The 230,240-nt window shown below is 35.8% G+C and overlaps 20 protein-coding genes, 1 long non-coding RNA gene and 1 pseudogene across 33 annotated transcripts; 10 read left to right on the top strand and 12 right to left on the bottom strand.

Moving 5' to 3' along the window:
• Positions 1 to 1,701: 1,701 nt before the first annotated feature.
• Positions 1,702 to 22,802, top strand: LOC116160618 (proton-coupled folate transporter-like). Of its 3 annotated transcripts, none has more exons than XM_031473864.1 (9): positions 1,702 to 2,150; positions 20,643 to 20,767; positions 20,821 to 21,081; positions 21,167 to 21,341; positions 21,391 to 21,571; positions 21,765 to 22,143; positions 22,192 to 22,432; positions 22,484 to 22,607; positions 22,655 to 22,802. In XM_031473864.1, exons 2-8 carry the CDS (start codon positions 20,689 to 20,691, stop codon positions 22,563 to 22,565), a joined length of 1,398 nt encoding a protein of 465 aa, XP_031329724.1. In that variant the 5' UTR covers positions 1,702 to 2,150; positions 20,643 to 20,688; the 3' UTR covers positions 22,566 to 22,607; positions 22,655 to 22,802. The 3 variants fall into 3 exon arrangements, with proteins under 3 accessions (XP_031329724.1, XP_031329726.1, XP_031329725.1); XM_031473866.1 differs by lacking the exon at positions 1,702 to 2,150 and adding an exon at positions 19,284 to 19,734; XM_031473865.1 differs by lacking the exon at positions 1,702 to 2,150 and adding an exon at positions 20,059 to 20,318.
• LOC116160616 (tetracycline resistance protein, class E-like) lies at positions 2,528 to 8,027 on the bottom strand. Its single transcript, XM_031473862.1, has 7 exons — positions 7,625 to 8,027; positions 7,305 to 7,565; positions 3,779 to 3,953; positions 3,550 to 3,730; positions 3,127 to 3,502; positions 2,833 to 3,073; positions 2,528 to 2,784 (listed from the first exon to the last, which is right to left on the bottom strand). Exons 1-7 carry the CDS (start codon positions 7,704 to 7,706, stop codon positions 2,700 to 2,702), a joined length of 1,401 nt encoding a protein of 466 aa, XP_031329722.1. The 5' UTR covers positions 7,707 to 8,027; the 3' UTR covers positions 2,528 to 2,699.
• On the bottom strand, positions 12,185 to 14,489 carry LOC116160617 (proton-coupled folate transporter-like). Its single transcript, XM_031473863.1, has 7 exons — positions 14,428 to 14,489; positions 14,032 to 14,165; positions 13,540 to 13,978; positions 13,309 to 13,489; positions 12,884 to 13,262; positions 12,594 to 12,834; positions 12,185 to 12,541 (listed from the first exon to the last, which is right to left on the bottom strand). The coding sequence occupies exons 2-7, from the start codon at positions 14,108 to 14,110 to the stop codon at positions 12,460 to 12,462; spliced, it is 1,401 nt and encodes a 466-aa protein (XP_031329723.1). The 5' UTR covers positions 14,111 to 14,165; positions 14,428 to 14,489; the 3' UTR covers positions 12,185 to 12,459.
• A 3,223-nt stretch (positions 22,803 to 26,025) lies between the features above and the next one.
• Positions 26,026 to 39,771, top strand: LOC116172118 (CCR4-NOT transcription complex subunit 10). 2 transcript variants are annotated; one of them, XM_031489262.1, is made up of 13 exons: positions 26,026 to 26,209; positions 26,261 to 26,417; positions 26,467 to 26,608; positions 26,660 to 26,835; positions 26,888 to 27,025; positions 36,753 to 36,862; positions 38,245 to 38,381; positions 38,429 to 38,619; positions 38,665 to 38,783; positions 38,832 to 39,152; positions 39,199 to 39,362; positions 39,414 to 39,602; positions 39,660 to 39,771. In XM_031489262.1, the coding sequence occupies exons 1-13, from the start codon at positions 26,121 to 26,123 to the stop codon at positions 39,701 to 39,703; spliced, it is 1,977 nt and encodes a 658-aa protein (XP_031345122.1). In that variant the 5' UTR covers positions 26,026 to 26,120; the 3' UTR covers positions 39,704 to 39,771. The 2 variants fall into 2 exon arrangements, with proteins under 2 accessions (XP_031345122.1, XP_031345131.1); XM_031489271.1 differs by having other exon boundaries at positions 26,027 to 26,209; positions 38,245 to 38,369.
• LOC116172132 (putative gustatory receptor 28b) lies at positions 34,900 to 41,821 on the bottom strand. Of its 4 annotated transcripts, none has more exons than XM_031489290.1 (5): positions 41,757 to 41,821; positions 41,435 to 41,664; positions 35,725 to 36,467; positions 35,523 to 35,678; positions 34,900 to 35,476 (listed from the first exon to the last, which is right to left on the bottom strand). In XM_031489290.1, the coding sequence occupies exons 3-5, from the start codon at positions 36,418 to 36,420 to the stop codon at positions 35,399 to 35,401; spliced, it is 930 nt and encodes a 309-aa protein (XP_031345150.1). In that variant the 5' UTR covers positions 36,421 to 36,467; positions 41,435 to 41,664; positions 41,757 to 41,821; the 3' UTR covers positions 34,900 to 35,398. The 4 variants fall into 4 exon arrangements, with proteins under 4 accessions (XP_031345150.1, XP_031345156.1, XP_031345143.1 ...); XM_031489296.1 differs by lacking the exon at positions 41,757 to 41,821 and having other exon boundaries at positions 35,725 to 36,355; positions 36,409 to 36,467; positions 41,435 to 41,699; XM_031489283.1 differs by lacking the exon at positions 41,757 to 41,821 and having other exon boundaries at positions 41,435 to 41,699.
• Positions 41,822 to 42,382: 561 nt separating this feature from the next.
• On the bottom strand, positions 42,383 to 46,909 carry LOC116172108. Its single transcript, XM_031489254.1, has 4 exons — positions 46,526 to 46,909; positions 46,163 to 46,471; positions 43,111 to 45,321; positions 42,383 to 43,062 (listed from the first exon to the last, which is right to left on the bottom strand). The coding sequence occupies exons 1-4, from the start codon at positions 46,704 to 46,706 to the stop codon at positions 42,791 to 42,793; spliced, it is 2,973 nt and encodes a 990-aa protein (XP_031345114.1). The 5' UTR covers positions 46,707 to 46,909; the 3' UTR covers positions 42,383 to 42,790.
• An 18,452-nt stretch (positions 46,910 to 65,361) lies between these two features.
• On the bottom strand, positions 65,362 to 138,608 carry LOC116181279 (protein outspread-like). The gene is made up of 3 exons (XM_031501592.1): positions 138,267 to 138,608; positions 86,892 to 86,972; positions 65,362 to 65,433 (listed from the first exon to the last, which is right to left on the bottom strand). The coding sequence occupies exons 1-3, from the start codon at positions 138,372 to 138,374 to the stop codon at positions 65,377 to 65,379; spliced, it is 246 nt and encodes an 81-aa protein (XP_031357452.1). The 5' UTR covers positions 138,375 to 138,608; the 3' UTR covers positions 65,362 to 65,376.
• Positions 138,609 to 140,284: 1,676 nt separating this feature from the next.
• LOC116180349 (transmembrane protein 11-B, mitochondrial) lies at positions 140,285 to 141,384 on the top strand. The gene is made up of 4 exons (XM_031500296.1): positions 140,285 to 140,536; positions 140,587 to 140,807; positions 140,852 to 140,964; positions 141,014 to 141,384. Exons 1-4 carry the CDS (start codon positions 140,517 to 140,519, stop codon positions 141,185 to 141,187), a joined length of 528 nt encoding a protein of 175 aa, XP_031356156.1. The 5' UTR covers positions 140,285 to 140,516; the 3' UTR covers positions 141,188 to 141,384.
• Positions 141,378 to 142,535, bottom strand: LOC116180333 (dehydrogenase/reductase SDR family protein 7-like). Its single transcript, XM_031500272.1, has 3 exons — positions 142,306 to 142,535; positions 141,896 to 142,256; positions 141,378 to 141,848 (listed from the first exon to the last, which is right to left on the bottom strand). The coding sequence occupies exons 1-3, from the start codon at positions 142,414 to 142,416 to the stop codon at positions 141,409 to 141,411; spliced, it is 912 nt and encodes a 303-aa protein (XP_031356132.1). The 5' UTR covers positions 142,417 to 142,535; the 3' UTR covers positions 141,378 to 141,408.
• Positions 142,536 to 142,976: 441 nt separating this feature from the next.
• On the top strand, positions 142,977 to 143,941 carry LOC116180342 (synaptobrevin homolog YKT6). Its single transcript, XM_031500282.1, has 3 exons — positions 142,977 to 143,326; positions 143,378 to 143,649; positions 143,696 to 143,941. Exons 1-3 carry the CDS (start codon positions 143,134 to 143,136, stop codon positions 143,831 to 143,833), a joined length of 603 nt encoding a protein of 200 aa, XP_031356142.1. The 5' UTR covers positions 142,977 to 143,133; the 3' UTR covers positions 143,834 to 143,941.
• Positions 143,942 to 147,113: 3,172 nt separating this feature from the next.
• On the top strand, positions 147,114 to 150,088 carry LOC116181372. Its single transcript, XR_004147241.1, has 3 exons — positions 147,114 to 147,328; positions 149,453 to 149,590; positions 149,639 to 150,088. It is a non-coding gene; the product is annotated as an uncharacterized LOC116181372 (long non-coding RNA).
• Positions 150,089 to 151,227: 1,139 nt separating this feature from the next.
• LOC116181363 (protein brambleberry-like) lies at positions 151,228 to 155,159 on the bottom strand. Its single transcript, XM_031501710.1, has 5 exons — positions 154,867 to 155,159; positions 154,448 to 154,820; positions 152,765 to 153,046; positions 152,325 to 152,714; positions 151,228 to 152,275 (listed from the first exon to the last, which is right to left on the bottom strand). The coding sequence occupies exons 1-5, from the start codon at positions 155,128 to 155,130 to the stop codon at positions 151,878 to 151,880; spliced, it is 1,707 nt and encodes a 568-aa protein (XP_031357570.1). The 5' UTR covers positions 155,131 to 155,159; the 3' UTR covers positions 151,228 to 151,877.
• Positions 155,160 to 155,271: 112 nt separating this feature from the next.
• Positions 155,272 to 162,139, top strand: LOC116181333 (DNA-directed RNA polymerase III subunit RPC2). The gene is made up of 13 exons (XM_031501660.1): positions 155,272 to 155,411; positions 155,458 to 155,612; positions 155,655 to 156,120; positions 157,826 to 158,140; positions 158,188 to 158,439; positions 158,489 to 158,689; positions 159,129 to 159,756; positions 159,801 to 160,192; positions 160,239 to 160,482; positions 161,270 to 161,413; positions 161,459 to 161,660; positions 161,711 to 161,824; positions 161,869 to 162,139. The coding sequence occupies exons 1-13, from the start codon at positions 155,319 to 155,321 to the stop codon at positions 162,086 to 162,088; spliced, it is 3,426 nt and encodes a 1,141-aa protein (XP_031357520.1). The 5' UTR covers positions 155,272 to 155,318; the 3' UTR covers positions 162,089 to 162,139.
• LOC116181355 (tRNA-dihydrouridine(47) synthase [NAD(P)(+)]-like) lies at positions 162,076 to 164,432 on the bottom strand. The gene is made up of 5 exons (XM_031501698.1): positions 164,307 to 164,432; positions 163,936 to 164,252; positions 163,647 to 163,888; positions 162,775 to 163,299; positions 162,076 to 162,726 (listed from the first exon to the last, which is right to left on the bottom strand). The coding sequence occupies exons 1-5, from the start codon at positions 164,339 to 164,341 to the stop codon at positions 162,118 to 162,120; spliced, it is 1,728 nt and encodes a 575-aa protein (XP_031357558.1). The 5' UTR covers positions 164,342 to 164,432; the 3' UTR covers positions 162,076 to 162,117.
• Positions 164,417 to 169,323, top strand: LOC116181348 (protein smg8). The gene is made up of 6 exons (XM_031501685.1): positions 164,417 to 164,532; positions 164,584 to 164,713; positions 164,759 to 165,258; positions 166,027 to 166,700; positions 168,273 to 169,060; positions 169,108 to 169,323. The coding sequence occupies exons 1-6, from the start codon at positions 164,489 to 164,491 to the stop codon at positions 169,288 to 169,290; spliced, it is 2,319 nt and encodes a 772-aa protein (XP_031357545.1). The 5' UTR covers positions 164,417 to 164,488; the 3' UTR covers positions 169,291 to 169,323.
• A 528-nt stretch (positions 169,324 to 169,851) lies between these two features.
• Positions 169,852 to 176,630, top strand: LOC116181341 (protein shuttle craft). Its single transcript, XM_031501672.1, has 6 exons — positions 169,852 to 170,010; positions 170,099 to 170,907; positions 171,628 to 172,439; positions 172,489 to 172,686; positions 174,830 to 175,581; positions 175,799 to 176,630. The coding sequence occupies exons 2-6, from the start codon at positions 170,115 to 170,117 to the stop codon at positions 176,346 to 176,348; spliced, it is 3,105 nt and encodes a 1,034-aa protein (XP_031357532.1). The 5' UTR covers positions 169,852 to 170,010; positions 170,099 to 170,114; the 3' UTR covers positions 176,349 to 176,630.
• Positions 176,631 to 180,460: 3,830 nt separating this feature from the next.
• LOC116158858 (palmitoyltransferase app) lies at positions 180,461 to 189,350 on the bottom strand. 4 transcript variants are annotated; one of them, XM_031471709.1, is made up of 10 exons: positions 188,686 to 188,998; positions 188,459 to 188,639; positions 187,512 to 187,672; positions 187,265 to 187,461; positions 185,255 to 185,366; positions 185,047 to 185,201; positions 184,874 to 184,995; positions 184,731 to 184,827; positions 184,180 to 184,252; positions 180,461 to 181,467 (listed from the first exon to the last, which is right to left on the bottom strand). In XM_031471709.1, the coding sequence occupies exons 1-10, from the start codon at positions 188,738 to 188,740 to the stop codon at positions 180,977 to 180,979; spliced, it is 1,644 nt and encodes a 547-aa protein (XP_031327569.1). In that variant the 5' UTR covers positions 188,741 to 188,998; the 3' UTR covers positions 180,461 to 180,976. The 4 variants fall into 4 exon arrangements, 2 of the variants coding, with proteins under 2 accessions (XP_031327569.1, XP_031327570.1); XM_031471710.1 differs by having other exon boundaries at positions 187,265 to 187,449; XR_004142844.1 differs by having other exon boundaries at positions 181,331 to 181,467; positions 181,813 to 184,252; positions 188,686 to 189,350.
• A 1,824-nt stretch (positions 189,351 to 191,174) lies between these two features.
• Positions 191,175 to 194,624, bottom strand: LOC116158864. 2 transcript variants are annotated; one of them, XR_004142847.1, is made up of 4 exons: positions 194,180 to 194,624; positions 193,652 to 194,147; positions 192,828 to 193,023; positions 191,175 to 191,344 (listed from the first exon to the last, which is right to left on the bottom strand). XR_004142847.1 is itself a non-coding variant. In XM_031471717.1 (3 exons), exons 2-3 carry the CDS (start codon positions 194,078 to 194,080, stop codon positions 192,934 to 192,936), a joined length of 519 nt encoding a protein of 172 aa, XP_031327577.1. In that variant the 5' UTR covers positions 194,081 to 194,147; positions 194,180 to 194,624; the 3' UTR covers positions 192,650 to 192,933. The 2 variants fall into 2 exon arrangements, 1 of the variants encoding a protein (XP_031327577.1); XM_031471717.1 differs by lacking the exon at positions 191,175 to 191,344 and having other exon boundaries at positions 192,650 to 193,023.
• LOC116158861 (isovaleryl-CoA dehydrogenase, mitochondrial) lies at positions 192,529 to 201,264 on the top strand. The gene is made up of 7 exons (XM_031471711.1): positions 192,529 to 192,666; positions 199,619 to 199,778; positions 199,825 to 199,951; positions 200,006 to 200,352; positions 200,406 to 200,756; positions 200,810 to 200,978; positions 201,033 to 201,264. Exons 2-7 carry the CDS (start codon positions 199,653 to 199,655, stop codon positions 201,164 to 201,166), a joined length of 1,254 nt encoding a protein of 417 aa, XP_031327571.1. The 5' UTR covers positions 192,529 to 192,666; positions 199,619 to 199,652; the 3' UTR covers positions 201,167 to 201,264.
• Positions 192,586 to 203,796, top strand: LOC116158860 (annotated as a pseudogene).
• On the bottom strand, positions 197,967 to 199,163 carry LOC116158863. 2 transcript variants are annotated; one of them, XM_031471716.1, is made up of 4 exons: positions 198,994 to 199,163; positions 198,746 to 198,862; positions 198,533 to 198,646; positions 197,967 to 198,319 (listed from the first exon to the last, which is right to left on the bottom strand). In XM_031471716.1, the coding sequence occupies exons 2-4, from the start codon at positions 198,855 to 198,857 to the stop codon at positions 198,015 to 198,017; spliced, it is 531 nt and encodes a 176-aa protein (XP_031327576.1). In that variant the 5' UTR covers positions 198,858 to 198,862; positions 198,994 to 199,163; the 3' UTR covers positions 197,967 to 198,014. The 2 variants fall into 2 exon arrangements, with proteins under 2 accessions (XP_031327576.1, XP_031327575.1); XM_031471715.1 differs by having other exon boundaries at positions 197,973 to 198,319; positions 198,746 to 198,873; positions 198,926 to 199,162.
• Positions 203,797 to 205,078: 1,282 nt separating the features above from the next.
• On the bottom strand, positions 205,079 to 210,420 carry LOC116158862 (PDZ and LIM domain protein Zasp-like). Of its 2 annotated transcripts, XM_031471713.1 has the most exons (6): positions 210,274 to 210,420; positions 208,920 to 209,066; positions 208,639 to 208,689; positions 205,907 to 205,995; positions 205,722 to 205,857; positions 205,079 to 205,663 (listed from the first exon to the last, which is right to left on the bottom strand). In XM_031471713.1, the coding sequence occupies exons 1-6, from the start codon at positions 210,334 to 210,336 to the stop codon at positions 205,526 to 205,528; spliced, it is 624 nt and encodes a 207-aa protein (XP_031327573.1). In that variant the 5' UTR covers positions 210,337 to 210,420; the 3' UTR covers positions 205,079 to 205,525. The 2 variants fall into 2 exon arrangements, with proteins under 2 accessions (XP_031327573.1, XP_031327574.1); XM_031471714.1 differs by lacking the exon at positions 208,639 to 208,689.
• Positions 210,421 to 230,240: the final 19,820 nt, after the last annotated feature.

Genomic DNA, 230,240 nt, shown 5'->3' with positions numbered 1-230,240 from the left:
TCTAAACCGCGCTTAGTGTTACTTCTATTTGAGGTGCCTAATAAAAAAATTTGAACACTTAACAAATGAAAAATCTGATTGCGCCCGTGTAAAATAAATTTCGGCATTAGTTTTACAAGATCGGTTATAATTCCTTACCATTTTGTAATTTGGGGGGGGGGGGGGCGGCGTCCGTTGAAGGACACTCGACGGTAAAACTAACTATAATGAATAAACCGATACAACGAAATATCGAAGGATCCTCAGTATTACAATCACTTTTAACGACAATTTATTTTAATCTTACAAAATACATTTTATAGTTAACAAAAATGCATCAAATTCATGTCTTGGGCTTTGAGATAATGCTCTTGGTTTTTTTCCCAACGATCTTGGTGCATAAATAACGATTTTGACATGTTTTGATCAAAATCCATGTGGTCCATAAAAATAGATCAAATTCATGTTTAGATCATTGAGATAATGCTCTTGATCTTTTTCCCAACGATCTTGGTGCATAAATAACGATTTTGACATGTTTTGATCAAAATCCACGTTTTCGCCAAAAATTCATCAAATTCATGTCTTGGGCATTGAGATAATGCGCCTAGTCTTTTTCCCAATGATCTTGGTGCATAAATAACGATTTTGACATGTTTTGATCAAAATCCACGTGGTCGCCAAAAATGCATCAAATTCATGTCTTGGGCATTGAGATAATGCGCTTAGTCTTTTTCCCAACGCTCTTGGTGCATAAATAACGATTTTGACATGTTTTGATCAAAATCCACGTGGTCGCCAAAAATGCATCAAATTCATGTCTTGGGTATTGAGATAATGCGCCTAGTCTTTTCCCAACGATCTTGGTGCATAAATAACGATTTTGACATGTTTTGATCAAAATCCATGTGGTCCATAAAAATAGATCAAATTCATGTTTAGATCATTGAGATCATGCTCTTGATCTTTTTCCCAACGATCTTGGTGCATAAATAACGATTTTGACATGTTTTGATCAAAATCCACGTTTTCGCCAAAAATTCATCAAATTCATGTCTTGGGCATTGAGATAATGCGCCTAGTCTTTTTCCCAATGATCTTGGTGCATAAATAACGATTTTGACATGTTTTGATCAAAATCCACGTGGTCGCCAAAAATGCATCAAATTCATGTCTTGGGCATTGAGATAATGCGCGTAGTCTTTTTCCCAACGATCTTGGTGCATAATTAACGATTTTGACATATTTTGATCAAAATCCATGTGGCCTCAGAAAAATAATTTAACATTTTTGAATCACACACATGCGGTTATCAAACGTGCACGTTATCAACTCTTTCAGCATCAAGATAATGCGTTTGAAAGCTTTTACAACTCTAAATTCAGGTGTAAAGAATAATTTTGGGTACATTTTGCTCTAAAACTTTTGACCGAGACCACAGAGAAGAGTTATATTGAATTGTTACACATCTAAGAGTCATAGGGAATAATCTAGCGAAAGTCCGAACTCGATACATGACCTAGGGAATGAAATATGTTAATTTTTATTATATTGAGTTCGCAGTTTTTCCTGTTCCCGATTCACTCGAAGTCGTATAACTTTTGTTCCTGTTGAACCAGCTTCCTGAAAATCAATAGCGTCCGTTCTTAATGTCCAACGTACCCGTATACCAAATTTCAACACAATCGGCCACTTTTAAAAAGAGTTAGAGCGCACACGGACGGACGGACGGACGGACGGACGGACGGACGGACGGACGACAATACAAAACTATAAAGGATCTGAGGATCCTTAATAAGTAATCTTACTCAATGCTATCACGAAGAATTATCACTCATTGCCGGAGATCCTGAGGGCTCAAAGATGACGCATCCCTAATCGAGGGTGCTAAAAAAATACTATCTCAATGAACTTTGTATCTGGGATTAAACACCACCAATGGTGGATGATATGGTACATTGGAAGACTGTATTTTAAAAAAAATTACTGTTGTGTGAAGGTGGTGGAGGAAAAATGAAAATGAGGAAGAGAGGTCGCATGAAGTGTGGTGAAGAAGTGATACATCCTAGTCGTATAAGAAAAACGAAGAAATACATTGCATGAACTTTAATCGCATTGTTTCCTAGCAACTTCTGGGGTAACAAAAGCTGATAGATCCGCTGCATCATCCGGTAAGCAACTTGGATTGATGTTCCCTCGCCAAATACCCACCAAACGTGTAGGCGTAATAAACTAGTTCATCTCAAGATAAATATAATGACCTGCTCTTCTTTAATGTTTGTTGGGATATCCTCTATCAACTGTATCACGTTACTAAAACGTGATAACGTACTAATTAACGACATAACGAAGAATAACTCTACATTTTTTATCCACTACGATAACCTTCACAAAAGCTATCGAAATTCGCATGTTATTTTTTAGTCCATGTGGTGGTCGATTTGAATGGAGAAATCATGTTAACGATTAGTGGTTCCCAAATTAGTTTCTATGGTTACAAGTCAAGCGTACTAAATCAGATTTCGGTGATTTGGTTTAACAAACTAAATTCTCTGCTGATAACCTTCTTTATATTGTTGGTCAATGATCAGTCAGTTAAAATTTTCGCAATTTAAAAACTATCTACACTTTCAACATTGATTAAAGAATATTATATTGGCGGTATTTTAGGAACCAGCGCTAACATAACGCAATATTTCAGTCGGTAATATCTTAAATTATCACGATTCTTCCCTGGTCGATTCCTCGCTTTCCATGCTAACGTAACCTCTCCTCCGATGGCGGTTTTGCATATACAAGATTGCGCTAAAAAGTTAAAACATAAGCTTAATGTAGTTTAACAAAGATAGTTACATTGTTAGGATAACTTCGAACAGGTAAATTCCAGCGGTAACGAAACAAAAAGTTTGTGGGTATGTTGACAAAGTCAGATTATATAGGTAGGTAAATAACGAATTGCCAATATGGCCTATAATGGACTCCAATGCGACTATCAACCCCAATACTTTTCCAATATCCTTCCGTTCTATCAGCTTGGAAAGTAGTAGTCTTGCCATTGGGTTTATGGCTCCAACGAGACATTTGAAGCAGCCAGCTGAAACGGTTACGTATACTGTATGGCTTTAGTTTCCATTACTTGTAACTTACACATGTATATCTGCCAGTTAGCCGTGGCCAATCCCAATAGTGTGTAATAGCAGGTTGTTGTAAGAAACGCGATAATTAAAACCACGGTTTCTTTAACCCGAAGCACCTTGTTAAGGAGAAACGCGCCAATAATGCTTCCTACCACCGCCACAGTACTTTTGAATGATGCAAACAGGGTGAACCTCTGCAAAGACCATCCAAAGCTTTGCCGTAAATATAAAAATAGTATTCCATGATCCGAAAATCTTGCAACTGTATAGAGTAGCATAAGCGCCATTACGGAAACGATCATCAGTTTGTCGTGAACATTGCGTCCATCGAAGGTATTGTTCATCGTCTTTTTAACCAATGACAATTTAAATATTTTGAACTTATCCTGAAACGCGTCGGTTATGCGAGACTACGAAAAATTGGACATCCTACCTCCGTTTCTACATTTACGACAGATTCGTCAAGGAGAAACATAATATAGAATAAGGCGAGAATTGAACACCCTATGCAAATTACGTATATTCCCAAGTATCCAAATGCTCTCAACGCGAATGAACTGCAGGAGTTTCCCAGCAAGATCCCTATCGTGAAAGCCGCCTCCCAACTTCCTAATCTGGAAATGAATCGATTAGTCTGTTTTAAGTCTAATTTATACACTTACCGAAGACCACGGTCTTTCTCCTCGGTAATGTCGGTTATATAACTGACACTCGTGGTGATGACTAGTGGAAACCCACCCGTAAAGCAGATGGGAATTAGTGAAAGTAAGATCAACCACGGTGATGACTCTGGTATTGCACTTATTACTATCATGACCATGTAAGATCCAATGTACCCTATAAAAAAGATAAGTAATAATATAATATATAATATAATATATAATAATAATAATAATTTATTGCCATAAGTTTTACATTTTGTAAACATTAGCATTGTCAGAGAAAAAATAAAGATTATACGAAATAAAGATTATACGAAATGGGCGTTGTATAGGGTTAGTCGTGTTAAATAAAGTTTCAACAAAGAGGGATTTTTTTTTACAAACATTACTAGGGAGTATACATATAATGCAGGAACAGTCATTATGCCCAATGCAGTAAAATGTGTTCTAGCAGATGATAGTGGTTTTGCGCCAGAAATAGCTCTTATTATCTGCTTTTGAGCGATAAATATTTGCTGAGAGTGACTACTAGAGCCCCAGAACATAATGCCATACAGTATGTGGCACTGAACGTACGAAAAATAAAACATTTTAATACCATTTATAGAGATTTGAGTCCTAAGACGCCTTATAAGGTAACAGATTGAACTTAGTTTGCGCCTAAGCTGATTGCAGTACGCTGACCATTTCAGTTGAGAATCTAATGTAACTCCAAGAAACTTTGTTTCATTGCTTTGTGGTACCGTTTTGTCACCATTGCGCACATACAATGACCACGCATTATTTTTATTTTTTATATATTTATTTTTATTTTAATTTTAAGTAAAAAGTAGTCCAACCAGTAAGCAACAGGGTATATAGCGTTAGCTTGGGACACATGCAAAGAAAGAGATTATTGGTGAATCGGAAAGTAAATGTCTCAGAATGAAATATTTGTTAACCGTATCTCAATGTGATAAATTTTTTTCATTATCCGTAATTTAAGTTCATTGAAATTGGGGAGTAGACATACACATGTGTACATTTGATACAAATTTGAAAACAAACGATGTTAAAATAGTCGATTATGCCGGAATAATCAAGAGTGAGGTCTAGACGAGTCTAGAGATATTGAAAACATCAGATCTCAAGGGCTTACTGAGATTTAGGACACTTAAAAATAAAGGTATTCAAAATTTAATTATGTTTAATTAATTAAATAAATACCTAGACCAGTATAAATGAATAGATTTATTTCTCTGACGTTGGACTATTAAAGACCGGTCTTTGATGTTTCAGACAAGCTTAACTGACAGATCACATCCTATGTCAATGCATTCATTCCCATGAGAATGACGGATAAGTTTAACTGAAGCACGAAATGAAGTGTACTGGTACTGTGTACCTACTAAACGTAAATGGTTAGGAATACAAGACGGCACTTATACTACAAATGGTCAAATATTACTCAAAAGATTGGCATTTTAAGAATTAATTGTCATAGATTTGTTAAAACCAAACTTTGTTATGTACTACTTCTTCCCATAGCAGGTCAATCTCGTTCTCTCACGTTTTAAGATTGCCTAGTTTAATTAATTTCCAAAAATTACTGAACTCGGGGGAAATTGTTCATTCAGATATTGCAGAGAGGCATAATATGCAAGTGCAGTAAACAAATAATAATAACAAGCCAAGAAAAAACGGCACTTGCACGATTTACAATTAAAAAAATGTGTTACATAAATTATATATTAAATATCTGATAATGTAACCTTGATCAAATTCCAACTTTACTGTGACATTGATTCTGAAAGCGTTTATTATTAGTAAACAATACCTAAATTTTAGATTAATTTTAGTGTAGTCATTTTACATATATAAATAATAAACAAATCATAAAAAATTAGACTTTAGGTGTCACAACTCTGTTTTTCGCTACCAAATGAGAAAAAAATGTGAAATTTTTGGTACAGCCCGTTTATCTATGCCTTTTGTCAGCGTCAACATTTAGATACTCGAAATTTATTACATAATCCGGGTACAATTTTTAAAATCGTGTTTGTAGCCAGTGCTACAAACACAGTTAACAAATTCTAGACTGCTTTGTTTCATATTGATTACGTTTTGGGTCCGAAATTTTGGAATTCTCAGTTGCCAGTTCAAAACCTTAAGAATTCAGCTATCAAAAACCTCTCGAGACGCTCAACTTCATATATCTATATTTAGTAATTGAATAATGGGGCATGTAAAATTTGGTTAAATAATTTGGGGCCGCTAATCTCATACTATGAACATATTAACCCAAGAATAAACCAATTCGAAGACTAGTATTAAAATTCAAACACTTTCTAGTCTTGGAAAAATACAGCAGGCTCCTTTTTTTCTCACCAGGTGTTGGCTGACACCAACGAAATCATTTAGTCGCTACTATGACTTTTTTGGTCTACCTATCGCTCCGCTTTTTATGATACCATTCTACTCCATCCGGTACTCATCAGAACATTTTAGATGTCCCATTACTACATGATTTTACAGGCTCTTCTTGGCTACCTTTCTTTATTTGGTACCATCAAAGTCAATCATTCCCCGCCATTTTCGTCGACATCCTGCTCATTTTAGTGCAAGGGAAATTCCATTACGTGATATTGTTTATATTTACTAAAGAATTATCTCCGAATTAGGTAATTGAGCCGACTTTATTTTTTCAGGCAAGAGAATTGAGTCAATACCGATGAATCGTCAATTAGTTATAATTAATTGCAAACGATACGATATGTTCCAATTAAAGTTCATTATCCAGTATCGCATTTATACATCAGTTAAATCCATTGAACTGCCAATATTGTGACCGGCTGTAAAGTGCACCGTAAAGCCGATGTCCCGCAGGCAACCCCTCAATGTGGAGAATGTCTGTCTCTCTTTTTCTCATAATGAAACAGTCAGCCAAAAAAGCGGTCACAATATCGTGCTTAGTTTGAAAATATACTAAAATCAACATCACTTAGCGATTTAGGAAGGAGCATATTTGCAAAGAATGTTCAGAGGAAGGGGAATGTAATGAAGGTAATAAGGTATCTTACTGATAAGGCAGCAACACCTGGAATTGATGTACCTACAGCCGAACATTTTAACAGAATATTTTAAACATACAAGAAGATTAGTTTATTATATAAATTGTCACTTTGAAAACGAGTTACCAGTGCAGCATATTTTTAGAAAAATAGCAAGTAGCTATTTATAACAAAAGTGAAATAAATATAGTGATTAGGTAAACATCTTAATGCCATATTGCCGTCAGTGTAATATATCGATAGATAGTGCAAATGGTTTACACTATTTATTTACAATTCAATTAAAAACCATCGTTAGAGAAAGAAAATGAAGATAGCACGAGAAAAAAAAATTTAAAAATTGAATAACGGCTTTGACGCACCACATTAATGCGCGAGGTCGATAATAAACCTCAGTTTTATCACTATCGAATAGAAATAATAAACAGTGATGACCAATTTTTAGCAAATACAATTTATGTAATTATAGTACTGACCTATGAAGCTGCTTAAGAGAATTGGTTTCCGTCCATATTTATCGGACCACGAGCTCAGGAAGAAGCAAAAGACGGGCTGTATGAACGCATGGATAAACGATTGGCCCATCAGCAAAATAGCCGCATAGGGTTGCACCATAGTTTCCAAAAGTGCAGTCTCGTTGCTCTCGTGCCCTGTACCCAACATGGCACAATCTGTAGCGTTAAAGCCCAACGTGACGTAACACGTTTTATACAACACTAAATGAGTACTAATAGTATCTAAAATTAAATTTACTAGCTAAGTACTACACTTTGGAAAAACTAAGGTATAAACTTACTCTCAAACATCACAGCAAAAGACAGCAATAATACTGGTATTTCGATATATACTTTGCATCCCCTCGCTGTATCTCGCATCATTTTTAATATTATTATCTATCACAGATTCTAGCACTATTATAAAAAAACTATTTACTACAAATTAGCATTTTTTAACAGTTTTGACACCCGCGCGTTTTATAGTAATCCACCTCGGGTGTGCATCTGAACTTTTATATACTGTAAATTAGATAGTTTATCAAAGGTCGTGCGCGATATAGAATTAATTATTATCACCCTAAAATTACAATAACATTCTTGACATGAAGTTTTGCAAGTTCCGAAACTATTTTTCGCATGTCTAATTTGAAACGGCCTAATTCGTGTAACTAACTACCAAGAGTTTGAATGTTAACTGCGACTATAGTAAAATGTTTAATATTCTATTTTAATTATCGCCATAAAGATAAGGTAATATCATCGTTCAACGCATTTACCTGATCGAGTTCATGTCCAATTTATTTATCCAAACAAGGGATGCAACAGTGCCTTTCAGAAGAATATATGGTTAAAATTTCAGCAGTTGGGAGTCTGCACGTAACCATGCTTTGGTATGAATTCCAAAGGAAAAGGGGGCCCAAAAAATAATGTCTTCACTCTTCAGTTACTGATCAATTAACTTCTTTGTCAAAAAATTATTGCTCAAATTTTTGCAGCCAATGGGTTTTCCTCCTTTTGGAACTGAAAGCTCTCCACTTAGACTTACCCTTGGAGTCGTGGCCCTGCAGGATTTCTCGGTATTCGTTTTGGTAACACCGAGGTCGTTACAGCTTGTATTACGTCTTATGTTTTCTGCCAATCGTCCGAACGCTCGCTCACTCGATGACTTCAAGCCTATCGATTTAAAAGAGAACGGATGGACCGATTACGATGAAATTTGGCACCTGGATTCTTTATCAAATTTTTAGATCGGAGTTCGCGAAAAATAAGGAAAGCTCTCTTGACATCTCCGTTTGTTATGAACTGAATTTCATGAAACTCAAATTGGAAGTAGCTTTAGCGATATCATACACAATGCCAAAAGTTTATCCTAATCGGTTTAACATTACCAGTGTCTTTTTAGCGCATTTTTGCAAATTTATTTGTAAAAACTTCAAACGCGAATTGCCGGTGAAAGCAACGTCGGAAGTGAGTATACCGACAAAGGGAATATGGTAGCCCCTGACGAGATCTTACTGATGGTGGAGTGAAAAAGTCAACTTTGTAGTTCAGTGCCATGTCGCGCACCGTATTGTGGGATGTCATACAAATTTTATTACATAATTAATGTCAAAAGCGTTTTTGAGTCACAAAAAGGGACAACTGTATATCTTACCGTTACAGATACCAATGGTGAGCCATGAATTTGAACCACCCTGTACGTGCAATTAAGTTCATTCTCGTAAACTTTTTACGTCTTTATGTGAAGGGAATGCGAAATCAAGTAAAATTTAGATTAATAAATAAATTAAATTAAATTAAATTTCCCTTTATTGCCCAACAGAAACACAAACATTCCAATTACAGGACAATATGACGTTACAAATAATAAAGTGTGCAAAAGTGAAATATTAGCTTAAATCTTAATATAATAATACCTTATTGTTCTACATAACAAAACAACCAAAAACAAAACAAAAGAAAATTAATAAAATGAAAAACTATGAATGCATTGTATGGTATTGTACAATCAACAATTGCTTTAACTCCCTAAGGGTGTGAAAATTTATATCACCTAACCGAGAAATTTTGTTGAATGTACTGCACATGTGAAACATCGGCGACTTTAACATTAAATTAGTACGGGCGCTCTTACAATAAAATGTAACAACATTCCGAGTGGCATGAAGTGGAACCGAAAATTTGATCAAAGACATCAACTCAATGCAGTCCACCTTATTCGACACTATATTGTATAGAAAGGTCAGTCCGAGAACTAATCTCCGAACTTCCAAAGAAAGAAGTTCAAACCGTGCGTTGAGTAGCGAGTTATCATAGCCTTGAGGAGGGTAAACTCCATCGCACTTAAATGAGAGATATTTCAATAGTCTTCTTTGCACAGATTCAATTTCATGTTTCATATTTTTATAGTGCGGACACCAAACTATAGCGCAATACTCTAGCTTAGATCTAACAAAACTGATATAGAGTAATTTTATTAACGAGATGTCCTTAAAGCTTTTTGTATTGCGAATTATAAAACCTATCATCTTCATTGCCGAGCTGGTGATATTTCGAATATGAGTGGTAAAAGATAACTGATTGTGACACCCAAATCCACAGCAGCAATATCACGATTAAGAACAGTATCTCCACATCTGTACAAGTAAGTAATGGGTTGCAATTTTCTTGTATATGTGACCACCTTGCATTTCGATGTATTTAAATGAAGAGAGTTAGCATCACACCAATCTTGAACGATCCGTAATTGACTTTGTAAATATTCACAGTCACCAATCCCATGAATACCATAAAAAATTTTCAAATCATCGGCATAAAAGTGATGTGTACACGGTATTTTAGTTGATCGGTCATTTATAAAGAGGACGAACAGTAGTGGCCCAAGGTTAGACCCCTGGGGCACACCTGAGGATGCAGAAAACAGTTCAGAATGATAGTTGTTGAATGCCACATATTGCACTCTGTTAAGCAGGTAAGAATGTAAGAAAGATAGCATCGATTCATGAAAACCAAAGTCTCTTAGTTTGTTAATTATTATGGAATGATGAATACGGTCAAAGGCCTTGGCAAAATCCAGTATAGAATAGTATCTACTTGGCCTTGATTATCCACAACTTCAGACACATATTGTGTAAAACATGTCAGATTGGTCACAGTAGACCGATTACCCATAAAGCCATGTTGGTATCGCGAAATGTATTTATTAACCTGAGGATAAACACAAACACCTTCGCAAAATTAGACAGTATGCTGATAGGCCGATAGTTGTTAATTTGCGACAAGTCACCAGATTTTAGAACGGGACAAATGCGCGCCTTTTTCCACAAGTCAGGAAACGTATTAGTTCGTAGAGATAGGTTAAAAAGTAATAGTAATGGTTGGACCAGCACCCCTCTACAATCCTTTATCAGGAAACTTGGCACTAGATCGAGACCAGCCGTGAATTTGTTAGGTAGTTTGCTTATTGCCTGGATAACTTGCGATTCTAAAACACTACCGATGTTAATGCACGGCAAATTGTTAAATTCATTATCCTTGTTTGCACTATCATTGTAACCATCATCAGATAGGTAAACACTGCCAAAATACATAGCAAATGCGTTGACAATTTTTTCTGGAGAATCATAGCACACATCGTTATAATACATTTTGTTGGGTATCCTTGTGCAACCTTTTTTTTGACGCACGAATGACCAAAATTTGTTAATGTCAGTGTTCATGGACCTTTCAATACTGTGCACGTAATTGAGATACTCCAATTTAGTTTGTTTTTTGATAAGTAGCCTAAGCTGCGAAAACTTTTCGTAGTGATTAGCGTACTTATTTTTTTTATATTTACGAAAGTAATAATTTTTAAGTTTTATGTTACGTATTGTAGCACCAGTCATCCACACTGGATACTCCTGGCATTTTTCTTCCGTAAAGGTACATGGAGATTAAATAAATGATAAAGGACATTGTAAAACTCTGTGGTAGCTAGGTTAACATCCGTATAATTATGAAGGAATGACCAATTAACGCTAAGCAGCGCATTATAAAGACCTAGAAAGTCTGCTTTTGAGAAATTATAGCTAGGATTATTTATATTAAGAGGGAATTTATTTCCAGAAGCATATTTCAGCTGCAAAGTAAAACGCAGGGCCGGATGGTAAACATCTTCTTTAAGTAATGGCACCAAGTCACGCGTTACTTCTGTGTGAATATCCGATAAAACAAGATCCAACAGTCTCTTATCTACATTTGTAACAGTGTTATATTGTTTTAGATTGAGTAGATCGGTTAGATTATATATCGATTCTGATTTACTATCATCATAACCATCGTTACTGAAACTTGGGATGTTGAAGTCTCCCATGATTACTATGTTTTTATCAAAGACACTACACACTTGTTCAAGATAATGGGTACACTTAGTAATGTTATTCAGTGTTGTATTGGGCGGAATATATATAACAACAACATACACTGTATGCGAATCAAAACAACATTTACACCCCAACATATCAATTGATGGAACAGTTGCATAAAATTCTGACATATCAATGCGATCAACAGATGTACAGTCTTTAACAGCGAGAAGCGCACCTCCTCCCCATTTTTGTTTAGTTACCTCGTATTGACGATCAGATCTGTCAACTTTTGTACGCAAACCACGAACGTTCTGAAAATAGCACTCTAAGTCAATTTTACTGTTGGGCAAAGTTAGTTTAACGAAACTAGGATTAGTCATAAAGGGCAAAATATGAACTATATACATCATCCATTAGTAGCTATAACGGTATAAGCTAAGCGATATAATTAATGGTACTCGTATAAGGCATCTTTTCAAATGAACCGCACTTTCTACTAAAGGTCCATAATTTATTATCGTTTTATAACTAAACATTAGATCTTTATTTCATTTTGTATTTTATATTTTTATATAAATGAAAGTTTGTTAAATAAGGTCCTATGGAGAACGAAACTGTAGTCATTGATGTTTTTAGTAACATCTAATCTTTCTTCATTAGCGCATAATGAAGTTCTGCGACTTCTTGACGTAGGTATTTTTTGCCTGGAGTTCGAGACACGTATAGGTGCCATGCCACATATGTACCTACTGAGATAGTAGTTTGGTAGAAGACATGATTTAAGACTAATCCTTTGTATTTCCGTCATCTTCATTGACCAGTAAGTTGTAATCTGGACGCCTTTCTCTATACACAAAACTGGCAATTCTAAAAGTACTCAAATTGTCACTCATATGGAAAACGTGATCTGTATACTTACATGGCCACAACCATTGTTAATATGTAAATTGCAGTAGTTACAAAGGTGAACGCTTGAGGAAGAAATAGTATGGTTTGATTGTATACGTAAGTATTTAGAGCTATACTGAGAAGTAGAGATACCGTACTGAAAGAAACTAACGCAGCAAATAACCTTGCGCTTTCTTCCTTTGGTGCCACTTTAGACATCAGCGACTGTGTTAGAGGTGACACACAACTACCCATGCTTCTCAGAGTGGCAGCTGCAATATCAGTTAATAAATGAATCAGCAAGTAAGCAAAACTCCTTACCTCCATAAATGTGCCAATTCTTTGAAGCAAATCCTTGCATTAAGGAACTGGATATACTAAATATAAGAGCGAACATAATGGCAACAATCTCCTTCACACGGATTGTCTTTACCAAAATGACGATGAAAGCAAAACAAAATGTTATCCAGGTGACCGTACTAAATGCAAGAAATAAAGTGTATCGTTCCAATGTCCAGCTGAAGTTTTTGCGCAAATACAAGAAAATAACGTTGGTGTCAGCAAATCTTCCTCCTGTGAATATCGCGAATATGCCGAAAAGACACCATAAAGTCGTTCGGTCGTTATTCGCCCTTCTTTTGAAGAGTACCACCATCGATTCCTTCACTGGAGCTACGTCGAATAAAGCGTACCATTTTTTCTATAAATGACAAATGTAATTATTAAACTTACAAACGGCACATTACCTCATTGTCCAGGATCTCCACGGACTCTTCTATGCAAAACCAAGAGAAAATCCAGCTGCATAATTGGCATGTGACGCATATTAAGTAAACTGTTTGATACCCAAAAGAATTAAATATGTAAGAACACGATGAAGTGCCAATGAACATGCCAATATTGACTGCGCCCTCCATAAGCCCTAATCTGAAACATGGGAGTGAACACCACCACTCATTTAGAATCGAAATCTTTACCTTAATCCTCGACTTCCTTCGGGGACGGTGTCTGATATGTAACTCAAACACGCAGTCATTAAAGATATGTTAGATCCACACAGACATAGGGGAATTTCGTGCAGCAAAAAATACCAAGGCGAAATATAAGATAAGCTACTTACTATCGCCATTATCAAGTAAGACAATAGCAAACCGGTAATTCCAAGGAGTAGTAACGGACGTCTCCCATGTTTATCCGACCAAGACGCCAGAAAGAAACAGAATATAGAGGACATACACGCTTCGATCACAGATCTAGTCACAATAATACGCGTTGCATAAGCTTGCACTTCGGTTTCCAGGTCTGTTGTATTGTTATTCGCGTATTCATCAGTTCCTAACAACTGGCACTCATTTTCGCTGTATCCAAGGGTTGCGTAACAAGTTCTGTACAATAAAAAATTGGTTGTGATGGACGCTAAAATCATACATACATGGTAGACACAATTACTTAGGTGGAAATATACTCACATTCCATCATAAATGAGAAACCAAAAAGTAGGTACGGGATTTCCACCCGAATTTTCGCATGCTTGAACCAATTGAACATTTTGACTAGGAACTTCGTTTTGTATATGCACCCTTATGAAGTTGAAATTGTGTACCTGTGGAACGGATTTTGTACCAATTTGAAGCATACAAAATTGCATTTTTACACGTTTGAAAGAATAACTACAAGGTAAAACTAGAATACTGAGAATAAAGAACTTAGCTTGTCTTTACACCTAATGGTAAAAAACCGTGAAACTTTTTGATAACGTAGTCTTGGGACTTAACTTGAGCAATTTTCGATTTTAAATTATATTAATTGATTTCCCTTCAAATTTCAGGAGATGGGGTAAAATTGAAAAAATTCTGTTTACTTACATATAGACTATAGAGAAACTAACCCTCACTCGTGGGGTATGCAGATACAATGATCTGTGCACTACGAAATCTCGTACACTAATAGGCTTTTATTAGGTACGATACAGTGTTTATTTCAGTCTTTAGAACAACATAAACTATGAACAAGTTTATCGCAACTTCCCATAATGCTGTGTAATTCTATTAAAATTAGGTAAGTATGTACACATTCTTATATCATTTGGATTATGATTAAGTACCTTTTAATTAAAAACTATTTAATTTAATGGCGTGTTTATTCCCTTCATTATATTGGCAACAATAATTTTGTGTAAATAGGTAATTTGGAAGTTAGTACACAAACAAAGTATGATCTACATTGACTACGAAAACAAAGTTTTCTGTACATTTTGCATAACTTACTACACATATTATAATATAGGAATAGGTATTCAAAGAAGCCCACGAAGAGGGATTTTTCTAACAATTTCTTTCGATAATTAGAATTTGTATGGAAGATCATGTTTTCTTGATTTGTTTGATTAGCAACTGTTTAGGCAATCGCCTATCCCAGAATACGAGAGTGGTCCACCTCAATTGTCGTGCAAAGTATTGCTGTTGAAAGTTTTTTTTAAAGTTTAGTTTCGTTCAGTGGTTGCCATCTTAGGATAGGAATTATGGGAACATTTATTAGAAAGGAAATACCCTAAAACCCAGGCAAATCTTTTAGCTCCATCATCTTATGTGTTATCGGTTACTGGAATTAAAGAAAAAAACGCAAATGTTGGGAATCTAGTAGTCAAGCTTCCAAACGAAACATTTTGCACCTCTAGTTTATTTGGAAAAATGCTTATTTTGGACCCCTATACCACCTAATTTTTTTTGACATGCTTTATTATTCCACCCTTTATGATTGATATACACAATGCGGAAACAAAATATGAACTACACTTGATAGTTTGGCATTCCTCAGGCTTTATAAAAAAAAAGCTCTTGCTCTAGTGCGACTCCGCAGACTACACCTGCTCATCTCAGGGTGTAAATGTCAATGGATGGTTTAAGGGAATAAAATGTGATGGCTACGCCATTCAAGGTGTCAGCTACCTATCGCAAAAAATTAAAGGCCTCTAGGACATTCCCCTAAGAGTAGTTCAAAACCGCAAAAGTGGCAAAGCGCAAACAATAGCACATTTTTAATGCCTAAAAAATGCCCCAAAAATTATATGCATGAGAATAAAAGGAAATTTGCAATAGCATTATTCCCTGACTAAAAACATTACTAGCAGGCTTTTACTGAATGTTAATTATGGATAATTATGCCATTATGGGGGAATTATTAATTAATAATAAATAATGTGATTGAATTTGTGAATTTGATTACACACCACTGCTATTTATTCGAAAATAGTAGTGAATCAGTGCAGTCATAGTGGATGAGTGAATATTAATATTTAAAAAATCTTATTTTTCATTAAAAAATATTCTGCGAACACTAGTTTGTTATTTCTGAAAATATTTTGTAACAAAAGAAAATCTAGAAGTTAATGTGGAAAACGTTGTGGGATTTAACCCTGAAAGGTAGGCAATACATGATACGTAAAAAATGACAAAGGCGCGTGAGTATTACTAGCTATACTGGCTATACATTATAATTTTTGGTACATTTTTGCTAGCAAAGGAGTTTATAGTTTCACTATCTGTTGGGCGCCTTTTATGCCTTTTATAACCAAGATCTCAAGAACGGAACATCATTAGATCGTGTAACGAACATTTTGACTTAAAAAACTGATATTTTTGCATCAATTTGGTTCGCAAAACGTTCAAGTGGGCTGTCTCAATTCCCAAGAAACCAATTTCATACATTTTTTAGTGACGAAATGTATATTTTGACCAACTGATCACCCGCTTTGTTTAGTTTTAACCTTTGAATATAGTAAATCAAGGGTTTTAACTTATAGATCTGCCACAGAACAAATGTATTTAATGCTCGCGATGACAGATCACACTCATCACAGAATTCATTAATTCAACACTGTTTTTTTCGTTCCTTAGGCAGGTAGAATTTATTGTTTAACCAGTGTAACCAGTAGGTACACTTTAGACTTAACAGCTTCGGCAATTGCTTTCCCTCCAGTTTAAAAATCTCTCATAAGTCAGATGCAAACTTCGTAACTATGGTTTTTGGTTTTAACCGCCACATCTCAAAAATAGTTATGTATGATTTCACTTTGTGAGTCCATTCATACCGTTTATAACAGTATAAGAGACATGTCAAACGATATATCACAAACCCAATAACTTCCCATTTAAATAGTTGGGGGTTGTAACTGTCACTCGAAGGGGGTTGAAAGGTAATTTAAATTTGACATATTTCTGGATTTTCTGTAAGTATGTCACAATTTGCATTAACGGATATAAGTAGGTTACGGTTGGATGAATGAAGCTGATTTTTTTAGACTGATGATAGGTACTCTACTACCAATGACCTGAGGCGGCAGACTCTCGATTTTTAGCATACTCGGATAGGGCCAAATGGAACTCCATCGGTTAAAATTTTGATCATTCTCGTTCAGTGGATTTTGAGCTAGCTCCCCTACTAATAAAAAAGAGAGTTTTAATTTAACAAAATAAAGCTTTTAAATGTTCAAAGCCGAGAATGTGGGCTTGTATTTATTATGCATTTCTATGGCGTTTATATTATGAACAATATCATCAATTTTTTAGTGACAGTAAGTCGCGAATGTCAATGATATTATTCAATTATGGGTTATTAAGGGTCACTATGCAAATGATTTCTTGTACACCACATTTTGAAAGTGTCTGTTTAACGCATTTTTGCAAATTTATATTTCTAAAAAGGTAGCTTATTTAATCTGACTTGGGCCAGCTGACTGGCAATTTTCCCCTATCTTCTTCTACAGTTTTGGTCCGAATGTTTTCCAACTGTTGTCGTCGGAAAAATCTGATAAACGCACACAACTCCTGCGTAACGGATTTTGCTTTTTCCTAGGGGCGACATTAACCACATTTTGCAAGCACGCGTCTTCGATAGGTAGTCGCTGCTAATTTTTTCTAAAAGCCGGCTCTCTTTCTCGTGTCGTTAGTAGCTTATACTGGCTGCACTTTCTCGTCTATCCGCCCGTCACACGTACTACGACTGGACCGATTTGGTCGATTTTAGGCTCATTTGAAAGGACTTTGTGTAGGATCCCGTGCGTACCGATATGTTTGATTTTGCGTATGTGCAGTGTTAAAAATTTAGGTTAACGCATGTGCAAGGCTAACTTTTTAGCGTATTTTTTTCAAAGTGAAAAATCGCCATTGGCTGCGTCCGTCCGTCCGTCCGTCACACGTATTCCTTCTACACCACTGAACCGATTTCGGCGATATATAGGGCTCATTTGAAAGGGCTTGGTCCATGGATTCCGTGCATCGGTTTTTTTTTGGTTTTGCGCATGCGCAGTGTCATAAATTTGGATTAACGCATATGCAATGCTAACTTTTTTATTTATGAAAATATTTAAATGAAACTTTGTATGTAATAACTGCGAATATAAGCAAAATTAATAGCGTTTTCAGAATGTAACACCGGTCTTAAAATTTGGTTTGATATGTAGACAACGCTTCCATAGTCTAATTTGGAGCGTATTAGACTATGGTATATTCTGAGCAGCATTGTTGTGCCCCCCATTGGTGATGAGCTAAGGATTTTAAGATATTTATACGTTTTAGGCATTCAACTTTTGTTTCCTCAATGTGGTCTTTCCAAGTAATCTTGCTATCAAAGATAAGCCCTAAAATTTTATAATTTTTTACCACTTCTAGAGCAACGTTGTTCAAAGTAATATGCGGAATATAGTTTTCTCTTTTGCGACTAAACTTTATGACTTTCGATTTTGAAGTTGAAAAATGAAATCCTGTTCTTCTGGTCCAGGCATGTAAGCTGTTGAAAGATAATGGGGTAAGGATCTCGTGCCTACCGGTATTTCTTCCTGGTTCTAGCATTAATATCAGGAGGAAAATACGCTCTCGGCAGTTACCTATGTTTGCATAATGACTTTTTAAACTTGTTATTGATTAGATCTCGAATTTTTGATTTTCGAGTTCAACCCTATCACGTACCTATATAAGTGAATAGGGTCACTCAGCACTAGAAAACAGTGAAAAAAATGTGATTTTCCTCTCTAGTGAGGAAATTAACAAACCGTGTACGCCATGTACGTGCGTCAAACTTCATTATTGCATACGATAATTATTCAATTTTGGTTGTAGTTTCAGATAAAATTATATGCAAAACTTGAAAAGAGAGTGTTTTGAAACTCTTGTTCAAACTTTTCACTGGAGTTGAAAAACTTCACTTTCTTCTCTACTTGTACAAATAACTATTTCTACAAATTTGTGAGTGGTTTTAGTTTAATGGTAATAGACTTGAATTATTAATGCAGGGTTTTACGGAAAGAAAACTTTAAACGCTATTACGAACTTGGAATTCCTAATTATAATCAAATGTGTATATGCTTGCTATAATCATTTCCTATTAATTCCTATGAACTTCGAACCAAACCGCTTAAATTAAACGTAGCCATAAGTAATTAGGCGAACGAATCCATCAGTATATTATATCGGTGGTGTTTATTAGGGTACATTAGGCCACGATGAAAGTAATTCAAAAATTTATTTGGAAGTCCAGATATTTCGAGTGTCTATCGCGATTCTTCCTCAGTGGAACCACTGTGTGAAACATGTAATTTAAGCAATTGTAGCAATTGTATTTAAATTACATGTTTTACACAGTGGTTCCACTGAGAAGGAAAAGTCGCGATAGGCACTCGAAATATCTGGACTTCCAACTAAATTTTTGAATTACTTTCATCGGGGACTAATTTACCCTAATAAATACCACCGATTTAACCCTAACGAAGGCCGATTACTTCCCGTCAAATCAGTATATTACTTACAACACTAAAAACTCAAAAGGATGGTGAGCACCCCAACATACAAATAAAAGTTTCGTACAATATAAACCGGTCGAAATACCGCCACTACCTGCTGGAAAAATAAATTAACGTCACTTAACGTGTCAGTATATTGAGTCAGTTTTACAGTTATAGTCAATAAGTAATGAGTGCTGAATGCCATCGATCGTTCCGTGATTGCCTTGATTGATTGTCCATTGTCCAATGCTGCCAAGTATGTGAAAAGAGTATTCCTCAAACATGTTTACGCTAATTGGCTTGTAGAAGTACCATGTTTGCGCAAATGTGTTTGTGCGTGATTAGAGCGGCTTTAGACAAGAAAACAAACGAAAGTTAGAGCATAGCATTCCAGGTAATCAAGCACTTGGATTTGTATGTTATTTACAAACTGACCACAATATAATATGTAATACCGTACAGCTCTTTGCACACAATTCCAAATTTGGGAACAGTTACATTATTTCTTCTTGGTAAATTTCGGAATGTTAAATTTTTATAGGAAATTATATTTAAAACATATCGACTTACCTACATTATTATAAAAAAAGGATTAGATAAACCAATAATAACTAATAAATGTAATAATTACGATTGAACATATAATTTAATAAAATTCGAAAAAATCAGCGTACAACAATTAGATTAGGCGAAATCGATCAATAATGCAATATGTTACCTCAGTGAAAAACTACCCTTTGGAAACTCGTCTGCTTGCCACTTCTCGAGAATTCCATGTTAACCCTATTAGTTGGCAGCATTAAATTTAATCATCATTTATTTACTTAATGTAAAGATTTTAAGTAACGATTGTAAGTAATCGCGTGCATTAATTACGCATTAATAATTTAGCCAGTTTGTGTTCCTTGTCGCTAATGTCTGCTATATTTTGCAAACTTATAGGTATATAATTTCCTTTCCATATATGCGGCTGTGTAGGTAAGCATGTAGTTTTTCATTTTAACTTCATTCAAAACGTTATAATCACTTTGCACTCTTATCAGCAGTAGTAAATATAACTGTTGGGTAATATATTCCACATTAACTTACTATGCGTGTATAACAGTATCGCTCATTTCAGGATTCAAGTGACAAAATACAAAAAATTTGATAATTATTTTTGTGAACGTACTATTTTTGAAAAAACCTGAGAATAATCCAAATAAAAGATGGTTGTAATAAAAGAAAAATTTGTCGTTTGATAATTAAAATGTGAACATCCCAGCTATCAATATTTATTTAATTTGTGAACTGATGTTTTAGACTCTAAGCAAGTACCTAACTCAACTTGAAATTATCCAGCAAGAAAATGACTGACTGTTTGAGGAATTTCAAACTTCACGTAGAAGTACTCTATACGCTCCTAGGATTTTCCATGATGTTTGAGAGTACGTATCACTTTAGTAAGTATTGCTAACATTCCCCATGTCTTCTCTTGCAGATTCTATAACCACGAATTTTTTGTTGTACCGAACTTGCTATGTTACGCTGGAATATAACAGAAGCGACTGTGATTTGCTGGGAACAAAATTCGCTAATAATGACACGAAGATAATGGAGACCAAAGTGGAAACTTATGCAACGTATATTATAATGTGTAGATCTATAACTGAAGCTTTTATAGCGCCATTGTTCGGTTTTCTTCTAGCTTCTTGGTCAGATAAAAACGGAAGACGGCCACTAATGCTCTTTGGACTTACGGGTACCTATCTCTCGACTAAGTTGAATTGTGTTTGTGTCTTTAAATTATAGGGGAGCCAAAATTTTCATTGAATTGAATTTTGTAGGTTTACTGATGTCTTACCTGACAATGACGATAGTAAGCTCGCTTCCTTATGTTTCCCCATGGTACTTTTTGTTACACGAAATACCTTTTTGTCTATGTGGATCGAAAATAGCATTAATGACAGGGTGCTTAAGTTACATGTCGGACACAATTCCAGAGCACAAACGAGGCATAAGGTAAGATTTTCTTAAAAAATAAAATCAAAAATCTAGGTACATTGTCTAGATTAGGATTTCTTGAAGCTGCAGCTAATCTGGGCATGCTGGTAGGAACATTATCTTCATCGTATGTGTTTACTTCGTTTGGATACAACACAATATTCCTCACATGTGTCGCATGCCAGTTTTTCTCGTGGATGTTTACATGGTTCTTCATAAAGGAGTCATTAAACGTGGACGAAAATCAGGTACGCAGCAATACAAAAATTAAAGGCGTCGGCAACGCAAGACCCACTCCAGTGCATTTTTCTATGTGCCAGACATAGCCGCGTTGATTTTTCTTAAAAAGTAGTTGTAGTTTCAGACTTTGGAGAAACATGGTTGAAAAATGCACTGGGTTTTTGCGAATATTTATCGTATCATGATCATTCTTATTCGTAGAGACAGTGGACAACCTTATTTAGACTAACCCCCATAAAGCAAACCATGGCGATAGTATTCAAACGAAGAGAAAACAATGATCGTGCCCTTGTGTTATGTATTTTTTCCGTATTCGTCACATTTATTGGCGCAAAGTATTCCGATAGTAGTATTATTTTCCTATACCTGCGAAAGGAATTCAGTTGGACCCTAGAAATGTACACACTATTTGTAGCATTTAGTTTAGCCATTTGGATATTAATGTGTTTAGTAACCATACGAGTCTTTGTAAATATTTTGCGCATGAAAGAAACAACTGCAATCATAATGGCTCTTACTTTTAATATAATGGGTTACTCTGTACAAGGGTTTGCCAATAAAAACTGGCAAATTTATGGCGGTAAGTGAATTTGGTGGAATAACACTTTGTTATGGAAATATATTGCAGCCGCTGGTCTCCTAAGCGTCGGAAGTTGTATACCGCCACTGTCTCAGTTGTTGTTGTCAAAAGTGGTTCCGAAGGATGAAATCGGAAAATTGTACGCCGCTCTGGTTTCGTTTAATTCTATATCACTACTTCTTGGCTCCACGTTTAATGCTTACGTGTACAATCAAACAATTTTACGCTTTCCTCAAGGATTTAATTTCGTTACGGCTGTGATATGCGGGTTCGCACTGATAGTGGCAATGTAAAGATTATTTATTTTTTAAATTGTATAGTTACAAAACAATTATTTTAGTGTTTCGAGTATTCTTTATAGTAAACGTGGAACTCCTCGCTTTCATATTTTGACCAATGAAGAAGATACAAGGAATGAATGAAAGGTTTTCACTCTTATTTAGTTTCTTATATCTACTCTACTGGTAAGTTGCAACACTGTAGTACCGCCAATAATGTTAATCTGTTGTAGAAAAGTAGTGAAAACTCTTCATTCAAAATCACCGTCGAAGCGCAGAACCGATGTATTGGGATTTTTTTTGTCTTATTTTATGTATAATATTGTGATACCTCCTTTCCTCTTGTCGTTTGTTCAATTACAAGAATATTTCTTGTAGTCTGACTTGTCTTGTGTGTTGTCTTATTTTATACCTACGTTCCTTATCTCATGTTCATTTTTGGAAAAGGTATAGGAAGCATCTGTGACATTTGAGGAAACTAAAGATTCCTAATAAGCTGAAGAATTATGTAAAATTGAACAACGTAAAAATAGGAAACTAATCTCGAAGAAATGAAAGATTTTGAAGAATCCAACGAATTTGGAATCTGCAAAATTTTAAATTGACGAATCAAACGAATCCTGAAGGATCGAAGAATTTGAGGAAACGAAATCATTTGAAACATCTGAAGGGTTCAATGAATCTGAAAAATCTCAAGGAAAAATCGCAGTTTCGAGAGAATCTGAAACGTTCAGAGTAATTAAGGATTTTGAAGAATCTGAAGAAACTATAATTTCAAAACGTGAGAATCCAACCGACGTACTCGAAGTATTCGAAGGCTCCGAAACGAAGTATCTCAAGAGCTTGAATAGTCTAAATAATTGGAAGAGACGGAAGTATCCTAAAAAATTGGAGGGACTAGAAGAAATGGAAGCATCCAAAAGATTTTGAAGAATGCCAAAGTATTCAGAGATGTAAGTTGTGATAATTCTAAAAAAATAAACAAGAGTCAAGAAAAGCTACAATAATTCATAGGCTATTACAGTCTACATGCTGAACGTTGCTTCATGTTCACTTTACTTTTTCCTCATGTTCTAAATTTTGTATTTCACTCTTTCTCGCATTAAAGTGATAAAGTCTGTTTTTTTAAATTTTTAGTAGAATACTATTCGTTTTGTGACTTCACATTTACCCATGTGGGGGCGGGAAAGAATACCCCTACCGCAGAAGTCACTGCGTGTCGTAAGAGGCGACTAAACAGACACAAGTTATTGCAACCCTAAGTGGAAGATGGAACGTTTAAGGCAGCGTGTGAACTGTGATTTGTTGTAGCGCAACGATTAGGGACCTTTAAAAAACGCCTCCCTATGAAATAACTGTTATGTGTACAACTGTCTTTTATTGATGTTGAGAATGAGAGGCGAAGGTTATTACACACTAGATACCCATCAATATTCGTTTGAAAAAAGAGAGCAGTTATCCAGACCCATTTCTGGATGGACGACGAAAAAGAAAATCACATTAATACTTGACAACGAGAACCTCGATATCTATTGGCGAATCGATTATTATTATCAGTATACGAGATTTCAAATAGGTAAAAGTTATGATAGAATGCAGCCCGATTGAAATGAGTCAGAGGGGAATCGCCGGAATAATGAAGAAATAAAAGAAATGTGGCTATATGCTCTCCGCTCATGCTGTTCCACCGGGACTCGCGAAGATATCATATGATAATAACTAAGCATCGGGAATCTGTTACAAAGTACACAAGTATAGATTGTGCAAAACTCTTGTGCAGATAAAGCGCATTTTTTAAGCCGCAATAGCTTAGTAAATGCACAGATAAATGTAAATGGTTGGGTTTTTTTGTTTACTTTCTTGGTATATGATTAATGGGGAGGGAGCTCTTTACACAGATACGTTTAAAAGCCGCCTGGCATTCATTCAACATCTCCGACACTCCGTTCTGCAGATGTTTGCGCTGAACGTTTTGACATCACCAATAGGTCCTGACGTCCCACTTGCCCTTTATGAGTACTTCTTCCGACACTTCGTTTTAAAACGACTTCGACTTCACCAATAGGTAGATATGTCTCGTCCAGACGATTCATCGTACTTTTGGGAGTACATTCCTCCAACAAACCGTTTTTGAGATATTCACACTCAAACAGTTTGGACATCCCCAATGATATATTTCTTCAGACCTCAAAATCGCCCATTGTGAGTACGCTCCTTCCGTCTCCGACAATCTGTTCTTGCGATATAAGGAATTATATCCGATCACGAGAAGGGGGACTATAATTGGTGGAAACTCCATGGTTTGGCATCACTCAAGGCATGCGTATGCGAAATCCAAATAGTTTTCAGGGAATAATTCATGCCCCTCTTCCCCTTAAAACAGCGAAATTTGATGGCCGTCTGGCAACCTACTGGAAAAAATTCCAGGTTTACTGCAATGATCCAGGTTGGTTCCCGCCATAGCCATCCCTATAAATAATATATGATCTATTATGTCTTATGAATAATCCGCCATTGGTTCACACCAAGCGAGCTTGACGATGGGGGGTGATAGAACCAAAAAACCCAAATTTTAAATTACCTGATCACTTGTCAATTAATATACCTACACTACAGAACATACAATAACCATTGATTAGCCTATTGTGCCTTTATTTGTGTTTTTAGAAGGACGTGTCATTTTTATATGCGCATTTGACTTCGTTTTATTCGAAATCAAAACTTCAGGAAAATTGCGCACTCAATCTAACAAATACGGGTTCGCTTACAATTTATGTGGAGAAGACCTTTGGTTTTCAACGCAAATCAACTGTGTAATTATTATAAAATTTGCGCATAGTTGCAGTATCTCAGTCTCATACCTATCACATGTACTGGTTTTCTATTTCAGAAAAATGGTTACGTTATAACATCATTGAATAAAAACACTATGTTTTTATTCAATGATAACATTGAATAACAATGTTCAAGAATCAAGATCGAGTCCCGCAACCAGTGTTGTAATAGATACTTTCATTCTTGGATCTAGGTAAAGATACAGATACAACTTAATAATTGTAACTAGATACCAAAACAGATACCCAAAAACAAAAAAGGTCTAGATACAGTTACAGATACTTTCTTTTCCATGCTTGATGCCGGTAAACAGTTATCGACACCCCTCAAGTAATAAAAAGCGTTTTATCATTTGAAAATATAATTTTAATACCTACATCATTATAACATTGATTACCTAATGGAAATGGACAATAAAGAAAATAGAAAATATACCTAAAATCTTAGACACAAAAAAAGTAACTGAATTGTAAATACAGATACAAATTTTGAAAAGGCTCTCAATATGTATCTAGATACTTTTTAAGTATCTAGATACTGTATCTAGATACATCACAACACTGCCCGCAACTTGTATTCATAATTGAATTACTTGGTAACGAATGGGTTTTAATTGTGTTATAATATAATTCAATGTGCTACCCGATAATTTGCCAAACTGCTTAAATTTATGGAAATCAATGATAATGCATAGGCCCGATAGCCCGTTGATATTTTGTTGTGCCGCCTCTGGTTCAGTTGTTGATGTCCTCGAGCTCAAGCACAGATGGCGATATAGTCGTATATCAAAATTGTTTCATAACCTAATTTTACAAAGAAATTGTTATTTGTATATTTATGAATAAATACAGAAACGATTAAAGCATGACCGAAAAAGAAGAAGAAAAGTCTATGGACTGCGTTTCTGACCAAGAAAGAGAAATCGCCCAACTTGCATTATCAGAATTTCAAAAGTACAGGCACTTATCCTTCCTCATTACTCTAGCATTACACTTCTGTTTTAGGGGCAACTACTCCGCGTGCCTTCAAAATATACACAAATTAGAAGTTCGAACATTTGATTTAAAAGTTGCTCACAATAAACTTGTCGCAGAATATTATAAAAATGATCTACGATCCACCGAAACATTTCAGAAGAATCTTGCTGCCTTTTATTCACAGGTAAAAACTATACGCTTGCATAAAACAATGTTCATACAAACTTACGTAGTTTAAATTACGACTGGAGAAACTAGATGATGTGGATCATTGTGTCGCGCATTATAATCAAGCCGTTCTGCTTTACCATCAAAAACAATACACGCAGGCTATAAGAATTATGGAGAGAGTGTACAAATTTATTGAACCAATGGGTATGTACCTATCTGATAGTGTGGAAACGAATTCAAATGATGCTGTTACAGACGAAAACTTGGCTCAACAGGTTGGACTACTTTTGGTTGAATTGCAGATGAGCACAAAGCAGTTGGACAAAGCCTCAGGACTGCTCAGTTTTTTAGAAAACCAATTGTTTCATAGCCATCCTGTTATTCTAAAACAAGGCGAAAAACCTGCTAAAGTGATTGATAAAGATAAAAAGGTACAGTTTAATGCCTATTTTTTCAACTCAAGTAATCAATCTTGGTTCTTAGATGTGTACAGTTTCTAGCACGACAATTGATCAATTTAAGAAAAAATTACAGATGTATAAGGCCAGATGTTTTTTAATGAAGCATTCACTTGGTGCTGCAAGTGAGGAAATCGAGAAAATTGAAGAACAGAGTGAAATGGTAATTTTATTTTATTGTAACTTTGTGTCCTGAAACCCTATAGGCATGTGTCATTAATGATATATACAAGGTTTTGCATAATAAGTAATATATTATATAAATTGTTGATTTAGAGACAATTTCTACAGTACTGTGGCAGATGATCCCCGAGGAAGCTATGACTGAAACAATTGATGCAATGTAAATTTCCCTATGGCCCATTTTAAATAATTCAACGCCTGTACATTGTCGTATGGCTCATCTTAAAAAAAAACACAGTGTATGTCTATGTTTGCTCTGATAACAAATTTGATAATCAGACCCGATACATTTGTATCGAATGATGCTAATGTTAAGTTTAATGGAAAGGGAAAACCTAGTCTACGAGTATTTAGACCATCCAATAATTCAAAAAGTTAAAAAAATTTTTAAATCTATATTGAATTCTTTTAGTGTTATTTCTCTGGAAAGAGAATTTAATATGTTATCTTTTTAAATTAAAATATACAGGGTGTTCCATTAAGAACTAGGCTAGGCCAGATAACTTTTTATACTTATTCTGACCCCAGCACACTATTCAACAATTATTATAAGGAAACTGGTGTAATAAACATTTTTGTCAGCATCTCTTTAACTAAGGACCATTTTGAAATTGACAATTTTTGGAGATTCCCCTGTTCCCCTGTATCTATTAAGCCAGGGAATATTTTCAAATTCGAAGTTTGACCCATCCAAAGCATATGACATGTTACTGTTTGGATAGCACCAACAATTACGGAGTGTCGAAAATATGTACAATGGAAATATTAGTGTTGGTATTACCGTTAATGCAGTCACTTATGCAGCACTTACGAATATTCTGTGCGACAAACTTTGCCGGGAAGTCCGCGCACAAACGGTTACTTTAAAAATAAACGGTATAATTTAAAAAAAAAATTTTAATTAAGACAAGAAAATACAATGGGGGTTTACAGTATAGTTGAATTCCGCAGTTCTAATTTAATAAGCGTGTACCTGAAACCATAAAACATTTTTTTGGACAGTAAAAGTTTATTTAAAAATAGAGGCTGATTATCAAAAAAATAATGAACATGTGCGGTTTTAAAGGTTTATTCAAAACGATATGATTGTGGCGGGCTCTGTGACGTAATAAGCCCGACCAATCAGCTCTTAGAACCATTCAGATGACATAACCACTTGGCAATATTGCAGGAGGCATTTATAACTTGCGTCATCTGTCACAGACACTTGTCACTTTCGTGCTAGATGCAGTTAAACATCCCTCTCAAAACGTCAAATGTGACAAACGTCAGACCCTCGCGTAAGGTTGCCAGCTCACTTCTACGTGATTGGTTGTAGGTTTGTGACGTTTTTAGTCTGAAGCGTTTCAAATTCGGACTAAAAACACAGCTTTTCAATAATTTATTTTGGGTTTATTTTACTCGCAAATAAAAATTGAGGACACACGGGTCTTTTTATTTGTAATGTACTTTGTGGATCAGAAATAAAAAATGAAGGCGGGAAGACCCCATTATACGTAAATTTGAATTTAGTGAATGAAAATGAAAATCTCACCGTCATATTGAATAATACACAGGCATAGAATAAATTTGATCAGCAAATCGGGGTTAATTCATCATTGGTTGATACACCCACGCTTGCGTGTTGCAAATTACATAGGGAAAAGGTAACAAACAGAGACAAACAATTTTTTAAACGAAAAATATTAGATTAAGTAAAATTTGAGTTGCATGCAATTAATTTACGTGCATTACCATATTGGATGAAACATATTACTTCGTGCTTAATGAAAAAATGAAATATTAAAAGTACATCAAACAATAAATCAATATCACTTTGAGTTATTAAATAACAATTACATGGTATACTGTGTTCATTTCAAGATAACCATCCAGTCAAAATGTCTTCGAGTTTTTATCAGGCGCTAAAACCAATGTTGTTGCTTGGGAGATTCTCGGGACTAATTTCTTTTGAGTTTAATGAAAAGTCGTACAAAATATCCAAGCTAAATGTGTATATTAACATACTTATTGATCTTGCTTATGCCTCTTCGGTAACATACAGCTACATAGCGCACCGTTTATATAATCAACAATTAATGCTACGTACGATTCATATTATTAAAATCATTCTCGCATTGATACTCGTTTCAATATCGTGGATTTTTAGCGCGCGGTATCAACAAAAAACAATAATAATCATAAGGCGGTTGATGAACATTGACAAGGATATGAGAAAACTGGGAGTGTGGCCGCGCTATGACCAATTGCAAAAAATCATTTATCGTCAGATTGGAATTCGAGCCATCGTATACTGTGTTGTAGTTTTCGGAGAGATAATAGCGGTAATACTCCTCACTGATCATTCTATTTTTTCAATATTGGCGAGAAAGTTATTGATGGCTATTCCGGGATTCATCAACACAATTCTGCATTTGGAAACAACAACTTATATTAAAATCGTACGAAATAATTTTAAAATACTAAACGAGAATTTAACTTCTTTAGAAAATACGACGAATGGGTTTTCGACGGATGGCATAATAAAAGTCATTAAGTTGCGCACATTTCAGGGAACAAAACTAAAAACTTTGCGAGTAATTTGCGCGATGCATCACGAGCTGTGTAAAATAACAGAAGTTATCAACGAGAGATACGGAAGAGTATTACTCTCGACATTTTTATACACGTTTGTAACAACCGTCGTAAATCTGTACCTTTCTAACACACTTTGGCGACGAACTTTAGTTGACCACAAAGAGATAGCTACAGTGGAATTAGTACTAGAATGTGTTATATGTATTTTCGAAACGATCTACATATGTCATATATGTCACAGTACAATTGAGGAGGTAGGCTGTTGTAGTGGGATCGTAACATATACTGACTGAGTGAGTTTTTTAGAGCAATAAATCTGGAACCATCATACACAAGATTGATACAGATGATAACGCAGTAAAGGACCAAATCGCGATGTTTACGCTTCAAATTGCACATAAACGTGTAGAATTTCATGCTGGAGGTTTATTTCAAATTAACTACTCCTTGATTTTTTCTGTAAGATGTTAGTATATGTGAAGTTTTCCATACTTATTTATTTTTTTAGATTATGGGTGGTGTCACTGCCAATTTAGTAATATTGATACAATTTTCAGCCAGCTAAATCTCTCGCTACTATTTTCGAAGTAGCATGAAGAGTTCAATTCCAAACACGTGGTTTTTTTTAAAATTTTGTATTGCACTTGTAGTCCCAGATGCAACACAAATAAAAAGTTTATTCCTAGCAGAGCTTCTATGGTGGATTTAATCATGTTTGTGAAGTCGAATTAACCGATTCTGAATTTTTATAAAAACTTTAATATCGCCAAAATTTAAATGGACGTGGCTATGGTGAACTAGGTTCTCACTAGCGTGAGGTTCCATTTGGTTCAAACCGGCTCACAAAGTATACTCAGTGACATGGAAATTGCAACACCAAGAAGGAGTTGGAATTTTTTGACCAAACTTGGCAGAAACGTTTAACTACCAAAAGGTAACAATTGATTAAAATTTCCTTCATATGGATCAAGTGGTAATGGCTTATTTGACAGTTCTTTAATTTTTTTCTAGTATTCTTATATCGTGTACGTTTTGCGAGATTTTGTTCAGTTCTTATTGTTTTTGCTTTTAATCGTTTCTTTTGAGGCTGTGATCATGGCTAGATACGCCAAAGTGGACGTTTACTGCGAATTAAGAGTAGTTGACAGGTGTCGTATTGTTGGTTTGGGCGGAGGTGGTTTTTCGTTCACAAAAATTGCAAGTCACCTTAACCGAAGTCAATCCACCATAATTCGTTGCAATCGGGCATGGATTTGGGAAGGGGCAGGATCGTCGTAGAGAGGAAAGGGAGGGGGCAGGAAAGGGTGGGGGGCGAAAAAGAACAATTGAAGTGCGGGATCGCCATCTTTGACTTATGGCAACAAGAAACCGATTCTCTAGTACCAGGTCAATTGTCAATCAATTGTTAGATAACGAAGGTCATCCTGTAACACTTCGAACGGTTTACCGCAGAATCAGAGCTTACGACTTGCAATCCTATCGGCCACATCTTTTGTTACCATTAACACCAATTTTGAAATATGTGGAATTCAATTAACGAATCATTCAATAACAATATTATCTTTATACAGGCCGGATCGTAATCAATGCATTTTTCTAGAAAATTTAGAAGAAGCCCTACATATTGTTCAAAAGCATAAAACTTTAATTTTATGCGGAGATTTTAATGTTAATTTTCTAAAACCTTCGCCGTTACTAAATAATACTTTAAATATATTAAATACATATGGTTTCACTACTACTATCTCAACACCAACCAGGATTGCATTTAACTCCAGTAGCTGTATCGACAATATTATTACTAACCTTCCAAGTACTTTTTACCGCACCTTCAATTTTTCTGTAGATTTCTCGGATCATAACGCCCAAATATTCATTATGAAAACTAATAGAATAAAACCTAGTCTATACTTGTGGAGACGTGTTATCAATCAAACTAATTTAAATTCATTTAAACACCACCTACAAAGGATTGACTGGAGCCGTTTATACACCATACACAACGTAGATCAGTTCACCAGTCATTTCTTTAAAATTATTCAACCTATATTTTTTAATTGTTTTCCCTTAAGGAAACATTACCTTGGAAAGAAAACCCGGAATTGGGTGACAAAAGGAATCCGAACTTCTAGTAAGGTAAAGCGGAAGCTTTACATAAATATGCGAAATAATCCTCAATCAAATTTCACTGATCACTTCAAGCGCTACAATAAAATATTTAAAAAAGTTATTGCACAAGCAAAAAAAATGCAAACTAAAAGAATTATAATGAATTCGAGAAACAAAATAAAATCCACGTGGCAAATTATAAATAAAAACCTAAATAAACAAACAAAAAAACTACATCTATTTCTTTAAACCAAAATGGCAAGGTTATTACTAATTCTGAACACGTTGCTAATATTTTCAATGACTATTTTGCTTCCGTTGCGCATGAATGTAGAAAAAACATACCTCCAACATACGAAACTACAAAAGTTATCCCATCATCACCAAATTCTTTCTATTTGCTGCCTGTCACAAAAACTGAATTGTTCAATATTGTAAATAATTTAAATAATACGTTAGCTTGCGGTCACGATGGTATTCCTATAAAAATATATAAAGAAGTGTTTGATGAAATATATCAACCTTTGATTTACTTAATTAACCTTTCTTTCTCTTCTGGGACTTTTCCAAGCCATGGTAAAATTGCAAAAATTAACCCACTTCACAAATCAAAATCTAAATCAGAACCACAAAATTATAGACCAATTTCGATCTTAAATTCCGTATCGAAAATACTAGAATCTCTCATAAAAGTTAGATTAATTGCCTTTTTGGAAACCCATAAATTGTTTAATAGTTCACAACATGGCTATAGAGTAAATAAATCAACTACCACAGCTTTACAAAGTATGTTACACTACATACGCACTGCGCATAATAATGGCAAGGTTGTAGCATCGATAAGTTGTGATTTGTCGAAGGCTTTCGATCTGGTTGATCATGACTTGTTACTGGACAAGCTATACTCATATGGCATTAGAGGCGTGACGCTAAATTTATTGAGATCCTTTATTAGTGATAGGTCACAATATGTTGCAGTTGAGCAAATTGCTTCCTCGGGACAAATTATTGAAGTTGCATCCGAATTAAAACCAATCAAGTATGGTGTACCCCAAGGATCTATCCTTGGTCCTATATTATTTATAATCTTTATTAATGACCTATTTAACTGCTTCGATCCATCTTCATGTGATATCACCACATATGCAGATGACACTAGTGTGAGTGTGGCTTGTGTTGAAGAAGAGTTAGAAATTAATTTAAAACGTGCGTTATCAACTCTTATTAATTGGTTTAATGCAAATAAACTTTTGCTCAATTTGGAAAAAACAAAAATTCTTCTTTATAAGAAAAATATGGGTTTGGATATCGCTCCACTGCGTTACCAGTCAGTTCAATTAGAAAGGTGTCAATCCTGTACCTTCTTAGGAGTTATTATAGACACAGAACTTAGTTGGAAAGATCACATTGACCATCTGAGAGCAAAATTACATTCATCGATTTTCGCATTGTCCCGTTGTAAAAATTTATGTGACCATAAAACCCTTTTGCAAATCTACTATTCAATATTTGAAAGTAAGGTGCGGTACGGTATCTCATTATGGGGAAATGCTACTAGTTATAGAATTGCTAGCATATTTAAGGTTCAAAAAAGAGCAATCAGGGTAATGTTTTCGCTACAGAAACGGGAATCCTGCAAACCGTATTTTAAAAACTTTCAGATTGCAACCGTCTATTCATTATATGTGCTTGAATGTTTATGTTTCGTGTTCAAAAACAAAAAATTATTTTCATTAAATTGTGATAACCACTCATATAATACGAGAACGAAAAATAACTTTTCTATAATGAGATCAAAAAGTAAGGTGCATAACTCGTCCTACCTACAGATGGGGGTGAGATTTTATAATGTCCTTCCGGCACATGTCAAATGTATTACAATGTTGGCTCCTTTTAAAAACCAAATTAGAAAAATTCTTCAATCAATGGTGCTATACACACTGGATGATTTCTTTACGAATATCAAAAATGCTAGTCATATTTAAAAAAAAAAAAAAAAATATAAATAAATTTTAATATATATACCTATTTACATTTCTTTTTTATAGATATATTTATATTATTTATTGTACTTTATTGTGTTTTTTATTTATGTTGTTATTGTGTGACAGTTACACCACATTCGTGGTTGAAATAAATGCTCTCTCTCTCTCTCTCTCTCACAGCTCAACACCGCTAGCAGCGTTTGGAGTGGTGTAGGTTGCGACTGCACTGGAACCTAGAGTAGCATTGGGTGGTGTTCAGTGATGAATCCCGATTTTGTTTGGGTATGCATGATGGCCGTATGAAGGGCAGCCGAAGACGTGGGGAACGTCGCAATGTTGAATTTTCTGTTATGAGGCATGTGCACTAAACTGTGGGGACTATGGTATGGAGTACCATAACTTATGGGAGTAGGGCTCGTTTGTTATTCGTTCGAGGTAATACGACCCCCCCAGCGATATGTGGATGACGTGATAGAAACCGATATTCTTCCATCTCTTCAGCAGTTGGAAGACCCACTTTTCCAGCAGGATAATGCCCCTCCCCACATTGAAAGACGTTCTATGGACCTATTTGCACATGATAATGTCAATTTCTTGCCATAGCCACCCAGATCTCCCAGTATATCGCCTATCGAGCAAGTTTGCGACATTATGAAAAGAAGACTGATGAACTTACCGCATCCTCCGCAGACGCTGCAAGCTCTACACAATGAATTAAAGGTTACTCACAGTTGCTTGGGACACAATACCTCAAGAGGAAATCGGCCGTCTGCTAAAATCGATGCTACGAAGCGTGAGGGAGTGCGTAACCAATAGGGAGGGACTACTATTATTATTAATAAAAATATGTTTATATTTCATCCTTTTTCTTTTAAATTTTAATCAATTGTTACCTTTTAGTAGCTAAACGATTCTGCCAAGTTTGGTCAAAAAATTCCAACTCCTTCTTGGTGTTGCAATTTCCCTGTCACTGAGTATAATATCTTACAGGGAGATTCACTTAGCCCGTTCGTTAGAAGTTTTTAAACTTGCAGTTCAAATAGAACTGGAAATTTGGTTCACAACCATAATGGATCATTGTGAATTGATATAAAATAATTGCAAGATAGCGCCGTTTCAGTAAATACCAGAACATACCATTTTCTATTATCTTTAAATGCTCCATTTATTCTGAATACACGCAGTTTAGGCCCATCAAAATGGATTATTATCGCTAATAAATTACATCAACCTTTTAACAAAAGTAATAAGTTGAAACAGAACTGTCACTTAAATAACTTAACAAAGCAAAATATATAATAAACGATAAAATGTCCTACATTTAACAATTCTAGGAATTAATCTTTGAAAAACAAACCACTTGGATACAACTAGAAACGTAATACTCGCTCCGTGTTTACACGCAAAAAACTTGATTAGGTAATTAATGACCCGTCATTAATTCAAACGTCTGGACCAAACAAACCACAACGTCCACATCGACATTGTTTACATAGCAATGTAGACTCAGAACGTTTAAAATCTATGGAGATGTCACAAGGCGTTGCAGCTTGCTTCTTCAATAATGGTTCTCTATCTTTCCTGTCGTTTCCTACGAGACACGGTAAAAAGTAATGGAATAACACAAAAAATAACAAAGCGTGACGTTAGACGATAACGTTTAGCTTCTCTGAACACCTTGTTTATATTTTACTATTCCATTGTACTGACTTTGAAAATTGGACTAAAATCACCAAGTTTGTGATTACACCACAAATGATCTGTAACAAAAGATGTTTGCATTATAATTTCACTAACTGTACCTACTGAAAAAATTAAGCCGTAGTTGACGGGAAATAGTCCTGCCGCATTTATTTCTGTTTTTTCCTGGGTTAACTGTAGAGAAAGTACATCAATCTGTTCCTTTACATCTTTACTCTCTGCAATCGATAACTGATGTATTAATAATCCAGACAGATCGATCTGTAAGATTCGGTGTTAACGTGTTACAATTTATACTGTAGAATACCTCATCCATCATAGAGTTACATAAATAACAGATGATAATTGCATCTACAAGACCAGGAAGGCAGTTGCACAAAACTGCAATTACTTGCATTTGTGTTTCATCCAATAACGTTATTAAATAGTACGCATCCACAATAACTAATATAAATGTTACCCCAAATAATGCAATAAAAATCACACCGAATACATGGTTGATAGTATTCATAATGATGTATAATCTGTGATGTAGAGGGACAATTATTTTCAGGATCTCGAGTTTAGTTTTCAAAAATGATGTAATCTCCAATTTTAATGTATCCGCTATTTGTTCATTTTTAAAATTAGACAGTTGCGACAAATATTTATTTAATATTCCATAATATTCCTTAACTGCCGAAATATATATGCTAACCAATAGGAACATAATGGAGCTTACAATGCCACCTAAATAAACTATCAGCCTCCAGCGAGTATGCGTCGACGCTGCTTGTCCCGTGATACTGATTCCAATTATTACCAAACGGAGTACTATTTGACAGTACATTTGCTTTTGTTTTTTTGGATAATAAATCCATATACCAAGCCGTCGGAGTTCCATCAGAACATCCTCCATTTGAATCAGTAGTTTGACATGATGAAATTGAAAGCGCACACTACAATACCATATGATAATCATAGAAATGAACGTAAATGCCTCTTGAAGTACCAAGATAATCATGCGAGTATCTCCAAGTTGAAATGTAACTATGCGGTGAGAGTAGAGCGCTGTAACGATAAGTAATAGTAAATATTTTGTGGCATTAACATGACAAGGTAATGGTACGCATTCATTTCCGTTGATGGTGAATCCCGTTAAACCTAAAATTTTACAAACTACCAGCAGGGGCTTTATGAACTTAAGAAATGTCATGTTCACTTGAATTTCGTTGTGGGACTAAAATAATCTCGCGGTTACTTGAATGAAAATGTGTTATTGTTGAATTTGTATGACAGTTAATCAATATCATCCACTTATTTTCTTTTTGTAAGTAATTATTTTTTCAATTTCAGACTATTGCCGCTCGATTTCTGAGAGCAAACTTGCTATATCTCCAAGGGAACTGCGAAGCGGCGATGGAGATTTTAAACGGTATTAGTTCCGAAGCAGATTTTGGTTCTAGGTAATTTTTGTATTACTATGTACAGGGTATGGCAGGTAAGTATAGTCTAATAAAATAACACATTTTAATAGACTTATGTACAGTGTGTCCTATTTTGGTTGAGACTGCGATGTATCTCATTTGTTTTTAATGATAGAGACTTGGGGTTTTTGCGACACAGTGTCCTTTTTTTGTGGAACGTTTAATACCGAAAACAGAACCAACCTAGCTGCGTTTGTTTCAGAGATACAGGGTGAAAACGAAAAGATTGACTTTTTGGGATGTTTTCGTATCTTACTACCCATGTAAGATAGACAAAAGGTAAAAACTGGTTCTTTTAGATATTTTTACGTAGAATCCAGTAGCGTAGTAAAAAAACTCCAAATATTTATTTTTACTAGGGCACTGGATTTTCCGGTTAGAATAGGCAGTTTTTACTTTTGTTTCTACCATACATGGGTAGTAACATATGACACATCCAAAAAAGTCAAACTTTTGTCCAAGAAATAACCTCTTTAAATTTTGCCGCGTTTAACAAACACCCTATATATCACGGCGTAGCAAATATATTGTCGTATCATGCAAATTTGTTCTCAAATGAACAGTATTTTGTGCGTTTTCAAAATCGATTCTCTTAGTTTTTTTTGCAACTAATTATGGACAGTGATGCTTGCATCTTCACTATTCCATCCGTCTGCCAGTCCATCCGTGCTCAAAACATAAACGTATCGTTTGTCTATATTAGTGGGTTGCGCTGGAAATACTCACGTAGTAGTGCTTTTGGTTTACTTGTTTTATTAACTTAATCTCAAATTAGGTATTGCAGGCGATTTAATATTTCGTTATTTTTTCTAAATACTTTCTTTCTTAAATTTGGTCACCAAAAATACACATGTATCATTTCTTGGGCATCGGGCAATCAAAATTGGTCTTTTTCCTCAAGAAAATTGGTACACAAATAAGGATTTAGACCTACTATGGGCAATAGAGGACCAATTTCGTTTCTTGTGAATAGAGTAAATTCGAGGGTAGGATAGGAAATCAGCACTACACAAGGGGGGGGGGGTCGATTTCTCGGAAACGGCCGGTCATGCTGATGCAAGTTATAAAGCACTAAGAGGCACTAACGATGTGATCATGTACGGTCGTTAGTGCTTTTAATGACCATGTTAACTTCACGGACCTCTTCACAAGTTGTGTTCGTACGCCCCATAATATTGCAACCGATAATTCGCACCTTGAATGTTCATCAGAAAAATTAACGTAACCAATAACCTTAGGCTTATATCTTCATTGTTAAAATGGCTCAAAATGCATTTGGGCTTTTATTTTTAATAGTTTGTATAAACCCTTTCACAACTGATCTATTTGATGTTATTACAATTCTATTGTTTCTGTATTAGTGACGAGTCCTACAATGTGATACTTTACAACAATCTTGGAACAATTTATCACGCCATGGGTAAATACCATCTAGCTTGCCACCATTACCAAAAGGCAATAAAGGCGGATATAGAATTGATTCAAAGTAAGTCAAACGGTAGGTAAAATGTTATCTCAGCCATCTTGAAAATGCCGGTGTTGTAGAAGAAAAACCTTTGTATAGACTGGGCAGTTCAAGGTATCACGAATTAATATACAATTTGGGAATATCACTTCTGCATGCAGGCCGTTCAGCTGACGCATTCGATTGCCTGATTATAGCAGTTAGGAGGTACCATCGCAACTCGAGATTGTGGCTCAGGCTTGCAGAGTGTTGCATTCATGTTCACAAAGAGGTAAATTGCCAATGACGTAGCGCTTATGAAACTCCAACTTTTCAGTCAAATGAAATTGATTTTAACATACCAAAAGAAATGAAAGTGGGCGTGGAGATGATCGGTACGAAAAAGCACCAAAAGATTGTTCTCACAAAAAATTTATCAAACGACAAGAAATACAGGTGAGTCACTATTGGATGAAAAAGGTGTGGGCTCACAAAAACTTTTAGTGTGGAAGGAGAACCGTATGCTGTACCAGTACCTACTCTTGAATTTGCCTCTCTGTGTTTACGAAATGCATATCTTTTACTACCATCAGACACAACCTCTCCTATACCATTATTGTTAATACCGGGCGTAACGCCTCCGGCACCGCCACCTAGCCCGGGTCCTGCTCCATCGGTTCCATTATCTCCTAATTCTGTATCAGCGCTAAAAAATTCGATCCTGGCTTCGAGTGCATATGTTTGTTTATGTTTGGGGGACTATGTGTTAGCTTTAGAACATGCTCGCAATCTTCTATCTCAATCAAAATTATTAGGTGCTCACAGGTAAGTACAATGTTCTATGTTCCATTCAACAAAATATGTGTTGTAGGTTATTAGGTCATTTGTATGCAGCAGAAGCTCTTGTATTTTTAGACAAAATTGCAGATGCGCTCGAACATTTAAACCCCGAAAATGTAAAAGACATCGCATTGCATTTCCCGGTTAGCGAGATTTTAGATGAAAGCGATAATGTCGCAAACAATCCACCCTCAAGTATGGCACTGTTGCTTGTCTTCCAACAGTTCATTTCTTTTATTATTATAGAATGGTTCCCAACAAACCTAATCAGCGCACGCGCTGTAATACATTACAATACAGCTGTTTGCAAAACATTACGAGGACAATTCGATCAAGCTGATGGTTTATTCAAGCAAATATGGAAGGATTGCAGATCAAATTCCAAAGTTCCCGCCCGTTTAATTATGCTAGTAATATATATTGAATTACAGTTAGGTAAGTTGCCCAATTTTGGGATAGTTATTGAATATATTTAGCGCTAATATTTTTCAGGGCATCCCGACGTGGCACGATCGTTGATAAAAGAGTACTCTTAACAGTACAGAGTAAATGGTTGAAATAATTTATTTGTTTATTATATTTACTAATAAATGACTTTACCCATTACAGCATTGCCCACAATTAACAGTGAATGTTGGAACAAAAATAAAGAAAAGTGTAAAAGAACAAAGGAAAAATCGGATAGGTAGATAGATAGAAGTATTATCAATTCCGTAAATCACTAAAGAAAAAGGGGTTGTATGCTTTAATGAAAACAAACAAATTAAGATACGACGATTCTCCTATAGGAAGTCCGTCTCTGATTCGGGCCACAATCTCCAATATGCATTTGCCCTTTGTTAAAATTCCCATATAAGGGTACATTTATGTTGGCGATGAAAGCGGAGCGACGTTTTGCAAAATATAATATCCATCCTAAAAACCATGATACTACCAGATGATCTTTTTTCTCGCTCTTCTCGATGCACTTATGCGTATTTGCCCCCGAAAAATTTCACTCAAAAAATGCACGTTTTGATTCTGGAATTTCGAGACAAATTTCTACACATACGCGAAATAAAATCTCTCATACACATAACTTCGCTAAGAATTCAATTTCAACACACTTAAAATGGCGTGCGATGTACCAACCATAGCCCTCCTCCTCGACTTCTTATCGTGATCGGGTATATTCCCTTATACTTCAAGAACAGATTGTCGGAAAAGGGTACTCACAAAACAAAAGGCGATTGAAACTTCTGCAAGAAATATATCCATTGGTGATGTCAAAACAAAAGCTATTTCCGTTAAAAAAAATGTGCTTTATCTGCACAAGAGTTGTGCACAATTTATACTTGTTTAAATTGTACCTACTGAAAATGTAATGCCAATGAAAATGTACTAAATTTAATTTTTTTGTACTAAAATACGCAGCATAACTTCAAGGGTACAAAAAATTAGCTATAAATTGTCATGAGTCATGAGATAACACTATAACCGAACGAATTACTTTCTCAATAGTAAAAGTTAACTGAGAAAGTAAGATTTAATTTTCTAAATCGTGGGGAAATGATAAGCGTAAACGCTGAATCCACGCTCTGACTGGTTACCACATATTTTTCCTTGTATTTTTCTATGTTCAGGTTCAAAAACATAAATACGTACTTATCAATTTTTTTGTAGCCAAAATTCATACCTAAATTAATATTGTTATCAATACGTCGTATCATAATGGGGGCCCAGCAAAAAATTTCGCACACAGGCCCGTGGCTACGTTGTTCCGCCACTGTTCCATACCATATTATTTCCATAACCATTCCGTAAATTATTATACCTAGGAAATTGACCTTTAAGTGATATGTGCGTAAGACATTCAGTCGCGCGCTAATACACATTGCCTTCCATATGTGAACGGAAAGCAGAATGTGTAAGCGCGCGGCTAATGTCTTACGCACATATCACATAAAGGTCAATTTCATAGGTATAATAATTTATGGAATGGTTATGGAAAGGATATGGTATAGAAACGTTATGTATAGCATTGACTTTATACACTATAGACAAACGGAGAAACAGGGAAAAATGGCAGCCGCTACTGTAGCGAATATTTGCGTTAAATAGGCAACTTATTAAACACATTGCAATGTACGTACTAATGACGTCAAATGGGACGACATATGAACGCAAGCAAATTTATGACGTTTCATTCGTTTAATTTTTGATTCTGTACATTTTTGTTTGAACTACTTAGTATTACAAAGACCATTTACAAAATTTAAAGTTCTTACCAACAATTTAACAGATATGGCCGATGCACAGCGGTTTTTTCCTAATTTCAAAGGATTTGTGTCAAATTAATAGTTCCTTCGCGTCATTAAGGTTTGATGTGGTTTTCTGAGAAGCTGTTCACATCGTGTGCAATTAAACTTTTCGATCGCAAAGTAGATCAACTCACTCTTCCAGTAATGTACCTAGTGTTATCAACTTCAATGTCCAAGATGGAGTTTTCTAATGACGACTGAAAAAATGCAGAAGATCAACATGATGGCGATTCTGAACATTTCGTCGAAGCAGATATCATCCACTTTTTCTTGACGATAGTATACTAACTTTTTAGTTTAATGTGTTCGAACTATGCTGAATTTATATCCTGTAGTGGATTTAGATGCTGAAATCCATTCTTTTAAGGTAGATATTGCGGGCAACACGATATTTTGCCTCCAGAAATTTGTGAGTTGCCGGAGACTTGTAGTATAACTTTATGACAAACTCCTTTTCGTCTTGATGCCATGGAGGTTTAGCTTTATGCAAAATTTGCGTTCTTACTAATCCGCTCTTATCAATGTCAATACCTGTCACTGTGCATGCACTTGTAGGTACAATTATTAATAACGTAATAACAACGATAGTGGCGTTGCGACGATTTGGTGGCCCAGCTCCATACTAACATTTCCAGCTCCATTTGTGTTGCCATTTTTTAAGCCTACACCGTTTGTCTATATAGTGTGTAAAGTCAATGTGTATAGTGAGAATCAACCTTTATTCTTCCATACTTCATTTTATACTCTCTCGTATTAAGATTCTCGCCCCACGAACTTAGTTTCAACAAAGCCTTCATTTTGAGAACCATAGTACGTCAAATCTATTCTGACTTCTTTAACAAGCGTCTGTAAAAGAATATTTTAGGGACTTGCCTTCATGAGTCTAAAGATAAATTATAACAATAACAATAAACGTCTGTTTTAAATGTCTTTTATTTAGGTTCTATATAAAATAATTACTGGTGCCCAACATGGGCTAAACAAAACAACAGGCTTCTGCAATACAAAAATATGTTTACTCTAAAGCTAAAACAAAACAAATGAACAATTCAAGTTATTACTTAATAGTCAATTCCACAGCCACATTCATATTGCATAATAGGAGAAAGTTCCTTGTTTCAAGTTAACTTAACGCTATCACACAAAAAACAAACGAAATAACAAATATACATGGTAACTTAACATAATATAATACTGCGATTCTACTATAGCAACAAAACAGGAATCTATAAGTAACTTAACTTTGTTTACCATTTCAACTTAAACGAAATAGGAACAGACTGACCTCTAATTACCAAAGAAATAAAATACAAAAGGATTACGTTACCATGTGACAACACCTTTTGCTGAATTAAAGAAGTATTCTTTACCATTTAAGTACATGGCACCATGTTTTAAATTCAACCGCCACACATTTTTATGGTGTTTAATGTTGACAAATTGACACCAGATAAAATTCTTTGCTTGAAAAGCTGAGCATACATCTTCCTCATCAGTCACATCATCATTAGAGTCAATATCGGAGTTATACCGCACAGTCTTAATTGGTTGTGTAGAACTATACTTCGTACTTGATTTAAGTATAAATCTCGCACCTGGAATCAATTTTTTAAAATAGAAACAACTAAAAATGAAATGATTACCAACTCCGTCCACTTGAAGCACTGGTTGTTCATAGTTATTGATATAATCCTGTAACAACGATGTTGCATCAACTATTGGCAGGTTGTCACTATCTATTCTTCTTATGATTGGAGTCAAAAGTTTGGTCCACTTGGAGCCTTGAAGTGCCCATGGTGGCACTTTAATTATGCACGTAAGTTCATCCTTGGTAAACCCATCGCGGGGTGGCAACGCAATTTTTACTCTCTTACACTTCGAGATGTCTGTTCGATTTGCGTAAGGATTTTCATACTTGTAACTATATCTCTCCACTTCAAGAGGAAGATCTATGTCGTGACCATTCTGATTACGCTTAATGATTTGTGTACCACTGTCCAGTTCTTCCTGGATATCTTTGGGTTCAGGGACTAAATCGGTGGTTGGTAGGACAGAATTCTGTTCGGTGCCACATAAATCGATCTGTGTTGTGGTCGAATTTGATACCTGTGGCACATGAATTGTAATCAAATTATTGACTCTGTTTGTGGTGATAATTCGGTCATTTTTAAGTAGCTTATAGTCTCTTCTTAAACGAATTGGCTTGGCTCGACACAACTGGGTGGAGGTGTGTTCACCTAAGTTCAAAATGGAGGCAAATTCCTCACAGTTAGCCATTGCTAAACTGCCATTTCCATTTAGAACAACTTCTTCTTTGGTACTTAACTGAACCTCGCTTTCATTCAAATGTTTTGTTTTCTTCTCTAATGCAAGATTTCTCACTGTGGCACCAAGACTGTTCCTAACCAATTTAATGGCACGCCTGTTAGATCCAGCGTTTACCAAATAACTGCAAGACCCTCCACTACTCCTACGGCGAGTTAATTGTTTCCGATTAAACCTGGCACCATTATATCTCAATTTTCCACGATTCACTCTCGGAAAATTCCCATTAGTCCTAGTAGACCTTTCCCCTTCATCAACTACCTTAAGCTGCCTAGGTACTGATGTAGGAAGATTTTGGCATAAGTCTGAAGTCTCGAAGGAATTATTTTCCAACCTTCTGTTTACCTCAGATAAATAGTCTCTCACACGAATAGACTTCGAACGACATAACAATTGGAAGTTGCCATCTCTCTTCAATTCTGAACTTACATACCTATCACAGCAATTGGTAGTTTCAGGTGTACCGTTCAAAAAAACGCCTAAATCGTGGGTATTTACTGCAATTTGTTCTTTTGTTTGATCTGATGCAAGCACCTCCTTACATCGACTCTCAGTCAAATTGTCGCATTGTTCGTCTCTGTTTGTATTACCCAACTCTTTAGGGGTAGTGATAAAATCCGTTTCTTGAATGTCACAGTTCAAATCTAGTTTATTAGAAATATCACATTGGCCATCTATATTGAGTTGTTCATTTAATTTTTTTCTACGCATTTGAGGTCTAGTATGTGTCTTATACAACGCCCCACTTCTTAATCGTAAGCCACTATGCTGTCCTGAATCATTTCCCAACTCCTTCAGCCCATACGTCAATCGTCTTCTCTTTTTACGTTTTTGACTGCCAATTTTGGTGACTTGGTTTGTATTTTCCTTGGTATTTTCTGCTGAAATCTGGCTATCTTTTTCTGCCTGTGTAGGTAACAAAGCGACCACACTCATTTCATGTGACGTTTCTGTACCTGTCTTTGTTTGAGCGTCATTTAGAATGCGAGTCCAACTAAAATTTGGAACCAGTGAATCAGGTTGAACACTTTTATCTATTTCATGTATATTACTTTGCTTAATAACCTCTTTACTCCTACTAACAGTACAACTGTCTGATGGACAATTCAACTCACACGGAGTCTGTGGTTTAACATGCTGCGTATTCTTACGCCGACGAGGAGTGCGAAGCCATTGTAAATCTAGGTTGCACAGACCCCCAGATCTTAACTTTCTATTATATGGGATTCCATCAGTTGGAATAGTCGCCTTCTTTATTCTTCTTTTACGTTGAACACCATTCCTTAATGGTACTGAGCTCACACACACTTCCTCTCCATTTGATGTTCTCAAATGTTCAGGTAATGATTCAGTCTTTTCTGGACCCGGAACATCACTCCTTGATGCCGTTAAGCTAACATCAGCTTCCTCTCCAGCAGGCTTTATTCCTAAGGGCGCAGGTGGAGGTACTGATTCATTTTCACTATTGTCTGGAAGTACAGATCTTCTATTTTTCAAAGTTGCTCGAGGCGAGTTATGTTGCTTTTTACCTAAAAGTGATCACATTGTTTATTGTATACCTTAAAATATGTACAGGGTGGTCCAAATTGGACACTTTCTTATGAACACCCTTTATTTTAAAGAGACAGTCATGGGCGCAAACAGAATTGAGCTGTCTCTAATCGTTTGGCCGCTAGGGGGCGTTTCTCGAATTTAGTCGATTTCTTTAATACCCCATAACTTTCTTATTATTAAAAATTGAACTTGCAAAATCTTTCTTAGAGAACTTTTTATGTTGAATCCGTGGCGGTACAGTTTTAATGGTTTTTCTTATAAGACTAATACATTTTTTCATAGGACAACCCTATCTATTTTGATGTATCAGTTGTTATATTTATATTAAATATTATTTGCAATATTGCATTTTATACATTAATAGTTATTTAAGCTACAAGGAATGTAGGAAGCATTAAGCTTCGAGGAATATTATTCTTCCAAGAAGGTTAATAGCAACTACATTCCGTTTTGCTTATTATATTTTTCGCGCTAATGATTACAGGTGCATACAAAACTGTTTTTATTAAGCTTTTGGTATACCGGTAAATTTATTAATAAATTTCAACATTTCTGTTATTAGTAGCAATAGCCATGACTTTTGTTATTTTATAATCCTTATGTTCCTACTTACCGTGCACCACCCGGTATACATTACAAGAAAAATTATGAAAGTGATGAATATGTGATAGAGTGTGGTTTCTCAAAATAGGTTACCGCTTAAGAAACATCGTGTACTTAAAAATTAACAATGCATTACTGAAACCCCAAAACAAATAGTACCTATACCAATTTTTAGATGGCACACATCGATGACAAACATTTAAAAATACCTACCCTTTCTTTTCTTTCCTGTTGATAAATTTGTACTCCTTCCTTGTCGTTTATGAGAACCGTGTCTGATGACACCATTAGTAGTAGACAAATCTTCTCCAGTTGCAATCACCCCATTGGTAGAGTGAGTATGCAAACTTCTCTTTCGGGAATCAAACATGGCCGACTTTCTTTCATGGAACCCGATTTCGGGCATACTTCTATTAGTTACCTTGAGGAGGGGTTTACAACTGTACCTAATAACAGTCTTTTTCTTCACAGTTGGAGTCGAGGTTAGGGTACTTCTCTTCCTTTTCTTTACTGTAGATGGGGCTATAAATGCTCTAGCTATAGAAATGGAAACAAGTTTACACTCTCATATCCTACCTTTCTCAAGCAAAATTCTATCGAGATCAACATAATTATTTCCATTCTTCATCAATTTTCTTAACCATAGCTGCTCTAGTTGCATTAAAATCTCAGGTTGGAAGCCACTCTCCGAGAACATTGGAAAACAGCTTACTACTACATCACTAACTAATTCTTGATAGACTTGAGGTAACTCCATTATTTACAAGGTATCTATCAAATGTACCTAGCATATAAGTATAGTTTATTTACGAGTTAGAGAAACCTGAGGGCTCTTTTTATCACAGTGCCGTGTGTAAATAACTATCATAACTTAATTAAAGCTAAATTATAACAAAACTACGGGCTATTTTACTGGACTTACACTTAACGAAATTACATTTTTGTTAGGTTATGTTACAGTTTAAATTACGCAGTTTAGTTTACTTTCAAGCTTAGAGCGCCACTTGTTGGTTTACTATATACAGGGTGTTTCGCGCAATTCAAACATATATATAATTATATATATGAATTCAAATTATAATGCAAGGTGCACAACAACGTGCTGAAATGTTTGCTTTAATTGTACATGGTGTGTAATCAATGTTATTAGCAAAAACACGGCTCTTTATGTAACTTTACTGTGAGGTAGCTTAATGGAAGTATAGCGTTTACATGTCTACGTCAAATTGGCAGGCGTTTGACAGTCGGGACAACACCGTCGTTCTCAAAATAATCGAGGGGATAAAGGAGAAACTATGTTAGGCTGATCGGTCTAAAACTCTAAACGACTTGACTGGGGCATATGACTTTCGCCCAGGTTTCGGTATCAATAGGTATACGTATTCCAGGGAAACCATTTCCCTTAGTAACTCACATACATAGTGTGGAGGCTAGTAGGTCAAGGCCAATTATTGTAGTAGAGCAGGAAAGATTATATCCATCCCTGGGGATTTATACGGATGGAAAGTTTTCACTGCCCACCAACTTTGGTTAAGTTCACTGTTTGTCGAGCGAAAACCCTATCTCCTCTGTTCCTCCTGAGACTTCCAGAGTAATTGGTTTACTCGGGTCATTTTGAGCGAGGTCTTTGATCCCGGAAAGTGTGATTGAAGCAAAAGCTCCAAGGAACCAGTTCTTTGTTCCTTTTTGTAAGAGTCTTTCGAGTCTGTCAATTTCTGGAATTTCCTCGCAGTACCTCCTCCGCGAGTCATTTTTTGCCTTTCTTATAGTCAGTGAGTGTGGTTCGGTATGAATCCCAGTACCTGTGGTTTTTTCTTTAAAAAGTTTTTTCTAGTCTGTGCCCGCAATCTCAAGAGTCTTTCGTGCCACCAGGGCATTTTATGTGCGGTTTTCCTTTCCTTTGTGGGACAGCTTGCCTCATGGCCATGCGAAGGTTTGATTCCATAATCTCCAGTTCCGCCGAGCTATTGACTCCTACGGGGGTTTAGCAAGGTTTAGCGCGGCGCAGTTGGTTTAATTGGTTCACTATAACCTTTCTTAGATCTCTATTATCTAAGACTATAAGTATTACCTACGTATTTATTAAGTATTAACGTCATTGTCAAAATCCCACGGTCGACGTTTGTGGCCAGGGTCTAGTGGGACAGTGTAGTTAATTCCGGGACAATCCCGGCCATGTGGCAACCCTAAATTCAGTAGATGTGAGGTCAGGTTGCCTAGACCCTCTGGGTTCCTGCCTTATGTTGTATTCAGCGCGCTACCGCCTACCCCGAAGAGCTTGTAAGCTCTACAGTACTAGGTACTTGGGAGTTGTTGTATACAACGGGGTGGCGCCCGGCGGCGCTGCGAGTATTTTAAAACCTAATCAGCTCAGAACTCTTTCCATCTGCTACTTATTTAAACAATGCCGTTATATGTACTACCATTGTTTAAAATGGTACTATATACATATGATGAGGTCACCAAACTCTATATCGCGTTGCCTATAAGTAGGTGAAAAATACTTTGGATCATAATTCAAACTTGGCCTTTTAACCGTTGATTGAAAAATTATCAATCAACGAATGTGTGAAATAACAAACTACCCTACTAGAGGCGCTTTCTTTCGGTGATCCAAACGCGTTTGGATTGTCAAATCACGTTCTTTCAAAGTGTGATCTTATAATCATGATTGCTAAAATCGTGAACAAACTGAACATAAAAGTTTTATGATCACGAATTCCTAACCTATAAATGCAAGGATATTTTTGCTCAAATGTTAGGTTAGTCAATTTTCGTAACTGAAGAGGAGCATAATCGTGCAAGTACTTCCACTTGTATTTAAATTATTTTCATAATCCAAACAAAAAATACCTAATTCGAATGAAAATGTCTACTTTGTAAACTTAACCATACTTTGATTTAAATTCGCGCGTTCTTTCGTAAAACGTTATCCTACGAATCACGATCTCGAAATCATGATTGCGAAGTAGTCGAAAGAAAGCGCCTTAGAATAATTACAATTACAGCGAAATAGTGATCACTTTGTCAAAAAGATCTTCCCTCCTTCAATCCTAACTACAAAGTAGGCAACACGTCATACAATATACATGTAATGCCCCCTTGTGTAGTAGACATGTAATTAATAAAATAGTAGTATTGAAGCAACCTCGCGCTTACCTACATTGATATTTGTTAGATGTCGCTGCTGCTAATATTGGCTTTTGGAGAGGGGAAAACGAATCGGTAAACTGTTTTTAGATGTACGAAAACACTTCGCGTTGTAGTAATGGTGGTTCGTTCTCTAATTCCTGTTTACAATTTCTTGTGATTATGAATTAAAGTTGGAAAAGTTATGTGCGTTTTGGCATCGAAAGGATTCGGCAGTGAAAATCGCGACGTTTAATCGATCAGAAACGTTATACAAATATCGAGTGTTTGTTTTGATAGCGATGACTTCACGTCGTTGTTGTTTTTCGCAGTAAAACGTGTACCTTTTGCCGCGTTTGATAATTTCGATGTCTTAAAGTGTCGTGAACAATTTTCGGAACGTTGCATTTTCGTTGGTAACTATTTCTTTATCATGGATGCCCCAATAGAACGCGAGCACGGAGCCTTAGGCGGTCTGTTTCAGCAAATTATTCAGGACATGAAGGTAAGGGCATAAGGGCGAGATTTCCATTTCGTAATCTATAAGAAGGCATTGTTGTTATTTAATCGTACAGCTTCCGTTAGTTTAAATATCATACGGGTTCACCGATACAACTTCGAACACCTGTGTGCAAATTTCAAAAACCCGTTTTTACACACACATTTTTTGCGGTTCTCAAGGTCATATTATGGTAAAATTCACATTCATTAGCTTTTTGGCACACATAACGAGCGGCGGCGACAAGGTTATCATATCAGATGCATTTATTTGGCCGATACCCAAATAAAATTTAAACTAGTTACACATTCTTTTATAACAGTAAACGTGTGCACTCGTTTCCGCTCGACTTAACCAGCTGCTTTGTTTTCGATTCAATCAACGCCCATCTCTTGGTTTAATTTTTATTCAGAAAAACCGGAACCGCCAAAATTATTGTAATATTTCAAGCTTGGCAGTCACGCGATAGAAGCTGCATTAACACCTCGATTAACACAAATTTTAGTAATACACAGTATGTTCCAGTAGCTCTATTTTTACCATAGATTAGAACCGAGATTAGAGTCGTATACAGAGTGTAACTGTATACGTCCAAAAAATTGGGTGGTAGGAGACCAAAACAATTATGGATCGTTTTTTCTCAGGGACCCATAACATATAGAAGGGTGGAGTCTTCATCTATAATTATAATGTGCCCCTTTTAATTTTTGTAAACGAAATTCCTTCCCCGAGATGGTGCACTCCTAAACGAAGATGCGAAGAAAGTGTTTGACTTTGACCCTCGGTTTCACCCATTAAATTGCATAACAAAGTAAGTGACATATTTTTGCAAAAATCTATTTTTTGCTGAAGGAACAAAAAACAAATATTTTTCACATAAATAAAGAGCCGGGAACAAGGCTGGAAAAAGCATGATTTAAAAAAGCGAGCAAATTGATGAACGTGACTTTCCTAAAGTTTATTTTTCTCTTTATTTTTAAGATCTCATAATTGTACCCTTAAAACCACCCAGAGACGAAACAAACCTTTACACAAATATTTTCCATATTCATTTCACATTAAGTTTGTGGCACTTCCGGTTATACCGAGTAAACTGGAGCTCCCGAACGTGTATGATTAATTTGGATTTCTCGAGGGATTTCTTAAATTTTTGTCGATATTATTTGAGCGAGGATTCAATTAGAAATTAGTAAAATTAATTGTCTGTGTCGAAGTGACATTTGTTCAAAAAAATTCTGAAAAATCCGTCTGTTCAAAGTAATCCCTCGAGTAATCCCCTTTGCTATTGTAACGTGAATTTAATTAAGTGCTTTATTTAGTTACATTAATTGAATTAATTAACAATACATGTATAACAGTCTTGAAATGAATTACTTTATAACCGAGTTTATAACAGTTAAAATATTATTTATCATCCACATAATATACAGAATTTATGATAGCGCGAACTATTTATTACTTGGGTTGGGTTGGGTCACATCCGGCTTCGTTCTTTATCTTTCATGGCGCCTTAATGTCTATCGAGATCTCTGGAATATTTGGTACACTATCAATGGCGGTTCATGGCTGGAAGCATTTCTGAAAGGATTCTTTCGAATGGGAGCTGCCTTGTCGTGGCCTTGACAATCAATATCCATATGTGTTATGGCGCTTCACTTTCGATACAGCTCTTCATTCGCACTCGAGTTTGTGGGGAAGAGCGGCATTTCGACGCCGTTTCAGTTTGTTATTTGCAACGTTTTCAATTAACTACATGCGAAATTAGATCACTCACTAGTAGGGGGGACTTTGTGACCCAAAGGCCGAGGCTCATTCTTCATTTGACTATAACCGAGACTATAGCTTTTGTTTGAAAAGTGATTTTATAAAAAAACTGCATACTTCGCATACTCGCATACTTATATGTAACACCCTGTATATTCTATAGTATTTTAAAATTTTTGAAATGTCCGTCGGCTTCTCGGTCTGCCTTAATTGCCATGATGGATACAATTAACAAAACAAAATCTCCATGAATCCATGGTATACTTTGCCTGTTATTATTTAAAAACCGTAAAAAATAAGGTTTTCATTTTTGGTTCATGGCTAAAATTGAAAAAAATATAGGTTGTGTACATCAATGCAAAAAACATTCACGTTATGATATACAGGGTGTTCCAGGGGGTGTTCCATTTAAAAATACCAACTTTGGATCAAATTTCAAGAAAGGTGGTCCAAACATTTTTTTGACTACGCCACAGGATTCTATGTTATAATGTCTAAAATAGGCCGTTTTTACCTTTTTTCCGAGCTTTTTCCTATCTTACATGGGTAGTAAGATATGATGATATTCCAAAAGTCAAACTTTTTGTTTTCGTTTATTAAAAGTTTAACAAAAAAGTGGCACAGGGTCACGAAAGCCACCTCTATCTTTAAAAACAGCCAAGATACATTGCAGTCCTAACTAAAATCGACATAGACACGGTACCCAGCACGGTACAGTCAAAAATGTGTATTTGTTCGGTGTTCGGAATACTTTTAACCTGCATAACTTTTGTTTACACATAAGATTATATTATACAGAGTGAGTTTTTTTCCATTGTCACTATGGGGATCTCGAGGGGGATCTCGTAAGTCGCAAGAGATACAAAGTCAGTGCAAAATGTTATGGTAATTAATTTTCCCCTCGATTTTCCCTTTCAAAGTTTCTTGTAGTTCTACAAATAGCGAAGTTTTGGCCAAAAATTGCGAAAAATGTCATTTGCGCAAATGCGTTGGCGTTCATTTATTTTCAAAGAAAAAAGTAATTTTTCTTAGTGGTTTTTTTCTCAGCTTCCTTATGGGGCTAAAATAAAATTTTTATGAGTTGTGGGTTTCGAATTTCTTGTAGACGCTGTCTTGGATTCTTACGTCAATCGATAGAGAAAAAATAGTTTTATTTGGAAATTAATCTTAAATTTTTGCTTTGAAGTTTACAGTGGGACCTCCGTAACGATGAGATTCTAAAGCATATTAAATTCTCTTTTTCAAAAATATAACACACATTTTTTGCCCATTTTCACAAACCATGATTAAGGTTAATCCATGATTAAAAATATTAGAATGTTATCTGCTTTTGATTATAAGCTCATGTTTCCCATTCTAAAATGTTTAATAGTTGATTAACCTTAATCGTCGTTTGTGAAGCTGGGCATAAGTACGATATTCAAAAACGATACAAGTGGTGAAAAAAAGAACTACAAAGATCCAAAAATAAAAAAAAAATAAAAAAAATAAAAATAGGAGTCGGTAATGCAGTGGACTGTATTAAGGTTCTCAATGTAGCGACATAATTTTAAGTTTAACCGTAATTGATAATGTGATACTAAAATATTATATTCAATTTTGTATTAATTTTTAATCATTGGGGATACCCTAGCTAGTAGATAAATGTTTTGTGTGAACACTAATTTCTTATTGGCCGTCAGCAGTGAGTTTTTCAAGGAACGCCCCGTGCGTAATGATTACTCACTGCTTTTACCCAATAACATAATACCTCGCATAATACCTACATACCGATACTTTGCGAAGTTAAAGCGTTTAATGTATCCATTAGTTGATATGATTAGGAAGGAAATTTCCGAGGAAATTTCCCTTAATGTTTTACATGGAAACACTTAGTTTATTCACGAAATTTCCGTAAATTAAAATTCCTAATTTCGCGTCATCGGACAGCTAGCGAAAATTCAATACTCGATACTAAGTAGTTCAGTAGTGACAAACCTAATATATTTCCAATAATTAATCGTAGTCATAAAAATGAGTAGATAATTACTTCCAACATTATATCTATTTGTACCCTGATTTGTACATACATACATGAAACTAATTGCAGAATATTTATTTTACATAGAGATATGTTTGTAAATAAGTACAGCCTCGAGTACAGCTATAAAAGCCGATTTTTTAATTGAGTTTAAGCAGGCGCACTCATAGCAAAATTATATTTTTCTACATTTGTCCGTGCCCATACTTCGTGAACGAATTCCAGAACTTCACCAACCGCTACGTGTTAAGGTGTCTTTCTGAAAATTAGAATAAAAAAGTTACTTGGAGTGCGCAACAAACGAAAAGCACCGATATTTTGAGAACTAACGTTTCCACATTGGATTTGCATTTCCTCTGTCGTGAAGAAATCTTGCCTTTGCAAGTCTGGGCAGACTGCGCATTTACATCGATACGCTATGTCTAATTAGGCTCAATCGTTCGCAAGGTATTACATCAACGTCGTTTTTATCTCACGAGCAAGGAATTCATTAGGCAGGCAAACTGAATTAGTTAGGTAACTAATAATAAAGGTCAAGGGAAACCGCAACCCTACGTTGCACAATAATCTTGCAATAACGTGCCAGGACACACCACTGCACTTTACTGCTAATGCGGCTCGCAAAATTCGATTAAAAGAAATCCTATAAATATTCATAGCGCGAAGCTGTCTGCAGCTGTTTTGGAAATGTTGCGGAGAATAACAAAAATAATTAAACAATGTTTACACGGGAGAGTTATGTCCAGCTACCGCTGCACGAAATTATAACAGTTAAAGTCGGTCAACAACCTCAATTATTAGTTTATTTATACTCATTCATGCAATGTTTCAAAATAGCGTGAAAATTCTATTTCTATTATAGAGGCTGATGCACCAGAAAATTTCAAGATCGACTATTGCAATTGTTAATACACAAATAAACAATCGAACCTATTGTTGGTTTCAATTTAAAGTCTGTCCACTTAATTTAAGTCAATAACGGCTTTGTTGTATTTTTACGTTCATACAATTAATCGTTTACTTGCGCTTGAGTGATTGAAACGTCTAATAATAAACAACTCGATCAATTGGAAAAAAAATCGCCGTCGATTGATTTTAATTGGCAATTTCTCTCAGATTTTCCCGTTTCCTAACTCAAAAGAATTCTTTCAGGCACCTCGAAATTTTTAATTGAGTTTATGCCGCAATTTTAAATTTGTGGAGGTACTAAATTTGGAACGACGATGCCAAGAGATATACTGTCATAAAATGTTAATTAAAAAAAGGAATCTGAATATAAAACGAAACTGCATTACTTTCGTTTTCTTTAACATCTTTCTCTTTCCCTTCCTTGAATGCAAATAATGGTCTCTACAAATTTTAATTAAGCATCTTTTTCTCGTCTACGTTCTTTGCAAGGTTCTTTGTGACAACATTTTATGTTTGTGCAATTTTGACACTTACACCGTTTCGGTAAGTGCCGTTCGTTAGTTAATATTAACACTTAGGTTAGGGGCAAAGTGGACAATTTGCGTGTGTGTCCTAGGGGGTGTCCGCCATGGGTCGTATTAAATAATTTTTAATCGTGTGTGTGTCACCTACTATACGCTGAAAATTGAACTAGGGTTAGTAAATCATGTTAAATATATTAAATTATTGCAATATATATTATATTTGAGGTTATGTATCAGTTGCGTGTGGTGTAAAGGGGGTTTATATACACTTGACATTACGATTAACAATTATTCAATACTTTGGCTATATCGTACACAATCCTTAAGTTTGTATTTCAATCAATTGACGGTAAGATCATTTCATTTTCACATTTGATATTCGTTCATCACAAATTATGTATTCCAGCTAAGGCCTGATGATGACGTAAAGTCGAAATCGGTAGCCCAAAGAAAATATACAGTGTGTCCCAGATCGCGTGGGATTGCATGGGTAACTTTGTTATTATTAAAGATAGAGAATTGGTTAAATGGGCAATGTTTTGCAGTTTTGGATGCTTATTTAAAATTTCCTTATGCAAATTCAAAATGTCGCATAGGTTCGACGTAAATTCAAAAAAACTAAAATTGGTCATTTCCTTGAATGTCTTATATCATCGAAAGTATAAGAGATATAAAAAAAGTTTTATATAAAAGTGACTGTCTTTGATACGTTTAATTTAGAATTGATGTCAAAAAAAAATTCAAGATGGCCACTTTTGAGGAACATTTACCAACTTCCTAAAGTTAAATGGGCGCCATATTGGATTTTTAGATTACTTGATAGATTTTTTAATTCTCTTTTCAACGAGCTATTATAACATAAGATTGAAAATAAGATACCAGTTATATTAACGGTTTTTGTATTTTAATCAAGTAGTCTGTGACGAATAAAAAAAAACAAAACAAAATCTATTCGAGGCAACAAAACAATGAAAACAATTACACCAGATGTTTAAAATACTGGCCATTATTAGTGAAACACACTTCAAGACAGTTTAGTTTAGGCAACGTGTTGTCATTGATGATTATTATTATTATTGTAGTGGTAGCTACTTCCACTTTACTTTTATTTTTTAATTAAGTACTTTTATAATTTAATGTACTGTACATAATTCGTGGATTGTGACCAGTGCAGACAGCTTGTTGGTAGGTAGCATAAACCAACCCTTTCTTCGAAACATACATTGTCGAGAAAAATCCTTTAAGGAAGTTTATTGGAGAATTTGTAAATAATGGTGAGCAGTTTCAGATCCAACGAAGATTACCGGCCAATTACATGACTTCCCATTATGCCATAAAATACATCCATTTAAAAAAATATTACTTGATTTCGGCGTGAAATTACAACATGTAGGTTTTCCTGTGACGAGTATAGTGTTCATTATGTCGATTTGAACACTCCGCAGTTAGAAAAATAAGATTCATCTATCCATATACTCGGACTGGTAAAACTGTTAGTTTCGATATTCTTGCGGATAAACCACCTACTGACCTACAAAATGTGACCTGGGACAATGCATCAATGGTAATACATTGTGTAAAATAAAGCAAAGTGTCTTGAAACGTGGTTAACTGGATAATGGCATGACACTTTTTCGAGGGGATAGTTTGTAGTTATACCACCATTTGTAGGTATGTAAGTATGGATAATAAGATAGTCAATAAGTGATGATATAAAAATCAAAATTTTTCTAGGCCTACTTATATAAAATTTTGGAGGGAGTTGTAATGCCCAAACCCCCCTCCCATGAGTGCACCCCTGATTTTTTAAACATCTGATGTAATTATTTTCATTGTTTTGTTGGCTCGCATAGATTTTGTTTTGTTTTTTTTTAATTCATCACAGCCTACTTAATTAAAATATAAAAACCGTTGATATAACTGGTATCTTATTTTCAATCTTATGTTATGATGGCTCGTTGAAAAGAGAATTAAAAAATCTATCAAGTAATCTAAAAATCCCATATAGCGCCTATTTAAGTTTAGGAAGTTGGTAAATGTTCCTCAAAAGTAGCCATCTTGAATTTTTTTTTGACATCAATTCTAAATTAAGCGTATCAAAGACAGTCACTTTTATATAAAACTTTTTTTTATATCTCTTATACTTTCGATGATATAAGACATTTAAGGAAATGACCAATTTTAGTTTTTTTGAATTTACGTCGAACCTATGCGACATTTTGAATTTCCATAAGGAAATTTTAAATAAGCATCTAAAACTGCAAAACATTGCCCATTTAACCAATTCTCTATCTTTAATAATAACAAAGTTACCCATGCAATCCCACGCGATCTGGGACACACTGTATATAAAATTATAAGTTTTAACAACTGTCGTCTTTCGATATTATTTAATTTAATCTATATAAGTATGGAGCAATACATCAAACATATCCTGTAGTTGCTACATCTAGCGTCTTATGGAAATTTTTATAGATTGAGATTCTCCGAAAAAAAGCGCCCATATAAGGTGCTAACGGGCACCGTCCATTTCCGACCGTTTAAGCTAGAGAAAATGAAACCATCTGGTAAAAGTTCGCTATCAAACACAAACGTAGGGGTAGATTCCAATAGTCATCATTATAGACAAAAGCTAGTATAGTACTAGCGGTATACCAAAAGATACTGCATTTTCTTATACCAAGGTGCCACTTGGTACAGCTGTTCCTTAGAGCCATTTAGACGTTTTTGCCCGAAGAACACTTGACATTTTCCGTGTGGGTAGATTTTAGAGGGGGTGGGGGTGATTTATTGTAAAATTTTTTTAAAAACTAAATATGGCCTAGAGACGAGATCTGGGTGTCGATACTGTATGATTTTAACCCGAGGAATCCAATGGTAACGCCAGAAATGTAATCCGGATACAGGAAGTCCGTGAAAAGCCGCCATTTTTAGAAAATGGCAGACTTTTGATCGAATTATATTTCTAAGGCACACCGGGTCGTGTAAAGTGTCTAGACTTATGTTTTTGGGGTCAGGGAATTCATTTATGATAACAAAAATAACCTACTGACATCGGAACTGCATGAGAGGCTTCCCTACTGCACTTTTTGAAGACGTCGCACGCGGTGAAACCCAAGATATTCCAATGTTTTAATACCTATATAAATTTGTAATATTTTATTTAATAAAAATACACATTAACAAAACATAAAATATATTAAAACATGGGGTAAAAAATTTATAAGCCTATGAAGGATCACCAAGTACATCGCTGACCTCCTCTGAGACTGCGTTATCACCACTGAACAGGAATTTCACATACCGGGTGAATATTTTAACATAGGAAAAACGTTTTTTGCAGATCTTTGCTCCCCATTTTAACTTAGAGGGTTTGTAATGACACCAATCAAAAGAAGATTTTTTTTCATCTAATGATATACGAATTAGCTTATTTTCAGGTGTATTTCTCATTATTTTATCAAAAATTGGGCAATAAATCCAATTAGCAAAATCATGTTAAGCCATGGAAATTTCCTAACGAATTGAAATAGGTTTTCACATGCACGGAAAACAAATATCGCGTACTAGAGTAAATATTTCCGCTGTAAACGTTGTTTATTATAAATACTTTTTCCTCAGTGAACCACATTTTACAAAAAAATTAATGCCAGGTGTCATAAACTGATATTGATTTCGACGTTTGAATCTGCTTTTTGTCTTAGTCATGGCTAAACATGATTTTGGTAAGTGGATTTCTCGAGTTTTTGATAATATAGTGAGAAATACACCTGAAAATGAACTAATTCGTATATCATTAGACGAGGAAAAAAATCTTCTTTCGATTGGTGTCATGATCAACCCTCTAAGTTAACATGGGGAGCAACTATCTACAAAAACCCCTTTTCCCATGTTAATTCCCTATGTTCGTGCACGTATAATGAATTTGAATGGCAAAGGCAAAGTGACAACTATGTCACTATATTTAACAAAACCTAATTGTTCTTACCAGGAAGACGTTTGCTTTCTGTGCACATTCAGTATACTTGAATAGCACTAACAGATTTTATAATTAATAAACATGCATAATTTGTTTGTACGAAGAAAAACATATTGATCCTTAATATATTAAGATATGGCCTCCAGTAATTTAAATTCACATCTAATTCGTGGTATTAGGTGTAAATGTTCCAAGAACGCAATGGAATAGCTCCAAGACATTAAGCCTTGCATTATAGCATTGTGAAATATACTATAAGATTCGAAAGTTCACTACAACCGTTCGTAAGTTAATAATTAGAATACAGTTGATTGCTGGAATCGCATTATGATTTATTTACCCAGTATATTAAAGATACAGAAAAACATATTTAGTTAGCCTTAAGTATAATATGTTCGTCTAATAAGTAAGACGTAGCTAGGTTGTTTTTAAAAAATGGCACCATGTCCTTATGCATATCTTACTATTTATTGGTGTCAAGAAAATGGTTTTACCGTAAGCAGTATTTGAGTCAATCATATATTTTTTTGTCATTGGGTTATTATTATATATATTGTCTTATTACAATTATTCAATTGTTATTATTTAGAGTCAAATGCTACAGGTAAACTTTTTGGGTCGAAATGTTACTATGTTAATAATAAATGCCTTCTTTTCTCTCAGTGTTTTGGGAATATTCACCCGGTATAAATATTAAAGGTTCGGTAGTAAATTAGGTATATCCGAAAGTATACAATATTCTTACCCTTTGTTTGAGCAATCTCCCATACATTTTTGGCATGCAGGGGAACATGGCAATCCGTGTCGCCGGTAGTTGCACTAAAGGGTCTCGCAGCCACACCTGTCCAGAGCACGGACTGCCTTCCATACTTGTGGCAGCTTGGGCTACAGAACTTTCCAGCCTTTGGCTTCAAGAGTCCATCCCCATCCTTCTGGACTTGTAGAGCTTCTCATCAACTGGTTTGCACATACCCAGATATGGCCAGCGACACACGCCGTCCTCCTTATGTGCTCCTCCAACTCGTGCTGCGGCGACACGGATTACCATGTTCCCCTGCGTGCCAAAAATGTATGGGAGATTGCTCAAACAAAGGGTAAGAATATTGTATACTTTCGATATAATTTACTACCGAACCTTTAATATTTATATGTAAAATTCCTTTTCAGTGGTGATAACGCAATCTCAGAGGAGGTCAGCGATGTACTTGGTGATTCTTCATAGGCTTATACATTTTTTACCCCATGTTTTAATATATCTTATGTTTTGTTAATGTGTATTTTTATTAAATAAAATAATATAAGTTTATATATTAAAACTTTGGAATATCTTGGGTTTCACCGCGTGCGACGTCTTCAAAAAGTGCAGTAGGGAAGCCTCTCATGCAGTTCCGATGCCAGTAGGTTATATTTGTTATCATAAATGAATTCCCTGACCCCAAAAACATAAGTCTAGACACCTTACACGACCCGGTGTGCCTTAAAAATATAATTCGATCAAAAGTCTGTCATTTTCTAAAAATGGCGGCTTTTCACGGACTTCCGGTATCCGGATTACATTTCTGGCGCTACCATTGGATTCCTCGGGTTAAAATCATACGAAATCGACACCCAGATCTCGTCTCTAGGCCATATTTAGTTTTTAAAAAAATGTTACAATAAATCACCCCCACCCCCTCTAAAATCTACCCACACGGAAAATGTCAAGTGTTCTTCGGGTCAAATCGTTTAAATTGCTCTAAGGAACAACTGTACCAAGTGGCACCTTGGTATAAAAAAATGCAGTATCTTTCAAGAATTTCCGTTATACCGCTAGTACTAGTAGTATTAACTTTCGGTCTGTTTCGTAACAAAAGTGGGACATCCATCGATTTTCAGATCATTTGGCTAATAATACTTTGGTCAATATAAATGCATATGGATCAGTTCGTGGGCATCGAGCTATCGAGTTTAGATTTTTTGCCAAGAAAATTGGTGCCTAAATACTTAAGGATTTAGACCGATTTTAGACAACAAGGTGATGGATACCAAAGTTAATTTTTAATTGTTGCACATCTGGAACCATAAGCTTTCATGTAGTGAGATAGGAAGGAATGATGACCTACGACTCCTTCAGTAACTTTTTCAATATTCATTTCTACACAATCATCTGATTGACATTTACAGTTCCAACATTGGAACTTAATAATATGAATGTATGGTACACTATATTTTCGCGACGGTACTCCAACAAAGTTTTCATATTGATGGAGTAGTTAGTGGATCGAAAAATTGTCGCATCTTACGAACAGTCCCCTATTTGAACTTAATACAGCAACATTGATTGGTACATAAGCATTGTGTGGGTTATTATGTGCAATGAAAACTAAAACATGCAGCTTTAAAAAATAGTGTGTGAGTCGTATGACCTAAATAGAAAAGTGTTACTTGCATTCTCCTACAGAACTGTATTCGCGTAGATGTATTTTCAATAAGGTCCCTAAAGAGATTGGATTCTAAGGAACTTGAAAACTTAGCTGTTTCCAAGAAAATTCACTACAATCTCGATGCTTAGAAGCCTTATAGATTTCCGGCCGTGAAGTTAGGAAAAGAATTTCAGAACTAGATATTTAACTATAATTTTGGCGTTTTCGGCTATTAACCAATTCAAAGAGTCAAAACTTACCTATTTGTTTAATGAATCGTGTTTACGGCAAACGTTTAAATCAAAAAATTTGAAAAGAATACCTAAAAAACCATGATATCGAGAAGCTAGATTTTCTTTCGAAACGGGTTACACGATTGGTTTCTGCATACGAGTATATCGATGTCGATTTGTGCCATAGATAAATGAAATCGAGAAAAATCTGATGGAAAATCGCCAATATCGAGGTAATAAATGTCACGTTATTTGTCGGTCTGCAATGGCTTCTAATTGATTGGGCGCACAAGTGCTCTGTCTGTTTGAAAAGGTTTTTTAGCCAATCCCTTACGACTTTTCAACCCACTTTACTCATTTTCATAAAGCAAATGATTCAAAGGCATATTTCATACTTAATACATAACAAGACGATTAACAACTGTTCAAAGACATACGCAGAAAACTTACTTTTTAAATTCAACTTTTTTTCGACAAAATAGATTCTACAATAATGAATCCTATGTTTAATTAACTTTTTATAGAAAGTGGAACAAAGATTATGCAAAACGTTGCCATATTTAAATTATTACTCGGGTGTCCTTCGAAAACTGTCATAAATTGGACATTTAAGAATGGTGAAAATATGTGCTAGATTGCACTTTTCATCCAGTATAATATTCGACATTGCACGCCATTGCTGTACACCATTGCCAAACCAACCCCCAACAAAAAAAAATCTTTTTTGATTTGTTCGTAGATGGCCCCTATGTTTGACGCCGCGGAAGGATTTCATTTGTTTTTTGGATAGTGGAAACAGTTTCTATTTTACTGCGAAATTGGAGGTATCTCGTGGATTTCGCGGGCGATAACGATTGCCAGATGAGTGATTCAATTCATTTGCAAATTTCTAAGTGCCCACTACGATAGTTCAATTTTTGAACAATAGTTCACGGCATCAATCGTCACCTTTTGTTGAAATTTTCAATTAAATTTCTCCGTTACTTCATTTCTTCCCCAAGCAATTTACAAAAAAAAAAGAAAGATGAGTCTGGTTATCCCTCAAATGGAAACGGAAGGTTATTGCAATAATCACGAATACCTTATTTATTATGTGCTTTTTTAAATTGTACTTATTTCTAGCCCATGGAAAAAAGTGACAAAAAGTGAGTCTTTAAGTGAAATGGAAACGAATTTTTATAACAAAAATTTTACCAATAAATCAAAAAATTTTTTCCAAATTCTGCTATTTTTGGTTTTTTTTTCTTTTCCAACCTGTAAAACTATTGGCATGAAACTGAAAAAATGCATTTATTTTATAAATTATTTTTTATATGTCAAAAATTTTGCAAAATAGTAAAAAATAGCACTTTAAGCATTTAAATGCAAAATGGCCATAAACAAAAATGTTTTTCACTAATGGAAAGATTAAATAACTCTTTTTTATTGGGAATTCAATTAAAGATTTGTGATTTTTCAAACATCCCGAAAAAAATTTGGCTGGCATTTTTGGTAACCATATCCTAGGCTCTTCTTTTTGGTGCAATCTAAAGAGAATGTGCTGGAGTTTTTAAATCTAATTTTCAGGATTTGGAGATACAGAAAATAACAAAACCAAAATTTTTTTCAGCAGTCCCAATTCTGAACTATTCGTCTATTGGACCGTTTATCAATTTAAAGGAAAAAGGATTTGAATGGATTCGTCAAGGACAAGTTTAATTTTTTTTATGGGGCATTATTAAAAAAATGCATCCCAACATTATTGCCCACAAAGAATAAGGAGAATTATCTAATCTCAAATTTGTAAAAAGTACGAAAAGGTTTAACAAAACCATTATTGTTCTGAATTCAACATTAACGTTTTTTCATTAAACTTAAAAAAAATTGTTTAATTAACATTATAATCTAGGTAAAATGCCATAAATACGAGTACTCGACTCTATTCATTTATAATTTTGGTATCGATTGTGGCGATGCTCGGCTTCAGTGACAACAAGAAAAAAATCGATATCGATATTGATCGATATAAGTCGATATCGATATCGATGTTATCGATATCGAATATACACGATATAATATTATCGATATATCGATATCCTATCGATATATACTATCGATAAGTATCGATACCTATCGATATGTCGATAACTATTGATATATCGATATGTCGATAACTATTGATATATCGATATGTCGATAATATATATGTATATTGTATGAGATTTCAACGAGCGCTACTATTTTTATTAATAAAATCCATTTTCGGGTTTACTCTCGTGTAAATTTACTATTTTTAGTTGCTCGACGTTTCGGAAACTTCACTTTGCTCCCTTCTCAAGAGAAGCGCTACGTCACATCATCATCCATGCCAAATAAACGCAGTAATAAAATCTTTAGAAAATAGATCTTTTCGTCTTACTGACGATTGCTCAAAAAAAGAAGCACTTCAAAAACTTGAACAAAATGTTGCATCAAAATGGCTACTCTTTAGATAAAATAAAGAAGACAATCAAAGGGTGTAATCATGGCCTATGTATCGGTACCTGATTGATGGTTACAGAGGACCAGTCACAAAAAAACAGAAAAAGCTAAGAACACTTCAAATTTAGATATACAGTTTCAATTGATTGACATTTACGAAATCTAACAAAAAACTCTTGATAAAGGTAGCAAAGAAACGTCGAGTAACTATTAATAGTCACTTTACACGAGAATAAACCGGAAAATGGATTTTATTAATAAAACTCGATAAGATAACTATCCCTGTCGATAACTATCGATACGTCGAATATTTCTCTCAAATGAGGCGTGCAATTACCGCTTAATTACAGCGGTAGTTGCATTGTAGAAAGCTAAAGAGCCCTGCGATAATTGCACATTTAATATGGTAACTCCATTAAAGTTGCAAGAACTGCATTGGGTTATTTTCATATTTTGTTAAAAGAGCCCTCTTGTCTTGTCGGGCTCTTTCGCCAAAATATAAAAGTAAACTCATGCAGTTTTTAGACACGCTTTCAAAAAAATTATCGGTAATATTATATCGATACCTATATATTAAAAACTATCGCCATAACGAGAACTATCGATATACCGAAACTTATCGATATAGCGGCAGTTATCGATCTTTCGATAGTTATCGGTGTATCGATAACCATCGATATTTCGATAATTATCGGCATATCGATAAGTAAAATATATCGATAGGTAAGTACCCGATACTTATATCGATGGGTGAAAACAGTTATCGCCCATCCCTAATTATGAGGGTGTGTCCCACGCCACCTCTGACCGCACAATACATTTTGAAACACAATTTTGCTTGCCCAAATCTCATTTCAAAAATTAACCTTGTGTAAATTTTTCGAATGTTCACTTCGAAGGAAGAGTCCTTCTGAAGCAAATTAGACCGACTCCGTTCCCTTTGGTGCTAGGTATATAAAATTATTATGAGTAGAAAGAAATTAAACTGGTAGAAGTTACCGTTTTCATCGTTTACTAGTAGGTACGTGGTAATCTGAACGTTGTTGTAAGATTGCAAAAAAGGACCTTCAACGCATATATGCTCCAGATGTCTGAAAAATTAACCTCGAAGTCCCCGTTTTTATGCAACCAACGTAAATTAACAATAATTACAGGTCTTCGATAGATGCTGTTTTTTGGCAAAACAAGACAAGGCAAAAAATGACCGCCGGTATTGAGATTCGCTGTAAACATTGAATAAAAACACTATTTTTATTCAATGCTGTAAATCAGTTCTCTTGTCCTTTTTTATCCTCGTTCATGCAGGAAGTGCATAAAAGTATTTTCTAATTAAAATCCAAATACCTCTGCAAGTAATGTAAAATAAAAGGACGTTTGCGTACAGCCTTCAAATAATACATCATGTCCGAAAGTGCCTATGAAACCTAACGCACGCCGTAGCGTATATTAATGGCGGAATTACAGTGGAGTTAATTAAAAGTCAAAATATCAATTATAAATAGATACCTTTACAAACCAGTCTGGCCGAATGATGGATCACAGCGCAATTTTTCCATAGATCTTACCTGCAAGTGAAAGAAAAACATCTTAAGTGTGTTATATTCCATATAAATGAGAACGAAAATAAAAAAAAACACGCCATAAATTATGTAAGTTACCGTAAAGTGTAATTAACAAAAGCATAAATAATGGATATAACAGCGTGTCATGAGATTTTCCATTGTTTTTAAAGTCCGACTCAATTTTGACGGATAATTTAATTACCGCGACGACGTTGAGTAAATGTACCATCGACAATTAAAAAAAAACGCCCTGTAAAAAAGGCGGAAATTTCCCATTCGGGCGATAATCAACCTTGCAATCGATTACATTCATTTCATGAGATCATGAAACTCTCGATGCAACACACCTGAATTCGTGAAGAATATTGTTTGATGCATTATTGCGGTAGGCCTTGTATGCAACCCTGATTAACGGCGTCATTGCAGGTCAGGAATGCTATTCATCTGTCTGTATACCAAAATTGGAAATTGCAATAAATGTATCGTAATTATTTTGCCCGATTGGGATTATTTTAATATAACTGCTTCCCCAGTTCACCACACCCCAATTTGTTATTTTTCTAGTCAATATTTGGAAAAATGAAATTTTTAGGACTAGAATATACCTACCAAGTTATCTTTATTTTTTCTGATTAGTTGAGACACAGTTCCAAAAATAGGGGGTTGCCATTAAAAAAATTTAGTTTTAACGATTTCTTTAATTCAATTTTTAATGTTAGTTCTTGAACTCGGATTTACCTACTTTCACCCAAATTCGCCATGAAATGTTCATTTTCATGCCTACTTTATGTGAGGAAATTTTATTTCCATGATACTTTACTTTTACATGATTACTTTTCCTGTCGCCTGTCACTTTTCCGGCCGCATTTGTCGCCTTGGGTCGCCTTGAAATTTTATATATTACAATACGATTTCGGGTAAAATTTGATACAAAAGTCGTCAACTTGACTCGGAAGTTAAAGCCTCTCGCTAGTAATGTGTCATTTGTCTGACTTTTATGTAAATAACTTCGTAAATAACTAATCATCAAAATATCATAAGAGGAAACGAAACTCCAAACGTGATTTTTGACATAAAAATAAGAATATATTATAAACGGCAAACTTTAGAGACCGCAAATTAGACACAATATAGGTATATACAGGGTGGTGCCTAGCGCGACGCAGCATAGGGATTTCAATGGTAATTTCGTTATAGTCAATTACTAGCTCCCCTAATTATTTTAGAGCAAAAGTCTAAATACGTTTTTTTTTAGAGAAAAATGCATCTGTTCATACTTTTAGTTATAATTTTCCATTTTTCAAAACCGTAGAAATCGACAAAATAAAAAATTACATTTTTATACATCAGTGATGCTTTGGAATCTTTTAACAAACTACAAGCGCATCGCATCTAAGTTATCGTTGTTTGACGTCGAATGATTTTCATATTTAATTCTGTTTCAACTAACCGACGCAATAAAAGGCATCTTAGGGTAATGTTTTTTAGAGAATGTATGCTGCATCTGCATCAGATACTATTTGTTTATCATTTTCCGGAATCAGAGTAGGTACCTACATAATCGAAGAAAAAAACTGATTTGAAGAAGATTTGTTCCTAAACTTATATTTGGATTTTCCGCTACTGCAGCCAAATCGTTCAATGTATTGTCGTTTTCCTGATGGTTTTGACGGACATTTTGAACGTTATTGCACTTGCAGTTCTTTAACTAATTTATAAACAAGTACAAATTTAATAAACGTCAAAACGTGATCGCTGTTTTTTTAGATAATTCCAACGCATATTTGATTTATTGTAAAATGAACATTTTTATTTTGGCGATTTCTATGGTTTTGAAAAACGGAAAATTATAAGTAATAGTATGAACAGATGCAGTATTATTTTCTCTAAAAAAAACCTATTTAGACTTTTGCTCTAAAATAATTAGGGGAGCTAGTAATGGACTATAAAGAAATTACCATTGAAATCCCTATGCTGCGTCGCGCTAGGCACCACCCGGTATGGAATTTTACGTAAAATCTAAAAATGAAATAATATACCTAGGTATAAAGTGTTCCGATTCAAAATAAACAAGTGGTCTAGTTATTAACATAGCAATGCTATAGCATCGAATTTGTAACACCCTGTATATTTCTAACAGTTCAAAAGCATTGGCCGATGTTAAATTACCATTACACTTCAAAAATTCCGTTAAACATTACCAACATGCCTGAAAGTTTGTACATCACACTTCTGGAGTCGACTACCTACTCGTTGAAAAAAGTATCATTGAAAACGTCGCCATCAGTCTGCATTCTCCTTCCTATCTTCATCGCTTTAACGTCAATTTGGGGGTAAATGTGAGGGAAAGGCGGTGTAGCTTCTGGAAGAAGCAGGCAAGGCGCTCCCAGTAACCTAGAGAGAGCTAAGCTCGGAAACATTGGTCCTAACCATCATATGCCGAAATAAAAACTCTCTTCAGCGCTAAGTGATACCTGATACCTGACTAGTCGTCTGTCAACCTCCTAGTGCTGCCCCCTAGGAACAATCTCAACACTCCTAACGGAACTTTGAGATTGGCGAATGACAGTAAGACGAACCAAATCGTCAAAGTGGAACAGCTGGCGGCGAGGACTGCATGACCAAGAGAGAGTTTGTACGTCAGTCAACGAACTTTGGGTACCGGGCGCCCCCCAATTTCAGGTAGCCTTTTGGTGGCAGGGGCAAGCTTCCAGTGACCGTTTAAAAGCCCAATGCTTGTGGGACCTTCATGTCCGACAAAGCCCGGTTCTACGATTCGGTTGGCAAGCAAAGCTGGCGTCATGGAGACGGTCCAGTGGTTGGAAAACCACGTCGCAACTGCGAAAGCTCAACATGAAGTTCGAAAGAAAAAGGATCTCCTAAAGCCTCACGTGTTTATGGCTCACTTTTAGGGAGAGGCGGGAGAGTCGACCGACCACATTTTAAAATGGTATACACAACCAAAATGCAGACATTAACGTAAAATCCTGCAAAGAAATCTACCGCAACGTGGTCCAAAACACCACGGTTGACAATACGTCGGTCAATTATCTAGACAAAAATCAGCGATTGGCTTACAAGCTCAGGCGAGTTCTGTTTCCTCGCAGACAGAAAAAGGCCGGGCAAAAACCAATCAAACCAAACCTACTGAGGACGCTGGGTACTCAAAGCCCAAAGAAACCTCGGAAGTAGCCTTCCCTCTTTCAGACTTCATTACAAAATCAGAACCAAATTTGATTAACGCCAGTTTAGAAATAAACTGCACAGCTGTTGTTTTCTCATCACACCGTTGAACTACAAATTTAAATAAACAAAGCGAATTCCGTGCTTAATTCAAAACCGACAACCAAATTTACACTTAAAAAAATTGATATTCCACATACAGGGTGACCCATTATTATTCTAGGTGCAAAGCCCAAACAAAACGTCTGCATGAGGTTGTTTACACAACAGGTTCCTGTCAAACAACCCCATATATTGTTTCGAAGATTACATTAACCTTGTTTTTTTAATTAGCTTATGCGATTAAGAAGTGGGCGAAGGTAGAGCCAATCTAAAAATCAGGTATTTTATTTTTATTTTTATTGTCTTGTTTTACAGTGGGTGACTGGCTAGTAGATTTTTTGACCCACATAATCCGCCGACTTATGCTTATAATTATTATTTATTTATATTATTGATTGAATTATTTATTTTATAACATAATCAAAACACACTATTTCCTAGCGAATCTGAATCAGTGAAGGACAATTTGAGCTTGAATTTTATGCGTGTCAACTTGAAGGAGAAGTAAATTCCTGCATTTTATTTTATAATCGAACCTTGTGTCCATGTATTCAACACAGAGAAACGTTATGAATAAATTTCGGTATCTTAGCAATGTCGAATTACAATCGATGCTCGCTCGCCAAAGTACCCAAACACACTCTACATGCAAATTGAAGCAACATAGTACGTAGGTCGAGTAAAGCACAATTTGTATTCGACAAGAGTACAAAATAATACTAATAATTATTACAAATTCAAATGAACAATTTGTGGGCGCAGTTTAAAAACATTGTATGCATATTAGAATGAGCCCACGTGGTTTAATGTGCCAATATTAAAAAAAACGCATCGCAAAACCGAAGGAAGGAAGGTGTTATCTTAAACAACTTCATTTTCAAGTCAATTCGACATCGTTAAAGTTTAATTAAGAAATAAGTAGGTAACCCAACCGTATGGCGTAAATGTATTTTCAGTTCAACCGCTCGAGAAGAAGAAATCGCGGAAGTTCAAAAAAGGTACACACCTGTGGATTCGCACGCGACATTTAACTATAAGCGAACTTATTTTCTTATTGTCTTTTTGATACGTCAAAAAAATGCTGTTAATAAATCTTAAATAGACGTTTTCAATTAGTTCGTGTCAATCAAAAGCGGATTGGAATTTTTCTTCTTATTGCCTTCGAAACTAAAATTTATCTTTGTCGAATTTTCTCTAACCTACAATTTTTTTTCGATCAATTTAAATGAGACACCTTCAATATTAATGATATTTTGGTCGAAATAAGCATAAAAACAAGACTAAACGTGGTAATTTGAAATCTGTTCTCCTTGGACAAAGTAGATTAATTATGGAACTCGATCAGTTTAAGTGGGAGTCTTTGCGTTGGAAAGTCAAAAAAACAGTTTGAAATTTATACGTCTTTCTGTTTTGTCACAAATCTCCGGACTACTAATTTAGTAATTTAATAAAAGGATGCTGCAAACTGCATTGGACTATGTACAATAAGCAACAAACCCGAAAAAAAATTACTTCACAAGCCAAAAAGAGCTAGAAATGTAAAGAACATTTTAGGCGCTATCAGATGTAATAACGACGAATCTTGAAAAGGGATCGTTATAAATTTAACTTTTATTTGAATCATCACTTTTTTGCTTTTATTTTTTAGATTAAATTCCTATTTACTTCCTTGTTTTGATGAACCCGATTAATGGACAAAAGTTTGTATGAGGGGAATGTGCCAATCATAGCTTATCCACATCTGATATAATCATTTTTGGATAAAAATCTGCATTAATATTTAATATTAACAGCGTTTTGCGCTTTGGAAAGTTTAATACAATCATTTTTGGCCAAAAAATGCACCATTGAAAAATAATACGGTAGGTATATGCAAATATTTTTTCGCATTTCATCCCCTGAGAAGTGCTTGAAAGAAATGAAATTCCTATTTACACCTTGAAACGGTGCTGTGATCTTAATACAACAATTTTTGAACATTAAAAATTGAAAGATATTAATAAAAAGAGGGACGGCTTTATCGGCCATCTTGGATTTTGGTTTCCGTAAAACCTAAAAATTTTCTAAGGAAATGGTACAGCAATCATCAACTAATTTCAAATTAATTAAAACCAGGATTAAAACCTTTCTGGCAATACCACAAGCAGAATCCGAATCTACTTAAAAACCTCGAAATAAATTAAATCATCGAATTAAAAGTTTAAATCCCACGAAATTATTCACAATTCTAGAATAATCAAAACAAATTCCATGGACCTCGTGACCGTAAATCGCCAACATACGTGATTAAACTAAAGGAACAAGAAAAGTCGACACTGATCCGCCTTACCCTATATACAAACCACACAATACATTAGCTAAAAACAAAACCCATTTTACTTTATCCAAGATACACACCACACGAAACTAGGATAAAAATCCATTTTACTTTAGATAAGAGCCACTCAATCGCAAGGTTAATTTGTTTTTCAAAAGCGTTAGTTCCGAGTCACATTCCTAATTGCATTGTAATGTAAAGAAGTACTTTCTAAATCTTGTTAGTATTCGGCTGTGTACAGGCGCGTTAACATTACGGTATTATTATGTACTATAGTTTTATCACCCTCGTCATCTCCTACAGTGTATGCAATTACAATGATATTATTACTTGTGTATCCCTTTCGGGAAAATATTTTTATTGAACGCTTTGCTTTTTTCGCACCCATTCATAGAACTAATATTCACATACGAATATCTTTTTAGCGCATTTCCACAAAAATAAAAAAAAAATGCGCTATTGTGGCCACTTTGTCCGTCCGCTAACTTTGCGACGCTACTAGTTTTTTATCTTAAGAGCTATTGTTCTACTTTTTTCGCTATTTGGTTCGTTATGGTGTCGAATCTTGTACCAAGGAAGGAATTTTTTCTGTACCGCTTACAAAAATAGTTATTTGTTTCATTAGTACAAAAAATGTCAGTTTTCGGGACGAGGAAGATAGTTGCTGGACGACGCGTCAGCGGAGTCCAGCAACCTTCCGAGTCCCGAAAACGCATTTTTTGTACGAATAAAACATAAAATTTTTTCTCCAACCCCCTTTACTTCAAATTATATTCGAATTTAGATTCAGTCACAGTTCACTACTAGTATAAAAACTTCTGCTTTCTTGTCCTCACGTGTCATGCCACTCTAGTTTTTAGGTTAACTTATAACCTATTCGTTCTTACTGCTTACTTCTCACCTCTCGGACTTTGTAGGGAGCAAATCTTGAGGTAGCATGTTCTGCCGTTTCTAAAATCTCTGGCGGAGTGCAATCCATGTCGCTATCAGTTTCAGTCATTTCTATTATATACACAATTAATATTGTTATATTTTGTATTGAAATAAAAAACTTACCATACAGTTTTTTAATTAAAATTAATTGCAATTAACTTTTTCAAATTTTGAATTCAAAATGACAGATAATAGTGCAATGTGTCTTAAGTAGATGGCGTTACGCGCGATGGCGGGTTGTATACGTATTAAAATTACGTTCACCAAATATGTAAATTACGTTACACATGATTTAAATAAAAATAGCGAGCGTAAATCATTTTCAATACATGTACATACGTATAGGTAACAGCATTATTTGCATTGAATATGCAAAAATATTTGATTTGTATGTATAGAAATATCTTACAACCTGCAATGTAAACCGATGTCAATGTGACATATCTCCGTGATTGTAATTTTTTAATTGGCCAACTTTCAAGGTCAATTTCGTTTTGGTACTAGGACCAAAAGTATCCACTTTTTGTACAGTTGCCATGGTGAAAGCGATTAATCCGCAAAACGTCAATTTTACGTACCGAACACTGTCACAAAATAGCGTCTTATTCAGGTGGTTGGAGAAAAAAGTTATTGTAAAAAAAACAAAAAACCGTTTTTTACATGTTCCATAATTTTACACTTTTGCCGTTTATTAACGATCCTAGAGATCGTTTATAATTTTGCATTGCTATTTGTCGTCTGCCTGTTGGTCTGTCCGTCTGTTCCTTTGTCTGTCTGTCCATCTATCTGTCCGTGTGAACGATAACTTTAGAAATGTTCGATCGCTTTTACATCTCCGTTAGTTATGAACTGAATTGCATGAAATTCAATATGGGCATAGATTTAGCCATATAATACGGCAATGCCAAAAGTTGGATCGAATCGATTCAAAATTCACAGTGCCCTTTTCGCATCTCGACCATTTATAAACCGAATTGCAAACTTTTTTACTTATAAAAGTATTTGAATGAAATTTGATACATAGGCACTTGGGATAAAAGAAAATCAAACGCCAATTTCAAAATTTGGTTTTGCGCATGCGCAGTGCCAACTTTTTTATTTATGGAAGAATTTAAACGAAATTTGATACATAGGCACTTGGGATAAAGGAAAATCAAAAGCCAATTTCAAAATTTGGTTTTGCGCATGCGCAGTGCCAACTTTTTTATTTATGGAAGAATTTAAACGAAATTTGATACATAAGCACTTCGAATAAAGGAAAAATCAAACGCCAATTTCAAAATTTGGTTTTGCGCATGCGCAGTGCCAACTTTTTTATTTATGGAAGAATTTAAATGAAATGTGATACATACGCACTTGGAATAAAGGAAAATCTAGCGCCAGTTTCAAAATTTTATTTTGCGCATGCGCCGTGCCAACTTTTTTATCTATGGAACTATTTAAGTGAAATTTGATACTTAGGCGCTTGCAACAAAGGAAAATCTTAGTTTATTAGTTAGTTATAGTAAATTAGTTTTAAAATTTAGGTTTGCGCATGCGCAGTTCCAACTTTCTTATTTAGAAAAGAATTGAAATGAAATTCTTCTCATAAACTGAAATTGAAGTAGCACGTCAACAATGGATTGCCCATGTGCAACGCTATCTTTCATATTTGTGGCCGGATTTTACGATTTTAACAGAAGTTGCATCTTACAAATGGGAAATGAATGCAAGTGGAAATGCGCTTTATGTAAATCGTTTACGATTACTTTTTAACTTGTTTTCTTCTTCTTTGGTCAATTTGAAATGAATAATTTGTTATTTTTTAAGGGTAGCGTAGGTTCCTTTTTCCTCCCTCTCTATTTAACTTACTTATACCACGTGTATAGCCAAACGACGGTTAATGTTTGTGTGAGTGCAACAAAGATAAGTTATTTTTTATGAGTAAAACAGAAACAGTGCCGAGAGTGCGAAGTAACATGACATCACATTAGACGAAGTCGTTTTGAAATTGATATTAATTATTGCAAATACCGGAATTTTCGTGGCCCACTAAAAAGTTTCCGTGGCCTACCAATATTCTGTCTTTCATTTGTGGCCCCCAAGAAATACGCCATATGGCCCCCCGTGAGAAACTCCTTTACTTATTTTCTTCTGTTAGATGTCGCTTAAGAGCATTAAATAATGTGCTTTTATTTGCACTTGCAGACCCATACTAATAATTTCTCCACAGTCAAATGATCAATCAGTACAGCCGTTTTTTAAACGTCAGGTTTGTTCTAAAATATGATTACACACTTAATTAGTTCAACGTGAGTGTTACAATTAACTAATAAATGTTGCGTGGCAAATGATTATCTAGTTTAGAGGTCACAATGGTCCCGAAATAGAACCATGCGGAACTCCCTTTGATGATTTAATTAGCAACACATTTTTCGAAGCGTTCGAAATTTTCCATGCCATATAGATAGTACATTCCCACAGTCATCCAGGCGATGCCCTTCTCTACTAGGAATATTGTGGGAAAAGCGACAAATAAACTTGTTTGTTCATTATCCAATTGATGTCGTTCGTTCAACCATCTGAACAAAGCGAAATTTGACTTTAAAAATTCAATACCCAAGGTTAAGTGTACCCTAATGATCTTTCACAAGCAATAAAAAGCGTATTAATAACGAAAACATTATCCCATTGAATTTTTCCCACATCCTTGGCATTTCGGGTTTAAAATGTCCTCCTCGGTAAAAGGTTTCGAACGAAGTCGAAAAAATTAGCATCCTGAACTGGTAATTAAACAATTGTTAAATTTCCGTCACGCAATACTTTCTAATCAATCATACGCATAATCGACGACCACTTTTGCCACAAGCTTTTTTTCGCAAAAGGGTACTTTACCTCATGAACGCTCGTGCTTGTTAACGGTTACGGAAATAATTCGTGATTTACGACACTTTCATGATTTAGGTCAATAAATAATCGATTGATCAAACGAACAAATTATCTGCCATTTTATTTTAAGTAAGTATGTTGGTGCGAGTAAGGAACAAATACTTTTAATTATTATAACCTCGATTATACGTCCTAAGAATTTACATAATCGAATACCGTTATTTAAACAATATTGCAGGTGCATGTAAACATTACGCCCGATGTGATAACATCGAATTACCACACGCCGATTTTTGGATACTTTCACATTTTCAATCGATCGATTACAATTTTCTCGGCTTAACGTGCAGTTATTGAAACAAACAATGAAATTATTCCTTGATTCACTTTAATTTCAAACAATTAAAAACTAATTAAAAAATGTAATGGACGGCAAACTTTATTAATCAAATTAAAATTAAGTGGGAACGGTGACTAATTGTACCATATTCGCTTTGATAGGGAGGTAATAGACGCGTAAGCAATTGTTTAAAAATATATTACAAAATGGAGAAAGTGTTATTTTTTTAAATGATGAATAAAAAATCTGAATTGACGTGGGCGAAGTTATGTGCAAATCACAAGTGTGGTGAATTAGTGAGCTAATCGAATCCTAATCACATAAAGGTAAGTTCGTATCATTGAAATTTTCACTAGATTTCGTCCCACTGGCAAACCAAAATTAAGAAAGTGGACCTTTATCTTGTAAGTTGGTGTGCCTCAAGGATCAATACTAGGTTCTCTTTTGTTCACCATCTACAAACTAACGAAGCTCACCATACCCAGGTTTAGGTTTTACAATCGCGAAGATAGCAAAACAGACGTGATGATCTGAATTTAAGACGCCCTAACAACAAATTTTGGCTATTGATCATTTCTCATAGGACGGTGATGGGATTTTGTAATGAGTATCTGAAAACATTTCAACGCTTTGCTGTTACACGTGCACCTTGTACTCACGTTTACACCTGCATCCTATTTTTAATTACTTTATCAGCTAAACACGTGCTGAATTTAATCTGTTATCGCTTTAATATTATTTAAACAAATTTTTACATCGTTTTTACAACTGCAGTCTGACGGGGGTCGCTCAAGAGTCCTGTTCTTGGACCTCTGTTATATTTAAACTTTGCAAATTTGACTTTCTCACACCATCGATTCAATTCAAATCGTTGAAAACATTACAAATTAGATGCGCATATCTCAGCATTACTTATTTAAGCAAATCATTTGTGATTAGACACACACAAAACCATTCGTGCGCCTTTTAAACAAAATGTGTTACGACGTCCGATGGCTAAGCGGTAAATTTCGTTACAATTTCATAATGTCGATTGTAACGTGAGAAAATAGATAAGACAATTTAATTGTAAAATGAGAAAAGTAAAACAGATTGCGAGCCGATGAGTTTTCGCTCGTAAAGTGCCCACATTCAATGTTAATTGAAGGAATGATGTAAAAGTGAAATAATCCCATTTTTATTTGAATACGTGCATGGCACAACTCATGCATATATGTCTACCTTCTCAACTTCCAACACTTCACAAGGTTTTATTTGCAATTGCAGTATAGATAGGTATAACCTTGGGTAACAAGAGACACGTATTTATAATAAAATTTATTATAGTCATAGCTACTTGGTAACTAGTTTTTAGTAATTAAATATAGCTATATCTCGCTTGTATCCCGCAATTTAAATATGATTCCTTTCTAAATTAGTACGTGTAATTTTCTGTTGAATTTGTGATTGCTATTGATTAATGTCACGGCATCATTGTTATTATAACGATTTGTTCGTTTAATGAAATTGCACGAACCTAAAGTAGGCTCTCGTACAACCAAAGTGCGCATGTCACAGGTCGAGTGCACACATGCGCATACACATCACTCACCAAGCAATGTCTTATATTCGTATTTTATCGCACTTTTTGTATAATTAAACTGATCTAAATGAACGGACAGACGGACATTTCGAATTTCGGGCTCAGAAAATCGGCTACAAAATTAAGTACAATACAGAAGGCAACTGGCCCATCAAAACAATGAAATGAAATGTGATTGCAAAATAGTTAGCTCAAAAAAAAATCTTTTGCGCCAACTTGTAGGTCTAATTCGCAATACAGATTAGCTAAGTTTTTGGAAAAAGCGCCGCTAATTTACAAGAGATGTAAAATTTGAAAACAAGACTGAAACGAAAATTAAACTTAAACGTAAAAACATTTTTACCATTTGGGCCCTTATCCAATTTCCATACAATTACAAAGGCGCAATGTAAAACATTTCGGGAGTTCGTTTTCGACATTTAGTTATTTTGTCTTCTTTAATGAGGTCGGACTCGTTCGAAGCTTTTTCGACATCTTTCCTTCTCTAACTTCCCACGATTGGCCATAAACCTCCACGTGCAAAAAAATATATTTGAATTGAAATTGAAATTTTTTTGTCAGTAACATATTAAGATCGAACGATGTGACGTTTAACAATTTCATTTGTCATGTCATTTCACAATTTAGCAGGTTCACCAGGAAGATCGCCAAAAGGATTGCTTAAACGTGACCGTATGAAATGAACATGAGTTTTTTGGCATGTTCAAACTCCAGGAAGTCCGTCTTATTAGCATTTGTCAAAACGTTTTAACGTACAAGCTCCATCTTGTCTCAATCCTTTTCTGTCATAAATTACTTCATTAGTTACCGTGCGGTTTTCCGGCGATTGCTAAAATTTCTTTTTTTTTCGTTTCGTGTCGTACAAGATGCAAATTGGCGAGTGCCATTAATCATGCTCCGATTATTATCTTCAATCGAAAAACGTGGGCGCCCCGAGAACGCTTTTAACAAATTACGTGAAATTTTCTGCCCCGAGAAGATTAATTCGTTTTCGGGTTTTCTCTTCGCTCTTTTCAATCACTCACTCACATACGTCTATTGCACAATCTGATTTTGCCTCTATAATTATAATGTGCGTCGTGAATCGACAATATTGAAAAGAAATCGTGCCGATAAGTAATTTAAAAACGTGCCGGAATGAAAGATTACATTACGAAGTCCTGCGGGAGACCGCCAGGTTTCACTTTTTTTCGAAATGAAATTTCCGCGTTGCAATTCCTAGCGCCGTAGGAAAAATGCACGCCTGTTGCCAGGTGCGCATCCATTCAAATGTCACAATTTCATTGTCAGTAACTTTCTCAGCTGTACGTGAGAGCACTTTACGGTTTTTTGTTCCTTGTAATTTAATTGTCCTATCACTATCCCATAATATACATTTTAATATCCATGGGAAATTGTGTTTGTAAACATCCGTGAATATATAAAAGCCGTTTCGTATTAATCTCTCGATATTCCGCTATTCGGCTATTGAGCTGTTATTGCATAATGGATTGGATAAATAATAATTTAGATAATATTTCTATTTATAACTGGTCACATTTTGCATGTGTGCATTTTAAGAATTTGCAATTTTTTTTAAAACGCCTCTTCGCTTTGGGACATGAAAGTGAAAGATATTTAAAAAATGGTCCAATCTAATTTTTGGGTTATCGCGTAAATTGTAGCCAGTCATTTCCTTTAAATAATTCTTAATTAATTTTTCCTGTCTATTAAATAAATACGACCAATCGTTCTAATTTGGGAGGGGTGGTTTATAGATTTTTCGTACTTCCGGGACTAAAGTAAGAACTTCACTCCATTATGACAAGTACTGAAGTGTCACTTTTTGTCCCGCCGGGATTAAATTTAGACGAAAATCCCGGAAGGATGAAATTACTAAGAAGGCAATTTCAGTAGGTTGTTCTACATTTTGTATGCGGCACTACTTCTTAAACGCATCGTACTGCTGCTCATATAGTTTTTTGGATTTCGGTGGTATCAATTCTATACCTACTTTGGCTGCTTTTTATCAATATCAAATACACCTTTGTCACCCACTACCAAAATTATGACACTAGCAATGACAGTTTCCAAATTATTTTTGTTACCATAGCATAGGGATTGGTCGTACCAACGCAACGTTCCTATGGTAACTTGTTAAGCAGCGATTTTTTTAAAGAACGCGTTCTCTAACTTCATACATATTAAGTGTTTCGGTTTCGGAAGTACGAAAAATATCGTATATACCTTGCGACTGAAGTAGTGGTCTTAATCCCTCAGGTAAATTATGGCCCTCCCCGGGATTAAAAGTACTACTTCAGTCCCGCGGTATATAATATACTATTGTGTGTGTATCGTTTCCCGATCTCCCGGATCTATCACGATTGGTTGTATCAGTATCTCGATTTTACGCTAGCATTTTTACATCGTCTCGATTTCTAATAGTTTTATGTTTACGTTTTTGGGTGAAAGATTTGGGACATAAAATCACGAACAGTAAACTCGTACTTACACGGTAAGAAATATAAATTTGATTAAATGGGGGAAAAACTGCTTAATCAAAGGTTTAATAAGAAGATAGCGTTTAGAAGTCCCTGAAAATTTTTTTGCTTTTTGAAAAAATCGCATATTGAATTTTTTTTATTTTACGAACTCTTTTTTTATGGCGATAATATGTGACCTAGACGAAAACCACTTATCCAATTCAGTTATTTATAGCACTTTTGAGTTTATGGTTAAGAAAATTCCTATTACAGAGGGTTTCAGTGGGATGAAATGGCACATCATACCATGTGAACCTTTGCTTAATTAGAAAACATAATCAATAGTTAAAATTATTGATTATTATACAGTTAATTATTGACCAAAAGTATAACCATTGTTTAAGAATTTAAACACCCCAATATCACCAACAAAAAAGTATGCCTTTGAAAAACAAATGAATGTGGTAATGGCGTATTTGACCTGACAGTATAGTGACAGTAACGTTGGTTTTTCCATTTTAGTCTTGACCAAAGTAAATTTAATACCTTTAGAATTCTCATTTTCACATCCCCAATTAATAAATTACTAAGCACAAAGCCTCAAAAATATATACCCACTTGTAGTGTGATTTCAAACAATTTAAAAGATTAACAATTACAACAAAGACAAACCCAATTTATGGTAAGGAGATTAAAATTAACGAGAGTAAAGAAAAAGTAAACCACCACGTCCATTTTTCACGGTAACTGGCTGTTACCGAACAGAAAATGATTAATTAAAGTCTCAATAATAGAAAAACAAGCGCAGCCATTCACAATAATAATTTATAATAAATAACTTAACGAGGGAAAGAAAGTAAGCGATTTTTAGAACTAAAGGGACTTTCCAATTATGTATGACAAGCGAGTTACACATCAGGGTTGTTGCTCTTGGGCAATAATCTAACTTGACATTATGTTGACCCTCGACTTTCGAAGCTTCCAGCAATTTCCGTTGCGTAACCACGAAGAATTCATCCGCAGATCTTCTTCGTACGGTACGTCACTGATGCGCCATTTTATGTGGGTCATCGTAGTCCATACTTTAATTTATCATTAGTACGAAATAACGCCTACGGGTACATACAACCGAAAGACTGTAAATTCTATTCATTTATCTACAGACATGACAATGGCGCGCCGCGTTAAAAAGAACGTACAAATCTAAGCATTAAGAAGAATGAATTACCCGGTGACCCATTGTCATAGATCAAAGCTTTAAATTAACGGGTCATTGAAACGCGTTATATTATTTACATTTACTAGTTTCGAAATCTGGATAATAAATTAATAACACGACTATCGCGTTAACTATAGGCTTTAAAGGTGTCGGCGGTGAAACAACCACAAATTGCTACAGTCCCGTTATGCATTACTTTCTTCCCAATCATTATCTTTGGGATTTTTTTTTCAACCAAATAAACATAAGTACTTTTCGGATAACAACTCGGATAACAATTTGTTCTAATTGTTGTTTTGCAACATTTGCATTACGACTTTGAACCGTTAATGCACTAACAGTGCGTCCATTAGAAAGCTAACGAAGGCACAACATGTGGGCTTAAAACCATGTTCCATCTAATGACTTTTCTGAATCTCGGTAATGGGTATAAGCAAACTACTGTTCGATTGGGAAGACAGAATGGCAACATCTTCTAAAATTAGGAATGTGTAGCGCAGATCCCGAAATCCCAAAATCAAAGTGGAGAGTGCCATTGCGCTATCGATATGAGAAAGAGAGGAGATCAGGACTGCGATTAGCTCCCAAATGATACATTTTTGGAAATGAAATGTTCGGAAGAAGTTTGTTTTGGCCTCGTCTACTGCCCTGATTTCTTTAGTGAGATGAAACAGTACAATTAACAAAATACCACCGGGGCACCTGCGCATGCGCGATTCAGCCCAAATACTTTTCAGCTCTTCCTTTAATGGCACAAAACCTGGTAAAAAAGTCTTCGGAAATTCGGAGAATCTATACAGGGCGTCAATTTTTCGAGCCAAAATCAATGGGTCAGAGGTGGGGTCAGTTACACGCACGTTAATTATCTGGCAAGAAGCTAAACATCGATGAATGCTGCAACCTTATAGTACAATTACTTTTCTCTTTTTTGATCAAGATTTTAGAATAATATGCCTTTTACGGGGTCAGATAAAAAGGTTATCGAACCTAACCTAATCTTTTTAAATGGGAAACTCTGTACATTTTAATCTAAAAAGATAGCATATTAAATTCTATTTTCAAAAATATAACGCCAAAAATTCAAATTCAATATTGATTCAAGAAGAAGCAGCCTTTGCTAAAACTCCGTTCATTGAAAAAAATAAAGTGCATAACAACTGATCAAAATTAAAATTACTACATCATTTGAAATAGATGTTTCTGTAAAAGTCAGAAAGTACAAAATCTACCGTTTTCAGAATAAGTATACGGGGTAATGTAGAAAAGTTATCAGTAATCTCATTACTACTTAAATGGAACACCCTGTATATTTTAATCGAAAAAATACCAAAATGAATTCTTTTTTAAAGAATATGTAATACCAGGGATGATATTCATTTAAATTCATGTGATTCAAAAAAATTAAAACAGGTTCAAATTTTCAAACTTTCAAAACGATTTTTAAAAAACTCTTGAATCTTCTTGAATCAATATTGAATTTTATTGCGTTATATTTTTGAAAAAAGAATATTTTTAGATTAAATATACAGGGTGTCCCTAAAAGGTCTGTACAACGCGCTACCAGGTGTTCTTGGTATCAAAATAGGACGATTTAACCCAACTTACCTCTATCCAAAAGTGCTTCGGTAAGGCGCTATCTACCGCCAAAGATTCAAAAAACAAATCGTTATTTTTATTTTATCGGAAAATGGTTTTGCCGATTAAAATGAAAGTTGGGATGTGAATGTCTAATGTAAAAAGGGTCTTTGTGATATCATCGTTTTGATTGTAGTTGCTATGTAGGTGGTAAAATACTGACCATCCACATCTGAAGAGGTCTAAAACTTTTTAACTACAATTTTGACGGCTCTGAATTTTTAGACACTGATAGACAGTTTACTTGCAAGCATTTTTTGTCTCTTGATGAATATCGCTATCGATGATGGTTTACGAAAAAAAAATAAATTTAGGCATGATGAATCGCAAAAAAAAAAAAAAAAAAAAAAAAAAAAAAAAAAACACACGTACATTGGACATCTAGGGATAGTATGTAATTCGTACTTACCAACATACCTATTGATGGACACAATAGCCAACGCTATCAGGAAAGAGGAAAACAAAACAAAACAAAAAAAATCATTATAATAATTCCTGTAATTTTATTAAATGGAGTTTATTGTGTAAGTGTTTCTTTGGCTTTGCGTTTGGGTTGAATACGAGTGGGTTGTGATAACGTGGTGTGTTTCTGTGAAGAAGGAGTTTTGTGTTTTTTAATTGTATTTATGGTGTTTCTTTGTTCCTGAGGTCGTATTTGTGAGGTTGCTTGGGTTTTTGGTGGAGATATTATAGTATGTTGTGAGCATGTAGTTCTGTTAAGGTTTTTGCGTTGCGGTTGAATACGAGTGGGTTGTGATAATGTGGTGTGTTTCTGTGAAGAAGGAGTTATGTGTTTTTTAACTGTGCTAGGGCGTGTAACTTTATTGGGTGGACCTGTCTTTGTAGTGCATGTTGCGTTACTTATATTTATGGCGTTTCTTTGTTCTTGAGGTTGTATTTGTGAGGTTGCTTGGGTTATTGGTGGAGACATTACAGTATTTTGTGAGCCTGTAGTGCTTTTAAGGTTGTTGCGTTTGGGTTGAGTACGAGTGGGTTATTATTATTATTATTATATGTATACGGGGCCGGATAAAAAAGTTATGAGGCCTAACTTACTTTTTTGGATGAAATACTACAGAAAGAAGAAATTTTTGTTAAAGAAAGAAGTTTTACAAAAAAAGTACTTATATTACCTAGAGAAACAAAATGTTAAAAATATGAAATTAACAACGGTTATCCAGTTGAATACATTTCTTTTATTTTTCATTGATGATAATATTGTTCAGAACACATTTTTTCTTTAAATTTAGTGTGATTTTTTAAAATTTCGGTGTTTTTATTACAATTGCTGTTCATGAAAACCTTTTTTTTAAATTTTGTAATAAAGGGCGCATTTCAAAATGACAAAACTATGCACATGTCATATCGAAAATGGTGCCACAACGCTCCACAAGCTTTAATTAAGATAAACCAATTGACGCCGAATCGAAATGTTAGCTTCATAATTTATGAACATATTTTTCAACGACTTCCTTGGATAGTAACAAAAAATCAAAAACTGTAAAATAAGCCGATCCGAAAATGCCGTGATATGTTATATAAACCCGAGTATAAACCTATCCAGTTTTAACAAAGAAATAAAAAAAGAAACACAGCGAAGTATTTAAATTCTGAGCCAGATTCCGTTTAATTGAAATTTTTCAAAATTATGATACGTACTAAAATGATAATAATAATAATAATTTCTTAAACCTTTGTTGCTATTTTACAATAGATAAGGCAAGTCGCATAAAAAAATCGTAATAATGTTAATGAACAGGAACTCAATTTTAGATGGTGAGTGGGATTGTAGGATGATTCGCCCCCGAAAATTCGCCCCGGTATATTCGCCCCCGGAATATTCGCCCCCAAGAAAACTCGCCCCCTTAATATTCGCCTCAGAAAGATTCGCCTCCGGCAAGTTCGCCCCCGACAAATTCGCTCCTGGAAGATTCGACCCCGGCGATTCCGCTCCCGTAGGATTCGCCTGATAAGATTTATTAATCCTCGGAGGTAACAGGGCCAGCAGTTCACAAAATGAATTTTGTTTAATTTTAATTTTTTATGTAATAACTGTGTACCTATACCTACATAAAGGGGGTAGAATAATAGCACTCAAATACCTGTTAACTAAAATACGAATAGGTAATTAAGATAAGGGTGAATAAAGTAAGGGAGATTTGCAAAGGATTTGACATCCAAAGGAAATAAATCCTGTATTCACAATGACATTTTTTCAGACATGACATATGGAAAATCCACCTTAACTTTTGTATTACAAAAGGACATTTTTGATTGACTGAGTTGTTCGCTTCTTAATTTCTTCCCAACAGAACGTTTGATGGCTTGTTTGGTCATTAATGGTGTATTTGTTTTGAAACTTTTTATGTTCCTATTTGTTATATTTTGGCGCGAATACGAACTTTGGTTTTTTTATTAACGATTTTATTCTACGGTGTTTTTTTTTGTTTCGGATCAATACTTGGCTTGAGCATGGATTTTGAATTTGGTATAAACCTGTGTGAAAAAATAGTTTTAAGTATTGAAGAAGATCGGTTTCACGTGGTGCTGGTAAGTTTTGTATTATTTTTTAATTAGTTAGTTAGATTTACTTAAAAAAACGAATTTTGTGCACGATTTTCTAAGATTTTAAATATTACAATGCTAATAGACGAAGAGTTTATTTTATTGTAAATCAAACACAATATTTCACCTTTCGTAAATACAAAAAACATCAAAAAAGGAACTCTTATGGCATCAGTAATAAACACGTGTCTGTATTGTCATTTTTGTACATAATAGTAGGACACAAAGTATACAGGGTGGTAACTTGCGTAACGCATCATAGGGATTTCAATGTAAAATTCATAACATGCGATTATTGGCTCCCCAAATTATTTTAGAGCAAAAATGTATTAAGGTTTTTTGTAGAAAAAAACATTTTACGTCAATCAACCGTATTAGTTTTCAATTTTTTGCATAATAAAGACCGAAAATTGGAAAAATAAAACCCCTGTCTTTTTCAATAATCTGTGACGCCATGGAATTTTATAATACAAAAACTACGCCAATATCCGTCATGCCATGGAATGTCTGCTATAAAACAAAATATCAAATTCTATCAAAAAGTGTTATATTTAGAACAGCTAATTCAACATAAAGAAAGACCAAATTACTAAAAATAACAATTTACAATAAATATTCGAATAAGTGATCTGCAAGATAAGACAGTAACCAAGTCGATCATAAATTCCATTTCGAACAGCTGCTAATTGATAACTGGATATATTTTTAGAGACTTCCATGGCATCGCAGATTATTGAAAAAGGTGCTGGTTTTATTTTTCCAATTTTCCGTCTTTAGGTATATGAAAAAAATTGTAAACTAATACGGTTGAATGGGGTAAAAACAATTTTTCTACAAAAAACTATTACATTTTTGCTTTAAAATTAATTGGGGCGCAAATAATCGCATGTTATTAATTTTACATTGAAATCCGTATGATCCGTTACCCACCCTGTATACTAAATTAAATTCATTGTCTTTTTAAGGTCTAAATTTTTGGTAAACGGTCATCGTTCAACATTTTTTGGTCTCAAGCAGACCGTAGCAAACTAATATGCTACTTAACTAATTAATTTAAACCAACCTATTACTTCCGAGGGTTAATAAATGTTATGGGGCGAATTTACCGGGGCGAGTCTTCCGGGGCGAATTTACCGCACACCGGTGAGTGGACTAGAAAACGGTCTGGAGGGATCGGATCCTCTCAGTTCATAATATCTAGTACTCCTAACCTTTACACCATTTCGTCCGTAAAATTATGAGAGAATGATTAGACAAAAATTTCCAATATCAAAATGAATTAAAATTTGAAACTCTCCGATCAAGCAAGATTTCCTATACCTTCTAATTAAGTTGAAGCCCAAACAGTGCAACAGGAGTCAAATTAGTTATTTTGGCCATCTCAGATTATTCTTGGTGATATTCTCATCACCATCAAGATTTTATTACCATCACACTCCAAAAATGTAGAATATGATGAACCCAAGTGTTAATGATTTAGTTTACAGTCTTAAAATCCTAAAGCATACTACCCATATAAATTTTCAGAAAATTAGCATAACTATAAAAAGTTCACGCTTATTTTAGTTTATATACAATTATACAAAATTAAAACTCAGGAACGAGTCGAGTCCATTTACTTACTAAATTATGAGATTCACGTTTTTGAAAAAACCTTTTTATTATACAATAAATCGGTAAATGAGGCACGAGGCGTTTATACCTGAGCTCGTTTGGTAAAATTAACGAGGTTTTTCGAACTTCGGCTACAGATTTTGACAACCTGTATCGGTAGTTCACCTATACACCAAAAATTTATTGTTCACGTATCTACCGTTCTACATTTAAAATTCTGAGCTATCAATGCCTGGTCATTATCAGCAGGAACCCGTTGAACGTATTTATGTCAATGTGAAGTTCGTGTTCGACTCATTGTTTGTATCGCACTCGGGTTCATGAAAGACTTTTTGAAACATGTACAGAAGTACAGAAGTTTACGTAGTACTAAAGCGACAATTATCACAGCACAACCAGTAAACAACAATAAAAAGGAGTAAACTTTAAAGTAACTCAATCGCTATTTATGACTTATTGTAACAAGAATGACATATTGTTAGTCACGTATACACCGTCAATATTTCAGGTATTGAAGTACTAAAGGTGTTAAATCGTAAAGTAACTGTTTGTATGTTTACTGTTAGGTATACAGACTTTCCCAAAATGTATACGAATCAATTAGAGTGTAGCCTAAACGTCTAATAATGGAAGATATTTACCTTGGTTCTATTCAGTGGGACAGAAAAATCCCAGTCTGGCGCGACAAACAGATATCCACTGCGAGCAATCGCACGACTTGCCTGAAACAAAAAAATTATGTCAAAAAAAGTACTTATTTATAATTCCTGAATTATAAAAAATTAATTTTCGTCCTGTAATGAAAGTACAATTACCATTAGGTAATTACATTTTCAAGTAGAATGTGCAGTTAATGCGGAAACTGACATGGTTAGCCCAAAGACATTACGCAATCATTAGAAATCAATAAATTGATAGATTAAATTCGAAGTGTTTGACCTAAATTTGTCAATTATTGGTTGTCAAAAGGCAATAACATTTTATTAGATCGAAAATTTATTTTGATCAGTATCTTGATTGATATACTTGGCACGTCTCGAAAAATTATTTATAATTAATCGATCTCAACGATTTGTTCGCTTTGAAATAGTACTTACAATCGAATTTTCATTCGTATAGGTACATTTTTTGTGTTCCGAATCCAGCACGTTAATTAGGGCAAAAAACACTTTCGACATTGAGACTGTATAATGCGCAAAATTAAAAAAAAAGGAATTCCATCCTTCTTAATTAAATCACTTATTTTTTTTCCAGTTATATCTCCTATTAATGTCCAACAAATGAGATTCACGTTAAACGCTTTTGGTCTATGTCTGTTGCCCACTTTAGATAGAACCACAAGATCAATTAAAAAAGAACTGATCACAATAAAAAAACTGTAATTTTGCACAATTTAGCGATTTGCAAGTTTAGTGTACAACTGCACAAAAAAGCACTGGGGATTTTGATGAGTAGCTTTTATTCTTCGCAAGCACTTACATATCACACCTGAACCTCAGTTTTGTAAAAAAGAATTAAATTCAAAGAAAATAGGTAAACCCCTGAGGGCCCAGAGCAAAAGAGAGATAATGTCTGTGTTTGCCCATGTTATAACTTGAAAACTGATAATTTTCAGATTCGTTTTCGCTAATCGAGTACTTTGTGGTAGTAGATGAGCAAGAAATTCCGAACTTAAAAATTGCAGTCAAATTTCAATCGAGATTTAAATGAGAAAGACGTTATGTAAATTTGAAATGAATGTCACTATTTACCGTATAAACAATGTTGCAATGCAACAAACTTTTTTTGCATGTTTTAAGTGCGGAATCTAATAACACTCGTCATTAAACCATGATTGAGGAAACTTGCTTCAATCAACTGACAATCGGCCGTTGCAATTTTCTCACACCGGCTAATTTGTATTTAATTATCCGGTGACCCTGGGGTAAATTACATCGCATTTGAAATAAACCCTTTTGGGAATCCTTACAGAGGACGTCCATCGATTTTATTACAGCGGATTTGTATGCCGGTCTTGTCAATAAACATTTAGTGAGAAAGGTCGCATTCTTCCAGACAAATGATCTTAGCTTCGTCTAGACATAAAAAAGAAGCCGATTTCTATAGATAGACGTAAGCAAAGGCCAACGAATTGCCTAATTATCCATTAGGGGGATTATCAAATTCACGCTTAAATTAGTAATACTAATAAAGCGTGTTTTGGCCATAGATATTTAAACAATTATAAATAAATCAAACAGTTCTACGTGTATAACTGCTTTCATCTGACCGGCTCCACTCGCAAACCCGCAATTATTTACAAATTAACATTACGGTAAATAATACACAACTGATTTTTTATTCACCGACACAATAATCAAATGGGTATGGTATTAGTGAAGCTAAAATAAATAAATGGAATTGGTAATTAGCCTAACGATTTGTTAGCTTGGTTTACACATGGGTACCCATCTCGAAAATTAAATTAAATCGTGATCGTGGTTTCGAAAAGGGACGTTCGTCGCGCTTTTTTCTCCCAAATCTCGAGGTGAAGATGGGACGTGCTCGAAAATGTACCTGAATTTGAAGTAATAAACTTGACTGTGAAAGTTAAATTTTGACAAATTTGTTACTTCCGTTCTACTTTCTACACTTCATTTACCGATGGCAGTTCCACCTTTTTCAATTGCATTTCCTGTCGCACGTGTATGTTACCGCATACAGTTCTCATGCATTTACAGGATATTGTTTCAAAAGTAAATTAGGAGTTGATGACGGCGATAAATTTTGTCTAAAGTGACTCGAAAAAGAAATTTAAGAGAGTGTTGGCAAATTTATTCCCTGCAGAGAATAAATTTGTATATACTTATGTCTAAAATACCATTTATTTAAAGAAAATTAGGGGGTACAATAACTCTTGACATGCGTTTGAATTGCCACATTATTTTAGAAACAACGGTATCGCATCTCCAGTATACCGTGTGTCCCAAGTTGAACGCACCAACAAAATGACTGTTTTTTACAGGGTTTTTTATAAAGCGGAAAAATACTAAAATCCACACAAATTCAATCTTGCGGTGAATATCGACATAAGAATTTTAAAAGAACATACGCATTCCATTGCAACAAAGAACTCCGTGAAGGTGACTATGAACATCTTTAATGTTTGCCTTGCCAAACTAGCAAAATATTAACCTTTTTAACGCAAACTGGTAAAATTATAAAATTTTAAATTAATTAACAAAGTATTTACCTCAATCTGAGAATGAAAACTATCAGTTGTAATTTAAAAAAATTGACACTGACCATAAATTTAAAGTACGTAGATTGACAGCAAGCTTTTTATAATTTTGGGTACCATAAAAAAAAGTTCTTTGTAAAAATGGTAGTTTTGAAGAAATATTGTTCCAGACAAAGTTTTCACCCTGTAGAATGGATTAAGGTTAAAAAATATCTCACACGATTAATGGTCTCTTTTAAATTTTTAGGGAGTGACAACTCTGTCTAAGGAGGTTAGAAAAGAGTGAGGTGAAAGTTGGTCTCCATCTAATACGAATTTGACAATTTTTTGGGGAAAAAATAAAATTAAAATTCTTAAAATTTTCGTATTTCACAGGTGATTACTGATTAGATACGGCACATAGGTTTCCATGTAACAAAATGACATCGAAACAACTAAGAATATACAGGGTGTTTATTTAAAGAAATCAGTTATTTAATTTCACTGTAAAATTGGGACACTCTGTAGATTTAAAAATAATGTCTATACATGCGCAACCCTCATAACAGATTATTTAAATATTTTTTACCAAGTATGAGCTAGAAAAAACTGACGCACTGCTGTAGGACCCTGTATATACACCGTGTCCAAGATAAGGGTGTGTATCATTGGGATCTCCGAAGCCATAAAAGATACGACGATGGTCAAATTCGAGGAAAGATGCGAAATTAAAGAGTTATTATCGCGCTTTAAAGAAAACCGGAAAATTCCGATTACTTCCGAAGATATGTCAGAAAATCTGTTATTTGAACAGACACAAAAAATAAAAAAAACAATTTCTCACTGCCACTTTTTGAGCTCTACGGGAAAGCGTTAATACATTTTCAATATAACGTTTCGTTTCGGAAAAATCAACATCATTTGCTAATGATGTGAAAATTGATCCCCATTCAAAACGAACTAGAATGGCATTTTGAAATACAACAATTTTACCACTTGATTGTGAACAATACCATGCATCACTAACTTTCTCGTTATCAAAGTTTTGCCTTTTACTTGGATTAACATTATTGTTCAAATTAAAAACAAGGGCGCTTCGAATCATTAAAGTGAGACTTGTTTATGGGGAATTCATCGGAAAAAAATTAATAAGAAGTGAATAGGTTTCACTTTCAATGTAGAGGTTAACAAATGACATCGAAACAACTATACAGGGTGTTCGATTAAAAAAACAAGTTACTTATTTACATCGCAAAATGAGACACCCAGTACATTCAAAAATAATTTCGATAGAAGCTCAACCATCTGTATTTCATATTCGCACAAAAGAATTTTTTATATTTTTTACCAGGTATGGACAAGGAAAGACGCACTGTTGTCTGTGTTATGTTAAACGTTAAGGAAATTTTAGAAATATGCAGGATCGTTTAAAAATAAGTATTTGATAAATATCGAAAATGTACAGGAATTTGGAAAATGTGTACAGTTGTGAAAATATTGAAATGGAAGCGTTAGAAATGTGTAGGTAAATTTGGAAATGTTTAAAAATGAAATGTGGTTATACGTAGATAGAGGATAAGGACTAAGTATTATAAGCAAGTAATAATTTTACAAAACGTAATCAAAAAATGTTCCATTTAAAATAATAAATGGTCCTCGTGAATCACCAGAAGAGAATGAGCCAGTTTGAAGCATGCGAACAACTGCTAACCACATGTTTGCATATTACGAAGATAAGGCTGTTCCTATTTCTTTTCAACAAAGCAAATTTTTCAATTTCTAAATTATTGTTATCGCTAGTTTCGCCAGGTGTTGTACAGATGGTTCCCAATTAGCAATTATGTATTCATAAATAAGTGCTTTACTACACCTACTACACCTTTCTGTGTGATGTAAATGTTTCTATTTAGAAAATAGCAATAATTTTTATAATATCCCAATTTTAATGTCAAGTCTGGACCGTATAGGCAATATATTAATTACAAAATTGAATTATCGTACTTTACCCCAAAACTCACCCTTAACTTTAGTATTTTTTGTACCCTCGTTGAGAGCCATTCCGAAAAGATGCACTTCACTACGCGTACACACAAGATTTCAATTTTGTACGAACACAAGTAACGCAAAACTGCAGAGGTCAAAACGCTCTTATCTACACTTCCAGTTACAGGTGACATACCAACAATCAAATTTAAAAGCGAACGGAACCGAACGAATAAGATCGTTGACGTTCACGCATGTTCGGATGCTTCGATGCAAAATTATCAAAGATGACAAATGTACGCGTGGTTTTAATTTCGCCGAAAGTTACACTACAAAAATGAATTTTTCTTAATTGGTATACCTTCATTAGGAATTTCTCCTAGAACTTGGATTTAAAAAATTGCGCCCTACGCGCGAAAATTTTACTTAATGTACCAAAATTTATACATTTCTCACTCACTCAACTTTTTTGCTGCCCGCCCGTGTACTTATTTTGAAAATGACAATTACTTAACAATCATTTTAAAGAAACTTTGCTAATAAACATTTTTTGTATCTCATTTAACTAAGAACATGCAGGGCCATTCTGAAATTCCCAATTTTTTTCATTTTTCTCAAGCGAGCGAATATTTACCCATCTTCTTACCCATTTTTCCCAATCGGCGAGGATGGATCGTTCAGCAAATGACTCCATCTTCCAGACAATCAATTGTATAGCGGGATTGCTCGGAATATTTTGAAAATAATATACCAATGTCGAGAAGAGGAATTAATTTTAAATGTTGATGCCCAGTGGCGGATTTAATTTTTTTGCGCCCTTAGGCACACCGAAAGATATGCGCCCCAAAATAATTTTTAAATTGCAATAAATTTTAAAATAAAAATCAAATTATAACATGAAATTTTGAAAACTATTACCAAATCCAATTTATTTCATAATATTTTAATTAAACATTTTTGTCATTTGTAACTTGTAAGGGGACTTTTACTTTAAAACTTAAAATGGCGCTCTTCTTTCTTCCGATTTCTAAGGAACTATAATTTCGCAATTTTTCTTCCAGGCTAGCAAATTTGCGTGGTTCTGGAGGTTTTTATTGCAGTTGAAATACACTTGCAACATATCTGGCTCGGATATTAAAAGCAAATAAAGGAGAATTTACACGGCCAGTTACAAAACTAGGTATGTTCACTTCCCATTCAAGTTCAAAATAGTATTCAGTTCAAGGTTTGTTGAGGACTACGTCTCAAGGGGGGGGGGGGGGGGGGGTCTCAATGCAAAAGAACCCTCTGTTGTGTTGTTTAAGGTATTTTAAAATGTAAAGTTAGAGTTCATTAATTGTTTAATGAAAGACTATCGAAGGAAATTGTCTTTGTTTTTCCGTGCAACAATATCTGTTATAATTGATTGAAATCCATTACAAAAATTAGGCAAGCAACCACACTAAGACGTAATTACAGCTATCAAGCGATTGTTTCCAAAGCATGCTATAAAATTTTTCACGATTTCTGTTCCACTCGAAAAAGCATTGTTTCCATGGCACGCTACAAAATGAATTAACTTCTTTAATTTTTGGTATGAAAAATTCCAATCAAAACCATTAAATTTAGGGGCATGCTACAAAATTAATTAACTTCTTTAATTTTTAGTATGAAAAATTCAAATCAAAATTATTAAATTTAGGGGGGCAAATTCTATCACAATAAATTAAGAAAATGCCATTTAAAAAATTTAAGTCAACTATTGGTAGCCCCCGAAAATGATAATTTAAAACATTTTAATTATGATTGTTTTGCAGTACGTCAACTATAGGATACATAAGTTTTTCGATAATCAAAAAATGGCACACAATGGTTTCACCATTGACATGAAAAATTTTTGAAATTTAATTGTTATATTTATGGTGAAATGGACAGAATTGCGCCACGTGATTGCCGTACATTCTATGAGCGATATCCAGACATCAATATCCGTGTCCGAATAATCCTACCATTCGAACACTGGAAGGAAATTGTTCGAATTTTGTCATAAAATCATGGCCGACTACTACAAAGAAAATTGAAAAAAATGATATCAATTCAATGAAACGAGAATAAGTCAGAAACTGTTCAATATAGCTACAGGAACATGTAATATCAAGATATGCCAATTTTGATTCTCTATCAAATGCAATAATAAAAAAATGGTCATTTGATTTTTTAAAAAACTTAGCGTTTAGTCTGTGGTCGTACGCAACATAACTTTTTTTAATGCACTAATAGAAAGCATTATTCTTTCTCTATGCACTGGTAAACATGAGTTGCCATAACTACAACCGTTTTCAAGTAATGAATTTTCAAGGTACCGTCTGCATCCGCCATTTTTTTAATTAAAAGTCAAAATAACTTACAAACCATAAATTGTACATATTGACATGGGGATATCAAAAGAACTGAAATTTCACGTAGAAAATGCAATAAAAAATAGGGGCGGGCATTTAAAATAAAGAAGTTACTAGCTACCTCCGGTATTTGCGGAAGTGCCATCAATTTGAAAATATTTTACAATGATTCGGCCTTCAGAGTATCTCCTAAGTACAAATTTTCAAAAACCTATCTATTTCACTTTCTTAGAAACATTTAACTAAAACACCCTGTATAGAAAAATTCTAAAAAGCGCTTTTCATTGACACCATAAAAAGCACATATGGATAAAATGTTCATAATTTATGTGAGAAAAAGGTGTACGTATTTTATATAGTAGATTAAGTACCGAATTCAAAATAATTAGTCACAAAAGTTATTGTTTAACAACAAAATATTGTTCTCACTTACACTACTGTATTTAAGATAGTAAAATGAATGTGTCTTGATGAGATACACAAATCGAAATTTTTACTTAAATTTATTACTGGTCTACTTACTATAACATTTGATTGCCAACACTCGAGTAGATGTAGAATGTAGATAGATTATACTGGCACGTTCCCTACGCATAAGTAAAGTATTTTTAGACATATCTAATAGAAAAAATGCCCATCGGTTCCTGGACCTAGCTAGCTACACTTCCTCACATAAAATCAAGTAAAATTTACAATATTAATTAATATACAGGCATAAGGCATTGAACCCTGCTGTGTCTTATGTATAAGTAAGGCACTTAATATAAATACAGCGCCCTATGTATAATCCGAGGTATATAATCATTGTTTAAAAAGTATTAAACAATGGTATAATCCAGCACCGAGTAAGAATCCATCTTTAAGTTCCATTTTGAAGTTTTCCGGAAAGTGATTTCAGTTTGTCTTGGACTTTCTTTTATGGAAATTCCTGTTCTCGAAAAATAATCGATGTCTTACCGTTATTCTTCTCAATGGTCTTGACTTGAAAGACTTTCAACAAAAACTACCGCGAATCCATTACGTTGATTTGAATGTAATGAACAATTGAACATTGCTTAATTATGCTGAATTTGAACACAATCCAGCATTTGATGAAAATGTTTAATCTACATGTAGATTACCAATAAAGAATAGAAAAGAAAACAATTTCCACAAAACTAACTGATGGTGTACTTAGAAAGTAAATTCCATTACAGACATTGGTAAAACATTACCTGCAGAGGAATGTAATAAATTATCAAATAAAACAACACTGTAGAGATGTTAATAAACTCATTCTGAAATTACTATATGCTAACGGAGATCAAAAAGATCGCGATTAATGTTCCAGAAGTGCGTAGATTAATCGACGTTTACGGGTTTTTTGAACTGTTGCCAGACGTTTTCCGCCGCACATAAAAAAAAATTAAAAACGACGGATCTACCGAAATGAATGAACAATGGCGAATTAGAAAATGCACGTTCATCGTATCGATAGGTATACAAGTGCGCTGTATGGCCTAATCAACTGTATCAATAACACTTATTGTGCCATAACTTAATTAAGGTGACTAAACGCGGGGGATAATGAAGAAGTACATTTATGGTTAATCGTAATTTGATTGCGAAAAGGATGATTTCCAAATATGAGGTTGTTTTTATTTAAACAAATACCGTCCCGATTATAGAGACGTGATGAATCCTTTTGTGGGAAAATAACGTTTGGGCGAACTCGGTCATTGTTAATAAACAAAATAAAAACGCCCATTGCGAATCTGATCGTATTCCCAACTTTCTCAAATTTTCACTCGTTTTATAATTGCAGTTCCCTCAAGAAACTTTCCCTTAGCTGGGTACGGAGTTTTAGTCAGGAAACGCGGCGATGAAGAGCGACAAGTCGATGCGAAGGTGCACTAAAATAGCGCCAAAGGTAACTTGAGACGATTAAAAATAAACTATAAACAATTTGAAAGAATTTGATGTCGCAATGTAGTAAACAGTTGTAAAAGGTTGTTCTTTAGGGCCACAAACGATGGCGTTTTCCGTTATGTTGGTGAAACACGTACGGGCCGTACGCATACCGGAGTTTAGCGTTGGAATTCGCATTCCATGCCATATAAAGTGTAAAAGTTCTAAAATTAGTGTGACCCCTCCATTTGAGGAGGATTAATAACGGAACGTTATGAATATCTAATCGATACGTACGTCGGTAATTAACATGCTCTCGCTACCCTTTAATGTTCACGGAAAACGATAAAATAACTATAGCACTGCTGCAGCATGGCGGTGCGGTGAAACAGTTAGGAATTCCATCGACGTTTTATTTGATCGTGCTGCGGTTTTGTTGGTCGCATTGCCGGCGCCTTTTCTACAAGACGTATACCCGAATAATTACTATTTGCGTAATAATAGTGTCAGGGTTGGGAGTGTGGCGAAAAAATTAACATACAAATAGAATTCGTCCATAACGGGTTGTTTTAATTGAGTATTTTGCAAAGGATCATTACGACTTGCGAGTTGCGACACGATCAAATTTTTATTCGAAGAACAAAACGAGCATAACTTGTCATAAACATGAAATAATAAAAATAAAAAAAGAGTATTATTGTCATACTTGGGCAGCATTTAAGGCATTTCGAAAGCTCGAACGCAATTTGGTAAACTACTCGTTTTATGAGCATTTTTTCTTGATGGTAATTGGTTGGCATTACTTAAAAGCACAGAAATAATCTTCAAATTATTGGAAGAAAACAATCTAGAGTCTACTAAACTAAAAGTCTCCAAGTTGCGAACATTCTAAAATACACGGTGTCCCAACATGTGTGCCCCCCGACAACTGAACAAAATAAATGGTTTGAGAAAAATCCAAAAAACGGTCGATTTTTATATCGAGGGAACCGCCATTTATGCAAAGAAATTCTTGCAACTTTATTCCTCTGCTAGGGGTTGCAATTTTTTAAATGGAACGTGGGGTCAAATACTTTGGAAAATATCATGAAGCTTGGAGGTCGTGAACCCTAAATCTTGCCGTTAAGATTTATCGTTCAAACCCCCTCCCGTATTGGGCTTCAATGTCGCTTGGACTGGTGAAGCTTTAACTTCAAAGCTGTAAAGAGACCCTCTAGGCTGTCTAAATTTTTTCGAATCTTATAAACGCACCATGAATAGTAATTTTTTAATTTCCGATTATTGGCTTCCCTAATTATTTTAGAAATAAAGTCTATTTAGGTTTTTTGTAGAGAAAAAAATTACGAATCCGTACATACTTACTAATGTTTCTTGTTTATAAATTCAGAAACAGTAAAAATTAAAAACTGTCGCGTTTATAAAGTCGGTAATGCCATGGAATTATGAAATCAAACAAAAGTGCCTCCATTGGCCGTTAGTTAGCTTTGTTTGATCTCAAACTGTCATGGCACCACTGATTTTCTTAAAAGCGCCACTTTTTACTTATCCAATTTCTTGGTTTCAAAGTTCAAAAAATTAAAAGCTATAGTATTCATGGACGTATTATTTGCTTTCAGCACCTACATTAATGTTGGGACACCCTGTATGTGCGAATTTCAATTTTCTTTAAGCTCATCTTCCAAATTAATTAGTGTACGCAGCGATAACGAATTTCTTATCCCAATGGATAAACCTTTACAAAACACTAGGCCAATGTTTCCAGATGTTCTTAATCTTACTAACACAAAATAACTTTACAATTACAGATCAAAATAAAAGACGATTTAAACAAAATCAAACATCATTAAAATCTAATACAAAACACATTGATTTTGTTTAAGTAATCGTCTTTTTATTTTGATTTCTAATTGTAAAAATATTTTGTGTTAGTAAGATTAAGAACATCTGAAAATATTCGCGTAGCATTTGTAAAAGTTTATCTCCGGGCATTGCGATAAGAAATTCGTTCTCGCTACGTAAGCTAATTAATTTGGAAGATACGCCGATAAAAAACACAAGTGTTGAATTCCGAAGACGCAAATTCAAGTAGAGGAGGTGGCGAAAACACTCAAAACTAAAATAATAACAATACTTAATCGAAGTCAGAGTGTCTCACGTCTGCGGTCTTGGGATCAGTCCTGCTGAATTCCAGATTCAGTGTACGTAGTGGTGTAATCCTTAACTTCAAATGCCATCGGTGGTTGCGTGTTTTGTAACTGCTGATTTGTGGGTGGCCAAGTTCGCTTATTCTATTACACTGACGTAGAACTTCCAAAAATCCTAAATTTGGCAGAATTTAAATTTCAAAAACCCATTAGGCGTTTCTCACGGAGAGAAAATTGATAAAATCCATTTTTCGGGTCTTCTTAGTTTATGAATCGAATAAAGTAGGATTTTCGTTCCATAAAACCGTACTCCGTTGACGTCTGATGGCGTAATTAATTATTAAAAATTTCTAAAGCCATTCAAGCTCTCTCCGTATGTGGTAAATAACAAAAATTCCTTATTAAAACCACCGCGTACTTTCTATCAAAACCGATTTAGAAAAGTTCGAAACGTCGAAGAACAAGAAACTAACGGCCCGACGGCGCACGTGTAGGTACGGTTTCTTTATTTGCTTCCTGGTGACAGAGACATGATGCATGACAGGTTGCGGTTTCTGCAAAACGGTATCCATTCTTGAATATTGCACTCTTTCTTCTGATATTAACGAGTTCTATACACATCTTGCAAAAGTCGTGATCTTTAGATTACTAAACGATGTACGATTAATTTTTAAATCTTTCAACCGGTCTGCCATGACACAAATACTTACTTTAAATAAAATGCTGTACAGGTGCAGGCTCTCTTCGTCTTCGTGCATTTTCTGGATTGAATGTTTGTTTTTATATTGGCCACGTGATGGCGATTTAATCTCTATTAGGAAGACCAGTTTAACAGTTTATTTTTAGCGCAAATATTTTCGCAAATTAACGGATTTTTTATACGAAAAAAAAATAAACACATCTTCCCCGAAAAGTTGGCATGATATCATCCTCAAGTGGTTCGTTGAAGTGGCGCTTGGTCACATCGGTGACGATTAAATTTTGCGTAACCCGGTACATTGGTAGATCGTACATGTCCGATGAAATCATTGTGCGGTAGCAAGAATGAGGAACTGTGACCTGAGCGCTGACCACTTCCTTTGCTTCTGGTCGGTTTTTTATTATAGTCGCGCGTTGAATTTGCAATGAATTACAAAGGCGATTTCTGTACAAAAAACTGAAACTTCCATTTTTAAAATCGAATTCGTAATAGTGCATGTCAAGTGGACAGTTACGTAAACCAAACCTTACATTTAAACATTTAAGATCCACAGCATGAACTTCTACTTTTTCTGTTTTTCTGATATACGAACGTCCTGGAAAAAACTTCTTGTCGAAGGAAGCAAAAATGAAAATCTTAACATTCATTCAACAAGTATAAAAGACTAATAAAGACAGTCTAGTCAAAAGTATCTGAAGACAAGAACGGATGGAGCTATTTTGCAGCACCTTCTATTAAAATTGAAGAGCAATAGCATTTTTCACGTAAAAATAGCTGAAAACATAGGCAGAGGAAGACATTTTGTCGTATAACACCCATTACTGCAATGAATTTAATACCAAAAGTTGCAATCAATAACACTTTTCACTAAAAAGTATTCAAAACATGGACTAAAAAATGTCTAATCTTTCATGGCGCCTCGATGTCCATCAGATTTTTGGAATATTCGCCACAATACTCTCAGATGCTGTGGCAGCCTTTCAAAAGTTCGATCAATGTCTCTTAAAGCGTAAGGATAGTACTCCAAAAGGTCTTAAAGCCTCCAGAAGACTCTTAGAAACTTTGGAAGATGTAAGAAACTGGGCACTCTTCAAGGCCCTTGAAGACTAATTATTGAATTGAATGCACTTTAGAGACCTGTAAAGCATGGTCGTCAAGATTGGGATATTCAAAATTGTGGAAAAGAAAACTTTTGGTACCTCATAAAGAGCCCTTAAATACTCTACATTCTAAAGATTCCAAAAGCAGTTTACGACGGACAGAGATGCAATCGCACATAATATTAAAAAATGCGTGGTCTCTGATTTATGCTATTTGAAATTGTAAAAATTTTAAATCTGGATTCATAGCCTACAACTCAAAATGTTATATAGACCTATAAGGGTGGAATTTCAATTTTTTTATGTCATCCCAGATTTGGCGTCTTAAACCCTCACATTCCAAATCTAACATTTCTTGTGCTATTTCAGCCAATTTGTCTATCCCTCTGTACAGGGTGGTCAAAATACAAAAATCTTTGGAAATGTCTGAGATATCACCGAAAAACTGAAAATGTCAAATTTCGTTTTTCCTAGCTTAAACGGTGGGAAATGGACGCATCTCCTGAATATGTAACAAATTTTCCATAACACGCTACATACACATACAGGGTGACCCTCTGAAAACAGTTAATGTTAATTTTGGCCGCTTAACGACGGTTTTGCCAGAAACGTTAGAACACGTCAATTTTAGTTGAAGAGGACATCTAAATTAAATAATATTATTTACATAACTTCAACCCCAAGACGTAGATGAATTGCACCCCAAAATTTTTAAACGGGAAGGGATGGTAAAAACTAGCAACTTTATCAAGAGTCTCGCGGTCAAAGGTTCAACGTATTTTAAAGAGAAAAAGAGAATGAACATTCCTTTCGAGCTATCTAACGTTTATCAGCCCTCCCATTTAACATTTTTGGGGTGCAATTTGCCCGCTTTTCAGAGTTGAAGTTATGTAAATAGTATTATTTAATTTAAATGTCCCTCTAAAAACTAAAATTGTCCTAAAACCTGTTCGAGCCACCCTATACTACCCCTTTCTTATTTCTTATGGACGCCATATTGGAGTTTTACGGAATGAGATAGAGAACAAAAAGAGAAAAATAATGACGTCAAACTCTATGTATATACTTTTACATAAATTAATCAGAAAAATTTCAAAACCAAATGTTTTAACATTCATTTCTCAACAAAACATCCCCGGGTAACTAGATCTTGTTGAATCAACATGGCTATAATGGCGATGTCTGCAAAAGAATTTCTCTTTAGCGCATTTCCACAAAAATAAAAAAAATGCGCTATTGTGGCCACTTTGTCCGTCCGTCCGTCCGTCCGTCCGCTCGTTTTGTGACGCAACTAGTTCTTTATCTTAAGAGCTATTGTTCTACTTTTTTCGCTATTTGGTTCGTTATGGTGTCGAGTCTTGTACCAAGGAAGGAATTTTTTCTGTATCGCTTACAAAAAAAGTTATTGGAAAAAAAAACAAAAAACCGTTTTTTTACATGTTCTATAATTTTACACTTTTGCCGTTTATTAACGATCCTAGGGATCGCTTATAATTTTGCATTGCTATCTGTCGTCTGCCTGTTGGTCTCTCCGTCTGTTCCTTTGCCTGTCTGTCCATCTATCTGTCTGTGTGAACGATAACTTTGTTTAGAAATGTTCGATCGCTTTTACATCTCCGTTAGTTATGAACTGAATTGCATGAAATTCAATATGTGCATAGCTTTAGCCATATAATACGCAATGCCAAAAGTTGAATCGAATCGATTCAAAATTCACAGTGCCCTTTTCGCATCTCGACCATTTATAAACCAAATTGCAAACTTTTTTACTTATAAAAGTATTTGAATGAAATTTGATACATAGGCACTTGGAATAAAGGAAAATCAAACGCCAATTTCAAAATTTGGTTTTGCGCATGCGCAGTGCCAACCTTTTTATTTATGGAAGAATTTAAATGAAATGTGATACATAGGCACTTGGAATAAAGGAAAATCTAGCGCCAGTTTCAAAATTTTATTTTGCGCATGCGCAGTGCCAACTTTTTATCTATGGAAGCATTTAAGTGAAATTTGATACTTAGGCGCTTGGAACAAAGGAAAATCTAACATTAGTTTCAAAATTTAGGTTTGCGCATGCGCAGTTCCAACTTTTTTATTTAGAAAAGCATTGAAATGAAATTCTTCTCATAAACTGAAATTGAAGTAGCACGTCAAAAATGGATTGCCCATGTGCAACGGTATCTTTCATATTTGTGGCCGGATTTTTACGATTTTAACAGAAGTTGCATCTTACAAATGGGAAATGAATGCAAGTGGAAATGCGCTTTATGTAAATCGTTTACGATTACTTTTTAACTTGTTTTGTCTTCTCATAGCTTCTAAATCTAGCGTTTTATAAAAATTCTGATAGTGATCGTTCCAAAACTAAAAGACAATGGCCACCAGTGAAAACGAATGCAACTATACCATCTAATTTCAAAGTGTTGGCATTAGTTATTTTGTATTTCAACTCTTCATAACATCACGTTTAGGGTGGATGTTTTTCTTATAATTTTGAATTTTTCCGACGCGCATCTTTGAGTCGTGGAACGATCGAATATTTTTTACCCGACGTTGTTTCCGTTTTGGGTTTACGTTATATCGTTGAGCGAAGGATTAGTAATTACTCAATGGTTATTATCACTCCCTTCCACTTCCACATGATAGGTGCCTTGATATGTGTCAGGAACACTCATATAAATAATTCACTTATACGTATACATAAAATTTATAAAAATAATATACACGGCTATAACAGTTTATTTTATCTTTATTACCGAGATTGCTCAACTCTTGCATTTAGCCCACGAACTGCTTCGATAAACTAAAATAAATGGTTACCTTCTGCCAAAGTAGGAACGAAAATTGGCACCTAGTTACCAAAAACATTTACAGCTAGTAGCAAAATTTCAAAAATACATTAATGAACGAGTTTCAACAGTGAACTAGTTTTTTGTTGTGCCAATCCGTACTTGGTCTCAGTGTGTACATTTTTACCGCATTTTTGCAAAAAAATTTTTTTGTAAAAAGTAGCTTTTAATCTCACTTTGGCTGGCTGGCTGGTCGGCTGGCTGGCAGTAAATGCGCGCCCGTAGAAAAACGCTTGTAAAAAGACAAGGAGTGTACATGTAACTATCGGGGCCGTGTAATTAAGAACGTTAGGGATGGGGCTATCAGATTTGGAGTCGACGACATCTGGACGCCATCCCCGACCGTATTATACTAACCTGGAGATTTTTCAGTTTTTATCTATCTTCTTCTACAGTTTTTCTCCGATTGTTTTCAAATTGGTGTCGTCGGGAAGATCTTGTCAACGCGCACAACTCCTACGTGGCGGAATTTTGTTTTTTTTCCTAGGGGCGAAATAAACCACCTTTTGCGCGGCGCGCTTCGAGGGGTAGTCGACTTTGGGCGCCCAAAAGTTTCTTACAGCGCGAATCGCGGTCTCTCTTTCTCGTGTCACTAATACAAGGTCTAGCTATGTGAAGTACCCAAAAGTTGAATACGATTTTATGCCGGGATTTTAGCGAAATCTACCAAAATGTGAATTACGAATGAACGGGACGTCGGAACTGTGTATCGACAAAGGAAATGTGGTAACCCCCGACGAGATCTTACTGATGGTGGAGTCGAAACTTCAAATCCGAATTGTTGCGGGTGATCAGAAGTGGGTGTCGACAAAGGGAATATGGTAACCCTCAAAGGATTTTACTGATGGTGGAGTCAAAACTTCAAACGCGAATTGCGAGTGCACGGTAAGTGAGAAAATGGTACCGACAAAGTGAACGTGGTAGCTTTCGGCAAGATCTTATCATTCACGTGGAGTCAATATTGGCTAATAAAACACTGATCTGCCACACAAAAATGCGCTGAAGTCCCTTCGATCTCACACGAGGACTTTGATCATTTTTTTAATATTCAGTTCCTCAAAATATGCACTTTGCATCTTGTTTTGTATCAAATTATTTAACAATTCGCGGCGATACCACGACTAGAACCGGTTAAATTATACTTCGGATACAAAAAAATCTCCAGTGTAGGTTATTTGATACGTGCAAAGAACACCAAAACCCGTCTTCAGTGGGAACACCTCGCTTATTTTAAGAAAATGAATTTCAGCAATTGATGCCATTTTCTATCAATGAATTCCGATCCATGCACAACGCGGCGGCGACTAAGTACCGGAAATTGCAACCGTTTGTGCAAATGTCAGCAACAAAGCTGTTAGTATCGATTTATTATCGAATCGCATTTGAGTCACACAGACGAGTCACGTAAAATCCCTACTTAAAATACCGATTTATTAATAACCGAAAGAGTGTGTAGAGACCTAAACGCTCGCAAAAAGCTGAACAACCTTGAGGTGCAACAAGAAATATTCAAAAATTTCTCCGATTTCCATTTAGCGAAACGAGATTTTTGCACGATTAAAATAAACCGCCTCACCTGTTTCTAATAATCGAATTATAAATGCGATGACCTATCCGACTTGGGTAGAAAAATGCAAAAATCTCAAGGCAAGATCAAAGTTTCGCATGTTTTTACATAAATTACCGAGATTTACGTTTTTTTAAAGCGAAGAGCAATTTTTCTATTGAATTTCAGTGCCCCCTAATCATTAAATAAATTGCAATCGCCTAACCTCATATGTAGAATACCGTACTGACGTTAGTTTATTTTAGTAAATTGCATTTGAAAGGCTTAATAAACAATTGGTACGGCATCAGCAGTTATAAAAAAGCGCATATAGACTAAACAGCACGAAAATTCACTGCAGCTGTTTGTTATTTTCTGGTTTAATTTAAACATTGTTGATTACGGCCCATAAACATTTTATTCTTACTATTATTGCTATAAACAAATCTCAATTGCGTAATTAAAGCGACTATAATTTTAGTAGGCCGTGGCAGTAAATACATAAATTTTCATAAAATAACGGTCATCACAGTAACCTTTTGATATTGTGATGGTACTGATACTACGAGAAATTGTCGCTTTTGGAATAACGGAACAATTTAAAATTACGATGTTGGTCATAAACCGCTTCCGTGGAAACGGGACCGATTTAGGGAAATGTAATAAACGACAAAATTTCGTTGGAAAACAAAAGTCCCATTTTAAACGGGACAAATGCGGGTTGACGAAGACTGGAATGTAGTCTTTTGTTTTCGGTCACATCGAGGTTGCGTTCGATGTAAAATTAAAACAAATTGTTAAAATGAGGCCTGCAGTTCCAAAAGACAATGTAAATTTTACAAACCTTATTAGGATTAAACACAAATACCATGCGTGATCAGGATGGAAGACTGAGGTTGCTACCAACAACTTTTGACATTTGAAATTTCATATGAAACATAGTACTGTTAGCATTCGGCCGAATGGCTGCTGTAAAAAATTATTGAACAGTTTTGACATCTCTAGCGAGACATAAAAGCTTACCACTGATGTGTATACTTTATTACACATATCGAAGGGGTTTGAGGAAGATTCCGCTTACCTGAAACAAAAAAAAACATATTACTAAAACCTCGACCAAAACACACAAAAATTAGGTAGTAATGATGTAAACATAAAAGCTTTCTTTTTATAAATTTTTGCATTTTGACCAAACGGTAATTCTTGCATTAATTGCAGTTTGGAAGCATTTACAATATTTTTTCAAGTTTGGCATTTGCATGAGCTTGATGACTAAATCAAACGAAACAAGTTGTAACGATATTCTTTGGAATTTAAAAATTTCTATACTGAAAAATTACCTTTCTTATGAAAAAAACTATCCAGAAAATGTGTGGTTGCCCCTATATATTGTAAAAAATAATTACCTGAGCCCCAGGCAGATCAACTCTCGTTTTCTTTATGGGGTAAAATGTGTTTGACAATTTTCGAAAACAATTTGGGAAATACAGGATTAGGCTCAAACAACAATTTCAAATCGGGTTTTAAACATATCTTGGGCTCGCTACCAGATTAGACCGGACTCCGAAGCACCTACTTCCAGTGGCGGATTTAGGGAGGAGGGCACTAAGGACAGTTGCCAAAGGCGGTAGATTCCCCAGAGAATTTTTTAGCAGGAAACATTTTGATTGTATCATCTGATGATCAATCACAGAAAGCAACCACACGAAGTCAAGCATCAGGGCTACTTTCTTAGGTTCCAAAGGTTAAAAACCGCTTTTTCGTCAATTTTGTGGGGAGATTTACATGAAAGATTTAATGTAACAAGTAAAATACTTCAATCTCCTGAAACATACTGTTCCCCTATTGTGAGGATCACTTTCATAAATCATAATACATTAACAGTATAAAAACAGCGTATGATTTTGCCACTTATGAAAACGGAGCCCTGATGTTTTGACGCTATGAAACTTAAACGAAAAGAAATAAATAAGAAAACAAATAAATGAAATTCAATTTACTGACCGACAAAATGTCAGAGTAAACAACTTCAAACGCGAATTGCAGGTGAGAATGGTGGCTCCCGACAAGATTTTATTGATGGTGGACTGTGTAACGCGATTTTCTTACCGTTTGATATTACTAATTTGGATTCCGCTTAAGTAACCATCTACATGTTCCCTTTGTAATCCACTAGTTTAGATGTAAGTTAGTTATGTGGTAGTTCTTTATTTCCGCTTGTAGTAGCTTTCTTATTACAATTAGTCGAGGGGTAAACCGCTGGAGGAAATAGTGTACAAATTGGGAGGAATTAAGAGGGAATTAAGGTATTTCGAAGGTATTAAAAGTAATTAATAGGTATTTTGAGAATTACCGCGGAAATTAAAGGAATTATGAGGTATTAGTTAATTAGTAGAGAATTAAAAGGAAAAGGAAGAAATAAATAGGTTTGCGCATGCGCTAATATAATCTTTTTACGTCAGTGACTCGTATAGTGCATACCTCGGTGCATACTAGCTGTAAACTGTGACGTGCCAGTATAATATTTGGTATAAGATTTTATTAAAGATCCTTTGTATTTAAATTTTGTTTATTACTCTGTCTTGGATTAAGTATGTTTTGTTTGTTTTGGCAATACCATTATGAATTGTATAAATTAATATTTTTTTATGGAATTCATATTTTTTAAACTTCACCACTCGCCTGCACTATGAACTAAAAATAAATTTATATTTTAGTACGGAGAAATCAATAAGTTCAATAAATAATTTTAGTAAAGTTATATAAAGGTAAGTATTAGTCTATTTTTGTTATCTATTTTGTTTATTTATTGCCCCTCTCTTGTTCCGGGCCCTCAACAGGCTTGCGCACAGTTACAGAGTGACCTGCATAATGCTTTAAAGTTGTTCTATACTCATCCTGTATATTTACCTTACGAATTAGGGAAACTGCAGGAAAACCTAATTCGGAGTAGCCGGCAGAATGCTCGAAACTGATCTAAGGAAATTCCGATCTCTGATACAAATGAAAAATTCTTACCTCAGCCCAGGTTCGAAAACCCGCCCTCCGGCTTTGTAGCCCAATTATAGAAAATAGAGCTGTTGTAAGAATTGTGGGGAATTCAGAGCAATAATGTAGATAGGTATTAATAGGAAATAAAAAAAATTGTGGAGAATTGAGAGCATTATTAAGGTACCTATTACTTAATAGGAAATAAAAATGTTTTGAGGAGTTCATGGCTATAATTAAAGTATTAATAGGAAATAAAAAAATTAGGAGGAATTAAGGAATTAAAAGGAATTAAAGGGAATTTTTTCAGGAAAAGGTATTTGGTGTACAAATTTTTGCTAGCGGTTTACCCCTCGCAATTAGTTATTTGTTTTGTCGCTCGAGGTCGTGCAGTTTTCTTTAACTTCTTTCGATGCACGCACTTCTGTTCTGTTGAAATGATCGTTACGCTATACGGCAAGGGAACTACATTAACTATGAAATATTTATTTAGCGCGGGTAACCTCAGTCAAAGTCTGGAAGGGAAGGATCAGGGGGGGGGGGCAGATCGCAATACTACCCCTAGGCGGCAATCGGCTGGAACCTAACACACTCAAAAATAAAATAAATTGTGTACATCCGCCACTGCCTACCCCTGCAGCTGTAAGCAAACATATCGCATTTTGTAAAAATCAGTTGTGCGGTGCATGTGCAAACGGCGCAATGCCAACTTCAGACATTTCATTGAAAACCTAACCAGAGACGCTTTTGGTAAAGAAAAATGTAGTTTGTTTGTAATAAAACCTGACCAGATTTTTATAGGTTGTACGCAAATAAATAAGGTCTTAAAGACCTTGAAAAAAAGTTTGATGCCATTGCGACGCTCTAAAATGTTTTTTTCAAATATCAGACGTTATTTTTTGTTTTCCGTATGCCCAATATGCATATCCAAAATTTGAACAAACCTTGGATATTTACCATCGTACGTATGTACCACACATATGGTTATTGACAAAAGTAATGATCGCCTAATAGGTGAACTCTACAACATAAGCAACAAGCATGCCTATCACATCGGGCTCCGTCAGTTTCTTCAAGCAGGAGATGCCTTAATTTGTTGGATCGCATTTCCAAGTTACCCAATACATTCAAAGTTTGGTTGTGTATGCTACATGATTTATGATGATGATGTCCAGAAAACGGTGACCGGAATACCCTAGATAGCTCGAGTTAGAAAGCTAAAAATACCACTTCCCGCCATAAAAATCTACACCAAGTCTTTGGCACAAAAAAGAAATCTTTTTGGCCCCCGCCTCATACGTCATTATACTCTACTTTGTTTAGCCCTCAACTTATTCCTATTAGACGGCCTGTGTGGCGAAGTGGCTCCATTTCGGTAATAAGGGTCCCTGGGGGGCTGTGACTCGAATCCGAGCTCGGGAATGGATATTTGTAACTGTATACTCGTAGTAGGTTAGGTGGGTAGAGCAGTCTTGGCTAAAACCCTGCCCACTTAAAAATAAAGTCAAATACAAAATAAATGGAAAATGTTAAACGGTATCTGCGATTCGAAAATGATGATTACAAAAATTGTATGAAATGAAATCTTTGATTGCAATTACATTTTTTAGACCATGAGATGACCTTTCGTGTATACATCTGTCAATCGCAAACAAAAGTGCCAACAAAAACGACGTTGCATGTCAGAAAAAGTCGAGGAAAAAGTGACATCTCCACAAATTCAGAAAGTGAAATTTTAGGGTGCTGATCAATGAAACAGTTTTGATTTTGAAGTTGCGTATTGCCTTTTTGTCAAACTAGCACCAATACTGTCAAATTTAGTTTCGAACTATGCGTTTCAAAATATCTGCCAAAATTGTGATTGGTGTGGGCAGTAAATCATCAAAATTCGGCGTAGTACTTTGGCAACCTATTTCAGTATAGGTATACATTCCTTTTGGTCATTTGCATTTCCTCCTATTTCCGATTTCGTTAAACTTTGATCTTCGAAATCAAAATGTTGGCAAACACAAACAAATTCCAGATGTAAGTCATCAACCGCTGCTGCAAGATGCATACCTAAAAAAACCGTACAATTTCGACATACTAAGTTTACAGTTTAAAGCACCACTGATTTCTAAATTGCTCTTAACGATTAGGTCTGGCGCAACAACAAGTGTAGAATTGTTTGTGCAACCTATTTATTTAAATAGCCTCAGCTTTGGCTCCCATCGCATGCACGCATTTTTATGCAAACGTGAATCGCCTCGAAACCTGGTCCGGCCTGAGTAAAGGTCGCCGAATCGATTATCATCACTTAACGTGTGTATCATTCGCACGAAAGGCTGATTTCGAATGCAACTACAAAACGGCCATGGCCAAGTTTTCTTGTGACACTAATACGGGTTATTGGGAAGTAACGAATCTTAATTGATCGTATTCATAAAAGAAGTTGACGTAAGATTAATTATGGAAGCGCAACAGATGGACGCGCGCGTGGGCTCAACGAAAGGAAAAAAGAAGTTGACTTTTCCGCGAACTAATGCCAACTTTTCTTCTTGCTATATTTAAACTTTGCTCGTCGATCTTCTAGATCTGAAAACTCGATAGTGAGATGTTGAAATAGTGAAAGAAAGAGTTAATGGATAAAGCAAAAAAAAAATGCGCCTTAAGAATTCCGATCGCGTTCATTTTTTTTGCGCAATTTCATGGACTCAACTTTCAGTGGAAAGAAGTACATATATGGTATGGTGTCTAAGGACACGCGAATCCCGACTTGGAAATAAATTTCCTTTTATAAAACTATCGATCGCCGTTCTTGCAGCCTTAAATTGTCGCATTTCAAACTCATTAAAATGGATTTTTAGCCTTTCGCAATTAAACATTCAATCGTCGGAGGAAAGTACTTTCTTGAGTTCAATTAACGCGAGTAAACAATTTAGTTACGTCGCTAATTTCCCTGTGGCTCTTACTTTTTACACCTTTTTCTCTCTATTAATTCACTATGCAAGAAGTATATTTACGCCATTAGCGAGTTTCTAACGGTGCATTAAGTAATAGGCATTTTCTTTGCACAATATTAAGGTCAAGCCATCAGCCTTTGAAAAAGATGTTCAACTTGTGGACTTTTTTTTAAAGAGGCATGTCATTTGGGAAGAGCATTAGCGCTGGATGAAATGCGTCAATTATGGACCACGTATATTATTTTCCTGCTGTGATCGCAAAGTGCTCTCAGCAAAACCAACGCAGTTTGGAAACAGGCCCAGAAGCACCCCATTGGTTGTGCATAACAAACCCTGCTTGTTTCCTCTCAACAGCTCCACTCAACCATCACCATAACACAGAGGAAATGGAATTCGGAGGTTTTGAGTATGCCTTTTTTTGATTCTGAAAAATCCTCAAAATTATTACTCCAAAATGGGGCACTCCTGATCCTGCGATAAAAATTTGGTATAATTTTTTAACAAGATATACGGTTGGGATGGTAAATTTGTCGTATCGAGCGACATCACCCCCTCGTCGGAATATCAACCCAAAATCCCGAATGGATCAGATTTCTGGGCTCTTGCAGAGACCGACGTCTTCCAAAATGAAAAGGGGCGAACGATGCACCTAAAGGTAACTTGGGTGAAAGGCGAAATAGTTCAGTGTTCAAAACAGGAGGTTAATACAACCAAAACGTAGGTATATTACGGTATTGTATCACAAATTTGAAGATGCATTTTCTCCGTAGCTCTCTGATAGTACTCGTACATTTCGGAAATATATACCTAGACATGCAATATATGAGGCGAGATTTTCAGAAGGACACTTCATCATGTTAAAATTGCCAGTTCTTTAAAAATTACCTTGTATCGTATCCACAGGTGGCGTCCCGCAGGGATCCAGTTCGGGTGTTTTTTCATATTCTCAGGTAACTTGCTATTTACCAAAATTCGAACGTCAATGTAAGTACATGAATTAATTCATAATTTTTAAATTTGAGAAAGGATTAAAAAAAGTGTAGAAAGGTCGTTCGACAAAATTAATATTTAAATTCCTCCAATAACGAGGTATAGATAATTGAGTGAAATTTTAAAGTGTCTAGGAAAGTATTTGCCGATCTACAGCAGAAGAATACAAATGAGGTGTGTAAAAAAGAAATTAAGTAAACTCCATAGGTTTTATTTACACTAGTTATAACCGTATTAAATAGAAAAAATTACAGGTGTAACAACCAGAAAAAGTCAATAACATTTAATACGTGCAATTTGGTAACTTTCTTATATCGAAATTAATTAGTGAAAGAGATTGAATCAATCGACAGCTAATAACAAGATACCGTCTTAAATTAAAACAAACCTTCATTCTGCAATAATTATTACCTATTGCTTAATGGTGGTTATGAAAGTTGTGTTTTCACAAAAAATTTTGTAGCGAAATGAGCCACCTGTACCTCGCATACTTCCATGTCGTCCTTGTCAACGAGTTTTTGGGTGTGTTCACTGTACATTACAACTTATAAAAAAAATCAATTAATTTACTGCAAGTTAACCTTTATTATTTAATTAATTTTCTACCGTTGTTGTTGTGCTGCAATAAAAGGAGTCAACGTACTTTAATCCCAGCCGCGGTTGCAGCGAAGATGCCGCAATGAAATTTGATTTTCGAGTTTGTGGAAATCCATTTTCATTTTGTACCAGATGTTGCCTGGTAACTGTTAGCGTTACATAATTGAATAATTCATTTTATTTATACAATCATACCGGCGCTTTTATTAATGTTAATAAGCGTAAAAATTCTATTTTCGGACGAAAATTACTGCAATTTAAATAACTGTCCTAATTAAATTAAAAAAATTCGAAATATAGGTTACTGTGCGGTTTTTTACGCTTACATTATTTCGGCGAATGGCAAACTAATTTAACTATGGGATTACTCGTATTATTATAATTTTGTCTATTGACTACCTCAAATTTCTATACCTACGCAATTATTTCGAAAATTAAATTTTTTTATAATCAATATTAATATCACCAATCAAGAACTTAGTCAGTTGTTTGACCAAAGCCTACTCGCGATTAATCTATTCTATTAAAGCTGGTTACATTGATGATTGGATTAATGGAATATAAAAGTTAGTTACTATGGTTTTTTATGACTTAAAATTAATTAATTATAAAAAATGTTTTTACTGCTGTCATTAGAAAATGAAGATATTACTGAGTTAATTCTAACACTCTTCAATTCCATTAATGCACTAAAAGGGAAGTTAACAGTTTCCGCCTCGGTTTCTCCCTTTTTAGCGCATTTCCACAAAAATAAAAAAAAATGCGCTATTGAGGCCACTTTGTCCGTCTGTTCCTTTGTCTGTCTGTCCATCTATCTGTCCGTGTGAACGATAACTTTGTTTAGAAATGTTCGATCGCTTTTACATCTCCGTTAGTTTTGAACTGAATTGCATGAAACTCAATATGGGCATAGCTTTAGCCATATAATACGCAATGCCAAAATTGAATCGAATCGATTCAAAATTTACAGTGCCCTTTTCGCATCTCGACCATTTATAAACCGAATTGCAAACTTTTTTACTTATAAAAGTATTTGAATGAAATTTGATACATAGGCACTTGGAATAAAGGAAAATCAAACGCCAATTTCAAAATTTGGTTTTGCGCATGCGCAGTGCCACCTTTTTTATTTATGGAAGAATTTAAACGAAATTTGATACATAGGCACATGGAATAAAGGAAAATCAAACGCCAGTTCCAAAATTTGGCTTTGCGCATGCGCAGTGCCAACTTTTTATTTATGGAAGAATTTAAATGAAATGTGATACATAGGCACTTGGAATAAAGGAAAATCTAGCGCCAGTTTCAAAATTTTATTTTGCGCATGCGCAGTGCCAACTTTTTTTATCTATGGAACCATTTAAGTGAAATTTGATACTTAGGCGCTTGGAACAAAGGAAAATCTAACATTAGTTTTAAAATTTAGGTTTGCGCATGCGCAGTTCCAACTTTCTTATTTAGAAAAGCATTGAAATGAAATTCTTCTCATAAACTGAAATTGAAGTAGCACGTCAACAATGGATTGCCCATGTGCAACGCTATCTTTCATATTTGTGGCCGGATTTTTACGATTTTAACAGAAGTTGCATCTTACAAATGGGAAATGAATGCAAGTGGAAATGCGCTTTATGTAAATCGTTTACGATTACTTATTAACTTGTTAACTATTATAATCAGAAACTCATATATCGAAAAATCTGTGTTCCATATAATTGTGCTAGTCAGTATTTGGAAGCTGTTACAAAAAACCGGACAAAGATTAAACCCGATTGTTCGACACCAAAGAAATGATCCCAAAATTGATATTTATGCAGCAATTTTCTTCGGAATTACCAAACTTGATTGCTCGACGACCAAGAAATGATCCATATGAATTTTTGGCGACCAAAATATATTTACCCAAAAGATATCAAATAGGTTTCTTACGCACCAATTTTCTTGAAGATACATCATTAAAAACTATGTCGGTATGAAAATTTTCAGATTTAAATTATTAATGAGAGTCTGAATACTTTCAGGTACCGGTTTGCGTGGAACAGCCTGTATACGGCCGATTCAAATTCGAGGGCCACCACGGGGATCTCGGGAACTGTAAGAGATAGGTGAGTAGTTTAAATTTGGCAAAGTTGCGTATTTTGATGCTTAACATTGAAACTGAAAAAATTCCGACTACTTTCGGAGAGAAAAAAAAGAAATTTTGCAAAATCGTTTTTATTTTTTACTGAAATTATTGAAAAAGGTATTTCAAAATAAATGACACATTATTATGGGGCCATTTTCCATGTACAAGATGCTAGTTTTAAATTTTAAATCCGACGTTTCGTCTCCAGTCAACCACCATCATCAACTTTGTTTTTTCTTATGGTAGTCATTTTTACTTTTTTTGTCATTTGATAGAGAATTTTTTTCTGATTTCAAAAATGTAAACGCACAACTGTTCACTACATCTAAAGACAATTTCTCCGGAAACATATGAATGGTTATACCGGGTTATACAGGGTGACAATTTGAAAACTTACCACCCCCCATATCTTAGTAAATAAACGAGATATTTAAAAAAATCAAAATCCGTTTCGGTAATTCGGAGGGGGAATCACAATGACATAGTTGGCGACGCACCCCCTCCAACCCCCTGCGCCCCAGCCACCCCAACTTTTAAATCTTAAATAGTGACCCCCCATGTGTGATACGTCGTTGGAAAGCTCTGAAAAAATGCTTTCCAACCATACCAAATAGCATTACATTTAGGTTAGTAATTATCGTGCAAATCAAAAAATAAACATGGAAAATCGTATTTAACTTGAACTTCCAAAGCCGACTCGACAGCAACTCATTTTTGATCGCCAGTTATAATCTATTCTCAAACTCTTGTCGAACCTTTTCAAATGTTGGTTTTGCAATATTTCGACATTCTTGAATTATTCTCTGTCTTAGTTCGTCTATGTTCGCCGGTTGCGTTTTAAATACGACAGATTTCAAATGTATCATATTAGTTTATTTTTTGATTTGCACGATAATTACTAACCTAAATGTAATGCTATTTGGTATGGTTGGAAAGCATTTTTTCAGAGCTTTCCAACGACGTATCACACATGGGGGGTCACTATTTAAGATTTAAAAGTTGGGGTGGCTGGGGCGCAGGGGGTGTGAGGGGGTGCGTCGCCAACTATGTCATTGTGATTCCCCCTCCGAATTACCAAAACGGATTTTGATTTTTTTAAATATCTCGTTTATTTACTAAGATATGGGGGGGGTGGTAAGTTTTCAAATTGTCACCCTGTATGTAGCCTGACTGATAATTTAACTGGTCCGTCAGTTTACCGATCCGTTAAAAAATCGGATAATGTGAAAGAGCTCTAAGGGGGTAAGATGTAATATGCAGAATGAAAATAAGACCTTGTGATTTTTTCTGTTTCTGAATAATATTTGTTGTATTTAATTGGAAACCAGGTTTGATGGCGGCGTTTTGTTAATTGGGTCACTACACTCCGAGGTATACTCGGAGAATAATTTTTGCATTGTAGTAGATAAAATGAACCTGAGTAAATTAATTGATTTTTAAAAAAATGGGCAGAGGTTGCATTTTTATTCGCTTTTGTATAAGTATGTACCTATGTGGTAAATCTCAAAAGTATTTTCTCATAAAAAAATAACTACCAAATAGGGGGCGAGATCAGTTTGCATTGGAAAAAAACTGAAGCCAAAATGATGATTATTATCAAGTATAACTTTAAAATAATTGACCTAAATTTAAATTGGTCATTATGAAAGCAAAAGGGGGCCGTTTTAGTGCAAAGCAAATAAAAAATTGCCCAATCTCGATGTTATAAATTGATTTCACACAGAGTCGGCACCCGGTTGGTTCAAACAAACGAAGCAGATAAATTTTATGTTCGTGTATACTTAGGTAAATCAACCTTTAATATTCTGCAAGAATGTTGTACAAGCCGACGAACGTATATTATTCATCTCCAAACTTCGTTTGTCGAGATGTGGGCGTCGGACATTGCAAACAAAATAGGAAAAAACGTGATGGGGATTTCTTCGAATTTGCTTGCGCACACCAAAAAAAATTACAAAAAGCTGTAGTTGATAATTTTTTTAATCAAATCGATCTGTATGTGCGTATAATTAAAAAATAATTAATAAAAGGTCTCGTTGTAAAACACATTTGGACGGTAACGGTTTTTTTAAAGACACGTTTCGTTACTAATCTTATAATACATCGAGCCAAAGGGCAAACAAATAATTAAAACTACTCCATAAATTACTGTTTTCACATAGTGAACTAATGGTATTATACAAGCTTTACATATTCGCTGTAGGTGAACAAAACAAGATTTTAATAATAATAGAAATTCCACCTCTTAGGTACCAGAACACTCGCCGGTATAATTATTTCTCGATGGTCACTTGTGTAATTTGATGCCACTTTCAGCTTGTTTATTCTGTCGGGACAACTTAAAAAATGATCAAAGTCCTCGTGTGAGATCGAAGGGACTTCAGCGCATTTTTGTGTGGCAGATCAGTGTTTTATTAGCCAATATTGACTCCACCATCAATAAGATCTTGCCGAAAGCTACCACGTTCACTTTGTCGGTACCATTTTCTCACTTACCGTGTACTCGCAATTCGCGTTTGAAGTTTTGACTCCACCATCAGTAAAATCCTTTGGGGGTTACCATATTCCCTTCGTCGACACCCACTTCTGATCACCCGCAACAATTCGGATTTGAAGTTTCGACTCCACCATCAGTAAGATCTCGTCGGGGGTTACCACATTCCCTTTGTCGATACACAGTTCCGACGTCCCGTTCATTCGTAATTCACATTTTGGTAGATTTCGCTAAAATCCCGGCATAAAATCGTATTCAACTTTTGGGTACTTCACATAGCTCGACCTTCTATTAGTGACACGAGAAAGAGAGACCGCGATTCGCGCTGTAAGAAACTTTTGGGCGCCCAAAGTCGACTACCCCTCGAAGCGCGCCGCGCAAAAGGTGGTTTATTTCGCCCCTAGGAAAAAAAAACAAAATTCCGCCACGCAGGAGTTGTGCGCGTTGACAAGATCTTCCCGACGACACCAATTTGAAAACAATCGGAGAAAAACTGTAGAAGAAGATAGATAAAAACTGAAAAATCTCCAGGTTAGTATAATACGCTCGGGGATGGCGTCCAGATGTCGTCGACTCCAAATTTTGTAGCCCCATCCCTAACGTTCTTAATTACACGGCCCCGATAGTTACATGTACACTCCTTGTCTTTTTACAAGCGTTTTTCTACGGGCGCGCATTTACTGCCAGCCAGCCAGCCAGCCAGCCGACCAGCCAGCCAGCCAGCCAGCCAGCCAGCCAAAGTGAGATTAAAAGCTACTTTTTACAAAAAAAATTTTTTGCAAAAATGCGCTAAAAATGAATAATAATAAAAGTAATGCGCGGTGTGTCGACCTTCACTTTGGATTTATGCAAAGTGGAGAAGCATTGTGTCAATGTCTAGTTTTCTAAAATGTTACTCGGGAGGTGTGGTTTTTGAGCGATATACGATATTCCGCTTAATCTGGTTCAAGGTGGTGTATTAAATAACGATAGACCACAATTTCTGCATTGAAACATGACGGGATAAAATCCAATCTACACACAACCAGTTTATAATCCTCGATCTCTTCGTACAACATTTTAGTTAATTGGCCATAAATCTGGTATAGGGCAATTTTTCTAGCAACACAATTCAACTCACAAAGGGTCGAACAAGAGAAGTCGCACTATTAACGGAGGAAATCCAGGTTCTGATCAAGCAAATCAACGAGATGTAAGGTACTTATAGGACATAAATTTTGAGAAAAAATCTACGATTCTTTTTAGCGCATTTTTGAAAAAATTTTTTTTGTAAAAAGTAGCTTTTAATCTCACTTTGGCTGGCTGGCTGGCTGGCTGGCAGTAAATGCGCGCCCGTAGAAAAACGCTTGTCAAAAGACAAGGAATGTACATGTAACTATCGGGGCCGTGTAATTAAGAACGTTAGGGATGGGACTACAAGATTTGGAGTCGACGACATCTTGGACGCCATCCCCGAGCGTATTATACTAACCTGGAGATTTTTCAGTTTTTATCTATCTTCTTCTACAGTTTTTCTCCGATTGTTTTCAAATTGGTGTCGTCGGTAAGATCTTGTCAACGCGCACAACTCCTGCGTGGCCGAATTTTGTTTTTTTTTCCTAGGGGCGAAATAAACCACCTTTTGCGCGGCGCGCTTCGAGGGGTAGTCGACTTTGGGCGCCGAAAAGTTTCTTACAGCGCGAATCGCGGTCTCTCTTTCTCGTGTCACTAATAGAAGGTCGAGCTATGTGAAGTACCCAAAAGTTGAATACGATTTTATGCCGGGATTTTAGCGAAATCTACCAAAATGTGAATTACGAATGAACGGGACGTCGGAACTGTGTATCGACAAAGGGAATGTGGTAACCCCCGACGAGATCTTACTGATGGTGCGGAGTCGAAACTTCAAATCCGAATTGTTGCGGGTGATCAGAAGTGGGTGTCGACAAAGGGAATATGGTAACCCCCAAAGGATTTTACTGATGGTGGAGTCAAAACTTCAAACGCGAATTGCGAGTGCACGGTAAGTGACAAAATGGTACCGACAAAGTGAACGTGGTAGCTTTCGGCAAGATCTTCTTGATGGTGGAGTCAATATTGGCTAATAAAACACTGATCTGCCACACAAAAATGCGCTGAAGTCCCTTCGATCTCACACGAGGACTTTGATCATTTTTATCTTGGTATAATGTGAAAACAGGCATGGTGCTCAATAGCCCGGGGGCGTCCCAAACGTTGTCGTAAACTTTTCGACTTGCGGAGCTTGTGGGTTATTGGGGGAATTTAGGTGTTGGTAATATCTTTTCAGTTCGTTTAAAAAACCGTGAAATAAAACATTTAATTTAATTTAAACAAAAACCAAATACGGGCCCTAGCCCGACTTTAAACCCTTCAAAGAGCATAACACTCAATCCACCCCAACACCTAATGTAGCAATTTGCCTTGAAGATGTCAACATTTTCTTTGCTTAATTGATAATAAAAATCCACTTTTCACATTGATCACAATGATCATAAAAGATTATCCACCCCAACCCTTGATTTAATAACTTCTTTCGCAATGAATGAACAAAAATTGATACCTTAATGGCCAATATGTTACATTAGTGGTTGGAGTGGATTACATTTTATAACCGTTGTCGAGGATAGGCTAGATTAAGGGATCTTTAAATTGTGTCTCAATATTTTTTACTTGGTATGCGCATTTTCTGCATATTGATTAAATATGCAAATTGTAACGATTTATTTTCTACATTACAAAGCATTATTATTGTTCGCGGTATATTCACTTAATGAAAGATCCTGGTAACCTTTGAATAGATGGTTCCCTCTATTGTTGGAATTTTAACCACCCAATTTTATCGCGTAGTGGTTGTCGATTGTCACTTTCACTTTTTTCTGTCGAGAACTGTATGCAATTACACTTCGTTTTACTTAAACAGTTGAAAGCGTTCGTTAGAACGCATGGAATTTTAATTGCCATCAACAATATATGAAACAACTGTCGTTCAATAAATTCAAAGACTCGCTGAAGAAATATCTACTAGACAAATGTTATGATAGCGTAGAGGAATACATGCTTACTATTTCATGTTCGATGTAAATTGTTTGTTCTTATTGTGTTACTGTGTTGTTTTATACATTTTTTTTGTTACAATATTTTTAAAATTTTTCATATTTATCTGACGCGACCAAACAATTGCAATTATTGAATGGGTCAACGAAATATATTACTATTACTACTATTACTATATCGTAATACGAGTATCTGGCGATTGGATTCTTAATTGGGGATTCCGTAATTAGGATGAATTAACCTATATAACTCCAATAGTGAGGATATAATTGCGTTTTTTATTTCTTATCGTAAGTACCACCATTTGCATTTCCCGTAATTGCAGTGTTCGGCTGATATTTGTGCACTACAATTTTTCATCGACAATTGTTGTTTCATCTACGATTAGCTCTCTTATTTAACAAGTATGTACATTTTATGACATCAACGAAGGAAGGTTACCTTTGATTTCTTTTAGGTACGTGGCCCTATACGGCGAATCTTTGTCCGGAATAACAATTAATCTGTGGAAAGCTGTTATCTGATTCAGTAATTAGTTTGTTAGTCGATCATTCTTGATTGAGGGTTTGTTAAACTGTGGAATTTCAATTGTATACCTAGTAAAGTTACTAAAATTTGTAAGTAACGTAAGTTATAATTTTGAGTATATTTGGGGGAGAATTTTGTATTTTATGTGTTAATATTTAAGAATAAATCAATATTGTTGGTGGTACCTAAATTGACTTTTACTATTATTAGTTTATTACTACCCTCATGTCTTTTCAATTTCATACGGGGAGAGTTACGTTACCCTGTAGAAGAGCGATCAAAATTTAAACCATTATGACGCAGAATCAAGTCAGTACTGTCGATTTTGGAACACTTTGAAATTCAATGCAACGGAGTCATAGGTACCGGGCTCAAGAAAGAAGCAGTCAAACGTCAAACATTTTGAAAAATCGTTAATAATTTGAAAACTTTTGAAGCTGGGTATATAGGGAAATGTGGTATCAAACGCCGTAGATTTTCCGTAGATTTCGAAAATACAATAAAGTACAGGGTGTTCTATTTAAAATAAGAAAGTTGCTATCGACATCCGGTAAAACAAAAAACTATGTTGGTATGCAAATTTATGGTATGCAGATTAAATTTTTTAATGAAAGCCTGAATACTGTTAGGGACGAGGTTAGGGAACGGTTTGTGTAAAAGAGCCCGTATACCACAAATGTAACAAGCTTATTCAAAATGGGTCAAATCCAATGATCTCGTGGGATGTTCTGCCGCTTTTTTATATCCGCTTTAGTATCATCGTTCGTTGCTAACTTTCTTAGGGGATCCTCTTTGGATATACACATACCGGTGAAGGTGATGACGTTAGGTTGCTGAAAATGGTCGTTGCTAACTTTATGGACCTGCAACTTTTTATTTATTACATCTTGCTTCATACTAAATTAAGTTCGTCATGCAGGGTAAATGTTACTCGTCTATTTTAGTGCATTTCCCCACGAAGTTGGGTGCGCTATTGCAGCCACTTTCTCTGTCCGTCCGTCCAAGGCCCTAACAACTTCTACAGTGTTCAATATATTTAGTTCGTTCCTTTTGAATTAGGTACATTATAGCTCTGGCAACTGAGCCAAAAAAATCGTGCGCATGTGCAGGCTGCGCAATACGAACTTTCTTATTTATTAATATCTTTTTTTGAAATTTTAACCATATATACTTCTAGAAAAGGCAAACATATCGCACATTGTAAACATTTGATGTACACATGCGCATTTTGCCAACTTTCTTATTGAATGAAGATATTTCTTTGAAATTTTAACCACAGATGCTTCTTGTAAAGAAAAACATAGCGCACTAAGGTATGGCCTTTTAGGAAGTACTGGTCAAAGCATGGAAAATGCGCCGAAGTTGCTCGCCTTAGGGCGAACACCTTTTTACTTGTTTAAATTTTAACAAACACATCGCATATTGAAACGCACACTTCAGTCATATCCGAAAAAATGATAAAATTGTTGTTAAAAGGTTGACTCATCAGTCATCTTGTTTTTATCCAATCCAGTCGAACTGTTTTTACTTGATGAGTGAAATGTGATTCGAGGAAGCGATTTTCAAAAGCAACCCCAATCGAATCAACATTTTTGTTCTCTTTTATTGCACCTTTTTTGTGTATGATGTCTACTTCATTATTATATTTTAGACTCACATTTCTGGAAGGTGTTTCATCAGATCGCATTAGGTATGACCTACTCTAATTCGACACTGACAGCAATTTAGTTAACTGGGCAACGTTGACCAGTCGCAATTTATAAATTACGCCTGAGGTCGCGAAGTACATTAAAGGCATTTTAACCATTCCCATTGTCCGCGCTAAATTTGACTGATTCATGAATCGCCATGGCGTATAATAAATTTAAAAAATATGAATGAATGAGGTTTTTACAATTCATCGAGTATTGTCCTTTTTTTCATGGTAGATGATTACGCGTCGAGCTTTCAAAGAGAAACGTACTAATTCTATTATTGTAAATTATTTTCTTCTTGTTATGATTAGTTGAATAAAAACCACCGACGTCTCTCTTTCTCGAACTCAATTTGTAGTTACCAACAAATTGCAGGTTCCGCTTTAACCGAGCTGTGTTGTTTGTAATTAGTTTAATCGAAACCAAAACCACATTTCGAACAGAATAACGCTTTTTTCCCACATGTCTACGGTGATTATGCCCGCCGTACGACATGCACTCCTTTCATGTACCACTATAATTTAAAAGGCGAGTAGTGATGGATGATTTCTTCTTGGTTAAGTAGTTATAGTAAGCCTACCATTTCCTAGTGTTGTATGGATCATATGATGGGCATTACTCTGTCGGTCGGTTCGATGACCAAGCCAAGAAAGAAGTCTTCAATTACCACAGAACCTGAACTTCAACAGCATACGTATATTGCGTTCGCAATGTAGTGAAATTGAGATTTTTTTACCCGCAAACGGTAGACGCAACTGTGTATGAATTAGAAAGTACTCGTGATTTACAGGCTTATAGTGACTGTTATGTCTTTATAAACTCGCCGCTTTAATTTTACGGTGTCGTTGTCCCTCAATTTGTGAAAGAAAGCTTTACGCGAACATGTTAAGATTAACATAAGACAATTTAGCAGGTGTCGATATTTAAATTACTTACCGCACACCTTACCATATACACTTCCCGGTCTTAAGTAAACTGTTTGGCGGTTTTATTGCTTTTTTTCGACAGATTACCTGTTAAACAATTAAATTTTCTAGTAATTTAAATATTGACACAAACGCTTTCCCACGCCAAACTTATATTTTCGGAAATCTTTCATTAATCAGTTTTTAATGGGTATATTCCAGAAGAATCGCGCGCCACCGTTTCGGGGTGATAGTCGATGTGCTTCCATTTCAGACTCGATATAGCTGAAAGGGGAACGAAGGGCACCACCACCTATGCCAGTGAACGAGGTAGCCTACGCTAAAAACCGAGCTAAAAACTATATTTTCACACTCCATCCTATTTGAAAAGTTGGAATTATACGGGATTCGTGGAGTGTGTTTGTCGTTACTGAAATGTTTTGTTGCGGATAGAGAGCAAGTGGTTGTAATCAATGGTACCCTAAGTAGTCCCAAACAAGTGGTAAGTGGAGTTCCCCAAGGTTCCATCCTAGGTCCCGTTCTGTTCTTATTATACATAAACGACATAATTAATTTACGTTTTGAACGAGCTACTATAGTCTCTTATGCGGACGACACTGTACTGTACGTGGTGGGAGATACTTGGGAACAAGTCAAACAATCCACATCGTGTTACTTGTCTGTACTCGTACGTTATCTAAACCAAAACTTGCTGTCTCTCAACTACACCAAAACTCTGTATATTCCCTTTCACTCTTACAAATCTCAAACAATAGATGATGACATAAAAATCCATGAATCAGATTGCTCTCAGATTAATTGTAGTTGTGCTCTAAGTATATCTCAAAGGGACCACATCAAATATCTTGGTGTTACCATTGACAAACACCTAAGATGGGACCATCATATTACACAACTTGTGATTAAACTAAGGAGATATGTCTATCTGTTTAGAAAGTTAAAACGGTTCTGCAATGAAAATTCATTAAAAGTTGTTTATTACGGCTTTGTGCAATCTGTGCTGGGATATGGTTTGTTAGCGTGGGGTGGGGCAGCTCACAAATACTTAAATAAGTTAGAGGTAGCACAGAAGCTAATAATCAAAATTATGTCTAAAAAACATGCACGTTACCCTTCTCAATTGTTATTCAAGGACACCAACCTTTTTACAATAAATCAACTATATCTTCTCTCGGTATCTCGATTTATATATAAAAATGTTAATAGGCTTAAGTTAAATTTTCCCCAACACAATTACGATACAAGGACAAAAATAAAGAATTTGGCGTATAATTTAAAAATACGGAAAAAAGTTGGTCAATGTTACTTCTTGTATTATACTCAAAAGCTATATAATTACCTATTAATCTACACAAATTTATCTCTCCCTTTAACAATTTCATATCATGCGTTTATCAAATTTATTAAAGAACTTCTCCACAATAATTTCTCCCATCTTGAATCACAGATTTATTTATTATAACGGATACTCTACCCTAACTCTTTGTTTTTTATCACTCTCAACTTGTGATCGGTTCAAAAAGCGTTATTATCTACGTACACCTTGGGGTGTAGTGACAACAAGTTTTTAACTTAGTCGTTACACCTAAGGACGCTAAAAATGATATTTTAGTTATTTTCATTTTGGACATTTTTTTTTACATTTACATTATTATACATAGGTTATAGGTTTCTGTTACAACAAGAATGTAAATAAATGGTTATTATTATTATTATTATTATGAACGAAAACATAATTATTTTCAAGAGATTTTCCACATAAGCTTTATAACCGTGCGAAGTTAGCAATAAAAACTGATTTTTTATATTTTATGTGATAAACATGTAAAAATATGCAAAACATCGCAAAACATAGACTTTTTTATTTGGCAAATTAAAGATTAAATGTACAGGGTGGTCGAATTTGGTCGTTAGTATACGTTATACAGTGGTATCCTCGGTGGTATCGAAGACATTTTCAAGATATTTAGTTCGTTCTTTTTGTTTTCGGTAGCTTATAGCTTTGGTATTTGAGCCCAGAGAAATCTTGATGATTAATTTGCGCATGCGAAAACTGCGCAAAGTCAACTTACTTATAGATATGAAATTTTAACCACAGACACTTCTAGTAAAGACAAGCATATAGCATATTGCTAAGTCTTATTCATAAGAATATTTATGCCATAACTTATTTTCCTTTGCATACATAAATAGTATACGATTTATAACTTTTCGTGAAGTAGGTACTGATCAATTCAAAATGCGCTATCGTTACTCATGTTAAGGCAAAACCTTTTTTTCATTTTTAGATAATAAACTCGATGCCGAAAAACAAACTGGTTTACTACCTTTTATTTTATAGTTTCAGGCAAAACGAGAGGCAACAGTTGAATTTTTCCATTGTTAAATAAAAGCCTATATAACTTCTTTGTTCATTACGTTATAGGAAATGTGTTTACACGTTCTTAAGATACTATGAAATGTTGTCAAAACAAATGTCAATTTTTCATTTTCAGCACAAAGTTTTATTTCTTTAAATATAAAGTGTAGTTGATGATGTCTTTACTAGCATGAGCTGTTTTTCTCTTTTCAAAAAATATCATAAACGAGTTCAATGCGTTAAATTCTTCTTTTCACATTGTATTTTATAGATAACTAGCTGCCCGATCCCGCTTCGCACGGGTGTTTATAATTTTCGTATTCGTAGTTACATGTTGGGATGGATGTGTATGATGTTGGTTCCAGAAAACATATAATACCTTACAATTTGGATTGAAACCCCTTTCCCGAATTATATTTGCACCAAAAAATGATGTCATTTGGAATACACATCAGTTGAATATTCTGCAAGAATTGCTTCGATAGAGGGTTTTACCCTGAAAGAAGTAATGAAGTCAGTGGTTCAGGTGGCGTTGTAAGTTGCGGTCATTTGACCTTTCTACTGGCACAATATAATCCTGCTGGTTCTAGTCGGAGCGGAAGTAATTCGGTGGAGTATTGGACTCGATCATCAACTTTGTGAAGACACTCGGGTTTACATTAGAACCTAGAACTGCCGTTTTCTTGTTCCCAAAAAAACTTTCACAATGCCCCTTTTTGAGTAGGTACCGTTGGAATACAACATTTTGTTTCGGAGAAATTATCAGAAACTATACTTTTTTATATGGCCCGTGGAAAAAGTACACACTCTATTTAGTAGCACTCTTTATTACGAATACAACTATGTACGTCACACAAATAAAAAGTTGGAAATTATTGGTTTCAACAGGCTGATGCACCCGGGCACAACGTCTTAATCGTGCAAGCATACGTATCGAACATTTTCCAGGAATTTATCCGATAGGTATGCTCGCAAGTTGTGCGCGGGTGCTGTCTTGAGTTCAAAAAGTGGCAATGAGAACGTGTCTTTTGTCTTTCTTGTTGTATCTGTTCAAATAACACCAGCAAAAAATAAACATAAAATCGGCAAATTTCGGTTTTTCTGCCATATCTTCGGAAGTAATCCGAATTTGTTTGTTTTCTCTAAAGCACGATAATAATGGTTTAATTGCCCATCTTTTCTCTGATTTGACCATCATCGTATCTTCTATGGTTTCGATCTCCATGATAGACATCCTTATCTTGTATACTCTTTCCCAGTGAGAGAAAGCCCGTACCAATGAGTACCTCGTCCTATCTACTGTAGTTTATAGTAAATCTTAAATTACTTCTTCAAAATTTGGTAAATTTAATCCATTTATGGCTTAATTGTATGTTGGGTCGTCCTCAGAGGCACAGGTTGGAAAGAATTTTGCAGTCATTGCAAATGCCTTTTTATAAATAGAATTTGCGGAGATGTTTTTAAAGCAGCTGCAGATGTAGGGTAGGTAGGTACGAATTTATATTTTATATCTTGACGATTATTTTCCTAAATTAATTAGTAACGTTTGCATCCTTTGCGTGCTATTCTTTGCTTTCATTTTTAAGAAAAGAGTTTCCTATTTGCTTGCCTTAGACTTAGAGCATCACATGTTTCGATAACGCAAGCACAGACTTCTGTCTAACCCCCAAAGTTTAGTCGCAATCGGATGAAGGGTTTAGGCGAGCATAAGGGACATTCATACGTACAGACTGACGGAAATTTTTTTTATTATATAGAAACCTTCTCGGACATACGTCCAACCTTGCGTCCAACTATTCTCCAAAGTTTCATCGCAATCGGATGAACGGTTTAGGCAGGCATAAGAGACATACAAACATTCATTTTTATTTATATAGATTTATTATTCAAGGTGTCAAATATGAAATATCGTAGTTGGCGGTTTTTAAATGTTTGTTTGACAATATCACTGTCACATGTTTATTTTATTGTATTAATATTAAAGGAAGAAATCAAGTGGTGTTAAGTCAGGTGAACGCGGTGGCCACTAATTTTCTTGAAACTCAGTTCCGTAACTATTCTCGAGTTATGAGTTGGTGCACCGTCTTGTTGAAACATGATATTATTTCTCTCTAGCAAGCGAAGATCACCCAGAAAGTCCTCGACGCCGGTTTATGATATCATGATATCTTTGTGAAAATCTCATAATTCAATTCCGAAAGAGTGCACACCACACGCTAAACCCAAATCGTCCCCGAGTTTGACTATAGACGGTTCGATGAGGATTGGCATCTGATCACTACTGCTCGTTGTGCCTACTAATATGGACCTCATCTGTCCAAATTATGTTCCTGTTGAATCTCGTTGAATTGGATGAAGATACGAATGTCAAAATTCAGGTCTTTGCTCAAGATCAATAGGCAACAGTCGTTGTTGTTTCCGTGCGGTGTAAGATCTGAAATTGTGTCAAAATCAAAGCCACACTCCTAGATATTTCGGATTCAGCTTCAACTTTGGTGATTTAATATGGGATTTGCTACAACGGCTACAATGACACCAACAGTTACTTCCGAATCGCGAATCATACATCATTTGTGGCCATCGGCTTCTCAATGTGCTCCATAATTGGTCCGATTTTCCCCCATACAAATCGATTTTATGAGCTTACCATCTCTTTGGATATTGATTGAAATATGCTTCCGATCCGAAAAATCTATAAATAAGAAAGTCACCATTGCACAGTCTGCGATGTTTGCAATATGCGATGTTTGTCCTTGTATTGGTTCAGGTGCCAGAGCTATATATATTATAAAAAAAACGAACTAAATATATTGAAACTGTAGTAGTTGCGGCCACAGATGGACGGAGAAAGTGGGCATAATAACGCCTTCCAACAAGAGTTGGAAAATTCGCTAAAAACAAGATAAGAAGTCTACCAATGACGATAGCAGATTTTTCGTAGAAAAATGCCCGTTTCGATGTCACTTACAGGAATAAAAAACTACAATTAAGAATCAAAAAAATAACTCTTTCAAGGAATATCTAGAAAATCTATCAAATACACCCGAAAATGATTATTCGCTTTGGAGAGCCCTATTCCCCTATTCGCAAAGATGACGGATCGTGGGCTCGTACAGACTTAGAAAAAGCTAACACCTGGAGAAAGTATCTTCCCCCCTGCCCTCCCAAATTTTTTATTGGTACATAATTAAAAATTGCTTTGTTTTAGATTCCTTCAATTGTTTTGTGCATCTTTTTCTTATTCTTAACACAGGACTCAACGCATTTTCCTTCTGCGATGTGGACGCACTTCCATCAAGCATACGAAAATTTCGATCTTTTAAAAAGTGCTCAAAGCCCCAAAAGCAATGTCGCACGCGGTCTGTACTTGGATGGGTGACAGCTTGGTAACACCTCTCTCTTTTATTTAATTTTTGCATTTATTTTTTTTTTATTTTAATGCCACAAGGCATCATATAATTAATAATTGTAATTGCTAATTAGAATTAATTAGGTTTTGACCTCGATTTTGGCGAAAAAAATTTTAGTTTTTTAACTTTGACATTTTTTGCAGATTTTTGTAATACAACCTGGCACCGTTTTTGTAGGTTGTGCACAGTAAAATAAGGTCTTTCGAATACCCTAATAAAAATTGTAGGTTACTTTTTGAAAGAAAAAAGTTCGATGCCGTTGCGGCGATCCAAAATTTTTTCTCAAAAATCCGGCCCGTTATTTTCCGTTTCCGTATGTCTAATATACATATTCCTCGACATATTCAAAGTTTGAACCGAATCCGTCGAGCCGTTACCTCGGAAAACTACCAACATAAGCACATACATACAGACGGAGAAAAATGTTATTCCTTAAAAGTTGCTTAAAGTGATGTAAAACGTTGACATTTGATGAAATTTTGACAAAAAAACGCGATACGAATACTTTTTCAGGTGTACCAATAAGAACGCTTTATAGCAAAAAAAAAAAGTGTCCAGAACGCATAAACGAACGCTAAAGCGTCAGCTGATTGCGTCGATCGAAAGGTAACTGAACGTCCATTGGTGCATTTAAATTTATTTCGCAGCGCTCCCTCAAATCGAGGCGGCGGCGTGTGCATCAGCTGATGTTTTGCTGTAATCGGCGTTGGAAAAAGTTTCAACAATTTTTTACATAAAAAATAGGGACTCTACGACATCGACTCCTTCAAATTTAAAAACAATCAATTTCTCTACAAAATGGTATTTGTTTTCTTTGATTGGTTCAGCTAAAGTGGAACTATCAGTGTTAGACGCATTGTGAACTTTCAATTGTTTTTAATTAGTTTACCTGATTTGTGGTCATTTTCGGAGATGCATATTTTTTTTATATGTTAATGATCAGAATTATTCTATTTTCATCGACAGAAATTTAATTTGAAGGGGGATAGATTCACTGGACTCAATAGGCATTACATATCTATGATTCGCACAAATATTAATGAACTTCCTGTTCACGTAATTAAAATTGTTATAATGTGCCTGTGTCAGTCGTTTCGGTTTTGTGACTATGACGGCACGTTCCCGATTGGCAGACAATCGGAAATTACACTAAGCAAACAATTGAATTATGCAAAAGGCGCAAATAGCGAGTATGTGTGCATTAATTATTGAAGAAAATAAGCGACTACCTACATTTTATGCTACGGCAAGCGTAGTAGATTTGAGTAGGTGTAATCATCAGTTCTGCCACAGAAAAAGGGCACATACATATTATTATTAGGAATATGTAGCTTCCGGTTCGATTAAGTGGCGCCTCCTACGTGAATAACAAAACCGATTAAAAATTAATACGTCGAAGACCCGTTGTTTAACAGTACCAAAAGCTGAGATATTGATTTCGTTTGCCTTTAGACCTTCGCAAGGTCGCGCCTGTTTTATTAACAAATAACCATCTAACGGTGAACAACCGAATACGTCAATTTATCACGATTTTATATAAAAAATCTTGTCGCTGCCAAGATTTTACGACTCTCTAAATCTTCCTGAAATATGGCACCAAATTTCGGTAATCTAACACATAATTTTCACGCCAAAAAAACCTTGAGACAAATCCTCACGTCTGTAAATATCCATCCCAGTCCGAGTAGCTTATATGGTCATATTTTTTTGACATTCATCAAGACCTTAAAACAACTCGTCCACCGCGAATTATTATTTATTCTGCATCGAGGTCATCATTTTGAGCAAATATCGGCGATATCAAAAACAGGTGCGCGCCGGCAATTCCGAGAAGATTAGCCAACTATTTCTAAAATAAGGTGTGGCGCGTTTGTAATTTCTATGATTTATGTAACTGCGGAAATTCATTGAAATAACTTCATGTTGAATTCCATCCAATTGCAGTTTCAGTAGCGCGGAACTCGTTCGAACGTTGCAAATTATAGATATTTAGTTACGTAGTTAAGGCGCTTCCTCGTGTTTTAATATTGCAATTAAAAGTTGCATTCTTCTAAATAGTTTATGGCCGCATAAGGAAGCGATCTTTGTAATGGCTTCGAATAAATGAAAGTCGAGTAGGTGCAAGTTTCGTTTACTTATTGCGGCCATTAGTGGAGAATTCAAGAGCGTTTAGGTCCTCATTGTCAATTGCTGCATTGGGTTTTGCTTAAGAAGTTTTGGAAAAAAACACTATAAGTAATTATGGTCTATTTTGTTTGACAAACCACAATACACATTTACATTTATCTATTGAGAGTTTCTACAGGATGTTCAAATTTCGATAGCAAACCGGAGTTGCTCTATTATCGAAGATAGACTTACGGTTTTGTAAAACTCAAAGTTTTCATGGCCAACTTCGTTTTTGAGTTATGGACGATTTTGAAAATTCACCAATTTCAGACCTCTTTCATGTTCCGACTTATATGCTTTTTTTTAATGAATCGCCCATTGTTCGTAAATTTTTCAAAAAATACAGCTTTTCCATTTATCCGTCCACGATCTCAGTATTGGAAAGAAAGCTCATTGCCCCATTATAGTGCAGTAAGTTCCTAATCAGTTCAGGATGATGCCCAAATTTGGGGAAATTTTTTCAGTAATTCACCAATTTCGTCGGGGAAATGGCAAAACACATTCACTTGATGCTCATGAACTAGATTTTGTGCTCTTCCCACCATCTCTCATTTTGGTGAAGTTGGTAGAGCGTAGGGAGTTTGGGGTTGGCGCAAGGGTCACTAACGAATAGAAAATTTCGACATCGCCATTTTTAAGTTAATTCGCCATAGTGGGTGTGAAACATTTACCCTTGTAATTAAAAGTGGAGATATTGTAACAGATAGATGTAGTTTCTCAGCCATAAAGAGAGCGCAGGTTAAAAATGGAGACATAACATTAAAATGTTCCGTGCGAGGTTCCGTGCAAAGATCGAGTTTTGTACCTACTGGAATTCTAACTCAAATTATATTTTTCGAATCAACAAGAGCAGTTTGGGAAAAGCTAAGTTGTATAAAATTTGCCGTAATTTTGAAATTTGATACGTAAATACAGAAAGATTTCATGCCAGTGGCGTAGCTAGGGTTGTAGCATTGGGAGGGCTGAGCCTCCTAGCGTTGGCGTAGCGCTGGGAATTTGAAGTTTAATGATAAAGGTCATTATTATACTGTTTTCGGTGTCATAATGAAGGCATTATGATATCAAAGTAGAAAAAAAGTCGTGCGATTCTGCACAATACGACAATGTAGGGAAAATTGGAAATGTACCTGCCGATTGCTGTCTCTTCCTCTTTTATTTATTTATTTATTATTCCTCTTTTGTTCAGGGCCCTCGACAATTACAGAGTGACCCGCATAATGCTTTTTAGAGGTGCCCCTGCAGAAGGTCTTAAGTTGTTCTATAGTACTCCGATATTTACCTTACGAACTAGGAAAACCTAATTTGGAGTAGCCGGCAGAATGCTTGAAACAGGTCTAAGGAAACTCCCATCGCTGTGACAGATGAAAAATTCTTACCTCAGCCCAAGTTCGAACACCCGACCTCCGGATTTATAGCCCAACGCTCTACAATTGAACTGCAAAGTCAAAGCTGTACAGTTTAAGACGCGCCGTCGACCAAAATGTCTCTATTGCCACCGTTACTATTTTTAGCACCAAGTTCACACTTGTTTTATTGCTTTACCACTTGTAGCATTGGAACTAGCAGATTTACTTGAATTGCCATGTTTCCTAGTTCACGGTTGGTTTTCGTAATTAACCAATTGAATAAACTCATCGCTGAATAAGTATATTTACAATCAGTTTGTAGGTTAGATTCACGTTTTTCTAGCACGCTCATTCTACATACACCCATACAGAAACCAAAATGCCTCGCAAAATGCAAACGCAGTGACTCAAGTGACTACGACCACTGAGGTGCGGAGAGCCACCGACGGGCAGACCTACGCGTACCGTGCGTCGCATCGAGCAGACGGAAAAGAAATGCACGGTCCCCGACATCGAAAGGGATATAGGGCACTTGCAGCCCTGCAGCGCATACAACTGCACAATGTAAGCGGTATTGCGGTTGTCAGAAATTTACCATTAAAAACATTAAGCGCACCGAAAGACGCTTATAATAAAAACTTTGAAATATATAAAGGGGGGCTGGATACAGGATTGGGGGGGGCTGTAGCCCCCCCTAAAAAGGCCTAGGTACGCCACTGCTTCATGCGAAGGCGAAAATAAATGAACTGATTGGAAAAAAAATTCCTCATTAAGCGTTAACGAAATAACTACGTTGGATTTGTGGTGAATTAAGTAAGTCCCAGGATACATATGATTAAATCATTTAAAGTGGTGAAATTGTAACTAAAACTGTCGATATTTTCAACAATAAAATTGATCTAATTTTTGGGAGACGTCTTGAAATCATCTTTTATGCATGTGCTTAATTATTAAGAAATTATTTTCAGCTACATTGTTACGTATTTATTTCAAATAATCGATCGATTTTAGACGATCCTTAACGATTATGTTCGCTCTTATGCATTATCGGTAACGTAGATGATTACTACGAAAATATTCGAAAAAGCTGGCCGTTAAATTTTTCTTCGCTAGAATAGTTGATCTTTAAAAATAGACGCATTATTGATATTGGTGTCTCTCCGAAGTTGTTGGAGGATTTGAGTTAACTATTCTACATAATTACAATTTGTATATCCTAATTTTGGGAGTTAAGCGTGGAATCTTTGAAGGTCAATAAAGAACCACGGACGTTTATTATAACCCTTTGAATTAAAGGTATGCCTTTTTTTAAATTAGTTTTCAAATTTTGAATTTAAATTTTTTAGGGTTTTTTTTTATTGTATACTTTGAAATTTAATTTAATTCATCTTGGATGAATGGTTTATGGGCCATTTAATTTCGTCTATCATCGAAAATTCAACAAGCAGAGCAAAATCGTTGCGATCAATTAATCACGTACATCTGTTTACGGGAATGCAGTCCGCTTATCAATAAGTAACACGGCCGCTCGCACAATAGCTGTTGCAGATAAGAATTTGGGGAAATTTGCTAATCCACATCAAGGCGTTCAAGGCTCCATCTTGTACAGTGTAAAAACACGTATGTAATCTGTTCTTTTCATACGATTTTCCAACACATTTTGATCAGCGTGTTTACTAAGAACGTTAATTAATATTTTGTTTGCGCTGATAAAATAAAAATTGCTCTGATCTCATTTTTGGGAGTCAATCCTGGAATTTGAATTAAATGGTGACAATTATCAAAACCAGATTGTGTAAAATTAAGGTGTAAATAAAGTGTTGTCCATATTTTATTTTGTATCAATGTTAAGTGGTCTTTTCGCCCTCTTTTGAGAGGTTTATTTTACTGCCCTGGAGCTAGCCAGGTCAATTTTTCTTGCTGTACTGAATTATAGAAAAAAAAACTTACGTAAGAACATTACAATCAAAATGTGGTCGGGAGGATGCGACCACCCCAATCCAACGTGAAGATTATACGGAAGAGTGCATTGCTTGCTTGAAGAGGCTGTAAAGGTCAACAGACACATCACAAAGGACGAGATTCAAAAGAAACCTATGTTCAAATGTCAAGCGCCTATCCGCCGCCGTTTCGACTGCAAAAATTCCGTTTTTTCTGTTTCCGTGGAATTTCGGGAAATGTTTTACTAAATCGCGGGCATACGGTCCAACATTCCCCAATGTTTCATTGTAATTAGGTAAACGGTTTAGGAAGACATACAGACAGCCAAAGTATACACTGTGTTCAAGATAAGAATCATGGGGACCTCCGAAACCAAAGAAGCAGAAGGTACGACGATGGTCAAAACAGAGAAAAGATGCAAAGAGGAATTATCATGCTGTAAAGAAAAACCGTAAATTCCGTACGTCCGAAGATATTCCCGAAAACCCGAAATTTGCCGATTTTGTATTTTTTTCTTTGTTATATAGACCTGACACAAAAAAAATACTTCCTCATCGCCACTTTTTGGGCTCCACAAGACAGCGTTAAGAGATTTTCAATACAACGTTTCGTTTCGGAGAAATCATCATCAACTCTATTTTTTTATTAAGGTTCGTAAAAAAAAGTAGCCTACGGACTGCATTGAGTAGTATTTTTATTATTAATTAGCAATGTCCGTCCTACACCACAAAAAATCAAAAGTTAGAGTTGGTTGTCGAACAGGATGGTACACCTTGCGCAAAACGCCCTATGGCTAAAGCAGACAAATTCAGCGACTGACGCCCAATCAGTCTACTGCCCGTACTGTCAAAAGTTTTCGAAAAGGTAGTGGACGGCCAACTACGTTGTTACTTGACCCAGAATAACATTCTCCCTGACAATCAATCAGGGTTTCGGCCTGGTTATAGCTGCACCACTGCACTACTAAATGTTACGGATGATTTACTGAAAGCTAACGATGAGAACAAGATGTCCATATTGCTACTCTTGGATTTCAGTAGAGCATTCGATACAATTAATCACCAAACTGCAATTTCCATCTTACGTGCTACAGGTCTTTCTCCTAATGCTACCTCATTACTTCATAGCTACCTAACGGGCAGGTCACAGTGCGTTACTTTAATGGGTAAGTCATCTGGGTACAGGGAACTATCTAGGGGTGTGCCGCAAGGGTATATTCTTGGCCCCTTATTGTTCACTATATATACTTTGTTTTATACATCAGTTCCTAAGACGTGTCTAGTTCACATGTATGCAGACGACATGCAGTTGTACCACTCCTTTAAAAGTGAACATTTACACGAAGCGCTAAATCTGATTCAAAGTGACCTTAAGGCTATTGAAAGGGCTTCATTGGAGCACTCGCTGGTTCTCAATCCTCTAAAATCGGCAGTCATGTTGTTTGGTAACAAGCAGAAAGTCACCGACTTGAAACATTTGGTAAAATTCAGAATTGGCGACAAAGCTGTTGCACTAAAGGAGGAAGCAAAAAATTTAGGAATAATGATAGACAATTCGTTTAGATACAACAAATTACTCACTAGCTACATCCAAAGAGCATATGCAAATTTAAAATGTATCTTTCCCCATAGGCAGTACTTGTCCCAAACTTTAAAAGCTCAACTCTGTAACGCGCTGGTACTAAGCCACTTTAATTACTGTTCGCAAGTCTACGGTCCGTGCATCACTCAGGATATGTCTGCAAGAATACAGCGAGTACAAAACTCCTGTATTAGACTAGTATTTGGTCTTAGGAAGTTTGATCGAGTATCTTCCAAATTAAAAGAATTACGCTGGTTCAGCATGAGGGATAGGCGACTGCTTACTGCGGCGTGTCTGTATGTATCATAAAATTATCTGGAACAAATCTCCTCCATATTTATACCGCAAAATATCTTTTAGAACCGATGTTCACAACTTAAATTTACGGTTTAGAGGTGGGATTACTCCACCCTCTCATCACACCGAAATGTACAAGAGATCTTTTAGTTATAATATTTTTAAAGTATATTCCTCTGTTCCAGATTTGATTAAGCCCCTTTCTCCGCAGTATTTCAAAATTAAATTGCGTCAAATATTAGCCCATGACTCTGTACGTACGTTGTAGATTGTCATTCATATCTATCTTGTTTAACTTGTCTCTCGTCTCTTTGTCCGCTTTTCTTAGTATATTACTCAATCTCTTTTCATCTCACTCTCATTTAGTTACTCCTATGTGCATTTATTACTATTTCATATTTTCCTTTTTATTATATTACTCAGTTATAAGCATTACTTGATTATGTTAATTCTAATTGTATTCAGGGAGTCGGTGGAAGATCAGAACCTGCCTGTGCAGCAACTGAACCGATAACCCCTGTGGTTTCCATTTTTTTAATTTGGTGGAAATAAACACATTATTATTATTATTATTATTATTATGGTGCGAGAATACCTATCGAACACATTTTCTCTCGCATTTTTTATTTTCTAGCAAATACCGAGAGCAAGAGTACCTATCTCGGTACCTATAGTATTATATTAGAGTTTAGTATTAACCTCGGTATTAACTAGTAGTTAAAATTTAAAGATAAAATAATTTTTTTATGAATTTGTTTCATATGTGAGGGGAGGGGGTCGTTTTTTTTAAATTTGTAAAAAAAGGTTTTGATTTTTAAGAAAAAAGGTATTTAAATAGAATTTAGAAAAAATAAACACAATATTTTAAAAACAAGTGAGATATCCACTAATTGGTCCATTTTTATTAAATTTCCACATTCCTATTTGAGATCGACCAAATGTGGCAACCGCGCAATTAAAAAAATATGGCAGTTATTGTTTAAAATATCGGATTAAACCGAGAATGAAACTAACAATATGTAAAATAAAAATTCCTGAAACAACATGAATAGGTTATTACGAGGTTACTTAATACCGCGCTTAATACTTACCAAAAGGTACCAGTTTCGAAAATTCTGTCCATTTTTGAAGCTCTATATCTTGGTAGGTACATATCAAAAAAAGATTGAAAATTGAGTCGTTGAAAGATAGGTACCTTTATATAATTCAACGATTGAGTTAGTGAATTATTTACTATTTAACAGGACACTAGGTACATAATATACACAGAGATACACGATAGACAAAAGCGATAACAACAGCTTTCTTTGCATGTAAGGCATTTGTTACGAATTTCTGTAAATTTACCTCTTGTTTTAGCCATGCATTTTGCAGCTTTCATTTGATCAGTAGGATTTTGAAGATCTTGTCCGGTTCCCAGACGACCATTGCAAGCTGAGGATGGGGGGTTTAAAAAAAGCTGTCGTCTGTCATCACTTCACTAACTGACATTATAGTTTATTAAAGAAATCGTCGACTTAGACAAATCATTCTTTTTCCAAACCTGAGCTTAAATTTTACATGAAAATGCTAGGCAAAGGTTGAAAGGAGGGCTGGAGTTAAGTAACCAGAAAAGTGAAGTGCAATCAGAGGCGACTAGAATGAGAGGCCTTTATGTGCTCGAATTTCCTTGGTGTCTCTTGTGTACGATCCGCCTAGCAGACCACTAATCGACTTTAGCTTTAGTTGCTGTCGAGCCGCCTTTGCAAGTTCAAGTCAAGTACGATTCCCCATGTAAACAAAAATTCCAAAGGTGACTCGATAGCAATTTATTTTTGATCGCATGTACTTACTCTAGTGGAGCGAGTTGTTTCAATTATTTTTATGCGCTGACAACTTTCACATAGCGTGGTTTAATCAATTTTGTAATTGTTCACGACACTTAAGATTATTACTGCTTACCTATAGCGTCACAATTTCAAAGAAAACTCGGGCTTGCTTTCTATCTCCCTGTTTTAATACAGTTTCGATATCAGATATGCACACTGCGTGAAGGTTAACCAATAATTGTATTTATGTTATTTGCGAAATTATTTGCTTAAAGGTAAACTGTTAATTGTAATTATACCAATTAATAATCAATGTAAATAGTTTTACTAATAGAAGTGCTATACACAAATAGCAACACTAATTACACTTAGATAAGAAATCATTATTGATGGTGTTCCGCAAGAATCTACTTTAGGACCTATTTTGTTCCTGAATTTACTACGCCACTAGACTAGATTTTTCAGGAAGCATGTACAACTGATACACCTTGAGCGTTATACATAAAAATCCCATTATTTGTGCTCGATTTAACTCGTGTAATTTACACTACGTTTAACAAACATAAAAAGTTACAAGGTTGTTAAATGATACTCCGCTCATATGTGATTTATGTACTCTTTTGGTCACAAGTTTTCTTGAAGTTGGCCATTAATTTTATTTGAATCAGAGAAAAAAAGACACTGCATCCTCATCATTCAATTTGACGGGGGTCACGACAAGGTTGCAGTCAAGGTTTTGTCGGCAACACAAAAACAAAACCTCATTATCATCCGAAATCAACCTATAATGTAGGTAGGAAATTTGAAAAGTAATTAAGCGCCGCCGCCGCTGACTGCGCATTTATCAAAACAAGTGGCGCGGCGTAAAAAATTGGGCAGTAAATGGAAAAATGCTCCAAATCAAAACAAAAAAAAAAAGGTTTCATTCATCATACTCATACGAGCAGGACTGCATGTATAGGAGGAATTTATAGCGGGACTCACCCGGTTGCATTCCAAAGCTTCGGCCGAGTGCTCCTCTTTCTGTCGAAAGCAGTTTGAGCATTTCGATTTGTTGAAGATGTTAGGTGCAAATTTTCTACATTGGGACATGTTACACGCACGAGAAACACACCACACACATGTCAACCATCTTCTTTGACTGCTTTACATGCGAAGTAATGGGATGATGGACGCGAAGTCATCGCGATTACATTTCGCTCGCACTTTTAAAATATACACATTAACACCTGTTTCAATTGATATTAAAGGCTTAAAACACCGAAAGTTCCCTTCGATGCACAAGCACCTACTACAAACGCAACGTCAACAACACTAAATTCAAAATACGAGTGCTGGGGGAGTAAATGACACACTGCGATGGTAGTAAGACAATGAGCGCCATCTATCAATCCACGCACTACTTACGGTTGCACTTGTGCAGCTGTTTATTCATCAGGCAACACACAATGCACATTGCTGTAGCCCATTATTTATTATTGATAGCTCAGTTCCAGTTATCTTATTATCCCTAAGGACCCTAAGGTCCCAACCAAAACGTGAACAGAATACATTTAAAATAAGGATCGCTTCCCTAAAGTCTAATCAAAACTGAAAACTTACCAAAAGATCGTCACGAATGTGTCTTTGGCACTTAGAATAGGTACTAAAAAAGCCCCTTATATTATATTCAGTGGCGTAGCGTAACTCGTTTTAGGGTCCGATCAGGGTTTGCCACCCTATCCTATATTCTAGGAGCTGGTGAACATTTTGAATTGTTTATTAACAAAAAAAAAAAAAAAGAGTTCAAATTTTTTGTTCTATTCTGGATTTGAGTACGTTCAGATCGTTTCTTAGTGAATTTAAAAATTAACCCCTGGCATTTCGAACAAAAATGTGATTTAAATGTATCGCATAGTAGACTATGTAAAACTTTTTAGCGTATTTTTTTTCAAAAATGATATTTTATATTCGATATAGCTGTGGCTGTCTGCCTGGTTGACTGGCTGGCTGGCTGTGCGGATGATATTTCAGCAACTACATATATACATACCTATACCTAAGGCAAGTAAATTTACGTGACCACGAGCAGTTCAAGCTTACAGTTTCACAAGAAAAAAATAAAGTGATTGTAATAATACTCTAAACTCATCCTCCAATCCAATAAACCAGTACAAGACAAGCAGAAACTCTACCTTTTTGTTTTTAAATGTTATATTTATCAAAGCAGACGAAATTCCTAGGAGTGGCACTCTCCCCCAAAATTGTTCCACAGGACCACAGGGGGTCGTGCCCTGGAGCAGTAGCGCCTATTATACTTTCCACAATAAAATATATTTGTGTTTATCAGCTCAAACTTTTCACAGGGAAACCAGAAATTTTAAAGGGTTAGGTATCGATTTCAAGTGACAGAGGAAATATTCGGAAGTATTTTTGGTCAAAGACCCGCGCCATAATTGCAATTTTTCAAATTTCGTTCTATTTTCCATTGCTATGCGATCAAAAATGAGTTACTGTCGAGTCACCTTTGGAATGTTTGTTTACATGGGAAATCATACTTAACTTGAACTCCCAAAGGCGACTCAACATCAACTTATTTTTGATCGCCCGTTATAACTTTATAAGTGTAGTGCGCGGTTTATATAAATGCATGCTAAACTATTAAATTAAGCGTTTGTGAGCATTATCATTATTCAAATAGTATTATATTGTTTAATATGTATTAAAGATACAGTCTGATATAGATACGTTATTACTTATTTAGTTTCCATAGCAACAAATGTATTGGTATAAGAGGTTATCCGTTAGATAACTTTAACAGACACTGGCCCTAAATAAATCAATATAAACAAATTCAAAATTCAAGCAGGCTTCAGGCAAATTCTGTATGTTGTACAGACCTTGGATTTAGGTACTTATTATTCCTATTTCGATCACGTTATCTTTTTTAACGCCCTGTATAGGAAAAAACAAAAGTGATCCATTGTTGCCAACATAATAACGTCAACAGACCCCATAAAAAATTTGGAATGGTACACAAAAAATAGTTCAAATAAACTCCTTATATAAGGGAAAGGAGCACGTCCGAACGTCCCTTCGTTTAGATTTTTGATTCTAACACTTTTTAAATGAAAATTTCTTGCCTTTGTGTTATAAAATGAATGAAAACTGAAATTAGAACATTCTAAATCGACGTCAAAGTGTAATCATTGTGCAGGTTATATTTTGAAACTACTACATTTTTAAATTAATAACATGGATGCAGGAGGTGACAGGTGGCTTAAACTCGATGATTTGCAACTTAAAGTGATGTCGCAAGTTTCAGGCCTTTGTATTCATCTAACGTGGCTGTGATACGGGAGATTTACGATAGCGAATACGCTCCTCAAACCTTTGCTTTGGAATTGGAACGCGCTTTGGATGCCGAATGTTCAATTATTGTGATCGAACCTACACAGTTAGGTGAAGAGACGGCCCGTTGGATTTATATGGGAAACTGTTTACATAAAACTGCAGTTGTTTCCGGCTTAGGAGCAATTCTTACAGGTGAACCTCTGTTAAAGTCTATCATTTTTGATTTTTTTCTGTAGGACTAATATGGTCAGATAAACCTATTGTGTGTGTTCCATTTGGTGTCGTTTCCCTATTATGTACAGGATTTTACACGATATCTTGGCAGTTTGACAACTGTGTTAAATATCAGGTACGTAGAGTTAGTGCATAATTGTGGTCTTTACTTATGGAATCTATAGGAGGAACGTGATCCAAAAAGACTTTCTAAACTGCAGGTAGTAACTGCAATGTCGGCAGCTTTACCAGTAGTATTAGTACGAAAAGATGATACGAGAAGGAAAATAGTACATTGCACAGTGTCATTAGCCGCCGCTGCGTTTTGCGCTTATAAATTATACGATACCCTAAAGTAATAGCTCAATAGCGTTCTTCCAAAACATCTTTTTAGTAGCTGCAATGACGGTTTAAAAAATGCATTTATTTATAGATTTTTCAGCAAAAACACGTAGGTGGTTTTACAGAACTAACAAATTGTAGTGAACAGAAATGTGTTGCAACATTGTTACTGTAAATAGATCGAGTTACATGAATAAAAAACATTAATTTTCAATTAAAAACTGTTTATTGAATGTAATTAAGAATCTTTGTTCTTAACACGATGTTGCATTATTAGAAAATATAAGCTAGGAAAATTACACCTAATCAATACAACTGCACGATGTAGCAAAGGCGCAATAACAATTTCGTTTTTCTCTTTCAATATTGCGACTGCAGTTTTTTGCGCGACATAATCTGGAGAATACCCCTGGTCTGTATTGGTATCAACTTTGCCATGTTTGAAACCACTTCCAGTTAGCGCATTTAGGGAGATTGCCGTTTTCACATATCCTGGACTAACTACACTAACATTAATGTTATCTTGTGCAATTTCTGCACGCAAAGAATCACTAAACGCTTGTATTGCGTGTTTAGAAGCTGCGTAAGCGGCTCTGTGAGGTATAGCAATTAAACCTTGCACAGAACTCATAAAAACAATGTGACCCTCTCTCCTATTAACCATGTGTGGAAGTACAGCTGCAAAATGCACAGTAAATAGTGAGACAAAGTGAAAGATCAGACACCTTTAGTTAAGGCTACCGTTCCAAAATAGTTCACCATCATTATATTCATGAACACTTCATTCGATGTCTCAATAACGGCACCCCTATTGGAAACACCTCCATTATTGATCAAAATATCAATGTGACCTGTAATGTCAATAATTTGTTCCACAATTGCCTCAAGTGATCCAATATTTGTCAAATCCATCGTCATAATTATGGGTAAAACTGTAAGTGGAGGATACTTTCGTACAAGATCATTGTGTACCCTTTCTAACTCGTCACGTCTTCGAGCACACAATACAACTTTACATCCCCGTTTGTAAAATTCGTGAGCTAATGATTCCCCAATTCCCGAGCTCGCACCTGTTATGAGAACAACCTAAAAGGTCAAAGTGAACATTTCTGCGAAATATTGAGAGGAATGTTGCCTTTTCTTTAAAGTAGGATTTATTTCTTCTGAAAAACAAATATTTGAACACTTTATAAAGAGTTACGGTCATTGCAAAGGAGCTCAGCCAAGTACGCCACGAATTTGCCATTTTTCTCGTATTAGTCACGAGATTCTGTAATTAATTCAATTAAAAAAATTCGTACAAACTTGGATCATCTGTGTTTGACAACAGTCATACATAACCTTCGAGTTAGATTAGAACTGATGTGAAGATTGCCGTGTGTCATTGTGCAATCTTCATCAATTAAATAGACGAGGTTGCCACGTTTAAGTTTGCATACTTCAAATCAGGATTTTAATGGCCGTTTGTGACGACAAAGTTAAGCTGAGCTTAGTTTAAAATCCATGGCAACCATTGTCGCAATAATCGCTGTCATGGATTTTAAACTCACTTAAAATTTGTCGGCAATAGGTGAGAAAATGTTACGAATATTCTAAGAGACCAACTGGTGACGTTATCAACGTTTTGGGATAGTACCACGAACCTCTTAAAAAACTTCGTGGATAGTACATATAGCGATAGTGAGGTGACCCTCTTATCTCCAACGCACTGTGTACAATGATTTGAAGTGTTTATGTATGCCAGCTTAATAGTGGCAACGTCGAATTAGTTCAAGGTCACACAGTTAGCTACAGATGCTGTTGCTATCTTCACAGTTGTATGCGGTAGCAATGTTCACAGCAGTTAGATAGATTTGAGAAGAGCTAATTGAATGTACCTACATTGTAAATATCAGTTACAATTGTCAAATACAAATAGTTTGATTCTTTGATTGGACCAAAGACTACGAATTAACTTTGTACAATGGTGAAGTTATATTCCATGAGTGTCTTGTATAAAACCGGACCCGATAGTGCAGTATGCTTAAAGGCAGCATATGATGTGCAAAGCTTTAACTTTTTTCAACGAGGATCAATACAGGAGTTTATGGCATTTGTAAGTAAAACGATCACGGAGAGAACACATGTAGCTGCACGGCAGTCTGTAAAACAGGAAGGTAAATAATAATGATATCTCAAACATTGTCAAACAAAAGATCGTTTTGTAGATTACATGTGCCATGTCTACGTAAGGGGCGACAGTCTAGCAGGTGTTGTTATATCAGACGAAGATTATCCTCCACGTGTTTCACATACATTAATCACAAAGGTGCTTGACGAATTCACGCAGACCGTTCCCGCATCTAGCTGGTCGACGATATCAGAACGTGACATTAATTTTCCACAACTAAATGCATACCTGGCGAAATATCAGAATCCGCGAGAGGCGGATGCTATGACTAAAATTCAAACAGACTTAGACGAGACCAAAATCATTTTAGTAAGTCGTCCATTTCAGTAACTATCGCTCACTTTCCCTATTTTAGCATAACACGATCGAGGCGGTTCTAGAAAGAGGTGAAAAATTAGATGATCTTGTAGCCAAATCTGAAGGCCTAAGCATTCAGTCGAAAGCATTTTATAAAACGGCACGTAAAACGAACAGCTGCTGCAATTTTAGTTAATCGGCCACATTCCACATTGTCAATGTGAACAATAAATGTTTAAACAAGTAATTATGCTGACTGGATGTATAAAATTCTTTGTAATATACTGTGTATTTTATTGTAATATTGGATGTTAAAATATTTAATATTTATTTTGCGGTTAATGCTATAATCCTCAGTATACAGGGTTCATATTAAGACAGTTTATACTATAAGTTTTTAGTGCAGACAGATATTAATACTGCTTTCTAATTATTGTTATTGCATTTTATGTAAAAAAATATATGAAGTATATCATACAGTATTGCAAATTTAAATTTGAGAGAATTGAATTTAATTACATTTGGAGTCGCTGGGAGGGCAGCACTAAACGACTTATGTTTTTTTAAAAGAAAAACTCCCAACGCTGTTACTTGTAGGTGGAGGCAGAATGAATATTATTACTTAAATTCCTAATGTAGGCGTTATTGCTTTCTCTCTGACAAGTTTTCTTGTCAATGGTACCCTTCCCCCTAGCACAATAGACACATGGTACCCGCCTCTCACGGGATCAGAGCATGTTGCAGTGGTATTCATTGAATAATAGCTATGTTCAGTAAAATTGACTGGTCAGTATGGAGTCTGTGAGCGTTGCTCCAAGAAGCAGTCAAGTCTCTTACTATATTAGCATCCAAGATCCAGTTGACTCTACACCTATCGACGCCGTCAACTTAATCGACCTGCAGGTTGAATCGACCATCAGGTACCGCTTTCAGCTGCCCCCGCAGACGTTATGCACAGTGCCGCCGCCAGGGCCTACAGGTAGTGTTGCTCTGCAAACCCTTGAAAAAATGACTGATTAATTACTCCCATAAGCAGATGCGAATTGCACAGTGAATGCGGTCTGGGGATCGTTTCATTTTTTTCCCATTCTCAAAATGTTCAATTGAATTCACTTGCTTTGGTAATATACATTGATATTCATGTAGTGTAGAAGTAGACAGGGATTTCCTATGTCATGATGTTTTGGAATAAAACATAACAAATTCCAAACCCTAACAGGTTGTTGCGGCTGTTGCATTGAATGCAATTGGCATACCCTTTTATTATTCCCCAAAAATAAACAAAACGGTTGTAATAAAATAATCTTTATCATTAACTATGATCATTTAATTTTACAATAACAATTTAAAAACTGTGATTACAGCTTACAACAAAATTTTACATAATTGGGTTGTACAATGAACAATATTAAAATAAAAAAAATAGTTACCTGCTATGGTTTAAGAAATAATCTACAGTGGAAAATGGATCAGTCAAAATATTTCATACCGATTGGAGTACAAGACAATTTAGATAATTGCTTGACTAAATACCACAAAACCAACAAATTTGAAACAATTTCCCCATGGACCAGCTAGAATTATACCTTTGAAAGGTACTAAGCTGCTTCTATACATCTCAATCACACGGTTACAGACAATGCAATGAAAATGGTATGAAAAATATAACATGTTAGATAAGGATATTTAAGAGTTTATTATACATTTTGATGAGAAGCGCCCCTGTCCACAAAGTTTTATTATTTAGAGGGCAGATTCAATTGATTGCATATATTGCTCTCATTTCAAATATGGAAATCTGACTCGGGGATTGAACTTTTGGGGTTTCTAAATTGGATCGAAGTGAAATGTTTACCTTTAATCAATCATTTCGGGTTGAATTAATTTTCAGGAGAAATCGATTATCTCTTCCTGAAAAGTACCATACAGTTGCTTTTGAGGAAAGATCAACAAATGGTTCTCCATACCCCCCCACCCCATCCCGGTACTCCACAAAACATTGATCTCTTGGAACTCTTGTGTATGGAATATTTTCCAAGAAATGATAATTTCAAGGCACTCTAGAAAATAATGATAAGCATACTATTTGTACATATTGTGGGAGAGAACATAGCAAAGGAGGTTGTGCAATACCCCTTAGTACAGGACAAATCGATTACCGCTTCCTGAAACTGACCATGACAAATGCTTTTCAGAAGGCTCCCTTTCTCTGCAAGGTATTACATGCCCCCCAGACTCCCTAGGGCGTTCTCCATCAAACGCTCAGGCCCTAGAATTTTTGTGTAAGGAGTACCTTCTAGAAAAGGAAAATTCAATTTTCCAATTCCGTGCGTTCATGTGATACGCGTATGAAGAAAATCGGCCTGTGATTTGAAAATGTAGCAAAATATGATTCTTTGCTTTCATATATTCACAAAATCATTAAAAGAATTTAAACGTGGCCCGCGTAAAAATAAGTTAATTATAAAGGATGATGCGTGACTGACAAGCTTATGCTTATGCCATGCATTTACCATTTTGCTTTAAAATCAATAAAATATTAGGGGTGTCAATAATGTTTTGCAAATTCAATAATATCGAGCAATTTAAAAAATTGTCATAGTTGGCAATGAAGTTTAATTGTAAACTTACCATGCATTTACTGTAATTAATAATAAATAATTTAATAATTCATAACTCGAAATAAATTGACAGGTCCATTTGACAAGCTCTATTGAGATTTGTTTACGATAAACACGTTATCACCACCAACTATGACGCAAATTTTTTGAATTGCTCTTTACAATTTCTGTAAATGTAAAAAAATCCAATCGTCTTGATGTTTTGTATATTGATACAAAAAAAACCTACTAATTCAATATTTTGACAACAGTGCATGGTATTTTCAATGGAGCTGCAGTTGGTTAGTTAAAGGGGGGAGACGGCTCACAATATTCCCTAGCAAGAAAAATACATGCACAAATATATACTCGTAGTTATTAAAACAAATGAAACAGCCTAAAAGTGTATATTATAGTAAATTATAATGATTTAAAACCACGATCGAGTGTATTTTAGAGAGATTAATAATAGAAAGTAAATTTTGCGACCACTATATAATTTACGCTTTTTTTTATCGCTGATAAAAAGCTACCTAGCTTTCAATCAGATGAAAAATCATCTGATTGGTTAGAATTAGAAACAATCACCATACTGATTGGTCGTATATTAATGGAGTGTATCAATCGACAATAATTCGACTACTCATGGTATTATATATGACTATTTGCAAACGTCAAAATTTTACCGCGGTTAAAAATGTGTCAAACTTTGATGCATAATTTAATCTCTCTAGGAAATAATCATGCAGAGTATCTCGCGCGCTTAAAAACAAGCCTCAATTTGTTACGTCGCAAATTGACTCCACTTAATGTCAAAATTTAATCAGGCTGTTTTTATGCACTTGAGATATTACATTTGATAAATCAGTGGAATACAAATAATAGTATCAGCATTATGTTTGAAATAATGATAAGATAAACAGATAATAATTAACTGTTTTAAAATATATCAAAAATATGTTAAATCTCTTGACAGGTAGGTATAAAAGAGTGTGGAGGCAGCGTCATAGACTAGTATCTACCTACTATCATCATGTATTTTAAACTTATATTGGCTTCTACTGCTCTCATGTGTGTAGGTGTTGTCTCAGGTATGTAACGACACGTTTATACAAGGGTCTCTAAATTGGAACCCCCATACTTTAAAATAGTACTATAGCGCCATCAGGTTTTTTTAATAATTAACTCCTATTGTACCTAAGTCGGAATCTACCCATGAACGTCATCGATTATAATCAGTTTAAAATTAAAAATTCAGTTGAGCAATTTAAATTGTTCTCTAGTGGAGGTTCCTATAACAGGATCTATTTGCCATTGCAGCCGAAACTGAAGAGGAATTTTCATAATCATCAGTTTTAGGGTATATCTGCAACAAGTGAAAGACTAAACTTGAATTACGTGAAGTCAAGACCATCACACACTCTCTCTTTTTCTACCCATCTTTGGCTTTGTAACGTGAGACTGTAGCAGTTAGTCCTGGCTTGGGAAAGTTTTGACATTGAGAATATGCCTGTTTATTATATTTTCTTGAGTGTTGAGAAAGCCTTATGAACCCCAGAATTCATATGGTCGATAATTTTAAATTATAATTAAATTGAAGTCTTCAATTCTTTGTCACATTTTTTACATTAAGTGGAATTCCACCAATCTTTATGTTAATAGAGGATATAATTTTTATCCTGAAATGATCCCCCTTTCGATAAGTATTAGTACAGGAGATTTATTTTGACGTGTATACATAATGTAGTTTGTGCTCCAACGCATTATTAATAGTAGGGGAGCTAATAAATGTAACTTACCTGCTTAGTACAATTAGAGAAACAATTTAAAAAAGAAACACCGTCCTAGTCATGCAGTACCTATCATTAGTTTGTAAAAAAAAATCAGCTTCATTCATCCAACCGTAATCTAGTTAAGTATATCGGTAGAAAGTTTGTGAAAAACCGACCAAGAATTGTTTTTTATGGAGTTATGAAATGTTCGCGATTTTTTAGGAGCTATTATCAACGTTCATTTGGTGTCTTATTTTAAAAAAAAAAAACATTTAGAATGGTACCGCAAGAAGTAGAAAGATAGGCGAAAGTGGAACTCCATCAGTGAAAATTTTGATCACTCTCGTTTAGTGGATTTTGAGTTAGCTCCCCTGCTATAACTACCATAGATATCTCAGTATTTAGTAATTCTGTCACTGCATGCACTTGGTTAGGTTGAAGGAATTATCAATTTGAGGGTCATTGGTGTAAAAATGATATCTACGTACATTAAATTAGACCTTTACCAGCATAACGTATGAGTGATCCTAAGATCGATCCATATGGGACACCATGGGTGATATTCCGTTGATCAAAGTCGCAATGAACAAAGAGTAGTCTTAAACACCGATAGTTAATAGTAATCAAATACTTCGAAATACTTTATAAAAATCTAGCACAGCATCACCATGATTGTCACCAGACCTAAATCGGTTGTTATATACATGGTGCTTTGTTACATAACAAAATTTTTACAAAACAATAATAAATCACTTGAGTTGTGATATGGACCGATTAAGATTCGAATTCGTAATTAAAAATTGAGATAGCTTTATTCTTGGAGATTACAGAGATTCTTTATATTTTACAGAGAATGCTCGCAAACCTGTTTTTTAAGATGAATCGTTTTGTGTCCTCAGGTATTGATGACATATTATGTATTAATGTTGATTACGCACGAATGCTCTGAAAAACGATTATACGTATAAGGTCGATTCCAACACAGACAAAGATATTGTCAGTTCCCAGAAGAAAGTGTTAAAAAATCTAGATTTTGTCAAAATTTGGACAACATGAGACATCGACAACTTTCTGACATTTTCAATTTTTAAATCACATTCCATATACAGACGGATGGTGTTAGACACTAGTCTAAGTACTCAAGTTTTGTTTAATGCTACCTCTGTGTCCAATGTGTCAATTTTGTTAGGGAAATGAGACAACGCACATACCAGTCGAGGAAGAACTAATAATGTTCTAGCATAATGGTCTTGAACATTATTTTGAAAGAGTCACTACGCAAAAAAGTGATTTTCATTATCCAATTTGTTAAAAAAACTTCACTCTTTGTTTTGCGAAAGTATTTGTATTTTGTAGCTATGGTAACATGCTTTTTTAAATATGTCAAATACCCGCATATATTTTTATTTTAAATTTGATTTCCTTAAATGTATCGAATTGTAGGTTCTGCTACCCTTGATTGCCATTATTGCTATGCAACAACTGAGGAGTCCCCTAAAGCATATGAGAAGTGTCTTGGCTATCAACACCATGGTGGGGAAGTTAGGAATTGTGGTGGAAGTTGCAGAATTATGGTTGGAAGTAAGTAATATGTTATCCAATACACAAATATCATCTACCTCTTTTTAGGTTATACAAAAAACAACAAGACCGAATACTCAGTGGAGAGAAATTGTGGTTGGCTTACTTGTTACATGTTAAAGACTTACCACGGCATAGACAAATACTGTGAAACATGCATGACTGATTATTGCAATGCTCACAAACCATATCTTGGTCCAAGTTTCAAGCGTCTATAAGGAATGTGAACATTTTTCTGTATACTACTACTATGCGATTAAAATTGAGTTGCTGTTGGGTCACCTTTGGAATTTTTGTTTACATGGGAAATCGTACTTAACTTGAACTTCCAAAGGCGACTCGAAAGCAACTCATTTTTGATAGCCTGTTTATCACTAATTATGTTATTGTTCTCTATTATATTTTTGTTCCTTTTTCTTTAATATTATCCTCTAAACTACAAAATGAAATAATTATGTTATAATATACAGTTTAATACGAATCTTAGTTTAAAATGAATCTTATTTTAATAGGACAAACATCAAAGTAGGTTCAAACCTATACCTCCACCCCCCAAACCAAACTTTTTGAAAAAAACTATCCAACTTTAGCACTCATGTACCTACAGAATTCAGAACGTCACCCAAAAAATTGACTCCCAGAAAATTCGCCTTTAAAAACCGCTTTTTAAAACTTTTAGTATATGTGGCGAACCAAAAATGTATCTTGTACCTATCAGTCTACAGATAATCAGAACGAATAGATTTATTATGACAGTATATACTTTGTGCATTAAAAGTAAATTAACCCAAAAGGGCTGAAATGCAACTGGTATGATGATTACGAATTTGGTATTGGAAAAACGTTACACCAACGACATAAGTTTGCATAAAAACTTATGTCAGTGAAGTTAGCCTCGCCCAATAAAAAATTCAGAAAGTAAGGAGTATTATCGTTTGTTTTTCGTTAGTTATCGATTGTTTTAGCAAAAAATTGTTTGTTTCGTAATGCAATAGGCATTAAAAATTTGTAAAATTGGCCGGGGCCAACTTCACATTGCTCGACCCACTTAATGTAATTTTTTAAAATTGAATAACAGTCTTGCATTTCGTGCGTTTAGCTATTGGTTGTTTTGCTATGTTTGTTTCGCGAAATCCGCTCTACAGTAAACAAAATTGTGGGCAGGCTAACATCACACCAGCCCGACCCAGAATAAATTTTTAATTACTTTGATGCTAAAAGGTGGAAAATCGGTATTTATTGATTGTTTTTGACAATGTTTCGTAAAGTGATAAGTATAAAGAACTCCGAGAAAAATTCACATTGCCCGATCCACACTTGATTTGAGTAAGATTCTTTCATTTTAGGTATTTAGTTACTCCTTGTTTTGCTTTAATCAACGTTTGTGTTTTGAAATACAATTTGCAGATATATTTATTTACCTATATAAAAATCAGGAAAACGACACATTACTGGCGAGGGAACATTTAATTTCCGAGGCAGTCTCATTTTACTGACGAGTTTTGTATTACATTTTTCATCTTTCTGCCAATAGCCTTGCTTTTTAGATAGGTTGGCTGGTAGGTACTTTTGAAAGCAACAATAAAGAGTAGTACTTATGCTGTGTCTTATGTGCATCGCATTTAAACAACCATTAATTTTAAAGTGATTAACAATTTTTTTATTGTTTGAACACAAGGTTTCTACATATTTCACAGTCTTTTACGCTCCTTAACCTGTTACTGACACTATCAACTTTTTCTTCAGTTGAATACATCGCACACGAATGAAATTAGGCGTCCTTCAGAAGAGATTTCGTCATTCAAAAGTAGACAAAGGGAAAAACAATGCACGCAAATCCCTATGTCTATTCTAAAGGAATGCCAAATGTAGCTGATCTAAGTGTAAAAATAAGATATGATCAAAGTGTACTAGACAAAGAAATTTAACGCCATGCACTTAAATGTGAGCATTGTGTATAACCTGTAGAAATCAGAGGTTTATTGGTATTACACCGTGTTAATAGATGGACAGACATAAAAACCCCAGAGGATGGTTTCATAAACCAATAAGCACATTGTATGTTTAGCACTCTTTGATATAATGAAAAATTAGGGTAGAAGTAACCTTTTAAATCATTGTTGTACTACTACCGACTACCTAAATAACAATAAAAGATTTGTGTTGTGCTGAAAGTAAAATATCACATGTAAAGTCACTGGTAAACTTAAAAGAAATAAAAGGATCGGTATCACAAAATAAAATCAGCCTACAATTTAGGAGTAGCCATAATCTAAAAACAGAAGAACTATTCGGCATAAATTGAATCGCCAGCCTGATGCCTATAGCAAAAATCTCTGCCGCTCAACGCGGTCAATTTACACGGAGTTCCCAATCGCGTTTTTGCGCTACACGAATTTTTTATACCACCGTTCAGTACCGATGGCGTGCGGCTTCTGGATCTTGGGGGCAAATACCCAGATTTCAAGTAAGACATGGTAGGTGATAAGGGTGGCTCACTGTAACTGTAATCATCGTGAACCGCGGATCCATTAACGGATTCGTTTTCGTAATTTTCGTCAGGCATGACGCTGTTATTGTTCTCCCGATTTTTTTTGGGAGTCAATCTCTCTTTTATCGCGGGAACGGTACGTTGTATGACTCGTGTATGCCACAATGCTAACATGGATGACACCATCAGTTGAACTGGAACTAATTTATTAAGACTGAGTTAATAATCTGCATCTTTACGCACCGATAATGCAGCCTCCAACGGAAGTAGTTAAGGTGATCGGGTCCAAAGCATGCTCACTTTTATGCAACGTCAGCGCTAAATTTAAAGGTAGTGAAATTGCGACGATTAATCGAGTAATGATTTGTGCACCGAGAAAGGCGCATGTAATCATTGCGATTAACAAAAATGAAGCGTGCCAAAGGATGGCGTATAATCTTTCGATGGCCGAATCAGTTCCGCCAAGTGCCGAATTAATCCACGCCAGACGCTCTTCTAAAGCCCGCCTGGTGCCCCCCACTAACGACACAAGAGAATGAACAGTCGCGTTAACTTCGGCCAGTTGTTCAACTGTAACTTGATATTGTTGCTGCGCCAATTCACTCTGCTTCAACAATAACTCTGAGGAATCCTCTGGAAAATTGGTCCTTAAAACGCTTACATCTTGTCAAGTAAATGCGTACCTATTCGTTGGAAAATAACCTGCACCTTGTTCTGTATTGAAACTAAATCATCTAAAAGCTCCTGATGGTTAAGGTGACTCTCATCTGAATGCTCTTTCAGCTGTGACGCTGCCAATTCGAGTTTGCCCTGTACAGCGTGTGTCATTTGCATTAACTGATCGTTTGTTTCTGCAATGAGACGCTTTTCGTCTGCCAGACGTTGAATGTTGTTTTCAATTGACAATTGACTGTGTAACTGGGCACGTTTAAAGTCGTTTTGTTGTCTTACCAGATGCTCTTGACCTATCAACATTGAACTTGTTAAAAAAGGAAGGTTTCTTATAATATTAACAATGGTCTTTATATTGTCTTCTCCCATTGTATTAAGCCTTGCAGGTAAGTTACAATAAACAAGGAAAAAACAATCTTGAAGCGTAACATTTTTTGTTCTACCACCTGGCCTACTTGAAAGAGCAAGACATTATAACGTATGTCGCTACCATTAAGGGGAGGTTTTGTTCTTTATGGAGGTATTTTTTTTGTTAGATCCATAGGGCAAACCAGGACATGTATAAAACTATTGGCGAATAGAGGAGACCGAATCAAAAAGCGTCCAGAATGTCTCGATTGAGAACTAGATTCCCAACTTTCTAGCTTTTCAAGGGATTGAAAAACCTAAATATACGGAAATCTCTAAAACTGAAATAAACAAAATCGCAATTCGAGTTTAATTTTGTAACGTTATTTTCCTACCGATTGGTATTCCTGATTGGAATTCCACTTAAGTAACTATTTGATTTGTGCCATCTCGGTATTTCGTTTGTAATCCACTAGTGAAAGATGTAAGCTAATTTCTGCAGTAAATTTGTTCCAAGTCTTAGAGATTGCTTATTACAATAGTTCTTTATTTTGCCGTTAGAGGCCATCCAAGTTGTTTTACTTAGTTCTTTGTCTTGTCGCTTGAGTTCACGCTTTGTACGTTTCTGCACTTAATTCCATCCCTTCTTCTTTTTTATCTCGCCTATCAGAACTAATTTTATGTCATCTCTTTTTAGTAAAGGGCGAGGTTAAGATGATAGAGCAAAATCTTCATTTACATACAAATTGCGTTGGAAAAACCCAATACTTATTTTGATATCATGGAAGGAACTAAAGGTTATGCTAAAAATTGCACAAGAAAAAATAAACTGCCGCGTTATTTTTACCGTTTGTCACCCTGTAATTAGAATGTAATCCCGCAAGACGAGCTCGCGCTAGTTACAATAAAAAAATGTTTAAAGAAATTCGCGCCGGAACAGTGCCAAGTACGCAAAAAGTCTTGTCTGTGACTTTTGTCGTAATGGGAAAAGGGACAGCGATCAGTTATCAATGTTCAAATGCGTTTTTTTAGTCACAAAAAGGGAAAACCTTGATCCCATTTAACCTATACTGTATCGCTCATTGTTGTAGGGACCCCAATGGTGACTCCACGAATTTGAACTTCATTATATACAAATAAAAAATAAACAAAACTGTAGCACAACCAAATAAATAAATCCTCAATCCAAATATACAGGGGCATTTGAGAAATTACGCTAACAAATAAACAAACTTGGCCACACTTAAAGAAATAGATAAAACTATGGCCCAAGCATCATTTTATTATTGACACATGTTCCCAAAATGATTTAAGGATTTTTCGGTCCATTGTGTACTGTACCATACCTTTTGCCACTGATTGCAAAGATTCCTGAGCCAGTTCGTGTAGATTCTGTTGATCTTTGGAGATTTTATCCAGATTAAACAGTTGATTGCGAGCCGCTTCCATCAGGCGGTTAATAGTATACTCAGTTAAGCCACGAAATTGAGTTTGACGCACAGAATAGCAGACTGCTCGCACTCGATTACTCATCAAGTGGTAACTATTCCACATGTCCGCATCCATATCCGTGGTGCACTCCTTGATACTCATCTCGTCCGTGCAGGGGAAAATTTTACGTCCTTCCACAGACGACTGGCAATTTAAAAGCATCACGGCCATTTTCGCTAATTGCTCATCGTTCATTTTATCACACGAGGTTTGAAGTTTTAACACCACCTGTTGAACATATCGTGTACAATGTAAGAGCGCTGTACTCACGTACCCTATGCTGGCAGGAGTCGAGTGCTGATAAAGCGACACCCGTCAACTTTGCTGCTTCCGAAATGAAGTTCTCGTCGGACTGAGAGACCTCGTAGGGCACCACTTGATTTAAAAACTCGTCATTTGATCGTGGTTCTTGTTTTGGCACATAACCAAAATATGTTCCCACACTTTTTAAGTAATCTAACAACTGGCAGTTGCTGCCGTTACATAATAATAAAATAAAATAAATATGTAAAACTCTTGCACTCATTCTGCTTTCCATTGTAGAATCAAATACAATGTTTATTTTATCTTCACAATTGTCCGTTAAGTTTCAATTTGAATACATAACTGATTTTGCGCAATTTTTTTAGGGTTATGTAACGACCACAGAACTTAAGATGATTCTAACCACAACAAACAATGTGAAATAACCTAACATTCTTAAGTTGTGTTTTTTAAAACTTAATTATGGGCGAGTACGCCGATTTAATAAATAAAAACAAATTAAACGACGTCTTCAGTGATCCTACGAATTACAGTAAACCAATTAAAGAAATTCACGTAGGTCTTACCTTCACCTAGGCGATCATTCACATGTGTATTGTAGGAGAAATGGAAGTTAGTACCGGCCTTTCTGAAAGTGAAGGGTTTAGTAAAACAACACATAGACTCATTCAATTACTTCATAAATGTCGAAATAAAGAAGATCGTAGAAGCGAACGCGAAAGTAACGTGCGACGCTGATCCTCTATTCTACCTTAAGTAAGAACTTATTAGTAATACTGTCGTTAAGTCTACCTTTAGGTACGTAAATGTTTATGTTGGGACGCCTGATGTCGACGAAGGTTTTAATATAAGTAAACCTGTTACACCACACGAATGTAGATTGCGCGATATGACTTATTCGGCACCCATCACCGTAGACATAGAGTACGCGAGAGGAAACCAAAGAGTCGCCAAGACAGGGTTATTAATAGGCCGAATGCCGATAATGTTACGTTCGTCTAATTGCGTCTTGTCGAATAAATCCGAATACGAGCTGGCAAAAATGAACGAATGTCCTCTTGATCCGGGCGGGTACTTTGTCGTTAAAGGGCAGGAGAAGGTCATATTGATTCAAGAGCAGCTGTTAAAAAATCGGATGATTGTCGAAGAGTCAAAGTTCGGAATTCAGTGCCAAGTGACCAGTTCGACGCACGAAAAGAAATCGCGAACGATAGTATTCGTGAAAGGGACAAAGTATTATATGGCACATAACAGCTTTACTGATGTAAGTTATTCGTTAGCTGCTCTAATGCTGTTTTTAATTACAAGCTGTGCTGAAGGATTTGGCAATTTATATGCAGTAGGTCAGTTGCCTGTGGAAAACAATTAAATACCATCTTAGCTTCTCTGTGCTTCATTTTTATTTGCCTTAGTGGGAGATAAAAATATGAAGACAGGAGTTGGTCCTCCTAGCCTAGATATTTTTTTGTATTTTTTCTTCTGCCATTGTTGCCTGTTTAGGAAAACCCATCTTGGCAACAAACAACTATTTTAAATTCTGATCGCCAAGTGCAGAGCCAAAGTTTGGCAAGCTTCTTCTTCCTTGATCAGAATTAGTTGCTATACACACGCTTTATCAAAAGTTAAAATTCAATTGCTAAGGTGAGGGCTGCTGTGATAGGCTTCTAATATCGTAACAAACAACATATAAAAATCAGATTAAAAAAAATACTTTTGAAATTTCATAATTTTTGTCAATTTAAAAAATGTTGCCTAGTGAAACATTCATACCTGGCTCACCTGAGCAACTGTTGGGCCCACCTTGCCGCACTTAATGAGACGCCATCTCATGAATGGAAGGTATAAGGTGTTATATTATGGAATAACTAACTACTCGGCAAAATTTCAGATTTTATCATATAGATACAGCCCAGGTTACGCGCCACTGGCTCTCAGACTAAATAGTTTTTATCCAAAATTATTAGCCACCCCTTTTGGTCACACATAAGGGTAGGTTGAAAAAATTTGATGATTCATATTTTCTTGTTTGTTTATTTTACCTATTTTGAGGTACTTATTTATAGATTGCCTGCATAAGAAATATAACAGAATTATCATAAAAATCGAATTAAAAAACAACAAAACAGCAAATTTTAATGGTCTATTCCATAAATCTGTAACAAGGATTAGGCAAGGAAATGTTTCATACAATCTTTGCAATAAATTAGTCACAGTCAACGTACCAATAAAAAACAAACTAAGTAGACAATCCTTTCTTAAAGTGATTTCTTAAAAAATTTTGCCAAGGTATACGAGACTGTGTGCAAAAATATTGAAACTAAAGTTGGAGACAATTATACAGTGTGTCTACTTAAGTTGGCAACATATGGAACACTTTTTTATTATAAGTTTTTTGAAAAAAAGGTCTTCTTTAGTCCTGCTTGTTTCAAAACTATAAAGGCACCATTTAGTTTTTCTTTAAAATGCGAGGTTGTCTAATAAATTGAAAAAAAACCTGTCTTGCAACATTAAAATTTTGACTTTAGAGTACTAAATTAACAGATAAAATCAAGTATCACAGTTCTATAGCAATATGCGATGTTTGCCTTTGCTAGAAGCATCTGTGGTTAAAATTTCAAACAAATATCTCGATAACTAAGACAGTTGTGACGTTTACAATATGAGATACGTTTGCTTTTACTAAAAGCATCTTTCTTTGGTTAAAATGTCAAAGAAATACCTCCATAAATAAAAGAAAGTTGGGCATTGCGCATGCGCACATCTGATTTTTAGTATATGCAATATGTTTGCCTTTACTCACGATACACTTACTTACTAAACGGTGTCTATACAAATTCGAATAAAAACAAGAATATTTACTTGTCTCTATCTAATCTCTAAAAAAATCCATTTGCAACATTGCCAAATCAAGATAGCTTGTAATTAAAGAGGGTATTGACTGTGCCAATTAGTTCGCATCTTTGTTTTAGCCCATTCCTGTATCAATCATATTTAAAGCAATGGGAATTACAAGCGATCAGGAAATTTGCTCGTACGTCTGTCCTCAAGATATCAGTAAATTCGCGCCCACCTTAGAAGAATGCCACAATTTGAATATTTACACAACAGAAAACGCCGTTAGGTATCTCGGCACGAAACTGGTCGCCAAACGTTTCGTAACATCCGCAACAAAATATAAGTCGCCGGCGGATGAAGCGCGTGATATGCTAGCGACAACAGTTTTGGCTCACATTCCCGTCGAACAATACGATTTTCAGACTAAAGCAATTTATTTAGCATTAATGGTTTGCACTTTCGCTCGTAGCGCACACTGATTGACTTGGTATTGCAGGTGAAGCGAGTCATAGATGCACAAAATAATAAACAGGCAATCGACGACCGCGATTACTATGGCAATAAACGGTTGGAGTTGGCCGGCTCGTTACTATCCCTTATGTTTGAAGATGTCTTCAAACGTTTCAATTGGGATTTAAAGTCGATAGCGGAGAAGACGATTCCGAAAATACGGGCGAGCCAGTTTGACGTGATCAAGTACATGAGATCGGATTTAATTACAAATTGTCTCGTGTTTGCCATATCCACGGTATTTGTTATTTCAGTCGGTCGAGTAATTTTTTTACAGTAGTCTGTAGGGAAATTGGACTATTAAACGTTTCCGGATGGAACGTCAGGGTGTCACACAAGTTTTGTCCAGGTTAAGTTATATTTCCGCCTTAGGGATGATGACGAGAATCAATTCTCAGTTTGAGAAGACTAGGAAAGTGTCAGGACCACGTTCTCTACAACCCAGCCAGTGGGGTATGCTGTGTCCAAGCGATACACCTGAAGGAGAGGTAAAGTGTACTAGCTAACTGTTTACAACAACTCATAAACAAATTGCCAATTACCTGAGCATGGCTGTATTTTGATATTGTCAGCAAACTAGTGTCCTAAATTTAGATGATTGAGAGAGTATCATTATTGATACATTAAGCAATGTTACGCCAGCGTTTATTGTTTTGCAGGTTTTGCGGCCGATCCATTGAACTATACTACTTATACAATCATTATCATTAGTTCACTATCATTAGATCATAAAGACACTGGACGATTTTAATGCGATATTTCCATTCAAATGTTCTTTAATAATGCCTTCGGCTCGTACGGAATTACTCGAGCATGACGGGCGAGATGATTTTATTCCCGTGCAAAACATGTAGTGTGTATACCGGGCGATAAGAAGTCGCTTCAAAAATTTTGTAGTACCTCATTTTCAACATTGTTACGTTATAGGCATGCGGACTGGTAAAAAACTTGGCGTTAATGACGCACATCACCACTGAAGGAGACGACTACCCTCTCATTCGATTAGCCATGAATACCGGTGTACGAAATATTAATTTAATTGGAGGAGAATCTTTGCACTCAGCTGTTAATTACATAGTATTTTTAAATGGTAATATTTTGGGTGTGACCAAGGAGCATAAGTATCTACTAGATTCGTTTCGTATGTGGCGAAGAGCGGGAAAAATTTCGCAATACGTGTCGGTTTATTTAAATAAAAGTCAGCGGTGTATCTACATTAGTTCAGACGGTGGAAGGCTGTGTAGACCGTATATTATCGTGAAAAATGGTACACCGTTAGTAACATCAAAGCATATAAGCGATATGGAGAAAGGCATAGGAGTTATTCGAAGTTTTGAGGACTTCATCCATCGAGGTTTGATTGAATTTCTGGACGTAAATGAAGAAAATGACAGTTTCATTGCTTGCTATGAGCACAATATCACAATGCAAACGACACATTTAGAGATCGCAACTTTCACTCTGTTGGGAGTGTGTGCCGGTCTTATTCCCTACCCTCATCACAATCAATCGCCAAGAAACACCTACCAGTGTGCTATGGGAAAACAAGCTATGGGTAAGCGAGTATGCTAATTTTGTAACGTAATTAAAGAACTTTAGGAACAATCGGGTATAATCAACGAAATCGCATTGACACGTTACTCTACAGTTTGGTTTATCCCCAACCGCCGATCGTTAAGACTAAAACAATAGAAATGGTGCACTTCGACAAACTTCCCGCTGGACAAAACGCTACGGTGGCGGTAATGAGTTACAGCGGTTACGACATTGAAGACGCTTTAATAGTAAATAAAGCCTCAATCGATAGGGGCTTCGGGAGGTGCTTGGTGTACAGAAACGCGAAGTGTTTCTTAAAACGTTACGCCAATCAAACATTCGACAGAATTCAGGGCCCATTAATCGATCCCGTTAATAACAAAGTGATATGGAAACATAAAATATTAGACTCGGATGGTATCGTTGCGCCAGGAGAGTTAGTGGAAAATCGACAGGTTTGTTCAAGGCAGGATAAGTGGTCTTTTTAAGGTATGTTGGTAGGTGCTTGTGAATAAGTCGATGCCAGTTATATCGACGGTTCCCGGAACAACTCCCGGCTCGAGTAATGTGGATTATAAAGACGTCGCGGCGTCATATAGGAATGTCGAACCAAGTTATATCGAAAAAGTCATGGTGTCGACGAACGAAGAGGATTCGGGGCTAATTAAAATTCTGCTGAGGCAGACGAGGCGGCCGGAAATCGGCGATAAATTTAGTTCGAGGCATGGTCAGAAGGGAGTGGTTGGTAAGTAATGTTTGTATATAATAATAATGTCTTTTGTTAAATCACCCTAATCACATTAAGTAAAACGAATAACTAAATAATAAATACTACATACGGTGTAGGGGTTTATCATAAATCGCTAGTTAATAATAATAATAATAATGCATTTATTTTCATAACATAACAAATTAGAAACAAAGGCTGAGAGTGTAATAAGGTGACCAATGCACATACCTAAATGTAAAGTAAAAAAAAAACAAATGAATATCGCAAAGTTAGTAAATAATGCAAATTGGTAAATTTTAATGGAACGCCCCGTATATTTTTCAAAAATTAAATAAGTAGATCTGTTGTTTCAGATTTCTAAAATATATACAGTGCGTCCGAGATAAGAGGGTCACCTCTATATCTCTTTTATTTGACGAGATGCGAAAAACTTGTCATTTATAATTTTATATGTGACATTACGATCTATCCGATCGCATATTCAAACTTCCGGTTGATGCTACTTCAAAACAAAACATTGAACAAGTTACTGTAGGCCTTTTCTGTGTAATATGGCACATGGCATACTAGATTTCATAAGTTTTTTAGATATTGAATGTGAATCACGAATTTCTCCATTTTTTTGTATATCAACCATATGCATATTTTATGTTGCCGTACAGAAAATTGATTGCTCTTTTCAAAAAACATAGGCATTGCGTTTAAAAAACAAGTGTTGCATCGATTTCCTGTTATTTTAGTTATTTAGGTGACCCTCTTATCTCGAACGCACTGTATATGTTGACATTTGCTATTATTAAAGGGCTAGTGGTAGAGCAGGAAGATATGCCATTCAACGAATATGGCATTTGCCCGGACATCATCATGAATCCTCACGGTTTTCCATCCCGTATGACCGTGGGTAAGTTAATCGAATTGTTGGCGGGTAAAGCGGGGCTGGTTGAAGGTAACTAGCATGTCATACATACAGACGTTACAATATTGTTTTTAGGTAAATTTCATTACGGTACTGCTTTCGATGGGTCAAAGGTGGAGGACGTCAGCGCAGAATTGGTTAAGCACGGTTTTAATTATCAGGGAAAGGATGTGTTCTATTCAGGAATCACGGGTGAGCCTCTAGAGGCGTACATTTATTCTGGGCCAGTCTACTACCAGAAATTGAAGCACATGGTGCAAGATAAAATGCACGCAAGGTAAGTTCAGTGGTTAAATTTGCCTGTCTTGAGGTTGGCGTTTGTTAAAGGGCGCGAGGACCCAGGGCTGTACTCACCAGACAACCGACGGAGGGTAGGAGTAGGGATGGTGGTTTACGTTTAGGGGAGATGGAACGTGATTGTCTCATTGGCTATGGTGCAAGGTAATGAAAGGACTTACAATACAAATACTAACGAATTATTGCAGTATGATGTTAGTTGAACGTTTAATGGTCTCTAGTGATCAGTGCGAGGTGGATATATGCAATCATTGTGGCCGGTTAGGCTATTGTGGTTGGTGCAACAGCTGTAAAAGTTCCGGACACGTCTCGACCATCACGATGCCATATGCCTGTAAACTCTTACTCACAGAGCTTCAAGCTATGAATGTAACAGCAAGACTGACATTAACACATTATTGTCAATAGAATTTATTTAATTGTTTTTACACTTGTACTCAAGTATACGAGTTACTTTTATGTTTTGGTAAAAACTGAAAGCCTTCGGGAACTTTTCCTAACAACATTTCACTTATTTTGATCCAATCGGATGCGGCAGACGACGCCATTAACGTTTCCAAATCGTCGCGCCCATGGAAACGTGGCGGCCTCTCATTAATTTTTTGAGGCGGCCTTTCCAGTAAAGCAACCGGTATATACCTATACAAAAAGGATAACCACTCTAAAAGAAAACGTCTCGTATTCTCTACTCCTTTCGTATCCGAACCCCAATGCTCCAAGCCGTAGTTAACATATTTTTTTATGATATCGAACCTTTCTGCGCTGGAAATATCCCATAGCTTTTGCTCTTTGATCTCTGTAAATATCCAAGGTTTTATTAGGGCACCTCTTCCGATCATCACTCCTGTTAATTCGGGACAACTCTCCCGTGCAGTCTTGTAATCTTCATAGCTGAGTATATCTCCATTTCCGACAACCGGCAGAGGCACAGCAGCCTGGGCGCAGCGCCCGATGTACTGCCAGTCGGCCAACTTCGTGTAACGTTGCTCTCTGGATCTACCATGGATCGTTACCATACTCGCACCCCACTCACCAAATTTGGGAATCTGCAAATGGCGCATGAACGCGTGCGTTTACCAATTTGTGCATATTACCAAATCATGCGCGATACTCTCAGTACTATACACACCTGTGCGCGTTTTAACAGTTAAAGGTATACTAAGCACTTGACTCAAAGACCGTACACACGCCTCAAGAACTCGCGGCCTTCGCAATAAACCGCACCCACCCCCTTCTCTATACACCAACTCGATTGGACAGCCCAAATTCAAATCGATAAAGTCGATTTCTGTCTCCTTCTCTAACATTTGCCCACATTTCGTTAACAAATGTGGATTGTTGGCACAAAGCTGAACTCCGAACACCTTCTCTGTGTGATGCCTTTTAACTAACGCCCACTCCTGTGGCAAACCCTGCAGAAGAGACGAGCACATTGCCATTTCGCCACAGGTAATGTCGGCACCGTACTCCTTACAAATACGTCTGAAGGGTAGATTGCCTACGGTCGTTAAGGGGCTCAATAAGAGCTTATCCTTCCAGTCTAGGGATTTTTTTTCTCGACTCAGTGTTTTTATGATGTCTTCGTCGGTAATGGAACCGGAGTTGGTGCTGTTCTTTTTCTGAAATGGTAGGATTCATTATTATTGTGTAGCAATATAACATGGGTAAAGCAATGAAAATGATACAAGTGGAATTTCACCCCTTTGCTGAGAACCATTGTGCTGACTATATAGATGATATCAGCATAGTTTACTTGAGCTCTACTACATACCCCAAAACTCACCATCGCTAAGAATATAATACTGTCACAAAATACAGGAGCCATTATTAATAAAAAAAAAATTATTGTTAGTGTTAATTCCATATGCTGGTACTCTCTTTATCCACATTATAGATACAATCAACTTTTGTTGTGAAATTTTCTTGTTTACAGTAATAAATTATTTCATTTCATTATTTCAATTACCTGCAAATCATTATATCGAACAATCTTCTCAGCAAATTTAAAATCATAATTCCGTTTCTTTAGCAAATTTTGTAGATCGTGAGATAACTGATTAACTGTACGTTCAGGTATTTGAAGATGCTCTTTTTGCTTCTCTTCGTTGACAATATTGAAGCCATCTGATGTTACATGCTCTTTACCGAATCTACAAGTTAGCCCCCTCACACAAAATCCGGCCGTATTAAAGTTATAACACTGGTCACCTAAAGATATACAATGAAAATTTAGACAAAACTACATTAACTGATACCGATATCGACAGGCTTCGAATTTAGATATTCCTGGATGTCGTGCATAAAAAAACATTTTTGCTTATTGCACGTTGGTAGCTCCTTTCCTACGGCAGTGTTAATTAATGAATTGCATAACTCTTTCTCTTTGTTTTGCTTGAAAACGGGTCGAGATTTATTCTGCCCGTGTAATTTTCGCTTCTCTTTCTTTGACAAACGAGGTTTCTTTGCGTCAGGCTCAACAGTATCTCCCTCATTTTTACTGTGGATTTCCTCTTTGTCTTTGGCTGGTGCACAGTCGGGGGCTACTTTAGGTTGATGTTCTTCGATTATGTATCTAAAAATTCCAGTGCTATTATTATGACCGGACGTGGAGTTTTGGAATACTTGCTCTGGTTTTATTAAACAAACTCCTGATAAACTCATTATTATTGTTTATAACCTAACAAATTCACAAAACACATGTCAAACATCAATTGGTCGCATTCAGTGAAACATCTGCATCTGAACGCACCCAATTAGTGTTTACATTTTAAATCATAACCTCAAATTGTCACGGGGAGATCCACAGATATGAATATAAAAACATTTATTGTGCCCGAAATTGTAGCATATTTGTAAGATAAATTTTAACTTGTTGTACTTATGATGCATATATTAATCTACAGGAAAAATGTTGCAACGTTAACGGAGAAAGTTGTTGTTGTTTCCATTATCGGAAAAAGCGCATATAACGCAAATTTGAAAGTGAAATCCTTGTGTCGTATGTTTTCCGAAGACAACATCAGCTCAAGAGACGTACGTAAATTAATCTACTTATTAAACGTAACACGACCGTTACAGCACACAATTGAAGGGTATTACGATCCAGTAGACCACATAATTTACCTCCACGTTCACAGTTTACTGGATACAGATGCGCTAATTAAGCATTACGATGATATAGTCAAGCGGTGTCAAGAAGAAGGCAAAAATGATGATTTTTTGACAGTCTACAACGAAATAAAGAGTACTTTTGCCCAGATGTTACTAGTGCTCTTCTATGTAAGCCACATAGTTGTTCTCTCACATCCGTCATCGTCCTTTGATGTGAACTACATTCAATATTTTAAAGCAATCGATCAGCTTAGGCAAAAACTAAGTGGTCAGATATCGGATTGTCTTCGCGAGATCGACGGGATTAGTTTAGACTGGATAAATAATTGTCGTCCGTGTACGCCCCGGCTTCTGTTTTACTTCGAGAGGTGTCCCAAAGGTGTAACAAATATTAAAAAGTTAGAGCACGACATTGAAGATCGCATTTATCATATTTTGAGAAAAATTCGTATTATTAGCAGTACAAAGTAAGATGTGATGGTCCAGGGGTCTACCCCTACTAGATAATTTTTTTTCTCTCGTTTGCACTAAACCTTGGTTTCTTAAGGTTCTAATTTTCGTTTTTATTATTTTTTTGAATTTGAAGTTTCAGTTCTTTAGTCTGTAAAACTGTGCGAATGATCAAAGCCTATTTTTGCACATGACATTTACGATACCCAGATTAAATCATGGCTTTAAATTCTTCATGATACAACCAAATTAATAAAAAATGAAAAAAAAAGGTTTTCACCTTAATGTGCGATATGATTGTCTTTACTAGAAGAATTTTTGGGTAAAATTAAAAAAAAATATCATTAATTAAGAAAGTTGACATTGCGCACATTAATTGTCAAGATTTTTCTTTGTTGAGATGCCAGAGCTGTAAGCTAAAGGCGCTAAAAAAACTGCAGCTTTCGGTGCTGAGCTCTCAAACCCTCGTAGGGTCAGACAAACAAAGTTCATGTTATTAGAAACATTGAAAAAACAATTGAATGGCGCATTATGACACACAATCACGAACTTGCACACAATCCAACTACTATCACATCTGCTTATGCCAATTTTATCCTTGTTTGCTGCTGTACTGTTACAAAATGCTGCCAGTAATGCCAAGTAATATTGCGTAATGTCTTAGTCATATCAGAATACCAATAATTTCGTGCTATACACTACGCTAATCCTTATTAATTTGTGTCAGTGGTGGTAGACCCCTCTGTGAAGTTGGGCACTTCATATTGATGGACGTTTGATTTTAGTACTTCCTCTTTGTTTGCCATTCCCCCAAATGAGGAATTTGTGTATATGTCCGAAGAGGAGCAGGTCGATCGGTTGGGTCATGCCGTTAGAAGCTTAATTCTGGGCTGTCAACCGGGGGCCATGCTGCAAGTGGAAGTTCCTTATTGCAGTCAGCCGGATATTGGGCGCAGTTTTAAGAGCTTCTTGCAGGTGCACATACAGCACGCACGTAGTAAGGGATTTGATGATAATGTTACATCCAGTCGCCATTCTCAGCAATTGCCAGCTTACTTTGAGCTTCCTTCGTTACAACATTGGGCCGAGGCATGCGAAGAAGTATATAAGGTTGTCATGAAGCAAGAAACGATGGCGTCCTTAAGCACAGACACAAGATTTTCCGAGCAGCGTTGCTTGAAGGTATTGCCACTAGCTTTGGCGCGATATCAGGAAAGTGTAGCAATCCACTATACACGTGCTGCACACGAAGCGCGATTGGCCTTAGCATTAGCGTTTTTCGCCGCTCAAGCTAGGGGGCCTCTGTTCCATCAGTACAGTGCACAACTGGTAGCTGATTGCACAGCCTATTGGGAAACTGGCCGGCAGTCATGTGAAGTTGCATCACTAACAGGGAACCCTTGTACTTTACCCAAACATAGTTCTGATCAGGAACATTGTAATACAGTCCGTTACATCGGTTAGTGACTGACTTTCTACACTATAGAGGATCGGTTGATAATTGCTTATAAACTTGCTTTTAAAAGTAGTTGGGTAATTAGTACGGAGCTGTGTGGCGCCACTTAAGTTTCCTGTTATATCAATAAACCACGTTTGTGAATCGTCAAGAACAAGAAGAAAGAGGACGATTTTATCTCTTTTGTCTAGGACGAAATGTTATAATTGATTTCAATAATGCAGATCTTCACCCTCAAAATCTCCAGGGAACTCGCCCCATGCAAATTCGCCCCAGAATACGTGCGCCTGTGGTGCATTCATCCTTGAAAGACTCTTCTCGGAATATTCAGCTCTGGAGAACGCTCCACTAAAAGATTCGCTTTTATGGAAAATACGCCCCTTCTAGAATACTCGTTCGCTAAAAGCTTGCACTAAAAAAAAAATGTACATTCAGAAGAAGATCCGATTTCCTTTTTCTGAAGACTATCAGAAAACTGCCCAGCAAAGGAGGACACGATAATTTCCTTCCTATTACTCCTAGCACTCTCACAGTAGTCTGCCGAAAAAGGTAATAGAATCTTCGGATACTAGAGGGTAGTGGAATACCCCCCAGACTCCTAGTGTTAACTTATCACCCAAATTTTTTGGTCCTTAAATCTTTTGTGTAGTTTTTGGCGAAAAACGTAACACCGGGGGGTGTGGGGTGTACCTCCAGCACACGAAGATCTGATTACCTTTTTCTGAAGACTACCAGAAAAACTTTGCAGCAAAGGAGGACACGATCATTCTCTTTCTACTACTAGCACTCTCACAGTGGCCTTCAGAAAAAGGTAATCGAATCTTTGTATGCTGGGGGGTATTCCAGACCCCCCGGTGCTAATTTCTCACCTAAATCTAGACCCTTTGTGCAGTTTTTGGGGGAAAACGTAGCATATGAAAATCCGATTACCTTTTTTGGAAGACTACCAGAAAAACTCTCCAGCAAGAAGGACTCGATAAGTTTTGCGTGTTACTGCAATTTTTCCCTAATTTCTTTGTATCTTGTATCCGAGATCCCCATGATAGATCCTTATCTTGCACACAGTGTATAAATGTTCACTTAAAATTGGCATCAACGTTCGGTGTAAACGGAAGTGCCACCAACTTCAATACACTTTTGATCAATTTCTCCTATGGAGGTATATTGTAAAATATTCCAAGGTCTCCGTGTCGAGATAAGATATCTGGCAGATGTGGAACACCCTGAATTTGCTACTAGATGCGGACTACTTACTTTCGAAATTTGTGGTTTACAGAAATTAATGGTTTGCTCGTTTGCAGAGAAATCTTACATATAAATCACCTTTTCTCTATAGTGTAAAAACTCGATATGCGCTCATTGACAAAAGTAATGATCGTCTAACAGGTAATGCTGCATAAGCAACCAACCTCCCTATTACAACTGGCTCCGTTAGTGTCTTCAAGGAGGAGATATTTTAATTTGTTGGTTCGCATTTAGAAATTGCACAATATATTCAAATGTTGGTTGCGTATGCTGCAGGATTTACCTATTTGGCGATCATTATTACATATCACTATAAAAATGTATTTGTAGCGGTCTGTGATTGTGGACGTAAACAAGGCACGAGAGATGACCCGTACACCCCCAAACAAGCGAACTTTACATTCTACAATCAATTAGGAAAGGAGTGTACCTGCCACGCGGCGCAACGTCACTTCTTCCCAGTCTTCCAACCATCCATTAAAGAATACACAGCAGCCACGTTAACAGAAAACGACGATACGGTTCTGTCAGACGAGCGCGGCGATTTGACTCCCGATTTAGACAGGAGTCTCGTAAGACAAGCGAGTACAACAGAGTATCTGCCAGGAATGCTCACTTTGAGTTCGCCACCCGGACTCCTACCGTGTTATTCGAGCTGGTCCTTAGTTTACTTGGGCCCATCTTCATTGTACAGTCATAACTTGGGTTTATCAGAGTCCCATCATCCCGGGTTTGTAAACTCAACGAATTATTTGCTGCCTTGGGATGTAACGGTGTATTCGAAGGGGCGTACGTCTTGGCCGCAATTAAGCAAACATTCCTCGAGGGGGCGGCGGCCTCGTGCTAGTAATTCCATGCCACAGTTTACTGTGAAAGTTTTTATTGGCGTGGAATATGAATGTCCAAGAGGACATAGGTTTATGTTAGCTGCACCTGATAAAGTACTGAGGGCGGCTCCAGGGAGTATTGTTAAAGATACAGGTCACAAGATTGCAGAGTCGGACATGCCTCTGTACTTCCCTTGTCCTTGCCGTCAGAGCAAACCATTAACAGCACAATTGATGCGTTTACATGTTGTGACACCAAAATCTCTCGTACACTGCACACTTAACCCCAAGGTAACCTTCCTGGCTGTATTAATCTGTACTTAATAATCTGTTTTAAGGTACAACCTGCACAGGGTGCCCCAATTTTTGTTCCGTCTGTTGAAGGACCTACAGTTCTTTCTCAATCGGCCTACTGGGTAATGCGTTTACCGTACGCTTATGTTTCCGATAAAGAGAGTTATCCTGAAAATATATCAGCACGTCTGCTTTCAGGGGTGTTTGGAGTGTCAGAAGTAGAATAAGTGTAATCTTGTTAATAAATGTTTTGTTATAGACCGATTTATCTTACTACATTCTTGAAAGTCAAAAATCGTGAACTCGGTTAGGAGCTCGTTAAGAAGAAAGTTAGATTGCGCTTGCGCAGTTTCAATTTTTTTTTGCATTTCGTTTTGAAACCTAAGAAAAGGTGGGATTTCTTTGCCGTTTTCAGCGTTCACAGCCCGCCGGACCACGCTGCAACGAAATCTAACCTTTAGGACAATATTTTAGGGAAATTATAAGAAATTCCAATAATCTTTATTTGATAATGAACAAGTACGGTCTAAATTTCCTTCTCATAGGACAATTACGTGAATAAGGATACAAGAAAAGCACAGTCGGACCAGTCGCTGTAGCCTTCGAATTTCCACGAACCGTATAAGCTTTCCGGTAATCTCGGGGGCCTCCCAGGGATGTTAATGAACTTCCAAACATCTCAGAAATGTTGGCTCCTCAAGGGACCGATTATATGACGTATGTGTACACGTACGAGGTGTACACCCTGTATACTGAAAGCTTGACGTTTAGGGATGCCAACTGTTTCTAACCTAAAATGTTTTTTACCCTACGTGTCAGAAGACGATCTTACTTCTATCGAAGTCGAATAATCCTAATCATCTTTTTGGTAATTTTAGAGATCTTTGGGATTATCTATTTTGTACAATCGTACCAAAGCTGTTGTATGAAGCAGCTTAACTAACTTTGTAAGTAGATTTTCGTATATTAAATAAAGTACACAAAGAATTTTTAATCATATTGCATCATTAATCAATTTTGTTTGCTAATTTGCAGTAATCCTCTCATTTATATGTCCGATTGGGACCCAAATTCCAGACGACCTTTTAGCGAAGGTCGACGCAGCTATCGGCACAATGATTATAACAATGCAGGTTATAATCCCTACGGACACCAAAACGGAATTTACAATGTTGCACAATATAATCCAAGTTTTCTACAATCGACTGAATATTACAACCGACCAACTGCTACCAATATGAGTAGGTTTCAAGAGCCGACAATGGCAAGTCATAGCGGACTGGTTAACAATGTGTCTCTGGACGGAAATCAACCACATTCATCTGTAGCACTTCGTTCAAACCTAACACCTTACGCTAAAGAATTTACACCGAGTCGTGCTCACAGTAATGGTGACAGTTACGGCGATAAGAAACAAGGAGCTGTAAAAAAGCGCACCTTCTGGAATAGGGACAGGCGTTTCGATGGATCGAAGCAGAATCACCAAAACTTCCAACATAATAACGAAAACTCGCCACACAATTACGAAAACTCGAGACGTAGCAATGAATACAATAATCGAAGTCGTACCTTCGAAGAGCCTCGTCAGTGTACGGATTACGGTTACAATTCACGAAACGGCAAGTCGGGTGGGTATTACAGGAATAATAATGGCAACAACAACAGGAATTCGTATCGCCGCGATTACTACGATAATAGAAGAGATGACTATTATAAGAAACCTGCACGAGAAGTACCAGAGAAGTATGAAAAAAGGCATAGCAATAAAGTGGATACTTTTAAAAAGAAACCGAATGAAAATTATGAGAAGAAAGGGAAACAGCAGGACCACTTGAAGAAAAAATGTAAGTTCTAAATTTATGATTTTTTAAAATTTTTTGATTTGGGCAACGTATATTTTTTTAAGTGTTTTGCTCGGTGTGTTGAAATTGAGGTGGAGGGATGTGTTGTGTTTTATATATTTAAAGGATATCCCCAAGTTTCATAGCAATAAGAACCACTAACCAGGCACCAAAGTCTGGCCTTAAGGTGGCATTTACATTGAAACATTGCAAATTTGTTTCCACAATAACTGCCCTCTGGGTCAAAATTTTTGGTTCAAATATATAATGTTACGATATTTGCATGAAACAAAAATTATTTAGCTAATTCCTGCACTTTCGCCGTTATTGAGGAAATAAGATCTTAAAAAACTGCCATATAAAATATATCTTTCATTTTTATCACACACTGATAATAATTTGTTACCAAATTTAACTTCATTCACAAGCTAAAACCTTTAGCAAACGTAGGTCGTTAACAGGAGTCCATTTTTTTCCCTTTATTTTTATTTTTTTTATTTATTTATTCTCCTCCACAAGTCGAATGTTATGCAGGTGATAGTATGTGATTCGTACGATAACTGTAAAGACTTTACTTACCTGCCACCTTGGCTTATTTATCCAAATACAAACGTAGTAAGGCTGAAAATAAGAGAAATTGTAACATGAGATTTTATAACTTAAAAAATAATTCTATGTGTCTATTTGTTTAATGCAATCCTAAGATTATTACATTATTTACAGTGGATGCTGCATCGCAAAGAGAACGCCTGGAACATTTAATACTCTGTCGTCTTTTGGAATGCTTGGTCTGTTGTGAGAAACTGCGTCATAACGATCAAATTTGGTCCTGCGGACAGTGCTACCACATTTTACATTTAAACTGCACAATAAAGTGGGCTCAATCATCCAAGATGGAGTCTGGTTGGAGGTGTCCGGCGTGTCAAAAGGTTTATCAGGAAGAGCCTTTCGAATATAGATGTTATTGCGAGAAGCAAGTTCACCCCTCCTTGGATCCTAGTGGCATTCCTCACAGTTGTGGTTCGATCTGCGGGCGTAAAGGGCGCGCCTGCTCGCACACCTGTACTTTGATCTGTCATCCCGGTCCTTGTCCTGATTGTTCGGTGATGGTGCCGAAGACGTGCGCCTGCTCAGCTACCCAGCTTATTGTCAAATGTGGTAGCAACGTTCCTGTCAAGTGCGAGAATATGTGCAACAAGTTTCTGGAGTGTGGTATTCATCGATGCGTTAGCAAATGTCACGAGGGCGATTGTAACACGTGCGGCAACGTCTTACGTCAGGAATGCTATTGCGGTAAAGAAGGCCGAAAGGTTAACTGCACTAACGAGGCCGGCGGAGAACTGCAATACGAGTGTGGGGAAACCTGCGAAAAATTACTGACGTGCGGGAATCACAAGTGCGAACGCAAATGTCACAACGGATCGTGTGATGTCTGCCCCAAATCTCCAAGTCTGATAACCACCTGTCCGTGTGGACAAACAAATTTGGTGAAGAAAAGGAAATCGTGCCTTGATCCAATTCCTTGCTGTGATAAGGTCAGTATATCCTTGTGGATACTTTGAATTGTATCGTGCGCCTGTGTAGATATGCTCAAAACCGTTAACCTGCGGACAACCCAGTGAACCTCACAGGTGCGAGGCGGTATGCCACCAAGGACCATGCGCGCCTTGCCCTAAAAGCACGATCGTGCGTTGCCGTTGTGGTCAGATGGATAAGAAAATTCTGTGTGTGGATCTAACCTCTAAGGCTGATGATGCTCGATGCTCAAAGAAATGTCAAAAGGTAAGGTTGGGTGCTCCACTAGGGACGTTAAGGTTGATGGTATATTTTTTAAGTTAAATATTAATTTATTTAGGTAAAGGAAGTTTAATGGTTTCACTAGACTTTGACGCCAATTTGCGTTTATTATATCCTCCAGTTTTTTATGGTTGCCTGAGATCGAGTCTATACCCCACTTACAAACACCTGGCCAGATAGCTCAATTACACTAATAAAAACAATGAAAATGAAACGTTTAAAGCTACATCAACAATTTCTTCATCAATTACTTCATGAAGTTATTTGTCAATTTATTGAACACTGCTGTTAACTTGATCAATTTCTTATTGTTTTTAAAGTCATTGTACAATTTCACCAACCTTTAATTATTTTAAGGTTAGGTTGTCTTTTTTTTTAATTGTGTAGAAAACAAATTTAAAAGTGTAAAAATGTTTCCCTCTGTCTTGAATAGAAGATTACGGAATAGAAAAAGAAAGATCGCGATATTATAGTTCATAAAAATGATGAAAACATCTTGATTTTATTATTTATGTTGGTAGCTGGTAGTTGGTACTACTGAATTGACATAAAAATTGGCATAAAAATAGAACTTACGCTAATCCGACAAGAAATTGATCAAGTTATTGCATCAAATTCTGTGATTACATTCGTAAAGTTTTCTTGTCAAAGCTTTAAAGCCAGGATCGTAACTCAATCTGGTGCAAAACTGTTCATTTAAACACAATTCAAATTTTTTCAATAATTGTTGAGATAAAGAGTGGCAACAGTGCCAGAGACAATTACCACGCTCGCAGGAGGTCGATCGAAATAGGTTAAATAAAATGTTAATTACTTTGTAATGTCAATAATCCAAATCATAAACTGTGATTTCCAATAAACAAAACGCAAAATTACAAACAACAGAACAAACCAATGTCACTTTGAAAATCTATTTTCTTGCATTAAAATCCACCAACTAACTTTTTTCTTTTCTAACCGGAAACCGGCATAAACACGACGGGTGCGAAAAGGTCAAAAGCCGCAGGCGAACGGCAAAACGCAATTCTTCACAATTCTTATCTAAGGGCGTAACACCTACACCACATCTGTATACAAAATTAATTATCTTTTAGTGATTAGCGCAACTCTTATCTACGAAAGGAGACAAACATGAGATAAACTTATTCGATATAACGCAAATCATTTTGAGATGTTCCTTATCTTATAACACGTAATTTCTAATAATTAAATAAACAAATTACAAATTACTGCGACGAACTTCGGTAGTAAATCCGCGCACAAATGGCATGAAAAATTAAAATCAACATTAGTGGGATAATAATTACAATTTAATTTAAAAGAAAAATAAATAAATTTACAAATTACAGTAAGTAAATCATGTGAGCGGGCGAAAGTAGCGGCAGGCGGCGGTAACCTGGGTGTTCTGTCGGTGGAACGAACGGACAGACGCACTCGAACGCCACCAAGGGTACAGTCTCCGGTCAAGGTCGGCAGTAGCAGCAGTTTGGCAGAAAAACTAAAACAAAATTGCGACAAACTCCCTGAGAGCAACAAAACACAAATTAATTAGCAGTGTCTAGGGGATAGCAAACGCAGGAAAGCGATGGATGTTCTTCTTTCTTTTTTGTTTCTTCTTATATAACTTTTTAAATCAAAATTTTAACTAATTTGGCGATTTCCAAATGCCCCACGTTGGGCGCCAAAATTCAAATGCTGTGTGTAACATCAAACGGTTACTAAGCTACCCACAAAACACCTCAGTTAAATAAAGTCACTCACAAAAGCAATGAACATAACACTCTCCAGTGTCGTAACTTGGGCTTAAACTCAGGATTGCTGTAATAAAAAATGGAAATAGTGGCCAACTAACAATAACACTTAACTCGAACTTGAGTACAGTACATACTAGAGAACTGTTAATTAGATCATGGAAGAGATTCTTCTATGTTTGTGTAGAATGATTTTTGCTTGAAATTATGAGAGCTTCAAGGGAAAGTGAATTTGTGCTCAAGCCCCCTATAGCATTTTTACGGAACCATCTAAATCCAAAACAACTCTCGTGTTTACATTAGCTGTGTAACAGTTATTCTTTTAGCAACGGACATTTAACCCTTACAATTTTGACTGCATTAATTTTAATTTCCAGAGACGACAGTGCGGAAAACACAGATGTAACCAACAATGCTGCATTGAATTTGAGCACATTTGTCCGCTACCATGTAATCGTCTGTTGTCTTGTGGCCAACACAACTGTGCGGAGCCATGTCATATTGGACGCTGTCCACCTTGCTGGCGTACAAGTTTTGACGAGTTGTATTGCGAGTGTGGCGCTAGTGTACTATTTCCTCCAGTGGCGTGCGGAACACGACCTCCACCGTGTCACCAAGTGTGTTCACGTCCCAGATCTTGCGAGCACGAGGCTCATCACACTTGCCACCCGGGACCTTGCCCCCCGTGTGTTGTATTAACGACACGTTGGTGTTACGGCAAGCACGAACAGAGATCAACAATTCCATGTCACCAAAAAGACTTCTCGTGCGGATTACCTTGTGGGAAGGATATGCGTTGCGGAAAGCACAAGTGCATACAAACGTGTCACAAGCGCGCTTGCCCTCAGGAATGTAATCAGGCTTGTGCTGAACCGCGCAATTTATGTGGTCATCCCTGCAACGCACCTTGTCATCAACCACCTTGTCCGGAAGCTCCCTGTAAGCAACAGGTGCAAGTTACCTGCCCGTGTGGTTTACGTAAAAGCACCCGTATCTGCATGGACCTTTCGGCAGAATACCAGAACATGGCAATGTCTCAACTGGCATCAAAAATTGAACAAATTCAAATGGGCAACACAGTTGATGTCACCGATCTGGCCAACAGCCAAAAAAGAACTTCTTTCAAATTGTAAGTTATGGCCATAGTGGCAATACTTTATAGTTGAGCAATCTTAATCCAGTTGAGATGACAGTACACTGGTGTAGGATAACAGTGTTGCCAATCCTACTAACATTTTGTTTTCATGACGACTGCACAATGCAAGGGTACACTGTTATATTGAATCTGTTCAACTATAAAACATTGAAAGTGTAATGCTGTTAGGAATCTAATTAGCAATTTGCAGGTTGGATTGCAACGAGGACTGTCGTTTGGTGGAACGAAATCGTCGATTGGCAATCGGTTTGCAAATACGCAACCCAGACCTAAGTGCCAAACTAATGCCTCGTTACTCGGATTACATGCGGGGCTGGGCGAAGAAGGACACGAAATTTTGCCAGTATGTGCACGAGAAACTCACCGAACTGGTACAACTGGCCAAGCAGAGCAAACAGAAGAGTAGGGCGCACTCATTCGAAACGATGAATCGTGAGAAGCGCCACTTTGTGCACGAGTATTGCGAACATTTCGGCTGCGATAGCGCCGCTTATGATCCTGAACCGAATCGCAATGTGGTCGCGACTGCGTACAAAGATAAGTCTTGGCTTCCGAGTTATAGCTTGCTAGAAGTGATCCAAAGAGAAAATGGGCAAAGAAAGGTACCCGGACCGCAGCAACTAGGAAAAGTATCCACGTCGAAAACTGAAACGGTCTCGTTTAAACTACCAGGACACGTACCGAGACCGGCAACTCCACCAGGAGAATATGTCGATTATTTTAACAATCCTCCGATATAGTATTTTAATTATTTTATATTTACCTAACCACATTTTTCAATAGAGTGTATTTTATAATGGGCTTACAAAATTGTATTTGGCGCTTATGTTTATCAGCGAGGGAATAATTTTTATCCGAAAAATGATCATTATAATTTTTTGTTGTAAACTGTCTAGTTAATGTTAAAAACTTCCACATTCCTTAGGACAGAAAGAATAGTTATTTGTTTCGCTACTACAATAGAGAAATTTTAGTTTATTTCTATATTCACAATGAGAATCAATAAATCATAATTAATTAGATTTTGGATTGCAAGTGTTTTGTGCTAGAACAGTGATTAGCGCTGTTTGAGACACATTAACCAAACTAGTGAGTACTTCAAACCCAAAATTGCCATACATTTCCCAATAGATCGTAAATTTTGGAACCTTTGACTATGCCCGAATTATAATACCGCCAGCACTATACAGGTTAAAATTTATTCATTAAGTCAAGTTAGGTTAAGTATAGAGAACGAGTAAAAATGTCAATACAGTGGTTGGGACTTTCAACTCACTTATACAATGTGGGTAGTGTAACAGGCTTGGTAGATTGAAAAGGGTCGAAGAACTTGCATAAAACAAAATTGTACCTCTATGTCACTGGCAAAAAAATGTTAATGACAATTTTTATTTACCCATGGCTAGCTCGGTAATAAAAATGTTTTCAAACCTCTTACCTTGCGGATTTGGACCCTTTATCTCCCCTAAAAACCTGAAATTTAAAATCTAATGCTCTGGATTGATTGAAATCTAATAAATACGCATATGACTTTAGTTCACTGAAATATAGTAATAAAAACAAAGGCGATCAATTTCCGTTTTTCTTCACACGTTCCTGGATATAAAATATTGGTTTGATTTATAAAAAGGAATACAAACAAAATGCAATGGCTATCTCGTTCCCAAAAGGCAGCATTCGGTTGTTTTTATTTCAAAAAACAAATGAGTACAAAAATTTTAAATGGCAATGTTCCTTTTCATTGGGCTCATTTGATTTATTTCTTTTTTTTAAAGGACCTTAAAGTAGGGAAAGCAACAGGAGCAGATGCAGCATCGGCAGGATTAATAAAAGATTTTGGAACAAAAGGGCAGATGCCAGATGACTTTCAAAAAGGTAGGCTGATAATAGTGGTGCCCGAAGAAAGTAGGCTCTGAAATGCGAACATTTCAGAGCAATTAGCTTACTGACGCACGTGCGTCGATAATTCTATCCAAATAATCTATAAGAGAATAGAGGAAAAGATAGAAGGGAGGTTAGCGGATTGACCAATTTGGATTTAGCAAAAATATTGGCACGTGCGAAGCTATATTAATGCTTAGAAGAATGTTAGAGGAATCGTTAGGAGGCATTCGATAGGGTCAATTGGAACAATTTATTTATGATAATGAAAGAGGCAGAGATAGTACCTATATCAAAATAAGAGGGTAATTTACAACCCATATAAGGAACAGAGAGATGATTAACTGAGGTGTGGAGGTGGAGGTCGAGGGGCGTTAGACAGGGCTGCGCTTTGCCGTCGCAATATTCAACCTTTACATAGGAGGTAATCAGGATTATAACTTAGGGGTTAAAATGCAGGGTGAAACAATACATATGCGGATGATACACTGAACCAATATAATTTCTGTGGGATAACATAGTAATTCTAACAGAAAGGGAGAGGGATCTAGAAACTGGATTAAACAGTATACAGGGTGTTTTTTTGGGAGCTTTAGTTAATCGTTTCTAGGAAAGTAAAATACGTAGGTTTTTGAAAATTTGTACTTAGGAGTTACTCTGAAGGCCGAATCGATGTAAAATATTTTCAAAATGGCCGCACTTCCGGAAACACCAGAAGTAGATAGTAACTTCGTTATTTTAAATGGCAACCCCTATTTTTTATTGCTTTTTTGGATTCTACGTGAAATTTCACTTCTTTTGATACCCATATGTCAATATCTACCATTTATGGTTTTTAAGTTATTTTGACTTTAAGAAAAAAAATGGCGGATGCAGATAGTACCTTGATAATTGATTACTTGAAAACGGTTGTAGTCATGGCAACCTATTTTTATCAGTGCATAGAGAATGAATAGGGCTTTCTTTTAGTGCACTTAAAAAAAAGTTAAGTTGCGTACAACCGCACCTATGGAGATCCAAATTTAAGAAACTTCAAAGTCTATAAACTCAGTTTTTTAAATGGAATGACCATGTTCTTAATATTGCATGAGATAGAGAATCGAAATTGGCATATTTTGATATTACATGTTCCTATACCTATCTTTAACAGTTTCTGATTTATTCCCATTTCATTGAATTGATCTCGGAATTGATGCCATTTTTTTCGCATTTTCTTTTTAGTAGTTGGCCATGATTTTATAACAGTCGAATTTTAAACAAATCAAGGAATGGATTCTTTAATACCATTGATTCTAGTTCTAGTCTAAATAATTAATTAATAAATAACTCATTTATTAAGGATATAGGACGGAAAATTTTTGAAAAATCTAAACAGAGTCGTTCAACTGAATTTCTTAAACAACGTATAAGTCTGGAAATTAAGAGACGTAATGCGATATCGGTTCTAGCAACAATTCCATACCAAAAATGTTTCAACGAAGTTTTTTATATTTTGCATTGAATTTATTTTGTTAATCTTGCACTTGCAATTCAATTCATTTTCTTAAATATTCTCTTGTAGAGCTTTGTATCACTTGTGATTCAACGGTTTGTAGTGCATTTCCAAAATTCATACAATTTCGTTCCAGTGTTCGAATGAATGTACGGCAAGCACGTGGCGCGATTCTGTCTATTTCACCATAAATAACAATTAAATTCCAAAATAGGTCATTTTTCGATTTTTGAAAAACTTATGTTAACCTATAACAGTAGGTGACGGATTGATGTCACTAGATTTGTTTAAAATTCGATTTTTATAAACTCATGGCCGACTACTAAAAAGAAAATCCGAAAAAAATAGTGTCAATTCAATAAAATGGGAATACGTCAGAAACTGTTAAAGATAGCTATAGGAACATGTATTGTCATTGAATACAACCGTTTTCAAGTAATCAATTATCAAGGTACCATCTGCATCCGCCATTTTTTTTTAAAGTCAAAATAACTTAAAAACCATAAATGGTAGATATCGACATATGGGTATCAAAAGAAGTGAAATTTCACGTAGAATCCAAAAATGCAATAAAAAAATAGGGGTTGCCATTTAAAATAACGAAGTTACTATCTACTTCCGGTGTTTCCGGAAGTGCGGCCATTTTGAAAATATTTTACATCGATTCGGCCTTCAGCGTAACTCCTAAGTACAAATTTTCAAAAACCTACCTATTTTACTTTCCCAGAAACGTTTAACTAAAGCTCCCAAAAAAACACCCTGTAGAGTGAATAGACTACAGCATGGAAATCAACAAGGAAAAAACAAAAGTAATACCATGCACTAAAAGATAGGACCATTGTTTAAATACTTTATAAACAATGATAGGACACAACATAATCTTGATAGGAACTGCATTGTAAGAAGAATAGCAAAATTACCGTTTGGATTTGATTTACTCTCTTACTTCTCTTGCTAACTCAATTCCCCTGTGATAAATGGAATATAACCAAATAACAACAGATTTTGTGCGATGATTAGTAAACGTCTGTCACAGGAATTTTCCCTCTACATAGGTTAGATACAGAGTATAAATGTACATCATAGGTCTGTTGAGTCGTCCCAATCTATTTTTAAGGGATTTTTTCGAATTGTTGACAACACAAATAAATAAAAGTTTATTCATAATTAATATTGGAGAGAAAATAATAGGGTGCTAGCACATTGTTTTACAAAAAAATAGATTTCACTGCTCAACAATACGTTTATGCTCTACTTCTAACCTATGTAAAGAAAAAATTGAAGTGAGAGGCGTTTATTAATCATCACACAAAATCTGTCGTTACCTCTCTGTCTGTAACTTCCCACACTGCATTCAATGCTTCAAGTCACTTTATAGCATCGTCATAGGTGTAGGAAAAATGGCTTCAAAATTGATATTCCATTTTGTCAAATTGTGGATTCTAGACCTAAATATGTGAAAGTAATTACACAACAGGGTGAAATATTTAACAATTTATATTTTTATAAATGCTCTATATACACATGGGAAACTTACATAATAATTCATGAGTAAGTATATTGCTAAATCACAATCTTTTTTATGTTACTTTTCACGCAGCTAATCTCACTAACAATCTTTTAAATAAATGCTTATACAATACAAGGCGTCTCGCAGTTATTGTAAACATTGTAGTAAAATAATCCAAAAATCTTTTTTTTTAATTGAAGAGTAATACAAACATTGTACATAAAAGAAGAGGTAATAGCACTGTAGAGTAACACACTTTTTTTTAAAAACAACATTTTCATATTGCACAATAGAACATACGTTAACAACAAACTTTAATTTTATACAAAAATAAGATTATATTTTTGAGATTATTTTTTCTTTATTGTAACAAATTTGACATGGAAGCTAACTCACTGATAAAACCTTTTAATATATAAATATGTGTATAATATATATAAAAAAAAATAAATTTGCAGTGAGAAAGTTTACAGCTTAATATACTATTACACAGAAATTTTCATCAGTCCAGCTTGATTATTAGTCCCTAAACTGGTCTCGTCGATAGAGTCCAAGTCTAATGCACTTTCGATCATCGTAGTGTCTTGCAGTAAACGCAAACGGCTAGCACTTAGTAAACTATTTTCTTTGTCGTGTAAAGTCAAATCATTGTCCAAATTGAGATCAGCCGAACTTTTATTATTAACATTTGGCAATATGTGAGAGTCACGTACGATGATGGGATCTAGGTGGAGATCTTCGACGTGCGGTTGTGTTTTAACGCGAGGCGTTTCTAAGTCGCGGTCGATTTCCGGGTTTAGGTTTTGAGCGTAACTTTGCGACTTGGTAAGCGACGTCTGCGATGAGGATATGTTGCTGTACACGTGAGAGTGATTGAGGTTAGGTTGAGACGAGTAGTGGGGCGTTTCGTTTTTATTCACGACTGCGAGCGGTACTTCGTTGCTTACCAGTTTCGTAATGCTACCCGCGTTACTATCTGCAAACAGAACAATTTCTTAGCAAACCAGTTGGACGGTAGACAAATTGGTTAGTAGATTGACGGAAAGGTGCGACGGTTATTCCGACAACCTGGCTCGGCTATTCTAATGTGAGAGAACTTCATCGTACTTTACGCTTGATTGGCGCATTCCTTAACTGTACGTTCAAGCAATAATTGTGTGCGTGTTTTTTTTGCATGTTTGTAAGCCAAACGTACTCATGAAATAAGTTAGCTAGAATGAATGTCAGGCACTGAAATAAATAGAGCCGTAAAATGTAAATAATGGTAAGCGAAATCGTATACAAAAACCATAGTAATCGCATGCAGAAACCAAAAACTTACCCACAAAACACTCGAATAATCTCCCTCAACGAAATGCAATGTAAGTAGAAATAAAACATATGTACGCACGCAATACAACTACGTAACTAATTAAATGCATATAAATTAATACAGTAACTTAAAAAACTATAATAGAAAATCACGCAAACACTAGAGAAAATCTTAATCTGTATGGCAGCAGTAGACATAGTTAACAAGTGTAACATGACAGCAATAAACAAAATTTAAATAAATAAACAACTAATAGTAATGAAGTGTAGCATGCATTGTTGAATAAATTTGCCTCGGTGCCTGCATTACACAAGCTTGAATTACATGTTCTGTGCTAATGTCTCTGCCCAGGTTTTCAGACAGTTATCGTTTTACTCATCTATAATCATTTTAAATCTTTCATTTGTTGTTATTTCCTGTTTGTATCCTATATTGTATTGTAGAAAATTCATGTTTGCTAATAGCACAGATGTAAAATTTATCATTGCACTTACACTGAAATACAGAAACCGGAATCTAAAATTCACAATGTATTTTGCAGATCAAATTTTGGTTAGCAAAATAGTTCTTGGATAGCGAAAATGAGCAAACGCATTAGTTCTATTTCGCACTTCATGGATTTGAATTTTAACCAAAACCGCTAGGTGTGCACCAATTTAATTAGAAAAACAAATTCGATCCTGAAGAGGTAAAATTTCCATTGTTTAATTATTCAGGTTTAAAAATTTCATAGATAAGATGCTTCTTTATTACCGAATTTGTTATGCGCATTATTGTTTTGCAAGCATACTTGTAGTTTGAAGATTGGTCCTTTGGGTCTGAAAGTGTCACCTGTCTACTAGTGACTCATGACTTATTTCGCATGTAGTTAGTTGAAAATGTCGCAAATAAAAAAAAATAAAAACGATTTAAGTAGAATCTGGAGAAGACATGGCGCAGCCAATAGACCATTTGACCACCGTATGGCCACACTGTTAGTATAAAGCCACTGTACTCATATACCCAAATGTGTTACTCATGAAATGCACAAGGTTTAGGTTCTGTTGTTTGTGTATATCTGTAATAATACATGAAAAATATTCGATTTTTATCATTTATGGTTAGCATTAATCAAATCATTAAGGTCACGAAATTAGATTTTTTGAAAAAGTTACTTATCAGATTAGTTTATGAACTGGGTCAGATATTGCCATCCGTTTAATTCCGATAAAGTGGGATGGATTATTCCAATCGCTTTAAATTCAATGGAAATGATTAAAAAGACAGCAACAGTACAGGGAGGGTTGCAAAATACCTACATGCACACACTTTTTGACACTTGCCTTCTATTAGAACTGCTGTCATGATGAATGAAAAATAAATACAATAAATTGTTAAGATACAAATGAGATCATCTAATCTCTTCTAAAACTGCACCAATTGGTTGTACGTCACAGTTTTTTAAAAACTAAACTAAACATTTATTTCTTATTTACGAATTCCGGTTTACTGTCTTTTCTTACCACCAAAATGTCTAGATACTCTCGCAGGAGGACTATTCTCTTGAAATTTACTCTCACATCCTCTTCTATTTGTGCATAATTCCTATTTGGATCACATTTTATGCATGTATAATAATTTGCTGATGGGAATTTCAACGTCAGTTTTTGCTGGTTATTGGAGATAGCTTTATTTGCTTCTATTAGAAGGCCTACTATTTAGAAAAATCCCTCAATAAATAAACAATTGGTTCAGTATTCATGTTTTTAGCGAAAAAATAGAACTTTGCCATTGCCACACTTCATTCCCTACAATGTACCACAAGGCATCTGATCCAGAACATAATTTTGTTGGATCTCAGTTTTGTACCACATTAATCACAATTTTCCTGAATATAAAGCGGACTAAAAGCGGGAGTTGGAAAATTGTCGACTTTAATATTAGTAAAATTAACATTTTTGTCGACCTTAACCTTGCTCATGTTACACTCATTATTCGAACATAGGTCGTCTTGTGCGGCGTGTAAATTTTCGTAAACGTAACTGTTCGGTCTCGGTTTTCTGTTTTTACGTTCCGGCGCTCGCACGCCGAAATTCGCACTGTAACGCTTTTCTGGAGGCGTGCGCGGTCCCGTAGTCGGCTGGTCGAATCGCAACGGACTACTCGAGGAAGAGTCCGAGTTTTTGTACAAGTTCTCGCGGGAACTGTCGTAGATGGCGTAATTTTTTAAGCGCGGCAGAGAGGAGCTGCTTTTTATTAAACTATTACCGGCGTCTGACGGTAATTCGTAAGGAAGTAAGTGGGATTGCGTTGGAGTGATCTTTTTTGTGGCACAATTCGTGGACGGTACAATGTAATGTGTACGATATACTGGCTTTTGAAGTGGACGGTACGTACCTAGATTTTCTACGGTCTGTCGATATAGCACTGGAACTTCAGTTGAGGCGTTCATTTGAGCTTGACCATTTTGCTGCGAACAAAAGTACAATATTATCCCCAATTTCATGCATTTGAAAACTTCAAATTGACACACCCTGTATACAAAGATTGTCTAGGAAGCAAAACTATTCCAGATTTATTATACGAAACCCAAAGTACAAAGTGTGTCTTTAGAACATCTACAAATTCGTTTTCTACATTGAAGTGAACCAGTGGCAAGCCGCTTCCTACGCCAAATCTTATGAACTAGGTACCTAAGACTAAGCAATTGATACCAGAGTAAGCTTTGAGTAAATGAAACTGTTCAGGAAGTTTCCACAAGTGTACATCCCTGCACTAGCTTCGGCCAATTCTAACCAATTAACACTTACAGCAGAAGACAAGACAAAATTTAAAAATTCCTACAGTAGGAAATTTGAAAAAATGCTGAAAAAAGCCTCAATAAATCAGAATAATAATGTATATTGACTGACTATCTCAATATCATCCTAAAGTGTAGACCTACTTACCTGTAAGTTAGTTCCATACGACTTTAATAAGGCTGGATCTGTAGTAATTACCGCGTTGCTTAACTCTAATCTATATTCATCTGTGACAACTCCTCTCCTGCAATTCAGTCGAATAAAACTCTGCAAACATAAGCCATACTTGCCTATCAATTAATGACGGAGTGAAAGGTCCGCAGAGTATATGAAAACAATTTAAACACACATTTCCCTGAGAATACGGATTAAAGCTTTCCTGACCGCGCTTACTTGTAAAGGAACCTTTAATCTGCAACTCACAAATTAAAAAAAAAAGAATAATAGGCGACGAAAAGCTCACATCTTCGTTTGTGGTTTGGTTGCTAGTTGTGAGATACGTATGAAAACCTGCTAGACCTAAAATACTCCACACACTGAAGAAACATATTACAGCTACGATTACGCTAGCCGGCGAGTCTTTTACTGCGTCCAGAAATTGACGATCTTCTCTTGTTACTGTTTATGTAAAAAATATAGTCACATAATTCCCATTGTGGTACTATACCTACTGAGTATGATATGTGCGACGGCACACGCAAAAATGAAGACTGCTAAAAAGGCCAATGACACTATGAACATATAAAAAAACCTATAATTCCGTCGTCCGACGCAATTACCCACCTAAAATAGAAAAAGGATAAGTAGATCTAAAATTAAAAATCCATCAAGTATGCAATAGATAGATACCGTCATATTGTACATATAACTTTTTTTACAGAATATGTCGACAGTATTACAGGCGTGATATTAGAAGAAGTGTTTATTGTATCATGTGACTGTTCCTAATCTACTCTAATTTAAATTAATATTACAGTTGAGCTGCAATGGTTTTTTACACTTTTCGTCTGGCGGTCTGCCTGGCTTGGTTTACACGATAATTTTCTTTAATTCTGTTAAAATTCAATACCATAAATGTTCTATAAGTGTCCGGCATTTTGTTTCAATATAGCGGAAATGGCAGATTCACGAACTTGACCGAGATATTTATAAGTTACACCAACCCTTAAACTTTGGTCGAAATCAGTTCCTAATTACGAAAGTTAGAGTGTTTGGAAGTGATGTATATAAACCCATAAATCTTAAAACCTATAAATATGTATACTGGTACCATTACAATAGGTAGACGCAATCTACCTAAAAGGCAGGTCTCATTTAATAAAAAATAACAAAAAAAGGGCAAGTTCCATTGCAAAAAAAATAACACAAAAGGGGCAGGTCCCATTTCAAAAAATGGGACATTTTTTCAAACTTTCTTTGAACTTTAAATTCTTTAAATTCAAAAACAATTTATTTTAAATCTTTTTTTTTATTTATTCGAAAACACGTAATGATCCCATTTCACCAAAAAAAAAATGAAAATAGGCGATTCCTCCAAAAGAGCAGAGGATATATCCCACTCATCCCAATTAAACCCGTTTAAAAAAAAAGACAATAATTACATTAAAAAATTAATATTAAAATACAAAAAAATCGCTGTTTGCAATTTCAAATTAGCTGTAACTAGCAGTTCAATATAATTTGAAATGTAAGTTCACTTAATGATGCAATACTTATAAAATTATTTATTTATAATTAGCGTTTCAGACATATAAGATCAAGAAGTTCAATTTTAAATTGCGACAATACCTTCTTAACCTTCAAAGTGTGAATCATTAGATATCTACACTTGAGTTTTATCGGACAAACTTATATGGCTCAGATATTTACACTGTTCAGAGGATGAGGCGTCGTAGGTTAAGTAGAGTAGGCTAATGTGACTAGATTTCTTTGCAATCCCCGTTAAATTATATTTTTCAAATTTACACAAATCATGTTTGGGTATGATATCTTTATGTTTAAAGTACAGGGGGCGAAATCGCCCGAACCTGGCATAGTCAATGTCTGAACTCAACTAGCCTAAGCGGACCAACATTTTATGGAGGGGTAAAAAATAAGATTGTTAATAACGTTGCTTTTGTTGCTTAATATACATATTCAACCAGATACAAAAATCCACAGAATTAAGCGGACATATTGTACTTTATCAGAGACACTCTTTAAAACGAGCTTTAAAATGTCCAATATTTCCATAAGTATTCATTTTGAAAAATTGTAGTGCATCTTATGATTATTTTATTTATAACACTAGGTAGCATTTCCAAAAAAACAAACTCATTTTTTTTAAAATGTTATAATTGTTAACAAATATGGCATGTTTCAGTTAATTGTCTAGAAAGGAAGAGAAGGGGAGACGTTCTTGTGATCGCACCTCCTCATTTTTCTTAAAATTTCGAAAAATGCAGTTCACAGGCAGAGGTCATCAACAAAAGGTTGAGCCGTATTTGAACTATCTACAAATAGGCTTTTGTACACCTTAATAATTATCTTTGTGATAAGTGTCTAGTGGAACTTTACAATAGTGACTCACCTAAACAAAACCTTACTGTTCATTTAGAGATAAATAACAGTAGATTCATTAGCATATAATTATCCAAAACCTAACTGTGTAAATTGTTAATTATAGAGTTAAAAATACATACCCACGGACAGTGATGATCGAAACGGTCCACACAATTATCACACAAACTACAATGCGACGCTCTGGGAGGTCGAAATATTTTACACGTGAAGCAATATTTTAATTTGACCGTCTGACCTTTAATTAGGACTTCTTTCGTACGTGGAGGCGGTCTATATGTCGGACTGTTGGCTGAATTAGTCACTTCTAAATAATAATCTTACAGTAATGTTAGATATAATCGCGCATAACTAATTTCTATCTATTACCTATTTGTTTCTCGACGTACGCGGCCTCTTCGGGCGTAGCCCTAGGTATAATGCCCGGATCTGAGAGAGCCGTCCGTAATAGAGCGCTCATCGTGAATAGGAATAGGACGACGCCGATTATCGGTATCGCCACCGTGACATTTTCAGCTAAATATCGGCAACTGAAATGAGACATATGTACATAATGACTCCATTCGAGTGTAATTCAAGGGGGAAACCACTCACTACAAATCTGTACATGCATAAAACAATTTTAGTATTTACTCCCCGCCACCAAATTGCGAGACATCATTCTAAAGGCCATAAAATTCTCTTTAGAAAAATATTCCCAAATTTGCATTTGGATGCTTTCACTATAAATCAATTTAAAAAACCAAGCTAAATACAAAATAGATTAATTTTATACATTTCCCGTTTTTATTGTTTGTTATCTCTTGAAAACATCGACAATTATATCCATCAATATCCTGAAAAAGTGAATGAATAGCGGACATAAGTTTCTCCTTTCTCTTCCATACATGAATTGGGAGAAGGTGAGAATTAACTTTTGCAAATTAATACCCCATACAATTGTTGAAGACTGAGATAACAAACATTTAATTTTCGCAGGGCCAATATTTCAAGAGAGAAATTCAACAGGGGAATGTATCGCAAGAGGTGATAGACCTTTAAATCACACAATCTTTGCAGTCAAGTGAATGACAACGTTGCACTTTCAGCAAGATGGGGCTACCCCTCATATGCTCTAGCTGTTAAGCAGTAGCTAGATCGAAAAAACAAAAAATATGTCAAATGTTCTGCATGCAAAGAAGAACTAAAGTGAAGATGATGACGAGAAGTGATGATCGAGGTAATTTTTTCGATTCGATATATAGCATAATAATTAAAAGGTAAGGTTAAGATACACCTATTTCCATGAGTGGTTTCCCCCACCAAGTATAACTTACTCGAATGTAAAAAATAGTAAGCTAGTTCCCGTAATGAGACAAATAGTAAGTATAAATACACCACAGTGCGGGGCCGTCATTAATCTACCATTGCAATAAAATCGATTTCGGCCTGCGAATATCTCCCATTTACGTGTAGTGTGTTTAGACGAGTCCAAAGCCATATCTCCAGGTAACGTATCTGAAAAATTACATTGTCAACGTTGCGACGAAGAAAGGGAACATACCTTCTGAACGAGACGAATCTAGAGCCACAGGTTGGTACTTACAGTCTGTTGTCATAAATGGTACAGTATTGGAAACATTCAATTTGTATAATTAGGATAATCTACCTTGAATTTATTTATTCTATAATTATAAGTATTGGAGGTTTATGTGACTAGGTATGATCAACAGCGTCCGTTGTGATGTAGTTTTCGTTATATACAATGAATCTACGCATTTTTAAACATAATTATTTAATAATTTATTTTTAATAAAAATGTACACAAAATAGGGGTGCTCTCAATACTAAACTTTTGACTACTGAAATTTGACAGTTGACAGCACGAGGAACAAAACCACAGAATATACAGGGTGTTCCTAAATATGATGTAAATACGGAAAGGGCTAATTCTTTGGCTTATGTTATGTCCAAAAGTTCATACAAACATAGATCTACAAACGCTTCGTTACTGATCTATATGGTGTTAAAATTTCAAGTTTTTTCTTGATATCCCTTGCAGTTTTTGAGATATTTCGCCCAAATTTGAGATAGGTATAAATGAAGGGCTTACATCGTTACATGGTAGTGAGAATTTACAGTTATTTTTTCAGGGGCAATGTTCTTCTTTCTACCCTTGACCTTTTTTTCGATTCGGCACTGGTAGATTGTGAAACAAGAATTTATAATCTAATCACTTGACAGCTCAGCAATAATAATGAATAAGTTAGTATAACTAGTAAATGAACACGCCTAATGAATAAAAAAATTAGTGAGCACAATCACAGTATAGATAAACTATATGTATGTGGTGTACAATTATTTATACAGTAAAAAAAGTAAAACAGATTTATTGACTGTGAGCTGTTATACTATCTTTGGTATAAAAAATTATCATAAATCATTTTTTAGTTAAGTGGGTCAACTCGTAACACTATTTCCAGATATAATGTATGTCGTTCTCACAATGTGTACATTTAAGAAAAAGTCCCTGGATTGGATAATGACCATGCCGAAAAACAGGCATAGTTGTTACTATTAATGAAGCGCAAAATCCTGAAATCATCAAAATTGCAGCCCATTTATGGCCGTATGCACCGAAAAATTTTAAGGTGCTGAGCTTAGCTTAAGCCTAGCTTCAAATCATTGGCAGCCATTGTCCCAATAATCGTTACCATGGATTTATTAACTACCCGCTTAAACTTTTTTGGTGCATACGGCCATTAGATTTTCGTCATGCTAATTCAATTAGTGTACTGCTTGTTTGAATGTTATACAAGGAACGCACGGTATATAAAGAGAAGGCGTGGTTTTAGACACTGTCTAATCTAATCTCAGATTAAATATAACCATAACCTAAAAAATGTCACAAGAAGATACCAAAAATTCAACAACGCACAGCAATGAAGGGGACAGAAATTTTAAAGTAAAAGGTGGATTAGTTTAATTCATTTATAACTTCATAATTCTATCAATTACAGCTGGAATTTTTTTGGTTGGTGTGACCGGAGTATCCGCACTGGTCGGTTTTGGGGCAACTCTGGCTTCGGTTCGAAAACAAGACACGAAACACTTCAGCAAGGGAATGGCGGGCGGTTTGGAAATGAGTGAACCGGCAGTATCGCTCGCACTTAGAGCGCTCGGTTGGGGTACATTTTACGCATTTACAGGCTGTGGTATTTTATGCTATTCGATTTGGAAGCTTTCAGGTGCCGAATCTGTGAGTTCTATGTTGTAATGATCGAGAGTTGTATGGGATTTTTTTAGTTGCACGATTTTCGGAATAAAATGGGTGCAATCTTACCGAGAATACCTAAGAATAATCCTCCACAAGGCCGCACTGAATTTACTGGAATGAATGACTTATTAGAATACTTAGCAAATTCCAAAAGTAATGACGGTGGAAAGTAGAGCACTTAATTGTAAATAAAATGTTTAGTTTAACACCCTTTTTATTACACTAAAGCATTGTAAGACATTGGGATACTATGTGTGTGACGGTTTCTATGTAACTGCTACAGCAGATACCATTTTCTACGATTTGCTGTTATAAGTATAATGAATGTCAAAGTTACAATGCAACAGCATCAAGATAAAACAAGAATAGTTGGTGGGTTTCTTGTACGTCAATAATTTCACCCACCAACTTCATTGTGTCTATGTCTACACAGTTTACAGAAATGCAGGGCTGATTTATCAATCAATATATCTAGGCAGTGCTCCCATTATATTGCAAACCTGCCTTGATTGGTTTTAAGGCGAGAGAAAATTAAATTGTGTGAGAGTGGTGTATTCTGCCCGATCCCTACAAATTTGATCATATTAAATATGTATCAATCAAGTTCATAACTAACAATATTGTCAGGGAATTTTTCTTAAATGTACACATATGGGTTCTGTATACTTTAAAAAAACCTGATCAAATGCATGGGAATAATGATACTAATATCACAGGCAACCAACATTACACGCGACAAACTGGGGCTGTTTTTACAGTTAATGTTAATATTTCAACCTTATCGCTTTTCCTATAGTTTAAAAAATCACAATTTGTCTCCAGGTGTCTCCCCGGCGTTTTGTTTCATTTGGTAGCTGAGATGAATTAGATAACTGTGGTTATTTTCTGTGGCTGTAGGACCTCTACCAGTTGGCCTCCGGATAACTGGCCCCTGCACGATTGGCCCCTAGGACAGTTAGCTCTCAGAAGTATCATTGTTCACGAATAAAATAACTTCTCACAAATATTTTTTTAATTATCGATAAATGGGTATAGGTACTAATAAATCATTACAAAAAAAATCCTAAATCATGCGCTATCGCTCTTAAAATTATAAAAGTATGTTTTCATAAACCAAAGTCTAAACAATAGACCGTATCTTCTCTTTGTAGGAGGTTGTTCTATCGCAATGATTATTGTCAAGATAATTATTCAGGAACTGTTCCTTTTTAAGGGAAAAATAAATTTCAAAATATTGAGAGATTTATCACGACTTCTGGTATTATTATACAGTGGGAGTGTAGAGTCTAGAACTATTACAATAAACCTTTTAGTAAAAGTTTTTGAAAAAATCCCCCCAGTACGTCAATTTTTATACTATGAGATCAATGTCTATTGTTTTTGAGACATGAGGTAGTGTAGTTTTTTATGCTGAATTTGGAGAGAGCATGAAATTCTAAACATGAGATAATTGCTGATAGGTTCCATTTGTTGGTTTTGATCATTGAATAAAAATTTTTATTCAATGTTTTGATGTAGTTCTTTGATTCATAAAATCATAACTCTCTCCGGGAAGTGAGCTTTACTAAAGTGGGTGAGATTATCTCACAAATTCCCTTCATTCACAGGAAAATGTAGTTTTCCTGTCAGCTTTCAACAATATTTATTTATGCATCAATCTCTTCGGGACACGGTAAAACGTGCTATCATTGTCATTCGTAGAAATTCAGCCACTACAAGCAGGTATAATAAATACCTACTTTATGTGGAATATTCGAATATTTATCTTCCTCAAATATTTGCAATGAACTATTTTTAGAATATTTGTACAAAAATACCACGCCACGTGGTATACAGGGTGGTGACTTGCGTAACGCATCATAGGGATTTCAATGTAAAATTCATAACATTATTGGCTCCCCAAATTATATTAGAGCAAAAATGTATTAAGGTTTTTTGTAGAAAACATTTTTTTACGTCAATTCAACCGTATTAGTTTTCAATTTTTTGCATAATAAAGACGGAAAATGGGAAAAATAAAACCCCCATCTTTTTCAATAATCTGTGATGCCATGGAATTTTATAATACAAATTTGCTCTAAAATAATTTGGGGAGCCAATAATCGCATGTTATGAATTTTACATTGAAATCCCTATGATGCGTTACGCAAGTCACCACCCTGTATACTTTCTTACAAATAGAAACGTAGCATTCACACAACGACCCACATAGTGGTATTCATCTAAAAATATGTGGTGGTCGTTCTACGACGTCCCAGTTGTATAATTGTAAGTACCTACTTATTACTCATTGGCTAATGATTACTATACCTACACAGATTAACTTAGGTATCTGTGTTCCGCTTTAATAAAAAATTATTTTATTCTCTGTTACCTACTACTTAATTGCATAAATGTGTCCTTACACTATGGCATTATACTTCACCTACTTTTATTAAGTTGACATTGGTCGTAGCTGAATGACAATGACCTATACGATCCCCCACTGGACCATGTAACTGTGACGTCATCGTGTTTGTTGTGGTACCTCCCTAATTAAAGTATTAATTGTAATCTCATTAAGAGGTTCCGCCCAGCTTTTGTTTCAAGTTGTGTTGGTCGAAGTCCTCGGCGATTTTTATCCACCTGAAAATTTCTTTGGTTGAATGAGCCAGTCTAGCTAGGTACATATATCATAATTTTATATGAGCATGACAATTTTTCATTTTGCGGACTAGTTACTTGATGGCAATTACGGAAAGTAGCAACTAAAATAATAGCAAAAAAAACTTTTTAAGTCCTCACATAATGGAGTTAGTTAATCGACTTGGACTTGGACAAAATTTCCACATGAGTGACCTTTTTTAGCGCATTTTTTAAGGTTATTAATGGAGGGAATGGTCCTAGTGTCCTGGAATTTTTTGCAGTAGACTGTAGATAGCCTCTATACCTTGAAGGTGTGCCAGACGGCCATCAAATTTCGCTGTCTAAAAGCCTGCATAAGAGTTGTGCACAATTTATACTTGTTATTTATACTTCTCTATAGAGGCTTCCTGAAGTAATACGTAAAAACTACAAAGTTCTCAAAATTTTTTATCAAATAAATAAGACTGAAAAAATCGTTATTTAGCAATAACTTTTAAATTTTTTCTGAAGAAGGGGAAATTTTGTATAGGGAATAGTTATCTTATTGTCAGGTAAATTACGTGTGTAAGAAACGAAATGTTGCAACGAATGAATCACATATTCAAGCTGCTGACTACTAAAAACCCACCTTCTTTATTTCTGTCGTGTTGATCTGTAGAGACCCTTGTTTTGAGTCGTCGAATGCCTGTATTGTGTTGATCCTTTTCGGTACTGTTGTTAAAATGCTCGTCTGTCCGCCCAGTCGAGGAGGTGGCCGTCGCTTGGGCGGACTCTTGTAGTTTCCCTGGTTCTGTGAAAAGGGTTTCCTTTGTAAGGTTGAGGTCTTCTTCTGTTTTAAATCCAAACCCGAGCGCTCCATAGCCTTGGCCTCCTTTATCCTATCAGATAAATTTTTACCAAATAAAAACTCATCGCTGCGGGCTTCCAGAATAACATCCTTCAGCTCTTTTCGAAAATTCAGGTTAAGCAAACTCTTCCTCGCTTCTGACTGTTGGCAATGGAGATCTGTTAGCAGTTGCAATTGGAACGTAAGACAGGTAGCGCGTGGGAAAATCATTATAACTTGCGATCTCTTAATCCCATTCCCGAAATTCAAAACAACACTTTGCACAAGAAAGTATCGCCTATGATATACATCTAATAATTATATACCTACCTCTACCTATAGTAAAACTCGCCTTCGGCATACCACAGGTGTTTAACGTAGGTAAGCGTTCCAGCAGCTATACCTGCCTTGAGAATAATATAAGTAGAGGAGCAGCTGTCTGTGTTGTCCGAATTTTATGTATGATCTGAGATTCGGTTCATATACTAATTGGTTGTTTTGAAAGAAGAAGCGAAATATTCCTTTGAACTAATTCGTGCCACTCTCAAAATTCGAACATCAGATCAGTCAGTCTTCCGTGTATCGTTGTTCAGATAACACCCAAATATAAACCTAGTTTTGAAGTACCTATTTTACTTCCTATTTTAGGCAAGTTTCGTGAACTGTATCTTCGATTTTCGATCAAATAACTACAGTTTTGACGAATGTTTTCCAATTCAAACCAGCAATAATTTCATTTTGGAACGTTTTGAACGTTTTTCTAGGAAACGCACGATGGTTTTATTATGGTCAGAATCTAATATTACCTTTAAGCCATTTCGTTTTTCAAACAATATAATTTTAGATTCTATTTCTGAAAGCTTTTGATAAATGATAATCTCAAGAAATTGAAAATTTTCAGAATTTATCAAAATACATAAATTTTCAAAATGGAACGTTATACGGTCTATTCAGTATATCTTCCGTTGCACGTCATTCCCTGAAGAAAACGACGTACCAACGTAAACTTACTTTCGTTTATTAGGCAACACATTAAGCATGTAGTTTATTTTAGCCGCAACAATTGGTAGCATTTCGCTATGTTGTCGCGTTTAAATTTGTAAATTTGACAGGTTGCTTTTGGTTTACTTTTCGTTTGATTTGATTTTGATTATTTTCTACGTCTTTCGCTGTGCATTGGTTTGAAGAGAAATTACTGAAGAATTTAGATAACCCGTTAGTAATTGTGTTCGATAACGGGAAAACAAACAACATTAAAGTGTGGTTAGGTGATCATAATGTGCAGTTCTCCGAAAATGATTTTACAGCCGAACTGTTGAAAAGGTTGCACAGTAAGTACGTTCGCAAATTATTTGATGTTATATAAATCTTGTTGATACTTTTAGGAATAAATCAGCTAAAATGTACCGCATAAGGCATTGACCACTTAGCCGAGCAATACGGTTACTTCGTTTTACGATTACCACCCTATCATCGTGTTTTTAATCCTATCGAACATATTTGGGGCATAGCGAAAAATTATTACAATCGACACATTGGTAGAGATGGACGAAGCATTGAAAATTGCATAAAGATGTGACAAGAATCACTACAATCGATAACTTCCGAAACGTGGCGCAATTCAGTTAAGGATACGGAAACTGTTAATACACGAGTGGTACGAAAGAGAAAAGCAATTAGATCTTGAAAACGTTGCTACTATTATTATAAACTTTGAACACGAAAGCAGTTCCGATGATTCCGATTAATTTGAATATCATCCATCACATCACATAACCTGTAAAATTTTATATTTAGTACCTACTTTCTCTGTAAAAGAGATGCTACATTTGTACAGTTCATAAGTTATTAAAGTATATTGTATGTATATTGTGGTTCCAATTAACGAAATTTAAGGTGTGGATTGTTCACACAAAGAATGCACTGTCTTGTTGACAAGTGACATAACCTAAATCGCTCAAAACTAGATTTGGCATTATTGCATAGTAATTACGTCATAGAATATGATGACGTGCAACGGAAGTTATACGGAATAAAAAGTGATTTCTTGCGAGGTAACTTACGTGTACCTGAGTATGTACCAGTATGCTGGAAGTTACCTATTACATCACCGTTAATGACGTAATTGGTTGTATGGAAGTAAGATCACCTGAAAATCGAAAGTTAGGCATAACATAACCTTGTTTTGTTTCTGTGTTTTTGTTGTAATTTTTACTTGTACCTATGTCGATATTAAGTAATAATAGTATGTGGATGAATGCATTATTAGAAGAGTTTTGTATAGATGATACTTTGACCACAAGTGTGCACATAGTAATGCATTTTCTATTAAAAGCCGTTCCTGAGTGGACCAAATTTATTGTATTGCAAAAGCAAAGGAAATGCCATTTTCGTATGCCACTTTGTTATGAGGAATGGATAACAAACTATCTTGATACCGATTTTTTTATTCATTTTCGAATGATAAAGTCAACATATTTCAAATTGACCACTGCAATTGGAAAAGAATTAACAGTAAAAAAATACAGAGGAGGGTTTGAAATAATACCTCTAGAGAAAGAAATCCTAATCACTCTCTGGTACCTTGCCAAAGGAGAAACGTTAGTGTCGATCAGTGATAGATTTAATGTTAGCGTGTCAAAAGCTTTCTATATTACCATGAAAATTATTAAAGTTATCTGCTCTCTTATGCCTATTTATATTAAGTGGCCTAATGCGGAAGATTGCGAACAAATTGCAAATGATTTTCAACAGCGTTGTAATTATCCAGGTAAGGACATTTTTAAACCGCACAGCAATCAGCGTAATATGTTGTTCCTAGATGTGATTGGTGCTATTGACGGTTGCCACATAACTTGTAAAATACCCAAGGAGCAGCATGACAGTTATCAGGATCGCAAGTTTTGCCATTCCATTACCCTTCAAGGAGTGTGTATTTCCTCCAGATTATTTACTAATATTTCTGTTGGTTATCCAGGATCTGTGCATGATGCACGAGTAAGATAGATAGTTTATGCAAACCTACAATCATGCTGTTAATAGTTTTGTAGATACTTAGAGAATCGGACTTGGGAAAAATCTGTGAAACTAACTGTTTCAATCTGTTTTACGGTAGATACCACTTGGTGGGAGATTCCGCATATCCATTAAGGTCATGGTTAATAACTCCGTATAGGTAGACACAAATACAAATAATTGCACATAGGTATTTATTGTTGTGGTTTAGGAACACTGGAATTATGCCGCTGCAACGGAAACACAACTACGCACATAGTGTGACACGGGTTGTAATCGAAAATACTTTCGGCAAGTTGAAAGGCCGTTGGAGGATTTTAAATTTTGTTAATGTATATACCATTGAAAAGGCTATTGATATTATAACCGCATGTTGTATACTGCATAATTTTTGCTTGTTAACTTGTGATATACAGGGTGATTCCTATAGTACCTGCCACCGTTTGGGAGCGTATAGGGGGTGCCTAGGGGAGTATTTTGATATAGGACACTTGGGGTCGGAAATCTAAAATAAGGGCGCCAGAACCAAATTTATCTTCTGGAATTTCACGCCTGTATGTAGGCAACCCAACCGACCGACGTTTCGCGCGGAGCGATGCAGAGCGAGTTAGCGCGAGGAAGCGACATGGGAGGGAAGGAGGGAAAACGACAGTCAAAAGCAATAACGTTTACAAGTGTTCAACGTGGCCACCGTTGTTCTCAATGCACTTCCTACATCTAGCCAACTATTATTATACTATTGCCATAGTGTTTATTCACTTGATACGCGTCGTTGCAGACGGGATTTCGTGGGTTTAAACAAAATTCTGATCAAGTGTCAGCCACACATCGCCGCCTGAGATCGCTCCGTGTGCACCGCCGGCCGGTTGGGTTGCCTACCTACAGGCGCGAAATTCCAGAAGGTAAATTTGGCTCTGGCACCCTTATTTTAGATTTCCGACCCCAAGTGTCCTATATCAAAATACTCCCCTACGCACCACCTACACGCTCCCAAACGGTGGCAGGTACTATAGGAATCACCCTGTATATGAAGTAGATGTCACATCAAGTGAACATGATAGTTGTGATACTTATATTGGCCGTAGAGATCGTGAAGGGACTAGAAAACGCGATTTGATATCACAAACTCTTTAATTCCTTTGTAAAAAAATTATAAATACTGATTTTGCTTGAATAGATATACATATAAAAATATAAACAATTTTTTAATCATCATCATCGCTATCACTAGAATGTCTTCTTCTTTTTCTTGTAGCTCTGCAATTTTCCCCCATATAGACATTTTTACAGTTTTTTTGTCCGCAAATAAAGTTTGAAATTTTGCAGAATTCCTTAGTTCCAACATGTATTCTGTAGCACGCCTATCAAGGTCGGTCGGTTTCCCTCTACTGCTCCAGATTTCTTGGTCGGTTTCAGCAGCTGCGACTGCGGTTTCAATAGTTTCAGGAGTTTCATCTGTAAACATTATGGTATAATTGAATTCATTCCGATAGCTTTAATATACTAAAAACTATAATTATTTTGCCTTAAGGGTCCCATATACGATACGATTGATCTGTAGAAACAGTGACATATCCTTTTAGATTGATCGTAACAACGGTTCACTCCTTATATGGAGTTTTGTAAGTATATTATAATGCTTATCGTAATGGATAAACGTCTACATACCAGAAATTCGAGAGATATCTATGTCGGCAATTGAAGTGCCTTTGCATACACCGAATTGTTCTAAAAATCCTTCCTCTATTGCCCTTGATATGTACTCTAGCACAAAATTGGCATCTACAAACAAAATGTGTTTATTTCTGTTAAGTATGTGTGGTTTTAGTATTATACGAACACATGCCTTTTGAGGTTCACTGATATAAGCAATTAACCTACCTGTTTTTAGTGCTGTTGCAACCACCCCACTATCCGAAAATGTTACAATTTCATTGTTAATTAAGAACTTCACCTCCACTAAAGTATCATCATCTTCTAGACTATTATCCATTATACCTATAAGTAATCTAGAATATAAAGTAACTATCAACCAAGAACTAATGTAAACTCACTACTCACATGTAAACATAAATAAAAGAACCAACCTCACAAATTGAGGTTAGAAAGTTAACTTTACTATTGCTTACTCCAGGTTGAAGGTAGGTAAGGGCATGTTACTTGGTTAGTGGTTACTCTAGCATACTACAGTATGACGTGACGTCATTAGTTACTCGCCAGAAATTGAAAGCGGTCTTACTGAAGGTTACTTTTCTCGCCAGAAATCGCCTAAAGTGTAGGTACCTAGTAGGTTATTAACTTTCCGCCATTTTGGCATAATATCAGCCAGGAAAATGATTCGCTCCATGTTATCGCTTCAGGTCAAATCAAAAATTATTTTCCTTTACTTTTTCTGAACACTTTCCATTGTCTTCCATGTCAGTGGTTAAACCAAATTTAGCGGCCTTCCAATTTTTTTTTTTGATTATAGCTAGCTCAGTACGAAAAACAATTGCAATTTGGGGGCACCTTTTGGACTATTCCTAGCAGTTTAAAAGTGCAAGTTTTTGTAGACATTGGACACAAAATTTTTTTTGTTCTCAAATTTACTTTCCAAACAATGTATCGCTATGCGCATATACATTCGCACACAATTAAATCGTCATTAAGCCATTCCAGTTTGCGATTAAATTTCCCCTTTGGACTTTTCTCAGTTTGTGTTGAAACTCATGAGATAAGATATATGCCATATACTTAGCGTCATTTGTCTTTCAGCTTTCACAACGGATGCTGACCTAATTCTTTTATAATGGCGATATCCATGAGATCAGTGCAGCGTGTTTTAAACAAGTTTCCAGTTACGGGCACCGTTAGACAGTTGTCTCACTACCCCGTAGATGATATAATATCTGGATTAGATGAAGATCAGATTCAAGTAAGTAGTTACAGTTTTCTGGACAAAGTATCAGCCGTACTCGTAGCTCAGGAAAACGATTTTTGACTTAGCGCAAAAGGAGTTGGCCCCAAATGCGTATAAAATTGATAAGGAAAATCGTTTCGATGGCATGAAAGACTTTTGGAAAAAAGCGGGAGACATTGGCGCTTTAGGTGAGATGAACCGATAGGTCATTGGGTCATGTTTGCATAACTTTGCATTTTTAGGCATAACGGCGGATCCGAAATATGGCGGAACCGGTGGCGGTTACCTTGATCATGTCGTTCTCGCGGAAGAAATATCTCGGGCAAGTGGCGGTGTTGGCCTATCGTACATAGCCCACTCAAATTTGTGCGTCAATCAAATAAACCGACACGGCACTGAAGAGCAAAAACAAAAGTATCTGCCAAAATTGTGCTCCGGTGAACACATTGGCGCTTTAGCAATGTCAGAAGCGGGATCAGGATCAGATGTAGTTTCAATGAAATTGCGAGCTGATAAGGACGGAGACCATTACGTTCTTAACGGTAGCAAATTTTGGATTACAAATGGGCCAGATGCAGACGTTGTGGTTGTATGTTCTTCAAGTAAATTTACAACAGCTGCCTTCAAAAAGGCCCATTTTAGGTTTACGCCAAAACTGACCTTAAGACTGAACAGCCTCAGCATGGCATATCTACATTTATAATCGAGAAAACATTTAAAGGGTTTTCGGCGGGACCAAAATTGGATAAATTGGGAATTAGAGGATCAAATACTTCCGAATTGATTTTTGATAATTGCCGGGTGCCTAAGGAAAATATGTTGGGACCAGAAAATAAAGGCGTTTACGTGTTGATGAGTGGTTTAGACTATGAAAGACTAATCTTATGTGGTGGACCATTAGGATTAATGCAAGCAAGCTGTGATGTGGCGTTCCAATATGCCCACGAAAGAAAACAATTTAATACAAGAATTGCAGAATTTCAAATGATACAAGTAAATACAACATCTTTTTTTCAAGACCTTGTCTAATGAACTACATATTTTAGAGCAAATTGGCCAATATGTATGCAACAACATCAGCTTGCAGAAGTTTCGTTTATAATGTTGCTAAAGCTTGTGATAGAAATCATGTTGGTAGGAAAGATTGCGCTGGAGCATTGTATTATTCGTCAGAACGAGCCACTCAGTTGGCTCTAGATGCCATTCAAATTTTGGGTAAGACTTATTGCGCAAGATAACTCCAAATATAGTGCCTGTGTTCTTCTGTAGGTGGAAACGGGTATATCAATGATTACCCCGCTGGTCGGATAATGAGGGATGCAAAATTGTATGAAATTGGAGGTGGAACGACAGAAGTACGAAAACTAGTAATTGCAAGGGAATTACACAGAGAGTACTCTTGATGGCATGATAATTGCAAAACGGAATTTTGTTCAGCTTTACTGTTTTATATGAAAGACTTTATTTTATTTAAATATATGGATAAACCATTGAATAAAAAGATTCTTTATTCAATGATCATACCTATTACCTATTTACAGTCTTCAAGGAGTAAATCACCCCAACAGACGCTTTTGACATCCTGTTTGTCACTTATAAACGTGGTAGGCCATCTTCTCATAGCCATATTAATCCGCTCGCTAGAACTCCTTTTTATTTCAGAAATATCGTCCAACCAGTATTAGGTATACTCGGTACTCCATTGGGTAGACTTTATTATCTTCAAGCTAATCCTCCTAATCTCATTTGGCTATTCCACGAACTAGGTTTCCGGGTATAATTTGTTCCCTTTCCTAAAAATGTTCTCATAAACTCGCGATGGCGAACCCCTAAAGGGGGATACGAAGACGAAATTTGGTATCCGGATACATTGAAAATGACAAAACCGAGTTTAGTTTTTTAAAACTATAGAGAATAAAATGCTGTAAAACCGTTCTGTTAATCCATCTGCCAATTTTTTTTGGATTATAGCTAGCTCATCAGTAGGTACGTAAAACAAATCATGTAGGTAATGTAATTTGGGAGCACATTTTGAACTATTCCCAACAGTTTAAAGGTAGGTACTAAGCTTAGATATTCTTCATAACATTTTTTTTCGTTCTCAAATGTACCGTCTAAACAATATACCGCTATGCGCATACATCGACACAGAATTAAATCGTCATTAGGCCATTGCAGTTTGCGATTATAGTTCCCCTTTGGACTTGTCCTAATTTAGGTGAAACTCATATGAGATAAGATATGTAATACGTAGCGTTATTTGTCTTTCAGCTTTCACAATAAATAATAATGGCGATGCCCATGAGATCAGTGCAGCCGATTTTAAAAAAGTTTCCAGTTACGAACACTGTTAGACAGTTGTCTCACTATCCCGTAGATGATATAATATCTGGATTAGATGAAGATCAGATTCAAGTAAGTAGTTATAGTTTTCTGGACAAAGTATCAGCCGTACTAGTAGCTCAGGAAAACGATTTTTGACTTGGCGCAAAAAGAGTTGGCACAAAATGCGTATAAAATTGATAAGGAAAATCGTTTCGATGGCATGAAAGACTTTTGGAAAAAAGCGGGCGACATTGGCGCGTTAGGTGAGATAAACCAATGTGTTCTTGGATAATTTTCCTTTTTAGGTATAACGGCGGATCCCAAGTATGGTGGAACCGGTGGCGGTTATCTTGATCATGTCGTTCTCGCGGAAGAATTATCTCGAGCAAGTGGCGCTGTTGGTGGATCATACATAGCCCACTCAAATTTGTGCGTCAATCAAATAAACCGACACGGCACAGAAAAGCAAAAACAAAAGTATTTGCCCAAATTGTGCTCCGGTGAACACATTGGTGCTTTAGCAATGTCGGAAACGGGATCAGGCTCAGATGTAGTTTCAATGAAACTGCGAGCCGACAAAGACGGAGACCATTACGTTCTTAATGGTACTAAATTTTGGATTACAAACGCTTTAGATGCAGACGTTGTGGTTGTACGTTCTTCCAGTAAATTTAGATTAGCCGCCTTCAAAGAGTGGCATTTTAGGTTTACGCCAAAACTGACCTTAAGACTGAACAGCCAAAGCATGGAATATCTGCGTTTATAATCGAGAAAACATTTAAAGGGTTTTCGGCGGGACCAAAATTGGATAAATTGGGAATGAGAGGATCAAATACTTCCGAATTGATTTTCGACAATTGCCGGGTGCCTAAGGAAAATTTGTTGGGGCCCGAAAATAAAGGCGTTTACGTATTGATGAGTGGTTTAGATTATGAAAGAGTAATTTTATGCGGTGGACCATTAGGATTAATGCAAGCATGTTGTGATGTGGCGTTCCAATATGCCCACGAAAGAAAACAATTTAATACCAAAACTGCAGAATTTCAAATGATACAAGTAAAAATAACACCTTTTTCAAGACCTTCTACCTTGTCTAATTAACTAATTACACATTTTAGAGCAAATTGGCTAATATGTATGCAACAACAGCAGCTTGCAGAAGTTTCGTTTATAATGTTGCTAAAGCTTGTGATAGAAATCATGTCCGTAGGAAAGATTGCGCTGGAGCTTTGTATTATTCTGCAGAACGAGCCATCCAGTTAGCTTTAGATGCCATTCAAATTTTGGGTAAGACTATAGTTTGCACAAGGTAGGTAACCCCACATATAGTGCCCATGTTATTCTGTAGGTGGAAACGGATGTATCAATGATTACCCCGCTGGTCGAATATTGAGGGATGCAAAATTGTATGAAATTGGAGGTGGAACGACAGAAATACGAAAACTAGTAATTGCAAGGGAATTACACAGAGAGTATTCTTGATGACATGATAAATGCAAAAGGGAATAAATTTTAGTCGGCTTTACTGATTTATAACATGAAAGACTTTATTTTATCTAAGTAAATGTGTGGATATTATTTATTATTATCACTGCATTCAATGACGTGTGTTCCTTCAAATCAGGAGTTACTTATATTTTTGTTATCTTGTTACTAATCATGACACCGTACGTTACTAATTAAAGTTAAACTTCTTTGTGTTTGTCAATTTTCAAAATTTCAGTCAAAGGTAACTAAAAAAAAAAAGCCTCTCAGTAATAGTAGGCCGTTAAAAACTATAAACAATTGAAATTATAAAAAATTTACTCCAAATAAAAAACTCCAAATCCATAAAAATCAAAATAAAAAGTTTCCCCATCAGAAGAACTCCAGTGGTATAAGGTCTGTAGAGCGCGCTGGTCAATTTATGGGACCTCGTCGACCTATCTACCGCCCATGAAATTGTTGATTCAGCCAATGTTTATAGCAAAATGAGGTAGGGCACCATTCTGCTAAAACCACATTTCTGTTACCATGTGCACCATAACATTTTGGAGAAGAGCAAAAGAAATTCGTAGTAAAGAGCATCGTTTAAAAAATGTTATTTGAATTCCATTTTTCTAACAAATGAACTTAACTAATCAACAATCAACAACAGAATTGAACGGTTCAATTGTTGAAGGTGCTAACTAACAAAATATGAATTTTGAGAAAATCCAGTTTGAAGTTTGCCTGCAACATTTCCCTTTATCTTAACAAATTATTTAGTACACGACTTCATGATAGTATTATCATAATAAACATGCCATTTCCGAAATGCCATACTTATGTTACCTACTCCAAGTTTTAAAAAAAGTCAGTTACCTACTTTTTTTCAGGAAATAAGGCTGATTTGAAATTTTGACATTACCAGTCGATAGGTCTCGTCCTGACGTCCCACTTGCTCTTTATGAGTACCTTCTTCCGACACTTAGTTTTCAAGATATTCGTTTCACCAATAAATATACCTACGTCTCGTCCAAACAATTCATCTTGCCTTTGTGACGTACTCCGACAAACGGTGTTCGAGATATTGTCTCTTAAAGTTTTGACCACCAACGCAATGCAATACAATCCTGAAAAGGTATTTCCCAATAAAAAATTAATCACTTTTGATATACCACGTGTCTGTACATCATTGGCCATCTAGAAAAACTCTTCTGCTGTATTAGGAAGTTGTAGAGGTGTCAAAAGCGGATCATAATGGAAAGTTCAGTTAAAGCGGGACTGTGGTGCTAAGGGTTCCTGGTTCGAATCCGGGTTCGGGCATGGGTATTTGTAAATCTATAGTGGATAGAGCAGCCTTGGCTAAAACCCCGCCCACTCAAAAATAAAGGCAAAAAAAAATGAAAAACTGCCATTTGACACAGCTAGTAATAACGCTTAAGCTATTGCGGCAGAATTTTTGCATCAAGAAAATGACAGCGAATCTTGTCTAATACCTGCGGATCTTTGTTCTACAATCAATCCAATGAAAATAAATACATTTTTATTTAAGGCTGATAGATATCTTATACAACACTCCTTGTTTTTAAAGTATAATATAATTACATGGGATAGTTTTTAGAAAATTACTTACAGTCTAATAACAAGCGGCACTGACCATGCCCAGAGTTTTGACTAGATTTCACTCGTACCTTTTTGTATGTATAATAATATTTCATAAATAAAAATAAACTCTCAAAAATAAAACATCGATAATGTTAATGAAAAAAATACAATTTTATGTTAATATTAAGCGAATGATTATATAACTAAGCAAAACAACAACTTAGATATAAGAAATTGCATCATTTGCTCTACGTGTTTGCAAGGGTGTTTTTTTTGCATTTACAAAATTCAAAAATGTGTTGTTAGACGAATTTCTAAATTGTTTCTTAAAACAAAAATGTTAACATCACATTTTCGGCTAAATGGGTTTAGTAATCCGTTTCGGGCAGGACGCTCCACATTAGTCTTTTGAACGAGTGGCTCTGTTGGATGTCGTCGTCATCGGGACTTGCCAATGAGTTCGTATTGTTCTGGTAAGGTTGATGGTGCGTAGCGTTATGGTGTTTCTTCAAAGTGCGGGAAGCGTAAGGAAACGGAATTAGATTAAAAATTGTGGGTTTTTACCTTGCCCGGTATTGGAGTATAAATTCTGGTTTGTGGAGGGACTGGCACTTCGTGTACGCGATCGGAGTAGCTTTGCTCTTGGAGCGCTTTGTAGGTTTCGCTTTTCGATGGATCGTATTTCACGTTACGGCGAGAACTGCAAGAAGATGTGAGGTTTTTGGTAAAACGGATGCTTATTTACTTACACGTTAGCGCCGGTTTGTCTTTGAAGGGTGTCTGCTATGTTCGGATCACTGTAGAGACCAATCGGAGAATTAAATTGCTTGTGAACCACCTAAGGGAAGAGAAAAGCGTTGGTTAAGCAGTTGGGGTGGTCGAAAGTGGCAAATCAACTCATTTCATTTCACTAGATTTTTGAGATCATTTGTTTCAGTTGCCATTTCCGAGGTAAAGTCAAAAATGGTGCAGAGTGGCCCAGATCGATTAGGATTGCAGCAGTAATAAAAATTCAATATCGATTATCTTTTTTTTTTATATATAAAATTTTTCTGTACGTGTGTTTGTACCTGAGCTCCTCCGGCTGGACGGATTTTGCTGACATTTTTTATGTGTCTCTGTGTGTTTCCAGATGGTTTAGAACAATTGGATTCGTTCGCAATATAAGATTGTTTAAAAACTTTCTTTTTTCGTTGATATCGCACTCTATTATTTCGTGTATCGATCCATACATGCGCCAAGTCACTTGCGTCGTACTGTTCCGATGTGTTTACATTTACATTTTGTACTCTGGGCTGCTGTTATCATATATCAGGCAATAGCGAGTGTAGGGAGTCGCGGGGGAAAATCTAGTCAATTATAAAAAAAATTATCGTTATACCGATATTATCGGTCGATATTGTCAATATCGATTATCAATATTGACGCTTATCGATATTGTCAATTATCGATTTTCTATGTTATCGATAAATGGATAATTTTTCGTATTATGAAAATGGCCACCTGTGGCAGAAAGAATAATACATCACGATTAGGGGGAAAAATGATCGATCTATCGATGTCTACCGATAATGTGGATAGACTTCAATTATCAATAATTATCGATATATGGATGATTGCTTTTCCGCTTAAAGATGGAAAGATAATTTATAAATAGAAGAAGGCGAAGAGCAGAGCAATTAATTAGAAAATTAAACCTACTAAATAATTTAATAGTTGATTTTACTGATATTCCTTCTTCACTCGTGTGTAACCCCATATCGTCAAAAAAACTTCTTGGTCATGCAAAACGCTAATACCACGTCTATTTAAATAAAAGAAAGTTGCTATTGATTATCAATAGTCTTGAATTTCAATTTCATACCATTTTCAAGTATAGATGTTAGAATGTTGGAATTTTAATTTTCATCTTTAATAATCGGTGCAATTCTAACTGAATCTGGGACACCCTGTACTGATTATACTGCAGAAATATGCATTAAACATCAGGCACAACAGGATCGCTGTCACAAAATTTCGATTCCACACGAATGATTCCCAAATGAATTTGCATCATTGGGGTTCGTTGAGTCAACTTTGAAGTAATCCTATCATATGAAAATCCTGTCGTATGAAAATAAGTAGTGATTTGCCACTTTTTAAACCTGATAGTTAAGTTCAAACCTCCAAACGTTGCAAAACAAAGTTCTTGTAACTAATTTAGTATGAAAGCTGTACTAATCTGAAACAGTTAATTAGATTAACACATTAATTAAAACACATTAATTCAAAATGCTAAGAGGCCTTGTCACAACGATGCTGTAATGAGTAAAAATTTTTTGTGATTTTTTTCCTTTGATGTTTGCGGAAGAAATATTTGTAAGTTTAAAAGGAGTCAAGGTATCAAGAACATTCCACCAAATAAATAGTGGTCATAGTGAGTTCAAGTTTCCATCATGAAGTAGGTGTTAAAAAAATGACTATAGAGAGGGGATTAGTTTTGCACAAAATTAGGCATTCTCGCTTTGGCAATGGAGCTAGATAGAGAGTGGAAGATTAGATTTTTTTGGCCGACCTGGTCAAAGAAAGGTCCAGAGCGTTCGGATAACCGAGCTTAGGAAAGACAGTTTTAAGTATGTAGATTCAAAGCGATCTTGTAGTCCATTTTAGCCAGTTGGTTTTTTTGGAAAATGACCATTTGCCCAAGTGGAAAAAATTACGTGAGAGGAAGCCCAAGTGTCATTCTGGAGCGTTATAGAAAAGTGAATTGTAGTTCCGTAATACTCAGCGTAAATTGCGTGCACAAGTTGTGTTTGATCGTTATTAAAAAAAGGACCAGCTCTATTTAATAAAAAAGAACTTTAATTTAAAGAAGATGAATGGAATGCATAAATACTACATTTCGCAAGAAGATATGGAAAAAATGGATAATCAAGACAAGGAGCAACGAAAAGAATATCGCTATAATTTATAAGCCATTTTAACTAAAAACGGAGCAGAAGTTAAAACAAAATTTTCCATTCCTATGAAAGAAATGAAGTAAAAAAATGTTATAAAGAAGTGAGAACTAAAAGAAAAGGATATTGGGGATCAGACAAACATTATAATGCACAAATAAAGGAAAGATGAAATGAATAATTTCAAGAAGCTTTAAACGAAGAGGAGGATGCTATAATGACGACTGACGAGGAACACGAAAAGCCTTTAAGCGACATCGAAGAACAGAGAACATGAAAAATTACAAAAGTGCTGACAAAATGGTATAATGAATAATATAGTTGGAATCATGTCCATCCCTAATGCTTACATAAACATTTTTTAAAAATTATTTGCGAGCATTTCTTCCGGAACCATAGTTTTCAGTTCCAGTAGCTTCGGTGATCGATGTTAATGTCTATTAGTACTTTAACAAATGAAAAAGAAGCACAATCTTTGATTCACACAATCTTTGTTAACGTGTTAAATGCGTTATAAAGAGATCCTCAAACAAAAAAACATTAACCTGCTTTGAAGGATCATCGGTAGAAATTCTTTGTAGTACAGAATCGGCAACCTAATGTAGGTAAATCATAGAGATGAGAGAGATTCGCGCAATTATTATGTACTGAATAAAAAGCGGAAGCGAAAGTGAAGAACATAAACTAAAGTAACAAAAGCAAATAATCAGAGCATCATTACACCCAGTATATGGATAAGCTAGCCCAAGCTCAATTGTTCTACGCGCAAGTGAACAAGATAAACTAAGGCAGTAAAAGCAAATAATTAAACTGAAGTTGCAAATACCTTTTGTTTATAATAATAGTCTGCGTCTAGGTGGTGAGGACGTGCTCTGACGTTTGGGTTTGGATGATGACGAAGGTAACACTCAGTGATGGTTTGATCAGGTTTCACTTTTGCCCCCGGTAGTACTAGGGGGGTTGTACGATATGGCTACCACAACAGATAATAAGACAATGAGTACTAGTTCACACATAAGAGCATGAATTACATTACTAAGGGGATGAAACAAGTCTTCGCCTGGTTCAAAGTATTTTGCATATATTCAGTTGAAATTTAACACAAAGTGGGTCTCTCTGATCCCTGCTAGCATAATTTAGTCTTGTGTCTTCTATACGGTTTCTGGTTGAAACAAGATCTTCTTTTCCCAGGGCGTCAGAGAAAATACATCAGTTTCACGTAGTTACAATTTAAATCATCGTTGGTCATGAGTCCGGAAAAATTAACTATGGCTTAATGTTTGGTATGTGGATTGCTTATCTCAACAAGATCACTTTTCAAAAACGTTTCAGTTGCGTGGGATGATCGAAATAGTACAGGCTTCCGCAATGTAATTCTAAAATTGAGATCGTTGCTCTTTACTCCCACTGAGAAAAAATAACGGATGGAACTCTTTCATTTTGCCAATGAACTTGAGAACTCTTCCATTTGGAATACGTGATTGAAAATGACGTAGCTTAACCTTAGTGTTGAGCCAAATCTATCGGTTTCATAACGAACGAACTAGGCCCCTTTTGACGCAATTATCAATTTGGACAGCTACCAAGCCTACATACCCACTGGCCTTCTAAATCGCCAGGAAGCATTAAAGGATTTCATTTCGAAATATGCATGACTCCTTTATTACGTTTTTAATTGAAAACGCCTAATTTTAGATGGAACTTCGTCGGAGCGCGCCAAGTGCCGATAAGGTCAACTCGCACAAAATCTACCACATGAAACAATTGCTTTATTTAAAAAGCAAATTTGGCAAAAAAAAGTGTTTCATTTTCAGAATGAATTATAATGGCCGATCTTATTCAAGAAAGTGAAATGCTAAATGATTTGGTGATAAATTGGCAAGTGTCTATTTCGCAACGTCTATTCTTAGCGCTCTAAAATGGGCTGTCTAAGGTTTTTGCGCAATTTAAAATTGCACTGCTCGAATTTAAAGCTAATTCAAAGATGGACTAAGAAAGTTAATCGTCCCTGAAATATCTTAAAGGTGTGAAGGTTAGGTGTCTAAAAATACCTTTTAATTTGAACGAAGTGGAAGATTTTATTCTAAAATTATGTCATCCCGTTCCGCTTGTCCAGATTTTGGCAAGAATGAAAAATGAACACTGTTTTAAAAATGGAATGATTGTGTAGCACCTCTTACCCACATAATAGCTCCTTCATTTTCTGGATGAAAAGAGTTTGAATGTATTCTTGTGAGGATCATGGTTGGAAAAATCACTACACTTTACCAATACCTAAGATTAACTGATGGAATAACTGAAAATATGCCCCACCCGTGACGTCGGTACTAAATATTATATTTTTAATACATTTTCGCCACTTTCCATAGCTTAGGCGAGTATTCGATTTTACAAATTCAAAATTGATTGCAAGCAACATGTGTTTTCTAGAAATTTATTTATAACGCGGAATATTTAGAAAAAGACGAAACAGTTGTCCCCAAATCTTGATTTACAGACAAAAGTTCAATTACAGTGTCACCCACAAATTCGCTATAAAGATTTGGGACCAGTTTTCACACCCTTTGAAATAATAAGGTAACTTTACTGGATAACATGGTATTTATCCTGTAACAAAATCCCATCTGTTAACTAGGTCATGATAAAATATTAATCAAAAGTCGTAGGCGTAGACTTTCGGAGCAAATTTAGTTGTTTTTGACATTGACAAATATTTATGTAAGTAAGATTTTGGCAGAATTTTCTAGCCGACATAAAATTTTCGCTAAAGCAATTTTATTGAGGAAGTATGTTGTTTTTTCATTTTATTTTTTGCGGGTCATTAAGAATTTCTTCAAAATAACTAGGTACCAACAAAAAAACATTGCATAGATTTATCAAATTAGCAATGAAGAAGCAAAAGCGGACCCTTTTTTGTCATAACGCTGTCAAAGCCTTGTGTGCTTTGTTCAAAATTCATTTTTTTAGTATGTTAGTCATTTTTATTGTAACGTATCTTAAGAGGCATGCTCATCATAGATTAGACAACGGTGACAGATTTTAGTGTTATAGCAAAATACGAAGTTGACTGTATGTTGGGGATGTCAGAATCTCTCTAATTTGCCTTTTTATCCTCGCACGGGAGCATAAAGGTGGTTCGTTTAATTTGAATTTGCATCTCAGTGTTGTTTTTCCTTGTTGTAAATTTTATCACTTTTGTAAATTATTCATTTAAATAAGATGTTAGAAGTAGGACACATCTGGTCTTTGCGATAAGAAGTTTTATATCAGGTAAAACTTCATTAACGCACTTGTTCTGGTGCTGATTAGGAGATGTAGATTTTACGAAGAATTTCGCATTTCATTTGGAGATTTATTTGAACATTTTTAAAGAAGGAGTTTCTACTATATGGTGGAAGTGGTTTTTCCTTAAATACTGCAATCAACGTAAAAACGAGGCTACTGTCGGCTGCTGCTGCTAGTTTTCACGACGGTAAAAGAGTGTGTACATGTTTTTATGCTAAATTACGGGCAGTCAGCCCGATTTGTATTATTGAAGGCGCGGTTCGTCATTTTTTAAATAAATAATAAATCTGTGAAGCAAGTTAACTAAAGTTGGGTTGAAAGTTTAATGTGAGTTGTCCGATTTCGGGAAAATTTTTATCCAATTGAAATAGAAAGCATTGTAGTCAGAGAGGCCTTTTATTAAGGTTCTCTTCTTGTTAAAAGTTAACGTTCCTACCGCCACAATTTTGAAAATATTCTACATCGATTCGACCTTTAGAGTAATTCCTAAGGACAAATTTTCAAAAACCTAGTTCATTCACTTTCTCAGAAAAGTTTAACTAAAGCTCCCAAAAAAAAGACCGCGTTTTTATCTATTCTAATTTTTTAAGACCAATTTCTGTGGATCTTCGTTTAAATTAACAGACCGTCAAAAATAAACAAACAAACAATGAGAGCCACCACGCGTTCCGCATCGGTTTTCTCCTCGATAATAATAATAATAATAATAATAAACTTTATTTCCTCGTTTTCTTATAACACATCCAATTACAACACGAAAAAAAAGGAAAAAGGATTGCATTCAGTGCTTATAAGCTCTGTTCTTCCATGCAGCCCGGACAATAACAGATATATAAAACTAAATTTCTCATTCTCAGAAGAAAAAAAAACAGTAATTCATTAAAGTTAATCAGGTGGCATGATTACATAACTACAAATTTGTTAAATTTGTTTTCGCAGCCAATCTTTAAGATGATACTTAAATGGAATAACAGATAAGTGCTTGAGGAGTGGTGGAATGGAATTATAAACCTTAACTACATTGTAATTTGTATGAGAATGATCTATTGAAATACGATGTTTTATGGTCAGGAATTGTTAATAGGCCTCTGTGTCTAAGGTTTAAATTATGAAGACTGCTTCGATAACGTAACCGTTCAGCTAAATATGGCGGTATTTGGGTAAATGAAGAAAAATTGTTATTACTATGGTAAAATAATACGTAATTTGTTAGGTAAGTGTCATCGTTGTTCATAAGAGTGATAGGTACCTATTGTTAAAATTGGATTCTTTTGAATGAGAAACGCTTGAACATCGCCAATGAAATCTGATTTTAGCAAAATTACTTGCATCGTTTGGATCAGAATAGACATTATAGCGTGGTCAAAGTACACATATATAGCTTCACAAAAAATAAAAACCTCTTGAAATTTCAAATTTGAGTATTCAAAAGGGTTGTGCTTAATATGAAAAATTCTTTACGAAGATACGTATGCAATTTTCCGGAAATTGTCGAGTGAAAAATTTTGTTTTTGTTTTTTCACTCTAATTGTTTAAATATTAAATATACGGAAAAAAGTTTCAATTAAAATTTGTAGCTGATGCATTTATCTACAAAATGTGTCTGAAAAGTTCCCTACCACAGTTCAGAACCACTCAATCCTAGTGACTTTTCTAGGGATTTTCATCTAGTGGGATTTAGAAGCGGGCATATATTACTACTTTTAAGGTATCCCACGCTTTGCATTTTTTGTTTATTAAGCAACAGAGCAAATCCATGCAAGATTTATAAGGTTTATTGGTGTCCGTCTGTCCGTTTGCCTATGATCACGATAACTGGCAAACGCTTGGATCGATTCCGTGTAGCTCTGCTGCTATTTTGGACCCCCTTGTCCCTTTAATTTTTTAGTTCATACAAAAGTTAACTTTATTGATTCCATAGGACCAAATCTATTCAAAGGTTGCTTCACACACAATCTCTCTTTAATTTAATTTGGTATATTTCAAAAACTAATGAAGATATCAGAAAACTTTTCAGACAAATTTTGTAGGTAAATGCATTGGATATAATTTTTGATTTGAACATTTTTCTGTATTTTCATTATTTAAACCTAGATTTAAACAATTAGAGTGAAAAAACAAATAACAACATTTTCGACCAAAGTTCTTCCGGAAAATTGCTTACCTAAATTGGTAAAGATTTTCTCATATTAAGCACAATCCTTTTAACTACCTAAGTTTGAATTTCCAAAAGGTTTTTACTTTTTGCTGCATTTTACGGATATTTTGTGTACTTTGACCAGGCTACCTTTGCTGTTGATATATTACGAATTTAAAAAAATGCTCTCACATTGCAGTCTCTTTCTGAGGGATTGTAACTGTAGTGGTGCATTAAATATTTTTGTTTCGGTGATTGATTATGCTTGAGGGGTTCGTAAGAAATCTTTCACCAAGAACATCCTTCGGTGTTACCAAATTACGGATTTTTTTAAGAAATTTCATTTTCACATGGAAGTCTCTTTCTGAGGGGATTGTAACTTTAGTGGTGCATTAAATATTTTTGTTTCTCTGATTGATTGTGCTTAAGGGGTTCACAAGAAACATTTTACAAACAAAGCTCTTCCCTGTTACTAAATTATGAATTTTGCAAGAAAATTCTCCCTCACATAGCAGTTACGAATTGTTTGAACTTTAGTGGTGCATTAAATATTTCACTTTCTGTGATTTATTTTACTTGAAAGATCTGATAAGACACCAATTACACACAAACCCCGAGACAAAACCCAAGTGGCGGACTAAATACCGCTACTGCCCGAAACGGCCCATCAAAATTGCGCCCTCATACAACCCCCCACCACTTCCTTCTATTCGCCACCAGATTAACAGCTTAGTACGCATAATGAAAACAGATATGTACAGGGTTTCTTTTCGATTTTTTAGATCGAGTTACTTTTCAAAGCTGCATAGATCGACGATGTCATTTTTGACGTTTGAGTTGCGCGAACGTGGCAACAGCGCAAAAGTTCAAAAATGCAATAATAGTACATTACCTATATATCAAGGTAGAGAAGTACAGTATTATTGCCTGAGCACCAAGATTACATCTCGAGGGGCTTGCGCCGAGGGGTGTAAGGTGCGAAGGCAATAATAGACTTCTCTACCGTGGTATATATACTATTTTTTCACTACTAGCACTTGAAATCCTCTAAATTAACATATTATATTGATAAGAAAGTGAACGGTTGGACGGAATTTTTTGTTTATTAATTTAACATGTCAATCAAGTACGTGGAAGTACAAGTCAAACAGGCCGTATTTTGTTCTGTCATTGAGATATTTTTAAAGAGTAATTTCGTTCGAATTTTTTCAAAATGTGATAATTTTAGGTATGTAATTTCTCTGGAAATGGCGGTTGCTGGCAATTATTCATTTTAGAGAACTTGTCTAAACGTTTATTGAGCGAAATTTCGGGTTGTGTTTTCTAAAAGTGACAGTTCTCATTATTGACTACTAGTTAATAATGTCCACATTATTAACCACTTTGAATAATTGCCGAGAAAGCCTACTTTACAAGTGGAAAAAAGGTTAATAATCGTGTCATCAGACGCTAGTAGTAAAAAAACAGTTTTAGCGTCATGTTCTTAAGCGAGACGCTTATGCTTTCTCCCAGTCGTCAGGACGCTCGCTCGCTCGATGGCTTCATGCCCATCGATTTAAAAGACAACGGACTGATTACGATTAAATGTTGCAGGTGGATTCTTCATCAAATTTGTAGATAGGAATTCGTGAATTGGCAATGTAGGCCCAAAAATAAGAAACGCCCTCCGTTAGTTATGAACCGAATAGAATGAAATTCACTTTTGATTATGTGTCGTCAGGGATTAACTCGTGCATGTTCTAGTGCTGGCATATTCAAATGATGTATTGGTCCAAGAACAAGTCCATCCAGGGTGCGGGCCTCGCTCGACGCTAACCAATATTCCGTCCCGCCTTTACGACGCCACTGCAAACCCCTCGGCTGTTACCAAATTCCCTCTCACTTAGCAGTCTCTTTCTGAGGGGGTTGTAACTTTAGTGGTTCATTAAATATTTTACTTTCTGTGATTTATTATGCGTGAAGGTTTTATAAGAAACCCTCTCTAGGCCAGTCCACGAAACAGGTGTACCGTGCGTGAGCAGGGGCCTATACGGTCGTTTTGAGTGCTTAGGTAGTTCAGATTCCTGTTCCTAGGTAGCGTCCCGCGGAGAGGGGATGGGGGAAAGGTACAATGTTTGAGTTTTCCGCATGTATATTGACCAGGGTTCATCGTAGGTATCACCCTGAAAGGGCCCTGTATCATCATCATCATCGGCATTTGCCTTGGAAGTGGAGGAACGCTTAAGAGTCTTCTTTACCTAAGCGCAACTTTTTTACATTATAGTGTATAGATGATTATAGCTGCAAGAGATAAGATGATATTCTTGCTTTGTCAACTCCTGTCTTGGTCCTTAGTTAGTTCCCACCGAGACTGTGCAGCGGCGCCATTTGTTACACTCAAGATACAGACTTTATTTACAAAAATTATGATTTCATTTTTTGGGGTCATATTTAGAAGTAACTTATCTAAAAAACTGTCAGTTTACTTTTTCCATAAATCGTCGTGATCGAGAGTAAAAAAATAAAACAGATTAGCACAATAATCGGTGCGAAACATCTAATTTTTAAACAATCTGTATTCAGTTGCTATAAACTTTAAAAAAAAAATAGTCCGAACATTTTGTAGATAAAGGTCTAAATTTATAAAATAGTTCTTAAAAAAAATTGTTTTTGTAAAAACAAATAGAGTTTTTATGGCGGGCGCTCTTATGGAAATTTACATTGGGTGCAGTGGGTACAGAAGACTCTTAAGCATTAGGTACCTTTCGGCGTTCACATTTGCCGCTTACGGCAGGAACTAACTAAGGACCAAGGCAGGAGTTGACAACTTCACAACTTTTGGCAGCCAAAAAACCTCAAAATGTTCGGACTTTTTTCAGTTTTTCACTTAAAACTCGAAAACGATCGATATTTTATAAATAACACTTCTTTAGTAAATTAAAGAAAACACCATCCTGCGTCGATCAAAAGATGAACAAACAAAATCGGTCCAATAGAAAATACAAGCGATCAAAGAAATCCCTTAACCTCCCCGTCAATTCCTGGAGATCCACGGAAATCCCTGAAATCGGATAAAATTCCTTATAAATCCTCAGAAATGCTTTCGAAATCTTCTTAAATTCTTCCCCATACTTGCGTTTGACACTCCATTACAATACTTTACTACTGCCGCTTTCATATAGAAAAACCTACGCTTCGTCACGCACCTTCTCACAGATATTATAAATTAATAACAATATTTGCGATTGTTGTATTTCTACCTACTGCGTGAGCAAAACAATTAGAAGCTAAAGTTTATTTCTGAACGAATCAAAGAAAGCTATTTCAGTGACAAAATGCAATTGGAAGGTAGACAAGGAAAGTCAGATTTTGACTTTTTCCATGTGAGAATGAAAATTAATTTCGAACACAATCTCTTGGGTTAAAAAATTGTAGTTCACATGTCATATCTTATCAGAAACGACTTCATTCGGTACGGCAAAACACTTATTCAAAGGTAAAAGTGACCGCATGTGCAGATAAGCGCATCAGGTGATTATTACTACCTGCTTACGTTACAGCCCCTCCATATCAAAAATATAACTTATGATCAAATAATTCGATCGTATTAACGCGAAGTGCAGTGCATATTGTGCGGAATGGTCTCCAAAAATTTCAAATGGTTCGAAGTACCCGAAAGCAAGAAAGCTAAGGGTGAATTTTAACAAGCACAGATTAGGTACCGGTAAAATGCAGTAAGTAATTTGGATTTTTACATTTAAATATTGGGCATACAATGCAAAATGATTTTGGGGTTGGACAATAGGTAAAGGGTGACTAAATATTGTGTATGGAAATTTACCGCCACACATGTAACTGCCGTTAGTTTCAATCAATCATTTTCCAAATCAAAAATTTATACATGACGATTACAATTATCTTATCAATATCAATCCAAGTCGAAAATTAGAAACACTTGTAGTCCATTGCGTCGGCGACGTCGGCATTTATAATATATAATTTCGTTCTTGCCTTTTTATTAGCTTTAATCAATAATTGTCGCAGAGTTTACTAATTTTGAATTAATTTGATACGAGTGAACCAAATACCTTCACAAAATGAAATGCCTTGAAATCGAAACATGCAACTGAAGATTATTGTGTCACCTCATGCCTAAAAACTGTACGAAAAGGGTTACTATAGTCTGTCTAAAATTGACGCGAAGTAATAAATTTACTTGATAGACAGAGACAGAGAAGCACTTCCATACAAAAATACTATTTCTATTTCACTAATTTTTAATTTATTACTTCGCGTCAATTTTAGACAGACTATAGCAATTTCATTCTTTCTCTCTGTATTCATGTTAAATCAGGGTCCTTATTAGAGGCATTTAATTGGTCCAAAAATGTATTCAATGTATCAACGTATTCACAAACTTCTTTAGAGTTGAAGAATCGAAAAGTGAATTTCCACTTTTCGCATATTCAGACCAGATAATTTTGTCTTGAACTTGTATTATTACCTCTTGCATGGTATTTGTCTCAGCAACCATGACAAATATGGAACGATTGAACTTGTGGCTGTACCCTGGTTTCGGGCATGCCTTTCTAATCTGTAAAATTCCTACCCAGATGCTTTTTTGGTCCCCAAACGACGCCCCTACTAAATGTTGTAAAGCTCATTAAATGCTGTAGAAAATTCAAATTCATTAGCCCATTGCGTAAAGACGTGGGTAACATATAAAACGACGGTTTTAGAGATGTCTTAAATTTCGGGGGCTATTTATCAAACCAAGCTCATTCAATTTTATATGAAAATTAATTAAAAATACTGTAATTGAAGCGTGTTAGTAAAGGAATTTCGAAAATGAAATTATTATGGTGGTATCGCAACCACAAATGATGTCATTTGGGAATAGAAGTTTTGGTGTGTTTTTTAAAGACAAGTACCTTACAATTTAGAAATAACTTAAAATAATGTCCAAAATCATTAGTAACTTGAACAAAAGACGTGGTTTTGGCAATTACACCCAAAACAATGTTCTTAGGGACTGTACACCACTTCCCCATTTTTTAAGATCTTGATGATCACTTTAAATAAGTTCTACTCAGTGAATGATATCGACTTTTTTCCCGATCCCCTAAATGTAATAACAAATTAAATTAAATCTTAAGCCCTAATGTATGTTCAGAGCCCCAGTGCCATCTAATTGGAATTTTCTTATTCTGTATGGTGTCTGGTTAAACAAATAAATAAATAAATAAATGTAGAACGAATGAGGACATTTTTTAAAATTTATTGTTGCATATTTTTATTTTAAAAGGTCGGGCAACATCCTTAAATGGACACCCCCTGGCCACGGGCCTAGAGCGACAATGCTTTAAAAAAGGTGAATTCAGAAAAGTTGGGAAAAATAGGTGTTTATTGATCGCCTTTAACAATTTTTCTATTGGACCGATCTTGTTTGTTCACCCTTGGGTCGACGCAGGGTTTTGTTTCCTTTTTTACTAAAGAAGTGTTATTCATAAAATATGGTACCGTTTTCGAGTTTTAAGCGAAAAACTGAAAAAAGTCTAACCATTTTGAGATTTTTTGGCTGCCAAAAGTTGTGGCGTGAAAAAATTGGTGTGCACTCTTCAAATCAATGTTATTGGGACGCAAATGGACCATTTAAAATAATAAAATCTTTTACACCACCTTTTGCAGGTTAAAATTATCTGCATGCTGTACTAATTAGCTTCGCATACAAATAAAACCCTGTGCTGTTACCAAATTACGTATTTTTTAAGAAAATTCTCTCTGACATAGCGGTCTCTTTCCGAGGGGGCTTTTAGTTTTGTTTCTGCGATTGAGTATGCTTGAGGGTTTGATCAGAAACACTTTAGCTTAGCATACAAACTTCGCTGTCTTAAAATTACAAAATTATTTATGAAAATCCTCTCTTACATAGCAATCTCTTACTGAAGGGGTTGTAAATTTGTTTGTTTCTTTGAATATAAGAAGTCCTTTAACTTCGCATACAAATAAACATTTCCTGGAGTTCCCGTATTAAATAAAATAGAATAGATAACTCCCCGCATGACATCGATGTGAAGTATTTTTTTTTAATAATTGGTTCCAATGCAAATGCAGCTTAACCCTGTCCTCGGATATCGAGAACTAAAGCGCATAATTCAATTGCGCGGCTTAAATAACCGCGTCCTCCATTACAATCCGCTTAATAACGAGCCTTGGTAATAAGTTAATTAGAAAAACTGCAACAGATCCCATTCTACGTATCGCAGCCACTTCCAATTATACATTTTAAAGTCGCCTGCGTCGTCTTTTAGCGGCCTTAAGTAATTTAAAAAAAACCGAAGCACACACGCTATTCGCTATAATATAAACTGATTTCAGTTTTACAACTGATATTGAAGGGTGTACTTTGAGATCACAGCTACATACGCTGCATACAAACTCCGGCAATAATGTCACATCGGAATGTACAAGTGCACTCCCTTGTTAGGATCTCTAAGATGGCATTGCCTTAAAACAATGCAATTCTACAGAAATTATGCGTTCTTTCTTGAGAGATTCAACTTTTTACGAAACGCGAAACATTTATCTAAATACTTAGCCATTTTTGCTATACTGTTAATGTTCCGCGAGTACGTGTAAATCGCGAGTCCGCGAATATCTGGGACAAATCGAATTTTGTTAGCTTCGTTTGCACACAATGGGCGCCGTTTTGTTCGCGGAACAAAAAAAGTGGGCTACAATATATGTATTTAAATTTTAAATTGTACGGGAGACACGATTGTGAAAGTTACGTATGCGAGACAATGACAAAATATGTGCTATTAGAGCAAAACCATTAATATGACATTATGTGACGAACCCGCCTGAAAATTAGCGGGTTCTGACTAATATTTCAGTTATTTCATGCAGTTGCGTTAATTATCTGAAGGAGGCCGTTTATTACATTAATTATTAGTAGTTGTTTGGTGGTTACGCGTCCTATCGTTAGTGCTTGCATTAAGGGCGGGAATTACGCCCAACTCTGTATATGAAGGTAAATATTTTTAGCAATCTGCTAATTTAAAAGCTACGACGTTTCGTAATTTTTTTATGTTTCGGGCCAAAAGTTTAGCGCATTAGGTAATAAGGACGGTTTTATAATATTTCAAAATTCAGAGGTCATCGTAAATTTCATTCATTAGGTCGCCTGTGTCATTTGAAATCAGTCACGTAATACATTGCTAACATCTCGGGAAAAAGAAGCATATTTCGCATATCCGTATTTGGTTAGTTGGGTATAAATTAAGGAAGAGATCCTTCTTCGGAAATTTACATTTGCCATAAAAAATTGCGTTTAGTAGGTACAACGTTGGTCAGTCGGTGTTTAAATGTTAATTTAGTACTGTGAGAATGTGTTTTATGGTAGCTTCGTCCGCTGCGGGTTTTGAATAAATGCGGTGACGTAAATGATTTTGTGTTCTTGCTAAATTTAGAAATATTTCCGACAACATTTCCATTCGAAATCAATTTTGAAAATCGCTAGCTGATTCGAACTCTTTATTGGGTTGGTTCGGTTCAGAATTTGATATATCTACTTATATTCCTTTTTGATGGACGTAATCAAACTTCACGTCGATGCGAAGTGGATTAACACAGAAGATCGAGTTGAGAATTTTTTATCCCCCAACATCACTCTTCCCAATGTTCTTCTAAGTGGATTTAATCTATTAATTACCGGGGATACTGCAGTCAGGAATTAATTACTTGGAAGTGGGATTAACACAGAAGATCGAGTTGAAAATTTGTGTATTCCAAGACGACTTGTCCTAATACTGTTCAAAGTGGATTAATCTACTAATTTTACCGTCGATACTGCAGTTTGGAATTAATTACCCCGACAAAATTAACCCTACTGTATCTTATGATGCACTAGGAAGTGGATTAACGCAGAAGATCGAGTTGAGAATTTTTTTATTCTAACAAGACTATTCATAATAGTTTTCAAAGAGGATTCATCAACTAATTACTCTCGATACTACATTTTGGAAATAATTATTTCGACAATATTAGTCCTATGTATGATGCACTAGGAAGTTGATTAACACAGATTCCGAAACACGACTTCTCTGAATACTCTTAAAAGCTCTGCAGTTTGGAATTAATTACTCCGACAAAATTAGTTCTAATGTATCGTATATGATGTACTAGGAAGTGGATTAACGCAGAAGATCGAGTTGAGATTTTTTTAATCCAACACGATTTCTCTGAATACTCTTAAAAGTGGATTAATTTCCTAATTACCGGCGAAACTTGCGGCTTGGAATTAATTACTCGACAAAATTAGGCCTACTGTATCTTATGATGCACTAGGAAGTGGATTAACGCAGAAGATCGAGTTGAGATTTTTTTATCCCAACACGACTTCTCTGAATACTCTTAAAAGAGAATTCATCTCCTAATTACCAGCGATACTGCGGTTTGGAATTAATTACTCTGGCAAAATGAGCCCTACTGTATCTTGTGATGCACTAGAGAGTGGATTAAGACAGAAGATCGAATTGAAAATTTTTAGTCCCGCACGACTTTTCCTAATACTGTTCAAAGTGGATTCATCTACTAATTACCCTCGATATTGCGGTTTGGAATTAATTACTCCGACAAAATTAGGCCTACTGTATCTTATGATGCATTAGGAAGTGGATGAACGCCGAAGATCGAGTTGATATTTTTTTATTCCAACACGACTTCTCTGAATACTCTTAAAAGAGAATTCATCTCCTAATTACCAGCGATACTGCGGTTTGGAATTAATTACTCTGGCAAAATGAGCCCTACTGTATCTTGTGATGCACTAGAGAGTGGATTAAGACAGAAGATCGAATTGAAAATTTTTAGTCCCGCACGACTTTTCCTAATACTGTTCAAAATGGATTCATCTACTAATTACCCTCGATATTGCGGTTTGGAATTAATTACTCCGACAAAATTAGGCCTACTGTATCTTATGATACACTAGGAAGTGGATTAACGCAGAAGATCGAGTTGAGAATTTTTTTCCAACACGTCTATTCCTAATACTCTTCAAAGTGAATTAACCTACTAATTACTGTCGATACTGCAATTTGGAGTTAATTACGCCAACAAAACTAGTCCTAATGCATCTTGTGATGCACTAGGATGTGGATTAACACAGAAAATCGAGTTGAGAACTTTTTTTAGTCCACCAGGACAATTCCTAATACTTTTCTAAGTACTCATTAAGGTCGAGACTGCTGTTCGGAATTAATTACTCCAGCCAAATTAGTTTTAATGTATTATATGATACACTACGAAGTGGATTAACAGAGAAGATCGAGTTGAGAATTTTGTTATTCGCACACGACTTCTTTTTAATACTCTTGAAAGTGGATTAATCTAATAATTACAGCCGAGACTGCAGTTTGGAATTAATTACTCTGACAAAATTGATCCTGATCTATCTTCTGATACACTAGGAAGTGGATTAACTCAAAAGAATTTTTTATTCCACCGCGACTTTTCCTAATTCTCTTTAAATTGGATTAATGTAATCTAATCGAGACTGCGGTTTGGAATTACTCCGACAAAATTAGTCCTAATGTACGATGAAGTAGATTAACACAGAAGATCGGGTTAAGAATTTTTTTATTCCAACACGGCTTTTCCTAATAACTCTTCAAAATGGATTGATCTATTAATTATCGTCGGTATTGTAGTTTGGAATTAATTTTTCTGACAAAATTAGTCCTAATGTATCGTATGATGCACTAGGAAGTGGATTAACACAGAAGATCGAGTTGAGAATTTTTTTTATTCCAACACGACTTTTCCAAATAGTGTTCAACGTGGATTCGTCTACTAATTAACGTCGATGCTGAAGTTTGGAGTTAATTACTCCGACAAAATTAGTCCTAATGATGCACTAGGAAGTGGATTAACACAGAAGATCGAGTTGAGAATTTCAAGAAAGTCCTTAAAAATATTACTAAGGACATTCTTAGACAAGATAGAAGGCAAAAGAGGATTTCCCGAAAGATTGCAAAAAAAGTTTCTAGGAGAAATTAGAGAACGTTTTCGAAAAGGGTTTTTACGAAAAATGTTTCTGGAAAAACTACTAGGAAGGCTTCTATGATAACGCAAAGATCCTTTCTAAGGAGGATTTTTCTAGAATGGTACCAGAAGGGTATGTAAAGTGACTCATAAGTCTCTGAAATCCAAAATGTTCTAATTAAATCCCTAGTAACACTTTTAGGAAACCTCTAAGAATAATAAGAACACGTGCGTTAATTAAATTTCGTCCGATAATAAAATGACCAGATGTTCCTACATTTTAACACGCAATTTCACGTTTTACAATGAAATACACAAATCTAAATACACAATCTGCAAAAGCCACAAAACGTAAACAAGAATTATGCAATTCAAAAAGGAACAATAAACACTGAGACAAACATTCTAATACAATAAACTCTGTGCCTATTTCGTAAGTAATCCCTCAGATTTACTTAAGAAATTTAAATATTTTCATATACAGGGTGTCTCGTTATTACTTTTGGTGTTTAGACCTAAATAACGTTTACACGCAGCAATTGAAAAAATTGAACAATGGGGTAGTGAAGAGAAAAATTCAGACTTTGAAGAATTTGAATTTTCCGAAAAAAATATCGAAGGATCGGACTAATGGAGAGGATATGAAACGTACCAAGAAATATAAGGACTTAAAGAAAGTGAAAGATCAGAGAAATTCGAATAATCTAAAGGATCCCGAAGAAGCATTGGTACCGTATCGAAAGGAAACGAGAATTTCAAAAATCAGAAATGTAAAGAAGGTGAAGAGTCGGATGAATCTCCAGGCAGAAAAAAAATAGAATTGATAGATAATTGATTCGAGAGTCTACTTTAGACAAAATCGAAATTCAGTCGCCCTTAATAATGCAATAGTTAACTTAAATCGAGAATGCAATAGTTTTTGTGTTTTTTAGTCGAGTAAAAAATACACAATTTAAAAGTTTCAATATTATTTATCAATAGTGAATGTTTAGAGTGGGTCTGGGGGAAGACGGAATGCGGGGGAAATATGGAAGAAGGCTTGAGGAAATATGCCCAGGTACAAAGTGTGGGAATGTGGGGGATTTTAGAGGAAAATCTGATCTGATCTGATTTACAAGGAATAAGGGAACATAGAAAAATTATAGAATTCGCTACAAATGAGAAAAATAGAAGTTAATACAAGGAGTAAATTACAGGAAATTTTAGGAAGTTTTTGACGAAATACAAATTTTGAGAAAATACGAAGTGATTCTGGGGAAAAATTTATATCCCTGTTATCTTTGTGATGAATGAGTCGAGTTTTATTTGCACATCTAGTAGCAGATGCGATCCCAAGATTAATCCTTTGAAGAATTTGAAAAGCGTCCCACGCCAACACATTTAACATAATTCAAAACTAATAAACCCGCCGTATCGTTCAATTAGCGGCGGATTTTTCTCTTCAAAATCGCCGTCCGCCCACATTTTCCCATTTTGAAAATCGTAAACGACCGACGTCGAGTTTTATTGCGGCGAGGCACACGCTGAGGCGAATTGCAAAAATGGAAACCTCCGGTTATTGGATTAAATGCTGGTTTACGTACATAATAAAGTCGGATTCTTGATATGATTGAAATATAATGAAGTCTAACTAGTTGAATGCGCCCGTAAATGAATTACACACACACTCCTATAATTTCCATTTTAAGCTGTATCGGGTATTGTCACGACGCAAGGAAAAGCGTGACCAGGAAAATGGGGCGAGGAAATTCACGTCTACAAACAAAAGGTAGAAGATGATGGGCAATTATTCACGACTCCTCCATTTATCAATGACTCGCCGTCCCATTTCATACACTTATCAATGGATTCAATTACCCACCCATTAATTAAACGTACAAATTATTCTCAGATTCTGTGCGCGATAACTTTCTTTCATTTGCGATTGACAGGGCCATTTAAAAAATTTCACTATCCATTATTTAAGCTTTCGATTTTGTTATTGCAAAGAGTATACAATAACAATTAAAGTGCGATTGAGGGATTTCTATTTCGTTTGTGGGTAAGTAGCTCACACCAGTTAATCAATTTGTTTTTATTGTATCGAATTACAAAACCTTCACATACGATACGGAGTTAAGAAGTGAAAGTTATAGAGGAAAATTGGACCGAATTTTATTAATTTATAAATCTTAGATGCGATAATATACGTGACGATTTCGGCAACGGTTTCGCCTTCGGCGCTTAAGTTTCTATTTATATTGTTAACTTTCTCGGGTAAAGTTTTCTTGCATATTTGTTGAATAAATAAGTTGCGTTGGTAATTAACGCGGAAGTGTCCTCTGCTCGAGAGTAATCGCTCATTGTGTGTTAAATCCAACAATTAGTTGTCGTGCAAGCAGATTTCACCGGTACCACATACAAATAAATATGGATTTATACATGACGGACTTACTACATTAGCGATGAGACTCCCAACCAAAGGAGTGAGGCCGCTGAGAATATCCATCGATTCTTAGTACAGGACAACGTGATAAAATGCTTTTTATGTAAAGAAAAAGGGCATACAGCGTCAAAATGCACAAATTCACCGCTACAAACCACACATAGTTAGGAAATGGAATTAAACGAACAAAGAAGGGAAGTAAATTGTTTTTGTCAAAAACGCCCTAGAGAACTAACAGAAGAAAACTGTCATCTCGGCAACCAAGAAAAAAACTAAAAAATCAGAAAAAGAATATCTGACTCAGAGGAACAAGAAACACAAAAACTCCTTAAATCACTAGAACGGATCCTTACAGAAGACAATTACCCCTATAATAAAAAATTGAAAATTTACCGAACTCCTTCAATGGTAGATGCCTTTTTTTAATTATTTACATATTTTCCGTTACTAAAGGAAGAGATAAAACGTAAAAAAAGCGTAATGCAAATGCTGGCTAATGTTTTATTTACGAATCTGCCTTTTTTACAGTATACAATTTCCAGTCCGAAGAAAATTCTGAATATTTTCCAAAGAAGTCAAGGGTCGAGGGTTGGATTTCCAGGGTCGATTTTGAGACCGTAGTCGCTTTGTTTCCATTCCATCTCTCAAGGAGTTTGTGGGGGTGAGGAAACGACGAATTTCTCATGTGATCGATTTTTTAGCGCATTTTTGCAAAAAATTTTTTTTGTAAAAAGTAGCTTTTAATCTCACTTTGGCTGGCTGGCTGGCTGCTGGCTGGCTGGCTGGCTGGCTGGCTGGCTGGCAGCAAATGTGGGCGCGTAGAAGAACTCTTGTAGAAAGGCAACGGGTGTACGTGTATCTACAGGGCCGTGAAATTTGTCAACCTTAGGGACATGGCTACATGATGTGGGGTTGGCGACATCTGGGCGTCATCCTCGAGCGTAGTATACTAACGTGAAGGTTTTTCACTTTTTTCCTATCTTCTACTACAGTTTTGGTCCGATTCTTTTCAAATTGGTGTCGTCGAAAGATGTTGTAAACGCGCACAACTCCTGCGTGGCGGAATTTTGTTTTTTGTCCTAGGGGCGAAATTAACGACCTTTTGCGAGGCGCGCGCGCGTCTTCGAGAAGTAGTCAACTTCGGGCGCCTTTTACCTTCCGTTGCGAACTCACGCGGTTTAACTATTCGTAAATCTCGAATCGCTGTCTCTCTTTCTCGTGTCGCCAATAGAAGTGAATTGCGAGTGAACGGGACGTCGGAAGTGGGTACCGTAAAAGGGAATGTGGTAGCCCGCGACACGATCTCACTGATGGTGGAGTCAAATCTTCAAACGCGATTGCGAGTGAACGGGACGTCGGAAGGGGGTACCGTCAAACGGAATGTGGTAGCCCCCGACACGATCTTCCTGATGGTGGAGTCAAATCTTCAAATCGCGAATTGCGGGTGAACGGGACGTCGGAAGGGGTACCGTCAAAGGAATGTGGTAGCCCGCACACGATCTCACTGATGGTGGAGTCAAATCTTCAATCGCGAATTGCGGGTGAACGGGACGTCGGAAGGGGGTACCGTCAAAGGAAATGTGGTAGCCCCCGACACGATCTTCCTGATGGTGGAGTCAAATCTTCAAACGCGAATTGCGGGTGAACGGGACGTCGGAAGGGGGTACCGTCAAAGGAAATGTGGTAGCCCCCGACACGATTTTCTGATGGTGGAGTCAAATCTTCAAACACGCGAATTGCTGGTGAACGGGACGTCGGAAAGGAGGTACCGTCAAAGGGAATGTGAGCTGCCCCGACACGATCTTCCTGAGGTGGAGTCAAATCTTCAACGCGAATTGCGGGTGAACGGACGTCGAAGTGGGTACCGTAAAGGGAATGTGGTAGCCCGCGACACGATCTCACTGATGGTGGATCAAATCTTCAAACGCGAATTGCTGGTGAACGGGACGTCGGAAGGAGGTACCGTCAGAGGAGAATGTGGTAGCCTCCGACACGATCCTACCTGTATGGTGGAGTCAAATCTTCAAACGCGAATTGCGGGTGAACGGGCGTCGGAAGTGGGTACCGTAAAAGGGATGTGGTAGCCCCGCGACACGACTCTCCTGATGGTGGAGTGCAATCTCATTCCTTCAGAACGCGAATTGCGGTGAACGCCAAGGAACGCGTCGCGAAGTGGAGGTACCGAAGGTCAAAATGGGAATTGTGGTGAGCCACTCCGAACCTCAGGGAAGCCAGACGCACGATCTTCCTGATGGGAGTCAAATCTTTAAAAGCGAATTGCGGGTGCCACGAGGAAAGTGGTGGGAAGCGTTAGTGAAGTAGTAGCCTTCGACAAGATCTGTTATTGATGGTTGAATCGAAAGTGGCTAATAGAATACTGATCTGCACACAAAAATGCGCTGAAGTCCCTTCGATCTCAAACGAGGACTTTGATAATTTTTTAAGAATGAGTAGACATTTTGAGGGCAAGTGTTTTGGAAAGGGTCGCGGAATTTTGCAGCCACTTATAGAAAAGGTTGCGTTCAATGACTGAAGTCAAGGTTCAAATGTGTCCACGGGCATAAATCTAAAGAACATAAACCTCGTAATAAATAACACTCAATTCATAAACAATGCAAAAGTGAATCTTAGTGCGGTCTTTTAGTGTTGGTGTAGGCTTGTTTGTTAATTATTTTAACCGTAACGAATCGGCGATGTACGTACGCGTAGCGTATAATAACAGTACGCAATGGTTCAAACGTATCCTTAAGAATTTAATCTAATAGCGAAGCATAAATTCGCAAGGAAATTGCAGAAGATATGCCCGTGTAATTCCATTAAAGTTACAATAGCAACATAAATAGCAGAGCTGAGAATCTTCTAGGATTAGAGATTAAGGTTACGTATGCCGCGCGGCCAAGAATCTTGTACAATTACAGTTACAAAATATTTAATTCTTGCATTAATTGAGCATCTTATTTGATCCATAAAGCCACACCTTGCTTGCATTTTTTCTCGAATGTGGGAAAACAGGAATTAAATTGGCAATACAGGCGTGTGCGAGTGTAAAAAATGTTGGCTGGGCAATATAGGTTTAATTGAAAATGAAGTAGAGTGTGACTTGATCGAGACGTTTTACGTTTTCGTCTCTGGTGCGTTAATTATTTCTTCTATTTTGCGCAATCTCGAGATCGGCTCGCCAAAGTGTCATAGTCGTAGAAATCGTTTCTGCGATAAGATCGCAAAGAAAAAGAAAACGTTGATGGGCTAGCCTTGAGACAGCTACTTAAATGACTAAAAAATGGCAATTTGCGCAGAGCGCTCGGTTAATTACCTACTTCTGAGACGAGATATTTTAATGACTCATAATAGTGGACTTGCTGAGCAAGGGAGGATACGGGGTTGTACCTACTTCGGGCTATGCATTCACATCCTATTGTCGAAGTTAGAACGTTTGCAGTTTTTATAACCGGCATAACGACATGTTTTATGCCTTTTTCAACATAACGACCGTAAATTAAAAGGTTAAACGGTAAAACTAATGGTGGGTTGTAAAACAGCGCCTTCTCACCAACACTTTTTCACTTTCCATTACTTTCCTTCTTCCGGTTTAATAGCATACAGAAACTCTGTAACTGTGCCACATGAATGTGACGGGTCCTCTTCAGCAATCACCGATAGGAAATGGTGGCAAGGAAACGAAAAAAATTCAGTCAGGAACCTTTTTTTGCATCTAACTTTAAATGTGGTACCTCTAGCCAGTACTGCTAATTTCTTATAAGGTTACGTGACAGTTTTACAGAAAGGAAATATGTCTTTTATTTTTTAACTGTAAGTGCCGATTCATTTTCACATGAGCTATGATATCTGCACATTGAACAGTGGCGTAACTTCATTTTAGAAACCCGTCTTCAAAAAAATATTTGGGGGCCCTTTCCTTATATCAAGCAATTTTTAAACGATGTTAATCTGTATCTGTCTTGATTTAGCATTTGTCCTGGTTTGTACACTGCCTTTTTTTTGGCACGAAAATTGCTCAGATCGACCCGAAAAATTTTCTTATAGACTGTGGCCTGTAGAATCCATAATTTCAAACAGTTCCGAGAATGGGCTACTAGTTCAAAAGTTACAGCCTTTTGAATTTTCTTTCGAAATTGGTTTCTTGTCTATAACTTTTGATTGAGAAGTCTGATCGAAAAAAGTACGAATTTGTTTTGGATTCTACGCACCAAAATTAATAAAAAAAGTGTTCTCCCGAGAAATTTGGGTGCAGTCGATTTTTTGTAAAAAAGGAA

This window comes from Photinus pyralis, unplaced genomic scaffold (genome assembly GCF_008802855.1).
Source record: "Photinus pyralis isolate 1611_PpyrPB1 unplaced genomic scaffold, Ppyr1.3 Ppyr1.4_LG1, whole genome shotgun sequence".
In the NCBI taxonomy this organism is placed as follows: Eukaryota; Metazoa; Arthropoda; class Insecta; order Coleoptera; family Lampyridae; genus Photinus; species Photinus pyralis.
The sequence above is the reverse complement of the archived record's forward strand: the minus strand, read 5'-3'. Positions and strand labels throughout refer to the sequence as shown.

Coding starts and splice junctions, on each gene's coding strand:
- LOC116160616 (XM_031473862.1), bottom strand. CDS start 7,706: ATGATGCGAGATACAGCGAGGGGATGCAAAGTATATATCGAAATACCA. Junction 3,731..3,778: donor GAGAAAGACCGTGGTCTTCG/GTAAGTGTATAA, acceptor ATTCATTTCCAG/ATTAGGAAGTTGGGAGGCGG. Junction 3,503..3,549: donor TCGTAAATGTAGAAACGGAG/GTAGGATGTCCA, acceptor GACGCGTTTCAG/GATAAGTTCAAAATATTTAA.
- LOC116160617 (XM_031473863.1), bottom strand. CDS start 14,110: ATGTTCAATTGGTTCAAGCATGCGAAAATTCGGGTGGAAATCCCGTAC. Junction 13,979..14,031: donor TTTCTCATTTATGATGGAAT/GTGAGTATATTT, acceptor GTATGATTTTAG/CGTCCATCACAACCAATTTT. Junction 12,835..12,883: donor GAATTGGCACATTTATGGAG/GTAAGGAGTTTT, acceptor CTGATATTGCAG/CTGCCACTCTGAGAAGCATG.
- LOC116160618 (XM_031473864.1), top strand. CDS start 20,689: ATGACTGACTGTTTGAGGAATTTCAAACTTCACGTAGAAGTACTCTAT. Junction 22,144..22,191: donor AAACTGGCAAATTTATGGCG/GTAAGTGAATTT, acceptor AATATATTGCAG/CCGCTGGTCTCCTAAGCGTC. Junction 22,433..22,483: donor TTCGCACTGATAGTGGCAAT/GTAAAGATTATT, acceptor CAATTATTTTAG/TGTTTCGAGTATTCTTTATA.
- LOC116172118 (XM_031489262.1), top strand. CDS start 26,121: ATGACCGAAAAAGAAGAAGAAAAGTCTATGGACTGCGTTTCTGACCAA. Junction 38,382..38,428: donor GATTCAAAGTAAGTCAAACG/GTAGGTAAAATG, acceptor CCGGTGTTGTAG/AAGAAAAACCTTTGTATAGA. Junction 39,363..39,413: donor CGCAAACAATCCACCCTCAA/GTATGGCACTGT, acceptor TTATTATTATAG/AATGGTTCCCAACAAACCTA.
- LOC116172132 (XM_031489290.1), bottom strand. CDS start 36,420: ATGATTATCTTGGTACTTCAAGAGGCATTTACGTTCATTTCTATGATT. Junction 35,679..35,724: donor GTAACTCTATGATGGATGAG/GTATTCTACAGT, acceptor CGAATCTTACAG/ATCGATCTGTCTGGATTATT. Junction 35,477..35,522: donor ACTACGGCTTAATTTTTTCA/GTAGGTACAGTT, acceptor CTTTTGTTACAG/ATCATTTGTGGTGTAATCAC.
- LOC116172108 (XM_031489254.1), bottom strand. CDS start 46,706: ATGGAGTTACCTCAAGTCTATCAAGAATTAGTTAGTGATGTAGTAGTA. Junction 46,472..46,525: donor TAGAATTTTGCTTGAGAAAG/GTAGGATATGAG, acceptor GAGCATTTATAG/CCCCATCTACAGTAAAGAAA. Junction 45,322..46,162: donor AACAGGAAAGAAAAGAAAGG/GTAGGTATTTTT, acceptor GATCACTTTTAG/GTAAAAAGCAACATAACTCG.
- LOC116181279 (XM_031501592.1), bottom strand. CDS start 138,374: ATGTCCCAATGTAGAAAATTTGCACCTAACATCTTCAACAAATCGAAA. Junction 86,973..138,266: donor AAGCTTTGGAATGCAACCGG/GTGAGTCCCGCT, acceptor TTTTTGTTTCAG/GCAAGTCGTGCGATTGCTCG. Junction 65,434..86,891: donor TCCCACTGAATAGAACCAAG/GTAAATATCTTC, acceptor TTTCACTTGCAG/GTAAGATCTATGGAAAAATT.
- LOC116180349 (XM_031500296.1), top strand. CDS start 140,517: ATGGATGCAGGAGGTGACAG. Junction 140,808..140,851: donor CTTAGGAGCAATTCTTACAG/GTGAACCTCTGT, acceptor TTTTTTCTGTAG/GACTAATATGGTCAGATAAA. Junction 140,965..141,013: donor ACAACTGTGTTAAATATCAG/GTACGTAGAGTT, acceptor TGGAATCTATAG/GAGGAACGTGATCCAAAAAG.
- LOC116180333 (XM_031500272.1), bottom strand. CDS start 142,416: ATGGCAAATTCGTGGCGTACTTGGCTGAGCTCCTTTGCAATGACCGTA. Junction 142,257..142,305: donor AATCCTACTTTAAAGAAAAG/GCAACATTCCTC, acceptor TTGACCTTTTAG/GTTGTTCTCATAACAGGTGC. Junction 141,849..141,895: donor AACGGTAGCCTTAACTAAAG/GTGTCTGATCTT, acceptor TGCATTTTGCAG/CTGTACTTCCACACATGGTT.
- LOC116180342 (XM_031500282.1), top strand. CDS start 143,134: ATGGTGAAGTTATATTCCATGAGTGTCTTGTATAAAACCGGACCCGAT. Junction 143,327..143,377: donor GCAGTCTGTAAAACAGGAAG/GTAAATAATAAT, acceptor ATCGTTTTGTAG/ATTACATGTGCCATGTCTAC. Junction 143,650..143,695: donor ACGAGACCAAAATCATTTTA/GTAAGTCGTCCA, acceptor TCCCTATTTTAG/CATAACACGATCGAGGCGGT.
- LOC116181363 (XM_031501710.1), bottom strand. CDS start 155,130: ATGGAAAGCAGAATGAGTGCAAGAGTTTTACATATTTATTTTATTTTA. Junction 153,047..154,447: donor TTTGCAATCAGTGGCAAAAG/GTATGGTACAGT, acceptor CAATGTTGATAG/GTCAAGAGCATCTGGTAAGA. Junction 152,715..152,764: donor GGTTATTTTCCAACGAATAG/GTACGCATTTAC, acceptor CCAATTTTCCAG/AGGATTCCTCAGAGTTATTG.
- LOC116181333 (XM_031501660.1), top strand. CDS start 155,319: ATGGGCGAGTACGCCGATTTAATAAATAAAAACAAATTAAACGACGTC. Junction 155,613..155,654: donor GATCCTCTATTCTACCTTAA/GTAAGAACTTAT, acceptor GTCTACCTTTAG/GTACGTAAATGTTTATGTTG. Junction 158,141..158,187: donor CAATTTATTTAGCATTAATG/GTTTGCACTTTC, acceptor TTGGTATTGCAG/GTGAAGCGAGTCATAGATGC.
- LOC116181355 (XM_031501698.1), bottom strand. CDS start 164,341: ATGAGTTTATCAGGAGTTTGTTTAATAAAACCAGA. Junction 164,253..164,306: donor GTTTGTTTAATAAAACCAGA/GCAAGTATTCCA, acceptor TGGAATTTTTAG/ATACATAATCGAAGAACATC. Junction 163,889..163,935: donor TTCGAAGCCTGTCGATATCG/GTATCAGTTAAT, acceptor GTATATCTTTAG/GTGACCAGTGTTATAACTTT.
- LOC116181348 (XM_031501685.1), top strand. CDS start 164,489: ATGAATATAAAAACATTTATTGTGCCCGAAATTGTAGCATATTT. Junction 164,714..164,758: donor ACAACATCAGCTCAAGAGAC/GTACGTAAATTA, acceptor CGACCGTTACAG/CACACAATTGAAGGGTATTA. Junction 165,259..166,026: donor CGTATTATTAGCAGTACAAA/GTAAGATGTGAT, acceptor GTTTGATTTTAG/TACTTCCTCTTTGTTTGCCA.
- LOC116181341 (XM_031501672.1), top strand. CDS start 170,115: ATGTCCGATTGGGACCCAAATTCCAGACGACCTTTTAGCGAAGGTCGA. Junction 170,908..171,627: donor GGACCACTTGAAGAAAAAAT/GTAAGTTCTAAA, acceptor CATTATTTACAG/TGGATGCTGCATCGCAAAGA. Junction 172,687..174,829: donor GCTCAAAGAAATGTCAAAAG/GTAAGGTTGGGT, acceptor TTTAATTTCCAG/AGACGACAGTGCGGAAAACA.
- LOC116158858 (XM_031471709.1), bottom strand. CDS start 188,740: ATGACAACAGACTGTAAGTACCAACCTGTGGCTCTAGATTCGTCTCGT. Junction 187,673..188,458: donor TTACTATTTTTTACATTCGA/GTAAGTTATACT, acceptor GTCTCATTTCAG/TTGCCGATATTTAGCTGAAA. Junction 184,828..184,873: donor ACTCCGTCATTAATTGATAG/GCAAGTATGGCT, acceptor ACTGAATTGCAG/GAGAGGAGTTGTCACAGATG.
- LOC116158864 (XM_031471717.1), bottom strand. CDS start 194,080: ATGATTTTCCCACGCGCTACCTGTCTTACGTTCCAATTGCAACTGCTA. Junction 193,024..193,651: donor ACACGACAGAAATAAAGAAG/GTGGGTTTTTAG, acceptor AGAAATTTTCAG/GTGGATAAAAATCGCCGAGG.
- LOC116158863 (XM_031471716.1), bottom strand. CDS start 198,857: ATGGATAATAGTCTAGAAGATGATGATACTTTAGTGGAGGTGAAGTTC. Junction 198,647..198,745: donor TGCAACAGCACTAAAAACAG/GTAGGTTAATTG, acceptor TTTTGTTTGTAG/ATGCCAATTTTGTGCTAGAG. Junction 198,320..198,532: donor AGATATCTCTCGAATTTCTG/GTATGTAGACGT, acceptor TAATGTTTACAG/ATGAAACTCCTGAAACTATT.
- LOC116158861 (XM_031471711.1), top strand. CDS start 199,653: ATGGCGATATCCATGAGATCAGTGCAGCGTGTTTTAAACAAGTTTCCA. Junction 199,952..200,005: donor GGGAGACATTGGCGCTTTAG/GTGAGATGAACC, acceptor TTGCATTTTTAG/GCATAACGGCGGATCCGAAA. Junction 200,353..200,405: donor CAGATGCAGACGTTGTGGTT/GTATGTTCTTCA, acceptor GGCCCATTTTAG/GTTTACGCCAAAACTGACCT.
- LOC116158862 (XM_031471713.1), bottom strand. CDS start 210,336: ATGATCCTCACAAGAATACATTCAAACTCTTTTCATCCAGAAAATGAA. Junction 205,996..208,638: donor CCGATGATCCTTCAAAGCAG/GTTAATGTTTTT, acceptor CTCTTCCCTTAG/GTGGTTCACAAGCAATTTAA. Junction 205,664..205,721: donor ATACTCCAATACCGGGCAAG/GTAAAAACCCAC, acceptor CGCACTTTGAAG/AAACACCATAACGCTACGCA.